Source organism: Dermochelys coriacea, chromosome 18 (genome assembly GCF_009764565.3).
Source record: "Dermochelys coriacea isolate rDerCor1 chromosome 18, rDerCor1.pri.v4, whole genome shotgun sequence".
Lineage (NCBI taxonomy): Eukaryota > Metazoa > Chordata > Testudines > Dermochelyidae > Dermochelys > Dermochelys coriacea.
The window spans coordinates 11,187,689-11,398,102 of record NC_050085.1 but is presented as its reverse complement, the minus strand read 5'-3'; the positions used below and the strand labels follow the sequence as shown (position 1 = coordinate 11,398,102).

General features: G+C 51.0%; 5 protein-coding genes across 9 annotated transcripts; 3 read left to right on the top strand and 2 right to left on the bottom strand.

Moving 5' to 3' along the window:
* Nucleotides 1-8,962: 8,962 nt before the first annotated feature.
* DISP3 (dispatched RND transporter family member 3) lies at nucleotides 8,963-41,871 on the top strand. Its single transcript, XM_038377130.2, is given in 21 exon segments — nucleotides 8,963-9,040; nucleotides 9,042-9,909; nucleotides 11,999-12,218; nucleotides 14,311-14,447; nucleotides 15,218-15,352; nucleotides 15,654-15,814; nucleotides 16,841-16,980; nucleotides 18,206-18,351; nucleotides 21,194-21,355; nucleotides 21,879-22,040; nucleotides 22,912-23,034; nucleotides 23,745-23,881; nucleotides 24,648-24,829; nucleotides 25,651-25,781; nucleotides 25,904-26,079; nucleotides 27,506-27,632; nucleotides 28,997-29,142; nucleotides 29,942-30,101; nucleotides 30,598-30,711; nucleotides 32,645-32,811; nucleotides 33,866-41,871. Coding segments are annotated over 21 exon segments (4,029 nt in total). The 5' UTR covers nucleotides 8,963-8,968; the 3' UTR covers nucleotides 34,229-41,871.
* A 3,018-nt stretch (nucleotides 41,872-44,889) lies between these two features.
* FBXO44 (F-box protein 44) lies at nucleotides 44,890-164,768 on the top strand. Of its 4 annotated transcripts, none has more exons than XM_038376646.2 (6): nucleotides 44,890-45,024; nucleotides 158,000-158,286; nucleotides 159,161-159,287; nucleotides 159,984-160,079; nucleotides 160,628-160,763; nucleotides 164,001-164,768. In XM_038376646.2, the coding sequence occupies exons 2-6, from the start codon at nucleotides 158,028-158,030 to the stop codon at nucleotides 164,145-164,147; spliced, it is 765 nt and encodes a 254-aa protein (XP_038232574.1). In that variant the 5' UTR covers nucleotides 44,890-45,024; nucleotides 158,000-158,027; the 3' UTR covers nucleotides 164,148-164,768. The 4 variants fall into 4 exon arrangements, with proteins under 4 accessions (XP_038232574.1, XP_038232573.1, XP_038232572.1 ...); XM_038376645.2 differs by lacking the exon at nucleotides 44,890-45,024 and adding an exon at nucleotides 154,964-155,122; XM_038376644.2 differs by lacking the exon at nucleotides 44,890-45,024 and adding an exon at nucleotides 156,185-156,317.
* Nucleotides 145,636-153,903, bottom strand: FBXO2 (F-box protein 2). The gene is made up of 6 exons (XM_038376648.2): nucleotides 153,772-153,903; nucleotides 151,560-151,835; nucleotides 149,892-150,018; nucleotides 149,704-149,799; nucleotides 149,131-149,266; nucleotides 145,636-148,684 (listed from the first exon to the last, which is right to left on the bottom strand). Exons 2-6 carry the CDS (start codon nucleotides 151,807-151,809, stop codon nucleotides 148,550-148,552), a joined length of 744 nt encoding a protein of 247 aa, XP_038232576.1. The 5' UTR covers nucleotides 151,810-151,835; nucleotides 153,772-153,903; the 3' UTR covers nucleotides 145,636-148,549.
* Nucleotides 164,769-166,094: 1,326 nt separating the features above from the next.
* Nucleotides 166,095-178,129, bottom strand: MAD2L2 (mitotic arrest deficient 2 like 2). Its single transcript, XM_038376649.2, has 9 exons — nucleotides 178,034-178,129; nucleotides 174,712-174,763; nucleotides 173,898-174,016; nucleotides 173,183-173,254; nucleotides 171,406-171,506; nucleotides 171,171-171,265; nucleotides 170,385-170,458; nucleotides 168,585-168,677; nucleotides 166,095-167,792 (listed from the first exon to the last, which is right to left on the bottom strand). Exons 2-9 carry the CDS (start codon nucleotides 174,749-174,751, stop codon nucleotides 167,751-167,753), a joined length of 636 nt encoding a protein of 211 aa, XP_038232577.1. The 5' UTR covers nucleotides 174,752-174,763; nucleotides 178,034-178,129; the 3' UTR covers nucleotides 166,095-167,750.
* A 3,564-nt stretch (nucleotides 178,130-181,693) lies between these two features.
* Nucleotides 181,694-202,668, top strand: DRAXIN (dorsal inhibitory axon guidance protein). 2 transcript variants are annotated; one of them, XM_038376834.2, is made up of 7 exons: nucleotides 181,694-181,808; nucleotides 193,013-193,494; nucleotides 195,337-195,524; nucleotides 196,351-196,462; nucleotides 197,520-197,609; nucleotides 197,920-198,009; nucleotides 200,802-202,668. In XM_038376834.2, the coding sequence occupies exons 2-7, from the start codon at nucleotides 193,035-193,037 to the stop codon at nucleotides 200,912-200,914; spliced, it is 1,053 nt and encodes a 350-aa protein (XP_038232762.1). In that variant the 5' UTR covers nucleotides 181,694-181,808; nucleotides 193,013-193,034; the 3' UTR covers nucleotides 200,915-202,668. The 2 variants fall into 2 exon arrangements, with proteins under 2 accessions (XP_038232762.1, XP_038232761.1); XM_038376833.2 differs by lacking the exon at nucleotides 181,694-181,808 and adding an exon at nucleotides 182,136-182,307.
* The last annotated feature ends 7,746 nt before the right edge of the window (nucleotides 202,669-210,414 follow it).

Below are 210,414 nucleotides of genomic sequence, written 5' to 3'. Positions count from 1 at the left end.
ATCTGAAAGTTGGCATTAATTAGTCAGCTCAGGTATAATTAGCTTCCTTGTCTGTCACTGCCTCTCCCTGACTTGGTGATGGCTTGCTTTGTGTCCCAGAGTTTGCCAAATGGAAATTGTCCTTTGTCATGGAGGTAACCTGGCTGTGAATTAATGAAAGTGCTTGCAGATTTTTGGGGGCATGAGCTGTAGGGTCAGATTCTGCCCATTCCAGTGACTGGTAAAACTCTTGCTGATTCCAATTTGGCCCAACCTCTTCTTGTAAGCTGGGAGTTAGGTATGATTTCAAGAGCTATAGGAAAAATGACTCAGGGCTTGGTGCTTCCCTGCTTCGCAGCCCCTTAAACGACTAATTAACCTATTACAGCCTGGTAAATGGTAACAAGATGCCAGGTTGACTTGCTCCCAGGTAGAACGGTAAGGTTTGGGTTTTACAATCCAAGTGGATTCGGGTCCCAAGGAACCTGTGGGCCTGGTTCTACCTGGCCTTGCCCCTTGTGCCATCACATACACCCATGCTGCAGGGGCGGGAGACCCCCTGGTAGCATTTGACGTGGCCCACTCTGCTCAGGTGCAGGTGATGAGCCCTGGGGGCGAGGCAGGGGAGAATGGAGCCCAGCGCAATGGTGCGGGCTTGACTTCTCCTTTGCGGTGCCCATTGTCTGCAAAACTGGAGATCGAGGTCAGCAATACCATGACTTCTCTCCCGACCACCCCCCTTCAAAATGACATTAGCATTACTGTAATGCCTAGGACCCCCAGTCATGAGCCAGCACCCTCCTGTGCAGTGCATAGCACAAACCCAGAACACACACATCCCCTGAGCTTGTTTGTGGTGGTGGGTGAGATGCAGACCCAGATCCTCAGCTGGTGCCCGTTTGCATGATTGACTCCACCATCTTCAGGAGAGCTGGGCCCTTTTACATCAGCTCAGGCTCTTGATCCTTTCAGGATCATGCACCTGTCCCAGCCCCTCCTAGGGGGCAGGCTGAGCTCCCTGATGTTGGCAGCCTTGGCAGGCATCCCAGGAGGATGAATGGAACTGAATCGTGGCTGGCTCTGGTCCATAGGGCTGGATGCTGAGGAACCACAAAGGCTTTTTATTTGCTTGATTAGGGACTCGTCCCCGCCCCACCCGCACCCTGGGGCAGATTGTTTTCTGCACCGTCGCTCCGAGCTCAGCTGTGCTGCTGAGCCTGCATCTTTCTCCCTCTCTCGCCCATCCTCAAGTGGCCCTTAGCTGGCTGACGGAGGAAGGCACCTTAGGTGAGCACATGTCTGGGCGAGATGGGGTGGGTGAGGTTGGCTGCACATTAGATGCACAGTCCCTGCTCAGCAGAAGCAAAGCGAGATCTCCACCCAGTGATTTCCCGGGGAGCTGGTGGAATGCGCGGGGAAGCAGCCACTGTTAAAACCAGTGGGTTCGGCACACGGCTCGACTCTCCACTGCATGGCGCTCTGCCTGGACTGTTTCGCTGGGTCAGAGTGGGCGCTAGACCCCTCCACCTGTGACTTGCACCAGCTTGGCACTTGTGAGGGGGTTCCACCATGGTGCAGTCCCGCAGGGTGGATCTGTGAGCGGAGGGTTAGCAGAAATTGACCCTGTGCATGCTCTCCAGCTGGGGGTCTGGGTAAAGTCAGTGCAGGTGGCAGGGGCTGACTAGAATGGCCATCGGGTTGCTCAGATCACAAGTGCAAAGAGACCCCACTCAGCAACAGCAAATAACGCTACGCTCTGGGTCGGCCCCCTTGCTGGATGTGCCCCGTCCATGCTGCCTTTTCCGGTTCCCAATTACTGCCCAGAATGGGCATCAGCGGTGGGAGTGGCGATCTGAAAGCCAGGGCATGCTTGCGCCCATGTGCCTTTGCGTGGGAGTGCAGTGAGCGACAGCCACAGAGGAGGTCTGGGCCGGCGGGCTGTGGGAGGGAGGGGAAGAGCGAGTTGTGGCAGAACAGCTGAGCAGATTAGCAGCTGCTTGAGAACCAGATTTTTTTCACCCAGGGGGTCATCTGGTGTGGGGCAGGGTGCGCTCGCAGGCCGATCCAGGCCTGCAAATGAGGTCGCTGTGCCAGGGGAACAAAAGCATCTCCTCCTCTGCAGACCGAACTAGCGTTTGCTTTGCAACGGCTTGTGTCTGTTTTTACAGGCAGCAGCTGTTATCCCTCGTGTCTTGGTGCCAAGCGGCAGTGGCAGGACCATTTCGTTTTCAGGGATTCCCCTGCCCCCTGTAGAAAAGGGGATGGTGTGCGTGGTTACAAGGCCCCCAACTCCGATTCTCCTGAGCTTCTCTCTGCCACTCGGACAATTCCTGGTGTAAAACCACGGGAGAATCAGGATGGTGTAACCTGGGGAAGGGCACCCGAGCTCTCCACTCCCACATGCAGGTCTGGAAACAAGGGTCTGAGCTGTGCATTGCTGAGGGGACTGGTCCCTTTTCTGAAAAAGCTTGCAGTCTAATGAGGCTGAGCAAGCTGCGCAGAGAAGCCATGGTACATGGTCAAGAGTGGAGCATGCAATTGGGGAGCACGGCAGATGTTGGGGCATCTGTGCATTTTCTTTCATGCTTTTGGATTCGACTTATTTTTTCCACGTGTCTCCTCGTTCCCCCCCCCTCCCCCATCCTACAGGACAAGCTGGAGCTGAGCCTGCAGGGGGGTCCTCAAATATTGGCCACCTCTCCTCGTTTTCAGGGGGTTAAGCACCCTTTGGGATCCCAGGATGTTCCAAAGCTGGAAGGGGGAGTGACAGCCCAGGAGAGCCCCCTGCCATTGAAGCCTAACTTAACCCTAGCCCTGGTTTTGGCCTCTAATCCAAGCCCAAATATGATCAGCTCCCAACGCCACCCATTTGTTCCATCTCTAGGGAGCCTTCCCAAGAAGATCCCTGCTGGTGCCAGCCATGGCAGAGAGTCCCCCTGAGATTCCCATTTTTGTTCTGCGAGGGGTGGGCTGTGTCAGTGCCCCATCTTCTCCAAAGACATGGACCTAGCATGGGCATGTTTGGCTGGTGCCTCTTCATCCTTCCCCCCCCACATGAGGCAAGCTGCCGGCCAGCCTCACTTGGCTGTTCCCAGTGCTGCCTAGGTCCTGGAGCTGCCGTCCCACTCGTGCCGCCTCGGGGTGCTGTCCGGCTCTTTAGGAGATGCATGTGCATCTCAGCAGCTGTGTAACTGCAGCAGCAAGTGGCTCTTTGGATGGCGGAGTGACGGCTCACATGGTGCGTGATCTATGGTTGGCGAGGGAGTGCCGGGCAAGGCTGGGGAGAAAGCCAGCCCTTTCTCTGCACAGCGTCAGCAGCCAGAGCTGGCCTCGTCCTCTGATCCTGGAATCCTGATGCAGGCAAAGTCCCCGGAGGAGGCAGCTTTGACTAGGGCTGCGAGATCCTGCGCTGTGCAGGAGGTCGGACTAGATGATCAGAATGGTCCCTTCTGACCTTAGTATCTATAAATCTATGAATCTATGAATCAGGGCCTGCTGGCTTGATGCTGATGCTAAAGGAAAGGTAACGCGGCCGGATGTGAGCACTGGGAGTCCCTAGACAACACAGCAGCCAGCAGAGGGAAGGCGAGCTTGCCCCTGCATGGTAATGAGCAGAGGAAATGCTGTTCTCTCAGAACTCTCTGCTTGTGGCTTGTCCCAGGGTTTATCTGCTCTTGGAGCCATGCTCCCTGTCTTCTTTGGAGCAGTGCTGGGGGTTGGATCAGCTTTCCTCTCGACCCAGGTGTGCCCCAATGAGGGGCTGTGTGAGAGCCGAGTCCCAGGGTGAGGCTGGGCTGCGTCTGGCTCTGCAGCTGCACTCGTGGTGAAGTCTCCTTTGAAGGGAGTTCAGAGCAGGGAGGAGGTGCAGAGCTGAGTGAGGGGGAAACGCTCCCGATGGCTGGCCCCTCCACCTGCAGAGAGGAGCAGGAATTGTCAGACTGAACAACTCTGTTCTGTTGTCAACCAGGCCCTCCTCCAGGTCCTTCCTTTTCCCTGAGAGCAGAGGCTAGCCCCGAAGATCCCGACCTCCCCCCCCCCCGCCTATTTCCTCCTGCCATTTCCCCTCCCCTCCAATCCACTTCCCGGAGGCAACTCCCTTTGGATCCACCCAGAGGCCAGACTCGATCTCATTTACACTGGGGTGTGGCATCCTGGAGCTCAACTCCATTGGCTTTAGTGGAGTGACTCTGGATTACATTAATAAAGGCCCCAAACTCTGGTAAGAGGAGGTGTCCCTAGACAGGGATACAACATAGCTCCCCAGTTATAAGCAGCTTCCCAGCCCCACTTGGGCCTAGAAGCAACAGGTAGGGTGGGGATCTTGACGTCTGATATCCTGCCTCAGGCCTGATCTGCACTACAAAGGTAGGTCACCTAAATCGACTTAAGAAAGGAGTACTTGTGGCACCTTAGAGACTAACAATTTATTTGAGCATAAGCTTTCGTGAGCTACAGCTCACTTCATCGGATGCATTTGGTGAGCTGTAGCTCACGAAAGCTTATGCTCAAATAAATTTGTTAGTCTCTTAAGGTGCCACACGTACTCCTTTTCTTTTTGCGAATACAGACTAACATGGCTGCTACTCTGAAACCTGTCTAAATTGACTTGTCTCAGCTCGTGGTGCATGTGCTTCCGCCTAAACTGGTTTCCTGCTTACATAAGCCCCTTGTTACAATGAGGCAATAACACCACCTGTCTGAATGATGCTGGGGTATGGTCAGCCTACTACCATTAACACGATGCAAGAGTAGATGCTGCAGTACCGGTGTCCACCCTAACAGTCTTCCAGCAGCTGTCCCACAATTGCCCTGCATCATGGGATGGAAGAAGGGCTTTGTGCATACTTGACCCCCAGTTTCTAGCAATCTCTGGGCGAATTGCTAGCGTCTCACAAAGCCCTGTGGAAGTGTCCCACGAGGCTTGCACCAGCCAGCAGCATGGGGCACGCTGGAAAACCTACCCATGGTACACAGCTTTTTACATTGACACAACCGCTTGTGAGTACCCACAGCACTGATGCAAGCAGCCAACGTTCATGCACCCGAGCAACAGATAACAGTCATTGGCTGCACCCTGATGCCAACGTGAGTTAACTGAACATTGTAGTATAGACATGGCCTCCGATTGCAGCTTACTGGGCTTTGGTCAGAAAAGAAGATAGGTGTGTGATTATTTTTCCTTCTGCACTGTTACCATCTCAGTTTTTTTTCCTCTCTCTCTCTCTGTTGTCCCCTCTTCCTTTCTTGTCACGCACAGGCACTCCTGTTTAGGATTACTGGCTTTCCCCGCCTCTCAGAAGCTCAATAAATGCGGAATGATATAGCTCTTTACCTCCCTTTCTCATGAAGATTATTGTGAAAAAAATTATGTACCTGCCCTTGGCTGGGTCCTGCGGAACTTCCATCCCTTGGAGGAAAATGGGGTCCCAGTGGGTTTCTGGGCAGTGAGAAGGGAGTGTCAGAGGAATGGGTGGTAGGTAATTGCATGTCTTAGCATCGTCTCTACATGGGTCATCAGCAGGATTTGGACCCAAGATCTCCAGCACCCATACACAATACTGGCTGGGTGGGGCCTGTTTGAAATTGATCATGTTGAGCAACACTAGCCTCTCTGCTCAGCGTTGTTAATCTGCTTTTGCTTTGCCCAGGGCCTCAATCCTGTGCAGCCCCGCATGGATGTGCAGTGAAACCCAAAGGGTGCCCTGCCTGTTTTTGGAATATGCACACTGGAAATTGAATAACCCGTAGCTGATCCTGAACCCAGATCCACTACCCTTGGTCCCGTCCGGGATCTTCCTGAATGCTCTAATGAGACACCCCTTTGCTGCCTTCCCTGGGAATAGTACTAGCCTGCTGATTTTAGGGTGAGGAAATGAGCAGAGTGTGGTCAGGCAGATTCCAGACCCCCTTTTTGGCCAGGTCCCCCTTCACCCTCAGATATGCACTAAGGAGTCGGGGAAAGGGAGACTCTATGGCTGTCCGGACATCAGCCATTGTCCCCTGCTCCTGCACCCTTGGAGAGCAGAGCAGAGTGAGGGGCGAGGGTGGGAGCTGGGGCCAGCCCCTGCAGGCAGGTGGAGGCAGGCAGGTCAGGAACACACTCGTGTGAGTTGCTGCTGAGCCGACTGTTCCTCTGCAGACCGCGGCAGGTGGTGGAACACTCCCGGCGTCTGGGACTGACCGAGATGGGATTTAATGTGTGTGACAATTCCCAGTGTCGCTGGTGGCTTCTTTGGCTGGGCTGGAGGCGGGGGGAGAGGTTGGGGGAGACGGGAGCCTCCTCACGGAGGACTCGAGCGAGCCCGGAGTGGAGATGGGGCAGTGACTCAGAGTAGCTTCTCCACAGTGATGTGAGCGTGGGCTAGTATACAGGGCTACTGGCCAACTGGGTAGGATCGTGTGCCACAGGGGAATGGCCAGGCAGTCGTGACCTATGTGTCCAGGGAGGTGTGACGGGGAGGTGCTGAGCATTATGGAAGGTCCCTGTAAAACTGGACTCTGGGCCAATTCTCCTGTACGTTACACTGCTGTAAATCTGGGGCAACTCCTCTGAGGAGGCTTCTTTGGATGGATGCTTGTGTGGCTGAGAGCAGCACGTGTCCCTCTGTATCTCCCGGGTGGGATGAGGGAGGGGATGCATGGCCCCAGCGCTAGAGCTTTCTCCTCCTGGAAGCAAAGACCCCCCCCCCCCCCCGCTGATCCCTGTGCTCTGCAGCTCTCCAGCTCCTTTCCCAGGACATACCCCACAGCTTGCGGATGCAGCAGCAGGGAACAGGCTGCAGGCTGCACAGGGGATGAGGGTCCTGTTCCGTGTGCCCGGAGCCTTGTCGATACCTGCTGCCCCAACTGAATGGATGTGCAGAGCCCCCATTGCAGCTGCTGCCGGGGGCGGGAGCCCGCGGGACTCAGAGCGACTCTTCGCGCCATCCTCTCCTCTCAATGTCCCTTTCTCCTCTTGATTTTGTGCCTCTCCTCCCCTTGCACTGGGCCGTAGCAGCAGCTGGGGGCCCTCTTAGCCTTGTAATCCAAACCATGGGGCATGCACTGAGCCCTCCCCTGCCATGCCACGCAGCTGCTCTGGCTGGAATCCCTTTGCACAGATTGCCCTGGTGAGCAGAACCGGGGAGACCCTTGGCATTGCCCAGTGGAGAGCTGCTGTCGCGCATGGCCTGGGTGCAGGCTCAGTCCCGCACAGCGAGATCTTCACATCCCCGGGGACTGAACGTTCTCGAAAGTGGCTGCTGACTGAGTGCCGTGTTTGGTGGGTGCTCCAGAGGGGCCAAGCACCCGCCGCAGCCATAAGCTTCGGCTGCAGGTGCAGGTGCTGAGTAGGTTTGCGAGTTTGGGGCCTTAATTTGTACTTAAAAAATGGGAGCTTAAATCCTGTAGGAGCTGGCGAGGCCAACCCAGGAGCCCCGCTGCGCTCCCGCCACCTGCATCCCGATCCCCGCTGCACTTCCACAGCCTGCGAGCCCCACTGCGTCCCCAGCGCTCCTATCTGCTCTGACCACAGCTAGCTCTCCTCTGGCCTCCCAGCTGCTACACTTGTATGTTTCGGGGCATGGCTCCAGCAGCACAAGGGCACCGGGGGGGGGGGGGCTGGGAGGGCTTCTGTTAGTCCCCCAGGTGTTTAGAGTCCCATTAAAGCAGAAGCCTGATGCTGTTTCTCCCCTGGGGGTAGATTGTTTGTGGCTCTGGATCGGGTCTTTGCAGGGAGCGGGAGGAGTTCAGCCTTTACTGCCGAAAGGAAGGGCGAGGAAATAGCTAGACAGTAGGGTCTCAAGTTGGGCTTCTCTACCAGGTGTCCAGGGTTTCCTAGCTGGCTGGAGGGGGGGTGTCCCAACACACTTCTCTTTAACCCAGGATCCAGGATGGGTGAGGCCAAGGACCACTGTGCTAATAGCTTCTTTATGGAAAGAAGCCCCCCTGCTCAAGCTTTGCCCTGAGGTGTCCGTCCATCTCCAGGGTGTGTTCTCCTTGTCTTCCCCGCCACCCCCATCATGAGCAGGCCCCACCCTCCCCAGAGAGCCCTAGCCATGTGGATTGTTGTAGCTTCCAGTTGTTCCATAGCAAGGGATGCAAATTCATGCAGTAAACCCTGGCGACGGACCCCCATGGCTAGGAGTTGGGGGGCCCTGAAGCTGGGCAGTTCTAGGCTGAAGTGTTGATGTAACTGCTGGTAAACAAACGCAATGCTTTTGCCCTCGGAGACCATGGTGTTGCAATTGTTTCCTGGAAATTAGAAGCATTTTTAGTGTGTTGCCCAGGAGATTCCTGCCTGGCTGCCTGTTCCCCGCGCCGGCAAGGTCTGGGGACTGATACCAAGGACCAGGATGAATTGTGCATGTGTGCGCTGTCAGGAAAGATGCATAACCCAGCTATAAATATCTGGGTTCTCAGCCTTAGTGCGAGGAGTCCGTGGCAGCGTTCATCTGACGGCATAAACTAATCCCGGTCACAAAGTGGAGCCAGCTAACTGAAATGGCCCAGCTGCTGCAATGCAGGTGGGGGCTGCATGCTCAGAGGATTCCCCCTGGTCTGCGTCCGAGGCCGTTGGAGTCAGGCAGGACCCCTCTGGCAAAGCCCCGGAAGTTGGGACAGTGATGCAGGCCGCTTTCGATCCATGTCTGAAGTGCCTGGTGTGGATGGAGCTGGGCAGGGTCCCAGAGTTTGGTTGCTATGGGAGCTTAGCAAGGAGGCAGGGTTGGCATGGCAGTAGCCACGGAGCAGCAAGGTCTAGGCCGGGGCATCAAAATAGAGAGGCTCTCTGCTGCCTGACTGAGCTGGGAGCATGGGACTCCATCCCTCCCCGACCCCGGCATGCCTAGGTCATTGCTGTGACGCTAACGTGCTGTCTGGGACAATTCCTCTGCCACCCCAGCCCCTCTGCGGTGTCCTGGGCCCAGCCGCAGCTCCCTCCCGCTCTCTCTCCACCCTGCGGGTGCCCCACTCACTCCTATTTCTCTCCCCCTTGCTGCAGGCGCTGGACATGGACTCTGAGGATGACCCCTTGTTGCAAGATGCTTGGCTCGAGGAGGAGGAGGAGGAGGTTGCCTTTGGCCCCCCAGAAGAGGAGTGAGGGTCCCCAGCTGTGTGGCAAATGCCAATGGAATCCCAGGCCACTGCCGACAACGCTGCCGACGTCGGGCTTTTGGAGCGTGCTTGGCTGGGTCTTCACCAACCCATGCTGCGCCAGTGTTATCCTCTTCCTGGGCTGTGCCATCCCCGCTGCCCTGGCTGTCGTCATGTTCCTCCACTACCCTACCCTGGATATCGACATCTCCTACAACGCCTTCGAGATCAGGAACCACGAGTCCTCGCAGCGCTTCGATGCGCTCACCCTGGCCCTCAAGTCCCAGTTCGGCTCGTGGGGCCGGAACCGCCGGGACCTGGCTGATTTCACCTCGGAGACCCTGCAGAGGCTGATCTTCGAGCAGCTGCAGCAGCTCCACCCCAACGCCTCTCGGCTGGGCGGTGGGGCCAGGCCAAAGCGCAGCGCAGCGCTTCCCGTGGGCGGAGGGAGGATCAGCCCTGCTGGGCCCAAGGCCCGGCGGAGCCCGGGGAACCAAACCTCCCGCCTCGCCCGGGGTGCTCCGCACTGGGACTACTCCACTGCCTACGTCAGTGCCAACACCCAGACGCACGCCCACTGGCGCATCGAACTCATTTTCCTGGCCCGAGGGGATGCCGAGAACAACATCTTCACCTCTGAGCGCTTGCTCACCATCCACGAGATAGAGCGGAAGATCATGGACCACCCCCGCTTTCGGGAGTTCTGCTGGAAGCCCCACGAGGTCCTGAAGGATCTTCCTCTGGGCTCCTACTCGTACTGCTCCCCTCCCAGCTCCCTCATGACATACTTCTTCCCCACCGAACGGGGAGGCAAGATCTACTACGACGGCATGGGGCAAGACCTGGCTGACATCCGAGGTGAGCCCTGGGAGTTGGGTGGACTTGGACTGAGACGTATCCGGTCTCCTAGATTAGATAGCATAGTGCTGATCTCCATCCGCCCTGGGGAAGGCTTGGCCTGACTGTGGAATGGGGAGCTCAGGATATTAGGGCATGGGGCTCACCCTTTGCCTTTCCAGCCAGTCTCCGTGTTTATGCCCCTGGAGTTTTCCCACCCTGGCCTTGTGGGTTTGTCAGTGCATCAGTGAATCCAACTCTTAATTTGGCCTGTCGTCCCTGTGTCAAGACTTTGTACCAGTCATCATGCCACTGAGATGGGGACCTGGCAGAAGCCCTGCACTGCTGGGCAAGGACCCTGGGTCTGAGTCCTTTTGGCCTGCCCCTCTGCTGCCCTGCCCCTCGTATTGTCACGAACGCCAGTGCAAAGTGGGTGCCCTTCTGCTTTAATTGCACTGGTGTCAATGAGAGTGCGAGGTGCAGAGCGATGGGGAATCAGGCCCGTTCTCCCCTCCATCATCTGCCCGATCCCCAAGTCAGACAGTGAGCCCTGGACCCACTTCTGCTGATTATCGTAGCGCCTAGGAATCCCAGTCAGAGATCAGGTCCCTCTGTGCTAGGCTCTATACAATCTTTTTGCCTTGGAGAGCCTCCTGTCTATGACTACGTCTACACTTGGAGCTGGGGGCGGGGGTGATTCCCAGCTCATGTAGATATGCTCGCACTGGCTCTCATCAAGCTAGCCTGTTACAAATACTAGTGTAGCTGCAAGAGCCCGGGGAGCAAGGGCTAGCTACCCCGAGTACCAACCTGCCTGGACCCCCTTCGTATGTACTTGGGCCAGCTAGCCCATGCCTGCTACCTGTGTGACCGCAACCCCACTGCCTATACCAGCTGGGATCGCCCCCCCTAGCTCTGAGTGTAGATCTCGCCTATCTGGGACAACATAGATCTGCTGCTGCTGTGGGGTGAAATGCTCCTGGTGAGTCGCCACCAGGAGGCAGATGCTGGGGGCGAGGGAGACAAGCACTGACTCTGCTCAGCAGATCTGCAGTGCTAATGCCACCCCTCCTGCAGGGGCAGGTTTCAGGGGAGCTGGAGGTGAATCATGGCTAGTCCGTGGGAGGAATGTGGTTGTGGGAAGCAGCTTCCATCTGTCTCCCAGGCATATGCTGCCAATTGAAAGCCAGCCAGAGCGGCATACGGGGAGCAGGCAAGTGATTTACTCCATCTGCTCCATTGCAAGCAGCAGCTCTGCTACCTGGTACCTGCTCCAAAATAGGCCCTGGTTCCTTGCTGCTGGAGCCTGTCTTGTGGACTCCTTGCAGCCTGGAATTCACAGATTTGTGACTCAGAGCCACCCGGCTCGGTTCTGTGCAGTGCCCTGGAAGAAACGTGCACTGACACTCCGTTCTGTAAGACCGTGTTTTCAGCATACACGGGAATCCCAGCTCCTCACCTGAGTTGGGTGGAGCAGGAGCCTACGATCAGCACTGGCCTTTGGCTTACACAATACATGATGCTGTGTAGGGTCCCACTCTTGCTAGTGCAGCCCACCCTATAGGATGCCACTCCCGGCTTCCCTATCCTGATCCCGTGGGGCTGCAGAGTATTGCCGTGGGGCAGCAGTAGAGGCAGCATTCTCTAATGCCCCCCCCCCATCTCCCATTGGGAATTTTGGCTCCATCTTCCCCTTGTGGGCTCCTCAGATGGGGGTCGCTGACCACGGGAGCCTCTCCTATGATCATGTTTCTGGGTAACAGGGCCTGGGCTTTCTGAGCTCCAGGCCGCCTGTTCGGAGCAGCTGTGGTTGATACTGGTGTGGCTGCCCTGTAGCTCCAAGCACAGGTGACATGGGGAGCAAAGCAACTGCGTGGAGACAGGACGGCTGTCACAGCCATGAGCCTTCTTGTCAGCCTATCCCCTTCTCAGGCTGGGTGAGCAGAGGCCGGAGATGGATGGGATGGGAGAGATCCCCTTGAGCTGGCTGCTCTCTCATGAGAGAGAGGGCGAGAGCATGCGGGGCTCTGTCAGCGTCAGGCTGGCCCCATGTGCCACGCCCAGCTGGCAGAGCTTGACCTAAAGGGTTCTGTGCTGGTGTCTCCCGCAGGGTCTCTGGAGTTGGCCATGACCCACCCAGAGTTCTACTGGTACGTGGATGAGGGGCTTTCGGCCGAGAACATGAAGAGCTCCCTCCTCCGCAGCGAGATCCTTTTTGGGGCCCCCCTGCCCAATTATTACTCGGTGGAGGATAGGTGGGACGAGCAGCGCAGCAAGTTCCAGAGCTTCGTGGTCACCTACGTAGCCATGCTAGCCAAGCAGTCCACCAGGTGAGGCGGGAGGACCGTGTACGGACTGAGTGACTTAGTATCCAGCCAGCAGGGAAGGGAGGGGACTGGAGAGGAGGTGGGAGATTGTCTGTCACTTACATTAGAGGAGCAGCTGGTGTGTCAGGTGCATGAGGGGTTAATCCAGCTACCTTCAGCTGTTACTCTTTGTACTGATGCTGGGGGGGCGAGGCTCTGAGGTTAATGCAAGAGGTGCCAGGCAGCCACGCTCCCATGAACCCTGCCGGGGTAAGTCCGATTAGGAGGCTCTCCTCAGCGCTGGAATGAGGAGTGCAGGATTTGGCAGAGTGGATCGGACCATTGGCCAGCCTGGGTAGTCTCCTCCCTTGGGCAGTGGCCAGCCTAAGGAAGGAAAGAAAGCAGGCCTCCAGAACGCCCTTGCCACTGGTGTTGGAGCATGTGGCAATGAATGGTTCACACAGTTCCTGTTTGCTTTAATGCTGCATGGCCCCAGAAACGTGTATGAGAGTGCAAGGACCTAATGCCTCAGGCCAGTGCCAGTTGGCATGGGGTTTGGCTTGTGAGCCCGGAGCCATGCAGAATTACTCCCCCACACAAAGGGTGTCCCAGTCCAGAGGGCCAGATTCTGCTCTCATCTGCCAGGCAGTCAATCAGGAGTAGCTGCACTGGATGGCCTGGTATACCAGTATAAAGGTGCCTCACATCTGTACACCTTAGTCCCCGTCCCATACGGGAGTTGCTCTAACAGGATAAGCATCTTTATACGGCTATAACTGCATCCACACTAGGGCACTTGTACGGTTTTAACTATACCAGTACAGTTACCATGGGACAACTTGTGGGGGTGGGGGGGCAAGGCCTGAGACTGGGGGGTTCCTGGGGGTATGCACAGATGCAGCTGTCGGCAGAACCTGGCGCTAGGTGAGGCTGTCCTTGCAGGGCCCAGTTCAGTTAGGTGGAGGTGTATACAGATACATCGGGCTAATCTTGGTGTCACTTGCATCCATCCTGCACCAGTCTAATTCCACTGGCTTCAGCAGAGTTGTCTCTGTTCACACCAGGTCTGAATTTGGCCCTTGATGATGTACTGGCCTGTTAAAAGGGGTGGATGAGTATAATTAAAGGGCCTGACTCTCCTCTTGCTCCTCGTGTCAGGCTGGAGGAACACCACTAAGCCTAACAGAGCCAGTGAGTGTTACCCGGAGTAGGATTTGCCCCTGTAAACATGAGCTTGCCTCCCTGGGGTTCTGTGCTGCTGAGAACCAGCTGGTCAGATTTGGGCTTTGTTCTGTGCCTGCTCCAGCACTTACAGGGAGAACCTCAGTACAGCTTGAGGAGGGGATGCGTCTGGTCAGTACAGGGGAGTGGTCCCAGGGACTCAGATGGTCAGGCAGCGGCTTGGAAGAGTGCTTTCCAGCCATCTCCAGCCATCTGCTGCTTTGGATCTCAGTATCCCTGACCTGCAGGGACTCTGCTCTTCATCAGCCAAGTGAAATACAGCCAGTGCGGGTCAGCTCTGAAATTACAGCAGTGGGAAAGTCCTCTCAGTACGGGCCTGGGGAAGGATTGCAATTATGGGGAGCAGGAAGGGGAATAGGGAAGGGGGGCATATAAGCCTCCCCAAAAAGACTGGATTACAGGCACGCTCCTGCGGTGCAGGGCTATTGTATTCCTGGTTTTAATGATCTCGGATTACCTCTGCTCAGAACCAGCTTCCAGCAGCAGAGGCTGGTAAATCATGCAGCAGTTCACAGGCCTGGGCTCTGCCTGCACCCGGCTAGCTATTACATCTGCGCTTAATATAATAAGCAATGATTTAAGATGCCAGATGGGATTGGCTTTGGAAGCTTCCAGAGCTGTTTGTTGACAGCAAGAACTCTATTAACACCTCTGACCGCAATGCACTGGAGGAATTTTAAAAATCTGAGACCTGCTCTCTGTTATCTCCTGCTCTCCTGATGCAAACCTCGGCCACCCCTCCTTGCATTCTGACCTGATCTGCACATGTGACCTCCCTCTGGTTTTGGAGGAGATGCATGTGGTTTGATCCTCCAGCCCCACTCACTGTATATTATCTTCTGTGCCTTCTCTCCCTCCTCTCTCCCCACCCCAGCAAAGTGCAGGTGCTGTATGGTGGGACGGATTTGTTTGACTATGAAGTGAGGAAGACCTTCAGTAACGACATGCTGCTGGCCTTCATCAGCAGTAGCTGCATCGCAGTCTTGGTCTATATCCTCACCTCTTGCTCGGGTAGGTTGCATTCAAACTCTCCATCCCTGCTCTAAAGCAGAGCAAGGCCTGCAGTGAGCAGCCTGATGGGAGTCCTAGCTTTGCTGTTAGACAGAGTAGTAGGGCCCCCCATGGCCGCAGAGACACAACCCGAATTGTCCAAGGCAGAGATGGGGGGGGCAGTGGAAGGGCTCCCTTGAGGGGATTTGGCCAACTGAAAAGCAGCTTCTCCTCTCGCTAACTCTGGTGTAAATCTGGAATAACTCCACTCACTTCAACTGAGCCCATATAGATTTACCCCAACGTAACGGAGATCCAGATCGGGGCCTGTTTCCCTACTGACCTGGATGAGAGTTGAACTGGTGGGAAGTGGAAGGCTCCTTGTCCCATTGTGTAGTCCTAGGCCCTCCCCACCGCTTAGGGGGCACTTAGGCCAACCCGGTCAATAACAGCCTCTGACTTTGGGTGCCCAAATTGAGACTCCATGCGTCTAGTTTCCAGAGGTGCTGAATGCCCGCAGCACCCATTGACACCCGCAGGAGAGGTGGGTGCTCAGCACCTCTGGATATCAGGCCCATGATGCCTCAAAACCACCACCCGCCTTTGGAAACATCACCATGCCTTGCCCCAGTCACCACAGGCTGGAATCCCTGACCAAGATACCCCCCTGTCAGGTCAAAGCTCTTCCCGGGGCAGGAGCAAGCCAGGTGCCCACACCCCACGGGCAGGACGGGGATTATAGCCCATGCAATTCCGGTATCGAGATTCCTAGCGTCGCTCTCCTCCCGCAGTGTTCCTGTCTTTCTTTGGCCTGGCCAGCATCGGGCTGAGTTGCCTGGTGGCGCTGTTCCTGTACCATGTGGTGTTCGGGGTCCAGTACCTGGGCATCCTCAATGGCGTGGCCGCCTTTGTCATTGTGGGGATCGGTAAGTCTTTCCTAGCCTCCTTCCTTTGCTCTGGCCCAGCTGCTCCGCACCCAAAGGCCCTGCCATACCTGCGCCAGCCTGCAGAACGGTCTGCCCTTGCCTCGCTGAGCGACGGCTGTCAGGAGGTGCAGGCTTGACAGTGAGCTTAGACTTTGGTGGGCCAGGTCCCCAGCCGGTGTGAGTTTGTCTAGCCCCACTGACTTCAACAGAGCTGTGACACCTTGTGCCCACTGAGGATCTGGCCCCATGCATGTCTCTCCAGTGCGAGCAGCATTTCTGCCCCCCCTTTCTGCCTCCCCAGGTGTCGATGACGTCTTTGTCTTCATAAACACCTACCGCCAAGCCACCCACCTGAAGGACCTGCAGCTGCGCATGATCCACACCATCCAGACGGCAGGGAAGGCCACCTTCTTCACCTCCTTGACCACGGCTGCGGCGTACGCCGCCAACATCTTCTCGCAGGTGCGCCAGGGCTTTGCAGTGGCCCACCTGAGGTCACGGCCGCCTGCTAGAAAACATCACCCCCGGCCTTTCAGCAGTTTCCCGGCCCACAAGAGGGCAACCATGGGCCTGCTCTGGAGGGGGACTTTCCCTGAACTCAGGCTCAGGTAGATGCTCCTTGTGTGCTCTTCCTGCTTGAGACTGACTCCCTCCAGGCCAGCTCCATTGCCCTGGGCCTGTGGCAAAGCCAGCTCTCCTGGGGCTTTGAGCCATACAGCTTTGCAGGGAGCTGGAGCTCAGGTGATGTCCTTGGGACTCCTGTTCCCAAGGCCTGTGGCACATGCAATGTGCTGGACCTGGCAGGCAAATGGGGCACGTTGCTAACGTTGTCATCTACGCCTGGCTCTCCTGATCTGGCTCCCCCAGCCTGAGCTGGGAAGAGAGGCTCAGTGGGAAGCAGAGCTGGCATGTCTAAGGATCACAGCGTCCCTTCACAAACAGATCGGGAACTTTTCCCTTCCAGACTCCAGTCCCATCAGCCAAACAGGGGAGCGCTGGGGCCTGAACTGCAGAGGGAGGAATCCCAGCGTATTCCACCCCAGGTTTTCCCTCTGCTTTGGGCACCCTGGTGCTGCTGTCCCTGAGAGCACTGTGCTCATCAAACACAAGGAGGGAATCGGATTGGGCCTTCCCCTGAGCCACTGGCGAGAGCTCTGCCCTTCTCCCCTGCATGTGCCCAGGGCCGGATACACGGGAGAGCTCCCCTGGCTGGGTAGCAATGCAGTAGGCACCCACCGTGTGAGCACCCTGACCACTGGGCAGCGTCTGCCATGCCAAATCATCAAGTGCCGTTCATCGGCTGAGCCCTAGGCTGCCAGTTTTCACCGGGGCACCTGGCTCCATGGATTTTGGGCAGCATGGACTGGCCAGTGTTCCTACCCCCAGGCTCCTCTTGAGTTCGCTTCCCTGTGTTGCCTTAGCGGGGTCTCTTGCTGGAAGGTCTCTGGGACCCACCTCCTCTGTCCTAGCTGAGCGTTCTCTCTGCAGATCCCTGCCGTGCATGACTTTGGTCTCTTCATGTCGCTCATTGTGTCCTGCTGCTGGGTGGCCGTGCTGTTCACCATGCCGGCTGCACTTGGAATATGGAGCCTCTACATGTCCCCCCTGGAGAGCTCCTGTCAGGCCAGGTGAGAGTCCTCACGGGGTTGTTTGATCAGCGGCAGGGTGCGGACTCTTCCTGTCTCCCCCACAGGAGCCTGCCTATGCCAGGCAAGGAAACCACAGCCTGGGCATTGATTCCAGGGAACAGCTGGTTGCCAGGGTTGTCCTAGCCATGGGTTAGTGCATTCACATGGTAGAGCTGTATGGGTGCATCCAGACATAGTGCACCTTGCGGCTGTGGTCATACCACTGTATTCTGGGAATTCGGAAATGCCTATCCCGCAGGGCTCAGCCCAGTTGCGAGGCAGTGCATTGTGGGATTGAGTTCAGAACCGGCTGTCTCAAAGCAGCTGCAACCTCTTCAGGCTTCCTCTCCAGACCTGAGCTACAGATGTTGCAACCAATGCATCAAAAGTACCATTGCACTGCAAGCACTACGCATCCCAGCCAGTTGTATGCCTAGTGTAAACAGACACCTCTCCCCTAGCAACACGCTTCACCCCACACGCCTCCAGCCCCCCGGGCAGTGGAGTGGCACGCTCTGGCCTCAGAACTCAGCTGTCGACAGGATTCTGCCCTTATGAGAGGGGAGATTTATTCTCTACCTTCAGGATCAGGCTGGGAGTCAAGGCCGGATTTGGATCTCGTTTCTGCTGGTGTAGACCCAGGGTGGCTGCCGCAGAGTGACTCCAGATTTATAACCAGAGGAGCCAGGTTCCCTGCTGGCATCAGTGGGTGCAGCCCCGTTGACTTCCAGGGAGTTTCCCCCACTTACACCTGCAGAGAACTTGTCCCAGGATATAATCTGCAAACTGGAAGCACGCAAGCCCTGCGGACGGACAGCCCAGCCCCTGGGGGCACGGGGATGCAGATTTGTATCTGGGTAAATCAGTGCGCGTGCGCGTGCGCCTTTGCCTTCCCCCTTCCCCCCCCCTCAGGTGTGGCACAGCAGCCGGCCAGGTTTAATTCCTTAGCCGGGTGATGAAGAGCAGAAGCACCTGGGAACACCCCGCCTCCCCTCCTGCCCCCACACACATCTAGCCCAGTCTCTGATGATCTGCTAGCAGCACCGAGCTCCTGATATGCCCCGGCGCATTAGCAGTGGAAATGGCTGGCATGGTGTTGGCAGTTGAGTGCGTAGCAGGTCACTGGAACAGTCTCACTCTCCTCTCAGAGGGAGACCAGGCAGCCGCTGTTCACACAGTACGTAGCCCAGAGCTGCTGACTTTGGCTGCCCCCCTCCCCATCCAGCTGCAGTCAGAAGTGCGGGAAGACGAGCACTTTGCCCATTGCCGACGACCTGTTACTCGCCTCAGAGGATGCAGTCGGTCCAGGCCAGGGGTCACTCCCATACCTCGATGATGACATCCCACTGCTCAGCGTGGAGGAGGAGCCGGGTAGGTGTTCAGAATCCCGTCAGTCCATCCTGGGGACAAGGTGTGTCCCCTGAGGGAGTGGCAGTCCTGGGTTCTCCTCCCGGCTCTGCCACTGGCCTGCCGGGTGACCACTGGGCTGCTCTGTGCCTCAGTTTCCCCATGGGTGAACTGGAGCTAATGATCCTTTACTACCTCCCGGGATGCCGTGAATCTGCATTTGCTGTGTGTGCATCCCTTGGCTGGATGTTACTTGAGGCATGACATTATTGTTCCTCAGGAGTCCAATTAGGATCCAGTTTTGGCCAGAATACCTAACTACCCTATGAAGGGACCCAGGAAACATCTGTCCTAGAGCACCTGGGCAGTACAATCCTCCTGAGGTGGAAGGCAATACTCAATTAAAACCCCAGTCCCCTCTGTAGTCTTTAGTGTAACATTGGGTGAGCACATGTGAGCAAAGGTACTTCTTCCTTCTACAGTGCCCGGCGCCTGAGGCCTCGGAGCACTTCACACACATAGGGAGTTGGGCCTCACAGCCTCCCATGAGGCAGGTCATTACAATTATCCCTACTTTCTAGGTGGGGAAACTGAGGCACAATGTGGGACAGTGACTTGCGTGAGCTCAGAACTGGGAAGAGAACTTACGAGTCCTGGTGGCATTGCTATGCCTTAATCACCAGACCATCCGATTAGCCCTGGCTGGAGTGAAGGGTATTTCGCTGGGAAGGGCCTCTCATCCTTGGATTTTAAAGCTGGCTGTTAGTGCTGCCTGGTTGAAACTGCAGCCCCAAGCATTGGAGAGTCCCTGTCAGACACAAACCCTCAGGGATAGCACCAGGCTTGGCCTGGTGACCGGGGAGATAGGAGGTACAATGCAGCTGTCTCCTTAGGGAAGGTTTGGTCCTCCTCCACCTGCGAATACCTCCCCCCAGCCCTGTGCTAGTGAATTCACCAGTCCCAGAACAAGCAGAGGTCAGGCTGCTCTTAACATGCTGCCGGGCTCCTGCTGCAAGTGCTGAGCCTCCTCAATATGCCAGAGCTGCACAGGATGGTAATTTATGGAAATAGCTCGTCCTCCACATCCCTGGACCATACTAAACAGAAGGACAGTTTCCTGTACGGCCCCTGGGCAACTTGTGAGTGAGGCAAGGACGTGGCTCTGTGTGGAGGCCCTGTGTGGCATGCTGGGGCTGCCGGAAGGCACCTGGTGCCCTCGCCGACCCCACCAGAGAAAGTACCATCTTGCCAATTGCAAATGAGAGGTTGATTCTTCGTGACGCAGAGGAGGCATGTGGCTGTCAGATGGAAATTGGATGCAGCCATTCTCCTGCCAGGTTAAAGAGACTGGAGTGCCTGCTGCCCCAGCAAAGCCCTGGGGGTTGCAGCCTGGGGGGTGAGGGTACGGGGGGGACCCGGTTGTATTGGGGGAAGAGGGGCGGAGGGATCACTGTTTCCTTGTAAAGGTGCTAGGGATTGTGATGGGGTTCCTACTGAACCCCAACATTCTGCATCGCAGATTGCTTTGCTTTCTATAGGGCTGGATACCGCCACGCGCTGAGCGACCCCATACTCCAGCACAGGTAGTGGGAACAGAGGGTGTTAGTACTTTTGCAGGATGGGGACTCACTTCCTACTTGGTCGTTTGCAGCCATGGGTTTCAGTGAGGGTGATTCCATTACAGGCAGACACATAGGTTGGTAAGTTCCCTACTATGCATGGACACACTAGGTCAGGCAAAGGGTCAGATTCTGCCTGGATCCACATGTGTGCTGTATTGATGGCAGAGTTCAAACCAAAGTGGGGGAAAGAATGAACTTGTGCCTAAAGCATAGTATGGGGACTCAGGGCAGCTGGGGTCTATTCCCAGTTTGCCTCTGGTTTAAATGTGTGATGTTGGGTAAGATGCGGCCCCTCTTTGTGCCTCAGTTTTCCCATCTGAAAAAAGAGGATAATGGTGCTTCCCTATCTCACGAGGGTGCTGCGAGACGCAATTGAAATGTTGTTAAAGGGCTTGGAGATTCTAGAGACCTGCTGAGTTATTTATTGGCATTTAAGAACGCCCCCAAATGTTCACCCAGGGCCTACACTGATGCCAAATAATTAGGAGGTTTGAAAAAAAATGTAATGTAACATTTTCCCCCCATTTCTTGGTTCCGACTGGTAGTAACTGTGGAAATGCTAAACCCCAAGAGAGACAGGGTGTTATCAAGGCATCCCAAGCCGGAACAGAAATCCTCCAGCCCTCCTCTGCAGTCTCCAGAGGTTTGGATACTTCAGATCAGCAGCCCAGCTGTTGTTGGGTTTTTCTCCAAACCAAGCCTCTTGGAGGGCTGCTGGCTGCTCTTCTTAGCAGTGTGATATGTGCTTGAGTGAAGAGGGCACTAGACAAGGACTTGGAAAAGGGCTTCGTTTCCTGTCATTGACCTGCCGTATGCCTTTGGGCAGCCACTTCATCTCCCTGCATCTCTGTGCCCCTCTCACCCTCCATCAGCTTAGCTTGTAAGAGTTTGTGGAGCACCGAGCACGCTGGCTCCTATAGCGGCTACCACAGTGTAGATGGGAGCAGCAGGTAGAGAGGCTTGCTGGGCACATACGTCTAGTCGTAAGAGGAGCTTTAAGTCGCTGCCTTGCTCAGCTCTGGGTCCTGCTCCAGCCTGGCCAGTGCGTTTGATGCACTGAAGGGCACAGGGCTGAGGAAATTCTTTTCTAAGAGTGTCCTCTAGTCTGTCCATCTGCCTGGCTACTCTGGGCTGCAGGAGAACTTGCCTTTCTCATTCTCTTTGGCTCCTTGCTCTGTGCCCCTGCGAGGGGCTTGGGGGCCGAGCCAAGCTCTGAGCCTGCCTTTGGTCTCTTTCTCCCCTAGTGGCTCTGGAAATGGGGGATGTGCCCTTGGTGTCTGCGCTGCCAGAGAACTTGCAGCTCCCGGCCGAGAAGGTCAGGAAAGGTCACTTGATCGCCCATCTGCAGGAGCTCCTCCAGCACTGGGCGCTGTGGTCTGCGGGGAAGAGCAGATGGGTGATTGTGGGTAAGGATGGCCAGAGGGATGCCCTCCCCTATGGTGCGTCCCACAGACTCTAATTGGGCAGTGCTCCCAGAATTCCTCAGCCTTAATGGTGAGGGGAGGCCGAGGTTGGACACAGCGTCGCTGCCCAGCCCCTCCGACAGGCACATGGGACATAGATCTCCCCTCCTCCTGCTCTCCCAGGGGAATGACAGTGTCCTGAGATCCTGCTCTGTCTCTGCTACTTGCATAGCTCTGTGTATGGCAGATAACTCTGCCCTTTCCCCGCTGGCACAGTGCTCCCCTCTGGGCTTTGCCGGCCACCTTACGTTTAGGGAAGGCATGGTGCTGCAGTGTTCTGGATGGCATTAGGCTCTCTCTCTCTGCGCCTGGGCATCCAGCACCTGTCGCTTCCCTGCTAGCCTGGGGAATCCCCTGGCACCCTGCTCCCCTGCGTGCTGCCGTATGGCCAGCCCCTGGGGGCACCGTGCAGATGAGAGCTCTGTGTGTGCAGAGTCCCACATGCTGGCCACACCTCTCATTGCAGGGCTCTTTGTCATGGTCCTGATCCTGTCCATATTCTTCGCTAGCCGCCTCCGCCCAGCTAGCCGCGCTCCTCTCCTGTTTCGGCCTGACACCAACATCCAGGTGCTCCTGGACCTCAAGTACAACCTGAGCGCCGAGGGCATCTCCTGCGTCACCTGTTCAGGTGAGAGTTCCTAAGGGTCGGATGGGGGCAGCCCTTTGCTGCTCCTGCACGGCACGGATGTGGTAAATACCACAGGGCATCGGCGCTCCCCTTGCAAACCCTGCCTCCCATCAATGTGAACGTCTCTTGCCTTCTTCTGAGCCCTCCTTGGCTGCCCTCCCTTTCCCCTCTGCACTGCTGGCCTCCCTGGCCCGCTAGACGTGCCCAAGAGAATTCAGGAGGGAGAGTGATTCCTGCTGTGTTGGACCCTTTTTCCCCACGCTCTCTGGTGTTCTCAGCTCAGAGGCATTGGAAGGAAAAACCCAGAGATTAGGAGCAAATGTTCCCTTCCCGCCATGGTAATCAGTGTTAGCCCCGTGCTTGTGAGCAAGACCTCCCCTTTCTGGATAGCTGGGGTTGCCCAGAGAATTGCCCGTTGCCCAGGAAGGTGGGTTTTGTCACTGTGAAATCCGTATATATTGCTGGCAGTGGGCAAAGGCTGGTGCTCTGAACTTTTGTCTGTAAGCTGGCCGTGTAGGGCGGGGGTGGCAGCCTGCCAGCCCCGGGGGCTGGGGGAGGGAAAGCACAAATGCAAGTGCTCAGGACAGGGACAACTCCATGGGAACTCCCTGAGCTGACAGGGTCTGGTGTGTTACTGGCCCAGGAGCGCTAGGTGTGGGGCCGAGCTGATGGAGGTCCCGGTGTGTTACCGGCCCAGGAGGGGGAGCGCTGGGTCAGGGGCCGAGCTGATGGAGGTCCCAGTGTGTTACCGGCCCAGGAGGGGGAAGTGCAGGGTGTGGGGTTGAGCTGACGGAGGTCCGGTGTGTTCCTGGCACACCGAGCTCTGACAATGCCATTCTCCTTTTCCTCCCTGACTAACCTTGTGGGACAGGTTTGTTTCAGGAAAAGCCCCACAATCTGCAAAGCAACATTCGAACCTCCTTGGAGAAGAGGAAACGGGGCTCGGGGCCCCCTTGGGGGAGCAGAGGGGGTGTGGCTGATGCTGTGCAACAGGGTGAGTGCACAAGGGGACTGGCTGTCGGTCATTCTGTCCTGTCGCTGATTTCCGGCTGTGCCAGAGATCCTGTCTGAGAAGGAAGATAGCAAAGGTGGGCTCTGAACAGACAGAGAAAAGGGACATGGCTGCAGATGCCTCCCTACCAAGCCCTGATTTGATGCTGGACGTCGTATGGTTCAGGGAGTGACGAGCCACTGAGAACATTCTCCTTCCCTCTGCCCCCAAATTATCATTGCTCGTTTCTCCCGGCACTTCAACTCATCAGAGCTGCACAGCAGACAGGCACTTGGGAAGAGCAGCTTAACAGAGTGGCAGTGTGGTCTAGTGGTCTGAGCATGGGCCTGGGAGCCAGGAACAGCTGCCTCCTAGTTCCCCCTCTGCCACTGACTTGCTACCGGGCTTTGGGAAGTCATTAAACCTGCTAGTTCCCTCAACCTGCACCCCAAGGGGTTGGAGGATGGGTCAGATCCTGAGCTGCATAGCTCCAGGGGGGTCAGTAGGGCTTGCACCAGCTCAGGATCTCGCCCCGTGTTCACAGGGCACGTTGGAAATGGCACCATCCTGTGGAGAGGCAGAGGGTTGTGTTCGGCTAGTGCTGGGGAGAGGATAGATCAGACGCCCTCTGTGTTCGCTCCCCTGGTTTGTAGCATTAGCCGACCGATTGATATCTTTCACCACCGCCTGACTGACTGTGGTGTGTTTTCTAGATCCCCAGGGGACTGTGTATGTCTCCAAGTCCAAAGGCCAGGGCAGGCCAGCCGTCTACAGGTTCTCCCTCAATGCCAGTGTTCCTGCCTCGTGGCAGATGGTATCCCTGGGAGATGGGGAAGTGCCCTCATTCCAGGTGAGTTAAGTGTGTGCATTAGACTCTTTTATGGCATGCTTGCACTGCAGAGCCTCCTGCTCTGCAGGCAGACAGCAGGAGCTCAGAGATGGGATCAACAGGGCACTGCTGTGAGGAAGCTCGCACTGCTGGCTTCCCAGGTGGCACGGACAGGAACACTTCTTGTGTCCTACCCGGTGTTGCTGGGATGCCAGGTGTCAATACGGGGCTGCTGTTGTGCCACTGTTCATCCCAGAGCCACGGCTGGTGGGAGGTGGCGAGGGATAAGAACTGGCCTGGGTTCCTCAGCTGAGCTGACCCACAGGAGGTTTCTGAACCATCCTGGGGTCCCGCGGGCTGAATTCTTGCTTTGCCCATCTGTCCATGCACAGGCAGGGCAGCCGAACGGATCAATCCCAGCCTAAGGGGCTGAGCCAGGCCTGCACAGGGTGCCTGATGGCTGCCCAGCGGAGATCCCCCAGCACTCGATTTGCAGCAGGACTGAACAACCACAGCTCCAGCTGCAGTCGGGGGGGGGCTCAGCTCCCCCGACAGCCAGGCTCTAGTTGTATCCAGCTCCCCATACTCGGAAAGGAGGCAGAGGTGTGGAAGGGCCAGGTCTGGGTGGCAATGGATTAGCTCCTCCCTGCAGAACCTTTTCTCTCTGGCCCTGTGAGGGTTCAGGGTAAAGCGGGGGGCAGGGGGTGTCTGATGCTGTCTCTTTGACCTTTGCCTGCTCTGCAGCACTGTGCGGTTAAGTGTCTGTTTTCGTTAATCCATTGCTTAGGTGTATAGAGTTCCTTTCGGGAACTTCACCAAGAAGCTGACAGCTTGTGTGTCCACAGTAGGGCTGCTTCAGCAGACGAGCCCCCGGAAATGGATGATGACCACTTTGTCCTGCGACACCAAGAGAGGCTGGAAGTTCGACTTCAGTTTCTACGTCGCGGCCAAGGAACAGCAGCGAACGCGGTAACCGTCCCAAGCGGGTTCGGAGCCGTAAATGCTCAGCAGCCGGGGAGTGCCGCTGCCTTGTGGTCAGTGCAAGGAGTGGGGAAGTCAGGATGCCTAGGTTTCTCCTCAGCTCTGCCACAGACTCGCTCTGTGACCTTGGGCAAGAGGCTTCGTTTTGCTGAGCCTCTGTTTCCTCATCCGCAAAATGGGTCTAATTCTGCTACGTATTGTGCACTGCTGCCCTCTTCTGGGTAGAATTGGAATTACTCAGCTATGCACCATAGCCCCTTATGGCTAATGGAGAGTCTAGCTCAAGTGGCAGAGGCCTGTGTGTTTAGAACTGGAGGTTCTGAGTTCGGCATGCGGCCGTGGCGCCCTGCCTAGGAAGCTCTATGAAGTCATGACCTTGTTGTGATACTTTCCCACCTTTGCAGAGGCCACCGGGGTCCAGGGTGGGAGGTGCTGTCCTGGAGCGTGGGATTATCGATGCTGTTAGTGTAATGAATAGAGGGTTGTTAGTGGATTCTTTATGTGATCGAGAGAAATCCCACTCTTGGCTATGTGTGGCCGTGGACAGCACAGATACACCGCTCCCATGGGCACAAACTCATGACACCTCTGAGTCGCTTTCTCCACTCATTCTTTTCACTGCTTCTCCAGAGCTTCCTTCCCTCACCTGCCCCCTCTTTCCCTCTCCTCCCCCTGGCGCAGTTTCTGTTGCCAAGCCCCTAAGCCTGCTTCCTAAGGGCCTGGCAGCATGGAGCTGCTTTGTGCTGACATCTCGCGCCCGCCTTGCTGCTGGGCTGGACGCTCCATCATGCCCTCTGTTTGCCCTGCAGGAAGCTGTATTTCGCCCAGTCGCACAAGCCCCCTTACCACGGCCGAGTGTGCATAGCGCCCCCGGGCTGTCTTCTCAGCTCTAGCCCGGACGGACCCAACAAAGGCTTCCTCTATGTGCCCAGCGAGAAGGGTAAGCTGGGGAGAGCGGCAGAGGGCACGTGGCCATGGCTGCACTGGAAGGGCTCGCTAGGTGGAGTGTTGGCTCAGTTCCTCGCTTTCTCGGCTTGTAACCCTCCCCTCTTTGTTCGACAGGGTCCCCCAAGATGAAGCTCTCGGCCACCTCAGGCTTTAACCCGTGTGGAAACACCGGCTGTGGGAAGCCAGCAGTGCGGCCGCTGGTGGACACGGGGGCCATGGTGTTTGTCGTGTTTGGCATCCACGGAGTGAATCACACCCGACGCCCAGATAACCACGTCATCGGAGACATGGTACACGTGCTTTCCTGCATGCAGGCCCGGCAAGCCCTGGGGTGGCTGATGCAGGAGGACTGTTCCCGAGTTAGATTGCGCTAATGCCTGCCTCCCCGAATTCTCGTGCGCACCCCTCACTCTCCAGCAATCCCTTCCCACCTCTGACCAGCTAAAACAGCAGAGGCAGCAGTGCTGCGATGAGGCACTTAATAAAGCACGTTCGTTGTTTGTGAGCTTACTACAGATATAAATCAGGATCCCCTGGTTCGAATTATTTCCAACTTTCCAGAAACCCCACCTGAGCCCAGGATCTAACCACTTATGTTTGAGACCTCTGGGGCTTGTTGTGGATTTTAGAGGGGGACCCAAATCAGGCTTAGAGTGGAAACTTGGCTGAAAGCTTGACTATGGAGCACCAGCCATTGCTGCATAATTATTGTCTGGCCTGCGGTGAGGTATTAGATTAAATAAATACGATTCAGTTACTCTGGGAAAGTCTGAGTGTCCATGTGCAGCTTAGTTCCCAAATCCGCTAGCCGGACACATGGGTGCTGCTTTCCCAACAAACACCCGCTTACCTTTGTTTTCAGGTAACTGCAGTTACTTCCCATAGTGCAGCACCAGAGCAGTGTGGGAACAATTAACCTTTGCCACTTGGGAATGCAGCCAGGGATAGAGCTGCCCGTCAGACAAGGAGCTGTCTGGGCTGCTCCTACAGGAGTAGCAGGGGGTCCATTTGCTTTTTCAGCATCCGATCAGCCATGCTGTGAATGCCCTTGCTGTCACTTGCCCATGCTCCCCTCATCTAGCCTGGGGGTTTGATTGGCTAGGGCCCGCTCTGCTCCGGGTTTGAACCAGTCTAATGATGTTGGGTAGTTTAAATCAGTCCAACCCCTAGTCTGGACGCAGTTATATCAGTATAACGGTGCCTCTTCCTTGCAGGAATAAATGATACAGCTGTAAGCATCGTTATACCAGCAGGAGGTGTGCCACTCTAACTATACTGGGCTAGTTAAAGGGGTGCTCTTTTTGGGTGTAGACTGGGCTTGTATCTTGCGTGTAGAAAAGCCCTTGGGGTGTAGCTGTAACACCTCTGTAGCTCTGATTGGCTCACCAGACTTGTCTGGGTGCTGTTGTGAGCTGGGCAGGGTTATAGGTACAGGGGCACCCCAGGCTAACCTGCTGAGCAACCCACGTTGTCTCTTCATGCCACTGCTCCTGGTGTCCAAGGCAGGACTCCAGCTCCTGGAGCTAGGATTGTTGGTGCCAGTTATTCTCTATGCCCAAAGCTGGGGCTCTGGACCGCATGCCCAGCTGCGGGGGGTGGAGAATGGGCAGTTGGCGTTGTGTAGTCAGTCACAGGCCTGGGTCCTGCCCCACCCCGCCAGGTGCTGGACGTGAGCCTCACGTGTTCGGCTCTCGCTGTTGTGTCTCCTTGTGAAAGGGCAGCGTTATCTACGATGACAGCTTTGACCTCTTCAAAGAGATTGGCAATCTGTGCCTCATCTGCAAGGCCATTGCCGGCAATGCTGAACTGGTGAAGCCAGGAGGGGCCCAGTGCCTGCCCTCAGGTATGTAGGACAAAGGCCAGCCGGCCTGATTATGGGGACAGGTGCCCGGCAATGACAGGTCCCCATGTAGAGACTGAGCCCGCGCTGCGGGTGGGGTTGGTAAGAGCCATAGAAATTGCACCATCCTGTTCTGCTCTCCATCTTGCTGCAAATCTTAGCTGAAATCATAACTCCCGAGTCCCAGGGGCTGTGACCCTTGGCTCCGTTGCTCTGTCTCATGCTTTGGGGTGTAGTTAAACAATAGACACTGGGCCCAGTGGAGCTGCTACCCTAACGGTGCTGCTAACCTTTTGCTGTGCTCGGAACTGGGTTTGATTAAGACGTGACCCTAACCAGACAAGCTGCAGAAGGGATTGCAGCCTCAAGGTATCTTTCAGCTTCCTCCATCTCCCAGGGCCATGCATATCTTTGTGGGCTTGCTCCTAGAAGCTCCATCACGGAGCTTAGAGATGGAACAGATCATCCAGTCTGTTCCCGTCATGGTGGCTCCATGATGTCAGTGGAGTTCCTCCACTTTTCCCCAGTGCAAGGGAGAGCAGGATCTGGCCCACAGTCCCCACAGAGCAGAGACTTCAGCTAGTGAACTGGTAACCCCTCCTGGGTACGTGGCACTGCTTCGAAGTCATTTACCCAGCATGTCACACCCTGAGGAGGTGTCCCCCTATGCAAGGAGGGCAAGATGATACAGCAAACTCCCATGTTGGGTTTGGAGGGAGCTGCAAGTTAACCCGTATCGGGAGGAGCCCTGAGCCAATTTTAAACATGGGTAAGGAAGGGCACCGCCGTCACCGACGGCAAGGCCAGCAGTGTTCCTGGAGTCGGACACCCCTGCCATCAAACATCTGTCACTCACCCTGTCAGCAAAACTCTCCTGTTGATTTGGGGTGTCTGTGTTGTCTTCTGACCTTGCAGCTTTGAAAACCGATGCAACGTCTTTCTGCCCCAATGTAAGTGCCACCAAGAGTTCAGGAGCTGCCTTTGCGGGGAGGAGGGATGGGGAAGAGAGGTGAAAAGCTAGCAAGGCAGATCCTGAGCTGGCATAACGCGGTGCCACTACATTGACTCCGGCGAGCTGTGTCAACCCACATCAGCTGAGGGCCTGGCGCAGAGAACACAGGGGGTCGCTGGCCTACCACCCCATCCTGCTGGGAGACTAGCGTCTCCTAGGAGGTACCAAATGCCCTCTGCTCCCTTCGAAGCCAGCAGGCGCTGAGGCCCTGGGGTGCCAAGAATCCAAATCTGTAGCCAGGGCAAAGCAGGTGACAGGAGAAGCAGCTGTTCATGAACAAGAACTGCAACTCTGTCTTCTCTGCCCCTTCGCTTCTGTGTGTCCCTCCCCCATCTTCCCCTCTCTCTCTCTCCAGGCTACAGCATCTCCTCCTTTCTGCAGATGCTGCACCCTGAGTGTAAGAACCTCCCTGAGCCAAACCTGCTCCCCGGGCAGCTCTCCCACGGGGCAGTGGGGGTGAAGGATGGCAAAGTGCAGTGGATCTCCATGGCTTTTGAATCGGTGAGGGCACTTCCAAGTTCCCCGGGTCAAGCCTCCTGCTACCAGCTCCCCCGGCACACGACGCAGGGGGCAGGAGGAAACCAAGCAGCCACATTTATGGGGCTGTTCAGATGGCATGATTGGCTTCCGCACCGATTCTCCCAGATGTCCATGTGTTAACCCTGCTCTCTCCAGGGCTCGGCTTTGCAGCACCAGCCCGGCTTTATCTGCAGGAGTCATTTTGCGCTTGCCAATATCTGTGTTCCTGCTGCAGGTGGGCGTCGACCTGCTTGGAGCTGCAAGTGACGAAGGCATCCTATTGCTTCCATTCGCGCCCACAAAATGGCCTGGACAAAGGGGCCAGGCTGAGAGCAGGCTGCAGGTCCCCCAGGTTTTTCTCAGCTGCCAGTGCTGTGAACTCCACCTGGGAGCTGCAAACCTAGCTGCCTCTTCCCCAGCCCTAAAGAGCCTGCCCTGGCGGTTGTGATCCCTGGTTTTGGCCCATCAGACGGGCTGGCTGGCACTGGCTTTGCGGCAGCCGGGACACCACGCCCGTGGTTTGGCTGTCGGGCGTGTGTGGAATGGGCGTGCTGCATCAGAAGGTGCCGTTCAGCACAGTCACTTTTCTAGCCCCCACCTCCTGTTGAGGTCTGCAGACCAAGACCCCTGCTACTCTTGCTGGGCTCTGGAGCGGCGCAGCTACCCGCTGCCAGCTCTTTCACCCCGGATGAGTGGGGAGAGTCAGGGTGGGTAGGTGTGAATGGGAGATGTTGGGCTTGTGTTAGCGACTCTAAGTACCGTCCCATGTGCTTCCTTGCAGACGACCTACCAGGGCAAGTCTTCCTTCCAGACCTACTCCGACTATCTGAAATGGGAGACTTTCTTGCAGCAGCAGCTCCAGCTCTTCCCTGACAGCTCCACTCTCCGGCACGGATTCCAGACCTGCGAGCACTGGAAGCAAATCTTCATGGAGATCATAGGCAGGGGGCTTCAGCACCTATCCCCCTCTGTCCCCAGCACCCTGCCCTCCCGTCACCTGGCTCGGTCACAGATCTTCACTCCAACTTCCTTCTTATTCTCGTGTGGTGCGGGAGCACCCCCAGATCCCAGCCAAGATCAGGCAGCCATCGTGCTGGGTGCTGTATGAACACCTGTCCAGATGCCCACTACCCTGAGGAGCTCACAGGCTAAAGACACCAGACAGAGCCAGGCTGGGAGGGGAAACTGAGGCCTGGAGGGAGAAGTGATTTGCCCACGGTCACCCAGCCCATCAGTGGCAGAGCAGGGGTAGAACTTGGCTCCCCTGACTCCCACTCCATTGCCCCATCCCCTTTATCCTCCCCTTCACGTTTGCCCTAGCTCGAGTTAGTTCCCAGCTGGGTGATCTGCCCCACAGCAAGGCCCTGCTCAGCTCAGCTGGGAGCGCAGCTGCTGCTGCAGTCTGGGGCTGGAACCAGGCTGCTTGCTCTCTTCCAGGTGTGCAGAGTGCCCTGTACGGTCTCATCCTCTCGCTGGTTATCTGCGTGGCTGCAGTTGCTGTGTTCACCACCCACCTTCTCCTCCTGCTGCCAGTGCTGCTCAGCATTCTAGGTAAGACACCCCCTGATGTCTTCCACTTCAAATTGCCAGCAGGAATCGTTGTACCAGGCTTGATTCTCCTCTCGTTTACACTGCTGTGCTCCTATTCATGGCATTGGAGTCACTGCTCATTTACAGCAGAGTGACTCCAATGGGCCTGATTCTGTAACCGCACCGGCCTCACTCCTGATTGCCCTGGGAGTGAGTGGGAAGGGACTCAGGATCCGCGTTTGCAAAGGGTCCCCATCTTGAAAGTAGATTTTTCCTGTCTAGTTTCTGGAACGTTTTCTTTACACAATCTCCTCTATTGGTTTAAATAAGGGTTTTAGCTACCCAAACTCCAGCCCTGCCTCTGGTGTATAATAATGTGATTAAGGCCCATGTGCTCTGAATAACAGTCACTCTCCTTTCCAAAGATCCTCAGTGGGGGATTATAAACACAGAATATTTTAGTGGGTTTGTTAGTGTTTTAAACACATTTGTAAATAGCCTAATTGGTGATTTGACCATATTATGGACCGAGCATGTTGCTAAACTTCCCTTTTTAAATCTATCATTTGAAAATGACTTAGTCTCCCACTCACGACTCACAAATAAACATCACTTTCTTCTAAAAACCAAACATGTGCATAACTCAGACAAGCAAATCAAGGGGGTTTTGTAACATGGGTGCTCCACCCCTTCCCATTTGGGCTGTGCCTCACTGCCAAAGGTTACTGTAGTAAGCTGTAGCTCACGAAAACTTATGCTCAAATAAATATGTTATTCTCTAAGGTGCCACAAGTACTCCTTTTCTTTTTGTAGATCAGTGGTTCTCAACCAGGGGTACAAGTACCCCTGGGGTACTCGGAGGTTTTCCAGGGGGTACATCAACTCATTTAGATATTTGCCTAGCTTTACAACAGTCTATATAAAAAGCGCTAGTGAAGTCAGTACAAACTAAAATTCCATGCAGACAATGACTGGTTTATACTGTTCTCTATATTATGCACTGAAATGTAAGTACAATATTTATATTCCAATTGATTTATTTGATAATTCTATGGTAAAAATGAGAATGTGAATAATTGTTCAGTAACAGTGTGCTCAGACACTTTTCTATTTTTATGTCTGACTTTGTAAGCAAGTGGTTTTGAAGTGAGGGGAAACTTGGGGGTACGAAAGACAAATCAGCCTCCTGGAAGATTGAGAACCACTGTCAGTGGTCGGTCAGTCTGTATATCCCCATACAGAGTCAGTCAGTCTGTCTCTCTCATACGATCCTCCATCACTCTAGTGTCTGAGCACCTCACAATCTGAGAGCCTAATTTTGAAGCTCCATCCCTAGGTTCTCAGAAGAGCTGCTTGGGAATTTTTCAGCAAATCGTTTTTCACCAAACAAATACAGATTCTTAGAAACAGAAATGGTTTGTGGAACCAGGTCCGTGTTGGAGACTCTCCCGACTTGAAAAAAATCATAAAAAAATGAGACATTTCCAGTTTTCTGGTTCGAAAGGATTTTTTGTTTTGCAATTTAAACTAATTAGACTGAAACAAAAAAACCTTTTTTTTTTTTTTAAAAGGTCAAAATCAAAATAAAACCTGTCAATCTGCTGAAATGGGAAAAGTCTGGGCCTTTTTGAGTCATGAACATTTTCGAGCTGTTGACTTTCCATCCCAACAGTAAGAATGTTCAGACGCTCAGAAAACATCAGTGCTACGGGAGGAGGGCAGCGTGCCCAGTTCTAGTTTGGGGTCTCTCTCTGTCTGATGCAGGGAGGAAGGGGTCGGCTGGTCGGAATGAGACTGGCTGGGATGCTCTGTGCTAGACGGCGGTGCATAGGGCCGTAGCTGCTTCATTGCCTTCAGTGGAGCAGCTCGGATTGATGCCCCTTGTTCAGGGAGCTCAGGCTTGATCTAGCCCGAAGCCCAACTTTGCTTGCTGTTCCCCCACCTCTTTGTGCAGGGGTTGTCTGCCTGGTGGTGACCATCATGTATTGGTCTGGCTGGGAAATGGGCGCCGTGGAGGCGATTTCTCTCTCCATCCTCGTCGGCTCCTCCGTCGATTACTGCGTGCACCTGGTGGAGGGCTACCTGCTGGCGGGGGAGAACTTGCCCCTTCACCAGGCAGAGGTGAGTTCCGCCCCAGCCTCTTCCTCATGCTGATGTGAGGGCACGTGGAGCCGGGCCACGGCAGGGCCTCTCTCGCATGGAGCTGGGTCGGAGGGGGCAAGCTGCAAGGAGGCTACCTTCCTTCCCCCCATCGGCCCCAGAGGAGCTCCCTGGTGCCCAGGCTGTGCCCCTGGGCTTTGACACAGGCCTCAGCTGTGCTGCAACTGGCAGAGTGGTGGTTCTGAGCTGGGGCCTGTGTCCCCGGGACTGGCCCCCCCTAGTACTTTGCCCTTATGCAGACAGTCCCTGTGCTGGGGCAGTCACTGGAGTCCAGGGGCACCCTTCTCTTCCCCTCCTGCTACGGGTATGTCTACAGTGCAACCAAAACACTGCAGCACCAAGGCTCAGAGGCCAAGACGAATGGCTCAGGCGGGTCTAGAAACAGCAGCCTAGCTGTTCGGGCTCGCCCTGCAAGGAGGGGGGTCTTAGCGCCTGGGCTCTACGCTGCTGGTTTTAGCCCTGCGAGCCCGAGGCAGTTGGCCAGGGCTCTGAGGCTCACTGCTGTGGGTCTTGTATTGCAGTGTAGACACACCCTGAATGCTGTGCCTCGCTGCACTTGGCCATGCTCTTTCGGGGCAGGACAGCTGAAGGGCCAGGAGGTGCCTCTAATGCATCTTTGGCCCCGTGCACACTTTTCCCGCTCCAGGGGATGACTGGGGCTAGACTTTGGGGAATCTACAATGCAAGGGTCAGAGTTACATCCCTCAAACTGGAGTAACTCTGCTGGCTTCAGGGGAGTCCCTCCACATGGACACTGGGGTAGTGGACACCAGACGCTGCTTTACAGGTCTTGCCTCTGCTGGGATTGTAACCCCGAGTGCAGGCTGGCAGCATCTGACTCGCACCAGTTCCATGCGATCTGTACTGGTGCCACTTATCCTGGGCTGATAGCACCTCCGTGCGAGCGACTTCTACTGCTTGCAGCTGTGCCAGGGGCTAAAAACCCCATGCAGACGAGGCCCCGGCACTCCTGTGCCTTCTGGGTGCCTTCTAATGCTGCCATCTGCCCCGCCAGGACCCCACCTCCTGCCGCCAGTGGAGGACGATCGAAGCCGTCCGGCACGTGGGCGTGGCCATCGTCTCCAGCGCAGTCACCACGGTGATCGCCACCGTCCCGCTCTTCTTCTGCATCATCGCCCCCTTTGCCAAATTTGGGAAGATCGTGGCCCTCAACACGGGTGTCTCCATCCTGTACACCCTGACTGTGAGCACGGCCCTGCTGGGCGTCCTGGCGCCCAGCACCTTCACCCGCAGCAGGACTTCCTTCCTCAAGGCTCTGGTGGGGGTTCTCCTGGTGGGCGTCTTGGGGCTGGGCGTTTGCCTGGCCCTGCTGCAGAGTGGCGTGAAGATCCCCCTCCCCAACGGGACATCCCTGTAGTCCCCACACCGGGCTGCCTCCATCTCTCTTTCTCCCTATTTTTTTTTAAAGGATATTTTTTGTAAAAATGAAAAAAAAATCCCTTTTTCTGGATGTTTTTTCAACTCCAGAGGCACCTTATTTTCTACTGGGTTTTGCTCTAAACTTGTATTTATTTTGGCGGTCATGGATGGATGGACTGACAGTGCACCAGGGCCACAGTAACTCACAGCCTCCTCCTTCTTCTTTTTCTTGTTTGTTAATGAATGGAGGGTTCGGAGACCTTGGCACCCCACCCCCTGTATGACACCCCCCTGATGTATGCGCCACCACAGATGATCCACTTAGTCCTTCAAAATAGGACTTAAGTGAGAGATAGGCATTGTGAGTTTCATCCCCTGGGCTCGATTCTTGACTCGGGTAATCTACTTCTGCTGATTTACACCTGCAGAGAGTCCGGCCCTCTGAGATGAGGAGGTTTCGGGGGCATTGGGGAAAGTCCATTGAGGTTGTCCAAGGGTCAGTGATTCCCAAGGAAGCTTCTGCTGCCACTGGTCCGCGCCCCAGCCTATGGGGATCCAGAATTTGCACCAGCCGGGTTGGCTATCGTGGGAGTTCTTGTTGGCTGAGCTCACGTGTCACTTTGGGGTTATCTGTCTGTTTGGTTTGGCTGGATGCAGCTGCTGGTGTGTCCTTTTCAGCTGGAGTCCCAGAGCCAAGAGCACAGCGGGGTTTAGGGGTCCCTTTTCCTGAGCGTGTGTTGTGTGCTGGGGATGAATTTGCTGGATACTTTATGGGCACGTTCCCCTGTCCTGGTGCTAAGGTGAAGCCCACAGGGTCACCTGCTTGTCGACCTGCCCCCACCCCTTCTCTTTGCCTCCCCACTTAGCGCATGATGGCCACTCTGACCCATTCCCACCTCTGTGCCCCAGGTTCATTTTGTCAAGTGAGCTGCTTCATGGGGCACTGGCGTGGGGTCATCAACAGGTAGATTCTCTGCAGGTAGCATCTTCTCCTCTTCACCGGGGGCACTGCAGAACTCACCCCCACTCTTCTAAACACCAGCTCTAACGGATGGGCCGGTGATCCTATCTCCCTCCCGGGGCATAGCATTGTGCAGTTAGCTCATGGGCATATTTACAGTCAGCAATGCAGTGATCAGGAATGCAATTACCTACTCTGTCTCTCTCCAGTCCCCACAGTCGGGCTAAGACAGTAACAACAGCCAGCACTGACGTTTCCTACCACTCATCCCCTGCGCAGCTCGGCGTGGGTAACATCTCCCACTGCCACCGCCACTGGGGAGAGGATTGTGGACCTTCACCACACAGGCCTCTGCCACTGGTAGCAATGATGCACGTAGCCCCCGTCCCATTGATAAAGGGCAGGGCTCATCCTATGTGGCAGTTTTGGTGCAGCCCCCGGCAGCTGCCTGCTTGGAACAGATGGTTTATATTAAAGTAGAATGAAATTGCAAAGTGGGACCATTAACAAGTACATTTTTAGGCATCACTGATTCCATCATATTCTTAAAATGGAAATAACTAAGTGTGTGCATTGATATGCAGCACATCTGTTCCCCGGCAGAAGGGGAGCGGGTCAGGCCCAATGGGAGTTGCATTAAACGTTATTTACCAGGAGACGCGGCAGCAGAAGTGGGGCTGGGTTCATCATTTGTTTGCAGATACTGAATCCCTGGTGGATTCGTATTTGATCTCTGGATTGAATGGCCCCTTTTAAAAAATGTAAGCGCACAGTGGGATTAGATCTCTCCATCCCCCATTCGTTGCCTGGGCCAGTGACCACGCTGCTGAGCTCGGGTTCGTGTCCCCAGCTCGGGTCCCTGGCAGAGTCCATGATAAATTCATTTCATGCATTTATTGGTGCCTTTTGAAGTGCAGGATTTTCCCTGGGAAACTGGATTTAGGACCAGACCTTACCAGGGTGCTCAGCTTCCGTTGGCTTGAACAGGAGCGGGTAGAGGGCTCAGCACTCCTCTCCTTGCAGGACTGGGCCCTTCATCCCTTTCACCCCCTGTAAATTCAGCTACCCGATTGTCTCCTTTGTGGCTCAGAAGGCACCTGCATGCGCAGAATTAGCCCAGCTCTGGACGCAGCCTGTCAGTGGTCCTGAGGCTGGGGGAAATTAGGAGCAACTCTACTGCCGGCAGAGAAGTCACGCTGGTGTGAGAGCAGAATCAGGCCCAGGGTTTTCATTACCATGTTGCAGCTGAGTTCCTGCCACAGCTGCTTTGGCATTCGATGAATTCTGGGCCCATTAGTCATTCCCCATTAGCTCAGACTTCAGCAGGGGCAGGTTTTGTATCTCTGACCTGCGCTTCTCCATGGGCCTGCAGAGCCCTATGTCCCCTGATTTCCAGCACTGCTTTCCAAGCACCAGCTTGCTCTGATGTTCCAACGTCAAAATCAATTAACTACCCCCCGGAGTGGCATTTGGTTGCACGGAGCACCAGTGGCAGCGTGGCTGGGGTACAGGGTGTGTGCATGTGACACAGGGAGAGGGTGAGTGCAGAGGAGATGGACCTGAACAGCATCACCAAAGCGATGGCGGGTCTGACAGCAGGACTTGAACTGAGCAAATGCTTCAGCCTCCTGAGACTGATTAAAGCCACGGTTTGTTTGTTTCCAGGTCAACAGGCAGACAAGAGGAAAAGGGGTCTGTGTGTGTGTGAGAGAGAGACAGAGAGAGAGAGAGAGAGAAACAGAGACAGCCCCTGGAGAAAGTCACTCCCGCTGAGTGTGAGGGAGGGATTGGAGTGTCTGGGTTAGGACACAGATCTGTGTCTAGCCCTGCAAACTGCTCATTAGAGCGAATGCGAGCCCAGGAGGTGGGTTTTTTTTGTTCCCCCCCCCAACCCCACATATACAAAGCCTTCTGATGTAAGTCTTTCCCCCTCCGGATGGAAATGCGTGCTGGGATTGCCAGCTCAGCCACTCCTGGGAGGTGAAACAATGCAGCTGGAAACCTTTTATATCTCTTGGGTCCAATCTGGTAAGGTGCTGGGTTCCCCTGGGGGGTTTGCCACATGTCCTCAACTCCCACTGTAGTTTGGGAGTTGGAGAGCACTCAGGATCTAGCAGGATTAGGGGCTGTCCATAAATTATGCAATGCACTGGGGGGGGGGGGTAGGCGCTTAACCTTATGGGTTTGTTTCAGTGTCACAAGGGGTGGGCAGGTCTTGAAAATAACCAACAAAATGTATGTAATTAATTTATGGACAGCCCCTTGGGGCTCTCACCCTGAGTGCTGGGGCCTGACTGCAGAGAGGTTCCCATTGTTTCTCTCTCCCCATCCCAGCTCTAGGAGGGGAGTGGGGTTTGGCTAGTGTCAGGCGCAGGATATGATGTTCTGCTTGTGGCTTTGGAAGGTGTTAGACAGGAAGGGGGAAGTGAGAGCAAATAGCAGAATAAGTTAGAAAGTGGGGAGACTGAGGCCTCATTGTGCCAGGTGTTGTATAAATGCACAGTGAGAGGCAAAACCTACCACAGAGAGATCCATCTATGGGGCAAGACCCAGCGTGAGCTGGGGGGGTGGGGAAGTGAGGCACAAAGAGGTGAAAGCGACTTGTCCAAGGTCACCCAGCAGGCCAGTGGCAGAGCCAGGAATAGAATGCAGGTCTCCTGACTCCCAGGCCAGTCCTCTATCCACTAGAGCACACAGCTCGTATCCTCTAATCCCGCCCCCAACCCCCTGAAACTTGGTGATATGAACATTTAATTCACATATCAACCTGATTTTAGCAGCTCTTCCCTTAGGGGGCCAGCTGAAACATCCCAGCCCCCTCTCGCTTTTATCCAGCAACCCCGCTGACCATCAATGTACCTGAAAGGAGAGCACAGCGGGTTCAGTTCAGCCGGTGAGAGGATGTGAGTTTCAAAGCTTGCTGTCTCCTAGCAGCACCCCGGCGTGTCTCCCCCCAGGGCTACCTGTAAATAGCTGTCGGTGGCTCTCACCTGCTAATGACCCTGCCTGCTGGCTGCCTTTAGGATGCATAGGTCACTGGGTTTATGCCTCCTTTAGCAAATACCACCCTAAATGTATAATGGAATGGGACCAAACCACCCTAAAGGTGCTTCAGACCCTCCACCTCTCCTCAAGAGTCTGAGGAGAGGGCCCCTCATTGGCAAATGTGTATGCTTGGCCCCAGGGAGCCAGGGTTTGCTTTGGCCTTATTTCCTGTAACAACAGCATAGTCTTCAGATTAGAAAATGGCCCATTTGCTTGAGCAAATACAAAGGTGGGTCTGATGCTGCCATAGTGGGAACTGGAGCCCTGAAACAGCTGCTCATAGCACTGGGAATCAAGAACCGGCTGGCATGGTGCCAGCCCTTCAGCAGATGCTGTGTCTAAATCAGCCCCTCCAAACCTTCACCTGTCTCCCTCCCCTAATGGCTCCTCTGCAGCCTGCATCTGAGAAGAGACTCCGTTGGGTTCCTGTCCCTGAAATCTCCTGGCTGGGAAGGGAGTATGGGTTCATCTTTCTCTCTCCTAGAGAACTCACACTGCTAGACTAGTCATGGACTGCCACCCGAGTGAGGAGTCCCATTGAAATCTATTAGACCTGGGTGGGAAATGGTTTTCCCATCCTGCAAAACTTTGAGATCTCCCACATCCCATATGAGTGCCAAAGCCAGTGGGCTACAGGGTCAGTCTGTCTCGGGGGCCCCAGGAATACTGAATTATTTACAAAGTGGAACAGCTCCAACATGAGCGCTTGAGAAAGCTTGGGGACTTGAACCAGGGTCTCCCAGGAGAATGCCCTGACCACCAGCTGATTAGCTATTCTGGATGCAGGGAGGGTCTTGCTCACTCCATCTCTCACCAGAAATTCCCTCCTGGACCTGAGAAATCTTTCCTGGTGAAACTGGCTTGTTCCTGCAAAAACTTTAGGTTTTGCCAAATGGGCATTTTTTCTGATGCAAAGCCGTTTTGTCCAAAAAATTCCTGCCCGGCTCTAAAAGCGATAGGCAAGCTCTTGGCGTAGGTCACTGCACAATGCAAGCAAGGCGGTGACAAACCCTGCGAGTGTCCATGGAGTAGCAGGGCAAAGGAGGGGACCTGTATTTAACAGCACTGTGGTGTCAAAAGGCTGGGAGGGCTAAGATCAAGTGTAATTCCTGTTGATATTGCCCGACCTACTCAGGCTACGGGTCGCATGTGCTAGGCAGTGTACTAACACCCAGGAAGACCCGAATCCCTGCTCGGAAGGGTTCCAACGGGACAGTCTGACTCAAGGGATCACACACAACATCTACACCCACACACAACGTTTGAACCCAAACCACTACTGAACAACCGCACTGCATAGAAAAATGAAAACTGGTGCAGGACACACACAACGTCGGTGCACAGGCAAAGCCTAGCTTTCTGGGGGGTAAGCTGATGCTGCAGGCTTATTAATTCTGTCATGGCTTTTAAACCACTTGATTCCTGCACTACGCCCTCGAAAGCCTGAGACTGAAATATTTGTCATGCAGCATTTTCTGTGTTGCATGGACTTGTGAGTTCTGGTCCAGTTGCTGGAGAGCTGAGGATTAGCTGGTTCAGGGGATCGGTGGTAGAACTGGTTGGAAGTTTGCTGGTGGAACGATTTTCACTGGAAAATGCCGATTTGCCCAAGGAGAAATGTTTCACAGAAAGGCGGTTGTGGGGTTTGTTTTTGACAAAATGGTGTTTTTAAAAAAAAAAAAAATCAGAAGGGAGCGTTCTGCCCCAGCGCACATAATCTGTTTCGACCGTTGCAGCCCAGACCGTTTGGATTTTTCCGTTTCAAAACAATTTTTAAAAATTTTATATGATGTAATACAAAAGAACCTTAAAAAGTCATAATTGGAACAAAACATTTAGAAATGTGGCTATTTGATATGAAATGTGTCAATCGACTCAAAATGAAATTTTTTTTCAGAATTTTATTTTGTGGCAAAATTTCAAAATTGGGTGTGTTCATTACGTTGGGGCCTGGAAAACACTTCCAAAAGCATGGAAAACCCGGTTCCTCCCCAGCTGTAAGCAGGAGCCTCCCACCACTTGGCTGTAAGGGGGGATTGAAGGGTGTTGCTATTTGTTGTTATTTGTATTACGGCGGCACGGCTGTCCTGTGTATAGTACAAATGTAACTGTTGTTTGTGCTACCAAGAGGCCCCGAGTCAGGTCAGGACCCCATTGTGCTAGGCACTGTACGGACACACAGTAGAAGGCGGTCCCTGCCTCAAAGAGCTTACGGTCTATGTTGAATGGGGTTAGGGTTGGGGAAATCGAGGGCAAGTGACTTACTCCAGGTCCTACACTAGGTGAGTGGCAAAGCTGGGAATCGGACCCTGAGCTCACTCCTAGGCCTGCACTGCCTCCTTTGAGTTACACAGTGATCTCTGCAATGAGCTGATAGTTTCAGCCCACATCTAGGTGAGAAGTACCCATATTAAAGTTGGCCTCCTTTTGTGGCAGGTTCAGCCCGTCAGAGCTGCTTGGGGCATGGAGCCTGAACTCCCTCTTCGAGAGGGGTCCCCTGGCCAGTCAGTAAGACCTGCCCCGTGATGCTGGCCTTGTCCTGTGGGGGCATTGGGCACATCAGATGCCATGAAGCCAGCTTGAAAATTAACTGCGGGGAAAAAGGAATGCAAAAAACCCAGCAGCATTTGCTGGGTGGGGGGAGAAGGGGACAGGCGAACAGCCAAGAGTGGGGAGGATGAGACGGTCACTCTTGGGGGCCCTGACCTTGGCTCTACTGGAGCCAGATTGGAATAGTTAGTTTCCCGGTCTTCAAAGAGACTTTTCGGGCCCTTAATTTTCTTGCTGGAGAATCCTGCTCTCCTGGAAGGCTATAAAAGGCCTGTTATTTATCACGGCAACTGACATAAATCCTCCCGCCCTCTCCTGCAGCTTAGCCTTGCCGATTGATTTACAGCCAAGCATGGCAAACTCAAAGTCTCCTGGTTATTCCTTTTAAAATCACTCCTCCCAAGGGGTAGCGTTTACAGCTTGGCTCACACGTTTTAATCAGCGTGGAGCATGGAGCCTGAACGCCACAGACCTAGGGCCCTTGCTAATGCAGTTGTGGGGGGAGCGGATACCTCCGCTAACTCCCCGGGTTAGGTTCAGAGCTGCCTCTGCCTGGGGGCAAGTGTCCATCAAGATCTGGTCTCCTCTCTCCGTTGTGAGCAGACCGCCGTCCTGCATAGGGTCCCGATCTCCCCCTCCGTTGCACCTGGGCAGTATGGCAATTCCATCCTGGTAGGAAGGCTGCTGGTAGGGCAAAGAGATGGGAGCGGGAGGCCATGCAAGCTGGGCCGGCGGAGCAGGGAGGGGGCATGGAGGTGGGAGGGTGAGGGCCAGGCAGGGAGTTCAGACATCTTGGAGGTGGGTGGGCAGAGACTGAGGGAAGGGATGGCTCTGGGAAACAGAAGAGTGAGGAGCAAGCTAGTGGGAGGGGGTGGGCTGAGAGCAGAGGGTAGCAAGGGCAGAGGGCTGGGCCGTGGTGCGTTTCACCTTGTATGCAGAAGCGAGAGCGCTGGCTCTCCGAGGGACGTAGCACAATCCCTGATGTCATGTACCCACGTTACTTTTGTAGGTCCTCTCCTGCCCACACTACTTTCGGTGTTCCTTGACTTTTGGAGACTGTTGTAAATAAAAGATTTTGACATTCACACTGGTGCCTCCGTTGGTCTGTCTCAGGGCTTCCACTACCATTTGGAGATTGCTTGGGGCCTTTTAAAAGCTCTCTGAAAACTTCAAAAGACTATGGACCAGATTCTCCAGTGCCCTGCCCGTTGTGTCACCATTTACACCAGTGTGACGTGCATGCCAGAGTGCCCTGATTTACTAGTGTTTCACACCTACGCGATGCTGCCATTGTACTGGGGTGAGTGGTTCCACGAGTGTCAGCACAAGATCTAGATCTGACGTCTTCAGCGTCTCAGTCTGAGGTTCTGAGCCCACTACAGGAGTGGGTGGGTGAGGTTCTGTACCCTGTGGTGTGCAGGTCGTCAGATTAACTGATCACGATGGTCCCTTCTGGCCTTAAAGTCTATGAATTAGGGCCTGATATTGGTTGCCATGTTCCATAGCTGGCTATAATTCCCTACAGATTGTGCTGGCTGGGTGGAGAGTATTTAACTGCAGTTGAGGATCTTGGTAAGAAAAGACAGGTCTCCTCGATCCTTACTGGTGGCTGATGACCATCTTATACAGTGAGGGGAGTCTTCTCATAGGATGATAGCAGTGAGCTTGTCTGCTGCTGTCCACTGTGTTTTATTACCCAGTTACCTGGTGAAGAACTGCTGGTCACAAGCACATGGTGCAGCCTTGGCCTCTTCTCTCCTTAACATTCACATCCATCCCCAAATCGTCCATCTCCTCAAAAGGAAGTAAAAGATTGTCACTCCTTTTTGACCTGAGCAGCTAGTCAAAGTTCAGGGCCCTGGGGATGTTCCAGTGGGAAGGAGAAAATGATGGTGTCTGGTATTTTCTTTGATGCAATCTTGTTTAGTTCCAAGGACTGTACAAAAGTCCCATGTCTCTGCATGGAGAAGACACCAACATCAAGAGGAGCAGTGTCTTCGCGTACAGCCCCCAAGCCTCTCCAGCCAACACCAGACTCCAAAGCGCTCGCCCTTGTTTTTTCCAGGGTCACAGCTCCTACCTCTGCCTCTCGTCTTCTCATTTCTAATTTCTGTGAGTTCTCTCATACACCCACCCACCTGTGGTCCCAATACCCACTCGAACCCTTTGCCCACATGGTGCTAGTTTCTGGGCAGACTCCGTGGACATGTCTACACAGCAAAGAAAACCCATGTCTGGCCCTTGCCAGCCAACTTGGGCTTGCAGGGCTGTTTCATTGCTGTATAGACTTCTAGGATCTGGCTGGAGCCTGAACGCTGGGACCCTCCCACTTCGCAGAATCCTAGAGCCCTGGGGTCAAGCTGGCGTTTGGAAGTCTACACAGCAACGAAGCAACCCTGGAGCCTGAGCCCCGCGAGTCCAAGTTGGCTGCCGCAAGCCAGCTGCAGATGTCCAATTGCTGTGTAGACATACCTTGCTAGGCTTCATTTTAGGTGTAGCCCCTTAACCATCTCTCACAACTCTCTTAAGTGGAGGACCCATTCCCACCTCAGTTTGGATGAGGTTTTAACAGCCCATTACAAGGTTTCACCCAGCTCATAACAATATAACACGGAGCGCAACAACGGCCACTAGATTCAGCCAACAATCTCCAAGCAATGTCTGAACCTCAGTACAACTTCACAACCCCCTCTGGGAAGTAGATGTTCTTCCCCTTTCAAAGGGGGAAACTGAGGCACACAAAGAGCTCAAGTGACTTGTCTGACATGCCAGGGCTTGGCCCACAGCCTAGATCTGCTGACTTTCAGTGTGGTACTGAAACCCCCAGGCTCTGTATCCAGTGAACTCAGCAATGCCCCTTTCCCTGGCAGGATGAGAATAGGATACGGCTGCACTGCCGAGTTACCCTGAGCTCTTACCAGGGTTTATGAGCATGAGAGAACGCCCCGCACTGTTGACACACAGAAACCTTATACCTGGGTATGGAGGTGCTTTATGCCCAGGGTAGCTTACCCAGCTTTGGGGGTGGGGGATTAGAGCCTAGGCTCTGCTTTAACTCTGTCTGGTGCTTCCTCCCCCACCCCACCCCCAATTTTGCAGTGAGGACACAGGCTAACTAACTCCAGTGCTAATAGTCCTCCAAAGCATCCCCACAGTCCCCAGATGGAAAAAGAACATCTCTCACGATTGACAGAGAAAGAATCCTTGTGTCTCTCAGCACAAAGCACTGTGGGAAATGCCCCCAGACAGGCACAGGTGAGAAGAGAACCTGAGAGGACCCAGAGATGGGGGTAGAGCTTTGCAGTGGGGCTGCTCCCACACCTGGCCTATGCTGCAATCACCTGAGTTCGTTGTGCAGCATAGCCGTAGTCCTGGGGGTGGGCGTTGAGCAGGGGAGCGTAGCACAGAAGAGGACCAGATAGTTCACGCAGCTGTCTGCCCCTGATGCCTTCCTGACTATGAGAAGCAAACCCTTCAGGGCAGGAAATGCCAGCAGACCAGGACAGCTGGCTCCCCTGGGTATACTCTGACCAGGAGGAGGGCTGCATTGGGGTGGGAGTCTTGGAGGGAAGGTCACTCCTTTACCTAGTGACCGGCTGTCCCGTGGGGCCAATGATGGTGTCACGGGGATAACGAGCCCTGGTGCTGGTGTGGGTGATTCAGTCATTGTCTGGCCAGGAAGACTAACTAGCTTTAATGAGCCACAGTGCCAAAGACCTGGGTGAACCCAGCCCCCTTCCGCTACAACCTTTCTCTTCCAACACACTGTCCTGCAGCAGGGAAGTGCTTGGAACAGAGCCGGAGGCCCACGGACACGGCGGTGTCGTCATGAGGAGCCCATGGTGCCAAAAGCCTCACGCAGGAGAAATGTCTCAATTCTGTACACAGGACGGTGCCCCGAAGCCATTGGCTCCTGTGGGGGAAACCTGCCTGCTCCCTCCAACTGAGGCCATGGAGGAAAGACCCTGTGAGTTAAATGGGAGGCGGATTTATGATAAGAGGCGAAGGACTGTGACGCTGCCCTGCTGAATAAGGGCATGGTGCCTTTAACGAAGGGGGTCTGTCTTGCTGCAGGTGGTGGGAGGAGCCAAACCCCTGGGGACTAGAGGTATGGCTGTAGCTCCAGCCTGCTGAAGGAAGTAGGTGGCCCCATGCTGAGCCCAGGGGAAGCTGCAGGGAGTTGGGGCCTGCAAGCACACGCTGCTGCTGCGAGTAGCTCCTGGATTGCCCCTGCTCAGGTGCAGTGACTCCCTGGCTGTGGGCCTAACCATGGGGCGGGTGGGTGAGCTGGGCTGGTGCCTGAAGTGACCCGGTGCGGAGTCTCCGTTGCAGAGTGGCGTGCAGGGGGTGAGAGGCAGGTGGGAAGGGGGGCGGCTGTGTCTTGCTGGATAGTGCACTGGGATTTGTGTGAAGGAAGAAGGGTGGTAGCTGGGGGAGGGGCATGGCTTTTATGTCAGTGGGTGCTCTGCCCAAGCAAGGGCTGAGAGGGGGCTTCACTATTAACATGGGGGCAAAACCCTGACGATCAGCAAGTATTGGCACCTGCTGAGTATGATTTGGCCGCACCTCCTCGCCTGTCTGACCCTCTCCTTTCCTTCTCCTGTGGGCAAGGGTAGTGAGTGCTGGGTAAGTTGGGACCTTCTTAGCTTGCTAGGAAACTATGTTGTCTCTGTCTGCCCTCTCCTGCACCTTTACATTTCTGAGGCCTTTGCCTCTGTGAACAGACAGCAGCTGTTTTACTCTCCTAGCTGTTGCAGAGTGACATGGATGCTGCTGTGTCTCTCTCATGGGGCTTCTGCTTTGTTCTTGGTATGGTACAACCTCTGAGAGACGAGCCCCTGAGGAATAGAGTTTGTTCATAGCTCTGAAATGTTTGTAACTCGGAACAAAATGTTCTGGGTCTTTCAAAAGTTTACAGCTGAGCATTGACTTACTACAGCTTTGAAACTTTACTTTGCAGAAGAAAAATGCTGCTTCCCCTTTGTTTTCTTAGTAGTTTGTTTACCATTGTACTGTACTTGCCTGGGGGGGAGAGGGAGGGGGTGTCTCTGCTGCTGCTGCCTGATTGTGTACTTTCAGCTCCGAATGAGATGTGTGGTCAGTTTGTAACTCTGGTGCTCATAACTCTGCTGTATTCCTTCCATTTAAAGTATGCCAATAGCATGGTTGGTTTCTGTGTATGAAAATAGAATCCGGGCCCCTTTTACTCATGATTCTAAAGGTGCAAAATCTACCTTTTGCTGAAGGATTGCACTCCAGAGCCTAAGCTTTCTATCCCCAATGGTCATTCAGAAGAGCTTCCACATATGAATTGAGTGTGACTGAGGCCTGCCTGAGTCTGCAGGTGGCTTGAAAACAATGGCTCCAAGAGTGAAATCCAGTGGTGCAGGTTTCACCGTCTGCATTGTTAGCCATTTCACTGATTTATTTTAGCATCCAATGACTGTCCTCCCTTTGCAACCCCAAACTGGCTTCCCCGCCTTCCTGGGTGCTCTCAGCCCCAGCTGCCCCCTCTTCAATTTTAAACCCTCTAGCTTCCTCCCTGACAACTTGCTTAAAACAAATGTGAATTTTGCAGCAGGCGGAAAACTAAAAATGTAGAGAGCAGTGTAGGATAAACAGAATTGAACAATGTTAAATACCAGCAGGCATAGGGGCGCTGGTTGAATTATTCATTCTCATATTTAATTCAATAAAAACCTCTGTCTCCTTAAAAAGTGTCAGAAGCTGCCACTGACTCTTGGGAGTGCTGCAGGATTTAGAGCCGTGGTTCTCAACTGGGGGTACTCGGAAGTCTTCCAGGGGGTACATCAACTCCTCTAGATGTTTGCCTAGTTTTACAACAGGCTACATAAAAAGCACTAGTGAAGTTGGTACAAACTAAAATTTCATTCAGACAATGACTTGTTTATACAGCTCTATATACAATACACTGAAATGTAAGTAAAATATTTATGTTCCAATCGATTTATTTTATAATTGTATAGTTAAAAAATGAGGAAGTGAGCAATTTTTCAGTAATAGTGTGCTGGGACACTTTTGTATTTTTATGTCTCATTGTATAAGCAAATAGTTTAAGTGAGGTGGATTTTGAGGGTAGGCAAGATAAATCAGCCTCCTGAAAGGGGTACAGTAGCCTGGAAAGATGTAGAGCCGCTGATTTAGAGCATACTTGCTGCACAGTATGGGGCCCTCAAGTGTAATGCACAATGGCACAGAGACAGGTGCACGGTGTTCTCCTCTGTAGCTTTAATGTGGTTCCCTTAGTGAAAGGCAGTTATATTAATTCAGCCAACAGGGCCTGCTGGGCTGAGCAGTCTCTCCAAGCCTCTCACAGTTGTGGCTATTGCCATTAAACTAAAAAGGAGCACCTGGCAACTCGCTGAGGGCAGAGGCACGGGGTGCTGGATTCTAGAGGAGACAAAGGGTTAAGAGCAAGTTGTTCTAGGTATCCTAGGGTCCTGCCCTCCAGGGTATGCCCACAGCTGGGCCAGGTCCTGGAAGGCTTGGGCTTAGGGGCTGTTTAGTTGCAGTGTAGATGTTTGGGCTTGAGCTGGATCCCAGGCTCCAAGACCCTCCCACTTTGCAAGGTCCTAGAGCCTCAACATCTACTCTGCAATTAAACAGCCCCTTTAGCCTGAGTCAGCTGCCACGGGCCAGCCATGAGTTTTTAATTGCAGTGTAGACATATGCTGGGAGACGGGGCATCCTCTGAGAGTGACAGTAAATACAAATAACACTTGTCTCGCTTCATAGCATTCTTCAGCCATAGCTCTCAAAGCGCTTCACAAAAGAGAGTAAGTATCTTTATCCCCATTTTTCAGCTGGAGATAACTGAGGCACAAGGAAGGAAAGTGACTTGCCCAAGTCACCCAGCAGGCCAGTGGCAAGCTAGAAGTAGAATCCAGGTCTCCAAGTCCCAGACTGCTCTTCTACCCACTGGCCCATACTGAATGGGAGCTGGAGAGTAAGGAAGGGCCAGTCTGAAGCACTTGGGTAACGGGGATGGGGAATCTTGGCTGAACCCGCTGGCTTGCAGAGAAGCTGGGGAGCTTGTCCTTTGCCAGGGCCTGCCAGGTCTTTAGAATCTGTGACGAGTGGATGGCAGCAGCATTCTCAGCTGACTCTTGCCTGTGTCAGGGTTAGAGGATTCCTGTTACATGAGCCTAAGCAGTATCACCTTGAGATTTACGTCTGGATCTTTAAACATGCTGCACACGCAAGCCCCGCTGGCAGCCCTATGTCTAGTTTTACAGCACGCTGTAAATTTCTAGAGTTAATTCTGACCCCAGCACCAGGCTAAAAACCAACAAATGCCCAGGGCTGCTGCTCCTGTGGCCTTGAATAATCTGTTAAACCATGCCTGATCCAGCCCAATGCATCCACCGTACAGAGCGGGAGAGGAGGAGTCTGTCCTCTTTGAAATGCTCCCTCAGAGCCAACTTGAAATGCTTCATTTTTGTCTAGGACCTGGCACTCCGGATAGGAATCAACCCTTTAATTAATTTTCATCCAGCCTTGATCAGATCCTCCTTGTAACCAGCAGCGGGGTTGTTAGCAGGGAACTGCTTTGCTATCCCAAGAGGGGATTAGCCCAGCATGCTGTCTGCTGGAGCAGATTAGGAATGGATTATTAGGAAGATGGCAGTGACATGTTTAAGGGTCCTGGTGGCTCCTGATCTCTCACTGCACAACCCGTGTTTACAGGGCCTGCCTCTGATCTTGCTGATGCAGGTATAAATCTGGAGTGGTGCCACTGAGGAGAGCGAGTTACACTGGTGTAAATCGGAGCAGGCCCTGGTTTGTAGAAGGTGTTATGGAGGGAGGTGTGAGATGCGGCTGTGTGCAGAGGGCCCCAGCTGAAGCCAATGGGTATGAAAGGGATGGTTCCTGCTGAGGAGTTTTGGATCAGGCCTTCAGGGCAGATTTCCAAAAGCCCTTGATGGTGGCCCTATGCTGCCCTCACTGCAGTCGATGGTCAAAACCCCACTGAGTAGGGTGGGAGCAGAGCTTGGCCAACGTGGAGTGCTTCTGGGAACCCCCAGCTGGACAGTGCATGACCCCAGGGGTATGCTCACTGTGGAAGGGATTAAAGTACCTTTGGGGTAGAGAGACAGTGCTACATTTAGGGGCAAATTCCACTCTGGATTTCCCCACTGTTTCACTCTGGTGGCGTTTAATCTAGATTGACAACAATGTGCCTGTAAACAGAATCGGGCCCAACCTCTCCTAGCTCTTCATTTTCAAATCCCCCACTCGGCCCCTCTCGCAGAGAAATACAGAGCGATGAAATCTTCCACTGACACTGCAACGTGGTCTCTCTGCCTTGCATGCTACCGATGAGCGCTGGGCCCAGACTTGGACAGACACGATGACACTCTTTTCCCTTCTACGCACTATCCCTTTTTCACTTGCCCATTTTTTCATAAATGCACCCTTGTACACAAACCTATACGCAGCAACCTTTATATGTGGTCTCTGTGTGCGCGCGTGTGTGTACGCATGCACTTGGCCGTAAATACAGCCCTCCCCGTGCACCAGCAGAAGGGATGGGGTAGTGGTGGTGGGTAGTATGACAGACCATTGCGTCAAGTAGTTATTGAGTTCAGCCAACCATTGGTTCCCAGACTGTCCTGAGTGGCTCATTATCAGCATCTGAGTAAGTCAGGAAGGGCCTTCTCCCTTTGATCAATAGGAAGGTAAGTCAAAAAGGATGATTCACTTTTTCTTTCCCTGGCAATTTGTCACCGCCTAGATGATGCATCTTAGTGACCCAAACAGCTTTTGAATGAAGAACAATAGGGCTCAGGAATACTTTCAGGGTACCTTGCTTTGTAATTCTCTGTTTCATCCCTCTCTGGAGGAGTTCAGGTTTGTTTTCCAGCTATGATGCATGCACTGAAGCCTTTGGATAGGAAAGGGTGAAGGACATGGATTTGGGAGGCTGGTGTTTAGTTGTCAGGGCAATGCAGGGACACTTGGAAGGTTTGCAACAAGTATTTGAGTGCCAAGCCAGAATGCCTGTCTTTATTTTTGCCTTGAGTTACAGAGAGCTTATTGTTCTTCCAGCTAGGCACACAAATATATTGTATAGCGCGCTACACATAACGGGCAGTGGGAAAGGGCCAGGGAGGCCACGTGCTGAAATATTAGCAGCTAAGCTGTCATCTTGTCAGGGGGAAAGCAATCAAAGAGACGGGATAAAAAGTAGACCCAGTGAAGTCTGGCTGGGGTGGATCTGCTGGGCCTCTGACTTGGGCTGTGGGATCATCAGAGGGTTCAAATTCCAAACCTTGAGTTGGGATGGGGAATGTTCACAACTGAGTGAGTTCTGCTCTTGGTTTTGGAGAGGACTTGCATACATCCTTCCCAGGAAGGATCCCATAGTGATCCACAATGATACATGGGAGGGGGATCAGTGCGTAATCTTCCAGTAAAATGCAGCTGTCGCTGGTCTGAAATGCTGGTCTGAAACGGCTGTTTGACAGCAGTGCTAAACAACGGTTGAAGACCGGACGTGGAGGATGTTGACTCCTGTTGAAAATAGAGGCTGGAATTGTGGCAGGAGGTAGAATTGGTCTGGGTACAAACCCCATGTCATAACTGTCAGAGGAAGGTTCTGTGACTGGAAAAGGAAATGGGGAGGGAAAACAGTGGCAGTGAAGGTTGTCTATAGTTTTGTCTGGGGGGGGGAACCCCAGTTCTTCTGTGTCTAGTCCCTCACTATCTCCACAGGCACGATGCTTCTAAGAACATCAGAACAGCCACACTGGGTCAGACCAAAGGTCCATCTAGCCCAGTATCCTGTCTTCCGACAGTGGCCAAAGCCAGGTGCCCCAGAGGGAATGAACAGAACAGGGAATCATCAAGTGATCCATCCCCTGTTGCTCATTCCCAGCTTCTGGCAAACAGAGGCTAGGGACACCATCCCTGCCCATCCTGGCTAATAGCCATTGATGGACCTATCCTCCATGAATTCTCTGACATCCTTTCTCCCAAGGAGCCGTAACTTGCTCTGCAAACAGTGCTATTGAAATCCAAGTCAAGTAACACACACCCACCGAGCACACAGCAGGTGGGGGGCTGAGAGGGAGCAATCGGTGTCTGAACAAATGGATCACAAATGCCAACCTGAGCCTTGACCACACTTGGTCTCTGCAGCGGTCAGCACAGCTGCCGGAGCAGGGCCAGGTTGATTCTGTAGCGGGGTCGGGAGGGGGGTGATCACAGGGAGGCAAGAGTTGTCTCTTGGTAATGGTCAGCAGCATGGCTCTGCAGTGCCTCTGGAGTCTGCTTTTGATGGCCAGTGTACTGATCTCAAGAGAGAGCAGCAGCGCATCACTGGTGCTGGAGCTTGGCTGAGGTGCTGGAAGAGGCCATAAGCTCTTAGGCAGGCACCGGTGGGGCCTGTGTCCCATCTCTTCTCCGGAGACTGGCGTGAGAGCAGGATCCAGCCCCCTCTGAGCATCCACTAGCAGCGCGAGGAGACAAAAGTGCAATTTGTTGCCCATTGTGACAGGGCAGAGCAGCAGCAACAATAAATCCTGTTAGTTCGTCTTTAAGTGCAAGGCCGGGACTTTGTGGCTTTTGTCCGGCAGGGAAACAAAAGAAACCTGTGCTGAATCTGCAGGGATGGTGCAGTGTGTCATTAGCTATTTGCTCCTGGGAGAAGGGATCTTCGTGAAATCCACTGGAAGGCCCTTCTTACATTGCAGCACATCTCCTTGGCACTGGAGGCAGGCCTCCAGATGCTTGGAGCGTACTGTGCTCTCTGAACTAGCTGGCCCTCCATTCTGCAGCATCGGGCTGGGGAGTCGCATGTGCACAGATTTCCTTGCCAGAATCCCAGCACTTCTGCTCCTGGCTGGAACCCCCATGAAAACAGACTCTGGCACAGGGCTGAAAGCAGAAAAGCTGCTAAGATGGGCTAGGATGTTAACGAGGCATTTCAGAGCCTTGGGTTTAGTCTATTTGGGAATGTCGGCGAGATTTTTTTTTTTTTTTTTTTTTTGAGGAGAGTAGGGAGGGAACCAGCATGCATCTTCTGAACTGGGTCTGCCCTCTCCCTGTATGACCCATGCTGGGACTGGCGGGTGTTTTCTGAGGTGGGTAGCCAGCTGTGCTACTCTGCCCTGCAGGCCTTTTGCTGAACGCCTGCATGAAGGGCAAGTGCAATTCGATTGCAGTTCATGCAGCTGTGTCTGTATGGAAATTCAGAGCCTGCTGGTCACTGAGAACCAGCGCAGGAAATCCTGCAGGACTAGAGCCTGCTTGCCTTGAAGTCAATGGCAGAAATCCCCCTCCCTTCAATAGATGTCGGGTCAGGACCCTAGTTCAAAGGCTTGAGCTTTTGGCCCCCAAGGTCCTTGTCATCAGCCGGGATTGGACCTTTGTTGACTGCGCCCAGACCTCTAGCCTCACTGATTTGTATTATAGCTGATTGGGGCCAGTGGAGTGGGTGGGGGCCTGTTTGTATTGCCAGCTGCAGGCAAGTTTATACAACCATTGGCCTGTTTGTTCCATGTAACTTTTCCCAGTGCTAGGTGGGCACATTAAAAAGAACCCCAGTAAGCAATGCAATATCTTGTTACATAGCAATCCCCCCCTCTCCACGCCAGCATGTATTTGGGGTTTCACCCTTCTCCCACTGCAGTCAATGGAAAAATTCCCACTGATTTCAGCAGTGGAGGATTGGACCCCTTTCCCTGAAGCATGCAGGCTAAGCTGTCCATGCAGCTTGTCCTCAACCTTCAGCTCAGAGCCCTTGGCTCACGGGTGAGCCCACGGATCCAGAGAGGGCACTTCATGAGCACCAGCCAGCAAAGCAGTTAATCCTTTCCTCCGTTGGACCGTATCCTCTGCTCCCTGAGAATTGTATCGCTGGCTTTTGAATAGCTTATGCTCCCCACCATTTGATCTGCTACACCTCTGTAGAACAAATGCAGCTCCCTTTAACCCCTGGCACCATGTCCTATCTGGGTAAGCTGGGCAGGATGCTTCGCATCTAGCTCATTTTTAGACTTGTTCCTGTGGTGAAGTCATTGACATCAGCGCTGTTACAGAAGGGAAAGTGCTAAATACCGGCCTGGTCTGACTGAGTGTAGTAAGGTGCATGGAGTCAGACCCTCTTACTCTGGGTCTAAATTTGCCCTGTTGCCTATGTGTATACGTGCAATTATCGGCCGCCTTCTTGCCAGCTTCTGTGAGCAGGGCCTGCCTATGGCTCAGAGCTTAACTTTGCTTTTTGTTAGCAAAGTGTTGACCATTACTTTAGTTCAGGCCTCTGATACAAGGGTTTATGTTTCAGGGCCTTATCTTACCACAGCCTATAGTTATTTATTACCTATGTTGTAGTGCCCAGAGGCCCATTTATGTCAGGGGCCCCATTATGCTGGGAGTGATGCATACTTAAGCATAGTAAGAAACACTCTAAATGGACAAGACTGTGGGAGAAAGGAACTGATGTCCCCGTTTTATAGAGAAGGTCACATCATCTCTCTGTGTCTCAGTGCCTCCTCACGGTCACACATGAAGTCTGTGGCAGAGTCACGGATAGAACCACATCTCCCAAGTCACCCTCCAGGGCCGCTCCCACAAGACCATCGTTTGTCCCCAGGGTCTGACTTAGTGGGAGATGAGGCTTCCTGTTTTTCAAGAATGGGACTGCGATGGGGTGTGCACCCCACTCAGGCCCTGGAGGGGCTCATGTGGGCCTGAAAGGCTCATTGCTAGAGCTGGCAAGTGGCAACACTTGGCCGGTGAGAGCCAGGCCTGATTGATGATGAGGGAGTTGGGCAGTGATGATAAAGCCAGGAAGTCTCGAGTGTAGAGAGGCTGAAGTCACTCTCTAGGGGATAGAGGTAGGAAGCGGTCAGGAAGCAGCAAGCAGTCTGAGGGAGTAGATGTGGGGTGACAGCTGTAGGGTCCCTGGGCTGGAACCCAGAATGGAGGGAGGGCCTGGGTTCCCCTACCAGCCACTGAGGAAGGTGGGGTGAAATCTCCTGCAGTGTGGGGTGTACAGACCATAGAAGGCCATTGTATGGCCATTGGGCTATAGATTGGTTCCCCCCTTCTGGGGGGGGGGACGACAGAGTCCAATCAAAGTGTGACCTGGCCAGAGGGCCAAGTGGCAGGAAGAGAGACCACAGCACCAATGGAGCAACCATGGGCAGGTGGGCACCATATGGGTCCTCTGCACCACACCTGGCCACAAGGAGGTGCTCTTACAGTGAGTGAACCCCTTTACAGGGGCGTAATATTAACAGCCTAGCAAGACTGCCGCTGAGCTGTATTCGTGCTGGGGAAAAGCGTTGGCTTCCTATGTGTCAAGCCATATCGGGGGCGGAGTGTGACCTTAAAAGCCACGTCTACGTGGCCAAATTATGAGGGCTGGAGCAGCTTTGCTGTCTGTAACCGCTCATTTCACACCTAACTACAGAAGGAAATTGGGCCTATCCCTAGCTCCATGGGTGAAGTGTGTTGGCTGGACTCCACTCTGGCTGCTGGAGTGTGCCATCGATGGGCCTGTCGCAAGAGCAGGTGACTGTTTTCTGCAGAGCACGCCAGACACGTCCCAGGGGCTAACGGCGTAGAACCGGGCAGCAGGAGCCTCCCCAGCCTGCTGCACTCCAAGCAGGAGTTAATTCTCTGTCCTGGTTCTGCCTCATTTCACATCCCAACCCCACCAGCTGATAACTCAACCCTTCTCATTCAGAGAGCTGATGATCAGAGACCTCTCTGGAGGGAGGGGCAAGTTTAACCAAAATACCTGCCACCTGCTTTGTGAACAGAAAGTAAGTGAGACCAGCCTGTTTCCAGGCCCCAAATGGATGGGAGTCTTGATTTCCCTGCAATAGACACTCTAGCTGTCACAGCTGGCTTGTGGATCCTGGCCTGGGGAGACGCATCCTCTGTTTGTAGATAGCAACTTTAATCCTAGGCTCCCCAAGCACTTCCGGGGGCATTGAGGATTGTGAAGTCCCAGCAAGCTCATCCCCTGTGACTACAGATGGGGAAGCCAGAGGCACAGGGAGGTGAATTCTCATCAGGGGGTCAGAGCTGGGAACCGCACCCAGGAGTTTTGATCCCGTGACAGCCCTCCCCCAGCTGAGGGCCACCGCAGGCTAGGTTAAAGGCAACCCCTAACCAGTCAGTGGCCCAGTCAGCCGTACGGTTGCCAGTCTCCTCCTCCTCCAGGCAAACATTTCTGCCAAGCACTTTGGACTCCTTGAGGAATCCAGCCCGCCCCGTGCTGACCAAAGTTGCTAACCCCCAATGTGTGCAGGAGTCCGCCATCCTACTTATTAGAGCTTTAAAAGGTGCTGTCTGGCCTCCCAATGCAGTATTTCCAGAACTGACACGAACAGCTGTCCCAGTCAGCTCGCTCATAACAAATGGGACCGCAGGCTGGAATGTAGTTTTGCTGCGAGGGAGTAATGCATCTTATTACTAAACAATGAAGCACATGATGGATGGTGATGAGTCTCTTCTTTCTCTCTCCCTCTCAATGATCATACGGAAAAATAAACATCAAACCACCAGTTGTTCCTGGAGACTGAGCAAAGGCTGTTCATTCCACCAAGGGAGACACCACTTTAGAAGACCTGGTGGCAGCCGTGGAAAGTTCTGCAGCAGGCTATTCGTTACGCTGTCTTCTCTCTGAGACACGTTGCTGCAGGGTGGGGCCTGGAAATGAAGGGAGGAAGGAATGAGAGGAGGGAGGGGGTAGAAGCAGGGGAGCAGACACAGAAGAGATGTAAAGAGACTGGAGGGATGACTTGTTGGCCATTTCCATTATCTCCCCTTGAAAAGTTCTCAGCTAGCTGCACAGAGCCAAATATAGTCCTGGTGTAAGTCCAATGGGCCTGACTCCTCTCACTTGCACCAGAGGAGCTTCGCTGAACTTGGCTTAAAAAAACAGTGGGAGTCAGAGGAGAGTCAGGACCTGTTGACATTACCCCAGAGCTGGGTGGGTTCCACGCCATATAACCGGGCCCTCAGTCAAAAGGACGTCCCCATCACTCTGAACTCGGAGAGCTGTGAAACCACAGGGCACAACAATCCACGCAGCCTCACCCTGTCTGAGCAGAGAAGCTGGCAAGATAGGATCAGCCTGCTGGAGGAGTTGCAGGCTTCCCTGTGGCAGGCTGGAGCTGCTGACAGGCCCATGGTACGATCATGGGAGGTGGAAGGCAGGGCCATGTCTGTGGAGGGGCTGTAGCTCTGAGACACTTTTCTCCCTCGATACAGATAGGAGCCCATCACTGACATCAAGAGTGGGCCTCATGGTTCCCCTGTCTCCTTAGTTCTGTGTGGCTTGGAGAGCCTCTGTTTGTTGTCTGTCTGGGGTTGGGTCAGTGCAAGGAGAGCATCCAACTTCTCCACTGGCTTGGATATTTATTTATTTATTAGGGGCTTGATCCTATGCCACTGAATGGGGGTTATGCTACTGACCTCAAGCGGGAGGAGGATTCGATTAATGCTGGATTTAAGACACCAAGTCCAACATGAAGCCATATTGCATGGTGAGGAGAGGAGGGAGGGGATTCAGGGAGGCATGATCAGTCCTTGAGCCACATGGGTTTCATGGTTTGAATCGCTTTAAATTCTTGTGTACATGGGGTTTTAGCTGGTAACCTTCCCATGGAATTGGCTAGGGCCAGACTATTCTTATTCACACCTGTGTAAATCTGGGGTAACTCTGCATAGTGTCACTGGAATTAGTTTGGATTTAAATGGGTTTGACTGAGATCTGAAGCCTCTGCTTTTGAACAGCCACAACTAGAAACAGGCCTGTTCTGGTATGTTAACAAGGGGTCAGACCCAAAGCTTATCTAAGAACAGTGCAGACACGTCAGCGGACTTTGGGGTCTGGCCCCACAGGAATCATGTGAAAGTAGTAGGCGTTTTGGGGTTAGCTAACCAGGAGGTGACTCACGACTGTTCACCCCACGCATGCACGCACTGCACCTCCTGCTGTTTTTGAGAGCAGCTGGCATGGGGGTGATTGGATTTTTTTTTTTCTGCGAGCATGTTTCCTCCAAAAGTGAGACTGTGAAGTGCTCAGAACAGGTGGTGCCGTGATTTCACACCAACTAAATATGGATTGGAATGACACTGGGGGCGAGAAAACCAGCCTTTCCTTCCTTCCTCCAGGCTCTCCGGACTGAAGCACAGAACAGTGCTGTCAGATTGGGATGGGGAAATGGAATTCGGCATGCAGCCCACAGAGGAGCTGCACTATGCATAGAGTCGGGAAGCCAATTAAAGCTTACTTAAAATATTAGCATATCAGCAGGCAGGAGTTTTTTCCAGTTGGATTGGTTTCACAAGGGGACCAGGCCAGTGTTCAGCTGGCAATTTTTCTTTTAACTAAACTACCTCAATCATCTGACCTGCCAGAGCGTCGTCGGGAGCTGCTAGAGAAAAGAAAGCTAAGGGCTAGATCTTTAGCGGGTTCAAAACTGGTGTCACGCTGTGGAAGTTGATGAGGCTGCGCTGATTTCAAGTAGCCAAGAATCTAGCATTCTACTCGGGAGCTGGGAAAAGAAACAGCCCCTGTTCTACCATGTGTAAAAAGAGCTTTCCAACCCACCCTGCAGAACCTTCCTTCTCTGCATGCCATGCCCAGCACATATTTAAACTTAGCATCTCTTCGGGTGAAACTGCTAAGTGTTTTTCTGGGAGATGTGCTCACTCCTGAGTGGCCTTGTCAGTCAGACAGCGAATACAGTCTGAATGGAGCATAAATTGGAGAGGATGGATTCAGATTGCAGGTGTGCGTATTCCAAGGGGTGCCCAGAGGTGCTAACCAAGTTTGGGCCCACATACAGGGTGCTGTACAAACGCACAGGGAAATACCATTCCTGCCCCAAAGAGCTTGCAAGCTAAAGCTCTGATTCAGACCTCACTGAAATTAATGGGACTCTTTCCAATGACTTCCGTGGGCTTTGAATCTGGTCCTACACAGACCAGCTGGCAAAACAGGTGGGAACATGATAATCCCATGTCACACATGGAGAGTTGATTTGCCCACCGTAGCACAAGGACACTGGAGTGAATCTGGAGCATCCTTGTGAGTGACTCTGGATTTCTACAAGGGGAGTTGAGCACAGAGTCTGATCTATTGAATGAACCGCTGGGAACAGCAAACTTGGATCATTTGGATAACAGTGCAGGAAAGGGCTTGAATTTTTTTCTCACATGCGAGACCTGCTTAGCATGGGCTTTTGGGCCACGCATATCTGTCCCTCTTTCTTTCCCTATGCTATGGATCCAAAACTTGCCAGGGAGGGAGAAGCTGGAGGGAGAGTGTGAAGAGGAACAAAGAAGCATTGACCATTGACAGCAATCTTGCATTTATAGGCTGCAAAATTCAATAATTGTCTAGGGATAAGTGCTCCTGTCGACCGTTCTGCTCCTCTGGCACAATGGGCCTTCTCACCATCAGGATAAAGCTCGTCTGTGCAGGAGGCTGTTTGCTCAGTGGCCAGTCTAGGGCATGAACTCTTCCAGGAACTACTGTCCATCACAAACCTCCCCACTTTCCTCACAAGAGCAAGGTGCACTTCTTTGACATTGCATTCTCCAGCATAAACACAGAGCAGCATGGAAGGTTTTGTTTTTTTTAAAAAGCAAACGAAAACCCTGCCCTGTATACCCAATTCTCCCTGTTGGAGAGATGAGCGAAAACAGACCACGTGTGACAAATATATTAGCCACTTAGCTCATTGCACTGCTGGAAGAACCTCTGTGGAATAGAAATAACAGGTGCCCCAAGGTAGATGTCTAAGTCCAGGAGTTCAGAGGAGCTGCAGAGTACTCGCCACTCCTGAAAATCCACCCACTTAGTCAGACACCTAATTATGGATTTAGGCTTCTAACTTCAGGCACCTTAGCCACATAGCTGCCTTTCCTCTATATTCACCCCAAAGTGGCCCAGCTGGGTCTGCTGATCATCAACATGGCAGCTGGCTGGCTAGCTCCTGAGGTTCTCTTTCCCCTTTGAAAATGTGTAACAAGACAGAATAAATAGCCAGAGAATCCAGTGTTTAATAATGTGCTGAATGTTTCTAATTGCAGCAAAAATTAAATTATTGTGCCTCCCTTCCAGAATATTGGAAGCTTCAGATCTCATTCCTGACTGCTCACATATGGTTACCGAAAGTCGAGCCAAGCAAACAATTTGCAACAAATAATTTTATTCAGTGGCTGCTGCCTCTCTTTCAGCTTGTGGACTATCTGAGAGTGCATCGCGGTTTCCTCGGATTTATTTGCTGTTCAGACTTACTCAATCAACTGCTTTTCACTTTTTTTATTTTCTGTTCTGCATATTGATATAAATATTCCAAATCTGAGCTATGTTGGTTAGTTGCGACCGCACAGCTTGGAAGAGTGTGCAAGCAATTCTGACGTGTGTGTGTGTGTGTGTGTGTGTGTGTGTGTGTGTGAGAGAGAGAGAGAGAGAGAGTGTGAGTGAATATGGTGCGTGAGACACTGGGACACCACAACATGGAATAGTAACGTAGGGCTGTTCCTGTTACTGACAGGAACAGATCTATTGAAGTTGTTGGCAATACGCCTGTGAATAACTGCTTCCCATTGGCAATCGGGAAGTTGCAATCTGGACCCTAGATCAAAACTTTGAAATTCACTTTCTATGAATGCTTCTGGCCAATGAAAATCTGTCATTCATATTTACGGGAGATGGAATTTCCCCCTGTGCAGAGGTCTTTGCCTATTTAACTCCTCAAAATAGGACCTGAGTGGGAAATATGCTGTATACAGGCCTCATGTTGGCTTTTCGCACGGGGTGAAGTGCATTTAAAAAAAAATGGTTAAAAACATGCACAGAGATTTTCAGAACAGTTCTTTTCTTACCATGATTTTCCCTGCTCTAATTAGCAGGCTAGCTACAGAAGACCTCCCATTATAATGTTCATGAGAGTGGGTTTACATTTGTTTTATACTTCTTCTTAAGAGGCCTCTTCTTAAGGGGGTTTAATGTTTTCTCACCAAGAGGCGTGGGTTATGAAGCTTTAAAATAATACGCATCTGGAAAAGCCAATTAATAAAACAAAACAAAACATACAAATCTGGCGTGGAATTCTCCTAAATTAACAATTTATAGATAATTTACAATTCTCATGTCACTAGGCAAATGTACTTTAAATTGATTTCAAATTAGTGGGTTAATGATTTCCCCCGGGTATCATTTAAAATGGGCAACAGGCTTGGTGTTTTTTTAATAAAGGGGCAGGTTGCAATAACCAACTCTTCATTCTGTAATTGAAGCAATAATTGGACGGATGGTCACATTGAACAGCTGTATTGATCTGCATCAGGAGAAACTGCTGACTGTCTCTATTGGTAGGACCAAGAGGGGGTGGGGAAGAACTTGTGACAATACCTCAACCTTGGCATAGTTTCTATTTTGGAAAATAACTTCCTTTTGCTTTAACTCCAGGAAATGGGCTAATGCATCCGATTTGATTTGGTATTGTTAAATAAGCTTGCAATTTATAGCACTATTAAAAGTTATTCAGCAACTCAGCAATCGTAGCTAAAGGGGACAATACTCCCCAACAGCATTAAAATAATTCAGTGGTTGTTGCATGGTTTCCGAGCTCTTTGGAATAAGAGATCAGCCCAAGGCTATAAGTTTTAGAAGACAGATTAGAAGGCCATGAGCAGAAACTAGGTCAGTTCTTTTGTGGGGCCATGCATTATTTTGTCGTCTAAAGTCTGAGAAACTAAATTTTAATGCTGCGAAAACAGCCTGGTCTGGTGGAGTGGACCCTGGGCTGGGAGTTGACACCTGGGTTCTATTCTCAGCTCTGCTAGTGACTTTGGATAAATCACTTCACCTCTACGTGCCTCTTTCTCTTCCCCCCTGCCCCTTCGTTCCATCTTGTCTAAGTTGTAAACCTTCTGGAGTAAAGACCAAGTTCTTATACAGTGACAGAAGCTTGGTTCATCTAGGTGTCGCTGTGATACAAATAATGAATCTCTCACTTTGGCCAGTTATTACGGGAGGCTTACTGGTCCTGCTAGTGTAGATGCAGAGAAACTTCATTGCCTTAAATCACCTTACTCGTGGTTCACACAGGCAAAACTAAAATCTGGGCACCCTTGCCATGTGGCTATATATGGTGTCCATTAAAGAATTGATCCTCTGGGAGGTAAGAAATAATCATCCTCATTTTACAGAGCTGAGGAGCAAAGAGAAGAAGGCCCAGATCCTCAAAGGTGTTTAGGCTCCTAACTCCTACTGAAATCAGTGGGAATTAGGCACCTAACTACCTCTTGAAGGTTTGGGCCTAAGTGACTTGGCCAAGGTCACAACATGAAGCTTGTCACCATGAAAGGTTTTCCTCCTTCCCCCCCCCCCCCCCCCCCCGCTGCTGGTGATGGCTTATCTTAAGTGATCACTCTCCTTACAGTGTGTATGATAAACCCATTGTTTCATGTTCTCTGTGTGTGTATATAAATCTCTCCTCTGTTTTTTCCACCAAATGCATCCGATGAAGTGAGCTGTAGCTCACGAAAGCTTATGCTCTAATAAATTTGTTAGTCTCTAAGGTGCCACAAGTACTCCTTTTCTTTTTGCGAATACAGACTAACACGGCTGCTACTCTGAAACCTAACATGAAGCTTGTGGCAGAGCTGGGAACACACTCCTATCCTTTGAGTCAAGTGCTGTAATCACAAGCCCAACCTTCTCTTTAGTGGGACTATGAATTGTGGTATAAGTTGGAAACAGCCTGGGCAGTGTTGGGCCATTATTATTCAGCACCATGGATGGAGATTTAACTCTAAATTAAACTTATGGAGGATTGTACTTTTAGCACCATGGACAGTGACTTGTGAATTAAACAACTATGGAAATGGATTTTGTTTGCACTTCACAAATATGTACTGCCATCTCCCAATGGCTTGCTGTTTACACAAACTCTATTGCTTCCAAGCTTTGTATAACAAAATTAAATTCCTCCTGTATTAAAAATTGATATTGGATGAAAAGATCGGGTATTTGGGGGGCGGGGGAGGAAGTTTGGAGAGAATGTTGTGCTCCCCCTCACCTTTCAGGCATATTTTTCCCATAAAAGCTACCAAAGAGATCCGACCCACAGTTCTTATGATTAGTTTCTATCAGTGCTGTTCATGAGGTGAGAAAGATGCCTTCAAATCAGGGTGATCCCGCTAAGTATGAAATTTATGCAAACTAGGAGAAAAGCACCCCTTAGCATCTCCTGCTCTCCATATGTGTTGCAAACGATTTGCAGGAATAAGTTTATGAGCGAGTATCTCCTCACAATATGTTTGAGCTTCAAGGACACTGAAACAGTCTATCGATTATTGCACAGAGCCACTGCTGTGAGTACACTATTCAGCTCATAATTGGTAGTCTTTCATCTTATTAGCATATGTAAGAGTTTTTATATAAACTTTATCCAAACATTCTTAATTTATTAGGTGTCCTCTTTGTGTCTGTTGTACCTTCAGGGCATAAGGAATACTCTGCGCTTGGTTTTTTTTTTTTTAATGTAAATTAGACCTTAACGATGCACATAAATCTGGAGACATGCTCCTACCATTTAAAAAGGATGCCATAAGATGTGAATGAATAGGAGCTTAATGATTTAAAGCCCCATTTCTGCACCATGCAATACAATTTATTTTTATATAGATATCTCGTCCTTTGTATGAAATATAATGACATGCTTTACAGTGAGAGTCAATTGAAGCCACATGGAGAATTGCAGGGGAGGGTGGAATTATGGTGAAGAAATTCAAGAGAAGTGGCTTGGTGCTGGGGGAAGATGTGGGCTTTATAGATGAGATGGGGGAGCAGGAGCGCCCCAAGCTGTGGAGAGCCCAGAGGAGAGGGGCAGGCAGGAGAGCGAGTTGTGAAGAGCAGGAGATGGAACTGAGCTAAGAGTGGAGGGTCAGCACAAAACCTACCTATGCACTGCCTAAGTGGCACATGCTGGTGCTCTGCACAGGGGTGGATTTTCCACAGAGTGGGTGAGTAGGGGGAGTTGCCGTGTTCCCACTTAGCAGCTGGGTCTGGGATCAGGCTTGGTTCTGAGGCTAGTAGCTGCCTCCGAGTTCAGAGGGGCATGATGGAGCCTTTGCAGTATGGGTTTTGATCCCTTTCTGAAGCTGGGTAAGAAGTCGGTGTATCGGCTTCGTTCTTCCATTTCCCACAGCCTGAGTGGTCCAGCTGCAGCAGTTCTCACCCTGCATAGGTTAGCATGTGATGGGCTTTGGAGCAGGCCCTTGACCACAATTGGAGTCTTCCTGTTGACTTCCATAGGCTTCCTAATGGCTCAGTTCTGTTCCTGGAGAAGCCAATGACATAACCCCACTGACGTCATTGGGTGCAGAAGTCAGTGGGGCTGGCCTGGTGTAGCAGGGAGGAGAATTTGCCCGATGTTCCAGATGTAAGTGGCTGAGTTTTAGTGAAATTGTGCCAGGGCCTCCCGCACGCTCTAGCAGGTGACCGAGTGGCTTCTCTGGTCATGCCGATATTTCGTTCTCTATGTAAATTCCTTCTCCTGTTAAAATGCATTTGATTTATTTCTGCCTTTTTGGATTCAGACATATTCTGAGTCCACAGGAATTGTGACCTGATGGGACTATCTGTCTTCAGCACAATGCAGTTCTCTGGCAGGTAGGATGTCTGTCTGTATGCAGAGAGGGAGGGATTGCAGTTTCTGTAGGCTACCGTTACTGAAATTTATTTGCTTTCTTAATATATATAAAGACTGTCTCTTGGGATTAGCCAGGGTAGCCAATGCTATCGATTTCTCCTCTGGGTTGGGAGAAGGACCACTTTCAAAAGCTGCGTCAGACGTGCTTGAGCATCAAAAAAGCCTTCGTAAGGTAATCGAGCTTTTTCATTTTGTCATTGAGGCCTGATCCAAAACCTATTAAAAACACATGAAAAGACTCCCACTGACTCATTCCAAAGAGTTGGCTCTACGGAAAGGTAGATGAGGGGAAGCATGGTCCAGTGATTAGGACCTCTGGGTAGCTACTGCTATAGGAGAGTCTTGCAAGCAATTGACATTTAGCGTAAGGTAAATACCTTGCAACTGTGAACAAGACAAAGGCAGAGAGCTCATATGCCTTAAAACAAAACAAAAAAGAACCCTCCCCTTGGTTTCACCACCTTTTCAAGCTGATTTTAAAACTGCCCCTTCCATCTTTCAGTACCCAAACCAAAGTGTTCAAGCATCAGATTTAATACATAAGAACTGCCATACTGGGTCAAACCTATGGTCAATCTAGCCCAGTATCTTGTCTTCTGACAGTGGCCAGTGCCAGATGCTTCTGAGGGAATGAACAGAACAGGGAAATTATCGCGTGGTCCATCCCCTGTTGTCCGGTCCCAGCATTTGGCAGTCAGAGGCTTAGCCATCTTGGCTGATAGCCATCGATGGACCGATTCTCCATGAACTCTTCTAATTCTTTTTTGAACCCAGTTACGCTTTTGACCTTCACAGTGTCCTCTGGCAATGAGTTCCACAGATTGGCCGTGCGTCATGTGAAGAAGTACCACACGCATATCCATGCTGTATTGCTTAGGGAACCGTGTACAGCAGTGCGGATGGTAAAACTGGGAGGTAGAAAGCAGGGAAAATGGGAAGGAACCTTTTTATTTTACTTCAGCTCTTCCTGTTTGTTTCCCCCCCCCTCCCCTCAGGTCAGGACTGATGGTTAATTGATGCAGGGCTGGTGCTGAGTGGTTGGATATGTAAATTAACTCTCATTTTCATCGGGATCTTGGTAACAAGAAAAAATCATTAACGCCATCAAGGCTCATCTCATTTAACACCTGGCTCCTCTCCGGAGAATAGCTAATCGTTTCTTATAAGACTCCAGTGACTTTTCCTTAAGAACTGTGCTTGGGGGGGGGGGGGGCAATTTCCAAATCATTTTCTTTTATTTCCAAATTAAAATAAGTCACTCTTTTTTTTTTTTCTCTTCCCCCTTCTAAATGAATGGCTTTCATTTCTGCTGTGCTCTTGGCCTGCAGCCACCTCTCTTGGTTCATGCTAATATAATCCAGGCTGATTAACACAGCAGTGAAAATACAAAGTGAGTGTCTCATCCCTGGTCCCCACCCTCCTCTCGCTGAAATCCAATGGGGCTGCATGAGCATAGTGGTGTACAGAATCAGGTTCCATGGGCCAGCTGTCAGATGGTGCAAATCTGAAGGATGGAGGCAGTGTGGGCTAGTGAGTAGGACAATGGGAGACCTGGCCCTGCCACTGCCTGCTAGGTGACCTTGGGCAAGTTGCAACTTGTTGGTGCCTCAGTTTCCCTTTCTGTGAAATGGAGATGCTACCTCCTTTGTAAAGCACTTTGGGATCTATGGGCAAAAAGTGCTATGTAAGAGCTAGGGATTACTATTGGCCTTGGTCTTCAATGGACCTCTGCTGATTATCCTCCCATGGACTGGAGCCAATGTGCTTGAGCTTGCAGTGAGTTGGTTTGTGTCATGGAAACCTTGAGCTAGGCCAGAGCTGTCTTCTGAATCAGCCATAAAAGTGGTGAATGGCTTTCCTGAAACAATAGTTTTTACCTGAGGATTGGAGGCAGGGAGCGGCGGGAATGACTGTTCCCCTTGGAACAAAGGGAAGAGATCTAATTAGACAATTTGTAGCTTCATTCCTTTTTATAGCTGTGGTGCCCTTCACAGGAGGGAGAGCCGGGGAGAGGCAAGAAGAGGGTGTGGCAAGGGTAGAGCTTGCAACAGGGGAAATGCAGGCAGAGGAGAAGCCCAGACTCAGTGAAGGGAGGGAGAGTGGTGGAAGAGGAAGATATGCATGGGGAGAGGAGGAGGTGGGGGAAGAAGAAGAAAGAGGGTGAAGAAAAGGGGAGGAAGGGAGAAAAGAGGAAGAGAATCTCTCTGAAATATCTTCTCCATCCCTCCAGAAGCCTCTAGCCTCCTCCCTGCTGAGCCCTGGCTCCGGCCACTGCTCCAAACCCTGGGGGGGGGGCAGGTTTTCTCCTGGGGAAACCTTGGGAAATCTCTCTGAGAGGCAGGTCTCTCTCCTTCCAGTGACCAGCAGAGATGCTGGTGCTAGAATCTTCCCTCTACGACCAACTTCAGTCTAATCACTGGGGAAGTGCTGTGGCCACCAGCCCTGCGGGTACCAGGGGAAAGACCAGAAGATCTGTATAGCAGCAGCTCTACCAGCCCCTCCTCTGCCCCCAAGTGGTCCCTGCACACTGCAGCAGAGAGAGGTGCATGCAGTTGGGCCCTGCACTGCACAGGGGCTGCCTGCTCTCTCTGGAGCCCCAACAGATTCTGTGCCCTCTCCCAGCGATACTTCTGCTGGGGCTCTGCACACTTGGTGGAGGTAGGGACAGGAGAGGTCCGCAAGGGAATCTGACCTTGGCGCCTCTGCTACTGTCCCATCCAGAAAGCCCCTTTCTGGATGGGACAGTAGCAGATGTAACTGTCCGGGAGTGCCTCCATTATTGTATGGCTGTAACCTGGGGCACTGCGGCAAAGATCCCATTAGAAAGCCGGGTACCGGAACAAAGATTTGTTTTTGTGCTTTAAAGCGGGAGGGGGCACCTTGGCTGGAGCCATTGTCTCTAAATAGCTTCTTGTGGCCCTGTTGGCCTCTTCTTAAATTGACCTTGGCCCCCGCTCTCTCCCTTGGCCTGAGGGCAGTCATGGTGCCACCAAGGAACAGTGGTTCTCAGCCCACGGGCCACTTGTGGCCCAATCAGCACACAGCTGTGGCCCATGTGACGTCCTCAGGTCCATATAGAGAGTATCTCTGTTGTGTGGATGTGGCCCACATAACATACAGAGCTGCATATGCAGCCCACAATGGGAGATGGGTTGAGAACCACTGACCTAGAAGGACCCTCTCTCTAAACAAAGAGCCCCCCTCTCCCATCCTTGTATGGCTCAGCCTTGATATGGAAGCAGAACAAGTTGCTGCTGCTTCCTCCTTCCTGCTCTGTCACTCCAGGAGAGCGAGCTTGACATTAGCATCTCTGCTGCGGTCCTAGCAGGGCATACTGCTAGGGCCGTCTTCGTGACAGCCAGCCCTCCCTCCCTCGCCGGAGGCATTGGGCCTGGGTGGATCTGTTCTAGCTCTGGACAGAGGACAGGACACTGCTGGGACAACGGGTGAAAGATGGCCCTGGTAGAAGGCAGGTGTCCTGGCTAAGGCTGCTGTCAGAAGGCAGGGCATGCTGCCTGGGGCTGTCTTGGTGAGCTTTACATCACGCTCCCAGAGGAAAGCGAGCCTTGGCCTGTCTGCTGCAGTTGTAATGGGAAGGGAAGAAGCTTCTACATTTTGAGAAGCTTTGTACAGCAAGCACAAATCCAGCTCTTCCCCACGTAACACGCTCATGCCCCATCCCTTACACCCCCAAATGCAGAACTCTCACACCCATGTTCCACTTGTGCAGGGCACACCTAGAGAGTGGGCGTCCAGTGGATGAAGCTTATGTGGCACATTTTGCTAGGCAACTGTTAGGTGCCTCGTTTTCAGTGCACTGTTTCTTTAATCTAATTTACTATCTGCAGCCCTTTCATGGTCAGCCATGCATGCATTCTGCACGTTCTGCCCGGTTTTGATGGCTTCCTTATCTGAATAACTGGCAGCACCTGTCTGATCTCTATGACTGGAGACATGCAACTGTTCTGTGTGCAAATGCTAAAGTGAAGGCCCCTGGTTGGAGCTCTGGCCCTGCCTGGCTGCTGTCCATTGGTTGCAGTCAGAAGGTCCCCTGTGTTGGCGCTGACCTATCATGGAGCCGATCCTCAGCTGGTGGAAATGAATCTCATTCTGTTGACTTCAAATCATGACTGATGGGAGCATGGTGATTTGCATTGGCTAAGGTTGCAGCCCCATGATTCTAGTACCATTTTTATGAAGAGTGGATATGAGTCAACAGTGTGCCCTTGTTGCCAAGAAGGCCAATGGCATTTTGGGATGTATAAGTAGGGGCATTGCCAGCAGATCGAAGGACGTGATCGTTCCCCTCTATTTGACATTGGTGAGGCCTCATCTGAAATACTATGTCCGGTTTTGGTTCCCATACTACAAGAAGGATGTGGAAAAATTGGAAAGAGTCCAGCGGAGGGCAACAAAAATGATTAGGGGACTGGAACTCATGACTTATGAGGAGAGGCTGAGGGAATTGGGATTGTTTAGTCTGCGGAAGAGAAGAATGAGTGGGGATTTGATAGCTGCTTTCAACTACCTGAAAGGGGGTTCCAAAGAGGATGGATCTAGACTGTTCTCAGTGGTAGCAGATGACAGAACAAGGAGTAATGGTCTCAAGTTGCAGAGGGGGAGGTTTAGGTTGGCTATTAGGAAAAACTTTTTCACTAGGAGGGGGGTGGTGAAGCACTGGAATGCGTTACCTAGGGAGGTGGTGGAATCTCCTTCCTTAGAAATTTTTAAGTTTGACTAAGCCCTGGCTGGGATGATTTAGTTGGGAATTTGGTCCTGCTTTGAGCAGGGGGTGGGACTAGATGACCTCCTGAGGTCCCTTCCAACCCTGATATTCTATGATTCACAGCTAAGATTTCAGCGTCCTTGGTGCTGCTCCAGTGTTTGCCCTCTGGTAAAGGCCAATGATGCACTCTCCAATTGAAGAGGCTCTTCCAGATGGAAGATGGACAACAATCCCTCCTCCCTCCCCACCCCAGAAAATCTTCACAACCCAGCGGTGTATCTTGTCCTGGCTCACTTACAGAGATGCAAATGATGACTGTTGTGTGCAAGCCACGGCGCTAATGCTTTAATGGCACTGCAAATTACACTCATAAATTTGGAGCGAAACTAATTGTTTTATAGAGTAGATGGTATTGTTTTAATCTATAAACACTCTGATGAGCAAAAGGCAATTTATACAGGGTGGGAGGGGAAATCCTGCCAGAGCCAGGAAAAGGGGGTGGGTGTAGTTAACTTCTGAAGAGCACTTTTGATGCCTTGGGGAAGAATCTGCTGAAGACTCATTCAGCGTTGGAATACAGCACAACTGAGCACTTCCAGCAGACCGCCGAACACAGCAGGCTTTGCGAATTGCACTGTTGTTTTTTGTGATGGTAGTGCTCAGAGGCACCAGCTGAGACTGGGGCCTGGCTGGATTAGGTACAATGCACCTGCATTATGAAAGATTCCTGCTCCAAAGAGCTTGCAAATAAATGAGATAGGTGAAGGGAGTGTGGTGGTTCTCCAGGGTACAGATATGGAAAGGTGTGTAAAGTATCTGTCAGCATGAGTCAGTGTATTGGACTCTCGCCATAGGTGACTGGCTTTGGGTCACACAGGGGAATCAGTGGCAGAGCCAGGACTTGAGCCCGTATCTCCAGAGTCCCAGTCTAGTGCCTTAAGCACTAGACCATCCTTCCTCCACAAGGGCTTCATTCCACATTCATGGGAGCAAATAGTAAAGCCCCCATCGATTTCAATGGTGGTGCATCCACCTCTGTAACCCTCCGAGGGGAGATTTTAGTCCTTCTCTGCTAGCTGCCTTTTGACAGCTACCAGCACTCACATCACTCAAAGTTTCGGAGACTAATTTTCCGTGAGGAGGACTCTGCTGCAGGGCATGGGAATCCCATCTCCTCCCTCCCCACCTTCGGGATCTCTCCCTCTCTTCACCTTGAGATCAGATCATTTAAAAGGCATGTTTGGTGCAGCCTCTTTGGGTCCCCTATTATCATCTTCCCTCCTTTTTTTTTTTTTTTCCTTCTACCTGGATTCCCTGCACTCGATTGGCTTGCTCTGTTGAATTTTAAGAGGGGTAACTTTTTATGATTGACTGACTGCATTTTAATTCTGTTTTTACTTGGCAGGACAGTTTATAAATAAAACTTCTGATTTTTATACTCTCTCGTGGCCAAGATCTGATCTCTATTATTCCAGTGCAAATTGGAGGAATAATTCCACCAAAGCTGATGGAACTGCTCCCGATTTTTATCGTGGCATAATTGAAATCAGGATCTGGCTGTGCATATCAGACCTTTTGAGGCTGTGGGTTTCCTCCAGATTTTAAATAGGCAGCGAATGTGCATTTTAATAACAAATCTTCACTTGAGTGCAGCTTCTGCTGAGTGTGCACAATTTATTTCCACATTACAAGAGCTGGAAAGGTTGGTGTTGGCTGAGCTTGATATACTGTTTGGGTTTTGGCTTTGCTTCGGTTCAGTAGCCTCCGGCATTGCTTTGCAAGAGGGTGATGGGCTGACCATGAAGTCAGCAAATATGGCTCTGAAAAGGAGGGGTGGTAAATGGGGCCATGGATTGCAGAGTGAGAGACGCCTAAGAACTTGCTTGGAGAGAAAATAATGTAAGAAAATGTCCTAGAGGACTAAATATGACACTTTAATTATTAGTAATAATAAAGCTTAGCGCTTAGCCACTGATTTGTGTTCAGAGCATGTTAGAACCACTTGTATGGAGTAGGGGAGTGAGTGCTAGAATTCCTGTCTGCTGTGCTCCCACTATGTTTGGAGAGTGTTTAACACAAGAGGATTCTCTTGAAAATGTTACCCTGGGTCTAAATTCCATTTTCAAAAGGGATTTGGATACCGAAGCTCCTAAATCACTTAGGCTTTGAAAATACTTAGCCCTGTCTTGAGTGCAGGGGACTGGTCTAGATGACCTCTCCAGGTCCCTTCCAGTTCTATGATTCTGTGAAAATATTCTACATTGTCCCCGCCCCAAAGATCTAGTAAGCAACATCCCTTAGGCACATGCTTAACTGGAAACATGTCAGTAATCCTTCTGAAGCTGTTTTCTAGATGGAGGCCCCAGGAAAGAAGTAAAATCTGAAGGGTGAGGAGAAGAATGTAATCCAGATGCATGACATTGTAATAAATAAATACGCAGCTGCCATTAATATCATAATCCTTAAGGCTCCACTTCAGCCAACCCTTCAAATACATGCTTAATTTCCACTGAAGTCAAGGGACCTAAGCGTGTGTGCAAGTGCTTTGCTGAATAGAGAGGATGGCTGAATCGGGGCCTACTGGGCTGCTAAGTGGGTGTCTGTGACCTGGTGTGGAATAAGATGTTAAATCCATTGGTCACAGTTGCAAAGCCCAGCAGTTCAGAGCGATTGGGGTTTAGTGACAAGTTATTGCTGGAGACTCCCATTGGAACCACCACTGTTTAAAAGTGGGGGGGGGGGAGAAGGAAAAACCATGCTAAGAAGGGAGTAGCAGCAGGAACCCAAATCTCTCACCCCCAGTGGTAGTCAGGATTGAGCCAGAGCTGGTGGAGATGGGAGCCAGGTGATATCACTGCTCTGGGCTGGCTGTCCTGGGATCAGGACAATAGGTCCAGCAATGGCAGTGTGGGTCCTGGAGGATGGTGGGAGTGGTTTAAATGGTTTTAAAGCTCACTGCTTTCAGTCTATCCCTCCCACTGCTCCGTTTGGTGACATGTTCTCTTCCCCCACCCCAATTAACCAATGCCCCAAAAGGAGCGTCAGCCTCATCCCCTTAACATTCACCCGTCAAAACACAGTCTAGTGATTTCAGCCATAATAATTTCCTACCTTCTGGCATCTCTCTGCTTGTTTACTGTGCTCTCCAGGACTGCATACCAGGAGCCCTGAAGAGCCCTTAGCCCAGATCCTTCAATTTAGACTGGAATGAACAAAGCTGGTTTTGCTGAATTTTCCACACTAGTCTCTCTAACCTTGGACAACTTAGAACCCAGGCTTCTGCCCAACTGACGTAAGAATGAAACTCCCCTTTCACACAGCCTGACTATTCTGTAACCCTCGGGCCTTGTCACTTATGAGTAACGTGAGTCATGTCCAGTCCTGTGTCAGTGTGGAGTCCGAAACCCCGGCTTCTATTCTGTGCTGCTGCTGACTCACTGGGTTACAATGAGGCTGATATTTACCCACCTCTGACTGGAAAGTGCTGTGTAAGTAGCTTACTGCCCGTGTGATCTGTCGTTCGTGTGGCATGAGTTTAAGGCTGCATTACTTACCGGCAGCATTTTACCACTTGGATGCTTACACTGCACTAAAACACCCAGGGCTGGCCCGTATCCGCTGTCTCTGGCTGGGGCTGTGGGGTTATAAAATTGCAGTGTAGACATCCGGGCTCAGGCTGGCACTTGGTCTTTGAGCCCTGGAGCTTGAGCCAGCTGACCCAGGCAGCAGTGGGTGTTCTCTTGCAGTGTAGACACGCTCTGTGAGGGTTCGCAAAAAGAAAAGGAGTACCGGTGGCACCTTAGAGACTAACAAACTTATTAGAGCATAAGCTTTCGTGAGCTACAGCTCACTTCATGCTTATGCTCTAATAAATTTGTTAGTCTCTAAGGTGCCACCGGTACTCCTTTTCTTTTTGCGAATACAGACTAACACGGCTGCTACTCTGAAATCTGTGAGGGTTGCAGTCTATTGCAAACGAATACCAATCAAATCTTTAGCCCACGCAGCAACATCATGTCTTGTCTTTGTGCAGCATATTAAGGGGATGTTGTTTTTTTAAAATGTGTAACATTAACGGTTTTGGCTTGGTGCTACTTTTCCTGTTCTTTCGCCTCAAACACCAGATTCCCTTTTTTACAGTATGGGTCATTTGGAGTAGCAAAAGTTAGCGCTAGAAAAATATAATCGCCCTTTGCAGCAGGGTTGAACTCTATCTTGCAAGCTCCCAGGGCATAGCACGATACAGCAAGGAATTTCAGCTTTTCAGCAGTGTGTGTGTGTGTGCATGCACATACAAATATATGAAGTGGGCGAGAGGGCGACACATACAAACTTTGTAATTAGAGCTTGTTTTCAAAACCATTATTGCAATTTGGAAAAATGTGAATCACTCTCTAAGGTGCTTAAAAGCAGCAGTAGCAACTTTTGATTTAAAAAAAATCAAAATATCCAAAATTGGAACATACTTCAACCAGCTCAATTATTTTTATATATTAAAAAAACAAAACAAAACTGGAAACAGCTGCTGGGGTGTGTGTGTGTGTATGTATGTATGTATGTATGTATGTATAGACATGTGTGGTGATCTCTGAAGGTCCCTTCCAGCCCTACATTTGTATGATTCTATGATTAAAACCCAAACCAAACCAGGTGTTTCCAGACCTAGTGACGTACCAGATATGGCTCTTCAATCTGCCCCTAATGCAGGATTGAATATGTCTAATCCTGCTACTTACACTGGTGCAAACTTCATTCTCAGCTTTTCCTTGATGGGGGGTGGGGTGGAGGCAGGAGAGAGTGGTTCAGGAGAGAATTACTGGCTGGTTTTGAAAACGACTCTGATGTCTGGCATGTTAGAAGCCATTACACCAGCATAAAACTGTTTATGCCAGTATAGTTTATTCTAGTTTGTCAAAGAAATATGCCGTAACCCTATAGAGTGCCTTGTACTGGTATCACTGTGCCCACGTGAGGGGTTTTTACTGGCATAACTTTGTTGGTTAAAAATCATATCCCTCATTGACATAATTATGCTAATAGAACTCTTGAAGTGTAGTCCAGGCCTTAGTGGGCGGTGAGTGGGAGAAAGTTTGGCCTTTGCACACAGTGTCCCCGGTTCTCCAAAGCATATTTAAATATATGCTTAACGTCAAGTGCATGCTTAAGTCCCATTGACTTAATGAAGTCAATCAGTACAAATCGATCCAGGTTTTTAAATGAACTTGGTTTTGTGACCTTGATAAGTGCCTGCCCACCCACCCACATGGCCATGATAATCCGGGAATAAGTTCCTATAAGCATATGCTTAAGTGTTTGGCTGAACTGTTGAGGCCTCGATTCATCAGTGTTGTGGAGTTTACCCCATGATGGCAGAATATGTGGGTGGGTTATGGGTACACGTGCTCCCTCTCCTTTACCAAGATCACAAAATAGAATTCACTGAAATAAACCCGCCTCTCTTTTTCTGGAACAAATTCCAGACACTCTATACGAAGCAAGAGGAGGCAATCAAAGAAATGAGGTTTAATGTAATTGGCATTAGCATTCAATGGGGGAAGCTCCTCTTTTTTCCACCCCTGGAAACAAATTGTCAGCCTTTGTCTAAATACCCTACAATGCACTGACGAGTAAATAAAAAAAACCTCTCGGGATGTGACATTTCTACCGCGGCACTATCGTGTTTTTATTTACTATTTCATTTAGCTTTTTAGCAGTTGCTTTAGCAAGGCTCGGGACCGGTGTCGGTGCTGACTTACGCCCTGTGCGATTCCACTGACTGCCTTGGGATCTTATGGGCAGAAGAATGGTGGCTCTTATTAAAGGGACCCTGCTGGAACAGGTGGGACTGAAATTTCTGCTGCTTAATGGGTTGTGGCTCCCACTTACTAAAGCTGGGCTAATGGTGTGAAGGGCCAGACAGTGTGTTGCTCATGGGCAGCAGGGGAGAGCAAGCCCTACTCTCCCCAGGGAGGGGTAAATCAAAAGGGGGCAAGGTTAAGGTGAGGCTGCCCTGCCCCCCTCCAAGACTGTCTTGCAGAGCATAGAGTGTGCTGGAAGAGGGAGAATTGCATGAGACCCTGTGCTCCGGGAACACTGTGTGTGTTTGCAGTGCAGCCTCCTCTGTGCTTCTCTGAAGGGATGCAGGTCTGTGCAGCATCCAGTGCAGGGCTAAGCCCAGCCCCCAAGCATTTTTCCTCCCCCTTACTGGTAATCCGACTGTTTGTAGGAGTTTGCTGTGACTGTACTTTGTCACCTCCTTGGGTGTGTGCGTTTCCCGCAACTACCCAGGCCGTTGGGTTTTGCTCATCTGTGTTGCAGCATCTGATTCACATGAGTATTTGTGGCAGAAATCGGGGAACCCCGACAATACCGTGTCTCTCACTTGGCCAGTCATAACTAAGCAGCACAACTCAAATGTCAGCTGTTTGTGGTCAATTGAGAGGATAATCTAGTGGCTGTATAATTTTGAACATCTAAATTGCAATCTGCCTGGGGATGTTCCATGAGCGGATAGAGGCGAAATCCATCTGGCATGACTTTCTGGGAATTGTTCTCTCAGGTTTGGCACTTCCGCGCTGCCTCTTGTGGGCAGGCCAGATAGTGAAACGGCAGAGAGCAGGATTGTTTGGGGGTGGGAGAGTGTGTGTGTGTGTGTGTAAAGAAACAAGGACCTTTTTGTTGCTGAGAAAGGTGTTGTCTGCCCTGGAGCCTGACGTCATTGGTGTGTCCAATCCAAGCAGAGCAACTGACCCCGCTTGGCCCTCATACCAGTGTGCCTCATCCCTGGCCATCTGTGGGGATGAATGGGGAATTCTGGATCTCTGGCCCCTCTGCTGAGACACACAACCCTCTTGCTATGGTGTAAATGCCTCGGCACTAGGAACAGGCCTGAGACCTGTCAAACTCGTTTCACATAGTGCACTGATGAATAGCAGCAGCTCTGCCATGACCCACCCAGCTGGATTTGAACTGGTGACATATGGGTGATGGGCTCTGCTCCCTTGAACCATCCGTTTCACCCTCCCCTGCCCCTGGATGCTTGTAAGTGTGAGTCTTTCTGGCTTGCTAGAATGAAGCAGGCGGGTAGAGTGAAGGGTTGGGGGGGATGCACCACCACGTTCACATGCAAACCTGCCCAAATGGGAGCTGGCAGAGTGGCATAGTTCCCTGCTTCGGACACACACACACACACACACACACACACGTCTCATCCCACCAACCAGTCCTGAGCAGGGTGTCTCCCCACTTCGGGGAGCCGGGATCAGAGATGAAAGGGAGCAGATATGCAAAGTGGCTCCTTGATGCTTCCTTGTCACCTCTCTTCAACCTCTGAAATTGCCAGTTGATAGCTGCTAACAGCAGGAAGCACGGAAATGATGTCTCCTTTGACATTTAAATTGTAGACCACATTTCCAGTGAAATTTCCCTTCCCTGCTAGATGTTGGTTCAGGTGTGTTTTTTTTTTTTTTTAGCCTTTTTATTTTATTAGGATAATTATTATTTCTTGTCAGGCTGCTCATGATTCAGAACTCACTGGCCTTTTGCTAGGAAGCTTGTGGAAAGCATTCTCTGCACATAACCTTTGCCAGTGCATGGGACTCTGGCATGGGGCATCCAGCTCCCGACTCTCGTGTGCTGGGATCTGCAACCCACACCAAATGCAGAGTATGCATCAGTCCAGGTGCTCTTTAGCTACTGACTCTTCAGCTGTTACCGCAGGGACTAGCTGCTAAATGAGAAAGCAGCAGGGTCTCCTGGGAGCTCCCCTTTAAAGGGATAAAGCCCGGTATTTAGAATCCAGCCTTAACATCTCTTTATTTTAAATCTTTCATTCTGTGGGATGGATAAAGGTTGGCTTGTGGTTTTGTTTTTGTTTTTAACGCCTCATGATGAGAGATGCTTCTTGTGAGTGCTGTTAATGGGCTGGGCTGGGAAACCATATTGTACTAGTGCAGAGAGAGAGACTCAAAGAGGCTGTGGCACCTTAGAGACTAACAAATTTATTTGAGCATAAGCTTTCGTGAGCTACAGCTCACTTCATCGGATGCGTCCAATGAAGTAAGCTGTAGCTCACGAAAGCTTATGCTCAAATAAATGCCTTAGTCTCTAAGGTGCCACAAGTACTCCTTTTCTTTTTGCAAATACAGACTAACACCGCTGCTACTCTGAAACCTGTCAAAGAGGCTGGAAGAATCATAGAATCATAGAATATCAGGGTTGGAAGGGACCCCAGAAGGTCATCTAGTCCAACCCCCTGCTCAAAGCAGGACCAAGTCCCAGTTAAATCATCCCAGCCAGGGCTTTGTCAAGCCTGACCTTAAAAACCTCCAAGGAAGGAGATTCTACCACCTCCCTAGGTAACGCATTCCAGTGTTTCACCACCCTCTTAGTGAAAAAGTTTTTCCTAATATCCAATCTAAACCTCCCCCATTTCAACTTGAGACCATTACTCCTCGTTCTGTCATCTGCTACCATTGAGAACAGACTAGAGCCATCCTCTTTGAAACCCCCTTTCAGGTAGTTGAAAGCAGCTATCAAATCCCCCCTCATTCTTCTCTTCTGCAGACTAAACAATCCCAGCTCCCTCAGCCTCTCCTCATAAGTCATATGCTCTAGACCCCTAATCATTTTCGTTGCCCTTCGTTGTACTCTTTCCAATTTATCCACATCCTTCCTGTAGTGTGGGGCCCAAAACTGGACACAGTACTCCAGATGAGGCCTCACCAGTGTCGAATAGAGGGGAACGATCACGTCCCTCGATCTGCTCGCTATGCCCCTACTTATACATCCCAAAATGCCATTGGCCTTCTTGGCAACAAGGGCACACTGCTGACTCATATCCAGAAGAGTTTGGTGGGAGGTTTGGGGATGGGGGAGAGAAAGAAAGAAGCCTGATGGAGGGAGAGTGAATGAAGAAGGTGGCAGGCAGGTGAGGGAGGCGGGGCGGAGTACAGTGGGGAGTGTGTGTGTGTGTGTGTGTGTGCATGACCATGTATAATGGGATCATACTGATTTGTTTTGTGTCCCGCTCTCTCAAGCCGGTCTCGGAAGAAATCCTGGGGGAAAGACCTAGTGGTTCTGTCTCCTCATCCAGTTATTTCCCATCCTGGGCCTGACTGGGATTCAATCCATTGGCCCAAAAGTTCTTTGGTGCATCTGTATCTCCTGGGGAGACCTCTGGCTGGTCGATGGCATTGCACACCCTAGGAGCTCAAATGAAGGGGAGGGAAGGGAGAAGGAACCCCTACCTTCCTGAAGGCTGTTGGATGTCCCGCTCCCGCAGAGTGGGGGAGCGCTTTCCGTTCTGTTGTGCAGAAGTCACGCTGTGCAGAGGAGTCTAGCTGCCTCTGGGGAATAGCTGTCATAGTGCTTATTGAATCATAACCAGCAGAGAATTTGGATCTGCCAGCAGGAGAGTCACAAAACACTCAGAGGAGTTCGCCAGGTGCCTCGTGTTCACTTTCTGCCCAGCGCATTGTGTTGCAGCTTTCCTGAGACCCATGGAGCCTTTTCATCAGCCTGGCTTTACAGGAAATGCCCTGGATCCAGGGGCAGGGCCAGCTTAGGCATTGCAATGAGTGTTGCAGCAATTTAGCTTTGTGGGGAATTGTCACTAAATCCCCTTCTCCTGCTTTGCAGACGTACCGCTGGTCATGTCACGTTACCGCTGCTTCGGTCAGAGCCAGCTCTAGCCTAGCATATTCAGGCAAGGAGAGCAAGGGCCCGAAGCGCTGCTGTATGTTGCAGGCCCTCCTGCTGAATAAATGCTTGTCAGGATTCTTTTAGCATCAAAATCACCTGCTTCCAGTTATACAAGTGCAAAGCCAGTGGGGTACTTTGAGCACGTTTTGGCCCATTGCCTTTGTTCTCTAGTATCCGAATGTGTGTAGATGTGAGGAACCACATAAAACCTCCTGTGCGATCCCTTTGAAACAGACGCCTCTAGTGCTCTTCTTTGGCCAACACAGGGTATGTGTCCATCCTCGGGGCCCTAGCTGTGGGGTTGACTGTAGGCTGCTAGCAGCTACATGGCACAGGGTGTTTGCCTGGGAACTTGTTCTGAAATCCCATGGTCTTGGCCAGGCTTTACAAATGCCTCCTGCCTAGCTGGTCTGGGTCTGAGGAGATGCAGCTGAGCCTCATTAAGTGAATCAGCCAAGCGGGGCAGGTAGCTTCTGTTTACACTAGAAAGACCATTTAAAAAGCTGTGGAAAGGGAGTCTGCCTGGTCGGGAAAGGGGTGAGTGATAGTGTTGCCTGGAGAAAGCAGATACATAAGAGCTGGGATAATATGCTGGATAATTAGGAGGGATTTTTAAAATGCTGTTTAGTTCTCAATAGGGTTAAGATGTATTGGATAAAAAAACAGCAGGTAGGTTCTGGACAGCAGTGCTTTTAAATGGAAGGCTCAGTCTGCAAACGAAACCAAACCCCTTTCACATCCTTGTTTCTGTGGTGTTGAACAGCTGCCATCTCCCAGCCCAGAAGTGGCTGCATTTTAGTAGTGGGTGAGCTAATTCTTGTATAGGTGGCCTGATTTAGTTGGTGTTGGCCCTGCTTTGAGCAGGTGATTGGACTAGATGACCTCCTGAGGTCTCTTCCAACCCTAATCTTTATGATTCTATGGAAAGATTCAAAGTGCTTTGGAATCCTTCAGGATGGGAAGGGATTCATAATTGAGAGGTCTGATTCTCCTTTCACTTATGCCAGTGTAAACCAGTAGTAATGCCATCAAAGTCAATGGAATTACCTGGGGCTAAATTGGACCCTAGCTGATGACTGAAGTGTATGGTGTCCGCGCCGAACAAACAAAATATTATAACTGCAGCAAAGATGACGCTTTGCATCTATGCAGCCTCTTTCATCGGCATGTCAAAGTACTTGACAAACGTTAATGACCTGCATCCCACACGCCCCTGCAGAGTAACAACCCCCAGCTCACAGAGGAGGGCGATACAACACTGAGGCTCAGGTCACAGCTTTCACAAGTGTCTATGAAACTTTTGGGATGCCCAACTTGAGTTACGTAGAGTCTGATTATTGTTTTAATAGGTGCTGAGCACTCAAAACTCCCCTTCACTTCAGTCTCTGGGCCTTCACTCACCCCAGGTCACATAGGAAACTTGGAGAACGACCAGAAATAGAACCCGGGTCTGCTGATTACCAGCTCTGTTCCTTTAAAGAAAGTGCTCTGATCCTGTGCTTGAACCCCGCTTGCACCCCAGTGACCTTATGGACTTACTCCTGACACTGGTGAGCGAGAGGAGAATCGGACTGGACGAGCATCAGTGACGGAAGAGCTCCATTGAAATCAGTGGCCCTATATTGGGTTTTGCTCAGCAGTGCGGACTGAGGGCCCTCATGTACAATAGAAATACAATGGTGTTTGAGCATAGCAGAAACATTAAAAAAACCTAATTTCTGTTAAATTTACTACGGCTACTTATCTTTTTAAGGTCCCCCCCTCCCAAATATATTTTCTCTTAATTGACTTGGCTTTATTTAAAAATTCTGTCTCCATAAATCTTGAGCGACACTCAGTGTTGTGGAATAACGTGGTAACATTTCCGCTTGGCTTCTAATACTGGATGGGAAAGAATTATTAGGCCAGCTAGCTTGTCTCCGCTCCCTATGGTATATTCTCCCCTATGTTTTGAGTGGTCCAGGCTTAAATGAATTCAGGGCTTGGGGATCCCACACTCCTTACAGGAGAAGGTTCCCCAGTGTTGTAGACATTTTTTTTCCTGATGCCCTGGGTTATTTATACTCCCCTTTACTCCTCAGACTAAACCCTGCTCCCTCCCTCTTTAGATAAGTGTCTCTCTGAGGGTTAGTATCTGAGAGAGGATGGATGGCCTTGGGGCTAAGCACTTGACTGGGGCTCAGGAGAGCTGGACTTACCTTTGGGTAAGTCATGTAGGGCCAGGTTGTGTGACCCCATGCTCCCATTGGAGTCAATGAAATAGAAATGAGAGACTCGTATTCTGGCCCTTACTGCCCAGTGTCCCCATTACTAGTGGGATAACAATGCATTAACTTTCCCACCCTTTGTCTGGCTGGTCTATTTCGACTATAAGTTCTTCATGGCAGGAAGTATCTTACTATGCATACAGCTCTTAGCACATTAGGGGCCTTGATCTGTTGGGGCTTCTGAACACTACCACACGACAGATAAGAATGGGACCAAGCTCGACATATTTAGCTCTCAGAACCTTCTCAGACTCTGCTCCTCCAGAGCGTAGTCTGCTTCACAGCTGTTCTCTGCCACATCCCCACTTTGTTCATTTCTTTCTGGTGTGAAGAACTGTTCACAGCCAGGTTCTTATGGCTTTTGTTGTCTCGGTGACATTGCATGGTGGTCTAAATAAAAGAGAGGAGGTGGATCACTCAAGTCTTAGGTATTAGACAGGTCCCCAGAAAATCCAGGTTAATTGCTGAGGTTCTCTAAGGTAGGAGAGCCCTTTACATTGGGCAAGTTCTATGGGGACTGGTGCAGAGAGGGGCCCGCACTTCACCCCTGGCTAGGTCCAGCAGCACCATTTCCAGCGATCCGCTTTTCAGAAGAGCGGCCGGCAGGCTTCAGTGGTAGTTGTGGAGCATGAGATCAGGGTGTCTTGGGACACAGCTGGCGTTAGCTGGTAATAACAGCGGAGGTCAGTGACAGCTCTGTCTGTAACTGATAAGTAAAAGAACGAGCTCAGAACTGCAGGTCAAGAAACAGCAGCTGTCCTTGCCCTGGAAGGCCTGATAACGTAATCCTCTAGTAATACCAACATCATACTAGCAGCTGTTGGGAGAAAGGGGGAGCAGGCTGAGGCTGGAGCAGGCTGGAGCTCTGAACTGGGGGTGGAGGGAGGTGGGAGAGAAGAGGTTCAAGGAGCGAATGTCCCAATTGCTGGCTGGAGAGATGTTGGGAATCAGAGTTTTGGGATGGGGAATGCTCTAAAAATGAATCCCTGAAATGAGGAGGCTAGTTCTGGTCTGACTTACTGTGGTGGTTTGGGGTCACGTTTTTGAGTTGGCATCTCCCTTCCCTGCTGAATCCCACATTTGTCGCTTTGTCCAACAAAGGAGATGCACAGAGCACTCTATGGGTCTGCTCCATGGGCTGGCTGCACTGGTTCTGTGTGTGTTAGAAAGCTTCCCTCTGCCCTGAGAAGGAGCCATTTTTCAAAAGGACCACGCTGATCTGCTTGGCAAGGGTGGTGACTGGAAATCAGCAATGACCCCTGGGCTGGCAGGACTGGATTAACGCAGGGGCTTTAGGAGCTGCAGCCTAGGGTTTCGGGCTCAGGGGGGCCCTGCAGGCCTGTGGGCCGGATGGGGCCCACTGCTTCTTTTCATCTGGCCCGCGATGCTGGGAACAGTCTTTCTAGCCACTTCCCTGAAAATCTGTTACAGGCCAGGCTGCTGTTCCACCAATGTGCATGCAGCAGATGTAAGCTGAATAATATGATTTGTGGCGTCAAATCTCTCATTAACCAGCAAAGCCAGGAAATTGCCCTCTGAATCATTGGGAAGCTGGGACTCCCAATGTCTCATAGCAGGTGTTTCTAGCACTAGTGACTCATGAGTTATCAGACTATCCACTGGTCCCTCAGGCCATGATGGGCCTCTTATGAGGCTGGGATGCTTCCAGCATTCAGGTCCGGTGGGGACCTGGCTTCTCATGAGACATTTAGCCCAGGGTCCATGTACAGAGCCTGATCTCATCTGTGTCCCCATCCCTAAAATGGGGGTAATGACATAGCCTCCTTTACGAAGCACTTTGAGATCTGTGGATGAAGAGTGCTTGGTATTGCCATTAGGATTCAGACGTGATGAACAGTTTTCCCCCTTCTTGCCTTGTTCCTTGCCCTTGGGCCAGAGAAAGTAAGCAGGCCTGCTTAGGCAGCGTCTCTTGCTGGGACATCCCAGGATAATCAGGGCACTGTGCAGCCCGGACATACCCTGCTCAGAAGGGAGTGAGATGCACGTCTCCACTTGAGAGGTGATGGCCAGAATGCCTGGAGTCTAGAGTGGCTGCCCTTGCTGGACCATAGAGGGGAAGCACAGATGCAGTTGGCACGAATTGTGACAGAGGGAAGGCTGGGTTTGGTGGGCTGGGAAAGGGGTGGGGGTTTATTGGGTGCGGGTGCATGTTACATTTTTAGCATGTGGCTATTTTCAACTCTCCTCCGCCTTCCTTAGCACCCTCCAGCCCATGAGAAAATTGCCCTCCAAAATTCAATGCCACAGCATATTACTCACGAGCTCACTGCTGTTTAATTTAATTACCAAATGTCATTTATCCTTCCTCCTCACCAGAGAGCTACCGATTTCTTTTACGTTTCAAAGGAATCGCTGCTTATTCTGCCATTCTGGGGATTTCATGTGTAATTGTAAATTGCTGAGCCTGACCAGTTGAAAATGAGCCCTGGCGCGCTCCTCCCTCGCACAGGTTAATCCTGGTCCATCTCTGGATTGTTCACCTCCAGAACCAAGAGACCTGCCCCACAGAAAGAAGCCCAGAGGCACTCTTTCTTCCTCCCTCCTGCATGTTCCATTAGGACTTGGTGTCTCAGCCTTTCCCTGCTGCTGCTCAGCTTACAATGAGCTGCTTCACTCAGCCACGCCTTGCCAGGCTACGGAGCCAGACTGGGCCACGCTTGCACTCGACACTTCCTTGCTTTGCAAGCAGCCTTCAAGCAGAGCGAAGTAGTGCCCAGCATGAACAAGAGTGGCACAATCTGGCTCCATGCGGCAGACCCTGAGCTGCTGCTCTGGGATCTCTTCTTTGGAAGCTGCAGCTAAAAGTCGATTTAGAGAGAGTGGCTAACATGGCCGCTGGGGCACTCAAGGCAGCAAATGTTACAGTGATGGACGATATGCTTCCCCTGACACCTCTCCCCCAACAACAACAAAAAAGTGCAATTCACCTGTGGAACTCATTGCCACTGGATATCCAGGAGGATAACAGTTTAGGATTCCTAACCAGGATTGGAGGCTTGTGTGTAACAAGCACATCCAGAGTGACAGTATAGAAAGGCATTAAAAACATTGGTGGGGATTTTAAATTTGTCAACATCCCACCTCCAACTAAGGGGATTAGAGTGAAACTTTCCTTGTGCATAGGTTGTCCAGCAGCTGCCTACTGCAGGGTTTCTTGCATCATCCTCTGAAACACCTGTTGGAACCATTGCTAATCTGATCCAGCAATGCAATTCCTGTGTTTCCGAGAAGCCCACAGCTCCTGGTCCCCCTTATTAATTGGGTCACATTCTTGTCTCTCCTTGTGTTACACTACTAGATGCTTGTATATTCCTCCTCACTGATTTGAACACCCATCCTTTTCACCGTGAGACTTCTTCCATCTCCTGGAGCTCCACCCTCCCCAGCTGGTGCAATATTGTTAAAAAAAACAGTTTTCTATGGGAATCATCTTTTTATCTGCCAATCCAGCTCTCTGCTTCTTGAGTCTGTGTCCACTGGCCTCTGAGCCTTGCCCCCTTATTAGCTTGCTGGATCAGCTCTTCAGCACTGAAGAGAGACTATTTGTTAAGGAAATTCACAAGAGACCAGATGCAGGCAGGCATTAGAGAGAGCGAGAGCAATAGTGAGAAATTTGCAGGACGTGAAGAGGGGATTCAATCTTCAGGCTCATTTCTGGGTGGGAAAAGAAGCCGAGCGCTGCTCTCCACTCAGCGAGAGCCAAGTGCGCAAAACCCACTGGGTCTGTCGTGCTTGATACTCGCCCTGCTGCTTTGACACAAATCCAAAGCATCTCATTGATTTTCTGTTTTGCTCACTCTGAGCTTAGCAGTATCAAATTACTCCTGTTTGCTAGGCTGACTTACTGCCAGCCGTTTCCAGTTAAACTCTCTGGCCGAAGAGACTCAAAGTAGGGGGGGCAGATTTGTCCTCCCTCCCAGATGTTCCCCTCCCCCACTTTGCAGTGGGACAAAGAGTCGCAACAAAGAGCCCAATGGATTAAGATCAGAACCCACACAGTAGCCCCATAGGAAACCAATTCCCTTTGTCTAAGCCTCCTTGTTAACACTCTCAAGCTAAGCAGGGCCAGGCCAGGCCAGGCCAATGGTTCAATGAGACACCTTCAAGGGACTTGCCAGCGCTCCTGGAAGCGGTGTGAGCAACTGGAGAGGAAAGGTGGGGCTCTCAGTACTGAACTGGTGCCCTGGCATGGCCCTGGGGCCCTGTGCAGCTGGCAGGGTTGTTTTTCACATGAGGTGTAATGAGACTTTGACAGACTATCTAGATGGTAAGTTCTTTGGGGCAGGAGCTGCCTTTGTGCTCTGTGTTTGTACAGCGCCTGGCCCATGACTGGGGCTCCTGGGTGCCATGATAAAACTAATAGTAATAACTTACCTGGCCTCCCTCACTGCCGTGTCAGAGCATTTCACAACCTTTAATGTATTTATTCTCACAACATCCCTGTGAATGCAGAATAGTGTTATGCCCATTGGACAGGTGGGAAACTGAGGCACAGAGAGGCTAACTGACTAGCCCAAGGCCACACAGGGAGTCTGGCAGTGCAGAGACTTGAATCCAGGCCTTCTAACCCCGGACCATGCTTCCTCTCTGTCACTAGAGTTCCCATGACACACTTTTTTTTTTTTTTTTTTTTTTTTAAAGAAAGGGACATCCTATGTACTGATTATCCCCCCCACCCTGAACTTCCTCTGCCATTTAGCTGAATGTGATATTCTCGCTAGAGGGACATGGCATGAGGTATGTTCTGTGATTCTACCTGCAACACATGTCTGTCCCCAACATTTTGTTTCTCCGTGTTTATGCTTTGAACACCCCCCCCCCATACCCTACTTATCTGTGGCTTAGGCAAGATGGATTATGCAATGTATGTCGGTATTTTCCCTTGTAAATCGTTCCTTCCAACCCCCTCATGGCTCTCGATGTTCCGAGGAGATCGGTTCCTACAGTAAGTTTTTTTTTTTTTGTTTTTGTTTTTTGTTTTTGTTTTTTTATCTTGACAGCAATCCCTCAATGAAAGCGGGGAGGGAACCTGGGTGTGTGACTTAGGGTAACATCACCAATGTTCTGGGGACTCTGCATGTCAGACAGCTGGCCCTGCAAGAGTTAGGGGAAGGGGAACAGCAATAGGCACTACGTACAAGTCAGCTTGATTCAGTAAGCAACAGGGCATGAGTGGGCCTTTAAGGCCATCTGGTCCGCCCCAAGGCTTGACTTTCTCGCCAGCTCGTTACATTTTCAGTCATTTTCAGTTGTTTTCTCGCCCATGCTGCCCCTCACATTTCAAGGAGCTCCCTGTAAACATCTGTGAATCTGCCTCCTTGCCCTCTTTAAAACTCTCCTGCCATGTGCTTGGCCGCTGGTGCATGGAGACAGACCACTGCCTGTCATGCTGACCCTAGTGATGGAAGAGCAGGTATTGCCTGATTCCTAGTCCCCTTCCTGCATGGGTGGGGAGGGACCCCCCCCACCAATATGCTGCCTAGTGCCGCTGAGCTGTCAGAAGGGGATGCGAGCCTGGCCAGGAGTAGAGCTGGCTCTGGTTACTTCACCCCATGGAGCACTGGGGAAGCAGGGACCAGCCTGAGATTCTAAGGAGGTCTTGATACTGCAATCACAGGCTGTCACTGCCGCTCATGTAGCCAAACACACCTTAGCTTTCCCATCCCTCGCTCGGGTACCGGAATAGCAAAGTCACAGCAGCATGGACCTTGGCTGCCCGGAAGCCCGAGTCCTTGCTCCAGTGTCTAACCCGCCTGGAAGTCCATGCAGCTTCACGGCTCCAGTGCCCGAGCTGGCCAGATGAAAGCTAGCTCAGCCAGGCCTGCACTAGCTGTAGTCACGCCCCATGGTTGCTGCGCAGACCTACCCTTCGAGTACAGGTCAATGCCTGCCCTGCTCCCCGGGGCAGGGCAGCTGTGCACAGCCCCTTCCTCAGGCTAGGTTGCCAGCTTCATGATCCAGCCCTCTGGAGCAGCCTGTTTGGGGTGTGCTGTTGTGCACACACCACTGTTGCCACCTTCTGGTTGCACTCAGACCCACCCTTGCACTGTAACGTCTTAGAGAAGGGCTCATGCTGCAAAGTTCAGACCTGGCTCCCCATACCTTGGAGGGGTCTGGATTCAAGGGGTGGCGGGAGGAAGTTGAGACCCTTGCTGGCATCTGTCAGCTGCCTCCAATGCAGGAGCTGTAATCCCAATGCAGGGAGGCTGGACCAATTTGTACCATGGGGGTGCTGAGAGCCATTGAACCAAACTGTAAGCCCTGTATAGGGTGGAAACCACTTTGAGCTGGGGGGGACAGTGGCACGCCTAGCTCCAGCAACCATGTTCCAGTGTGATCTGAGGTCCTTGGAAGACAGGTGCTGTGCGTGTGCGTGTGCGTGTGTGCACGCGCACCCAAAGGTGGCTTGGCTTCTGATTTAACACAGCTGCTTATTTACACCTTCCCCAGGAGGTCCTCTGCTGGATTGGCCCTAATGAGGGAAGAGGCAGCTTCCGGCCCATCTGTGGCTGGGCATGAGCAGACCACAGGAGATGGGCTGCGATTTCTCTGTCAAGCCTCAGGGGTACGAGCCCGTTGTGGATAGCCAGAGACTCATAGTGGAAGCAGCTGAATGAAGAGCTGCCCCCCAGGACTGGCCACCTACATGAGCCTCTAGCCCCTGCTCGGCAGCCCTGTAACGCTTGCTCAGTAACAGTCTCCTTTCAGTCGCTGAGTAGGGAAAGAGAAAATAGCAGAAGGGCAAGAGGGTGTTTGGCGACATGAGTCGCCTGTCGTCCCCAGCTAGAAAAGCTAAGCTGGATGCCTGCTGGGTATTCCTGGCTCGCCTTTATCACGAGCAAGGGCTAAAGGGAAGATAGAAGTTTATTCCAGCAAATACGCCATTATCCATTAACAAGCAGTTAATGGCAAAGCGATTCAATAACCATCTCTCACAGCAGACAGGACGTTCACACTGACAACATCTTGGCTAAATGCAGGGGTTGGGTTTCTGTGGGAGGGTTGGGTGGGATCTCTTGCTGGAAGAGGGTCTGGGGGTGGGGGAATTTCAGGGTTGAGGGAACCTGGAGTTTTTAAACTCCTCGCTCAGCCCCAATCTGGTGACTTTGGACAGGTATTTCAGTCCAGCGGCCCACAGCTCTGCCATGGTGAATGCCGACCTCCAGTACGCTGCAGCATTTTCTCGCCCCCCCCCCCCAGTACAGGCACTGGCTTACAGGTCCCGCCATGATCCCTGCATGCCCTGGGTGGAGAGGTATGCACACAGGGCAGGGGAATCCCTAGGTTGTGTAAATCCACCAGAGCCTGCTCGATACCACCCACCTCTGGTAGAGGGGTAAGGGCAGAGCATGCTGATTCTCTTGAGCCTTGAGGCTGCTGTAACCAGTGGCCATACCAACACACCCAGCTACCTTCAAGATCTGGAGGTCCGAAAGGTGGTAGGAAGCCAGCTGTGCCTGTTTCCAGATGTGCCAAGTCCAGCTCAGGTGCACCTAAAGATCTAACCCAGGATATTTTAAATATCCTCTTCAGACTCCTGAGGCCTGATTCTTCACAGCCTGCAACCTTTGGACAACAGTAAGACCCAGCTCTTGTATAGCTTCCCCCTGCCCTTCTCCCAGTAGCCCAGCTGTGTAAAGCTCTACCCATCTGAGATGGTAGAATAGTGCCTCAGTTTGCACTCCTTGCACAGATGCCGGGCAATAGAGAATCCAGCTCTGGGGGGAGGTGTGCTTGGCAACAATAACTCTCATCATTCATGTCTGTTGCTAATTTTAATCAGCCATGCACTAGAGAAAAGGAGCATGTTTGAAATATGAAGCTCCACGTTCCTGCTATTCTCTTAACAATTCCCATTCTTGCTGGAGCTACATGAACCAGCTTGTTACCGAGTGTGCCGGGTAGAAAATGGAGAACCGTGCAACCTCTCCCTTCACTGGTAAGATGTGGGGGAAAGCTTCAGTCACTTTTCAAGGGAGCTAAGAGACTTTCTTTAGTGCCAGTGGAAGATCCACTTTTGTGGAAATTGACATAAAATCTGTTGCATGCTATTTAACCAAAGGGAATTTAGCGTAAAGGAATTGGTTGTGCTACCAAAGTGCACTCATGATGGTAGTAAAATATTCAGGTTTTGTACTTGAATAGCATCTTTTATCCAAAGTCCTTTGCAGGTGCTCATTGATTTAAGCCTTAAACCAGCCCCGATAGGTGGTGGTGGTCCCATTTTACAAAAGGCAACCTATGATGATCAGGCCAAAGTCTTCATAACGGTCCATTCACTTTAGGAGCCTCCATTTTCAGCCTCCCCGCAAATATCTTGCACTCAATTATCAGAGGTGCAGAGCCCTCAGAAGTCCCACAGACTTCAAGTAGAGTTGTAGGTGCTCTGATCTCTGACAATCCAACCCCTCGGTGTCTCAAGTTGGTACCCAAAAATGGAGACACCTCCAGGGAATGGGCACTTGGGACCTAAGGGACTCAAAGTCACTCAAGGTGTCTGTGGTAGATCTGGGTCTTGAACCAAGGCAACCTGCCTCCCGGTCCCTTTCTCTAATCACTAGGCCATTCTCCAACAGTGCTGAATTTACCAAAATGTACTTTTTACTGGGCCTTTTTACTATGTCTCCCCCTATTCTTGGAATGCTTCTAAACCCAGATCAGGAGGGATCACCCCATAATGGAGCGTGAGGACAAGACTGTCTCCTTTTCCATCTTGAGCTGAGCTTCCCTGTGCCTGCTATCCCACGAAGGAGTTTAAGCCATGGCCCAAGTGATGGAGGCACCATCTACACTTAATGGGGAGACCCAAGTGTCTGTTGCTGGAGCTTGGCTTGCAAAACTTGCTTTTGCTGGTAGCTCCTTTGTACCAGCCCCACAGCGTTGCATCTCAGTGAAGTCCCAAGGGATATAGTTGCTTAGAAGAAGAATTCATCTCCTTCCCTTTGGTGGTCAATGAACATCTCTAGAGAGCCACTAGCAGCAGATACTGCTCTGGGGGGGATTCTAGCATCGGAGCAGATTTCAAGCAGCTGCAAGAACGTGGATGAAGGATTGGCAGTGAGTTGACTCCTAGATTGTGTTCTCACCTCTTGTTCATAGCTGGGTTGGATCTACAGTCGTTGGCCCATTGTGAGAGGTTTGGGGTTGAGGGGAGGAAGGAGAGGTTCTTGCCAACCCCATTTCCATCAACAACCTCTTCAATTGTATCTCCCCAGCCCAACTAGTCTAATAATGTAGCGATTTCTGTCTTCGCGTTTTATACAGGCTGCTATCAATGTTGGGCACTTGACTCAGTCAATAAGATGTGGGCTGGGGACCTCAGCCAGGATTTAATCCATTACACCATCAGTGGTGACATTTCAGGCGACAGATTTCTCATTAACTGGACAGCCCCTGTCTGGCTTGTTCCTGAATTCCCTTTTGTGATCAGCTGATACTTTGTTTTTTTTTTGTTATTAATCCACTTGGAAATGTTGGTTCTGTTGGGCAGGAGCCTGGGATGGCCTATGGCAGTGGGGTACAATGAGGGGGTTCAATGCCTGAGCCAGGGCGTTTCCAGATGAGGACCAGCACTGCAGTTGTCGAGGTCTCAGCGCCTCTCCCTGTCACGTTGCGAACATCATAATGTTTGGCAGAGACTGATGAATGTGTTCTCAGCTATTCTGTGCTGGGAAGCTGCATGAGCACCCCAGATGGTGATGCTGCGCCATCCTGGAGAGGGAGGGTGCAGGGGGTGGGGAGGACGAATTTCTCTAATCCTCACTGTAAGTGCCTAACAATGGCATTTACTGTGCGCTAAGCATTTAATTGTGAGGCGCTGGAAGTCCATTGAGTCTCCCATGATAAAAGACCGGTACGTGCAGATGGCAGAGATTGCTGCTGATGAGCCTGTTATGTACTTGCTGAGCAATAAACACGATGAGAGGGGAGCAATGGCTCATGCTGATGGCTCGTGGGCAGGGCTCCTTGCAAATGCCGGCTGTGCCTTTTGCCTAATTTGTTTTTTGGTTTTTGATTTATTTATTTTTTCCCTCTTAGGGTTTTTTTTTAATGTTGCTGCTAATTATTTGTGTATGCGACAGTTCCACACTGCCCTCTAAGCGTCGGCATCTGTGCATCCCACAGAGTTGCCGGTAGTGCGCTTTTCTCTCTCAGAAGCATAACCTGATAACTACAGTCTTGATTACTGAAGAGACACTGACCCAGACCGCAGTGAGAACTGTTCCTGAGACAGAATCCGTTGCGGGGCCGTGTCCAGATCCAAAGCCAGTGCAGTCAAAGTAAAGATTCCTAGGGGTTCCTGAGGTACCAAATGGCCTCAAATCCTCCTTGAAGCTAGTTGGCAGAGGGGGCACTCGACACTTTCCAGAATACACCCATCACCTCCCAGGATAAGGTCCTTAGTAGATCCAATCTCTTGTTTTTCCTGCATGGTGCAGTATTGTAACACTTGATTAGATGGTCAGACCTGCAGAGATCAAATCTCTATTCCAATCCCAATTGGAATTTCCCAACATTCAGGGGATGTGCATCAGGGGTTCTGGTGCAGACCTATTTCACCTTACAGGATTTGATTTTCCTTGGTTTCCCTTTCCCTTTCCCTGCACAGGATAAGTCTGTAAGGAGTCCTCCTGAATGCAGGCTTGCAGGCCCTTGGGAGCTATTCCGATGGCTAGAGAACCATGGAATAATAAATGGCTCAATCAGTTGATATCCATACGCGAATTGAATATGCCTGGGGCTATGTAAGTGTTAGGCATGTGATCCGTGCCATGTGCTCGTGTGAAAGGCCCAGTACGTACTTCTAGAACAAGGCCATTCCAAGATGAGAGTGTTGAGCACTTTTTGGGATAGAGCTCGTTTTGGCACAAGTGGCAAATTGCTGGTACGATTATGATGGGTCCCACGCTTCCTCTTCTTGGGGGGAAGGGGGGTGTCGGGCGCAGTTTCCTGCCCCTGAACTAGGGTATTTACTGTCCCACTAGTAACCCAGAGAAGGGTAATGGAGAGGGAGGGACCCGGGCCCGCCCTCTACTCCGGGTCCCAGCCTAGGGGCCCTAGGGATAGTAGTAAACCACTTGAACTAGTGCTTCCTTCCCTTGGGCTACTTCCCTCTCCTGCTCTTCAGCTTGTGGGGCTTCCTGCCCCGCCCCCCACAAGCTGGGTGTCTCTTTACCTAGGGCCTTGGTTTTCTAGCCAGCCATGGCACTCCTTCAAACTGCACTCTGCTCCAACTCCTTCCCCTGGCTGATTGAAGCAGGGGGTTTTTATCAAGTGACTAGCTTCAGGTGCTTTTAATTAATCCATAGAAAGCTTTCTTCCCTCTACAGGGGAAAAAGGCTTCTCCTTATCCTGGGACTTGCATATCTCTCCTATATCACTCTCCTGCTGCCTTCTGACCATGCTGTATCACACATGATAGCCTGAATCAGGAAATCAGCAGGAGCAAAATGCCTTTTCCATGAATATGGATTACAGCTCCATGCTATAATGGCAGCTGATGTGCCATTTTTTGGCCTTGAGAAACATTTTCAAAAGCACCAAAGTCCCATTGACTTTCAGTGACGCTTGGGCTCCCGAGCACCTTTTCGAAAATGGGACTCAAGCTGCTAAATCGCTGAGGCAGTTCTGAAAATCTTGCCCCTTGTTCCTGTTGTGACATCACAGCTGGCTGCAGTCTAGGATTAAGACACTCTGCGGTAATATTTGAAACCCTGAAAATAGGGGGTGCGGGGGGTGGGGGTTGGCCTCTTTGTTCTGATTGTGTCAAACAGGGTCCAACCTCCTAAGAGATCCTTGAAGTGTCGCCATGTCCCTCCGAAAATGGGACCGTATTCAAAAATGATTTGATTTAGTAAAACCCCTTGACACATCCAATATTGGAAATGTCATTTAGACAAAGCTCCATTTTTCTCATTGATATGTGTAACAGTTTCCTGGCCTGCCACTCTGCAAAAACTTCTAAAAGCAAAATGTATTCGGTCACTAAGCACCAGATAGTGATAGTTACTAGGTTAATGGTGCTGGCCTAATGCCTGGTGGAGGGGACCTCGTGCGGAGAAGTGCACCGAGGAGATGTCTGCAAACATGCTTGAAGTGGGAAGGTAACCCAGGAAGTGGACAAGCGTAACTGGAAAGAGTGTAGCCAAGAACTGTGGTGTGTCCCCATCCTCCACCAGTTCAGCTCCCATGGAGCTCTGGATGTGAAGCTAAATCTGCCCCATATCCTAGCAGAAACCTCAGGGATAGGTGGTGACCCTGCCTATCCCCGGGGTGTCAATGCCCCTTGCCTCGCTGGGACTGTGTCACTTCCACCTTCCTGCATCAACATTAGTGAATCTGGCTCTTAACCTGGAATTCCACCAGACTTTTTAAATTGATTTGAACTTCTTGGGGCAAGACCATCTTCTCGCTGTGGATCTGTCCACAGCCTTGATTGGTGCCTGTAAGCACACCCACAATCCAAATAATAAATCCCCTGTTTGATTCCTCCCTGAGACTGAGCCTGTGTTGTCCCACCAGCTCCAAAGAGCTGGCTTCGTGTTGCTGAGCTAATTAAATACCAACCAACTTCATGACTGTCACTTGGACCTGGGTTCCCAGCAGGGTGAGCTAGACCTGCTCAGTGGCCTGGTACCAACTTGTTGGTCTTGGTCCCTGCCTGCTGTGGGGAGCAGAAAACCCTCCACCTTTTGTCCTGTCTTTTGTCTCATGGAATCTGCTGCTTCCCCATTGAAAAGCCGCCCTCTTCCTGTTCTCAGGTGGTCCAAGAGCAAGGCCAGCCTCCTGCTCCGTCTCCACCCAGAGCTGCCTCTGAGGAATGGAGACTGTCATTAACAGAGCTAAGGGACAGCACTTGCTTCCCTTCTGCTCTGAATCCTGCTGTGGCGACCGAAGGATCAGAGTGGTACTCACTTGGATGACTGTCTGGAGGGAGGAAAGCAAGCCAGTGCAGTGTCATGTGCACCTTTGCTGGCCTCCTTCCCTGGGTTTAAATCCTTGGGCATTGCCTCTTGCTGTCCTTGCTTCTCTCCCCCGTTGGGTCTCAACAGATGCCGTGAGGAACACTGGCACCAGACATGCAGAGAAAAGTTCCCCTCCAGCAAAACAGGCCAGAGAACTTTGTGTCTGGCAAACCTTACGCGCCTGCCTCTTTGAAACAGCTTCAGCATTGATCGATCCGTCTATCTCCTTGCTATCCTCTGTGACCATTTTGATCTCAAATGGCTGATTTCATGTCTCCCTGACTGCTTTCTCCACCCCCCATGGTGTCCTACTTACTTTAGTATCCCTTCTTTGCTTTTATCCAGTGTTTTGCTGCTCTTCCCGGGATGCCTGGCAGCAGATCACTTCCTTTGCGTGAAGAATGAGTGAGATTATTCAGCAACTTTCACAGTCCTTGGGCCACCCTTGGTCGGGCAGGGGAATTAATATCCTCTCTTGCTATGGCCCCCTGGCATTAGCCCAAGGCTTCACGAGACCTTGCAGATCTTATGCCCATGCCTTTCTCTCCGGTGCTTTCCATGAGCCCGACGGGCGCAGCCTCCTTTTGCAAGATGGGTATGTTCTCTACGTCCCTTTGGCGAGGGAAAGCTTGGCAGAGGCTGCTCAGGGACTCCTTTCCAGACTGTAGAATCGAGCCAGTGCCTTTGGTTCAAAGGTCTCCTGTGGTTTTGCACTGGGCTCTCCCTGCTACCTTGAAACCTTCCTAGGATGGAAGGAGCAAAGGACAAGAGAGCCTCACTTGTTCCTCCCTGTGCTGCATCTCTGTTGTTGCTGTCTGTGGGGCTCATTCTATTCCGTCACAGCTGCCATCCTGCAGAGTATCTCTTCAATCCAAACAACCTGCAAGTTCCTGCAAACTGTCTGTCTTCAGGGGAGAGAAAAGAACGAGGAGGACTTGTGGCACCTTAGACTGACAAATTTATTTGGGCATAAGCTTTCATGAGCTAAAACCCACTTCATCAGATGCATGAAGTGGAAAATACAGTAGGAAGATATTTTGACAAAGTTCCTGCTCTGCCTTGGTGGGTCTTGCTTATTGGCAGATTTGCTCACCTTGGAGCTTCATGGCAGCCCTCAGCGTGGCCGTTTTTCTGAACCCACAGTCCAGGTCGACTCCTCCTGTGTCTGACCAGGAGTTGGGAAGATTTTGGGGGGAACCCGGGCCCACCCTCTACTCCAGGTTCCAGCCCAGGGCCCTGTGGAATGCAGCTGTCTAGAGAGCCTCCTGGAACAGCTGTGTGACAGCTACAACTCCCTGGGCTACTTCCCCATGGCCGCCTCCCAACACCTTCTTTATCCTCAACATAGGACCTTCTTCCTGGTGTCTGATAATGCTTGTATTCCTCAGTCCTCCAACAGTCCACATTCTCACTCTCAGCTCCTAGTGCCTCACTCACACACTGAAATGAGCTCTTTTTAAAACCCAGGTGCCCTGATTAGCCTGCCTTAATTGATTGGCTGCAGGTGTTCTAATCAGCCTGTCTTAATTGTCTCCAGAAGGTTCCTGATTGTTCTGGAACCTTCCCTGTTACCTTACCTTACCCAGGGAAAAGGAACCTACTTAGCCTAGGGCTAATATATCTGCCTTCTATTACTCTCCTATAGCCATCTGGCCTGACTCTGTCCCCCCCCATACACACCGTGAAAAAATGTGAGGGGGTGTGTGTGTGTGTCTGTCTGTCTTTCTATTGTATCTTCCACTGCATGCATCCAATGAAGTGGCTTTTAGCCACTTCGGGTTTAAGCCCCAAAGCTTATGCTCAAATAAATTTGTTAGTCTCCTGAGGTGCCACAAGTCCTCCTCATTCTTTTTGCTGATACAGACTAACACGGCTGCTACTCTAAAATCTGCCTTCAGGGGAGGGAACTCATGGCTGTCTTCATCCTGGCAGCACCAGAGAAAGTGTTTAATCTTCTTTCACAGCTCAATGGGCATTTGTGTGTTTTCCCCATCACTTGCGTTCCCCTAGCACCTCTGAACTCTGCCTGTTCTCCACACTCTTCTCCCAGCTGCTTGGGACAGGACTGAGGACCAGTGCTGACCTCATTCTGAGGCTTTGATCCATTAAGAGGTCAGGGTTGCCTCTCTGGGTACCTAGAGCTCCTTAGGTCACAGCACTGATCATATCTGCCCTACCTCGGTGTCTACACAGCCCTCGCTAACCTCTGGTCCCAGCAGTGGGGTCAGTGTAAAACCTGAGCTGGATACTCCATTGGGGAAGGGGGCTTAGGTTGGGTTGCACCAGGCCTCTGCTTGGGAACTCTCTCTAGGCCATTACTCAGCTGAGTTTAAAATCCTGGGGGTGAAATCCCGGCCCCACTGAAGCTAATAGGAGCCTTGCCATGGACATCAGTGAGGATAGGAATTCACTCAGGGTGGTAACTGAGGGTCACTTCTCCACATTGAGCCTGTCCCTGTTCTGCTGGGAGTTGTAGGAAAAGGTCAGTTTGGGTCAGCCTTGCCTGGTGGATGTGTCACTGGACTGGGAGTTGGATACTGGAGTTCTGCTCCTTGGTCTGCTACTGACCTGCGCTGTGACACTCGGCTAGTTACTGCCTCTCCCTGTGCCTCTGTTTCCCCTGCCCCCTTTTGTCTAGCTTAGTTAGTTTGCAAGGTCTTGGACAGGGACTGTCTGTTACAGGGTGGGTGTGGGCAGGTCTATGCGTGCACCTGCAGTGCCTAGCACAGTGAGGCCCTGACCATGCTTGGGGAATCCAGCTGCTGCTGTACTAGAAGTTAATAAGTGGAAGATGGTTGGGATTTCAAAAGCAATTAGTGCATTTTTTTTGTGGGGGAGGGGAATGTTGACGACAACTTTTTTTTTTTTTTTTTTTTTTTATGGCTCCTTCTGCTCATGGTCAAAGTGATCAGCAGGGTTGAAAACCCCAATGTCAAAGGCTGGCCAGCTAATCCAGACTCATCTACCCACCCCAGCATGAGTGGCCAGCATTCCTCATGGACAATAGGCTGCACTGAGCTCTGTGGGGGCCATTTGGGCCCTGCTCGCTGCACGGGGGCATGAGAGAAACTCACTTGCACGCTCTGCCCAGGCTGCAACTGTGCCATGGATCAATAAAAGGCTTAGAACCCCAGGGCTGGTCAATCAACACGTACAAATTGGGGCAGGGAATGGTGGTGCTGGGGGATCCTTTCTAGAATTCAGCTAGCTCGGTACAAAGCCAGTTGGGTCTGTCCTGTGCAATGCATCTGGAAGCAGCAGGATAAATGACCAGGAGCCTGGCTAGTTTATCGCAGGACAGAGCCACGTAAAACTTGGGAACCTCTCAAAAGTCGATGACTTTAACCCCAAGGAACAGGTGCCTTTATTTTTAGCTCTCCCTGGCAGCAAGCTAAAAGCTTCCTCTGAGCCTCTCCGAAGGGGATCTGCTTCCTTTTGTTCTCTGGGCCCGTCTCCTTTCTAGGAGAAGGGAAAGAGTAATAGAGCCTGGAGATGTAATTACATCTCTGTCTGGTGCTGCTCTGCAGAGAGCCCTCTGCTTTCCGACTGGCCGGTCGGAGTCATGCTAAGGCAGCGGGGTCTCTGCAAAGAAACAGCCTGGCTTTTTCTCCCCAGGCTGACAGCAATCTAAATGAAGATGAAAGGCAAGTGCCGCCCAGAGCAGACATTCAGCACAGGTCATTGCTGCCCTCCCCTGCAGGGCAGACTGTTTGATCGCAGGCCACATGTACAGCGAACGTGGTGTTCTCTGCTTAGGGTTTGAATGTGTATTGGAAAAACAGCACCAGGGCTTCCTGGCAAGGGCAAGGATTAGAGCAGGGGGTGGCCAACCTGAGCCTGAGATGGAGTCGGAATTTACCAATGTACGTTGCCAAAGAGCCCCAGGAATACGTCAGCAACCCCCCATCAGCTCCACCCTCCCCTGCTCCCAGCGCCTCCTGCCCACCGGCTGCCCCGCCAATCAACACCTCCCCCTCCCTTCCCGCACCTCCCGATCAGCTGTTTTGTGGCATGCAGGAGGCTCTGGGGGGATTGGGGGAGGCACAAAGGCATGGCAGGCTCAGAGGAGGGGGTGGGAAGGGGTGGAGTGGGGGCAGGGCCTGGGGCAGAGCCAGGGGCTGAGCAGTGAGCGCCCCCCAGCACATTGGAAAGTTGGCGTCTGTAGCTCCAGCTCCGGAGTCGGTGCCTGTACAAGGAGCCGCATATTTAACTTCTGAAGAGCCGCGTGTGCGCACTCTCTCGCTATCACCCATCACATGGATTCTCTCTCGCACGTCTCCACGCTTTCACACACTGCCCCTAGTGCACGTAGAAAACACCTGATTAAAATCAGAACAGCCACTGCCTCCCCTTCCTTCTGGCCCTTACTCCACTATAAATATTTACTGCTCCGAAGGGCCTCACTGAGCTAGGGGCTGTACAAACATAGAATGAAAAAACAGTCCTCTGGCCCAAGAGATTACAGTTGTCCAGCGGGTGCTCTGATACAATGCGCTATTGCTGTTCAGTATCCCGAGATGCACCGCCCCATCCTGTCTCTTTAATTCAACTATAGTGGTCCATGTGTTCAAATCTGGGAGTTTAGCTGGGCATCTCAAGCTGAGATTTAGCTGTCTAACAAAGTGATTTGATTTTCAGAGGTGCTGGGCATCCAGCACTCTAGCTACAGCTGCTCCTCCCTCCCCGCTCTGAATTCAGTGCCTAAGTGCAGTCCCGGAAGTTGGAAAGCTGCCGTCCGACCAGTCAAACTCCTTGGCCAATAACGAGGAAACGAAGTAACTACAAGACAAGCAAGTTAGCACAGGGAGAGGGTTTCTTGTCCATAAGCTGCATCCACTCTGACTTCAGCCTTAAACCAACTCCATCTCCAATTGGCCACTCCCTAGATCTGTGCATCCCATTAAATTCCAAATCTGCGGCAACCAGTTGCAGGCATGGCTGTATTTAAAGTGCCATAAACCACAGCTGATTGGAGCAGGCGTTTCAGTAGCTTATTTTGGTAATATAAGCGCTATCAGGTGTCCTGCCGCCACCTCTTATAGGCTGGCCCTAGCCCCTTTGACTGGATGGAGGTCTTAACATTACTCTGACACTAGAGGAGAGACACAACACCCACGTGATCGTGGCTTCCCCAAGTTACGCCAGCTGGGCCCGAATAATCGCTGTTCCCCTCACTGAGGCTGACACCCCACCCAGCTCCTGCTAAGCCGGAGTACAGTCATACCTGTGGGCCCTGATTGCTTGTTGCTCTCCACCTGCTTTTGGAATAGCTGTTTGAGGTTTTTCCTCCCTCCAACAGCACCAGCTAATGGCCATTCATGCCATCGGTTGTGTGCTGGTAACATGCTCCGCGCTCTACAGTGTGCGGAACCAAAGGAGACCCTGTCCCAGGGGGCTTGGGCTCCGATTTTTAAAGCATTTTAGGCATTGCTGTGCTCAGTGTCACAACACTTAACTGATTTGGAGCCTAAATCTCTTCAAAAGGGATTTAGGTGCTTAGGAGTCTAAATCCCATCAACTGAACTGTAGAAGCCAGGACAAGGGAAAGCCAGAGGAGGGGGCAGCTCAGTGCAGGGTTCTTCGCAGGGGGGGTTGTGACTTACCATGTATCGGTATCAGGATCATGACTGCCCTGCCCTTTCCCATATTGCTGAATGGGAGGGAAGGCCCAGTGTGGAAATGGCTTAGAACCTGTGTGTGTGTGTGTGTGTGTGTGTGTGAGTGAGAAACTCATGGGGAGGGGCAGGGGCAGGAGGGGAGCATTGTACAGTGCCGCCACATGTCTTGTGGGCACCATATAATGGGCCAGATCCTCCGTTGGTGTAAACTGGCAGAGCACTGCTGACCTCAGCTGAATCATTGCATGTTGACCTTGGAGGTGTGACACCAATTTACACCAGCGGTGGCTCTGGCCTAGTCACTAGCAGTTGCTTGTGCAAAGAGGCTGGAATGGGCCCAATTTTGTTGTACCAGGCGGCTTTTTAATGGGGGTCCAGCTGTGCACGTTGACAATCAACACAGAAATAAAAAGCTCTCTATGAAGAGGAGCTCTTGAAGACGTTACCCTAATCATACGAATGCTCTCTTCATTAAAGCCTTACTGCAATGAGAATTGTGTCAAAGGCTTTGCTGAAAAACCTATTAAAACAGATTAGAGCATCTATCTGTACCATAAAGAGTCATTCTAGAATAACTGCCCATAATTTCCAGCTGTCACACAACAAAGACACTCCTGAAATGCCCTCCGAGCAGACATTAAAACAAGGGAAGGCTCAGTGGCATGGTCCCGCTTTTATTGTTTTCAATGTGGAAAGTTCTTTGACCCTTGGGCTGTCATTGTCTGTGGAATATCTGCCTGGAGGAATTACTGTTGCAGGGTTGTTGTAGCCGTGTGGGTCCCAGGATAGTAGAGAGACCAGGTGAGTGAGGCCAGTCTTTTATTGGATCAACTTCTGTTGGTGAGTGAGTGAGACAAACTTTCGAGCTTACACAGAGCTCTTCTTGAAACTGGAGTGCTGTGTATGATCAAAAGCTTGTCTCTCACCAATAGAAGCTGGTTCAATAAATGGAGCAATTAATGACTTTTCACTAAACCGAGATAATTATCCCCTCAAATCCCAGCTGACTGTAGGAAGAGGAGGATACTGCTGTTGCTTCCCCATTTCGCCCCCAAGTTGGAGCATCCTCTAGCAATTCCTTCCACCGATGTTTCAGCCAGCTAATCGGACAAAGGCAAGTCCAATGCTGAAACAATGGGAGGAGGTAGTTTTCCGAGAGCTTGGACAAACGATCCTAGTGTAAGAAGAGACCTTCAAAAATAAGTTGGTAGTACCTGTAGTAGGGCATGGAGACTTTCAATGAGAGCTAGTTGGGTCGTATCTCTTTTACTTGTGAAATATTGACACAAATGGAAAACTGTAATTGAAAATGTTTCTATAAAGTGTTTCAGATTTTTATATACATAAAAAAAAAACCCCCACAACCAACTTCCCTCAACAAATATCTGAATTTATTTGTACAAAACTGGATGACCTTTTTTTTTTTTTTTTTTTTTTTGTGAAAGGTTGCTACATCCATGTCATTTTTTACTGGGTTGAAAAAATTGATGGGGGAAAAAATCTTCATCCAGCTCCAGTTGCTGCTGGAACATGAAATTGGAGAAATGAGGACAAATACTGGATGAAGGCCGAGTTGTGAGGTATCCTGAGGGCGAATTTAGGAAGGTTCGGATCAGCATTTATCTTTCTTTTTTTCTAGGTCCTAATCTAATAACTGGTAAAATAGTCCTGTGATACTGGTTTTGATCTCTTTTTGTGTGGAATATAAAAGGAACACTCCTCCATATTCCGCAGCTGCTTCTGTACGAGTAACAAAAGGGGAGAGAGGCAGAGAAGCTGCCTTTGTTTGAAGAGATGAGTGTGAAAAGGATTTTTTTTTTTTAAATTTTTTGGAATTTAAAAAAAATGGGGGGGGGAGATGAAGTGAGGAACCCCCAATTCAATGTGTAAAAGTCTCCTATTGTTGGTATTTATATGGTGCCCATTACTGTTGTATCTGAACGTCTCATAATCTTTAATGCATTTATCACCCCACGCCTCTCTGTGGTAGGGCAGGGCTGTTATAGCCATCAGACAGAGGGGAAACTGAGACACAAAGGTTAAATGACCTTCCAAAGGTCCCACCTAAGTCTGTGATGGAGCTGGGAATTGAATTTGTCTCTTGAGGTCCAGGCTAGCACCCTAACCCCTGCATCATCCTCTCTCTCTCAAGCTATGTTGAGGAGATGCCAGTCTGAAGAACAGACTGTCCAACGAACATGGGGCTTGGTTGTCCTGTTTTCCCCCAGGATGAGGGTTGGGGTCCCTTTGAGGAACATCATGTTGGAACGAGGGAGATGAATGCTTTCCTAAATCGAGGCCTTCAAGCATCCCTGTACTGGACAGCACTAAACTATGTGCTTAACTTCAAGCATGTGCTTAAATCCCTATTGAATTCATTGGGATTTTAAGCTGGTGCTTAAGTGGTGTCCTTAATGGGGATGAATCCGGGCTTAAATTCCTCTTTCACCCATGAAGAGCAAAGCAATAAAAGCCTTGTTATTGTGCCAGTCAGTTGGATTTTATTTGTATGGTATGAAATGTATTTTCTAGTTAACGAACCTGCCACATTTATGACCTTCCCATTTTCAGTCCAAGGGAGAGAGAAAAGGAGGGAGGGGAAAAAGCCAGCAGTATTTTTCCTGAAACCATCCTCCTGACAGCAGCAGCTGCCTGGGAACCTGTGTTGATGGGTATGGAGAGGTACAACCGCGGGCTGCAGCCCATGGTCCCTCCCAGGTCAGCTCCAAGCCTGACTTCAGCACACAGGCTGCCTTGATTTAATATGAATATTGAACCCTGGGGCTAGCATTGTGATTGCCAGACAATGTGCTTCTAGCAAAACAACAACAGCCGGAGAGTTTGCGTTAGCCGAAGGGAGCTTTAGAACTGCACGGATGGGTTCAGAGGCCCAGTTACACATTCCTAGCATGCTCTGTGGCCTTTCCAGGCTCTGTCAAAGGTGAAGATGTGAAACAATTCCCCTGCTGTTGCCCTGCCTTGGAGCCCTTGACTCTGTCTTGCAGGGTCACGGCTTCGCAAGCTGCAGAGGGTTACTGGTGCCAAGTAAATTTGTTGGTTATGGTGAAAGCCTGTTGCCTGCTTTCTGTCTAAATGGAGAACAAAACAGAACAGTCCCCCTCCTCTCTCTCCTCTGATATGACTGGCTCCTTCTCCAGATTATCAGTCCTCTGCTCCTGCACCCCCACCCACATCTCTGCGTCATGGCCTCCTGTGCTCCGTCTTGTGCTCTTCCTCGCTCCCAATGTCCCGAGCATTCAAACACTAGGAGTTGGGTCTCCCAAAAAAAAAAAATCATCAGGTTGGCGTGAAAATCCTGGGGAGGGTTTTCTTAAGAATGAATGTTGGGCTCTCTCGGCTCTCCGAGCCTTTAGGCTACACTCGGGGTCACATTTTCAAGCTATTCTCTGCAACTGTGAGAGCTGGAAACTTACTTTAAAAACCTGAGCCCAGAGACTCACTGAATCACTGGAGTCCTGGAGCTGCAGCTTTAAGAAACGCACTCAAAATTGTGAGAGGTGGCAACGCCCTTCATGTTGGGTGCCCTTGGGCCTGCAGCTGAAGGGCACTGCAAGGGCTAAGTGCCATTTTGATCCTGCTTGAGCTCTCAGAACAGGGCAGCAGTAATGCAGAGGCTGCTGCAATGGGCAAAATTTACTTCTGCTGTGACTCTCTTCTGCATCATCCCCTGGGATTTTTCCTCCCAGTGTTGTCTCTTTACACCTGGAAGAGCTTCCCACTTCCCCGGGCAATGTGCCCTCCTCAGGCATAAGATCCCCTCCTTATACCTTCCCTAAAGCCACTCTCTGCTGGTCTGTGCAGCGTGACCTCCACGCCTACTTGTTCCTGAACTGTTGTTGCAACTCAGCTGCGTCTGAGCTGTTCGGGGCAGGGACACTCTCTCTCTCTCCCTCCCCCCATATATTACATGGATACTTCTGCTGCCCATGCTGCAGGGAGTCCTCTGCTGGAATCATCCGGGCATAGCTCACTTAATCAATTCCCTGACGTTGCAGGGGGCGTGGGCATTGGCGCACCTTGGTCCTTCCTGCTCAGTCCGTGGCACATACTAATCTGGTCTCCTGAAGGCTGTAAGACTTTTTGGCCTAATTCTGGTGGGCATGGGGTTGGCTGGGATGTGTGTGTGTTAGTGGGTTGTGATAGGCAGGAGATCAGATTTAGGGAGCCCTTCTGCCCTCCAGCCCTGACACTGAGGGAGCACTATGAATAATGCGTTAGAATGAGTGGAGATGAACCCCATCTTCAGCCGAGACCTTGCTCAAAGTTTGGGGGTGTTTGTATCTGAGGGTTTGCTGAAGGCCCATTCCTAATACCTATAATTACTACCTGCTAGTGAGGGCCTGCGGCATGTTACCTTTCCGGTTTGCTCTAAAGCCTATTGGAGTCAGTGGGAGATCGGGCTCTCGAACGACGACAGGCAGGAGAGGATTGGGGCTGGTGTAGAGCGAACTCTGCTATGGAAGGGGGGGTGTCATGGGAGCCAGGTGGAACAGAAGAGCCAGGTTCCTTCAACACGTGCAAATGGCATTTCTGCTTGCACCGAAGCCCCTGTTTGGAATGAAGATCTTCTGTAAAAGAAAACCCCAGCACTAGGCGTCTGAGCAGAGTGGTGTTGCTGCAGGGTTCTGGGCAGGGGCTGTAAAAGGCTGTCGTATTTTATTATTTTCCATTTATAAAGTTAATTGACTGACCTGCATCTTTCGTAGAGGCAGCTGTAGGATTCTGGTTGAATGAGTTAGCGGCATTGAGGACAGAGGCAGCTGGCTCCTCTAAGCGTGTGTGACAGAGGCTCATTTATGTGGTTTATGAATTATGTTTCACTAAAATTGACGGGACCATCTATTTAAAATAAATTACCGTTTAAAAATATGAAGGCTGTGATTTGTGAGATTGGGTCGTGTGTGCGTAAGACAGAGTCTCTCCTGGGCTAAGCAGTGAGCTCTCCTCTTACAAGATGGGAGGAGGTAGCATTAGGAAGTAAGTTGCCCTTTTCCTAGTGGATTTGTGCCTGCTCTGACCCATCCATGTAAGAGCACCCTAGAGGCTGCTCTAGATTTAACCATCTATGGTCTTCATGGGCCTATCTTCCTGTTTGTGCTTTAGCTCCAACACACCCACCCCAGGGGCTTTCAACCTGTGGTCTGTGGACCCCTGGGGGTCTGCAGACGAAGTTTTCCAAAAAGATCCGTACCTCTGTTTGAAACTTTTTAGGGGTCTGCAAATGAAAAAAGGTTGAAAGCCACTGCCCTGCAGCGTGTGGGCAGTAGGCATAGGCGCTAGCTACCCCATTAGAAGGGGATGTGTCTCTGAACAATGGGGTGTCTTTCTGCATGAGCTAAGAGCCCTGGAGGGATCTCAGTGGGGTTGCATGGGGTGCGCAAGGCACGAAGGGCAGAATTTAGACACTAGTAGGGTCTAACCCAAAGTCTCTCCTGCTCTAGGCTTATCTGCCCATCATGATGTGTCTGATGTCAAATGTTCTGCTTCCTTCCCTGGCCCTCATCCCTTGCCTGTGGGGCGAGACTAACTTTGATTAACCTTTATTGTCCACACTCTAAGGCAGAGGAGTGGGGCAGAATGGGACCTCAGACTGTAATGTGTAACTGTGGGGGTAGGCAATATGCTGTTGATCACTTCAGAGGAGCATGGTGGGTTGTTAAGGGACAGTGAAGGGGGTCATTGAGGGGCATATAGGGTTGTGCAGGGCAGTATAGGGCAGGAGAGTTTAGCTGGAGTAAGGTGTTTTTGTTTTGTTTTATCCAGATCAGAGGAAACCCCAATGTGACTGTGATCCTGGGACAAACACTCAATGGTGGTCAGGAAACCATGCCCACAGGGCCTCTTCCCATAATCCCTGGGGGCTCTATCACAGGCACTGAACTGGGGCTGCAGGAGATCCATCTGTCAGTGTGAGCTGGGGTCAGTGGGAGCGTCTCCTTTATCAGTGCTGCTTGCTCTCAAAGGCAAAGCTCGAGCCGCCATTACCAAGGAAAATGAGACTAGTTTTTGGGTTGTCAGAGCCTTGAGGAAGGCTTTAGTGTCTGTGGAGGCTCCAGGACTGGCCCTTTAATCCAGAGCACGGCTGCATTCGTGCTCTGGTCAGCACCTGGCTATTAGGAGATGAACTAGGTAGATCCCAGCTTCGGTTGTTCCTGCAGGGCTCCAGATTCCAGATTGTCCTTAGTGCAGGACTGTTCTTGGTGGGGGTTGTTTGCAGGGCCGGCAGTGATGGCTATCCTTTGTACTCAGTGTCTATTGTGCACTGCCTTTTTCCACCTGAACAGCTCTGTGACACACCTCACCTTGTTCTCTGTAAACATCACAACTTTCTCGCCTGCTTTCTCAAGACCTCCTGCACCCTATCGGTGCTGCACTATAATTCCCAGGGGCAGTCTCCGTCAAGGTGAGGTGTGGGGAGCTGAACTGCAGCCATGTGTCTAGGGGGTTAGTAAAGTCACCTGGGCATCCCAGATAGGAAACTGTGTCCCACAGAGCCCACATGGGGGTGTAAACTGGGCTTCCTGCCCCAGCCCCCCCCCCCCCAGCAACCATGTGTTCTGCACCTCCAGGATTATGCAGAGTTCCAGCACGGGGTGGGGATGCACAATAAGAACCTGCTCCAAAGCCCATTGAAATCAATGGGAGGGAAACTCCCATTGGATTAGGTTTTGGATCAGGCCTTTAGGCAGGGTAGGGGGCAAAGTGAGCCCCCAAGAGCAAGATGGTGGTGTATTGGGGCTGCCCACCACCCAAGAGGTGTGTTGGCCACATTCAGTCAGTATATTGGCTGTACAGAATTATCAATGGGCTGCGTCTCTTGTGTTTAGCAGCCTATGTCCTCAAGTCAGCAAAGCCCTAGGTTTTGCAGCACACAGTTCCTACTCCTTACCTTGCTAGGCAGCTCTCCTGCATTGCAGAGGATAACTCTAAAGGGACGCTCTGTTCACGTGATGCAGAGAGAGAGAGGAGAGGCGGGAGAATGCCAAAGCCATGGTAAGTAAAATGCCACCTTGGGTTATTGTACTTTCAGGGCAAGGGGGCTGTGATCCAGGACTCTTGGGTTTGACTCCCAACTCGTACCATGGAAAGACACATGGGCCAAAACTTTCCAAAGAATCCACTAATTTCAGAGGCCTCACCCCTTTTTAGGTTTTAATTTAAGGCCTCACATCACATTCTTTGGTGAACCAGAATGTGCCTACCAGAATCAGGATACACCTGTCCCCCCTTGTCAGTGGGCATTAAGTGCTTCTTAGGTCACAGTAACCAGTTTTGGTGGGCCTGATTTTCAGCAGCGCTTAGTCATCCACAGCTCCAGAGGAAACCCACAGAGGCTGCAGTTGCTCAGCAAAAAATCAGGCTGTGGGGGGTCTTCAAACTCGAGCCAAATTAGAAAGTGAAAAACAGGAGCCTGCAATGCACATGGCTAAAGCCCAATTTCCAGCTTCTCTCTGGTAGTGGTGGAGCGGCATCTCCTATCCCTGCGTCACCAGCATGTGCCATGCTCAGGGTCTGAATAGCCCCCTTAGTAACTCCACTAGGAGCACAGCGTATGATTTCCCCCCCCCACCACCACCACCACTGCTTTGTAACATCAGAATAAATCATTTTCTATACCAAAGAGCCTGCAAGGTAATTAATATCCCAGCCATTAAATTTGGGTGTAATACACTCAATGTTAATAAGCTAGTTAAGAGCTCTGCTGGAAATTAAGTTGCAAATGACCCAAGGGCGGCTGCTTCTTACCTCCTTTTCTTCCCTTTACCCACCAAAAAAAATTTTTTAAATCAGAATTTAAATGGAAAAGCAATTTTCATTTATGAGCTGGTATCATTATTATTATTAATGGAGAATTGTAGGGACTAAAAAGCCTTTCCAGTTAATTAGAAACCTGAGCATCTCTGGGAAGGAAAGAAGAAATCCCAGCACAAGCTGGGGAGGGGGGCGGATATAAAATGGAGATCCAAAGAAAAGAAAATATAACTTACACCTATGTGAGAGTACTTTCAAATGTATGATCTTAAGGACCTGGCTTAACCGCAATGCGGGACTCCAGCCACCTGGGGAGAACAGGGCTGGAGTGCAAGGAGCTGTCTCCAAGCTGTGATCGCTACATGCCCAGTGTGGGGATTTCCCCCTACTGCCCATGGGCTGGTCTCACTCAGGAGATTGAGAAGAGGGTGACTGAGTGATGATGGGGAGGGGGGCAGAGAGTCGGTTGCCGAGAGTAAGACTTGGGGAGAAGGCGCTGGGGGTCCATAGCAGTCTCTGGACGTTCTGACCAATGCTGCTCTGGCCTGCGTGCACTGGGAAGTCCCGGGGAGGGAGGCTCAGGTGACACGTGATGGCTTGCGAGAGATGTCGGGCAGAGTTCTTAAATCACGCAGCTGCCTGGCATGCTGTATTCACGGGCACAGAGGCTTGTGCTGGCTCTTCTTGGAGCCTTATGCAGCACTTTTGGCTCCTAGCTTCTTTAGTTTGTGTCCAGGTGGAGTTTCAGGTACCTACAAAGCCCCCAATGGATTGGAAGCAGCCTACTTTAAGGACTGCCTCTCTCCCTGTCTCACACTGCCACAGCTGCGATAAGCAGGGATGCCAAGCCCGATCCCCTTTTTTTAGTGGTCTGGGATGTACACTCTTCCACCCCCTGGTCCAAAATAGCCTGAATTTGGTGACCTTCTGGGCATGTGTAACTGCTGAGTTGTGTTCCCAACTAGTAGCTGAAAAATAAGGAATACAACCAAACTGAATTCTTTAAGGCTTGAGCTTCCAGGGCACTCACAGATGATTTAATTTAGTGGAGGACTATGAATGACACAAGTGATTAAAATTAAAGACTTTATTTAAAATAAAAGTTAGTTTAAAGCAAACAGACATCTCAATTTTCAGAGTAGCAGCCGTGTTAGTCTGTATTCGCAAAAAGAAAAGGAGTACTTGTGGCACCTTAGAGACTAACAAATTTATTAGAGCATAAGCTTTCGTGAGCTACAGCTCACTTCGTCGATGCATTTGGTGGAAAAAACAGAGGAGAGATTTATATACACACACACACACAGAGAACATGAAACAATGGGTTTATCATACACACTGTAAGGATGCAATGCCCCTCTGCCATGTACATTGGCCAAACTGGATAGTCTCTACGTAAAAGAATGAATGGACACAAATCAGACGTCAAGAATTATAACATTCAAAAACCAGTTGGAGAACACTTCAATCTCTCTGGTCACTCGATCACAGACCTAAGAGTGGCTATACTTCAACAAAAAAGCTTCAAAAACAGACTCCAACGAGAGACTGCTGAATTGGAATTAATTTGCAAACTGGATACAATTAACTTAGGCTTGAATAGAGACTGGGAATGGATGAGTCATTACACAAAGTAAAACTATTTCCCCATGGTATTTCTCCCTCCCACCCCACCCCCCACTGTTCCTCAGATATTCTTGTTAACTGCTGGAATTAGCCTACCTTGCTTGTCACCATGGAAGGTTTTCCTCCTTTCCCCCCCCTGCTGCTGGTGATGGCTTATCTTAAGTGATCACTCTCCTTACAGTGTGTATGATAAACCCATTGTTTCATGTTCTCTGTGTGTGTGTATATAAATCTCTCCTCTGCTTTTTCCACCAAATGCATCCGATGAAGTGAGCTGTAGCTCACGAAAGCTTATGCTCTAATAAATTTGTTAGTCTCTAAGGTGCCACGGATACTCCTTTTCTTTTTGCGAATACAGACTAACACGGCTGCTACTCTGAAAACTGTAAGGAGAGTGATCACTTAAGATAAGCCATCACCAGCAGCAGGGGGGGAAAAGGAGGAAAACCTTTCATGGTGACAAGCAGGTAGGCTAATTCCAGCAGTTAACAAGAATATCAGAGGAACAGTGGGGGGTGGGGTGGGAGGGAGAAATACCATGGGGAAATAGTTTTACTTTGTGTAATGACTCATCCATTCCCAGTCTCTATTCAAGCCTAAGTTAATTGTATCCAGTTTGCAAATTAATTCCAATTCAGCAGTCTCTCGTTGGACTCTGTTTTTGAAGCTTTTTTGTTGAAGTATAGCCACTCTTAGGTCTGTGATCGAGTGACCAGAGAGATTGAAGTGTTCTCCAACTGGTTTTTGAATGTTATAATTCTTGACGTCTGATTTGTGTCCATTCATTCTTTTACGTAGAGACTATCCAGTTTGGCCAATGTACATGGCAGAGGGGCATTGCTGGCACATGATGGCATATATCATATTGGTAGATGCGCAGGTGAACAAGCCTCTGATAGTGTGGCTGATGTGATTAGGCCCTCAATATAACCGTACTTCGCATTGATACCCACGGTCTGAGATGGAATGATGCATCTGTCCCTGGGTAAGAAAACTGGTGTTATCCTTTTTCTAATGGTACCATCTGCCTACAAAAAGGGAGGTATTCTGATTTTTAAACACTCACAGTAACACCCCACAATTAATTAGCATTACGCCAGAGCTCTTCTTCAGGTCGGTGTAAGCTCGAAATTGTGTCTCTTGCACCAACACAAGTTGGTGCAATAAAAGATATGACCTGACCCACCATCTTTCTAATATCCTGCGACCAACACGGCTACACCAACACTGCAAATATCACTATAGACTGTGTCCAAACTATTCATATTTCATCTAAAACTCTTATTAAACCAGGTCAAGTCAACCACCTTTACGACGTCACCTGGGGTTATGTCCTGCCTTATTTCCAGCTTGCCTCTGAGCTGTCTCACTTCACTTGACTCCTATTTTACCAGGCCTCACTTGATTATTGTCAAGCCTATTTTTAGGAAATAAAGTTTTGGGCCTTCTTGCGTTTCAAGGCATTCCTCTATAGCGTAGGCAAGCCACATTCCTCGTGGCTGCAACATGCTGTGAACATCTGTTCTGAGAGTGGGGTTTTGGAGAAGGTAGAGGGTATGTCTCCCAGAGCAATGGAGTGGGGGCAAGGAGTCTGTTGGTGGCTGGCTAAGTTCTGCTGAACTGATGCGTTTAATGCTGTTGACCTTTCATTGTATAATTAATGGTGTATTAGGGCTTTGGATAGGCATCTTTTTAGTATGCTATAAATCAGCATAAATAAAGACTGTTCTGATTAAACCCACTGCTGGAACACACCACCGGAGACTGACATCTCTTTGGATGAGAGGAACTGGGAGGGGAATTGTGGCAGATTGTTAGCAGAGGTTAGTCTGTCCTAGGCAGTCCAGATGTGCATGTATGTCCCTCCAGGTACAAGAGCAGATCAGGGTAGACTTTGGCGTTCTTCTAGGGTGACCAGAGAGCAACTGTGAAAAATAGGGACCGCGGGGAGGGGGCGAGGGTATAATAGGTGCCTATAGAAGACAGAGCCCCAAATATCAGGACTGTCCCTCTAAAATTGGGAAATCTGGTCACCTTGCATTCTCCAAGCAGTGCCAGGATTTGTGTCTGGTCATGTCTTCTCTGACCTGTTGGCTTGTGGCTATGGGGAGAAGAGCTTCTGCAAGTCCAGGAAAAACAGCCAGCAGCTCCCCAGTATGCCTGTCCCTCTGACCCGCTCCTATGTGCAGCCCTAGGTACCAGGTGGCAACTCGCATGATATTTGGAGGAGATTTTGATAGCTTCAGCTCTAGGAGTCGCATGAATCAGGTGAGACTCTGGTCATTTGTTTAAAAAGAACAAAGTGAGTTTCTACCCTGATGGTTGTAAAGAGAGGCTGGAAAATGTGACCCCAAATAACTCGGAAAGCAGAAGGCAAAATAAAAAAACAAAACACATACTTTGGGGTTCTTTTTTAAGATCTTATGGTTTTTAAGCCAGCCTCATGATGTTTGGGGGCACAGCTCGTGGTTTTGAACCCACAGAGTTTGACAGCTGCTAGTGCTGTTTTTTTCCTAAAGTCCATGGGGCGCTGCTTTGGGTGGGAGAGGCCCTTTGCTTCGTGTCTGATTCTGCCAGGCTAGCATGATTCCACCTTGTTTGACGCCCTGCCCTATGCTAGGCCATTGCAGTGATGTTTGGACCCTTTCCTTGTATCTGGGGCTGGTTTCTCCTTCCCATTACATCATTGTGCAAAGACCGTGGGACTGCGGCGTGCCTGCTATCAGCAATCGGACCACCTTCTCCGTAGAGTCCCCCTCTTCTGGGATACGTTCGTGAGCTAGGCTGTGTTGTGCCCCTCTCTGTTAAACCTAGTTGGGGGGGGGGGTCAGTCAAGTGCTGCTTTTGCTCAGGCCATTCTATGGGCTGAAAGGATGGGGGGTGGGGGGGTTGTGAGCTTGGGCATCCTCTGTTACTCTTATGTTTGTGTTGCAATCGAGTCCATGGGCCCCGACTGCAAAATGACGGTTCCTGCCTCAAAGAGCTGCCACCCTCTCATGTGGCAATGGTAGTCGCTTTATTCTAGCTCTGAACAAGGAGATTTATTAGGATAAGCTAAACAGTATTCTCCCTTGAAGCCACTCTGCATTTCCCTCTACATCACTGTAGAGCTTTTTGCCTTGAATCTTCCTCCGCCCTCTCTCCTGCCTGGCCGCCTGCTACAGATTTCAAGAGTTAGATTGCACCTTGCGCTTGGTGCAGCTGGCATCGCCACGCTGCTAGTACAAAGGGCAGTAAAGCCAACAGCTCAGCTGCAATCTGCTGGTGGCCTGTGATCCTCTACCTGTACCACACCGGCTGCCCCATAGAGCTGGCTGTGGCTTTAGACCCTTTGCTGAGCCAATCCCTGTGCATTTAAAGCCAGCTGGCTCTGGCCCTTCTGCCATCCCATCACTGCTTGTTTGTGCTGGGGCTCTGCAGGGCTTCACTTTAAGGTGATCAAAGAGCCATAGAACCTGCTCAGCAGGAGAGGAGAGAATGGAGCTTTATTGGTTTTGCCTACGTGAATGCAGCACTCAGCAGTGCATCATTAGGAAAAGTAAACGGGATTGAACTGGAAGATGAAACCACGTGTGGGGCGGGTTAGCACATGTACTGCATTCCTGCTTCTGGGCCAGTCCCTTTCCTTAACCCTGGGTGGGCCAAGTCAGAGCAGAATTGCCTTCAAAGTGGTCTGTTGTCCTCCTTCCACTTTGCTATGGATACATGGCTGGCAGAGATCACCGTTTCCAGCATGCAGTGCTCCGTGAGACAAGCTGCCCGGTAGACTGCCTGGGGTACGGTTGGGTATGAATAAAGAGCAGGGTAGCTGCAGTCAGTCCCTGTGCATGGAAAATTAGTTGCACCCCTTCCCCAGCAAGCTGCAATATGGTTCTCGGGCAAAGCCTGGGTGCCGTGAAGGCCATCGGGTGGCTTTTGCAGGAGTAGTGGCTTTTGTAAGCTGCACACCAGAAAGGAGGGTCTGACTCCCTCCCCCCCCCGCCCCCATGCTACAGACTGGTTTAAATTGGGAGTAACTCCACTGAAGTCAAGTGGTGTACAACTGGTGTAAATGCAGAATCCTGCCCCAAGTTCCACCGTGTGGGCAGGGTGGCTCTGTGCCCCACAAAGGAACCTAGAGCCCTGGTGATAGAGCTGGCACCTGAGGGTTGACTTTCAAGCCTGATTGGCGTTTGCAGTGTAAGTCCTCTGTCTGCGGGGATTTGATGAGGCCTGGCCAGCGGTCTGGATACTAGTGGTGCTGTGCTGAGTGGCTCCTTTTGAATGCCTGTAAGTGAAAAGCACAAAAGCAAAGAGACCTTCGCCCAGGACACGGGTGAAAACGCGCATCTCCTGGAAACCAGCTTCCTTCTAGCCGAGGCTGTAACCCCGTTCGGGTGCGGTGAAAGGGGATCAGCTTGCCACTGAGCCATGTGCAAAGCCCTCCTGATTCAGAATGATGTCCCAAGCATCCTGTGGCAGCCTCTTTTGCCTGTTTAAAATGCAGGCCAGGTTGGCAGAGAGGAGAAGTTACCACCTGACGGCAGCTTGGTGACGCACAGGCTGGGCTCGAGGTTTGTTTGCTTCCTAATGAACAAGCACCCCTTGGCCTCAGCAGAGGAGCTGAGGGTTGATGGGCTATAGAGAGTGAATGACGCCTCACCCTCTTAGATGTGGTCCTGCCAGCCCAGGAGCAAGACACAAGCAGCCTAGGAGAGGCACCTGATCTGTGGGGAACTGCAGGACTTGGGCTTGCGGGACTGTCAAGTGGAGACCTCCACCAATAGAATCCCTAATTGAAATAAAACAGAGAGAGAGAGCAAAGAATGGGAGCTTTAGGACTGTTCTGCTAATTAAATAGTTTAATTATTTAAACCTGGCAGAAGATCCAGGTTTGTGCGGGGGTGAGCGGATTTTAAAGTTGGCGAAAGGTGCCTGGCGGTTGGGCCTGGGAGACTCCTGTTCCCTTTTTGGTGTCAGTCATATCCCTGGATGTTGCATTTTCTTTTGCGACTGCAGTAGTGGCGTGCTTGCTTATTAGCTCCACTCTCCCCTCCGCTCATTTAGAGTGTGGCATGTACAGCAATCCTCCAGGAACCGGAACTGTCTCCAACTTAGCACATCATTATTCTGTCACTCCAGCTCCTTAGCCTCTCTTCTCTCCCCAGCCCATTCCTCTGGGACAATTTAGGGAATAGCTTCTACATTCATAATTGTAGACCTTTTCAAACGAGGATTATTTCCTCCAGTCTATCAAGTGAATACATATTTATAAGTGTTTTTTAAAAATGCGCCATCCTTTGCTCAATGGAGTATAATGAATCCATCATGTAAATACATGCTCAGGTGCAGAATAAAAATCCTTAGGGCATTTCTTAAGATTATTAATAGATTTTTTTTTTGTATTAAACCTTTGAGATCTTGGCTGCCTTTAAACTAAAAGCAATAATGACAATAAAGAGGATTTAACTGTCCCATGCTCAAATCACTTAGCACCTCTCTCTTATCAAGAGCATCGTGGTGTCAGATGGACAAATTAGAGTCTGATTCCGCTCTCCTTGTAACCCAGGAGGAACTGCATTTGCACCAGGTGGAGGAATCACTCCAATGGAGTGTCAGGAGGTGGGTGCCATTAGGCCCCTCTGAATCTGGTGGCAGCTAGTTACAAAGCAAAAATGAGTTTATTGGCTGATCCAGGAAGCAGTGTCTTCCTGGGGTGAAGACTCTGAGAATCAAGGTGGCCAATTTGAAGCTCTCTTCTTCTTTTGGCCTCTGAAATATTTAGTGGCTACGGAGCTTGGAGCAGCGGCCTCGCCACTCCTGGCTTCCTGTAAGCCCAGGGATTCTTGTGGCACTCCCGAGGGCTTGCCGGTCAACCCTCCAAAGCTGAGTGCTGGGGCAGAAGTTGGCTGGTAGCACTGGGCCTGCTCGATGCTCCATTGTCTTCCGTGGGGACCTGCGCAGCCCAGCAATCTGCCCACGCACCCATCAGTTGCAGGATTGAAGCTCGACTTTGGTGCTGTGTATCCTTATGTAGATTGGCCAGCCAAATACCAGTGGCAAAGTGGGCCAGAGGGCAACTGTGGTCTGGAGGATTGACCATAGGGTTGGGGATGAGGGGATCTGGATTTCAGCGCTAGCTCTGCCCGTGATTTACTGCCTGGCTTTGGGCAAGTCACTTAGCCTTTCTGTGTCTTGGTTTCCATACCTGGAAAATAGGGATATGGGCCTTTTCTCACCTTGTGTATGAAGCTTTGAGATCTGTGATTGAAAAGTGCAATATCTGCTCAGTTCATGTGCTATGCAGTTTCTGCCCTAGGACAATGGGCCATTAAAATAGCACCTGTTTCATTGAAAGCACCACATGTTCAACAGTACTAGTTTATAAACTCTGATGAGCACAAAGGATCCCTCTTCGTTTGTTCTTGGTACCATGGGGAACTCTGTCACAGGGGCTATCGCTTTCCACTGGCTTCCTCGCCTGTAGGATGAAATATCCTGAACTTCAACCCTCTTCCCATTGCAACTGGCCTGGTTCTTGTGCTGTAGGGAAGGTGTACTTAGAGAGGGTGGAGGGATCACTAGGCTGCTGGGTGGGGTGCAGTTATGGCAGTTGCTTATGGTGATGGTTAAATAGTCCCATTTCATAGCAGTGATGGATTGGCATTGCCTTGGATGCACAGCTGAGACAGCCAAACCTCCTGCTCTTTGCAAAACTGAGCAGGAAGGAAACCTCCTTGGGGAAAACTCCTCCACAATTGCACTTTTGCATCTGTTTCCCCAGGTGCAGAGGTCACAGTGGGCAAAAGACTTTTGGTCCATTCAGTGCTCTCTTTCAGGAAGGCAGTGGGGTCTGGGAGATTTATCACCAGGTTGGGAGCTGGGTGATCCTGTGTGCTAATTCTTGGCTCCGCCACTGACTCACTATGTGGTGAGTAGCTTCATTTGACCTTCTGTACCTCAGTCTCCCCATTTGCACAATGAGGATAATTATACCCACCTCACAGGGGGTTGTTAGGGTTAGTTCATTTCTGTACTGTGCATTGAACATTCAATATGCAGCTTATTCTTCTTAAAACCTAAAATAAGATTTGGGTTAAGTGTTGGTGGGACAACTGCACCTGTGATTAAATTAGGCACCTAATGTAAGTGCTTTGCTGGATTGGGGCCAGAGAGCTCAGCTGCTTGCAGGATCGAGCCCTAAGTGAGAGAGAAGCTCTTGTCTCCTTAATCCCTCTGGCTCTCTGCCAGGTGGAACTTGCTGGTTCCAGACAAATCCCCAGATTGACTCTCTACCCTCATGATGCCTCTCCATCACACTGTCTGGCTTGCACCTGTGAGGCATCTTTATAAGTTTCCAAGCCAAGCTAGGAATAATTGCTGATTCCTATTATGACGCTAATTAATTGAATCCATTTTACCTTCATAGCATGCTGTTAATTAGCTTATTTATAAAGGAGAAGGCTATTTTTGGATGTTAACAGTATCCTGAAGCCAGGTTTAATGTTCATAACTGATGGTGCAGAAGGAAATCCAGAAGCCTATTTGGTCTGTACAGTTCTCCAGGCTCTGGGTGTTAAAAGGAAAGTATTATATTTTAGCCAGAGAAATGTGAGGGCATCTTACAAGCCCCATGCTAGGAGATAAATAGAAGAGGGGGAAGTCTAAGGTCCACCAGTGTCCATCTCCTTACTGCCTAGGGTACTTGAACCTGATGTCCATAAAGGTTTGCCCAGTGGACATTGAAAAGAACCATAATCCTTGCCCAATATCATGAGGGGTGGGGGGGAATTCTTTCCTCATCCCAAATGTGATGAACAGCTAAACCTTTGCGTGTAAGTAAGAACTACTGAAACTGGCCATGAGCTCCATATCAACCAAGACGTACCAGAACAAGTCAAGATCAGGCCCTAAATCTAACCCTATTTAATAGAGACCTGAATGAACCTTCAGCAGCCTGGCAGGAGGACATGGAGTACATAATCCCTGCATGTGTTTCTGGTCCACATGGCCAGCATTCTACTCAACCCCACTGAGAACTAGGCTGGCGCTGAAAGTGAGGGCTATGGTCCCGTGTCCCTGCAAAAATGGATGAATCAGTGAAGCACCCTCTTTCGGATGGATGGGCTGTTCTGTGTTGATGCCAATCTCAGCTGGAGAGTGAAGGAGCGGAAGAGAATAGAAACAATATAGGCTGAGGTTTTCCAAGCTGCCAAAGGGATTTGGGTACTGTTAATTTGAAGGGGAATTAGGCATCAAAATCCCCTAAGGCAGCTTTGAAAATTTCCCCCTCAAGCTGTGTGATTCTGGTGCGGATTTTGAACATCCCAAAGTTCCCACAGTGTCAGCAGTTTGGGTAAAGGGGGTGGTGTTTTGTTATCTCTGCCTTGACACGTGGATAGCCTGGCCTGTGCAGACCTGGCATGAGGAACTCTCTTCTCATTGAAAGCAGGTTTCTCTGATTGAGATCTAGGAAGTCTGTACTTTTCCGGCTAAAATGAGGTCACCTGTATAATAATCTTTGATCTAGTTTGGTGTTTCTCCGCTGGTGGGCTGTGTCTCCCAGGTTGGGTTGCGAAAGGCAGTCAGCGTGGAGGGGTCATGAGGCACTGAAAATGTTCGTGATCTAAAGCAAAGAAAATCTCTCTTCCCCCACCACTTGCGCACCCTTACCTTTCAAGGTCAAGTATTCTCTCTCAACCTCTTGGAAAAGACCCTCTGTTGCTAGGCTTGTTAAGATCAGTGCATTTATTTTATTTCTTCTATGCTAAATGTAAGGAAAGTAGGGTGACCAGATGTCCCGATTTTATAGGGACAGTCCCGATATTTTGGGCTTTTTCTTATATAGGCTCCTATTACCCCTCCCTCTCCCCCCACTGTGCCGATTTTTCTCACTTGCTGTCTGCTCACCCTAAAGGGGAGGAGAGTGAAAATTCTTGACTTCAGTTGAAGGGTGGCCAGCCTGGAAAGTCTGAGATCTGCTGATCTAATGGCTAGGTTTGGGTAGGGTTGCCAATTTTCTAATCTCACAAAACCGAACACCCTAACCCCGCCCCTTCCCTGAGGCCCCCCACTCACTACATTCACCCTCCCTTGGTGGCGCGCTCTCCCCCACCTCACTCACTTTCACTAGGCTGGGGTGCGGGAGGGGATCAGGGCCCTGGGGTTGAGGCTCTGGGGTGGGGCCATGGATGAGGGGTTTTGGGTGCAGGATGGGGCTCCAGGCTGGGGGGTAGGGCAGAGGGGTTCAGGGTGCGGGAGGAGGTGAGGGCTCCCTCTGTGGGTGCAGGCTCTGGGCTGGGACCAGGGATGGGATATTTGGGGTGCAGGAGGGGGCTCCAGGTTTAGGGGGGGCTCCGGGCTGGTACGGAGGGTTGGAGCGCGGGCTTACCTCTGGCAGCTGAGCTGCTGTGGCTCCCAGTAAGCAACGCAGCGGGGGGTCTAAGGCAGGCTTCTTGCCTGTCCTGTCTCGGTGCTGCACCCCAGAAGCGGCCAGCAGATTCGGCTCCTAGGTGGAGGCGCGGCATGTGTCTCTGCGGGTGGTGCTATTCTTGCCCACAGGCACCGCCCCCACAACTCTCATTGGCTACGGTTCTTAGCCAATGGAAGTGCAAAGCTGATGATCTGGGTGGGGGCAGCACACAGAGCTCCATGTTCCCCCTGCCCTCCCTCCCTCCCCCCCCCGAGCCAGGGCGCAGCACGGAGCCAGGACAAGTAGGGACTAGCCTGCCTTAACTCCGCAGCACCGCTGACTGGACTTTTAATGGCCCAGTCACCGGTGCTGACCAGAGCCTCCAGGGTCCCTTTTTGACTGGGTGTTCCAGTCAAAAACCGGATACCTGGTCACCCTAGGTTCGGGTGTGATATGCTGGAACTGAAGGGAGTTAAGGGCTCATTTTGGTGGTATTTGGCTGCCTAGCTCCCTGAGGTTCCTTTGAAAATCCCCATTCTGGGGCCTGATCTTGCATATCCAAAACTCCCTTTGAAGACCCGGGCAAGGAATAAAAGACTGAGCCTTACAGACTTGAACCAACACTGGTTGCGATTGACGGGAGTCTTTCCATTGACGGATCAGATGTGCATTGAAGCAAACTGGAACTGACTGCCATGGGTTCCCCCAGCTTTCACCTTCCCTAGTATACTTTCTCCTGTGTTGATATTATCTAAGAGCAGGGCTGTTTTGTAATGTTGCAACCCAAAGGTGGTGGTAGGAAGGGTTTCATGAATTGTCATAGCTTATTATGGTTTTGATTTAAAGTTTTTTTTTTTTTTTTTTTTTAATATGGGCTCGATTTCTGTAGCATAAATCTGTTTGTTTTCTCTCTCTTTTTTTGGTAAACATACTTTACAATCTAATTACAGTGGACTTTACAGCCTTAGCTGAGGGACAGGATTAATTACGCTCTGCCCTTGCTCGTCTCCGGGTGGCTTTTCTAATTTTGTAATTATTTCTTTTCATGTCCTTGCCCTGTGAAGTTAAGGAACCAAATTAAAATCATGCGAGAAGGTCAGGGTGGCTTTTTTACAAAACCTCCTCAGTGGCTTTTGGCGTCATAGCCCCAAACTTGGGACTGTTCCGATTCGAGTCCCATTTGATCTGGATCATCAAAGTTCAGGGGGCAAGGGTGATTCTCCAAAAGACTTTAGTTCTGGACCATCATTAAAAAGAAATGTAAGGAAAGTGTCTTAAATACAGTATTGTCTAAAAATGGATTATTATCTGTATTATAACACCTACAGGCTACCAACTAAGACTGATGTCCCATGGCATTAGGTGCTGTACAGATATCAGGAAGAGCTTACGGTCTAAATAGGCAAGACCGAGAAATGGTAGAAGAAAGGAACGGTTATTCTCCCTGCTTTACAGTTGGGAATTGGCACCCAGAGAGTTGAAGTGATTTGCCCAGGGTCACACATTGAGTCTGTGTCAGAGCTGGCAACTGAACCCAGATCTCCTGAGAGTTAGACCAATGCCTTAACCACACAACAATCCTTCCTTCCAGTCAGATTAGAATTGCTATCTTGACCTTGTTGAGGATGCACTTTACTGTAGGGACGCGAGCAAAGCGTGACAAATCAGGAGAATTTCAAAGCGGGGGTTGCAAGATAAGATGAGCCCTGTGGAAACGGTCACAAGGAGGCCACGTCACGCGTGACTGGTGGCGTGTTTCATGATCAGCCGTAAACGCACACCAGACTTGTTGGAAGATTTCCTTATACTTGAGATATTGATTCTTGTTGGCAGCCTAAAGCTCCAGCATAGCAGTGGCCTCACGTGGGTTGGCCCGGGAAGTGGTTTTTGAGGAGGGGTTTGAAGGGGGATTCTTGAGAAGCAGCAGTGCCAGGCATGTATCATGTGCTGGGTAATAATACGAGAGGACTCCATGTTTCTAAAAATAGACTGAATCTTTATTAAGAGAACCATTTATAGAGATGGTGCAACCGCAGGCACCATTCCAGCCATGTGCACACAGACTGAGTGCCAGGTGCCTTCTCCAAACTCTTCCCTCCTGAAACCTGAGCTCTTTCTGCTGGGTTCCATGCTACAAAAGGGGCAGCGCAGGAGGAGGTGTGAGGGCAAGAATGGGAGAAGTAAATAGCAAGGGGAAGTGGTAGCATGGGAAACGCTACCAGGGCTGTTGCAAAGCAAGGCTAATCTCTCTAAAGGAGGTTTTCTATAGGGTGAGCGGGGTTCACACTCATTAGAAGAGAGATTTGAGCCATTTCTTTGTGGGTGGGAAATACACTCCTTTCCCCCTGTGAAATGGGTGTATCTGATGCATGGGGAAAGGACTCGTATTTCCTGACCCCATCGGGGTAACGCATACCCTAGCCTTCAGGGCCAGCGGGCATTCACTTCTCTGTCCCTGGTGTTCTTTGTTTTGTCGTGATTTGGTCACTTCCTTGTGTCTAGAGCTTTCGCCATCTTGTACAAGACACCGGTCCTGAACTCTCTGTGGAGCGATGGGTGCTTTAATATTCCCACACCACTTGCGTGGAACAGGTCACTGAGTCCTTCAAAGCACACAACCACGACCTCTTCCAGGAAGGGGTCTGTCAATGGGAATTCACCAACAGTTCACCCTTTGTCAGGGGCATTACAGTGCTTTTACAAGCTGTTTGTGAATTGAGCCTTGCAATCCCCCAGGGAAGGTAGATAACTAGTCTCCTCCTCATTAGATCAATAGCCTAAATGAGGCACAAAGGGTTAAGGGCCTGCTGTTCAGAAATGCTGAGCATCCTGCAGCCCCTGCTGGCTTCAGCTGAAGTCGAGCGCTCGGCCCGTCTGGAAATGTAAGTTGTAAGCATTGTGGTGCAGAGAGCCCATGGCAGAGTTGGGAATAGAACCCAGGAGTCCTGGCTGGCAATCTCCACCCTAACCACTAGCCCACACTGCCACTGTTTAGAGAGCGAGGGGAAATAGATCCTTCCAGCTCAGCAGACATAATGCACGGCTCATTTCTCCTCTACCTGCAGACATTGGTGTGAGCTGAGAAAGTCAGGGTGGGGGTGCTGGGGAAACGCCTTGGCTATTGAGCTGTTGTATGACTTTGCTATTCATCATGGCCAAAGCCAGATAATTCAAACATATTTACAGTGCTGTTTCCAGTACCCATCCAGAGCCAGGTGCAGGTTCTTGTTAGTCAGGAGCAGGGATATTGGGAATGAGTAAATCCATGGGCCTTTTATAGAATTGTCTAAGGAAAAGGATGCTGGCTGCTTGTAACTGTGACACTCGGGGCCAGGGCTGGGTCCTAGGGCTTCATGTGTGTGGCACACAGCTGACCTAAGCTTCCTTTGTAACACTGGAGGCTTCCTGGTTGTTCTTACAGACCACGCTCTTGTGTTGCCCTGCTTGTCCCTCTTCTTTCCAGGATTTGCTCCGTTCAGAAGTTTAACCAGCCACTGGGTCTACAATCAAATAGGTCTGGCACCGGGTTTGTATTTCAGCCTCTGGATCTGTCAAACCAACAGGGATCGGAACTGGGGGCTGCAGGCACTTCCAGGTCCAACCGTTTTCTAACCAGTTGCCCTCTCTGAATGTTTTGCTGTGGACACAGCTCCTCCCAGATGAAATGTCTTCCTGCCAGCTGGACACAGCAGATAGTGTCCCGTGCTGCTAGAAGGAGGTGGAGTATTTGTCCACCCAACATGGGTGGAGTCATTTTAAGGTGATGTGCGCAGAGCACAGGGAGAGAATTCCCCAGTAGCTGGGGCTCTGGTGGTTCGTGTGACAATTCACTCCCGTTTCTGGGGACCGTCCCCTTCTTTCTATCTCCACCCTACCTACCACTTCCTTTGGAACAATCCTGTCCAGTGAACGCACGGTGCATCTCCTAGACACTAACCGATGCTGAGCAATGTTGTGTTCCCTTAAAGGAGTGGCTGATTCTCCCGAGCGGTGGGATATAATGGTGAAATGAACAAGGGGCAAGAGAGAGAGGCACCAGTATCTCTTCCTGCCCTTTCAGGGGAGGGACGGACTGTCCAGCTCTCGGTGGTGCCAAGGCGTACGGGGGGCAGGAGGAGTCTGGAGCTGGGCGGGCAGATAGGAGCTGACTGGTGGAGACAGCTCTGTGACCCTGAGGCCCCTCAGATGCCTGCTTGTAATTTACTGGGGCCCTGCAGCTTATTAACTGCAGCCTGCAGATGATTAATGACTCTCTTGTTTAATGCAAACAATCGCTCTCCCACTGCTGCTGATCTTGCTCTTTCCTTGGCCCTGCAGGAAGGGGCACGGGCAGCTGAGCTGACTGTGTCGCTGGGGTGGGAACAAGGGCTGGCTTGGGCCACAGCCCCTCCCTGCTCTCCTCTGCTGGCTGCTCTCCGTGTCCCTACCCCCCCGCTCCCTGTTCTCCTTGCTTTGCCCTGGTCTGCCTGGCTCCCCCAAGTTGTCCTTTTCCTTGCTCTCTGGCTGGCCCTTCTACTGCTACACTTCCTCTACCTGCTTCCCCCCATCTCCTGCCCTCCCTCCTCACAGCCTTATTAACAACCCCATTGGTGTGCACCATCTGTTACACACACAGACGAGACCCAGACCTTCCAATCGAAGGGCCAAATCTGGCCTGGTTCACACCTCTCGCTCTATGGTAGACAGAGACACCCTAAGGACAGGGTGGAGAGGGGCCATACGGGGAGCCCAGAGAAAGGGGATGGGGGGGAGGAGAGGACCTCCAGCGGGGTTTGTTTCTTTGGGCGGCCTTGCTGCAGGGTTTCTTGCTCTCCTGGTGAGGAGGGCGAGGGGCAGGGACTGGCACCTGCAGGCGAATGGCTGGTGGAGAGTGAGGCAGGGAGCAGGACGGAGAGGAGATGGCTGGGCAGGGGCCGACAGAGACTGAGGATAGGATGGAAGGAGGGGGAAGGGAAGGGAATGGAGATGGCTGATGGGTTTGAGGTGGGGAGGCTCAGAGAAGCCCTGGAGGCTGAGATGAGGCTGGGAGAGGGCAGGGAAGGAGAGGCTGGAGAAGTTTGCCCTGGTGAGCTCCTGAGTTGAGAGGGGAGGAGCCATAGAAGAGCCGGGAGGGCTCCAGGCCAGGAGCTCTCCAAGGGCAGGGGAAGCGGAATCCATGGCAAGGAAGATGGGGGAGGAGAGTGGTCCAGCATGACCCCTCCCCACTTCACCCAGCCATGCCTCACCCAGCTGAGGTTGCATTTCTGTACCTGGGCCCCTCGTGCTCTGCCTCCAGGAATCCCAGCCCAGGGGCACCAGCTGCAGCTCAGTGATACCGCAGGAGGCCTTCACCGAATTGCACCTAACTTATGCAAATCAATACCCCTGTCAATACATTTGCCTCTAATGAGCTTCACACTCGCAGGTTAAAATGACCTCCTCAGCCAAACACTGACCTAATTACAAGTGAATTTCTCTCCAACTTCATCTCCTCCATTTAGATGAGAAACGCTGGGGGCGTAGCAGGGGAGCGTGGAGTGGCTGTCAGTTGGAGTGGGGCACAGTTGGTCAGATCATGGTCGGGGTGGGGTGCAGCTGGGCTCACAGCAGATCCCAGTGGGATGCAGGGGATAAACAGCAGTGGCGGGTTTGTGATGATAGGCCCAATCGGAATAGGGAGCAGGGCACAGTGGGCTGCACAGAGGGGCAGTGCAGAGACACTACAGCATGCATGGCAGGAGAGGTTGGTGTGTCAGTGTGTAGGAAGCACAGGTAGAGGCAGGCCCTGGGGGTGCAGCTTGGTATTCGGAGCAGGGATGCTTTAGCCTGCGTGGCAGGTCGGATCAGGGTAGGTGGTAGTTCAGAGCAGGCTGTGCAGCTAGTTCCAGGTGAAAACACTGCTGTGTGTTGGCCACCCACGGAAGCAGTGGCTGGGGAAGGGAGGGCAGCCCCAGTCTAGCCATGCCCCTGGCAGAGGTCTCGTGTTTTATGGGCTAAAAGAGATGGGGTCACAAATAGGCTCCTCCCGCACCTGCTCGGAAACTGCTACGGGCGCTGATCGTTTTGCTTTGAGGATTTGACTTGGTGCCCTAATGATTTGCAACAAAGAGTTTACCTGGCTGTTGTTGCCAACTCCAGCAATTTCATCACAGTACCTGTTGCTTTTCATAAAGCCCCAGCCCCTGGAGTCATGTGAATACCCCACCATCTCAGTTTTTATTTTTTTATACGTTTCTAGCCCTCAAACGTTACGGCCCTGTATCCAGTGGTGTCTCTGCTCCCCGATGAATGGCTCGCGTACACAGTGCACATGGTGCGTTTCACAGTGACTGGAAACTTGCTCCCGGTGAATATTTGAGCTGTCAGAAGTAGTGGTGCTAGGAAAGCACAAACGCTGCCGGAAAGTGACCTTGAAAGGATTATACTGCAACTGTGTGGAAAGTCACCATAGGCTTCAAACAAATCATCCCAAGCAGTTTCCCTTCCCGCCTCCTCAACCCCTCCCGCCATTCATATTTATTACTAGAGCTGTGGGAGTGGTTAATGAGTGGGAGGTCAGCCCGCTCCCAAGGGGCAGTGTTGGGGGTAGGGAGGGGCTAGCCTGAGCTTCTGCCGGTGCTGTAGTGTCCACACTGCTAATTTTAGCAAGCTAGTACCAGCCCTGCCAGTGCAAGTCTGTCTTCCCAGACTTGTGTGTGGGGTGGGGGCTCTGCACTCTGCTATTCCCCCTCCAACACCCTCACCGGTATGCAGGGGATCAAAGGGTCCTGTTCCCACTCCCCCGCCCCAATCTAATCAGTGGGAGTTAGGCCATTAAGTTCGACGGCAGCCAGAGTTGGGCCCTGACCTTGCAGGGTCGTTCTAGGTAACCACGAAGGGCTCAGAGTTCTGGCTCCACCAGGGCTGCCCATGGGGAGTGTTGGATGAGTCTGGGGAGTGGGGGGTGGCATGTGCTGTCAGCTAGGAAGAGTCAAAGCAGGGCTCGAGCTGCCCCTATGCGCAGCCACAGCAAGAGGCCACCCTTTCCTCAGGGACCCAGCATCCCATCCGCGCTCTGCAACTCGGAGTGGCCCTGTTTCCGTCATCAGGAAAGAGACAGTCACTGCCCGGTCCTCTTGCCCACCCAGCCGCAGGACTGAATGGGGCGACCAGACGTTCCCTCCCAGCGGTTCAAAGCATAAGGCCAGCCTGACTAGGGGAGTGAAGCAGCAGGAGCGGTGCTGCTAGCCAGGCTCTGCAGAGCGACTGAGCGGGGTCTGGGTCCCCGAGGCCAGGAGCGAGTGCGGGTCAGGGGCAGAGGCAGACGGGGGAAGTTATTAATTGCTTGGCAATTCCATGTTACATGACCCATTTGCAGCTTTTCCTTGTCTGTTTGAAACTGTGAAATGAGGTGCAGTAATCAAGGAGGGTTTTAATAACCATCCTGGCTCTGACGTTTAAATTACAGATGGCATTTTCAATTAAACCGGCGCTCTCAGCAGGTTTAATTTAGCTATCAGTTCTGCTCTGTTCTTTAAGTGCTTTCTTACAAACTGTGATGAATTTCAAACGCGTTCCAACAGTGGGAGTGGGGGCTGGGAGGGGGCAGAGCCAGCCACGGGAGAGGGACTCACGGCCAGGGTGGGATGCAACAGCTACTGTCCAATATCGACTTGTTCACACGGTCCCTCGCACGCCCAGCTGCCTCCAAAACCCTCACGGTAAGTGGCTGTACATGTGTGTGCACAACACACTCTGCCTTCTTCCCGGCACTGATGCTCTGTCCCTCGCACGCACCAGACCTTGCACGCCATTCCCATGCAGCCGCCCCATGTGCGCGCGTACACCCCTATGCACACACCCCCTCTCACTCACTACTCCTCTAAACGCAGCCCATACTCCTCTTTCCCAAATACACCCTGCTGACAGGAACACTTATACATCTCCTCGCCCCCCCCCCCCCGTTGTCATTAGCTCCTCTGCACAAACCACACACCCTCTTTCAAGCACTGTGCTCCTAGCAGGAGCTGTGGTATGACAAGTGACGGGGTTAATCACATGAACACCCACAGTTCCCATCATGTGTACAGTATGCAGTCTGTCTGTCTCTCACACACAAACACACACACACACACCCTACCCCTTGCAGTTACTCACTAAGTTCCCCATACACTCGTCCAACCCATATACACACTTCATCCTTGTCCTCACCCAAGGCCCTTCCTCCAAAACACGCTCACGTTCCATTTGTCTCTCCCCGTGCAACTGCTCCCACGCTCCCTTTCAGCCCACCCCGTCCCTCTTCTGGTCCACACAGCTACGTTTAGCCCCCAGCCACACACACACGTTCCCCTCTAAACCCCGCTCTGTTGGGCCTGGCGCCTCCCAGACAAGAGTGAAGTTGCGGCCAGCTTTGCGAACCGAGAGAGCAGCCAGAGGGGACCAGAAGGCAGTTGGTGGGAATTATCCATTAATGCTTCCTGGGCTCCCCAATGCCTGTGCTTTGCTCTCTTTGTTAGTTGTTGGCTGGTGACCCGTTTGAGGCAGTTTGTAAGTTTTTTACAGTCCCTAGAAGCTGTAGCTTCGCTCCTAACCCCCCGGGGGGCTGTTCCCCAAGGGAGGCTGAGGGTGGCGAGCTCAGAACTGCTGGTGGTAGCGGAGGAAGGGCACTGGTGGCTACGGTTAAATTTCTTTGGCTAGGGTTAAATCTGCTAATGGAAACCCTCCCCCCTGCAGGCCCAGTTCTGCCCTGCTGGGTGCCTAGTGCAAAGCGTGTGGGACTCTCCACTGGCTCTGCGAGCGGCGCTCCGAGGGAAGGGCACTGTCCTGCCATGAGGAGAAGCTGAACCGGTGCCTCTCCTCCCTAGGTGCTCAAAGCTGCAGTTCTGGTACCTGTGGCGGGGCCTCAAGAAAGAGCCTGAGGCCCCTCCCCATGGCCCCCACTCTGCTCGTTGTTGCATTAATTCAGCCTTGGGCCCCTCAGCCCTGATTTGAAGGGCCCTTCTCGGAATATAGGGATTACCAGCTTCCGAGCCCTGTAGTGCACAGCTATAGGAGAACGTGCCCCTAAGGAAAATTGCCTCCTGACCTCCATTAATGAAAGACTGGCTTATGCCCTGAAGCATGCGGGTTTCTACCCCTCCATAGCCAGGTCATTCAGTCCCCAGCTTCTCTCCCCCGCTGGCCTGGATGGATTCCTGGGTTGCTTAGGGCATGGCTCAGCAGGATGCTGTCCTCCATGTACTTAACCCAACATCTGGGGAAAGGTGCTACCTCCATGGCAGGGTGGTGACCAATGCGGGAGAGGACTAATGTGGAATAAGGAGACTGCTGCGCATTAGGGGAGCCCGGGAGAGACCCAGAGCAGAATGAGAAGATTGTTTCACAGCAACTGTCACAAGCAGCCTCCCCCTTTCTCTCTGCTGTAAAACAGGGTTCGATAATTTCATCACCGCTAATAACATTCCTAGCTATACAAGCTAAGATAATGATAAGGGTAATTGAATCTCATGCTTCGGGGATAAGCCGAGCTCCTGCGGGGAATCAGGAAGGAATTTCTTTCCCCCTTCCTCTGTGCCGCAGTTTTGCACAGCTGGCCAAGTGCGCTGGAAGGCTTGGTGCCTTCCTTGTCCTTGGGCTGAGGCTGGGGCAGGGGCTGGAGGCAGGGCACCAGCCTTGATGAATCAAATGTCCCCCACAGCAGCTCCTGTGTCTCTCAGGGACCATGCCCCCTAGTGCCCCAGTCAATGGAGAGGACTGAGCTAGTGTCTGCCTCACGTTGGTACGATGCCAGGAAAACAAAGCCAGGCAGAAAATCGATCCTGTAATTGCAAACAAGAGAGGTGTGAGGATGGATGTAACTGATGGAGGCAATTGGCATTTCAGGGCTTCGGGGAATTATTTGGTTGAGCGCCAAGAACCTTGACTGGTACCAGTCTCTCCTTTAAGGGCCTGTGTAAATGGAAAGAGGATGGGACGAGCCTCTCCTTTGGGAGGAGCCAGAGAAGTAATAACATTCTTCTCCAGCTTTGTTCTTGCAGCTGGCTGGTGGCCAGAGCTGCCCCAGCTTTCAGCAGCTAATTGAAGAGCTAGGTTGGTTGGGCCCTATTGCTTCTTGTGGACTGGTTGTGCAGCCAGGTCACCTTGTACCATGACTGCATGCTCAGCAGTGGATAGGAGATGTTCCAGGGTTGATTGGGTGCTGGTGCTGGTGATTCAGTAGCGGGCTCTCTTTCTGTACTGCTGAGGTCTTTTGGATGAGACCTAAACCCTTGGGTCTGACCATATGTAGTTTTGTTAAACTAGAGGGTGTTTGGTGGCTGCCAACCAGTGTGTCTTTGATCCGTGGGTAATCATAGGCCTCACTGAAGCTGTAGGGGTGCTAGTCACCTGCATTCAGGTTAATTGATGGAGCAATTAAATGCCCCTTTGTTTAGAGAGAGCTGAAACAATAGAAGCCACTGCCTAAGGTTATGGACTGCATGGGAAAACCTGAGCAAGAACTAACTCAGGGAGAATAAGAAGGGTTTCCCTGGACTGATTACCAGCACAGGGGTTGGACCTGAGTGTGTAAGAAGCAAACAGTATCTGAAAAGGCCTGCGCAGCACTGGAGAGTGTGGCTGTGGGAAGAAGCCGAGAGGGAGAGAGCTTCTTTTGGACACAGGACTGGCTAGAAGGGCAAGCTTGGATGTGTGAGCAAGGGCGCTGTTCCTGTTTTGTTCCTACTGTGTTCAGAGAAACAGGACTTTGTGTACATTCTTTGTCAATAAACAATATTGCATCAAGAATATACCTACCTCAATGTATCCTCCTAATGGAAACAAGCAAGGCTCTGAATATTGGCTAACCGCTTGGATCAAGGGACAAAATCATTAGAGCGCCCATGGCATTTTTCACAAGAGATGGCGTGTTACCGTCAGTATCCTGGCCAAATTTCAATTCAGGTTGAACATCCTGTCCATTTAAATGACTCATGCAGTTTCAACTGGATACTTTATTTTTCTTCGTGTCCTGTCTCAAACTCATGCTTTGTAGCTCCACATATGAGCAGCTGTTTTCACCTGGAACTAGCCAAGTGTGGGAAAGGAATGCTTGTGAGTGATATTTGAATTTTGCAACAACTCTGTTTCACCTGTATCCATGCCCTTTAGCATTCAAATCCTGCAAAGGAGTTGACTCATAGGAACACGTGGTGAAACAGGGAATTTTAAGCAAATATTTCTGAATATTCACAGAATTAAAATGTGAAATTCATCATCGCAAATGACAGCACTGGAAATGGGGATCCAAAGAGTTCCTCTGATCCAATCAAGGGTCTGGAAACCTACCACCTGACCTACATGTTCAATCAAATTGGCATGAATTTCATATATAAGAAAGTGCAGGCCAAGAATCCTTCACGGAAATTATTCAGCAAATAATTGTGAATAACAAAATTTGCAAAAAAAAAAACCAAAAACAAAAAAAAACATCCCAAACCCTGATTTTTTTTTGATGATTCACAAACAGGGGTAGAAGGCAAAATAAATGCAGAACAAATGCATTTATTTAAATTATTCTCCCAGCTCTCTCTCCACCCCAGAGTTGGCTGCAATTCCACAGCCTATGAAGTGATCTTGTTATATCCTTGCTGACTTCAAAGCCGTGTTGTGGGCTTCATGACTTCACTTATGCTTGTTGTGAGACTTACAGCAGTTTGAGGTGCTGGGATGAAAGGTGTTAACGAAGTGCGTGGCGGCGTTCGTCAGAATTGAACACCACGATGATGCGACTCTGCTCAGTAAGTTCTTCCAGCCCTGGGCTCGTTTCAGAGCACTGTGATGGGGAAGGTGGTACTTGGGCAGGGAGGCAGAACAGAGACTAGCGGACTGGCACAGAGTCGCATACTAACACCTGTTCATCCATTCCCCTCTATCTAGCTAAGTATTTATATCCCCCCACACTCTATTGTAATACCTGAGCATCCTCACAACAGTTCTCTGAGGCAGGCCAGTGCTATGATGCCCATTGCACAGAAGGCAACTGAGACACAGAGAGACTAAGTGACTGGCCCAAGGACACGCTGGGAGTCGGTGGCAAAGCAGGGAATTGAACCCAGGTGTCCCGAGTCCTCAGCTAGCATCCCTGGATCATCCTTCCACTCCCCCTGTCACTTTCTGCTGTGCCTTTCCTTTGCAGGAGGAAACTGGAGAAGGAAGGCGCCATGCATGCAGACAGGTGACGACGGCACTTGGGGATTAATTGGAAGAGGAGTGAAAGGCAGCACTGTAACGGGATGGAAGGACCTTTGGACTCTGACCCATCAAATTTCAGGATCCCGAGTCCCTCCTGGGGATGCATGTGCCACCGGAGTGCTCTGAGCTGTAGTGACAAAGGAAGCCCCTCCCCCTCCCCCCCAACACTAGCCATCTCCTGGGTGCCGACCCCTCCCGCATGGGGCTGGCAGTGAGGGGAGGATACACAACCATCTCTGCATGCACCCATCTGGAATCCCCCTTATCTGGGTGAGTGGAGAAAGAACTTCCAGATACCTTCCTCCCCAAGTGTAGAGCAACCTCCAGCATGACCTGAGTTCTCCCTGAAGCTCTCTTCCCAAGACCCCTTGTGAGGCATTGAGATAGGAGCCAAGGGACGTCTGTGGTGTCGAGCACCTGCTCGGATACCAAACATCTGAGAGGGGATCGTATTTAGCTGGCCAGGACCAAGCCAGCAAGAGAAGAGCTCCCAAGCAGCATGGTCATGATTGTGATCAGTGCAGAGCAGCTGTCTGCAGAGCAAGGGCTGTGATGGGGCAGGTCTGGCTGCCTGGTGGGACTCTTTAGAGGCTGATGCACACTTCCTCTCCCACGAAGCAGCCAAATCCCTGGGGCGAGTGGCAGCAGAATTTCGCCCTCTGATTCCATGGGCTTTGTCAGCAAACCCTTCAGTGTTTAGAGTGTCTCTATCCAAAGCCCACTCAGAGCATATGGCTCCAGCAGCAGAGTGAATGGTGGCAGCTGTCAGAACCTCCCTCTTATCAGGGGACAGGGACTGGTTCCCACAATGCAGGAGGCAAAGGGGCAGAGAGACAAAGCGGGAGGGAGAGGAGGAATAAAGGGGGGTGAGTATAAAAACCAAGGATGAGGAAGATAGAGAAAGAGTGGCAAGATATCCAACAGAGAATCGGAGAGAGATGGAGGTAAAGAAAGAATGGCAGGAGGGTAGGGAGATGAAGACTGAAAAGACAGACTGAGAATGAGGAAACGAAAGAGTGGTGGAGATTAGGGGACAGAGACTCAAGGTCTGGGCTCCCTGGGAAATGCACATTTCTGTGTGCAAAGGGGGAAGTGGTGCAGCATCCAGGAGGGGGAAAGTCTCCATAAGCTCTCCAGACCAGCTCCCCTAGTTCAGGAAGCTCTGTACCCCTTGCACCATGCCCTAGCAGGCAGGCTGGGAACAGCTCACGCACCTCCAGAGGGCTGGGCTCTCCACTGACATGAAGTAGAAGGGGCAAGTGATTCATCTCTGGGATTTGTAAAGCACTACTCACCATAGCGGGGGTGGGCACAAGCCCATAAGGAAGTGGGGGATGATCCATGCACTCTGAGTCCTAATCTAGTGAGCTCTTCCATTCCCAACTGAAATCCTAACAAGTGGGTCAGTCCAGGTGCCCTGATGTCAGTCGTCCTCCTCCTGAACTTGGAATGGCCCAGCACGGGGATCTAGCCTGGGGATGATTGCTGGACCTAGGATGCTGTCATGGAAGCGCAGAGGCATTAGGGCGCTCCAGGACACTTACCTATCCTGGACCTGAGGTCAGTCTTTAGAACCGAGTGGGATGGTCCAGTCGTTCTCCCTCTGAGCCCGGCACAGGTCTACATGTGCCTCTCACTTCTCTTGGGCTACTCGACTGCCCTTTCCATTCCAGAGTGCCTTTTGGTGGGCATGAGATCTGGAGTTTCCGGAAGAAGGGCGCCCAGCTGAATAGAGCTTTTCCTGGAAGTAGCAGTAGCCGACGGGGCATTGGTATTAATTTCTCCCATTAGCAACTGTACGTTATTAATGATCCTCCTCTGACCCAGCGCTGGGCAAAGGGTTTCCGGTTCATTAGTTACTAATCCCGTCAGAAGCTTTAAGCGTTTTATGAAAGGCTCCCTTTAGAAGTAGGAGAAGTTTCTCCTTCTGGAGCTTGACTAAGGGAGTTGCTTGGCACCTGCAGTTGTATTATTTATTCCTCATAATGAGGCTGCTGGAATTGATTTACAAGGAAGGCAGTGAAAGGCAAAGGCCCCAGCCTTAAGGGAGCATAGTGTTCTGGGTCTGCTGTGGCTAAGAGCAGCTTGGGTGGTCAACGTGCTCATCTGGAGATCCACCATGTTAGTTAGCTTGTGACTTGATTGACTGTTAGTGGATAGACTCAACTGAAAGGGGAAGGGAAGGAGGTAGTGTCCATAATAGCTGCAGAGAGCATGCTGGGAAAGGCACGTATGAAAAAGAGTGGACATAGGCAGAAATGTTGGTGTCGTCTGGCAGCCAGGGAGAAGATTGCTCTGGTTAATGTTGGTGAGAAGGTCTATGTTACTGATTAACTGAGGGTCGGGGTCTTGGTATAAGAAACTCTGGGATTTTCGTGGTCAAAGCCCGGTGTTTCGTGGAAATAATGGGATTTGTGTCCTCCTTTTGGTTTCCTCCTTCGGTGTTGTTTCACATTCATGCAGTACAAAATCTGGATTCCCTTCTTACAGCATCTGCTTCCAGTACTCGGAATTTCTTGCAGGGCATCTTGGCATGGGCTAGCGACTCTGCCTGTTGTGAGCAAGGGTCTAATGCTTGGTTGTCTGTCCCAATGAAGTGGTTAAATCTGTACATGTGTACATGGACCCATGTGTGCAGGCAGTCATAGGCATACACACGTGCTGGCAGCAAAGTCAGTCTGTTCTTTGACCTGGCCTTTCTCTTTCTCTCTTCCTCCTCCTTTCTACATCTCATTCCAGCCCCAATGCTTTGAGCAAACACAACCATTATAAACTGCTACCACCATTCTGTGGAGGCCAGGCTATTTTCTATTGGAGCTAATTGTCCTTATCTAGCGATTTGCAGACACATTTGGTAATTTTGCAAGGTGGGGATGTGATAGTCTGGAGCAGCTAATTGGTTTACGTGGTCTCCAAGGCCAGCTTCAGACTCTTGATTACCTGTGTGGATGAGCCAGGTAATTACCGCTCTGCATATTGAGGAAGGCAGGCCTTCCATAGGAATAAGCTGGGCTGCAGGGTTAATGAGTCAATTTGAAGGTGCTCTCCCAAGTCAGTAGAGAGGAATGAATCACAGAGCATCAATTGCTCTGGAGGGGTCAGAACCTGAAAACCAGCAGTGTGGCCTAGTGGGGAGGGCACTGGGAGGCAGATCAAGAGACCTGGTTGTATTCCCAGCTCTGCTGTGTGATACTTTGCCTCTGTTTCCTCTTCCACTCTTTAGTCTGGTCTACTTAGTTTGTGAGTTCTGTGCTGCAAGAAATCTCTTACTGTGCGTTTGTACAGCACTAGGCACAGTGGGACCCTGTACTCCATCGGGGCCATTTAGATGCTGCTGAAATACACACTATTACTAATATTAAATACTGCCGGATAAAATAAAGTGGACCTGAAATCCACACCGCTTCCTCTGCAATAAGAAAATGTTGGTGTGATTGCCGTGATATAGCAGGCTGAGCAAGCTCAGCTGGAATGGGTACAGTGGGGATAACAGGACATCCTAGTTATGACATCCTGGCTAAATTAGCAGGATTTAAAGCTGCATTGTTTGAAGACCAGGGTCAGAAGGGGCCTGATTCTCTGTGCAGCCTTGCACCTTTGTCTTGCTGTTTACACCTGTGCGAAATGGGTGTGCATCCCTCTCCCCTGTGGAGTGGAGAATTCTGGTGCGTGGAGCACCTTGCACCTGCTTTGCAGAGGCATATATAGGTAAAATGTGCATCACATCCCTCTCTAGTGATGGGTCCGGTAGAGGATAATTTCCTACTACTACTGCTAGCTAATGGAGTCGCTCCTTGAGCTCCAGGGGTAGAGGTCTGTGCTGAAGCAGTGAAGACACGGGGGGGTTGTTACAGCTACCGTCGTTACAGGGTAGTGGAGGATGGTACTCATGGAGTGTCCCCATGCTAGGGTGTTAGCGCTTTTCCTGGGCTGGGGGGTGGGAATTGTATTCCAAGTATTGCGTGTATTATTTTCTGTTTCTCTGAAGCTGTGGGTTAGACTGACTGACTGAATAAGCTTTTAAGCCCCAATCTCCATAATTAAACAGGTAGAACGGAATCAATTCCGGTCGGTGTCATTAGAGATGGATGTTCCTCTTCCCGAGCTGTTGGCTGCAGGCAGAGCAGGATGTGGAGGGCCGGAACCAGGGGGCTGGCAAGTGGGTTAAAAAGGAATCTGTGTCGGAGGCAGGAGCTGGAAAGCAGACCTGCCGAGCGGCTTTCTGGCAGGTACCCAGCGATTTAATGATGTGGTTAACATCTCAATAGTGGGGTGGGGTGTTTGCGGAGGAGGGAGATGGCACCAGCCCATCGGGATTGATAGAACTGGCAAGAGATTAAACGTTTACAGGAGATTCATGCGTTAAAGGGACCCCGCCATCAGCATGGCCATAAACCTCAGAGACCCCGGGACACTCCCAGGACTAGGCCCTGCAGTGCAACAGCAGCCAAGCACCCCAGCTCTGCCTCTGCAGCTCAATATTAGCCCAGCATCCTTAGACACTATCTGGAGTAACACACAATTCTGTCCTACACCCTAATGTTATCCCTGTACCAGGAGCCCTCCCCACATCTGACCCCTTCACATTGTAGCAAAATATTCTCCGATGTGAGCCCAGCCTCGTGCCCTGCATGCAAGGTGGCAGAAGTGACTATCGGTGAAAGGCTGATAGCGTCCCTGGGAGCAGGACTAGCCTTGTCAAACCCTAGTGATTGCTTCGGGGCTAGCTTGGCAACTCATGTGCCAGGCCAACTCCCCCTACTGGGATGGCAACGGTCCTGACGTAAGAGATGACATGAGAAAAATCAGAAATTCAGAGCCTACCTTCTCCATCTGTAACGAACAGCTTTATCTCCCCCGTGATCACAAACTCAAATGCCTTCCTCTTCATTGTATGGAGGTTGGGCCAACTTTGCCTTTCTTTAGGGCCATACATGTGCCACAGGTGGTGGGGGGAATGGACTGTACAAAGTCTTTTTTAGCATGGGCTGGTTGGTTAGGAAGGATGGTCTAGTGGGCAGGGCACTATCCTAGGGCTTCATAGATCTGGGTTCAATTCCTGGCTCAGCCACAGACTTCCTGTGTGACCTTAGGCAAGTCACTTAATCTACCCTGTGCTCTGATCTCCATCTGTGAACTGGGGTAACACCAAGGGCACCCTCAGCAACTTTTCACTGGGTATGCACAGCTACACTCACCATGTAATGGCGGATTGGCTCCTGTCCCACGGAGCTGGGCTTGCAATCCTGCTCTGGACATTTGTGATCTGGTGCATGGGGCCACCGGGCCAAATGTCAGTGGCATTGTGACCTAGCATACAGGATCCTAGCACCACTCAGGTCTGACCTGGCACTGGGTTGTAACAGCAGTCACTGAAATTTGGCCCTGCAGCCCTCTCCATCACGACAGAGGGGCTGTGGGGCTAAACCTGAGTGGCATTGTGACCCTTTGTGCTGGGTTGTGAAGCCACTCAGTTTGAGGGCCCTCTCAAATGGGGGCGCTGGGGCAAACTGCCTCTTTAGCCCCCACTCTGGACAGCCCTGTTCTCAAATCGGTGCCCCTCCTATGGTACATACCATTGGTGACATGCATACAGCCGCTGGAGCCCCTGGGTAATACTTCTCCACCTGGCAGGGAGGAGCTTGCAAGGATAAATCCACTGACAATTGTGAAGCACTCGGATACTCTGGTTATGAGCGACGTATGAATACCAACCAATCAAGGCAGGCGAGACAAACACTCTACTGAGGGCGTCATTCCCCACAACTCACTAGGGGCCTGTCATGTGAAGTCTGGGCATGCTCAGCACTGATGTCGCTAATTATCCTAGGTGGTGGTAGCTTTAAAGCTCTTGTGTCTACCTGTATGAGAATCCCCCAGGGCACAATTAGTGCCGTAAAAGAGCATTGTCCTTAGTACTGGAAACTCGCAGGCAAGAAGGAAATTTCACATATTGGTGAAATTCCCCCTGCATAACCATGGGAGGCTGGCTGAGCCAAAGCCTATTAAATTGAATGGAAGACTTTCTTTGTTGGCTTTGGCTCGAGCCCGAAGTGGGCAGAGTTAAGGTGAAATTCAGCGCTTTCACATCCTGCCTTGCCTGGCTTTGCAAGGGTTGTTTTTTATTTATCAACTCCAGCCTTCTTGTATCGATTTTTACCCTCCTGTATACTCTCTGCCACTTTAATAAAACGTGACCCAACGTGAGCACAGCGTAAAATCTGTGAGCTGTATCTGGCTTATTGTCTGCCCTATAACCAGCCCGGGCTCCACTGAGCCAGGATCATAGCCAGCATGCAGGCAGGTGTGATGTGTTTGCATGTGTTTCTGGAAAGCACTGGCCTTGCACCACTGCCTGCTTTTTAAATGTTGCTTGGAGACCAAGCTCAATTTTATCTAACTCCGCTGAATCTGCAGTGCAGAATTCATGGCATGAGCAGAAAGGATGGTAGGGGTTTTTTATTATTATTATTTTCAAGGGTTTTTTTTCTTTTTACAAGGAAATAATTCATTTTTCTGCTGTTTGAAGAAGGCAGTAATTGATCTAGGGCTTTGCCGCTTCCCTCCCAGAACGGTTTCATTCTTAATGTAGGAATAAAACTCTGTTAGGTCAAATACACGGCAATAAATACAAGAAGCACATTAGCTTTAATATATTGGATTATTCCACTTGGTGGTGACGAAAAAACCAAGATCTAATTCCCCCGGCAACGCAAGCAAAGAAAATCACTTTTCCTGTCCATTTTTCACCTCCTAAGTCATTTTTGTCTGTCAGTGCGAGCGCTGCGGGCCTCAGATGGGCTCCATTTTTTTTATTTTGAACCGGTGTGAAAGGGAGAAGTATTTCCTCTAACGCCAACTAAATCGGCCACAAATTCACTCAGCGCCTTTTATTTCGGCGGTTATGGATTCCCTCTCTGGCAAGGCACTCGGTGGTGTCAACGCAGCGGGAGCGGTGATGAACTGACCAAGGTGTTTGCTTGGCCCCTGCAGTCAGGCGTGGGAGAGTGACTCAGAGCTGGGCGTTCTCCTCACTCCTCCCGATCCAGCAGTGCCCGCTGGGACTCCAATGCCATAGCACCTCTTCTAGGGCCAGGCTCTGTCACCCCATGCCACTGGCTTCTATCTGGTGCCACAGTGCTCCAGGGCCATCGGCTTCCACCAGAGGCCACCATCCTGTGCCACCATTTGCCATTGCCGTAGTCTCTCTCTACGTGCTGTCTGCTTCCATCACACGCTACATTCTTCCATTGTCTCCCATGACATGCGGTGGTCTTCCACTGCCAGTGTCTTTCATCAAATGTCATGGTCTCTGCTGGCCCTGATGGCATGGTTTTCAGTGATATCTCAGGGAAGCAGTGGTTTCCGTTCCATCTTTTACAGTTCCAGAGGACCTGCTCCCCTATTTCCCGTCAGTTACCTGGTAACACGACAGGAGAGGGTGCAGGAAAGCCAAAGAGGCCAGGCTGGAACCTTCTCGTTACATCTTGCCATCTTTGCACGGTGGGTGAGAAACCTCCCTCCCTCCTGTTCCATTTGCACAACCCCTGATGGCTAGGGACACCTGGGAAGCTGCTGGGGGAGGGGGCCGCATGGCTAAATGCTTCTTCGCATTAAATTCCTCCATCCTGCCAGAGTTATCGCGACACCAAAGCAGGCCGCCTCCACCTGGTCCCCCTCTGCCTGTATTTGTCTAAGATCAGACTCCACAGACATCCTGCTGGCAATTAATTGGCTTTTGTTCAGCAAGAGTGAACAAGATCTCATCTTAATCTTCTTCATTATTTCTCCTTGTACAGCAGAGTCAACACAAGATTAGGTTTAATTTACAAAAAAAAAAAAAAAAGCCAAGTCATTACTCATCTCTGGATCGGGATGTTATCTGCTTCGCTTTGCAATACTCAGCATGGCAGTGTGAACAAGAGGAGCCACTCGTGGCTGCAGGACCCTGGGGGGATTCCACTCACGTGGCTCTGAGATTTCCCTCCCAGCCCCCTTGGGAAGCTCCAGCTTCCAGGGGAGAATAATCTGTTTCCCAGAGACAGGAGGCTCAGCACAGCAGAGATATTCCGCTCTGATCTCCTGGGTCTGCTGGTGATGGAGAGTCCTGGGGATGGAGCGGTGGAAGGCAAGAAAATGAGTTGACAGACTCTACCTACCTGGTAAAGGATCCCTAGGGATATGCCCTGCGTCCTGCTGCATTGCCTCATCGCAGCACGGGCAGGGCTGGCTTCCACTAAACAGCCCCTCCAATGTGCCTCCCTCTGCCCTGGGCTAGAGAAGCTCCCTTAGGGGTGAGAGGTGAGTTCCGTCTTTGCCCTTCCAAGCTGATGTCACCCATTAGGGTGATGGAGTTTAGGATGTGGGCGCCTGCCCACAGGGCAGAGTGGCCCTGGGGAAAAAAAAAATCTCCAAATGTAGGCAGGTCTGGTTTGGTTCAAGGCAACTCAAAGCAGAGGAGACACCACTGATGGGTATTCCCGACAGTACAGCCTCACGCTGTCTGGAGTGGTCCTGTCGCAAGGGATCCAAAGGGGTGGGAGGTTGGCTTCAGAAGTCAAGGAGTTCTTGGGGTGTGTGTGGGGGGGTACACACATGCCGGGGGGAGAAGCTGTAGAGATTTGTGTGTGTGTGTGTGTGTGTGTGTGTGTGTGTGTATGTGTGTGTGTGTGTATGTGCACGCACGCTCTCTCACAACCAGTCTGCTTCAGGTCCCAGCGCAGCAGAGATCTGGCATGACAAGCATGTCTCTTCCCTCCCCGCCCGACAATGCTGCGTGCATCTCCATGGAGCACAGCTCCCAAGTTGCTACCTGGGAAAGTGTCTCATTACCGAAACCCACTTATCTGCACTGCGGGATCACTGAGCTTCTCCCCTACACTGTGATTGAACGTGTTCCCATCCTCCCGTCAGCCTGGCCCGGCACTCTCTGTGCACTGATTTCTTAGTGGCCCTTCCTTTCTGTCGTCTCCTCAAGAGTGACAGGTGGCTTTGCTGTTTAATGGGTCTTTTATTCCCTCAAGCAAAGCAGCGGTGACTGGATAACTTTGGGCTGCTCAAACGATGCAAAGGAGGTTCTCCAAGGGCACGTGTCTTGTATCCAGGACTCGGGCTTCAGCATGCATTTGCCCCCAACAGGCGTCTCACCAATAGGCCCGGCCCAGCGCGACTGGCTGCATGGGGGCGGGAATGCCAGCACGACTGGCTGCAGGAGCTTGGGATGTGAGTGAGAGTTTTGCAGTTGAACTCAGCCAGCAGCGTGCATGTCTCTCTCTCTCTCTCTCGTGTTAGCTGAGCTCCCTTTTGCACCCATCCTGCTGAGGAGAGCTGAGCAGACCATTGATTTTTTCAGTTCAGGGCGTGAAATGAAAAATCACACCAAATCTATAGAGTTGCCAGGCTTGGGTTTTTTTCTCCCCAAAATAGAAAACTACAAAATGTTGTCCTGGGTCAAAAGAAATATTTTGTTTCAGCTGAAAGTTGTGTGTGTTTGGGGGTCACGTAGGTTTGGGCTGCTTTTTGCCCTTTAAAATAAATAAATAAATAAATCTAACAAAATGTCCGAATGACATTTGCTTGGGAACAGGACGTTGTTTCAAAATGAAAAGTTGAAACATTTTGTTTCCACAAGGTCCAAAGGAAACATTTCAACTCCTTTAGGGGAAAAAAAAACAACCTGGGAGTGGTGAAACTGTTGGCTGAATTCCACCCACCTTTGCAAATCGTTGGTCGATCCCAAACTGCCCTTTTCAGAGAATAAACTTTGTCTGAGTGCCCCAGAAAACCATCCATTCCTGTAGCATTAGCATAGCTACTCAGAGCCACTCCTCCATCAGGCCCAAAGACAGCTAGTCTAAAGGGCCTGCGTTGGCAGGCAATAAAGCATCCACCTGTCTCTCCCCCCAGCACCCTGAGCCTTAGCGTACACCAGAGTCCATGTCTCCCTCCTGCATAGCCAGGACCTTTGGGTTGAAGCACAATATCAAACAAGTGCAATCCATGTCCAGGTGAGTGTGTGGTCAGACTGGTGCTGCTAATCTCTGAGTCTGGGCTCCAAGCAGATCCCTATGGCAATCAGCTGATGCCTCAGCTCGTGATGCAGTCGCAAACCAGCCTTGCGCTCACACATCCAGGATCGAGAGGGACCTCTGTGGGTTCCAAGCAGACTGCTCAAAGGCACTGAGAAGAAACCCAAAGGCATGTGTCCTGCAGGCGCCGTCTGTCAAAAAGGGCATGAATAGAAATGAACATGGCACCATAGGCTGATCAGTCTCCCACTGACGGGTACAATCCAGAGAAAGACGCAGACAGGCCACTGCCAGCTGTGACTTTTGCCAACTCATAAGCAGGGTCACAGGTCAGTACTTTGAGTGGGGACCTCTAGGGAAAATCCGGGTGCTGCAGAAGTAATGCTGTTGGTTGAGTAGAAAGTACTTTTATTCCTGCGTGGTATCAAACCAATGCCCGAGCATAGCGCATGAGGGTGCCGTGCTGCTGGGGGCTCCTTGAGTTGAGTGTCTTGACCTGTGGTCAACCACACTCTCGTTTGCTCTGTCTTTGGAAGAGTGAGATGTTAGCCAGGACACCGAGATTCAGTTCTGGCTGGATTAACTATGTCATTAAACTTCCCCTGTAATTTGAACTAAATGTAATATAGTCTTTCCCTTCCTGTGCTAAACAGAAGTGTGGTGATGAAGTGTTCCACACCAGAGATGGCTGCATTCATGAACAGGGAAAGCAAGATTGCCCTTAGGTTAGTAAAGAGCTTTGGGATTCCTTTGGCTGAAATGTGCTATGGAAATTGAAACTGAATATCCTTTTAAAATTAGTATGGGCAGAAGAAAAGGAAATTGCTGAGGCCAAGCTATGTCTGGGGGGAGACCAGCTTCAGGAATTGCAAACCGGAATCAAAATACAGCATCAAATTTAAAACATCTTCAATTATTCCAGATACTTTGCACTGCAGTGTTAACAGCTCCCAAGGAAAGAGTCCAGAAAACCGGAGAGCTAGAGTCCTGCTTCACTGAAGCTACAGCCAGAGTGCCCCCTGCTGGCACTGGTGCATTATAACGACCTCTGCCTGTGGCTGTTAACACACAGCAAAACTGGGAGTCTGGAGAAAACGGTGAGAGCTTGGCGCTGTTGAAGTCCCTGGGAGTTTTATCTTTGATTTCAGTGAGGCCGGGATCTCATCCCCAGCTTTGGAGAAACTCGAGGATTAAAACCTCCCCCAGCACTCCAGCCATCAAGAGCATGGGGCATGGAAATAATAATGTCTTTATACAGCTCCTTTCCTGGGATTCTTAAAGCACTCCACAAAGGTGGGAAAGCATCATTAGCCTCTCTTCACAAATGGGGAAACTGAGGCACGGAGCAGGGAAAGTGACTTGCCTAGTATCTCAGGGAAAATCTGGGACAGGGCTAGGGACAGAATCCAGGTCTCTTGACTCCCGGTACCCTGCTCTAACCAGCAGGCTACACTCCCCCTTAAATGTCTTCATGATAGATCCCCAGAAAGGACAGCAGGGGATGGACATGTCAGGGCTAGGGTGCGGAGGTAAGGGTAACTTGGCATCAGAGCGGAAGCATATCCTGGCTATCTGGATGTGCTGATGCCCAACTCCCTGCCGCTGCCTCAGAAAGCCATTTCATTTAAAGGGAATCAAGCTCCTCAGGAAACTGACTGAAGCAATTGAGCTAGAGAAACACCAATCGATTTTCCCCTCTCCTCCTCCTGTTCCGCCCTCCCCCGCCCAATCCTGAATCCAGGCAGGGGAGCAAACTCCTCCATCTGGCCGCAGAACTCCCCTGTGGATAATAATAGCTGCTTCATGTAGAAAATTCAATTAGGCCCAACAAAGAGACGAATGTTAGTGCTTCCTCGGCAGGCCCCATCCAGTTCTGTTCTGTTCCTCCGCAAGTGGCTAACTGCAGGGGCTATTATGAAAGGACCCTTTCAATTCTTGCGGCATTTATAGCGAGGGCTGGCTGGAGAGGGCTTTTCGGAAAGAAAACTGCAGTGGGGCTCTAGCCTGGTGATTGGCCATTGTGTGCATCAGATGCCACTTATGAGATGGGGCACCAGCTGATGTGGATGACTAGGGGTTGAATATAGGTTGTGTCTAGTGCTTTTCTCCTGGCATCTCCCTGAGCTGTTGGCAGGTTCGTTAAAGATTAACTTTCTTGCCAGAGAAAGAAGGGTGTTAGTGCCAGTTTCCTGGCCACATTTGGGTAACTGTTCTACTTTCATAAAACTACCCCCTCATTCATCCACTTCTCCTGCAGGTTCCAACTAGAGACAGCAGACTTCTCCATTTCCTGAGATAGTTGCTGAGGGCTTGTTCAATTGCAGCCATGGTACACCTCAGAGGTGGCTGCAGTATAATTTGGGGGTCAAAGGCACTGTGTAAGTGTGAGCTGCCATTACTCCCCTGGCTGCTCTTGGCCCTGGTACAGGCAGGTGCTTCACTCCTCCAGTCCCGATTTAAAAGTAAGTCTGTTCCAGAATGGCAGATGATGGCGTGCAATCAAGGCTGGGGAGGAAGACTTTGGTGTTTCTGAGCATTGATGTTCCAGTAATGACAGGGTTTTTTATTTGTTTTACTGGGGGGGTGAGTTTATTTAAGGGGTAAAAAAGCAGAAGACCGAAAGAAAGAACAACAAAAGTAAAACTGAGATGACTTTAACACAATCAGCTCAATTTAGGCATCCTTAGTAGACATGTCCTTAAGTAAGGGAGGGGCCTTTAATCCAGCTATCCTTAATGTGTATGTCCTTAACGGAAGCATCCTTAGCCCTTCCATTTGGAATTATCCCCCCATTTATTCAGTGTGAAGGTGGGAAGGAATTGCTGGAGGGGTTGCATTGGTTTCCTGGGAGGCAGGGGCACAGTGTAGCAGCTGGGGGGGGGGTTTCTTGGACCACGGAAGGAAGGAAGCTGAAGCAGCAGTAGGTAGTGTGGGAGAGGTGGGCAGTGGAAGTGGGCAGGCACCAAAGGATCCAACTGAGAGGGACCCAGGGAGGATGTATGCTGGCTGGCAACTGCACCCAGCTGCCACTGCACCAGCTGGTTGAGGGGAGTAACTGCCATTGGATAAGTGCTTGGGATGAGAAGGAACTTCATCAAAGCTGACTCTGCCATGGGCATTGGGTAAGGCAGTGTGGTTGAGTTGATAGGGCACTGGACTGGGACTCAGGACACCTGGGTTCCATTTCCAGCTGGGCAACTAACCTCCAGGGTGACCTTGGGGAAGTCGTGTCTCTGGGCCTCAGTTTCTTCTTCTGTAAAATGGGGAAAATGGGCTTTGTAATGTGCTTTGAGATCTGCTGATGGAAAGTGCTACTGTAAGCTCTTTGGGGGCAGGGTCTTTCTTTTTGTGCTGTATTTGTATAACACTTTGCACCGTGAGGCCTTGGTCCATGATGGGGGGAGCTAGGCACTATGGTAATACAAGTAATACAAGTTTCAGAGTAGCAGCCGTGTTAGTCTGTATTCGCAAAAAGAAAAGGAGTACTTGTGGCACCTTAGAGACTAACAAATTTATTAGAGCATAAGCTTTCGTGAGCTACAGCTCACTTCAAATGCATCCGATGAAGTGAGCTGTAGCTCACGAAAGCTTTTGCTCTAATAAATTTGTTAGTCTCTAAGGTGCCACAAGTACTCCTGTTCTTTTTACAAGTAATAAGTAAAAGCTAGGTGGTGCTGCTATTTACAGAAAGGGCAGGAAACCCTTTGGTCACTGAAGCTGGCCATGGCTCAGCACTTCATTGGCACAGTGATGTTTAAGGGGGAGGACCCCTCTGCTTCTTTGTCATGGGTACATTAACGCCCAGTGGGTCCCATGTATGACACCGATGGTGGTGTGTTAGCCCCAGGAATTACACTGAAGCCTGTTACATGGGGCAGCCCAAGGATCCAGCCATGCTCAGTTGGCCTAGTAGATGTGCGTTGTGAACTGGGGGACAGTTGGATCTCTGAAGGGGGGGGTCCTTGGGGCAGATTTCATTGTTGGCTGCAGGAGGCAGGTATGTGGGGCTGACTGCAAAGCAGGGTGCTGCACCCCACCCTTAGCCTTGTCTGTGCCCCCCCACCGCACCTACAGCTGGGGCCAAGAGCAGGGCCATGGCTCTGGGAGGGGGGGATGTGGACAAGAGTAAGGAGGCCAAGGCTGGGGCCACAGCTGGGGCCATGGGTGGAGCCCTGGGCACGGGGCTGGCAGCTGGGAGCCCGCATGCAGGACTGGGAGCAGAGCCAGCAGCCAGAGCCCTGCATAAAACCTGGGAGTGCTGCAGCACCCCCCGCATCCCTGGTTCCTGCACCTGTGCTGCAAAGGGGGGCAGATGCATAGCATTTAGAACAGACACAAGGGACAGGATTTTCAAAAGTGCCTAAGGCCATGTTGGCGCCCCCAGTGGCACTGCTCCGGTGAAGAGTGGACGCTCCTATATCGACAGGAGGGTTTTTTCCGCTGATGCAGTTACCCACCTCGCTGAGAGATGGGAGTTGGGTCACTGGAAGATTTCGTCCATCGGCCTCACTGCGTCTATGCTGGGGCTCAGGTTGGCATCCCTCCCTCACGCAGGGCATGAAATTTGTTCAAGGCCCTGAGCGATGTAGCTAGGTTGACCTAATTTTTCAGTATAGACCAGGCCTAAGGGAGTCAGGCACCCAATTTCCATTGCCTTCCCATGGGAGTTGGGTGCCTAACTGGCAGAGCTGCTTTCGTACCTCCCACCCAGCAGCCTGGCCCTGGCAGACTGACGGGTGAGTTGCTGTCCTTACCCACCAAACCTGGATGCGTGGCGTGAGTGGCTAGAAAGACATCGGAGAGCAGCAGGACAGCAGGTCATGACGGTGTTGGGCAAAGCAGCTGCTGAGGTTCGTCCTGGAGGGGGCCCAGCCATTGCTTTCAGGCGTTGGGGCTAGCTCAGAAAATCCATATCGTGGATCTGTTGTGGTACCCCAGAGCCATCTGCTGGGCACAGGAGATGCCAGCCAGCCACCGTTATGGAAGGTGGGGCCCCTTCCGCTAATCCTTGTCCCTCAGAGCAGGAAAGCCTGGGCCTTTGTCTGAGCTCTTACACCAGATGTAAATCAAGAGTAGCTCATCTGTCTTCAGTAGAGTGACACAGAGGTCAAGCTGGTGAGAGGGGGAAATCCAGCCCCCTGTCTAAAGGTGACAGGGGGCTCTGGAGTGCAGGCATAAAGAATAGGCAGGCCCCCACTGGGCCCAGAGTCACCCCCACCCTCGGATACAGGCCCAGGGCAGGCATGGTGATAGCACAAGAATCCCCCCGGAGTATGTTCAGCGTGTGCACGCCCCTGACTGCTCTGAGTCAGGGGCGTTTGCGGGAACTCCCTCTGGAAGTGGGCGGGAGTTGTCCCCAGCCAGTTTCTCTAAGCACAGGGCCGCTCCTCCTTTGCCCCAGGATCCTGTTTACTCTGTTGTTCCCCACGGGGCCAGGCTGAGCCACTGGGCCTCCCTCAACCTCCCCGCGGACTCCTGCTGGCCCATCCACAGGGACTCTTGGACCTCAGGACTTCCCTTCTGTAGACATGCACCATCAGGCAGCGGAGCGATGGGGACACCCAGTGCCTGAGGAGGTGAATGTCAAGCCTGCCCGTGTTACGTGGGGTGGGTACCACAGGAACCAGCTCAGGTGCAAGGGATTGTATCGTGGCTGGTTGCACTGATCCCGCTGCTGCCTGTATCAATTCCCTAGGGATATTCCAGGCTCTTGTCTCTTCCACGGGGCCGGCAGCTGATAACTGAGCTGGAAATTGACTAGCGCCATGCTGAGCAGCTGAGAGAGCCCCTGTGTGCAGTAGGGCCGGGTACAGAGACCTACCCAGCAAGCAGAGAGTTAACACCCGGCGTCAGTCCCCCAACTAGGGCAGAGTTGTGAAGCAAGGGAGGGGACTCGGGGCCCAGCCAGGAGCTCCAGGAAAGCCTGGGTTCCTGGGAGGCAGGTGGCAAGAGGTCTCGGACTCCAAGCAGGCGGGGGCCGGCTCACAGCCCGAGGTGAGCCCTTCGTACGAACTGTGTCTTGGCTGCTAGAGCCCCAAGGGAGGGGAGGGGAGGGGACGTGTGCTGGATGAAAAGCTCTTGCTGGCCCCCGACCGACCGGCGCCTGTGCTCTCCCAGCCCCCCGGCCCCTTCGCCCAAGCATAGCCTGCTCCTTAAGGGGACGGGTATAGCTGGGATGTTGGCATGTGCCCTCCCTGTGGGGGATCCAGCATTGAGGAAGGAATCCTGGCCCCGCACCCTTTGGCTGGAGGCAGCTGACGTAGCCCAGCCCCACCCATATATCACAGGAGGAAAGCATGCTGAGCCCAGAGACGCAGACACACCCTCCAGGCGGGGCTTGTACACACAGTGCTTTTATTTGTGGTCTTTGGCCAGAGAGACCATCCGGCTTGGGACAGGGGCTTAGGATGCAAGAGGGGCCCACGTGTCCAGGTGCAGCAACTCGCAGAGAGCCTGACAGAAGGCCGGACACATGAGGTGGTGGCTCAGAAGCGCTTGCCCAGGGCTTCCTTTGTAATGAAAGAGGGGCTGGGGCTCAAGCAATTGTGTTACTTCCATAACTGATACGGCAAGGCCAGCAGTGCTGGGGCTCTGAATTCCCTCTTTGAGCTGCCCCGGCCTCTCTGGGCTCTGAACTGTCAAGCCCAGAGGTGCCGCCCTGTCCCAGATTAAGCACTGCTCTTGCCTTTTGCAAAAGAAACACAAGCATGTTGCATTGGGTAATGGCACAGTTTGGTGCTAAAGTTATGGGTGCACTGTCCTGACAGCAGGGGCAAAGAGGACACTCTCTCTCTCCAACCACCCACTCAGCCTGCTTAAGGGAAGGGGCCGCCTAGGCTCTTCCACTAGGATTGGTTGCCGGGTGGTGGGGGGTTAGTCTCGGCTCAGCTAAGTTTAGGACTTTCTGTTTGGTGTTGTGGGCGTAGCCCGAGGCCGTGTCAAGAGGCACGAAGGGGGAGGATGCACGTACATGTTTCCTGGCATATAGGCGTGTTCCTTCGAGGTGGATCTGTGCTTTCCAGAGGCTCCGTGGAAACAGCCAAGTCTCATCCTTGGGTAGGTGACGGTTAGCAGCAGCTTTTCTGGGCTCCAAAAGCCTGATTAGCACGGGGCTCGCCGCAGGCCCTGGACAGCGCTCAGAGGCTGCAGGGGGTTCTTAGGCTCTGGAGCATGTGACTTTCTGCATTGCCCGGCCTTCCCTTCCGCCTGTTCTCTCTAGCATGCGACGTCGGAGCCTGGGCTACATCCCACAGATACCATCCCCAGGAGCTTCAAGCCCAAGAAATGCCGGAGGCGTCAGAGGGGGGAGTCCAAGAGAATGTCCCCCAGAGGAGGAGAGTGAGGGCATGTGGGGAGGGGGCACAGGGGCTAGCATGAAAAGGGGAGTGAGCAGAGGGGAGAGATGAGGAGGGGAGCAGGGGGAGATGGAGGTGGGGCAGAGTGGTGTACATGGGTGAAATTGATTTGCAGAGGATGCGAACCTGTTACAGCCCTTCCCACCCAGGAGCCTTGGGGCTGTAGCTCAAGCGATAGGCGGTTACACCTTGAGCTCTGGAGATCCCTGGTTCAATCCCTGGTGTGTCAGCTGAGATAGTGGCTCTCATGTATGCCCTTCCCTGGTACATGGGGTACAGCACGCAGAGGAGGCTGGGAAAGAGGGTCAAGGTTCCCAAGGGATGAGGCAGAAGACGTTCTTTAAAGGAGGGTTCCTGTAAGAACTTCCCCCTGTCCTACCTACAAAAAGCCAGAGCCTGAGGTCAGGATTTAGCGCAGGCTAGAGGTCCATTGGGGCAGCTGGATCTGGTTCCATTCACACTTACTCTCTCTTTCTCTCTCCCATCTGGATTATTTCTAGCTGATCTGCCTGGGCTCAGGTCCTGGTCTCTCTCCAGACTTTGGCTTATGCTAGCTAAGCTGCTTCATTTTTAACAAACTAGACACGGCTCCAGGGCAGTCTCCACTTTCATCTTTATGTTCCCTTCCTGGGCTCAGCCTAAGAAAAAAGGCACCCTCCTCTCCCTGCTGCTTTGCATTATTATTAATAATAAAGAAACCAGCCATCCAGCACAGCAAACTTTAACGAGCTCTCTCTCCCAGGAGGTAGGCAACTGTTATAGATGGGGAGAGAAGCTAAGTGACTTGCCCCAGGCCACAGAGGGGCTCAGTGGCAGAACTGGGACTCAGGGCTTCCTGGTCCTGTGTTGAGACCATAGAGCCATGCCTCTCTCTTGAAGCGTCTAAAAAATGAAGCCTTCATCTCTCTCAAAATGGACTGTATCTGATGCTGGTAAGTGGCACCGTGAAAGTCACTGTTCAGTGCAGCTGCTGGGGAGGGAAGGTCGTGGAATTATTTATAGCCAGCTCGCTCGTTCCCCCTACTCCAGCCTTGGCACCACTCCAAAGCGACTCTGGGGCTGGCTGAAAGGGCGTCGGGCGAGTGGGGCAGGGGAGAGCAGTGAAGTTTTTTTTTTTTAAAGCTTTCTAAGGGTTGGTCCATTAATGGACCCCAAACCAGCTACTCCCAGACTCTGCATAACCCAGTGAGGAAAGATGGGGGATGGGGACACACACACACAGAGAGAGAGTGAGTGAGTGAGTGAGTAAGTGATATACGCTCAGCCTGGCACTCCTGCCTCATCTCTGGAAGCAGCATCATGCAGAAACCATCCAAAGCCCATGGAGGACCCAAGGGGTCAGCTGTGGTGAACGGGACCTGGTCTAGCTTGAGGGGCCATGGCCCGGCTAGGGCTCCACCATCACGCTGCTGTTGGTCATGCGGACCCCGTACCATCCTTTCCAGAAGAGAGTATCCTGGCCTCCGTGTTCAAAGCGTACAAAGCGAGCCCCGGGGCCGTAGTTGGAGAAGGTGTGGGAGAGCTGAGGGGGCAGAGTGAGACACAATGGCTTCCTGGAAGTCGCAGACCACACTGAACCTCTCCTCGTGGAGCGAGGCTTTGAACCCCACGCTGCGGGGATGGGGTCATGAGTCGCTGTGGGGAGATGGACTATCTGAGGGTCTTCGGGCCCCACTGCTACGCTGGGGCCATCAGCAGCTTTCCCCTTCCAGGCCACTTCCCTCTCCCACACCCACTCAGGTGGGTGGGTTGGTAGGTCACTGAGCTGCATGGAACCCAGCCTCACGGTCACAGCTGCACAAGAGGAGCGAGACCCCCCCACACACCCAGCCTTCACCCCATCCTCCTCCTTTCATAGCTGAGCTCACCAAGGGAAGCCCCTTCCCATCAGGCTTTGCCTGCAGCCCCTGGGCATGCACTGCCCTGTCCCGTTGCCCTGGCTCTGCTCAGCCACTCGCCGGGACTCACCTCGGTCCAGTTGGCGGTGTTGTCCTGTGGAATGGCAACGGTGTCGCTCTGGTACTCGGCCAGGACGTCCTCGTGCTCCGACAGCAGCTTCACGTGCAGCTGGTAGAGGCAGCCGGCGTCGCTGCGACCCGCGTACCTGCAAAGAGACGTGAGCTGCCAGCCTCACCCCTCGCAGCCGCTCCGCAAACAGGCCCGGTGCTGAGTAGTGCGGCTGGGCCCGGGCTGGGCACCGTTCTGCAGCAAGCACAGACGGGCAAGCCATGTCCAGAAAGCGAAGCCCCAACTGCCTGGATTACTGTGAGCTTGTTCCAGTCTCCCACCGCTGCTAGCTGGGGGGAGTGCTGGTGCAGACACGGGGCTGGTGTACTCCCCAATGTGTCTGCAAGAGGCACGAAGCACTGACCTGCTATCATTGATGGACCCATACCCACATAAGCTATGGTGGGAAATAGGGGTCAAAGAAGCCCAGTGTAGACACAGCTCCGGCCTCTCCTCATCTCCCTCTCTCTGCTTCCTTTGGCCTTTCCCCTCTCTCCCTGCCAGCCCAGCAAAACTGCCACCCCCCCTACTTACCAGTCCTTTACCACAATTTTAGGCTGGGTTGTGTCCATCAGCTCCTCCCAGTAACCCTCAGCCCTGAGGTCGATGACCTGGGACTTGCGGCACCACCTGGAAGACGAGAGGTTACCGGGTGAGTGCAGCCCTGTTTCCTCATATGCCAGCATCGGGTAGAACCCAGCCAGAGAAGAGGGCAGCCTTACTCGTAGGAGGTAACGAAGTATTTGTGGACTCCATCACTGGGAAATTCTTTTCCAAAGTCTCCTGGCAGGTCCTCAATTTTCCAGCCATCGCCTCCGTTCTCCACTTCCCCCCAGTGCTCTAAATTCTCTGCAGGTAGCAGAACAAGAGAGAGGATCTGGGTTATAGTCACATGGCTTCACCTTCCTATGTGGAGATTTCTTTAACAGATCCAGGCAGGGAGTTCGACTTGTGTTGCCCTTTTACTCCGCAAGCGAGCCCATTGACTATCTGCAGTGCAAGGTACTGTTTTTGGTAGGACTATCGTAATCTGGCCCTCGATTCTCAGCACCAGTGCTCTGATCATTGCCTTAGCAGCTTCCCTTCGCTAGAGAGCCCTGCGCAGCATTTCAGACTGGTCTAGGTACATATTGCAACAGTTTAACTACAGGTGTGATGTTAAATTGCTGTGACTTTGTGTGTGGACCAGGCCTTAGAGAGATGCTTGTGGGGTCAGATTTAGATCAAAATGTCAGGTTGGTAAAACAAACAAACAAGCTTTTACAAACCCCAACATTGATTGCAATGGTTCTGTGATCATTTAAACAAGTCCAATGAAAACTCTGTTTATTGTATTTCAACAATCCCAGGGCTGCCACACTGGATTAGTGCAGGAGAGGACTGATCTGTTTCCTTCTCCAAGCTGAAATCAAATGCACAGAGCTAGCACTTGGCATCAGTAGGGACAAGCTCATTAACATTTTTAAAGCTTTCTTAAAGCGTTCATAAGAGAGGTAAAGGTTTTCTTTGTAAAGCTGGAGCCAGAATTCCTTGCTTAGCCTTGTTTAAACCCTCCTCTAACGTGGTCAGAACAGACCAAAAGATCCACCACCACCACCCTTCCTTTTGTCTCAAGCGTTTTCAGAATTATATTGGAAAATTGGAAACGGATCTGCTCAACTGTTGGTGAGTGATACAGCCAGAAGCAGCGTGATCCAGTGGTCTGTAGGCAGAGCAGGAACCAGGGGTTCTTGAGCTCTAAACTCTGCCACAAACTCACCACATAGCTTTGGGTACGTCATTTAAAAGCAGATTTTTCAAACAAGCACTGCCCACGTTCTCCTTTGAAAATTCCCCTTGTTGTTTTTGTTTTGAGATCCCAATAGTAACCAAACCCTATGCAGAATCCTGGCCCAACAGAGACCCTTTGAAACCAACCCTGTTAGTGAATTGCCACTGAATCCGTAGCAGAGCCAAAAGGTACCCAGATCTCGGGCCCTGCAGTCCTGTGCCTTGACCAGCACCTCATCCTTCCTCCTCTTTGTAAGCTGGAGTGGAAGCCCCCAGGTTGTAGGGGAGGGTGGCTTACAGGCTTGGGAAGGGTAAAGCACCACAGATGGTGGTGATGATGTTATGCTGCACTGGCCGCTAACCACGTGGACCTGAGCACGTGCCCCCTCCTGGAAGTCACAGCAGGTGCTTGTGTAAAGGGGATCCAACACCTGGCCACCATCCCTGTTAATGGAACCCCCAGGCCAGCGGCTGTTGATTTAGTCTCACACGCAGTAAGACAGGTGCTACATCTCACTCCAACCCAGGGCCTCTTAAAGAGATCAGAGCTGCACAGCGCTCAGTAACCAGCCCGGTCCTCCCCCCGCCGGGCGAGAGTGTTGCACAGTTCAGTGACTCGCCTTCGCCGCAGGGGTTCTTGATTAAATTCCTCTTCCTCTTACTCAGGAAGTAGAATGTTTGCCAGTTCTCGGCCTCCTCTTTAGGCTCTGCCCTGGTGAAGCCCTCCTGCTGGCACTTGAGGGTCCAGAGAGCTGCTCCGTCCACAAGGTTCTTCCAATGGCAACAGACCAAGCGACACGCCAGCACCAGATCCGCCGCGGGGATGGAGGCCAGGATCTGGATCAGGACGGCTTCAGGGAGGGATTCCATCCTCCGGCCAAGCTGGGCGGAGCTTGCTGAAAACAAGGGGAAAGGAGTTACACCCCTTGAGCAGGTAATTGGTCCATCGGGGCGGTACCCCACCTTTGGCAGTAGCCAATGCCTGCAGCCTGAGAAGACCGGGGGGTGGGGGGGGAGAAGACAACTCAGTCCATGTTGCAGCAGGCTGCTGGGCACCAGTGTCCAAGGGGAAATGAATTCCTCCTGAGCACCTTGTACCTTGAAACATGAGACTAGGTTATTCCTATATTAAGTTATTACAGAACTGCAAGAACTTTCTTATTGAAGCCTCTGACTTCTGGCAGCAGTGAAGTAACAGAAAATTAAAATGTAACAGCCCAAGGGTGAAGCCTGTGAGTGCTTGAGGTTGGGCATTTTCACTAGCCAGCCTGTGCCCCTGGAGTGCAATCCTTCCAGAAATGTGCTTATGCAGGAACCTGGCTGTTGGTAGCAAGAGCTGCAAGACACCTGGCCTTCTAATGGATTCCCTTCCAGATGAAAAGCTGCAGGCTTCCAGGTGTTGGGTTTCCCTTCATAAGATGACTAATGTCTTGGTGTATGCCATGTAATTGTGCCCAGATACCATGGTGATGGGTGCCCTGTAAATCCTTGACAATGCATCAGGTTTAGTTGGGTGTGTTCGAAATTTGCAAGCCCTTCATATCACAGTGGCCCCTTTGCTCTCATGGGACAGGACAGGACAGAATGACGCACTTTGAATAATGGCACATATCGCAATCGAGTCCCCTCTGGCTCTCCATTCCTCCCTCCAAGGCCTAGGAATCCTAACAGGGTCGGAAGCGTCCCTTAGCACTTGCCCTACTTCAGCGTGCAGACTTGGAAACCTTCCTTGTCACTGAGCCGAGCCCATCCCTGCAGGCCCAGCCTTTGGAGCCAACTGCGCCTAACCAGAGATGAGTGTGCAGGTTCCAAACCACGTCATTCATATGGGATGCACCATGACGGTGCTTTTATCCCATCTGACTCCTGCTGTTGAGAAGCAGCTGAGGCTGCAGCAAGGTGCAGTCTGGAGAGGATCTGACCAGACTGGCCAGGAGCAAATCATAGTTTTCTTCTAGCGCTAGGCTCTATTCTGTCCATCTTCTGAGTGCTGCTGGGAGCGAATGGAACCAAGCGGGCAAACCTGGCATGCCATTTGGAGAAACCTTGGCAGCATTATACAGCCAGGCCGCTGGCACAAAGTGCTGTCACTTAAGTAAGGCAGGGCAGGATGCAGAGGCCATTGTTGGTATTCTGAACCCAAAAGCTCGGAGCTCCAGGTGTCTCCCATCTGCCCTGCACTGGCATCAGATGGCAAAATTCCACAGCTACGAGGGGCTGTACCAGCACCCTCCCACCCAGCCAAATTACGAGCTCAGCGTTTAACATGAAGGAAATTTCCTGAAGGGCAGAACAGGCCAGACTCCAATCATGCAGATTGCAGTCCCTGCTGACTTCATCATCTGCAGCAGCTTCACTGCACCCTCCCTGACAAGCTCACTGCGTCTCCGGACTAGCCAGACTCATCGGTTCTCCTTCAATTTCACCGCCTTGCCCGAGTCTCTGCCCCCACCCTGCTTTCACGTCCTCCCCTGTCCCCTTCCCAAGAGTCTCCCCTTAACTTAACCTGAGTCCATAATGAACTAAACAACTTCCGATGCCAATTCTTTCCCTATTTGGGGGCATACCCTGGTCTCCTCTGCCAGGTGCCCTGCCCTTCCCCAACCTTTCCTGTGCCTTGTTCCCCTGTCTGCACAAGCCTTAAAGGTGCACACTCTGCCTTCCAAAGAGAGCAGGGAGCGCTGCAGGGTTAAAGCACCTGTCCTAACAATGCCCATAACACACCAAGGATGCCGCAGCGCTAGCCGAGGCTGCAGTGCAAAAGGCCTGCCTCTCTAGCAGCATCGCAGCCCTGCAGTGAGAGAGGAACAGGAGATGCTGAGAAGCTCGTACCTCACTTGCTGCTCCTGAGACGGCTGCACTGTTCTGGATTGGTCTGTCGCAGGCAAGTAACTAATGCTGGCACCGCTCTGCTAGAGCATAGAGCTGGCAGAATGGGTTCCCCTCTTAAAGGGGCAGCGCATCATCCGCTGCAATCCAGGAGGCTCTCAGGTATTGGCTCTTGGGATATTGCTGACCTGGCTAGAGTGTTACCTAGGGGTGTGTGCATGAATCTGGGAGCCAGGGACTCCCGATTTGTAATTCAGGCTCTGTGTGAGCTTGGGCAAGTCACTCTGCCTCCTGACCAGTCAAAGGGGGAGGGGGTGTTTACACATACCTCTCAGAGTGTTGGGAGGATGAACGTGCCCTTTGCCACCCTGTGTTGCCCTGGCATTAGGTGTTTCATACAAGAGTCCAGGGCTAGGGGAGAGCAAACTGCACGTTAATGTGAGGGGCCAAATAGGGCCTGCTGTACAGGGCTCACTCCAGCTGTATCCCGGATCTATCCCTGACGCTCTGCTCTCCATCTCCGGAGGGCGCTGCAGCATTGGAGGTGCTTGCCCACTTTGAGCACTGGCTGGGGGGCACCCAGTGGCTGTGAGGTGCAGGTTCTCATGTACCACACAGCTGAGGGTGGTATAACAAGCTAGCTAGATAGATAGAAGGAGGATCCCGTAGGGTCTGGCTCTCCAGGGCAAAGAGAAATCCCAGCTAGGGTGTAGGCCAATGCCACCTTCCATACCCAGCTTCTAGGGAATGGGAGAGGCTAAGACCTGGCAGCTCATCCTCACAGAATCTAACATTTTATGTTAACAATGAACCACATGAGTAAATTCAATCTCTAAGTGCAATTGACATTCCCTTCTCGAGTTTGCCCCCTGCCTTACTGTCATCTTCTACATCAGTTTGGGGGCTCTCCTCATCCCCTTGGGAGATCTGCATAACCATGCCTCAACTCCTGTTTCTGCCTCCTCCCACCGTCTCGCGCTCATCTCTCCTCCCCAGCGGCAGGCAAGCAGCCGCATTTTCCAAAGCGGCCGCGAACTTGTGGGCACCTCCACTTTTTGGATGCCCAAGGTGAGACACCTTGGGCCTGATTTTCAGAAAGGTCAAGTGCCTGCAGCTGGGATTGCAGGAGACCTACTCAAATGCATAGAATTACTAGTGTGCATAAGTACTTTCAGGAGCTGAGCCTGAGCTAGTTGCCTGGTCCAAGTAGAGTGACGTGCCGAAAGAGAATGGGCCACGTAATTCTTGTTGTTCTGTATGCAGGGCTCAGGAATGTGCTAGGTGCTTTGCCGAATAAAGACAGCGCCAAGTGACGGTGATTATCCATAGGGCCACAGGAAGGACAACGTTTACAGTAAGAGCAAATCTTTACAGCTTCTATGCACTTAGCATTTTGATTGGTTTTGGTATCGATGGTGAAAGGTAAACTAGGTTTGTAAAATGATTTCACTCCAAATCATCCAAGTGTGATTAGCAACTATGGGGGATGAGGGCGGTGTTTGTTTATAACTTTTTTTTTCTTTTTTTTTGGTCCTAGACATCCCCTTACCCTCATTTATCTAAATCATGTTGCTCATTCTTTAGTTGTGTGAATGCCCGCTCTGTGCTAGGCGCTTTCCAAACACTTCTGCTTCGAGGAGCGCTCAGTCCATGGCAGAGGGTTGGGCAAGAACAATAATTACTTGCATACATAAATCACAAAAATGGTTCCCTCTTTCTGAAGGTTTTTTTTTCTTTTTTAATAATGAAACTTTTTCCTGAATTTTGGTTTATTCTTCTGCCTCTTGTAACTTTAATTCCTCCCTGTTTAAGTACATTTTTCCTTGAGATGAAGCAGATTCCTCTAACAGAATAGCCAGATCCAAGTGATAACAGAAGCTGTGGGTACTATGCAGGGTGCACCCCCCCCCCCGGCTGTCCGCCCAGCTCGGGCCAAGTCTACACTAGCAGTGATTTGCACCATGGTACAGTGATACTGGCAAAGCACGCGTAGTGCGGATACACCTCTATCGGCACCACTGCACTTCTGTCTGCACAGCTGCCTCTAGTGTCCAGCCTGTCTGCCATCGAGTGTAGACGCAGGTATACAGGCTCACTTTTGGTGGTACAGGTTAAGGGGCCTGCAGGTCGGGGTGGGAGGTGACTGCAGGCCCCCGAACCTGTACCACCAAAAGCGAGCCTGTATACCTGCGTCTACCCTCGATGGCAGACAGGCCAGACGCTAGTCACCTGCCAGGAGTTCCTAGCATAGCTGCGGCCTGGGTGCTGGTACCCTGTGCTTGTCCTTGTCGTACCCAGCCCGTCTCCCTTTCTCACGATTCACTGGGGCTGTGGTAGCGGCCGGGAAGCCCAGTCGTGGCCCACGACCCCGGGGCGCTCGGTGCTGTACAAAGACCAGCCCCTGCCCTAGAGCGGTGACTGTGAGTAGAAAGCAGAGAGCGGGGCTGGCCGACCGCCAGGGGGAGCTCAGGGCCGGCGTGACGATCGCGGCACAGCTGCACTTTTACTTTCCTTCGCCCCGGCTCCAGGACGCCGGGCTCCGGCGGGCGGTAGGAGGGAAGCGGGGCTCCGGGGTGGGAGCCGGGGATCGGGGCTGGGCCCCGCGAAGGGAGGGGTCGGTTCGCACTTCCTGGCCCTACCCCGGGGGAGGAAACGCAGGCGGCGGCCCGGGCTCGGCGGCAAGCGGCCGGGGCAGCCTGGCCGGGTTCCTCCGCCTGGCAGCTGGGCAGGAGCCGGGGGCGAGGGGGGCCCCGCTGCTGCTGCGGCTGCCCGTGTATGGGGGCTGGGGGCCGGGATCCCTTGCGGGGGGTGGGGCGGGAGGGGGCTTTGTCTGGCCGGGGGGGGGCACATCCGGGGTGCAGCTGGCAGCGTGTGCTGGGCACCCTGACACGTTTCCCAGGCGGCAACTAATGTTACCAGCTTGGAAATGCAAAAAAAAACCCAACATCCCTCCCTCCCTCTCCCTTCCTCCTCCCCCCCCCCCGCAAGCCTGCCTCAGCCCCAACCACAAGGCAACTTCGCACCCTGCCCCCACCTTTCAACAGCTACTTGTAAGTCGTGTCTAGAGGGAGATCCCATAGAGAGAGCCTTGCACGACTCCCCGGGACTCGAACCCGCCTGCGTGTTGGGGGGCAGACCGCCGCTTTTTTTTCAATGGTTATCACTTACTGCAGCGTTCCGTTGGACGCAGAAACTTTTAACGTTAGCTATCCCGGTGTGGTGTGAGAATAATGCAGATCTTTAGACCCACATCAAAAAACCCACAAGGGCAGATTAAATTATTTTTCTGGCAACTGCCAAATCCTTTTTTTTAAAAAAAAAAAAAAAAAAAGATGGCCAGGCTGGTCGAATACCCGCTGGAAGGTAACCACAGTGGCAATCCTAGGGCAATCCCAGTTCCTGTGAGGTGGGGTGCAGGATCTCCTGTCTGGACTGGGGAAAGCAGCAGGATTTGTGGCATGGGAAAGGGCAGAGGGAATCTGTTTGACTGGAAGACGTGGGTGGCTAGCATTGCGTATTGACTGATGCCCGCATGTGGGTGGGGCTAGCATGTCCCACGGTGTAGGCAGAGGTAGCCCAGCTCAGCACCCATTTGCACAAGGTTTCTCCTGCACAGCTGCAAGTCCCACAAGGGAGATGTCTGGCCATGCGTCTTGGGATCAGCTAGGCCCCGTCAACCTGCCGTTGGCCAACACACCTTGGAAACCGATTTAGCTGGATCCGTGTTTGAATGGAGTTTCGCTTTCGCTTTAGCACATGGCTCAAAGTCCAATGTAGCGGTGGCCTAAGGGCCAGATTTTCAGAAATATGGAAGAGCCTAAAGACGTAGATAGATGCCGTGGGGGGGTTTCAGAATCGCCTACACAGGTTAGATGCCTGACTCCTATAGGGACTCACGCATCCAACTAAGCCCCCATCTGCATTTTAGACACCTAAATATCTGGCCTTCAGAGCCTTGCATAAATGGGACCACAGTTCACCCTTGGTGAGAGACATTGGTGGCTATCCAGTCCCATTTTTGCCAGTGTAGACACAGCCTCAGTGCAGCACTTTGGGATGTCTGCCTAGTGCAGTGCTTTATAAATCTGACTTCCATGTCCTAACTCCCTTTCCTTCTCCTTCCTTTCCCCTCTCCCATCACAATTCAATGGGAGACCTGCTCTGCTAATTGTGTTCACACCCTTTCTGGGTGGAACGTGCCTGGTGACTCTCTCCCTGGCCTGCATTACAGGCTGCTGGAGCTCTGGGCCCAAAGAAAGATGGCAAACATCGGTGACCTGCCCGAAGATGTCTTGGTGGAACTCTTTGCCCTGGTCCCCGCCCGGGAGCTGATCTGTAACTGCCGGCTTGTCTGTGTCCTGTGGCGGGATGTGATCAACTTAGCCACTGTGTGGAAACGCAAGTGCCAGCGGGAGGGCTTTAATCATGAGAAGTGGGACAAGACTATCCAGGACTGGAAGATCTTCTACTTCCTCTGCAGCCTGAAGAAAAACTTACTCAAAAATCCTTGTGCTGAAGGTTTGTTCCTTTTTATTGGAAAGTGGGGGTGGGAGGGGAATTCCCCAGCAGCTAGGAGGCTGGTCAATTCATAGCCTTGCCCAAGGCCTAATCTTTCGGGCCTCGCCTGCGCTGTGGATTTGCCCTGGCTACAGTCATCTGTGTTTGGCTACTGATCCAGCTGCGCTGGTGCAACCACTAGCGTAGGCTGGTAAAGCTGCACCTCTGGAGCTTTAAGGGTAGCACTGCTGCAGCTGCACCTCTGGGTGTAACCAGAACAAATCTCCAGCATAGGCAGGGCCTCAACAGCATGCAAGTGGGTAGCCAGTTTAAATGACACGGTGATAAAATCACTGGCTGCTGCACCCTTGGTCCTTCCACTCCCCTCAACCTGCGGTGGCCCCAGTGCAGCTGAGCAGTGGGAAATTGTTCCTTAGGTCGCTCTAGGATAGGCGAAGGGGTTTGGGCAGGCTCGCGCTCCTGTGGAAGTGTGTAGCGGGAGCCTTTCGTACAAGGCTGATGTGAAGGGGCGGCAGCACATCGGTTTGCTGGGGTGCCTTGGTTGCAAATGAAGGCTGCTGTTAAGGGGAGTGCTGGTTGGTGGCCAGGCTCGCCCATGGAAGAAATGGGTACATTAGGCCTGAGGAGACTGCAGCAGAGAAACTAAATACACCTTGAAATCACTGGGAAATGGGTTCCCAGTCTGCTGCGCTATCCCCGGGACAAAGCGGCCACCTCCCACCCAGTCACTCGCTTTTTAAAGTGAAAACTAGATGCCTGCGGAAAATTGAGATGGGGGCTGAAAACTTCACGTTCTCCAACCCTTCTGCTCTCCCTTTTGGGGATTAGCCCTCCGTTGGGTGGCCTCACTGTCCCCTTTCTGATTCCTTCCTAGAGAGCTTTCAGTTCTGGAATCTGAAACCGAACGGGGGAGATAAATGGAAAGTTGAGGACCTGCCTGGGCAACACGGAAGAGATTTTCCCAGCCCACAAGTGCGCAAATATTTTGTCACCTCTTATGGGTAAGAATCAGATTCTCGTGCTCTGAAACGGGGCCTGGAGGGAAGAGGGCACCCTGGCTGTTTGAGAATGGGTGGAGCTGGGCCCAGGAATAGAAAGAGGAAGAGGTAACAAGTTACCTTGTGGAGATACAGGGGAGCATCCTCTCTGCCCTCTTATGAGGCATACTGCCACCTAGGCAATGTCTCAGGGGCACCCAATGGCTACAAAACCAGTAGAGGTTTTTTGGCAGAGACGGGAAGCTCATCACAGATCAGATTTTTGTTTCTCTTCTGATAGAAGCATTGGCCAAACAGCTTACGTAAAGGTTTGGGAAATGGATTATAACCTAGACAGAAGCTTTCCTCACAGTCCTTCTGGGGTAAAACAGAACGGAGTTTGTTCTGAACCTGTGGGACAGTCGGTTCAGACTCTGTGTGTGTGTCTGGGTCCGGCGACCCCCAGTGAAAGCAGCTGAGTAAGGGTCAAAAGTGAGGATTAGCCCCTGTTGAGCATGCAGGGTGTCTGCTGCAGCATCCCTGACACCATGTGCTGTCAGGGCTAGCAGCATGTACTGCATAGTACCTAGGTGTTGCTAATCTGGGGATGAGCCCTGGGCTTTAACTAAAGAGAACCACTAAACTCCAGTGGAGAGATGAAGAAACAGGCTCAAATGCAAGGTGCATGTGACGCTAAAAACTTGCATGATCTGTTCCCAGGAAGTGTCTAAAGTCTCAGCTCATTAACCTAAAGAAAGAGGGTTACTGGGATCAGCTGATGGATGAAATACGGCCTGATATTATGGTCAAGGACTGGTGAGTGCGTGCATAAAAACTAGGCTCTCTGCATATGCATATGGATTTCAGCTGGGACAACATCAGTGGAGTTCTTTGACTCTATCTCTGGAGACTGTAATGATTTAATAAAGAACAAGTCAGACTTGGGTTCTGTTCCTGAGTCTGGAAGGGATCATGATCTAGTCTTGAAAGTCAGAACCAGGACTCCAGAATTCTGTCACTGGCTCACATGAGGTCCGTGCCTCAGTTTCCCCTCCAGGGCATGATGATACTCCCCATCTGTACAGCTCTTTGAGGTGCCCTGAAGAAAAATGCTAGGTAATAGTAATACCACCTTTGGGTTACTACAGAACTGGCGATGCCATTACAGATAAGGGGTGCAAGCTGACTTTCCCATCTCACTGGTAGGCTTCAGCTCCATTTCCGAGCCCCTGTATAAAATGACTAACGCTTGCCATGTCAAGAGCAGGGATGGCTTGTCTCTGGCAATGGGCATTCCCAGAAGGGTGACTGTCCCGGCAGGTGTGTGTATCTTCCCAGTGCCTGACCTCTCTCTGTCTTTCCAGGTATGCTGCCAGGTTTGACTGTGGGTGCTGTTATGAACTCTCTGTGCAGTTGCTCTCTGCAGACTACATCATCCTTCACGAGTTCCGACCTGAACCAGTGGTCATAGAGCAATGGAGTGATACTGAGTGGAGAGAGGTGAGGAATCCAGGGAGTAGCTGTGTGGGCAGTAGCTGTGTGGGCAGTATCTTTAAATCAGTGCCGTGTTTCTAACATGTGACTCTAATCTGAACAGTGGCGGGATAACAATGGGTCCTCCTTCCCCAGCACATCTGCTCTCTGTGGGCATCCAGCCCTAAAGTTATTCCGTAGTGGCCCTGCAGAAGCCACACAGCTGTGTGAGAGTGAGCTGGGTTCAGTAGGGATTGCAGATGCTCAGCACTTCCCGTATCTATTTCAACAGGGAGGGGTGAAATAAATGCTGAGCGAATAGAGAACATGACTGGTCAGGTCCCTCGTGCTTTGTGTGGACATTCTTCTGATTGAGACTGGAGCAAAGCTACTTCTTGAACCTCGACCAACTTTATCATGAGGTTTCGAGGGCCTTGTCTAAACAAGAAAGTTGCACCACTATAATTTTGAATTCGCTCTTAAACCATTATAATTGAACTGGTGCAAGACACTGTGTAGACACTATTTTGGTTTGTTTTAAACCTGTTCCTAATCTAACTAAACTAAACAGATAAGCCAATCTTAAACCAGAGTAAGAGAACACCAGAGTATTTTAGCACCTCAAGTTATACTGGAACAATTTTCTTGTGTAGATAAACCCTAAATTTAAGGGACGCTGGCCGCGTCTGTTCTGTGTATTAGCCCTGACTTTGCAGCATTCCTTGTGTATAGGAGGGTTTGCTCTTGAGCATGTAGGCTGGCTGCTGGCCACAACTGATTGAAATCAGGGTAATTCCCAGTGTAGACAATGCGATTGTCAGAGGAATCATTTTTATTGTATGTTTTAAACAAATGTCCTGACTGTTGCTAACCCTATTATTAAAACCTGGGCACTTTAAAAATTGAATGTGCTTATTCCTGTGCCAGTTTGTTTTTCATCATGGCGAATGTGAAGCTAGACCAGCATAGTTTCACTTCTGTCGCCTGCTTTTAGCAAAACTTTTTGTTTGGTTGGTTTGCAAGGCTTAAAGGAGAAAATTTAAAATCCAAATATTTTCAAATGAACCTGCCACTACAGGAATTTAACAATAATCACACTGTAAACAGATTTATCTATCTCTGGCACCAAATCACCCATCAAATATGAATTGAAAAGCTTTGAAAATTGGTCTTTGTTCCCCTCCCCTGTAATGTCATTTGTTTTCTACACTGTGTAAGCTGTGAATCCAGTTTAGTTTCACTTTCAGGCTCTTAGTTCTTCCTGTTTGGGTTGCTCATGCTGCCAGGAACTGTTGGCTAACAACCAGCTATTGCACTGGCATTTCCAAATCCTCTCTGGACATACTGCTATAAGTTGTTTTTTTTTTTTTTTTTTTTTTGTCAAAGCAATTTTTTATTTGTATAGAAAAACCAAGCTGAGTCAAATGTCAGTAGTTTCTCTTTAGTGTGTCTTTAATTTTGCATCTGAGTTCCCTACGCCCTTTGTTTTAAGGCCTGTGATGTTCCACTTTCCTGAAAGTATTTTCAAGTGCCTGCCTTGGGCTCAACCTTACTGAAGATGGGAGAGGCAGCAGCCAGAGGAGTCATTGCTAAGCAGCAGCTGGCCCTGAGTGAGGGGGGAAGGGGAGCTGATCTGTCAGAAAAAGAAGGGAAGTTTGATTGGTGACTGATTAAAGGTGACCCGAAAAGGATTAAGAAATTGGGTGGGTGCTTTGTATGACTTAGATAAAGAGCTGAAGAGGTAGGGAGGATGTTTCTCTGCTTGCTTTTCTTAACTTTAGACTTAGGAGGAAGATTGATTTTTCTCTGGCCGTGTAGCCAGGGGAGAGGATAGATCTCAGAGGTGGCATTTTGTGGGTGCTCACTTTATTTCAGTGTTTTCTCAACGCGGCGGGGGGGCGGGAGGATAAACCTCCTAACCATGAAGCCAGCGTAACTGGTGCAGTGACGTCAACCTCAGGCCTTGTCTACCCTAGAATGGCTTATCAGCAAAGGGGGGCCTAAAGGGGGGCCGGCTTCCAGTCACCGCAGCGTGGGGTTCAACACGTGGAGCAGAGCGGTCGCTGCTGCAGCGACCATGGCATTATGGGCCTGTTGCTGGAGGACTCTTGGTACCAGTGTAGGTAATACAGCATCCACGCAGGCACTGTGCTGATAGAACGGTCCAGGTGGACAGGCTCATGTCACTCAAACTAGGGTAACTTCACTGGCAGGAGATCAGCGTTGTGCTGGCAGGACTCAGATTTGAGCATAGACATGTGCACGGCTGTGCTGACGGAAGCCGAGTTTTGCTGGTAAATCATCATCATTCGTTGTTGCAACAGTGCCTCAGAGCCTGCATCAAGGACCAGGACCCATTGCGTTAGGTGTGATGCAAACTCTGAACAAAAGGACAGGCCTTGCCCCACAGAGCAGCCAATCTAATACAAGACAGATGACAAAGGGATACAGACAGGCTGTACAGGGAAACAATGAGCCAGTATTGGCCAACAGGATAGGCAGTGGTTTGTGCACACCAGCAGTCTAAACCTAGTAACATAGATCAGGCCGCGGTGATTTAATGGAAGATGTGTCAAAATCCCTGCAACTGGTTTGAAACCATCAAGTGATGATTCTTTGCATTCAGTAGCATGAGTGGATGCTTAAGGTCCTAATTTAGCAAGGTACTTACATCCTTTCCAGTGCAGGGGCTAGGATAACACAGTGGTTAAATGCCCCAGGCCTGTCTGCACCACTTATCCCCTGCCACGATGAACTGAATGTGGGAGAACTTGGGGTCTCTAGTATCCTACTATGGACATCAAGGAGGCTTGCAGGCTAGACAGGGCCTGGATTTTTGATGTGGAACTTTATTTTAATCTTTTTGGGCCTTCTGTCTAGAGCAACACAAGCCTCTATCTCTCTTCCAGCTCAGAGAGGATGTTCATGAGCTAATTTCTGCACAAGGTCAGAGCTCTTACTTTACCATAGGGGATGCAAACACTGTTTAAAACACCCACAAACAAACCCCCACACTGTAGCAGCACATCTCAAAAGCCTGGGTCAACTGACCTGGGCTCCTGCTACAGGGCTAAAAATAGCCCGCTTGGGTGGGAGCCCAGGCTCTGAGACCCACCTTCTTGCTGGGCTGACCTGCCTCTGAGACCAGCTGCCTTGGCTTATTGTTGAGATTTTTTGCAGTACAGACATGCTCACAGTCACAGGACTTGGGCTGAGTTCCTCAGGCAAAATGAAAGATATTTTTCTCCCTTTCTTACCCATCAGATCTCTTACACCTTCCACAATTACAAGGCTGGAGTTCGTCACATCCTGTTCCAACATGGAGGACAGGACACCCAGTTCTGGGCAGGATGGTATGGATGCAGAGTGACAAACAGCAGCATCACCATTGAGCCAGGGATGTCACTGTAGAGAGGCCACGGGGCAAGTGCCAGCTCGGGGCTCTGGAATCAAAAGGCCGCTCGTAGCACTTGAGGTAATCTGCGTGAGCTCTTCCAGTTCAGACTTGGGCTGGTGTCAGCGTTTTGTTTTTTTGCTGCCCCCAGCCTCTCCATGACTGTATTTTCATACCCTGTCTGAAGAGCAAGTGCTCCTGGGTGACACCAAGCCTCCTACAAGCTCTGCCCTCTGAAGTGACTTGTCTTCCCTGCGACTCCATATTCTCCTCGTGCATCTCTCACCAGGGACATCAGCCAGGCCAAGCAGCCAAGTGTCTTTCCCATGACAGGGATTGTGCTCCGGGACTCCTGTCAGCCAAGGAATCTGCCTCATCTAACCTGCATGACCTTGGCTGCAGCACCTGTTTAAAGGAGACCTTCAAAGGGGGCAGGAACTGAGCGTTTCTATAGAATATCTGACAGGTTTAAGAGCTTGAGGGGGCGGGGGGAGGATATAACATTTGTGTGCTAACTCAGCACCCTGTCCCTCATCTCCTCCCCTCTTCATACTAATTGAGCTTGGATTGAAAGACAGGCCCTTGGCAGAGGAGGCCAGTTAACTGAGTGGGGGAAAGGCTGAGGGGCTTGGTGGGTGGAAATATCTCCAGCAGCTACACCCATAGAAGCAGACAGGAAAAAAGAGGGGGAGCCTGGAGGAAGGCAGAACTGGCTGCTACTACTACTGTACCCTGGCCCAGAAACAAAGGGGCATACTGCTGGCTCGCTGTAAACCAGGAATGGACAACCTTTTTGGCCTGAGGGCTACATTGGGGTATGGAAATTATGTGGCGGGTCACAAATGCTCACAAAATTGGGGGTAGGGGTGTGAGAGGGGATGAGGGCTCTGGGGTAGGGCAAGAAATGAGGAATTCAGGGTGCAGGAAGGGGCTCTGGGCTGGCATCAAGGAGTTTGGAGGGTGAGGGGGATTAGGGCTATGGCAGGGGATTGGGGCACAGGGGGGCCCTCAGGGGTGCAGGCTCCAGGCGGTGCTTACCACAAGTAGCTCCCGGAAGCATGTTCTGCTCCGGCAATGGGGCAGCACCTGCAGACGGGGCAGTGTGCAGAGCCACCTGGCCACGCCTCTGCCTACTACGTAGGAGCTGGAGGGGGGTCATGTTGGCTGCATCCTAGGAGTTGCCCAGTGCTGGTCAAGCTCCCACTCCCTGGCGGGAGTGCCCCCGACATCGCTCCTCAGTGGGAGCTGAGGGCCAGATGTGGCCTGTAGTTTGCCCACCCCTGCTGTAAACATAAAATACAATAAACCAGGGTGGTGATGAAGGAGACCTGGTGTGGTTGTGGTCAGTGGTTAAGGCCTGAAGGGACTCTCAGGGGACCACGTCAGGACAGGGACCTTTTGTTGTTTTCCCTACTTGAGTATCAGGATTTTTAAGTCTTTATTGTAGCACTTTGCTTTGGAACATGAGCTCTCTCTCCCCCTAAATTAGGAGCTAGGGTTGTTTTGAATCTTTCAAGAGCTTTGCTTCCAACTGTTAATAATCTGAATTAAAGTGCTTTCTTGGTATCTCTAATCAAACATCTGGGTTCTCCAGGCAGCCACAGAAGCTTCCTTGGAATATAAGGTGAGACTCCTACATGTAGTGTGTAAAGCAAGCAACAACAAAAAATTGCGTGGCCTCTTATATGCTGAAAACAAAATCAACCCACTGGACCTAAGCCCTCTTTCCCCTGTATGTCACCTTGCCATGTTTCCTACAGCTTGGAAAGAAACTAGACCCTGATTTCAGCCTTGGGTGGCAGCTGCAGATTGACTAAGGAAAGTGAAGCTGAGGAGACCAGGTTGTAGCTCTAGCGAACTCTCTCCCTGTACATCATTTTTTTCAGGTGTGGATAGAGGGAAGGTGCAGAGTGATCCTAGCACCAAGGAAAGGGAATTGGGGGTGAGGAAGAGGGGTTATTTTCCTCTTCATAAACTGTCTGCCTTGTAACTGAAGTGCTTATGCTACTGGCTAGCCACTAGGAATTAATAAAGTGATATGTATATTCCTAGTCTATTTCTTTACTCTCCTTTGTCTAATGGAGTTCTGCTCTCTGAGAGTGAGATGGCCAGCGTGGAATCACCTGATGCCCCTACTCCCACTGATTCGTCACCAAGGGAGCTCAGTTAAGTAAAGGTGTTTCTTTGCCAACACAGTCTAGGGGCCAATAGTCAAACAATGCTCTTCCGTTTTCTACCCTCACTACTACTACTACTACTACAAGATTCTGCGGGCCCCTTTGAGGCCTTCTGCAACCCTGTTTTTTCTAAGGGTGTTGTACAGACTTAAGTGAAATCCCACTCTACCACTGCTCCCAGTAAAGTCAATGGTAACAGGGTTGAGCAATTCAAGTGCCTTTTGAAAAACCCCTCCCTCAAACTCCTCTTGCATTGTCCATGTAGCATAGGCCCATCTCCTACTCGGCCTCCCTTGCCCCTAGTCAGGGCCCTCTTTGATGTGCAGTGCTGTTGCTCTGTAAGCCGGAGTCTCTTCCTTGTCTGTGCTCCTGCATCTGCCTATTGTTTCCCCCACAGGATGGAGTGGAGACCCTTCATAGAGGTGCTGCATTACCTTTGCCATGGGAACCTCCTCTCCTTGAGAGAAGCCTGAGTGGTGGCAGCATGTCACCAAAATAGCTGTGATGTAGACAGGTGTGTCCCAACACCTTGTGCATACAGCCCTAGTTTTCTGGGGATCCATGGGATCAGAGGGCTGGATCCCTCTCCCTCTGGAACTGTATGTGTACAGGAGGAGACTGGGACTCCAAAGGAATCCAAGGGACGTTCTCCACCCCTCCTAGAACTTTCCCATGGAAACATGGGGTCATCACTTGTGTCTAATGCTGAAAATGAAGAGAGAGCAAGTCTACTGGGTGCAATGGTGCCAGTTCTACTTGGTCACAGAGTGAAATGGTACTCTGACCAGTACAGTCCTGTACATCTACCACACCGGAGGAGGCTGCCTTTGACACAATTCAGGCTAGCTCTGTGATGGTAGAACTCACTCAGTATTTATTGACAACTCTACAGATCACTCACTCACAGTGGACACACACTGTAGATAAGGCCCCACTCATCCCTGCTGTAAGTCAAGCGATTTCAGTGGAGTCACACGAGCTTAGGCTTCCAACAGAACACACTCAAGTTATCCAGCTGGATGCTCAGAGGTACATACACAGAATGGACATGTACATACAAGTACCAATGTGCAATTGAGCTGCCCTATTAAGCTTAAATCAGGATCATAAAGAGCAAGTGAAGTACACTGATTCCCACTTGCAGTTTACGCTACATCCCTCACTTTTGCATTTGTGGATTTGCTGTGACAATCTGTGCGCATGCACGCGCGCACGCACATACACACACATACACACGAATCAGTTCTACGTATAGCGGTAAGAGCACTTTAAACCCATAGGCAGCATGGCCATCAGGAGCTGCTCAAAGGACATTAAGTCACTTAGGAAGCCAGCTGAAGAAGCACCTGTTAACAAGGAAAGTTGCATCCCCCTAGAAGACACTAGATTCCGCTGGAAGATCTGAGGCTTGGCCCAGGTTGAAGGTGATGGGAAGAGTCAGCATCAGGTACCTTTGTGGGCTCTTTCTTCTACATAAAGCTGCATCTAGGAGAGAGTAACAGAAGGGATCCAGAAAGGTAACCCTGCAGGGAACTTAACATGGCAAGTGTAATAGTCCCGGCCTTATTGGTTTAATACCTTTTTAGGAGAACTGTACTGTAGAGGGAAGAAAGCAGACTGGTCTTCTATTTGCATGAGAGGGTGTAAGCTGGTGCTGTGGGGCAGCAACAAAATGCTAAGAATTCACCCCATGGATTATTCTTACTCTAGGGCCTAATCCTTCACGAGGACAGTTCCCAAGGGGAATTCTGGGTGCTGGGCACATTTCCAAGAGGTGCTCAGCCCCGTGCCCCCCTCTCCCCGCGACTATTAGTGGGCAAGGGTTGCAAAAAGACACAAAGCTTTGATAGATGGGACCTACAACCCAGCCCTCCAGCAGTGGCTGTGCCGTGGTCTCTCTCACCTCTGACAAGCAGGGTTGGGTTTTCTTTGGCTTGCCCATTGGGCACCTCACTCCCCAGCCCCTATGCATGCAGATGGGCTGAGCCAGGCTGAACTTACTGGTGATGGGATAATAGGGTCAGTGCATCCTGCCACAAACAGGTTTCATACTTTAGCTGGGGAAGGTCCTGCCCTCCCACACTTGCCTGGGCTGAGTGCACTCATTAATACCAACCTCCTGTGTCAGCAGCTGCTGCTGGGGTAAGATACATCGCAGCAGTGTTAAGCCATTGCCCTGTAGATGACGGCAGCGGGAGACAGATTCCCCTCACCCCAGGGAGTTTGCATAGATTGACATAGGGCTCATGCCAGCCTGGGCTTGAGCGCTCTGCTCACCTTTAAGATATCCGAGGTCATGGTCTTCAGGGGGATTAGCCGGGGGTCATGCATGTGCACATCCTGCTCATCTGCCAGGATCCATGGGAAATCCTGGTGGCAGGAATAGAAAAGCCTTCCTCAGAATGGGGGCAATGAACTGCAGAAAGCACCCTCTCTTTCTGGGCTCCTCAGAGGGCTGGAAATGGGAGCAGTGGTGGGTGGAGGCAGCAGGGACCCACTACTGCCTCTCCCTCCAGCCTTCTGCATCCCACTAGTGCTCCCCCCATCCCCTCCTTCCCAGTCATGGGGTCTATGGTAAAGGAGTAAGGAGGGACTGGGGTGAGGGAGGAACATGAGGATTTGAGGGGGACCATAGATCAGGCTGGGGGAGGAGCAGAGACAGAGCACATGTCTCAGCAGAGGGACATGAGGTGGGCAACCAGCCTGGCTGGGGAGGTAACAGGGAGCCCACAGCTCTAAAGACTGGTTTATAGTGGAAAACCTTGCTAATCCACACACCAACAATGCCCATCCCTCAGCCAGGGTTTAAAAGCAGAGGCTGAGCTGAGGTCTGATTACTAAGGGCTCATTACCCTATGCACGCAGAGACCTTGATCTCCTCCTCCAATTCCCTCCCCAGACCTCCACTTTCAGGCTTTACTTCTGCATTGGGCCTACAACATAAGAACTCAAAGTGGGTTACGTATCCCATAGGGGAGAGGGGGCTCAGCACCTTGCAAGATCAAGCCCTTAGTGACTTGCCCAGCTGGAAGACAGGTATGCTATTTCCCCAGTGGGGTGTTGTAAAGATGTACCAGCTAACATGCATGTAGGTTGTTGGCCTGTGCACTGGCCTTAGGGGCCCTGCCACCCTGCCTGCTGTCTGGTTCAGGCCCTTCTTCACAGGGTTTCAGCTTGAGTTGTTTCATGTATAACTGGTAAATTCCACATCTCAAACTAGTCCCCTTCCCCTGACCCAGGGGCTGCCAGTCAGCACCTCCCATGCCTGGTGGCTCTTCCCTAATCCTCCTACAGGTCATCAGCCTGGGATCTACCTTGCTCTAGGGCAGCGGTTCTCAAACTGTGGGTTGGGACCCTAAAGTGGGTCGCAACTCCATTTTAATGGGGTCGCCAGGGTTAGCTTAGACTTGCTGGGGCCAAAGCCCGAGCCCCACTGTCTGTCTGAGGGCTTCAGCCTTGGGCAGTGGGGCTGAGATTACAGGCCCCCTGCCTGGGGCCGAAGCGCATTAGCTTTGCCCCCCCCCCCCGGAACAGCAGGGCTTTGGCCCCCAAATCCTGGGTGCATGGATGAGGCAGGCTCAGACTTCAGTCCCTCCTCCTGGGGTCATGTAGTAATTTTTGTTGTCAGAAGGGGGGCGTGGTGCAATGAAGTTTGAGAACTTCTGCTCTGGGTCCCACCTCAGGAGCCAACCTAATTCCTATTCGAAGCCCTAGTCCAAGGGTCTCCAACAGGAGCCTTCCTGCTCCCTGCAGCTCTCCCAGCTGGGCTACTTGTTAGCTTTTATAATCACCTGATCAGTCACAGGCATGGCTGGGCCCAATGCCCCTCAAAGGGCCAGACACCTGTGACACTGCATGCAAGTTTCAAGTGCAAAACTTCACACCTTCCTTGTTAAGGTGTAGTCTTTGGAGAGCTCTTCTAGACATCAGGAATTGCTGTGGCCCAGCCCTTCCAGGGAATGATGATCTAGTCCCCCGATGAAAGGAGAATCCAGAGCTGCAGCACCTTAATTCACTTCCATCCTTCTTTACTGTGCAGCTCACCGCAAGCAATAAGCGGACAGAGACATCACCTACCTTTATCACCTGGATCTTCTCCATGTTTCGCGTGGCAGCCTCCCGTGTGTGAACCAGGACAGTGAAGGTGCAGCCTACGAGGGAAGGGGCAGAGATGAGAGGAAGGCACTAATTATATGGCCAGAGGCTAGAAGGTAACAGGGACCAGGGTATGATCTAGACAGTGTCCAGACAGAGCTAACTCCTCTGCGTGTTTCATCCACAGCTAGGTAAATACCAAGACATGTTCCCTTCCAAAAGGGACTGGGAAGGTAACCTGTCATTTTCTGATCTCTCTGGACTTTGCTAGTGCTCTCCTTAGCACTACAATTCAGAAACCATGGACTCCTCAATGGTCTCCATCTTCCCCTCTCCTGTAAACCTATTGCCACCTCCAGGCCCCGATGCAACTGGCCCAGGGCACCTTTTATAGGATTTGGATTTTGCTCCAGTGCTCGTGATCAAAATTTTATTTCTACCCTCACCTCTTGAGCGGAATGCTCTTTGCCAGTTGGCTGCTGTCTTCCACCCAGAGCTGGTTGCATTTCAGTGATGCTGCATATGTGTAATATGCACCTGCGATCTTTTGGAGATTAAATCCCCTGTACCTTTTTTTCATCTCCACTTCTGCCTGTCTGGATGGCAGTGAGCCCAGCTATGCAAAACAAACTGTCCCTAGTGTGTTTGTCCAGGAAAGACATTTTACCACCCCTTATGCAAAGGGTATTATGCAAAATCAGGCAATGAGGCTATCACTGGAGCAGCAGTCAGAGCCCTCCCTATAGAAGAGAAGGCTTTCAGTCCTACCTGGGGGGTTGTTGTCGAGCACGGCATCACACACGCTAATCTTCAGGATGAAGGCACGGAGCAACTGCTCCACATGGGACAGCAGCGAGTCTGAGCTGGGGAGGAGACAGATCATTAGGGGAGATCCCTGGCCCAAAGGGAGGGGTAGTTGTTTCCAAAATCAGCTCCCAAAGTAGAACACGGGGAGAGGGAAGCAGGCAGTGGCTGCACTGGGCTGGTAAGAGGGAACCTTTACCTGATGGAAAGTAGAGGTGGCTGAGTGATCTCAAAGACAAATCTCTCCACTGGATGGTGCTCTTTATCCAGGATTACTACCACCACCTTCTCCACGTCATTCTGCAAGCACAGACACCAGGTCAGGAGCTCTCTGCCAGACCGTCCCTTTTCCTCTGCTCCCCCATCCCAGTCTCTGATGCTCCCTATGAATCAGGAACATACTTATCTGCTCTAGCCCCACATCCCTTCAGTGTTTTCTCAGTGCTTTAGAAAGGCTGCTCGATTGCTCTGGCTACAATCAAATGCCCTATCAGTTATTATTGGATACGAGATCCCTGTTGGGGGACTACCCCCAAGACTTGTAGGGAGTTGCAATCCACCAAATAGGACATTTCCTGCTCTGGCTACTGCTACATGAAGAAGCAATGTGCAGCCATCATAGGCTTCCACTTCCCGCAGGGGATTAGACACAAGGCATGCAATATATACACTTCCAACTCAGGGACAATACAAGGCAGAGGGCAGGTCACACTCACAGCCCAAGTATCCTGGAGTAGTACAGTAATACTGTGCTTCCACATGCTCAGAGCAAGAGAATCCACAAAGGGAGAGTGTCGAAGAAGCAGAATTCAAAGAGGCACCGGTAAGGCAAGTTTGGCTCCATAATTTAGTTTATATAAAAATAAGCGTTTAAAAATCCTTAAACCAACAAACTATTATTTATTGAGTTACAATGGAAAGAGTGCTTAAAAAAATAAACCAATGATATTCCCCTGTGGTGTTGGCTACCAACCACTGCAGCTTTGTGGCTAATGCTCAAAAGTGAAATTGATGAAAATTGACCAGGAAGTGCAACTGTCCTATTTCAACCCTCCAAAGGGAGAGCAATGCCAAAACTGCGAAGATTAAAAAACAGATTAAGGCAATGAACTCTGCACAGCCAGACCTCACTGCAGGATCGGGGCCTTAAGCAGGTGTCTAACTTTGCTTGAATTAATAGTCTCCTTCACTTCCATAAGGCTGCTCACATGACTAAAGTTACTTGTGACTAAGTGTCTTCAGGATTTATAACCCCCCCCTTTTTTTTTTAAAATATAAAGTGTTTCAGTTTTAATCATTTGTAACATACCATAGTTAAGGAATATATATATATATATATATATATATATATATATATATATATAATGTTAGCTGTCTGCTGATGTCCCTTCACCTGTTTCAACGTAAATAAACGACCACCACCAAACCTGGACCCTGGTTGTGGGGGAACTGATTAGGTCACTAACTCTACACCAGTGGTCCCCAAACTGTGGGATGCATCCCTCCTTGGGGGGGTGCAGAGGAACTTTGGGGGGGCAGACCTGGGCCAGCCCCCATGGGGGGCAGGGAGAGAACGCCACGCAGCCCTGCTCTGCCCCCAGCTCTGCTCTGGCCCTGTCCCCAGTCCCGCTCCCAGCCTGGTTCCGACCACAGCCCCCACCCACAAGCTCAACCCCTGGCTGTGGCTCCGTTCCCAGCCCCAGCCTCGGACCCCTTACCGCGTTTCCCCACTCCCCCCAGGAGCTGCAGCCCCGGCCCCCAGAGTGAGGTGCGGACAGGGTAAGGGTGTATGTGACCCTGAAAAGTTCAGGGACTACTGCTTTATACAAATCTCTGCACCAAATATAGAAAACATGATTGCTTACAAATCCCATTTCCACAATATCAAGACAATTAATTTTAAAGTTCTCTATTTGTGATTAGTGCATTTGGGGTGGGAGGATTTACCCAGCACAAGGTCTCTGGCATGGCCTCACCTTCTCTAATAGTGGCTTCACACAGTGCAGCGTGTCCTGAATGTACTGATTCAGCTCTGGATGACAGGACATCTGTGCAAACAGAATGAGAACTCGGATCAAATAGCAGAAGGGCTGGTGGGCTGCAGGGCCTCGGGGTTGCTACTGTGATGGAATATTTTACCACTAGGTTGCCAGTTCAAATCCAGCCGTGGTAAGTGGTGATTGGAAGTTGCTGGCATCTGATGACTATGCAGTGGCTTAGGGGAAATAAGTCTAGTGGTGTCTGCTGACAACTAGCCCAACCAGTGTCCACCTCACAATTGGTCTTTCTTAGAGACAGTCCCTCCCAGCCAAGATTACAGCACACTGGGGGGGCAGTATGGGAGAAATTTGTACTGTTGTTGCCTGTGATCCATCTGTTCTGTGCACAAGTGTAACGCTTCAAACTCCAGGATTGTTAATTCATCCCTTTTCAGGACTACTCAATTCACTTTGAAAATAATTCAGGGTTTGCGTCTGTTCAAATATAAGCTAATTCAGTTAGGCACCAGCCAGAACAAATTAACCCCTAATATTTCATTCATGGCCACAAATGCCATTCTAATAGCACCTCCTTGAGCCTAAGCATTAATAATAATACCTACTTCTTCTATAGTGCTTTTGAACATACAGCATGCTCCCTGCTTAACTGTGTATTTCCTCATAGCCATAGAACTACAGGAGAGACTCCTACCTGGACTGGTACATTGTATTTTTTTCTCTTCTGAAAGATCCCAATGGGGTAAACTTCTCTAACATAAAGGATGAGGTGAACAGCCACTTCAAGAAACTCTGAGAGAACATCTGCAACCACTGGAGAACAGAACAAAGAGGTGGTGGAGCAAAGCAGGTGAAGAAAAACAAGCCCAGCAAATATTTCATGGCTGCAGGAACCTGTTGGTTAACTGCTGCCCATGATCATCATCTTATCTGCACACTGCTTGTTTTATGAACTGCAGTGACATGATTGTCCTCCCAAAAGTGTTTTACCCTTGAGATCACTGCATTCACCACTGAGATGTAACCACCTCTAGGGTGGAATGTGCCAGCTATTTACCACCACAGCAACACTATACAACCATTTATGATCGGAAGTAAAGAAGAATCCTGTATCCAGTTGAAACTGCAGGTGAACTGGAAGAAGGCAGAATTTAATGATACACCCATGTAAAGATATTATAATTATGCAAGTTCACAAGGATTATAAGTGCTCCTTACAGGTCTCATTTCCAAGTAATGAGACCAGAGCTACCCCTGCTTAGATTGTGAGCTCCAAAGATCACAACAGGGCAGCTGCAGTGGTCATCTTAACCTCTAACCTGCAATACTACAACCCACCAGCAAGGCATAAAGGTGTCCCATTTTTCCTGTACATGTTTCACCCCATTCGCAGCAGTAGCTGAGGGGTAGAAGATCAACACTGCAAGGCAGAGCCAGCTCTACTCCACATGACTCCCTGTGCCATCAAGAAGGCTCGTGAGCTTCTGGAGAGCAGCATGCTATGCTACCTTGTCCAAAGTTGAGATCCTGCCGCGTGAGGGTGGTCATCTTTCCAGTAACCTGGGAAGGAATTAGGAAAGGAGTTTTTCCTCTCAGCTCATGGCGCCATTCAGATCCCTCTCCCCAATTACCTCCATACCCACAGCAAAATCCACACTCTAGATATTTGTGCGCACACTAACTGCTATTACACAAACCAACAAAGGTCCTGATTTCCAAAGGCCACATAGCCCCCATTTATTTGAATTGCCATGGGGGTTGCTCGCAGATCCGATCTCAGGAACCCAGTTAAAGGGATAGTGGGTTACAAATCATAATTTTGCACAAGATGACATCTGTCCTCATGTTCTTGATAACGCCTCAAATTGCAAATCTGAATGTACTCAGATGGGTTTCTGCTGTTTGTGGGAGTGTTGTTTTTGTTTAATGTTTTGGGATGTGCGATTTTGTTTTGTTTGGGGGTAGGTTTTTTTGTTTTTGCTTTTTTGCATTAGCCTGGGCAGTGAAAATATGCTAGTCAGTTTCACAGTTTTGTCCATTTCCCTTTCTGGTTCTCCTGCCCTAACAAAATGCAGCAATGCTTGAGTTGCAAACACTGCAGGGGAAGGATTAAAGACAAACAACAAAATTGTATTGACATGGAGAAAAAGTGTTTTATAAAACAAAACTTCATTCCCATAGGAGGTACTTATACGGCCTCTGTTACACAGTTGCTGAGCACCTCACAATTATTAATGTATTTTATCTTCACAACATGCTAGGAGGTAGGGAAGTGCCATTATCTGGGGAACTGAGGCAGAGAGAGACTAAGGCCATAGATTTTAAAGGTATTTAGAGAAGGCTGCCCTCAATGTTGCAATGCCTAACTGATTTAGAAGACTAAATCATTTCCAAGAAGGATTTAGGCACTTCAGAACCTAAATTCCATTGACGGTCACCAAGCACAGCAACACCTAAATACCTTTAACAAAAATCTAGGCCTCCACCCCGGGACATACAGGGAGTCTGTGGCAGAGCAGGGAACTGACCCAGCTCTCCAGTGTCTCATGCTCGTACCTTCAACCTCAGACTATCCGTCCTCTCACAAAGACCCTAATCCTGCAGACGAATCCACACAGAGACGCCCGCCTCCACCTGAGGACAATTGCAGGACAAGACCACAGTTTTTAATCCCTAACCCTCCCCAACATAAGGTTTACTAGGGTGAGGACGGAGGGCCATGGGTCTGACCCAGATAGCCACCAAGATCAACAGGAGTCCTTCCCTCCATTACAATGGGTTTTGGATCAGGCCCCAGGTGTGTCCCTGGATTACAGTACATAGGAAAATGTACTGATCCACTCAGCCCAATGCAGGGCTCTTGTCAATGGGTTTGGGAGGTCCCAGTGGATGGAGGGTGTCTGTGTTCTTAATGATGCTGTTTGGAAGCTGAGATCTCGTCAATGGAGACATTATTATTACTTTAATTTGGTACCATCAGATTTGTTATATATATATTTTTTTTCAGGGCAATTGGCCAGACAGGATCCTGAGCAAACCTGGGTTTGGCAATCGGTGGCAGTCGCTCGTGAACCCAGCAGTGCAGCCCCGTCTCACCCCCCGGTGATCGGTTCCCTCTCATGGCACAAGCCCACCCCTGGGTAGGGCTTTTCCCGGGCAGCAGGTGGGCGGCTTCGCCCCCCACACCCACCCCTGTACTGGGCATCTTGCGGGGGGCAGGAGAGGGGATGTTTCTGTGAGAAATTTGGCACCTTTCAGTAACAGGGTCTCATGTGGGTGCCCCCCCCACCCCGGTCTCATTTCAGGACAGATGCAGGACTGAACCCCCCAACCCCCCCTCCCATTCTAGGGCACATTCAGTGCCCCCCTCCCCCGTGCCCCCTTTCGGGCACCCCCAGAGCCCCACCCCGGTCTCATTTCAGGACAGATGCAGGACTGAACCCCCCAACCCCCCCTCCCATTCTAGGGCACATTCAGTGCCCCACTCCCCCATGCCCCCCTTTCGGGCACCCCCAGAGCCACCCCCCACTCCAGCCCCCCTCCTCCTTTCAGGGCACCCCCGGAGCCACCCCCCCACTCCAGCCCCCCTCCTCCTTTCAGGGCACCCCCACAGCCAGCCCCCCACTCCAGCCCCCCTCCTCCTTTCGGGGCACCCCCACAGCCAGCCCCCCACTCCAGCCCCCCTCCTCCTTTCGGGGCACCCCCACAGCCACCCCCCCACTCCAGCCCCCCTCCTCCTTTCGGGGCACCCCCACAGCCACCCCCCCACTCCAGCCCCCCTCCTCCTTTCGGGGCACCCCCACAGCCCCCCCCACTCCAGCCCCCTCCTCCTTTCGGGGCACCCCCAGAGCCACCCCCCACTCCAGCCCCCTCCTCCTTTCGGGGCACCCCCGGAGCCACCCCCCCACTCCAGCCCCCTCCTCCTTCCGGGGCACCCCCGGAGCCAGCCCCCCACTCCAGCCCCCTCCTCCTTTCGGGGCACCCCCGGAGCCACCCCCCCTCCAGCCCCCCTCCTCCTTTCGGGGCACCCCCGGAGCCCCCCCCACTCCAGCCCCCTCCTCCTTCCGGGGCACCCCCGGAGCCAGCCCCCCACTCCAGCCCCCTCCTCCTTTCGGGGCACCCCCGGAGCCACCCCCCCCTCCAGCCCCCCTCCTCCTTTCGGGGCACCCCCAGAGCCAGCTCCCCACTCCAGCCCCCCTCCTCCTTTCGGGGCACCCCCGGAGCCACCCCCCCACTCCAGCCCCCCTCCTCCTTTCGGGGCACCCCCGGAGCCACCCCCCCACTCCAGCCCCCCTCCTCCTTTCGGGGCACCCCCGGAGCCACCCCCCCACTCCAGCCCCCCTCCTCCTTCCGGGGCACCCCCGGAGCCACCCCCCCCTCCAGCCCCCCTCCTCCTTTCGGGGCACCCCCGGAGCCACCCCCACTCCAGCCCCCCTCCTCCTTTCGGGGCACCCCCGAGCCACCCCCCCACTCCAGCCCCCCTCCTCCTTCGGGGCACCCCCGGACCACCCCCCCCTCCACCCCCTCCAGCCCCCTCCTCCTTTCGGGGCACCCCCGCCACCCCCCCTCCAGCCCCCCTCCTCCTTTCGGGGCACCCCCAGAGCCAGCTCCCCACTCCAGCCCCCCTCCTCCTTTCGGGGCACCCCCACAGCCACCCCCCCTCCTTCCGGGGCACCCCCAGAGCCACCCCCCCCAGCCCCCCTCCTCCTTTCGGGGCACCCCCAGAGCCACCCCCCCCCCTCCAGCCCCCCTCCTCCTTCCGGGGCACCCCCGGAGCCAGCCCCCATTATAAGCCTTTATCGCCCCCAGCACCCCTGTGCCCGCCCTTACCGCGGGGCGGCGGCCGCTCCCCGCCCGGGGCCCGCTTGCCAGGCTCGGGGGTGTCCGCCCGGCGCGGCCCTTTGACGTACCTCGCCGCCCCCGGCCTTCCGCCGGGTCCTAGCGCCCGCCGCGCCCAGCGCCAGCCGCTCATAGCGGGAGGGCCCGGGGCTGGGGGGGGGGGAGCCGGGGGCCCTGGCGATTAGCTGCGGGGATCTCCGGGCGGGGGCCCCCATGGGCGGGAGGCTCAATGCGAGCCCAGCTGCGCGGCGTCCCAAAGGGTCTCCAGAGCGCGTGTTCCCACGGGACAGGCAGGGCTGAGCCAAAGGCAACGGGACTGGGGGCCTGGCAAGGGGCTTTGAAGCAGGCCTTTGAAGGGGAGTCCGGGGGGGGGGACGACACTGTGGGGTTCAAAAATCACTTTAAAAACAAACACATTGCAGAGCTCTTTCCTTAGTAACACGCTCGAAATGGAGTTTAGCACTAACATGCTTCTCTTCAGCTGATGGTCTCATTTTACAGGTAGGGAAACTGAGGCACAAAGAGGTGAGTGACTTGACCAAGGGCTTTCAGTGAGTCCCTTTCAGATTTTTTTTCTACTCATTTTACATTACATAAGAAAATATAGGAACAGCATTTCAGCTTTGTCATATAATCATACAACCATAGAGTGAGAAGGGACAGCAAGGATCTAGTCCAGTGGTTTTCAAACTTTTTTTCTCGTGACCCAGTTGAAGAAAATTGTTGATGCCCCCAACCCGGAGGGGGCTCAAGGCTGGGGCAGAGGGTTGGGTGGGGCTGCGGGGTGGGGCCAGGAATGAGGGGTTCAGGCTGTGGGAGGGGGCTCTTGGGTGGGGCAGGGGTGCCAGAGGGGGTCAGGGCTCTGGGTGCAGGCTCTGGGGTGGGGTCCGGGGTGAGGGTGTTGGGGTGCAGGAAGGGGCTCCAGGTTCAGGGGGGGCTCAGGGCTGGAGAAGAGAATTGGGACACAGGTTTGGGGCATGGGCTTATCTCCGGCGACTCCCTGTCAATGGCACAGCTGGGAAGCAGAGGCAGGCATAGTGCCTGTCCTGGCACCGCGGACCATGTTGTGCCCCAGAAGCGGCCAGCAGGACCGGCTCCTAGACGGAGGCACGCAAGTGGCTCCAAGCAGCTCTCACCTGCAGGCACCGCGCTGCACCCCCCCCCCGCTCTCATTGGCCAGTTCCCAACCAACGGGAGTGCGGAGCTGGTGCTCGGGGCAGGGGCAGTGTATAGAGCTCCATGGCACCCCCTGCCTACAAGCCGGACTTGCTGCTGGCCACTTCTGGGGCGCAGCATGATGTCAGAACGGGTCAGGACTACTAGGTTTTACAGGCCAGCTGCCAAGGTCCCTGGGTGCTGAGCAAGGCAATCAGTGGCAGTACTGGGTTGTGATCCAAACTTTGAAAACCACTGATGTAGTCTAACCTCCTGCCAAGATGCAGGCTTTGTTGTGTCTAAACCAATGGTTCTCAAACTGTGGGTCGAGACCCCTTTTTAAAGAGGTCGCCAGGGCTAGTGTTAGACTTGCTGGGGCCCAGGGCCAAAACCCAAGCCCCACTGCCTGGGGCCGAAGCCCAAGGGCTTCAGCTCTGAACAGCAGGGCTCAGGTTTAAAGCCCCCCACCTAGGGTTGAAGCCCTTGGGCTTTGCCCCCCCTTTCCCCTCCGCCTGGAGTATCAGGGCTTGGGTGTGCTCAGGTTTCGGTCCCCCCTCCTGGGTTATGTAGTAATTTTTGTTGTCAGAAGAGGATCACGGTGCAATAAAGTTTGAGAATCCTTGGTCTAAACCATCCAAGACAGATGGCTATCCAGACTCATTTTGAAAACCTCCCTCTTAGAGGGACACGTTTAGATCAAATTTGGCCCCAAATTCTGTTTCTTTAAGTCAAAATCCTTTAAACCAGTTTGAAGAAAGACTGTGACCAACAGAAATATCTCCATTCATTTTTATTAATTCCACTGAATTTAAAAAAAAACAAACAAGTAAACATTCCCTTTGCTGTTTATAGCTCACACTGAGCATCATTGTGCTGCTGCTTGACAGCCAGAAAGCAAAATTCTCTACATACACATAATAAATAAAGACAAAGAAACTGACTTCGGTGATTTTCATTGTCCAAATTTAAATGCAAACATTAAAAAAAAGTTTTCAGAGTCTGTCATTCTTAATAAGCTAAAGTGACATGAGTAGCACAGGTATGGAGAATTAATAATTAAATATATATATACACACACACATATTCACACACACACTATGAATTTTGTTGCATCAGAGTCCAATCACCCTTGATGAGACGCAGGATGGTCCAGTGGTTAGAGCAGCAGCGTGGGCATAACACTGGCCCAGCTGCACTGCAGTAGTTGTGCCTCTGTAGTGTAGACATATCCTTAGTGGCTCTGTGCCTCAGTTTCCCCATCTGTAAAGTAGGGAAGATAGCACTTTCTTACCTCAGAGTGGTGTTATGAGAATAAATACATTAAAGATTGTGAGGTGTTTAGATACCACTGTGTATAAGTACCTTAGATAGATTGATTCTCCTATCTCACTCAGTCATTCCACCTTCTAAATTTTCAATACCATATTTAGTTTGACAGGGATCATTAAATTGCACAGTCACTTTCAAATTTCAAATACTCCACTTTTGTGCACTGGACCCTTTTCCTACAGCACTGATGGTGCAGAAGCCGAGGAGGAAAGCTTCTAGATCTAGTGGGACTTTTCCAGATGCCGTTTTAAAATCTGTGCATTGGGGGACACGGCCCTGGTGAAATCTAGAGTCTTTTGCAATAGGCCTCTGTAGTACCAGTTTCACATTCGGCATGCCAAGCTTCAGCCCTCCCTGTGCACACAGTCTGGGCCCGGTCCTGCTCCTAGCGAGGCCAATAGCAAAACATCTCTTGGTTTTAACAGGATCAGAACTGAGCCCTTTGAAAGGAATGAATGCAAAAACCAGCTGTGCGCTGAACATTATGGCTCAGATCTGAATCACAAAAACAGTGAGGCCATGGCAGATTAGGGTTGCCACACAACCCAGGTGTACTTTCATTTGCGGTGCAGCCCAGACACCTTAACTCTTGTGAGTAGTTCCAAAGCAGTCAGCAGGATTACTTCCCTGAGTAAGGAATATTCATGAAGGAGGAGGGCAGGACCAGGGTTTACATTAGCTCCACAGAACCCCAGTGATCTCCCCCAAAAGTCAGTTGATCTGCCAGAAATAGAGTGAAGCAAAGGAAGGAGGGAAAGGATGTGGGGGAGACCATCTGAACTGCCAAGCATCTCCTGGGAATTAAAAAAAATGTCTGTGCCACAAGCAGCGAGGTGGAAATGAAACCCCAGGTGTGTCCTGGTGTTGGAGAGGCCAGGGTGGAAGATGGGGGGTGACTTTCTCTTCTCTTCTCCCTGCCAACACAGAAATCCTCAAATCAGGAGCTGGGGGGGGGGGATTTCCCCCACTTTTACAGTCTAGTATGATGGGTGTGGTGCGTGTGTGTGTGGGGGGGGGTATCATCCAACAACCTAACAACCCCCCCCCTTCCATTTGTTCCATCCCATTTGGCAGCAATGGAGACTAATCTCTTTGGGGACTGAGCCCCGCGGGGCTCGCGGACGCGGGGCAGACGCTCCCCCAGCTGAGCAGAGCCTTGATCTCATCGTGTCTTGCGGCTCGCTGCACCGTGACTCCGGAGGCGGCCCCAGTCCACTGGGAAGCGCTGCGGGTGTGAACGGGGGCGGGAGCAGAGCCCCGGGCCGGCAGCGGCTGCAGGCAGGTGAGGCGTGGAGCTGTGCAGCCCCCAGTCCCACCTGGGACTCCCTTCTCCTTCGCGCAGGCCTGGCATCAACTTCTCCCCGGGGGGCTCCCTCCTGCCTTTGTCTCCTGCCTTTGTCTCCTTCTCTCTCTGGGGACCACCAGCTGGGGGAGCAGCCCCGCGGGGTCGCGCCGGGGCTCGGGAACGCGCACGGTCCCTTTCCTCCTATTGCAACGCCAGCCCTTGTGTATCTCCGCACCCCACCCCAGCTCTATTGCGAGCAGCTCCATCGGATCCCCCTACCCCGCCCCCCCCTTTCCCGACTGCGCCCCCCCCCTCCTCTCCCCTGGGCTTCCCAGCTCCTCTGCCGGCTCTGCACATTCCCCCACTGCCGCTCGCCTCGCCCTCCCCTGTCTCCTCCTCTTCTCGGGTGTGGACAGCCCCCCTCGCCCCCCGAGTCAGGCAGATCGGCTGCTCCCTGCCCTCCCAGCTGACTCCAGAGCCGAGGAGCTGCAGACAGGTAGGCAGCGGATCTCTCCCTCCCTGCACCCCTGGCCTTGTAGCTGGGCTCAGTCCTCTTCTCTGGGGCGGGGGCAGGGAATGGGCAGATTCTCTCGTCCTCTGGAGGGCCCCCCCGCCCACTCACCTTTCCTGCCCATCCCTCCCTCCCAGCCCGGCTGGGAATGAATGACTGAGCCGCTGCACAAACCCCTCAACTTCCTGAGGCTGCCCCGACCCCGATCGCTCCTGGCTGGCTGGATACCTTCCCCCTCTGGGGTTCAGCGCCCCGCATTCACAGCCCCTCTGGAGGGGGGCTCCCCATCCGCCCACCACCTGGGCTGCTCGGGATCCCGCTCCCCCATGCCACTCTCTGCTTTGGTCCAAGTAGCCTTTGCTGATTTCAGTTACAGCTGCTGATTCTTGGGAAGACTGGGGGCGGGGGGGGGAGAGGTGACCCCTTTACATCATATTCCTGCTTAGAATCTCCCGGACTGGGGGGATGACGGAGTTGGGGGGGGGCTCACGCTGCTGATCTCATGTTTTTGGTTGGTGCCAGTCTAAAGTCACTTTTAGCCAGCGATGGCTAAGCTAGGGGGAGGCAGGCAGGCAGCCAGCCTTCAGCTTTCATTGCGATTACATGATCCTTCTCATTAGCGCATTGTTTGATTTGTTGTTCTACCTCCCTGTGCCTGATTCCCTCCCCCCCCCCCCGGATTTGCGGATGGGATGCAGGTTCATCCATTCAAAAGCACCTCAGGCGCTGTCGGTTCTGAGTCTGGTCGCTCACAGGGGTTTATTAGTTATTTTATTGCTTATTTCACACCCAAGCCCCTTGCTAACAGGGTTCATTATTTCTGTTGTGGCGGGTTCCTCCGAGTCAGACATGACACAGTAACTATCATCTGCACAACAGATGCCAGATATGTGTCTTAATGCATGGCAGGAAGGTGGTGGGACTCAAGAACCCGAAATATTTATAGAGCATCCCCCTGATTAGGTCTGTCTAGCTAGCTGATCTAAGAATAAATCTTTGGAGATTGGGCCATGACTACGGGGGTCAGTCCTTATGATTAATCATCTGCTTGCCCTCTTCTCCATTCATGCTGAGAATCAGACACAGTTGCTGTTTCCCGGCTATTTTAAATCTTAATCACTTATAGGCTCTGGATCACTTTGAGATCCTGGTACTCCATTTATGCTGTCTTCCTGAGTTTGCTTGTTTTTGCTTTCCACCCTTTGTTTTCCTCCATTCAGTTATCCAGCTCCCTTTGCACCAAAGAGTAACCACACTGTCCCATTGATCCTAGACCTCTCCTCAGCCTGCACTTGCTCCATTGTGAGAAGTTACCAAGATGGAAAGCTTCTGTTTTCCTAGGGATTTTTTAAGCTAATTTTTTCACAGAGAAACACAGGCACACACCTCTCACAATTGCTCCCTGATTGTCCTCTAATCTTCTTCTGCTGGTGAAAATGGGGCTCTGATTCTGAATTAAATGATTTTGGCATAAACTAATGGCTTATTACAGCTGGTAATTCATCATATAGAATTTATGTGACATTCATCCAATTCATACCTGAAGTCTTCCATCAGCATAGAGTTTGGATGGTTTGTATTTTCATTACATTTCCCTTTTATAAACCTGTGCATTTCTCTTGTGAAATCTGATTTAAAAAATCAACACATCACCCAAGGAATAATGTCAATATCTTGCTCTAAATGAGTTGATACATGGAGACAAATCCACCCCCTGAAATGATCAAGCATATTGGGTCAAATCCCCGCTGGTGTAACTCCACTAGGTGTTTTTTATCAGTTGGCTGAATGCTTTTCAGTGGCACGCGTGGTGTGCTTTCCTATTGATTGTCCCCCATTTGTCACTCTGCTTTGTGCATGAAATTAGAGATTCTTCAGTGCTGTGGTGACAGCAAGTGACTATATCTTGGATGCTAATCTCTGACTCATTGCCATTTTAATCTCATTATTGGGAAGAGGAGACCCCGTTTGATAGCAGGTCACATGTCTCTCACCAATGATGGCTGTGTCAGCCGTTTTGTGAAGTCCCGGGGGAAAACAGAGCAGAGGGCACTGCATATTCATCCAGGTGCCCCTCTTTCATTTCCATACCATGTCCTATCTGTCTGTTCTACCTTCTAGGACATTGGAGGCTCAGTCCTGCAACCCTCTTGATTCCTCTGAGTGCCATAGTTCTACTGACGTCAGTAAGGTTACTCACATAAGTTTGAGTTATTCCCAAGGATACGGGTTGCAGGACTGAGGATCAAAGTAATAGGAAGGCAAAGCCCATCTCTTGGGAGATGTGAGTTTTGCAAGGTGTCCAGCACCGCTCAGAGCCAAAGTGTAAAACCCTGGAGGCTAGTGGTGACCTGACAGCAAACATATAAATGCAAACCTCCTACAGTATGTGAGCTGCTGAAGATGGGATTTCTTGAGTAACTTTAGACGTGTGACACTGCATCTCTCATCAGGTCTCAGGAGGGCATCCCAGCTCTACCATTGACCTGCTGTGGCAAGCCATCAAAGCCAATGGTTTCCAGTGGTCACTGATTTTCTGTGCTCCACTTGAGACACCATGGGCCTGACTTGCAGAGGGGTTGAAGCCATCACAACCCCAGTGGGAGCTGTGGGTGCGCAAAACCCTAGAGGCCTGATTTGCCCTGAGTTGTGGCTTGTGCAGTCATTCCTGCCCAGTGCAAAGTGAGCATGATGTGGACGTAAAACCCTGCCCGTTTGGAATGGTAGCATTATACACTCACTTTGCATGAGGTTTCGTGACGATCCAAGGTGCAGGACAATGGAGAATCAGGCCCCTTTAAGGTGTCTTGGGTTGAGCATGCAAAAAGGGGGATACCCAGAATTAGGTGGCACTTTGGAAATTGGGGGTCTGACCCCTCTGTGCCTCTCTCCACCCATTAATAAAACAGGGGTAATCCTAAGGAGCTGCCTTTCAAGTGCATTTGTGCAGCTAAGGTCTGTAAAACACTCTGAGATCCTTGGATGAAAGGGGCCCATGGCGGAGCAAAGCATTTCATTAGCCGCTGTGGGCCAGGCAGCAGGAAGAGACCATCTCTGCCATCTAGGCTCAGAAAGAGGCTGCGTAGTGTGTGTGTGTATTTGTAGGTGTTACTGAGTATGATGCAGGAGGCTGTGAAATGGGACAGTCATGTATTTTCCCAAAGTCCATTCGGTTCTGTGTCAGATTCACAACCCTTCCACAATCACAACATGGACCAAACTCAGCCCTCGTACAAATGAACTAAATTTCCCATGAACCCAAGGGGAGCTGTGAGCGTTTGGGCATTGCTAAATTTGGCCCTGGGACTTTCTTTTGTGTAATAGCTTTTGCAGTAACTGTAAAATGCCACACCAGATTAAATAACGACAGAGTGAGAAAGAAAGACTAGGAGGAGCTGCAGAGAAGAAGGCTCTTTCACCAAATTTGGTGACCAGGGACAAGGAGGAGCCCAAGGGTGGACAAATGAAGGGGGAGCAGGGTGGGGCTCAGGGTGGGGAGTGAGGAAATGAAGCCAGTTCATGGACTGTTTGGAAAAGGAGGAGGGCAGCTTTAAAGTGGATCCTGAAAGGAACAGAGTGACGTGCGCAGGTGGTTTGTGCTTCTTTGTTTGCACGAACTAGGTCTGAAAGAGGATGCCTAGGCTGTCAGTGCTGGTACAGAAGCTGTCCCGACAGAAAGCTCTTTATAAAGTCGGTGACAGGAATATGCAAGAAATGCTCCAAGCCAGGGACGAGGCAAGGGGCATTTCCTATATCGGGGAGGGGTGTGTTTGAGATGAGTGCATATAAGTTGGGGATGCTGGTGAAGGGGAGAGAAACATGTGGATCTCTCCCTGGACTGCATATGAAGTTTCCCAGCACTTGCCTGTAGAAATAGAAAACCAGATGGAGAGAGCCCCAGCAGGGAAGAGAAACCTCATTTATCTGCACAATGCCATCCTCCTAACTGCAGCCCACACACTATATGTCTGCTAGCCCAGACCAGAGCTTACCCATTCTATTCTCCTCCAGGCCCTTCACAGACCATCCGTCACCCCCTGGATCCTTCTTTACAGTGAGCCCTGGCACGGGCAGTTGGGATTCATTGTCCATCATGGCTGCCAGGCACGCACACAACACATACAGATAATGAGGGACACATGTACATTTGTTTCAGAGTAGCAGCCGTGTTAGTCTGTATTCGCAAAAAGAAAAGGAGTACTTGTGGCACCTTAGAGACTAACAAATTTATTAGAGCATAAGCTTTCGTGAGCTACAGCTCACTTCATCGGATGCATCCGATGAAGTGAGCTGTAGCTCACGAAAGCTTATGCTCTAATAAATTTGTTAGTCTCTAAGGTGCCACAAGTACTCCTTTTCTTTTTATGTACATTTGTCTATCCCTGCAGCTTATGTTCCTCTATCTGGAGCGCAGTGAGAGCTGGGCCCTGTAGCACTCCCATAGCGAATTAAATTCCTTAAAGCCAGGGATAAATTTGGCCCAGAGTTTCTGTTCAATCCATTTTGATTCAGCCCTGGAGCACACAAGCTGGTTTCCTCTGTGCTGTCTGTCCAGCAAGAGTACCGACATTCTTTGTTCATGGGCTCAGAGCTCCTGCTTCCCTTCCCCCCCCCATCTTCCAGATATGGAGTGGGAAGCGGTGGGGGGGGGGGAATTGTTAGATATTTGAATTAATTTGGCATTGGTCTGATATCTTTGCTTTATCCCCGAGGAACCACCTTTAAGTTAGGGGCAGGAGATGGCTGCATTTCAGTGGCACAGTAACTCCCTGGTTTCTCTCTGTCATGACTACAAATGACAGAGCACATTAGTGCCAATTACACTGGTGGGTTTTGTGCTACAGATGCCTGCCTACTCGGAACTGGTCTGAGCCCCAACAAACTCATATTTTATATAAGCTACTGAACGGCCACTACTAACCCAAGTTGGATTCAAACTGGTAACCTAGAAGTGGAAGGCTCTGTAGCACATTAATAATCCCCTAAACCAACCTGTCTGCATGGAGCATAGTTTTAGGACCATTAACAGGCTTGGTAGTATTTGCTTGAGACCCTTCACTCTGTTAGCAGGTGTTGATCCTGCTGGGAATATTAAGTGGGTCCTGCTGACTCACTGAGGGAGGCGACTCATTACCCTGCCTGGATATAGAGGAGGCAGGGGTGGCTCTCTAGAGGAAAGAGGATCTAGGGTGTGGGCCAAGCAGCACTGAAGGAGGAACCCTGGGAGCAGCCAAGCCTGGGGGAACTTTATAACCTTTGTTGATTACACCAGATCCCAGGAAGGAGCTGAACTTTTGTCTCTACACTATGTACAACTTTGTTTCAGAGCAGGTGGGTGAAGGCATCTCCTTGCAGGGCCAAATTCCGCTCTGACTTAACCCCCGGTGTGAACCTACTGAGGTCAATGCAGAATTTATCCTGTTATGAAGAGAGTGGAGTGGAGGTGTCAGACTGATGCTGGCTGCTATGTCTCTGAAATGCACAGCACAAGGGACTTGGATGAGAGGCTACGCTGGAGCTTGGTTTGGAGAGAGGAGGATCAGGAGCCAGACTGGCTACTGATGGGAAGAGCAGCAGCGGGAGGCTGGAGAAGATGCAGACCAGTGTCCGAAACTAATGGGTTTGTCTGTGTAAAGCAAAGGATACCATAGATGGGAAGGGAGAATTTGCAGACTGTCCAGGGAAAGAGGATTGGGCCCAGGGAGATGGGAAGTAGAGGTAGCATCCGGATCTGGGCATATGACTGAGTAATGCAGAAGAGGATGCACTGTATGGAGGAGTCCCATGTTGACACGGGGCATTGTAGGAGTTGCCCTTTAATGGAGCAGCAGTTCCATTAACTTGGGGCTGCTAGAATTTATGCGTTTGTCCTTAGAGCCATGCAGGCAGGAAAGCAGCATAAACACTTCTTAGCTCGTCTGATAACAGGTGCTGTATAATATAATGTATTTATTAACTGCATTATTATTGCAAACCTGTGCCCTCTTCCCCATGCCCACAGACCTAGTGCAGAGTGGAGGTAGCACTCTGGCCCCTGCAAGATTCCAAACTGTATCATGCCCTCAGGAAAGCTGCTAGGTCTAGGGTCTGTGCACTGCACTTTCCCAGTTGGTGAAAAGCTGCATTGAAATTCACAACAGCATTTAGCCCTGCAGGGGTTTTCTGCATCTGATTCTTTGTCACTAGGTTCCCAAAAGAGCGCATGGCTGGGGTAATGTTCAAGTGAAAAGCAAAGGGCTCGTGGCTGCACTAGTGATTGTGATGTGCGGCCCAGATTAGAGCAGCCTGTTTAATCCACTCTTGACACCTGCTGTTCCTTCCGCTTGGCACTCTCCCATTTCTCCTGTGGATGAGAAGGTGAGACACTGTTCCCAGTCCTCAGAATTCAGAGTTGCCAAGATCCAGCTGGTTTGCTTTAATTTAAAAAAAATGAAATTGTTCTGGACAGAGAGATACTGTTTTTGCTCAACAATAGTTATTGTTTCACTGACCTTGGAGTGGGAACTGCAGAGGCTTTGCTAAATGGATTCCAAGTTGTAACTCTAGATTTTTCATGAGCCAAAATGAAATGCTATTTTGTAGCATGACTCAGTTGGCAAATAAGATATTCCAGTGCCTCGCAAAGCAATTCATAGACAAGCGGCTTTCCTTGGTCATTAACAGCCCTAAATAAAGGCACAGGTTCCATCTACACAAACACTGCTTGGGCCTGAACTTCCAGGGGAGGGGGCTTTTCCTGATGGCAGTGGGAAAGTATGGAAGGGGTTGCCTCCTTCCATGCTCTGAAGACCCACATGGAGTAACTGCAGGAAGGTTGTGGCCAAGCTTGCTGGGGAATGAATAAACAGGGCTTTCACTAGAGGACTGAAGAATTCCGATTATGAGCACATCAGTTGCTCCTGGCAGCCAGGGCTTCCCTTTCTTCCTCATGTGCTGATGACAAATCCCCAGGAAAATGTGCAAACGGTAAAGATTCTATCAGTACCAAGTAATGGGCATTTGCCGAGTCCTTTTAACTCGTGTCTTTCTTGTTTAATTAAAGTTTGATTCCTAACACGCGCACGTGGAATCTCCCTTACACAGAAGTCCTGCTTTCCTGAGATGGCCCATTGGCTTGGGGTGGGGCTCTTTTATCCTATCTCAGGGCCAGATTCTTCTCTTGGTAGTGCAGGTGCAAATGCAGAGGAGCTTTCACTGACCTCAGGGGAGATGCTCTGGATTTACACTGAATCTGCATCATAGTTTGAAACTCAGGGAAAACATCTCAGCTGTGGAAGAGAATCTCAGGCCTCCTATGGTCGGCTTCATGAAGCAGTGGTGGGGCTGGCATCAAAGAAGATGCTAGCTATTCCCCTTTCCTCTGTTTTCTTTTCATGCTGCCTCTAGCCGGACAATCCCCATAGAGGCTGCCTGGAACGCGAAGGCTTAATGGCTGCAATGCAGTGGTCTGAGGTTTAGCCATTGCAAGCATGTAGCTTAGGAGGTGCCCACTGGGAGTTGGGGTGACCAGATGTCCCCTGATATTATCAGGACCATCCCAATATTAGGGGCTTTGTCTTCTATAGGCAACTATATCCTCTTCTCACACACGCCCCCTGGAAAAATGTGTCCTGATTTTTCACATTTGCTATCTAGTCACTGTACTGGGAGCAGGGGGAAATTAATTGGGAGTGAAGAGGATTGCGGGGAGGCAAGATGTTGGGGGGCCAAACTCTGCACCCCCATAAAGAGATAGTGATTCCTCTGTGATATAGTTTTTGTTACAGTCTCCTATTAAGCTGAATCCACCAGGATCAATGTCAGCCCCGGAAGCTTTTTTGTGGTCTAACCCTGCAGAGGAGGCGAAGAGCTGCAATTAAATTCTAGAGACGGTCAGTGTTCTCGGGGGTTGGGCTTCCCATTCCTCTATCCAAACATGTGTATTGCCCAGACTCAGGGGGACCAGCCTCCTCAGTGCCATGGGGATGGTAATAATGGTACCTCTGTCCCACGGCAAAAGGTGCACTAGAACAGCTTAAGAAGTATTCATAATGGGAAAAGATTGGTTTTGGAGGGGTCGGAGGAGGGATGAGAGAAGATGTTTATGATCAGGGCAGTGAAGTCCATACACTGATGGTATGATGGTCTGAAGACCCGTCTTAGAACAAAAACTCGAGCAGAAAAGAAGCCACCTGAGAAATCTGAATACAAAGAGAAGTGAATAATATTCCTTTGCCCTCGCCATTCCTTCTAAAGATCTCAGATGGCTTTACTGACTTAACAAGCCTCCCGACGCCAGTGACACAGTAGCCCTATTTCACAGATGCGGAAACTGAGGCAAGGAGCGGTGAAGTGACTTGCCCAAGGCCACAGAATGGCAGAGCAGGGAAAGGAACCCAAGAACAGCAGCCCAGAGTCCCAGTCCCAATTCCCTCTTCTGCACACGGGACAGCCCTCCCTGCCTTGACAGTCCAAAAGATGACAGGACTGATTCGTTTGCTGCCCGGCTACCCTTCAATGGAACGCTCCCAGGCTTTCCTCAGACCCTGCTTCTCTTTAGCTTCCCTAGGGCAGCGCATGCAGGGCTCCTGGTAGCACCTCGGGAGCTGCCCCGCCCCAGGCCCATCGCCTGCCTTACAAGGCCACCGGCTGCTTCCAGTTCTGTTCATCCTGACATCTTCATCTCAAGCAAGCCGGCCATGAGGAGGCCCAGAATGCCAACCTGCCTGGCAGGCAGCTCCAGCACGACAGCTGGTACTGGGCTGCCCCACCATTGCCCGTAGGAGTCAGGATCGCATCTCTAGCTCCTCAGATGGCAGGAGGTAAAAGGGAAGGGTAGGGGGGCTAGTCAGAAATCAAAGGGAGGCAACACCATTGATTAATGACCTTCATTTGCACATGAAACTGGAACCTCTCCTCCCCTGCAGGCCCTGCATGTGCTGCTGTAACCAAGGCTGGAATAGGATGAGGTAACCAAGGAGGAGGGACTCATTCATTGCCAGCCTTGAGCCTCTTAGAATCATAGAATATCAGGGTTGGAAGGGACCTCGGGAGGTCATCTAGTCCCACCCCCCGCTCAAAGCAGGACCAATGCCCAACTAAATCATCCCAGCCAGGGCTTTGTCAAGCCTGACCTTAAAAACCTCTAAGGAAGGAGATTCCACCACCTCCCTAGGTAACCCATTCCAGTGCTTCACCACCCTCCTAGTGAAAAAGTTTTTCCTAATATTCAACCTAAACCTCCCCCACTGCAACTTGAGACCATTACTCCTTGTTCTGTCATCTGCTATCACTGAGAACAGCCTAGATCCGTCTTCTTTGGAACCCCCTTTCAGGTAGTTGAAAGCAGCTATCAAATCCCCCCTCATTCTTCTCTTCTGCAGACTAAATAATCCCAGTTCCCTCAGCCTCTCCTTATAAGCCATGAGCCCCAGCCCCCTAATCATTTTTGTTGCCCTCCGCTGGACTCTTTCCAGTTTTTCCACATCCTTCTTGTAGTGTGGGGCCCAAAACTGGACACACGCTGTGTTCTCATTCAGTCCTGAATCTTGGCCTTCCTCCCACTCCATACTGCTGCAGTCCTGGCCTCTCCACTATGCTCCATGTGCATCCAGTCTCGAGAACCCTCCCCGTATGCTGCACTCCTGCCTGCATGTTATAATCATTGAACCCTGGTGTCCCAAGTGATGAGAGGTGAGGCTAAACTGCCAATGCAGGTTCTGGACTCCAGCTTCCCCCAGAGGTCAGGGCTCTTCCTATCTGGTGAGGTTCGGTTTTGGAATGTTGGGCCGACGCTCAGTTTGACTGAAATCAAAGAAACTGCCCATTTATGCCATCTGAGGAGCAGGCCCCGAGGCTCTAGCCTGGAATGTCCCCTTTACTCGTTGGTTCTCAAATTCACTCCTTATTGATGTTAAGTCAGCATTCCCTGAACAGGAGACTCTTTGTAGCACTGACGCAACTGCAGAGCCAGTGTTTTCCCATGTAACAGGCTCATTGATCGGACAATGTCTTTCCTTTGGCTATTTTCCTTGATGCAAGGTTTTGCTAAATGCAGGAGCTGCAAGGATTGCATTCTCTTTGCCAGGAGAAGACATGGAAAGGGTGAGTAAGTTCAGTATGTGATGATACTGCCTTCCGGGCACCCTCCTTCTGCTGCTCACCCTCTTAAGTCAGCAGTGTGATATAGAGGGCAGGAGTGAGCGTCAGAGCACCTGCATTCTGTTCCCAGCTCTGCCGGTTTGTGATGTTGGCCAAAGCACTTAATTTCTTGGTGTCTCTCCCTGTTCCTCAAAAGGGGATCACAACACTTGGCAGTCTTTGTAAATCATGTTGAGAGCCTCAGATTAAAGCCACATACAATTAAACTGACAGGCAGAAGATTTCAAACAGATAAAAGGAGAGGTGCTCTTTTTTTTTTTGGTCTGTGGAACTCATTGCCACATGATATCATGGAGGCCAAGAGCCTAGCAGGGTTCAGACCAGGATGAGACTTTTATATGGCTAACAAGAACATCCAGAGTGGTGCTATTAAGGGATAAAAGCACAATCCCCAAGGCTGGAGTGCAGCTGTGGGTCCAGTGAGTGTGCTGTGTTTAAAGGGCTGATCTCAATCCTGGTGTGGGAGCCGAGAAGATAGAAGGGGGTTTTGTGGGCTCTATAAGGCCTGGATTCTTTGATGAGCTTGATGTTGATTATATGTTTATCTCAGGTGCAGCAAGGCGCCCAGGATTATGGCACCTTCTTCCTGCTCCTTGTCCCCTTTCTTTTTCTTCTGTGTCCTGGTTCTCTCTGACATCTGCCCAGTGGGCTCCTTGGACCCTGGCACCCAGGACAAAAACATCCCAGAGAATAACAGCAACCTTCAAAACCAGGAGCTGTGGCAGCATCAGCCCCGAACAGGGCACCACCACAGGCATGGTGGAGCCAGGAAGGACAGGGCCCATGGCATGCCTTCCAGAGGGCAGGTGTCTGGAGAGGAGGCCCTCAGGCTGGCAAGTGGGACTCCAGCAGGAGAGGACCAGGGAGCAATCCAACGGCCTGCTGCCCTGAAGCAGCAGAAGGACGTGTTTCTGGGCTTTGAGTTCCCATATCCTGAGAGGGAGAACCAGTCCCCTGGGTTGGAGAGGGGGAAGAAGCAAAACCGGGAGCACCGGCGGCACAACCGCAGGGAGAGGCTGAAACAACACAGAGGTAGAAGAACCCTAAGGGACCCAAAGGGACCAAGGTCTCCTGGCTGCTTCAGAGGGCGAAGTGTGTGTGTGTGGCTGGGGAGGGGCAGTGTGTATGTGGGGGGGGGAAGGTGGCTTTGGAGTGGCAGTGTGTGTGGGGAAGGGGCAGTGTGAGGGGAAGGGGGGGGGGAGGGGAAATGTGGGAGCGAAGGGCAGTGTGTGTGCGGGGAGAGGCAGTGTGTGTGTGGGGGAAGGTGGTTGGGGAGGGGCAGTGGGGGGGAATGTGTCAGAGTTGTGGGGATGAGGGAGGAGGGTGATTGGGAATGGACAATGTGTGTGTAGAGGTGTAGAGGGGCATGGGAGGGTGTCTGGGAGCAGTGTGTGTGGCTGGTGTGATCCGGTGGGTGGGCATATGTACAAAATATGCACAAGAAAATGTGAAAAGGTTGAAATCTCAGGTTGTCACAGTTCATTGCTGTTTTTAAAAATGATCTGATTTTGGGAGGGAAGGAAACCCTGACATTTCATGGGGGTTGGGATGTTTTGGCCTTGTTTGGGGGTTTTATTGTTGTTGCTTTTCCTCAACTAATCCGGTTTACAAACACATCTCAGCAATGTTCAAAGCCTCCAATCTTAACCTTGGAACTTTACCAGAATTGAAAATCAATACATACATACATACATGAAGCAATTTTCATCCACATTATTTTTATTTTAATTTATTTATTTACTTAGCATCAAAACTTGAATTCTCACGATTTTCAGTCAAGCCAATTTAGCAAAGTTGTGTGAAACATGTAAATTTTGCAGGTGCAAAATTACACTAACAGAATTAAAAAGTCACTTTAGTGTAACAAGGGGGCTGCTTTGTATATGCATGACTCCAAGGGCCAGTTCCTCAGCTGGTGTAAATCAGCATCGCTCTGTTAGAGCTAATGCAGCTATGCCAATTTACACCAACTGAGAATCTGGCCTCTGATATTTCCCTGGGCTCACCTCAATCTCTTTCTGCCCTCCCTAAAAGAAAGAGCCCTTGGTTGCTTTCTTATGGGACTGACTGCTTCACATAAGGTCTAGGTGGAAGAACACAGAACACAGTAGCTGGTTTCAGGCAGTATTTTTCCTGGACAGTTGCAATCTTCCTGTGTAGCCATAAATTTAACTTAAGGTGTAAATTTAAACTGATTTAGTTAAACTTGTACAAAGGACTGTGTGAACAATCTTACGCCAGTTTATCTTAAACAATCAGTTTGGAACAGATTTACACGGAACCAATATAAACTCCTCTCAAACCGAAATAAGTGTGTGCACACAGTGCTTTGTGGTGCTATATTGCTTTCAAACTGATTTAAATTAAACTGTCACAGCTTACTAATGAAGGGTGGACTACTCAAAAGCACTCAGCCTTATTCTACTCCTATTGACCACAGTGAGCATTGCTTGAATCTCATAATATAGTTTTAAATCAGTGGCCATGCCCTGTTTCTTTCTATGGAATTCGCAGATAAGATCTTCAGGGCAAAGGTTATTTTGTTCTGTTTGTACAGCACCAAGCACCATTGGCTGCTGGGTCTCCTCGGCACTTCCACAATACAGATTATTAATAATAATAATTAATAATAAATAATAGTCTGTGTCAGCCCATTCTGAACTTCCCCTGGGAGAGAGGAATTTGGAGTGAGATGGATTTGAACTGCTTTTCCCACCCCATACACCTTAAGGTCCAAGCGCATCTGATGTCTGGATCCAGTTTCAAAGGCTGCAGGTGGTGTTGTGGTGTAACTATCCCCAGGGGAAATTCTGTGGCCCCTAGCAAGGAAAAGGATGAGGAAGATGATGTCATTGTCCTTGTCACCTTCTGTAGGCAAAGGCCCTGACCCTGAGCCAAGCTCGTTGTATAAGAAGCCTGAAAACTTCGAGGGGCAGTTTCAAAACCTCCAGGTGGAGGAATTCATGGGTCTGTCTCCCACGGTGCTCCCCTTCACCATGCTGGAGACAGCAGCTTCTACTGAGGAACCACCAGCTCTTCCACCCACGTCCCTTCGGCCCCAGGTAAAGGTGCACCTGTTAAACGCACTGGACCCTCCACCAATGCCACTGCCTGGAATTTTCAAAGCAACCTAAGGGAGTTAGGTGCTCAGCTCCCCTAAGTCATGCTTGGTGGTGGTATGGAGGCTGATGGTGCCTTGTTATCCCCACCTGGAGACAGCAGGATCCTGGGAGAGGAGACAGGTAGCTGCTTGGTGCCCCCATCTCCCTCACAATGATCAGCTCTCTACTGAAAAACACCCTCTCCCCAACCACTGTGAGACCCCAAGACTTCCTCATGAGCTACAGTTCCCTCCTGCCCCTTTCAGGTGTCTACTTTCCAGGTGTATTGTCTGCACAAAAGCTTTCCTAAAAAATGCAGCTTCTTTCTTCAGAGACACCAGAGCATCTCCTCACTCAGGAAGATCTCCTCCTTTGATTGAGACATCTCTCCTCGCCCCTGCTAGCCACTCAGCTTCCCAAAAGCACGCTGGCATAGAACAAGAGCTCGCCTTGAGAGACAGCATGTCCCAGTGGACCCAGGATAGGCCTAGAAGCCAGGAACTCATGAATTCTCGCCCTGGGCTCTGTCACTGACTTGCTCTAGAGCCACAGGGTAGGATTTTCAGAAACACACAGCATTGACCTAACTACTCCTGTTGAGGTCGCCAGGAGTTTCATCCTTGGCTTCAGTGGGAACAGAGTGAGGCCAATGCTGAACAATCTGCGAAATGGGGGTAAAAATCCCCACTTCTGGGGGGTTAGTGTCCTTAAAGTACATGCTGAAATTTGCCTGTGGGGCCCTACAGAAGTGCATACTATTTACTGCTTTGCTTCTTGTCACCTGCAGGTCCGTGTCAGGCAAGACGGGGACGTGATGCCCACCCTGGATATGGCTCTGTTTGACTGGACAGATTATGAAGACCTCAAGCCAGAAATGTGGCCATCTGCCAAGAAGAAAGGTATCTGACTTCCATGGGACCTACTATTGCTTCGTGTACCCTCCACCATCCCTCTAAGGCTTGGGGTTCCCAGCTATCCAGGAAACGGAAGGACAGACTTGGGGGGCTGGGGAGTAGGAGAGACAGACAAAAAGCTTAAGTGGTCTTATTGCATCGGTTAGATTGTGCAGCTGATTATACCTAACACACGCCTGCTATGGCTGTACCCAGAGCGCGTGCTTGTCAAGATGAGGATTAGCTTTATAAAGTTCCATTTCTCTATTGCTATGCAAAACCTACTGAATCCTTGGTCTACCACGAAGGGCATTTTGAGGGCATAAGGCATAGATTTGCCAACTTCTTCCTTTTATTTTATTATCTGACACACATCCTGCTCTAGTCTGTTCAAGTCTCCATATTGAGTGAACCACATCTCTGCTGTATCAAGTGATTTATCTGGTATTGTCAGGTTCAGCTGGAAAGAGAACAGTGTTAGTGTCAATGGCTAAGGAATCTGTGATCATTTTTCAAGAGCTAATCCATGAATCTAGCCATTGAAAGTATTGTTTTTATAACTATAATTTATAATTTAGCTGGGGCTGATTCTTTTGACTCCTGCTAAACCCTCCCTCTATCCACTTGTATTTCATGTTCTGGAGCAATTTGCCCTGAGCTAGTCCGGAAGATGTGGTTTGGGTTAGGTTCAGGCTGAGGGAGATTTCAATAAGCAATGAAGCCTGTGAGGTGCAGAGATGAGACTTGAACTGTAGAAGTTTGGATCCAGATCAGAACTTCTCTAAAGTTTGAGGCTGTTTGGATCTAGGGATGGTTTGGTTCTGGGCCTACCTCTAGGAAGTAGTGCTGATCTCAGAAGCTTTCAAAGTCCTTCTGTTCCCCGTGAGCAGTGGGGGTGCTGGTCATGTGGACTAGTGAGAAGGAACATGGGAGAAGGTCAAAGGAGCTTAGCACCTACTAAAGAAATACTGCTACTTCACCACCCCATTCGGCAGGAAGGTTCAGGCTGCTGGAAAAGGTACTGCCCCATTGAATTCCATCAACTGTTTGCTCTTCTCCCTAGAGAAACACCGTAGTAAGAGCCCTAGCAGTGGAAATGAAACCATGGCAGCTGAAGGAGAACCATGTGACCATCACCTTGACTGCCTTCCAGGTGAGCACCAGCCTCATAAAAACAAATTTCATTCATTGCAGAGTTGGCTGCAGACTCTGGAGTATTTGGAATCCAGCCCTGGATTCTGTGGCTGGGGTTGGGGGAGGGAGGGGTGACATCCCCCTCTAATTTATCCTAATTTTGAGAAATGGGTGGTGTGGCAAGGTGAGCGTGGAGTCTGCTGTGAACATCCATGTTCAGACAATGCTGGAGGAATTCCTGCTTAAGGCGGGTGCATATGGGGAGATAATTCAACTGCATTCTCTCTCCTTTTGACCATCTCTTGATGGCTCGCTCACTGTGTTGGCAGGATCCTGCTGTGACTTGCGTGAGCACCTCTGCAAACCGCACAATCGAGGCCTTAACAACAAATGTTACGACGACTGCATGTGCACTCAAGGTGAGTTCAGCTCATCACTGGTGGGAGACCCCCCAAGTCCTTGTTTTCTGTTTATCATTAGTTCAGTGGCTCGCTTCAGAGATTATAGTGGGGAAGGGGGTCTAGCAGTTTGAGAACTCAGACCCCTGAGCTCTAATCTTGTCTCTGCCATTAATTTACTGCATGTCCATGGTCAAGTCATTTAATCTCTCTATTTTCTTACCTGCAAAGTAGGGAAATTAATCCCTCCATTCTAGTCTTGGCGGAGGAGTGTGAGCAATAATCTATTAATGTCTGTAAGGGACTTTGAAGATGCACCATGCTATATATTTTCTAGGTAGATTTTTCTCAGAGGTATACATGGTAGCAGGATATTCTAGACCCAGGACCTTATTCAAACATGATGCTGCTCTAGATTGGCCTCAGGAGCGTGCTCCTATGGAAATCCCAGTGGGGCTGCCCCAGGCCCTGTTTCGTGTTTAGGCTGGTTAAGTTAGTGACAAGTATGTTGATATCCCATGAGATACGGTGGTAGGATACATTTGGAGTTGAGTGAAGCTCTGATCATATGTGTTTTTCTTATGGGGGAACTGAATGGCCTGGGGGCATTGGTAATGAAATGCAGAACCTTTCCCCTCTTGGTAGACAGGTCTGAATGCAGCTCAGAGCAGTGGTATCCAAATACAAGTGCCATCTGCTCAGTGACCTGATGACTGGACATCAGTCCAGTTCCCAGTGGACAGCTGCCCACATCATAAAATCCATCACTCAAAGGCAATTTTGTTGGCTGTCTCGTTGCAGAAGCCAGGGAGACTGAAGTCACCTCTCACCCCTGAAAGGGTCTCTTTCTAGGGGAAGCTTTCACTGCCCAACCTGTGCTGTCCCTGCTCTGTGGAGCAAAAGAGGGCTCTTGTCCCCAGGGCTGTCCACGCAGTGCCTTCCAGCAATACCAAGGGCCAGCCCCTAAGTTAGCGTACCTCATTGTCTTCAGTGGAACTACCTGGATTTGCACCAGCTGTCCCATTGTAATTACTGTGACAGACCCAGACCAGTGGGGTACAGGAGTCTGGTAGAAGGCAAATATACTGGACACTGGATCAATAGTTTTCTGTTCCCTGAGTGACCAGAGCAGGGGCTGCCCTAGAGCAATCAGGAACCTGCTAGAACCGATTAAGACAGGCAAGCTAATTAAGATACTTGGAGCCAATTAAGAACTTACTAGAATCAGTTATGGCAGGCAGGCTCATCAGGACACCTGGTTTAAAAAGGACCTCCCATCAGTTAGTGAGGGGGCATGCAGGGAGCGAGAAGGCATGCTGCTGGAGGACTGAGGAGTACAAGCGTCATCAGGCTTCAGGAGGAAGATCCTGAGGTGAGGATAAAGAAGGTGCTGGGTGAAGGCCATGGGGAAGTAGCCCAGGGAATTGTAACTGTAGCTGTCACGCAGCTGGTACGGGGACATTGTAGACAGCTACTATCCATAGGGCCCTGGGCTGGAACCTGGAGTAGAGGGTGGGCCCGGGTTCCCCCCATCCCCCCAACTCCTGATTGGACACAGGAGGAGTTGACCTCGTCTGTGAGAAATGCCAGAAAGGATGGTCTAATTTGGAAAGGGATCTGGCCTGTTCCCAACCCACTAGGTGGGCCCAGAGACTGCGGGGATTGTTCTCCGTTTCCCCCATGCTGGCCAGTGATGAGGTTAGCTGAGTGAACGGCAGGTGTGAGCCTCTAGCAGAAGCGGCCAAACTGAGGACTGCCATGAACCTCTGAGGCGAGCAAATCCCCCAAAAAGCACAGAACCCTCCATGGCAGAGGAGAAACTTTGTCACAATACTTTCCTAGTTTGTAAAGCATGTTTCTGATTGACAAGAGGCTAACTAAGAAGAGGCACCAAAAGACAAATGTGCCATGTCCCAGCCACAGCTGAATTACCTGGGCAAATTCCCAGAGTGAAACACCCTTATTAGGAAGGCTGTTCATTGGTATCTTTTTAAAACAGAGGCTGCTTTCCTAGTATACAGATATTCTTCACCAAAGGCTACATCAACCAGCATCACATATTCCCTACACTTTAGGACTTGATCCAAAACCCATAGAAGTTAATGGAAAGACTCCTATGGACTTCTGTGGGCTCTGGATTGGGCCCCAGTCACTGCTGTCAGAAGCCTTTGCCTCCTCTCGTGAAGTTTAAGAGAGATAAAGTAGCGAGGGGAGCTCCCCGACCATTGCTGCTATCATAGCCACACATTAACCCTCATTTCCCACTGGAGTGATCACTAACTCAGTAATAGGAAGTAATTGGGGGAGCCAAGCAAAACTTCCTATGGATTTTCCTTATTGTTGTCGGGCACTTTATGGAATTTCTCAAGAGCCTGTGAAACATTCTGTCAGCACCAATGAAATCTCAGCCATAAACGAGCAGGTGTAACCTTTGATCAGTGAGCTAAATAGCATCTAATACAAGAGACAAGAAAACAATAAGCCCTACAACGTCCAACGCAGGTGATGGGACTTCTCTGCCATTCTGGTCCAAATGGCTCACCCAACCTTACGTTCATGGCACAGTCCTCATTGTGGTGGGTTCTGCCATTGACCCTGTGTGTCACCATGAGTCACATGTATTCACTGCTGAGATGGCTTCCGCTTCCCCTACTGTAAGATGAGGACTAGCCTAATTCCTTGAAAGCTCTATTCACCAGCACACACACAGACTCCAGTACAATTCTCTGTGTGTGTGTCTGCGCACGCATACCCAGATTACTCCCCAGAGCAGTTGGACCATCTCACACTCATCATCTGTGTCTTCCGTGCAGGGCTACGTTGCTACGCCAAATTTCACCGGAACCGAAGAGTGACCCGGAGGAAAGGGCGTTGTGTGGAGCCGGAGTCAGCCAGTGGTGATCAGGGATCGTTCATTAACGTGTAGAAGGGGGCAGAGATTCATTTCCAGCCTGGAGGGTTAGGGATGAGTTATTTATAACTAGCAGTTGGGAGGGGTGGGGAAATTACCAAATGATTGAAGCTGCAGGCTCTGACCGGGCGGGGCCCCAACAAGACTGATTCTGATGATGAGATGAGGGTAGTTGCTCTCAACCTTTTCTAGGACCGCCCCCGCCCCCCCCGGACATCTTTCCCATCTCGCTGGGACTCCCTCTCCCATCTAGCAGAGGGATTGTGGTCCCCTGACACCTGTTCATGACCCTTGAGTTGAGAGCCTCTGAAACAGGGGAAAAGGAGCCTTATATCCTCTCTGCTGAGAGGGAAAGAGAATACAAGACTCTCCTCTCACTGCAGCTAAAGTTGCTTCCTTTAGGTGAAATGGAAGCCAGGGCTTAAGTCTTTCCCCTTGGTTATTTCTTGTGAGAAAACTGGGAGGAGCTCCCCTAGGAATCCTGGGTTCTGGGACAGGTGGGCGGGTGTCCTTGTTCTCTCCTGCTTGGAACCTATATGGGAAATCAGAGAAGATGACCAGGAAATTGGATACCCTGAGCCAGACCATTGCATGGGACATGCCCATTCTCTGCAGACCTGAAATTCTTGCTTTCCTTACGGCTTATCGCCTACAGCCAGTCACCTTTTTTTTCTCTGCTTAGGATTGTGGGACAGTGATGCATGGCTAGGCAGTGCTTTAATGATACCTCCTGCCACACACTAGACAAACACCTGCCTTTGCTGGTGACTCTGTCCAGAACCCTCACTTCAGTGTCTGTGGGGTAATTTGGAAGATAAGAACCTGAACCTCAGCTGGTGTATGTGGCTGCTGCTCCACTCACTTCAGGGGAGTTGGGCCCATTTTACACCACCTGAGGATCTGGGCCTAAATGTGCAGGTGATGAGTCACTGGATCTTAGATCTGCTCCTTGCTTTGCCAGAGTCTCGCTCTGGGGCCAGGGTGAGTCACTCTACAGCTCTGTGCCTCTGTTTCCCCTTCTGTAAAATGGAGATATCTCCCTCCCTCATTCAGTTCATTCATGTTGGTGACCCACTTTTCAGACCCTCAGGTGCACTGTGCTACAGAAGGGCAAAGTCTAGTTATTGCTGTTGGCAAGGGGTGCCAGCCGGCATGCTCCCTTTCAGAGGACCAGTTGCTTGGCATGCAATTTGATCTGAGTGACCAGGCAGGTTCATGAGGGGGCTCTTGGCAAGAGGACTCCATTGGGGGCTGGTGCAGTTAGCCAGAGGGTCTGTCTCTGGAGTCAGCACTGCGGCATTGGGACACAGGGAGATGCTGATTTTGCTTTTCTTCAACCAGCAGCCAAGGCTGGAAGGCGGCTCACCTAGCCACGAGGCCATGCCCTGTTTTTATTCCCACTGCAGTTAGCAGACTATGAGTTCCTGAGGCTGTTCCCTCCCCATCCCTTCCTCTCTCTCCCATGGAGGACAAGCTGGTTGGGACGGGCTGAAGATAACATCCTGGCCTGCAGCTCTCACTCATTTGGTTCTCCTTTGGAGTGTGGGGTTTTTTAATTATTATTTTTAGGAGTTTTCTGGGGAAATGCAGTTTTCCTAGTGAACAATAAAGTTTCTGGTGAAGGAAGGTGGGGGAGGGCTGTTACCTTGTAGTACATCCTGTGACGTGTTGCATGCGCATTTGATTGCGATGTAAATAAAGAGATGATAGTTATCCTTTGCCCAACTCTTTCTGCTTCCTTGCCTGCCTCCATCCCTGGGACAGGAGCCCATCAGAGAGCCTTTGTGAGGCTAGGTCCGTGACCTCTGAGGAACACCTAGATGCTTCTGACAATGGTGCATAGGAATCGCGCTACTCTGGGGCTCCATCCAGTCCCGTATACCATCTCCAGCATCAGCTGCTTCAGAAGAAGATTGGAAACCAGCCTGGCACTAGGCAGCTATGGAATAACCTGCCCACAGAGAAAGGTTTCTTCCCAACTCCCAATAGCTGGAGTCTGTCTTATGCTCTGAAGTATGAGGGTTATAGTCCTTCCAATATTCTTTTTGTTGTTCTTGCCATTATAACTCTGGATATGCTTGTTAGGCATATAAATGTCCAGTTCTTTTTTAAATCCTGCTAAGTTCGTGATCTCCATAATATCTTGTGGCAATGAGTTGCCCAGGCTAACTTCATTGTGGGAAAGAGTGGTGTTGGTTAGACAGTAGGTGTCATTCTCCCTGAGTCAGTACTGGGTCAGAAGTGTGACCACATAGCCCAGGACAGTCCCTTTTTTACACCCTGTCCCTGCCATCCCAATGTTTTTTCTAAAGGAGACATTTTCTCTTGCTGACTTGATCAGTTGGCAGAGCAAACAGGACAAGTGCCCACTTTGGTCAAAGTGGGGTGCAGTGTGGAGGAACATGTGTGGGGCAAGCAGAGATGCCAGGCTCCCCCCCCCCCTGCAGCGGGGGAGGCAGAGCTGGGGAGGGTAGGCAGCATTGCAGCTTTTGGGGGTGGGGAGCAGGATTCTAGGGAGCGGGGGGACAGCCTTCTGAGGGCCCCTTCTCAGGGTTCTAGCCACAGGCAACAGTCTTGTGGGGGGGGGGCACTCAGGCAACCGGCTGGGGGTGTCCTGTTTCTCTTTGAGAAATATGGTCACCCATCCCAATGTGGCATGAAAAGGTTCTGGGTTGCTTGAGGTAATGTCTTGTGGATGTAAAACCAAGATATCAGCCCTTTTTGCAGGAGTGAGGGTATTATCCCGGTGGTCTAGTCAGATTCCAGTTTGAGTAATTATATTCTACCTCCCTAACTTCCCTCTACTGTTTCATCAGGATATGTTGGTCTCCATTTTCTGCCCTAAAATCTTGTGTAACGTTGACACGCACTGTTATAGGAAAATTTGGAAGAGCACACACAAAGTTCCCGCTCCACTATGTTAAAGTTCTGACTAAAGGCCTAATAACACAACTTTATAATGCAGTATATATAATAAGAAATAGGACACAAGCGCACCTCACTGCCAAAGAGATTTTGAGGAGGAATTTTGAAGGAACCCTTAAGACAAACCCACAATTCGGGTAGCAGTGAAGAGCTCCATGCCCCATTAACGAGCTTTTGTGCCATTGGATTCTCCCAGGAGCTTCCATAACTTCCTGCTTATCTCTTCCACTGTGTTTGTGTTCCTTTAGTTATCGTGCCCAGGGAATGCAACAGAGGCAGCTGGAGAGGGTGCAACAAAGTTAGAGAGCAAGGCAATTTACAAGGTACAAGCAAAACACAGCAGATATCAAAAACAGCCCTGATCCGCATGGGAGCCGTGCAAATGCACCAGGCATATAATGGCCCTCGTTGTTTTCAGATCCATGGGATCATTAAGACATTTCTGAGTCACTTGAGTCCCTGACACACAGTCCCACAATGATAACTAGGGATGAATGAACTACACAATACACTGAAGAGCAAAGGGAAGGAAAATGCTTGATTGTACAAGAGGAAATGAATGGCATGCACTAATGGCAATCGCATCAATCCAGTGATGGCACTCATAAACTATAATAGTACATGATGTCTTGCTCTGGACTGAATGAAAGTGTTGAAGGGTGTCAGGAGACCTGCACAGTGCTGCATCTAAATCATGCTTTTGCATACACTCCTCATGGAGAGTAGATTGCAACAATAGCATGGAATTGTTTTTGGAATGACACCAAAAGAAAAGGAGGACTTGTGGCACCTTAGAGACTAACAAATTATTTGAGCATTTATTATTTGAGCTACAGCTCACTTCATCAGATGCATGCAGCTGAAAATACAGTGGGGATATATATATATATATATATATATATATATATATATATATATATATGACAGTGTCCTTTTCTCCAGTACTGGGGTTTCCCAGGCACTGGCTGGCTACTCCGCTGGACAGGAAGAGGAGCGCTTGGCACAATGCGCCACAAAGTAGTAAGCCAGCCAACAAAGCCACTAAGTTATCTTCCTTTCCCATTGTCCCATTTTCTCCATTCATCTCTACACTAGGGATGAAGTTCCCCAAATCCTCAAAAGTGCCTACTTCCCATTGGAATCAATGGAAGTTAGGTATCTAATACCTTTGGGGATTTGGGCCAAAGTCCCGGCCCTACTGAAGTCAATGAAAGTTTTGACGTGGATCTCAGTAGAGATTGGATTTTCACCCTAGGACTTCAGTATGAACATTTTCCATAGTTGCTACCACTAATTCAGCTCGAGGGCTGGCTGTGAAGGTGAAAAGGCTGGTGTATTATTATTATTTAACACTTATATTGCAGTAATACCTAGAGGCTAACCAGGTCAAGGTCCTAGGCTCTGTATAATCACATAGTAATGACAGTCCCTTGGCAGACAAGGCATTTGCTGCCATCTGTGTTGTGTTGTCTAGACCTGTCCTGAACAGGGTTTCGATGTCACAGGGTTTGTGCTTAAAATGCAATCAGTCACCTCGATTCCTGTCTGTATTAGCACCTCCCCACGATTGCTACCCTTGGTGGAGCTTCCCCCAGGGGGACCACTCTATGGAAATAATTCTAGTGCTGATGCAGCCCTGGATTATAAACTCTTCAGGGCAGAGCCAATTTCGGTTTTGTACAGGGCCAAGCACAATCTCTGTGGGGCAGGCAATGTCTTTTCATTAGATATTTGTTCAGCTCCAAGAACAATAGAGCCCTGAGCCCTCATTTGGGTCTCCAAGTGCTACCATAATACCAATAATAATTGCAGAGCCTTAACAAATAATAAATAAAACAACGGTAATAAATTTGCTATGAGGATTGGCCGAATGAGGCCGTTAATTACTCCCTTGTAAGAGTGTGTGGTTGGTATAAGGGACCAGTCCGGCAAACTTTACTCAGGCAGATAGTCCTACCTCACCTGAGAGATCCCCTTGAATCATGTGCTCAACCTGGGCTACAGCCCTGCAAGGCCAAAGGTTGTAGCACAATCCGGGAACCCCATAAAAACACAAGTTGTTACTGTTACCAGATGACCAACTTGTGTTGGAAATGTGTCAGCTACCACCATTTTGTACCATGGCCGTGCAATCCTATATGGCCAAGATTTTTAAGAGTGGCTACTCATTGTGGTGGTCTCCATTTTCAGGAGTCCAACTTGAGACACCCTGATTTTCAGAAGGGTTTTGAAAATCTCAGCTACAGATTTTTGTAGTGTAGACAGGGCCCCTGCATGAAACAGGGAAACGAGAGTTTAAAGAGAAGTATATCCTAGCTGAAATGGAATGTGGAAATAGTGAGTCATGCTTCAGTCTCTTACACAATTGAAGTGGTACAATCTGGGAGAATTTGGAGTCTTTTTTGGTTCATTATAGCAGTTGCTCTGATCTGTATGTACAGCCAAGCTTTGTCTGGTGCTGGAAGTGGTGCAAAAGCCTGGGTTTACTAACACACATCCTGCCTTGTATGTTTCTGAACAGAACTAAATAGTAATAGCTACAATGTTTGGCATCTAAATCTAGCTGGTGAGCCTCCACCTCTTTTGCTGGATTTGTTATTTATAATCCACATATTCTCTGAGTGTTTTTTACTAGATTAGCAGTTTATAAATAATAGGTAGTTCCACTCGGGCATTTAAGCAGCACTTTCTACTCAGATATACTAAAGCACGCTACAAACTCCACAGTCAATGGAACTAGAGACATGATGAAGGACTGGTCACATGAGCAGGAGACAACTCTAAACTTGTGGCATGTTTTGCACTCTTTGGATACAAAGCACTATATAAATTACCAGCAAGGATCACAGCAATGTGTCATGCACGACCTTGTGTTACACCTCTGAAACTCACAGGTTCAGAGTAGCAGCCGTGTTAGTCTGTATTCGCAAAAAGAAAGGAGTACTTGTGGCACCTTAGAGACTAACAAATTATTAGAGCATAAGCTTTCGTGAGCTACAGCTCATTTCATCGGATGCATCGTGCATCCGATGAAGTGAGCTGTAGCTCACGAAAGCTTATGCTCTAATAAATTTGTTAGTCTCTAAGGTGCCACAAGTACTCCTTTTCTTTTTACCTCTGAAACTGTACAAGAGATTAAGGAATGATATATGCACTTTCACATTCTGCATCAGCTGTGAACTTCTCTCTCGTGGCCCATCCACACTTTGAAAATATACCACATTTTGGAACTCGGTTACAGAACAGCCCCTGATTGATTCAAACATTTCAGTCTTTTGGTGTAGACTAGTAACGTGTCTTCTGGGGTTCAAAAGGGAGTCACCCTAACTTCTTTGGCCTTTTTATTTCCTTTGAGATAACTCAGGGAGACGTTCGGTCTAGTGGTCTTATTAGGACGCAGGCAATCATGAAGTCTACTCCCTGCTCTGATATTGACACAGCATATCACCTTGGGCAAGTCACTTTAACCAAAAACCAGCTTAGGAACGGAGCCAGTTTATATCCTCTGCAAAAGTGAAACTAAACCCAAAGGCACAAGACTAGTTTGAGGGAGGGGGAGGGACAGGATCTAGGGTAGGAGAGGGGAGACTGATGTATTTTTTGAGGAAGTCATAGCAGTTCAATCATCTCATTTCTCCACAGTACACTAACAAGCCCTGAGCTAGACCTGCGGCCACAGTTCCTTCTCTTGACAGTGATAGAGACAAAAAGAATGAAGAAGAGTCCTTTAAAGGGGGAACACACTCTCTCGGTCTCTTTCTCTGTGTGTTCATGAAGCAATGGTGATTGTGAGACTGCATATTTTTACACACTCTTAGCTCCCTATGTTTTCCCGTCTATCTTCTCCTGTGTCTGGGATCCCCCTTTTTCACCTAACAATGGCTCTCTGTCTGGTTCCTTATCTTGGACCTTGCCAGGGTACCTGCTGAGTGACTCAGCATGATAAGGAGGCAAATGAAAAGGATAAGAGAAGATAGTTCTCTGAATAGTTTGGACTGCCCAGTCTGAAACCAGTGAGACTCGGGAAAGGTGGGAATGTACCCTCAAGGAGAGACAGACAGACCAAAGGAAAGACAGCAGGATCAAGAGGTGCACCACATCATCCTGAAGGATGTAAAACAACGAACCCAGATGCTAGAGCACATTAATGAGCAAACACCCAAACCCCTGCACTCCACTAGCCATTAAGCAATGTTGAGAACGATTCCTTCTGGCAAGGGTCATACACTTCCTCCTTGAGACTCCAATCCTTCCAGCAGCAGTGTCCCCAGCCTTCAATCTGAGTGGACAATAATGAGAACTGCTCTGAATGCGCCTACTTCCTGCTTTGATGAAGCTGTGCGTGGCCAACTTGCACTTTAGTTCTTTGTAAATGAAGTTTAATAAAAGTCCTAGTTTGTGAAAACCCAGCTTTATTTTCCTTGTCTTACAATACAGAGGGGAAAATCCCCCAAAGCAATAGCCCCCCTTCCCCAAAAGCAGTTGATAAACCCATTACTGTATGTACACTAACACAAAGTAACACACTGTGTAATGCACACTGTCAGAGTGTGCTCTGAATTAGGAATATTTTCCTCAGTGAGATCTAGCCTTGACATGAAACATCTCCGTCGGCCCTTCAAAGGCCATTCCACAGCCATCGTGCACTGGCTCAGGTGATAGTTAAATCTTTCCTTGCTTCTGTCCTGGTTGCCAGTGCATGGCTTCATGAGTCATGGAAGCAAAGGGTAGGCTGGGTCACCAAGAATCACAGCTGGCATTGCAACGCCATTAAAGTCAATCGGACAGTCCGGGAAGAGCGTCCCTTCTTTCAGCTTTTCAAAAAGTCCTGCATTCCGGAGCATCGTGGACCTTCCCTGGCCAGCCAGCATTAAATGTCAGTAAATTATCCACAGTGACTCACTGATGCTTGCGTAACCAAGGAGAAGTACCCCTTTCTGTTTATGCACTCAGAGGCAAGGCGAGAGGGTGGGCGAATTGGGGACATACACCCCATCTATTGCCCCCCACAGTTAGGGAAACCCATTGAATCAAATCCATCTAGTAATTCTTGGAGGTTGTCCGGCATGACAAGCCCATGCAGCAGGACACACTTCATGGCCTTGAACATCACTGCCCCCACCACAGATTTTCCAGCACCAAACTGGCTGCCCACCAACTGCTAGCAATCTGGTGTTACAAACTTCCAGATAGTGATCGGCTGTGTTTCTCTACTGTCAGAGCAGCTCTCCTCTTGGTATCTGTAGGGCTGGGGTGAGCTCAGCACACAGCTCCAGAACTCCAGGCCTTCTGTATCTGAATGTTCTGCAGCCACTTCTGGTGGTCTCAGATTTGTATCACAATCCAGCCTCACCACTTGGCTTGTTGTATGGACCCAAAACTGCTGCTCTATGTGCCGTTGGTCAGTGAATGCCTGCAACGGGTGGTCAGCTTCATCCTTCATCTGTATCTTCCACTCATCTTCTGTATCCCTGCTGCTGCTGAATGGCTGGCTGCTACCATATGCCTTGTCCTGTCCTTGAAATCGACAAGACAGCTGCGTTGATCAGTGCAGCATCCAGATTTCTGCTAGTGAGAAGGAAAAACAGTGTGAAAGAGTAGATTATAAAATGGGACAGATCTCTGGAAATTTGTCCCCAGACTTGCACAGTTCCCTGGAAGGGGTGATGCTATCCCACAATACATGGTGACCGCCCAATACTACACTGCAAAAATTTCCACAAGGTAGCATATGAGATAGCAGCATGGGGGACACCGGGATTCTACCACAGTGCCAGACGTCTTTTGCCGATACTGCCTATTTCTGTGAGGACATGCTGTACTGGCAAAGGCAGCCCAATGTGAATGCACTCTGCCAGAATAGCAATGTCCATAGCACTTCTGCTGCTAAACTTTCTAGTGTAGACAAGTCTTCTCCCTACATACATGAACTCCTGACCAATCAAACTCAGTAAATCTTAAACAAGCCGGTGCAGACCCACTGTCCCCTGCATGAACACCCCATCTCTGTTTTCCATTTATGTATTGGATCAGACACTCCAGTGATGATCTATGCCACATGGTCTGACTTGGTCTCCTTCTCCCAGCCTTCTGTAGATATTTTGCAGTCAGTTCCAAGAGCTACAGATTGGGCAGCCCTGTGGTTTCACATTGCATTGCATAGAGTGAATCTCATCACCTGAGTCTCTTCCTACTTGCCTCTCCACATACACAGAGGGATAGATCCAAAGCCCAAGTAAAGTCAGTGGGTATCTTTTGTCATGAAAACCAATGGGCTTTGGATCAGGCTCATAGAGCGGAGAATGTACTCTCTCACTGGGTAGGAATTCCTTGTAGGGTAAACTCCTCTTCTGGGAACTTGCTTTTCAGAGGGTTTGAATCCTATTGAGAGGACTTGCTTTTCTTTTTTTTCAGCCAGTAAGATTAGTGATATCCGGTGGCTCAGTTTACATTTTGTACAGTCTTGGGTTAGTTATATTGATGCTATATATATTAGATTGCTATTTACCCCTGGTTTTAATAAATCAACAGCCTGAGCCAATGTTTGCAACCCTCAGCTTGTACTAGGGGTACAGCTGGAACATTTTAAA

What these genes read in the sequence shown, in the direction of transcription:
- DRAXIN (XM_038376834.2), top strand. Translation starts at nt 193,035, where the DNA reads ATGGCACCTTCTTCCTGCTCCTTGTCCCCTTTCTTTTTCTTCTGTGTC. An exon ending in GAGGCTGAAACAACACAGAG is followed by an intron (nt 193,495 to 195,336) that starts GTAGAAGAACCC and finishes CACCTTCTGTAG; the next exon opens with GCAAAGGCCCTGACCCTGAG. An exon ending in CGACTGCATGTGCACTCAAG is followed by an intron (nt 198,010 to 200,801) that starts GTGAGTTCAGCT and finishes TCTTCCGTGCAG; the next exon opens with GGCTACGTTGCTACGCCAAA.
- FBXO2 (XM_038376648.2), bottom strand. Translation starts at nt 151,809, where the DNA reads ATGGAATCCCTCCCTGAAGCCGTCCTGATCCAGATCCTGGCCTCCATC. An exon ending in CAAGAACCCCTGCGGCGAAG is followed by an intron (nt 150,019 to 151,559) that starts GCGAGTCACTGA and finishes TGCTACCTGCAG; the next exon opens with AGAATTTAGAGCACTGGGGG. An exon ending in AAAATTGTGGTAAAGGACTG is followed by an intron (nt 149,267 to 149,703) that starts GTAAGTAGGGGG and finishes GTCTCTTTGCAG; the next exon opens with GTACGCGGGTCGCAGCGACG.
- FBXO44 (XM_043499844.1), top strand. Translation starts at nt 156,544, where the DNA reads ATGGGGGCTGGGGGCCGGGATCCCTTGCGGGGG. An exon ending in TATTTTGTCACCTCTTATGG is followed by an intron (nt 159,288 to 159,983) that starts GTAAGAATCAGA and finishes ATCTGTTCCCAG; the next exon opens with GAAGTGTCTAAAGTCTCAGC. An exon ending in GTGATACTGAGTGGAGAGAG is followed by an intron (nt 160,764 to 164,000) that starts GTGAGGAATCCA and finishes CTTACCCATCAG; the next exon opens with ATCTCTTACACCTTCCACAA.
- MAD2L2 (XM_038376649.2), bottom strand. Translation starts at nt 174,751, where the DNA reads ATGACCACCCTCACGCGGCAGGATCTCAACTTTGGACAAG. An exon ending in CCACCTCTACTTTCCATCAG is followed by an intron (nt 171,266 to 171,405) that starts GTAAAGGTTCCC and finishes TCTCCTCCCCAG; the next exon opens with CTCAGACTCGCTGCTGTCCC. An exon ending in GCTCGACAACAACCCCCCAG is followed by an intron (nt 170,459 to 171,170) that starts GTAGGACTGAAA and finishes CTTCCCTCGTAG; the next exon opens with GCTGCACCTTCACTGTCCTG.